Source organism: Besnoitia besnoiti, chromosome III (genome assembly GCF_002563875.1).
Source record: "Besnoitia besnoiti strain Bb-Ger1 chromosome III, whole genome shotgun sequence".
NCBI classification, from domain to species: Eukaryota; Apicomplexa; class Conoidasida; order Eucoccidiorida; family Sarcocystidae; genus Besnoitia; species Besnoitia besnoiti.
In genome coordinates this window covers 5,116,785-5,388,307 of record NC_042358.1, presented here as the reverse complement: position 1 = coordinate 5,388,307, position 271,523 = coordinate 5,116,785, and the positions used below count along the sequence as shown (strand labels likewise).

Here is a 271,523-nt window from a genome sequence, read left to right as displayed (position 1 = left end):
ATCTTGAGAGACAGGAAGGTCTCTGATGTTCATGCACCGAAACACATCAGTTGCATCGTCTGCCAATTGAAGCGCGACTGAGAGGAAATGCGCTGAAAGGCAAAAGCATTGAAAGCAAGATCCTCAATTTGAAGGGGGAAAGAGAACTGACGGCTGGTTCTCTGTCGCGAACTCCGATAGAACGCTATACACATATCTAAAATCTGACGCGTGGTCGTTGCGGTCTGAAGCAACCAGCGTTCGTCTCACTGTTTCGTACAGATTCTCGACTATTATCACAGAGCCTACTCTCTTCCAACCGTCTCCCGTGATATCTGAGTGGTTTTTCACGAGCTGTGACCTTGTCAAATCGACCCAGCGTGCTGCATTCAGGAGACACTGCGTCATATTGTGGAAGCAGGAACACGGAATGGAAGCAGTGCTTGGGGTGTTTTCTGCTGAGAGAGTTTCCATTGTCGAAAGACACCGTAGAGCCATTTCTCTTCCCAAGTTTCACGTGTTTCACCGCGTGTATCCAAGTTGTGATTGCACCTCTTGAGCAATATGGTGTGCGCTAGAAGACTATTCACTCGATGTGAAGAGGGCGGGTCGGGCACGTGGGTAAAGTTATCTTTTCTTGATTTGCACCTATAATTCAACCAGAAAGTTGATGTGCGTGAGAAAAAAGGTACTGTGACGTGTTATATGTGCGCCTGGCAGAGGGCAGGCGTTCGTACAGTTCCTTCTTCGGTTCACTGACACCTAAAAATGGCAGCCTGTTAGCAGATGTGGTTGTGATGCTCAAACATACTTATCTTGTCTAAACAGGCATGCCACTTAGGATACCTCGCCGGCTAGTGCATTGATAGAGCGGCTCCGGTAATCACCTGCTAGCCGTTCGCGCATGAGATTTCTCCAGTAAATGATGCTTAGGGCTGTTGAATGAAGATCGCATTTCTTGACCAGCCCCGATGGATGGCTTGTGCACTTGAATCGATTGTATTAACCTTTTAGTAGCTCCTGGCAAGCGACAAGGGCGAACGTGCCAACGTGTTGGGCACCCGAGTTTGCAGTCCCCGATGTGAATCACTGCTTCATTTGAAAACTCCTCAAGGCGTGCGCAAAGTGCCAGTCGTGCAGAGTGGACCGGTTCAAGATTAGCAACTCGGTACCCGACGCTAGGCACGAAGCTTGTTTTGGCATGCTGACTCGACCGCAAGATCGCCGTTTTTAGTGTGTCGTGCAACGAGGAGTCCTCCATACTCGTGGAAATGACCTCCCAGTGGGGGTTCTTCGCTTTCGTTATAGCAATCCTTATGCTTGGATGTTACACTGTTTACTATCTTTCAGCGATCTTCGTACTTTCGGTTCCATCGGTGGTGGTGAGGCAGCGGGAGTCGTCCCCCTCAAACTGTTGCTCGAGAGGTCTACGGGGGCACTGCATGCCGACTCCAAAAGCTAGTAGAGCAATATCAGATCAATGGAGGACCGGCATCGCTTTTGTCACTTTGGCTGAGACCGATTCTTTCAGCGCTTGAGCTACAGCGAGGTTAGAAGCGGGGCTGCTCGCTAAAGAAGTTAAAACGAACCAGACCTAGCTGACGCCCATAGTATAGCAGACACCGACACCGCCTTTCTGTGCCTCTGCATGGCGTGGTTCAGCCCTGCCTGAGCATCGCTCTCTTATGTCACAGATTGCGAACCCACGCAGGACACATCGGCAGCCGTCGCTTCCACCACTTTCGGGGTGAATGCGCCCCCTCGCACAACGTCCTAGCACTGAAGTAGAGCTCGACAACTATGTGGCTTGACTCGAACCGCGACTCCCACAGAAGCAAACTTTCGACTTTTAGGAGGCATATGGCGTTAAAGTGTTCGTCTTCCCCCTAATATGCGAAGTGCCCAACGCACAGAAAGCGCCTCGTCGCCGCAGAGGTCGCGCGGAGGTAGCGCCAGTTGTGCTCGTTCAGTCACTAAGCTATATTCGCGTGACCCATCACCTAGCGAGCTTTTTTGCATTGGGCATGGAGCGCCCTGAAAAACAAGCACTTCGTGACATGAAGCGAACGTTTGTTTCCCTTTTCTGTGTCCTCAGCACGTGGCTCACCCCTCCGCTCGCTCCCCCCCCTCCCCCCCCGCTGTGCTGTGCCAGTCGCCATCTTCGGCAGCGTAACAACGTGCTGTGCTGACGTCTGTCTTGTTCGCACTCAACCAAAGACACGCATGTTGGCCTTGCGCTTTGCGGGCGCTGGCTCAGGGTACTGGCGAAGTCGTCTGCAGGCGCGTTCAAGACAAAGCATGTGTTTTCCTCAGCCCGCCTTGCGTACTTTTCGTTCGTCTTGAACACACCAGCTATTCTGCATCCCTACCAACACGGCTTAAGAACTGATCGGTGCCGATCGCGCGGCGTATCTTGGGTTTTTGACGCTACAGTGGGACCGCCTCGAGGAAAGACTCTGCGTGGACCGCTCTCTCTTGGAGTGACTTTGAATGTCTACGGAGCGCGTGTCTTGTTCCGCTGTTCACTGCATGCTCTGTTTGTCTTTCGTTTCGCCTCGGCTTCCTCCTTATTCGGCTCCTCCATTGTTTTTTCGCCGTCATTTCTCTAGCGAAGCCTCAACAGTTTTACTCGTTGCCACTCAAAGATAGCGAGCGCCCGCGCGCCAGTTCAACACCATCGAATACATCCGTTGGACCGATAACCTGCGTGGCTGCTGCATATATCCCACACGGCTGCTTTTTAAGATTTTACGGCTGCCTTGTGGCCGCAGAACGACATGTGCCTTCTTTAGTCCACTCGGTCTCTCGAAAATTTGTGATTCCCACCGTGGTCGGTCGGGCTCGTCCTGTGTCTCGCCCAGATTGGTTCTTCGCCTTTTCTCGTCTTTTTTCGGACCTGAAAAGCAACGAGACAGGCGGTCCAAAGACTTCTTTGTCGCTCCGTTCCCGCGTTCCCGTTCGCAAGGTTTCTCCCGGACACCCGGCACGATGGCGGGATTCTTCCCTCCGCTCTCATTCGGTAGGTGATTTCACACCACCGCAGAAGACTCTGCAGCATTAAAACATCGACGGTAGTCCGCACGTGCCTCGCTCTGTTCGTTCGTTTCCAGCATCCTTGCCTCTCCAGCCGCTTCCGAGTCGGGTTACGTGAACGATTCGTCGGTCGAAATACTGGCAGTCCAGCAGGGGACCTCAAGCTCAAGCATGATCACTCGGCTGTCTCTATTGACTCGCCCGTTTCCGCCTTGCCGTTCTTCGTGCCGCGCTAACGACCGAAGGATTCGTCGCCTTACCGGATCCTCGTCTCCTGGTTGCACGGCGTCTCTTTCTTCGCCCACGTTTCCTCCTAGTCCCATCCCTTCTTGACACGCACGATCGCCGCTATTTCGCTTTTCTGCGGAGGCCGCGAATGTCGTCTGGCGTCGGGCTCCCTCAAAAAATGAAGCGCGTCGCTCCTCTCGAGTGCCGCTCTCGTCCGCACCTCTTCCGTGACAGTCCATTTGCAGATCGAATGAATTGGCAGTGGAAAGTGTATCGTCGAGAATGCGGAGAATATTCTTTCACGATGCGTCACTGCCTCTCACCACACAAGCAGTTCCGCCTCGCTTTGCGTTCTCCGCCTCTGCGTGGCTTCGCTAACAGAATACGCTCTCGCGCCCTCCTCTCTCCCGCTTTTCGCTCCACATGCGCCTCTGCACCATGAGGAAACAACGCCTCTCTGTCTCCGCTTTGTATGGCCGCTCAAGCGTCTCATTCCCTGCGAAAATCCACGTGCTCACATCCGTTTTCTTCGTCTGCCCATCCTTCCTCGTGTGCTCTCTCTGCGTTCGCCTGCCGTGCAGATCCCTCAGACACTATCGAGGAGGCGTTCATTGCGCCGCCTCCTAACGTGATGGAGAACAAAGAGATCCTCGAAGAGGCAGAAAAGTCAGTCTCCACACCCCCGAAAAAAGGCGAGACGCCTTCGTCTTCACACTGCTGTGCGCACGGCCTCCACGTGTGCCATGCGTTTTTCGCCTCTCTTCTTGAATAGTCTTTCTCGGTGCCGTCCAAGCGGCTCTGCTGCAGATCGGCGGCTGAGCGAGTTCGGTCTGAGCGCCGATGCTCGATGTGGCTGCGGCGGGACACCCCGAGGGACGCATGCAGACCGAAAAGAATCCTGGATTTCGGGGCTCTTTCGGATTTCCGTGTGCTCCGCAGTGCGCACACGTGCAGCATGCGACATGGGGCGTGGCAGCCTCCATGCTTGAACTCGAGCCCTGAGCCAAGCGCAGCTCAAAATGGAAGCTTCGGTCGAGTGGATGTGACTCGCGAGGCCTTCGCATCTGCGGAGTCGAGATCTCGACAGGCGGCGCGAGGACAGACAGTGAGGCCTAGTTCGCCTGCGACGTCCGTGTCGCGTGTATCTCGCTGGAAGCCTTGCGCATATGCTGTGCTCAACAGGCGCACGCTCTACGAAGACTTCGCCAGCGTCGGGATCGCCCCGGACACGTATCTCTCCCTCGAAGAACTAGTTGCCCGCCTTAGAGTGAGTCGCGCGCTCTCGGCACTATCCGCGGAAGGATCCCTTTCCCTCTCTGGGGGGCCTTGTCGCTTTTCTCTCTTGAGAATCCCGCACCCCAACGACCTTGGATGTGCGACGCGACGCGGCTGAAACGTTCGGGGCCGCTCGCGCCAGCAGGAATTCATGCCTATGCGTGTCAGTCTTCGTTCTTTAAGCCCGTAATTGTACTTCAGTTTTCGTTTCTCTAGTCATTTATTTCGAAAAGAAGGCGGTCGAAAACTGCGGGCCGAGTCAAAGGCTTTGCGCGTTTCTCGCCTCTCAGACACAGCGGAGGACTCTCTCAGGGTCTATCCTCATGCTTGCGGTTTCCCGTTTGGCCTGATTGCTGTCGCTCTCGTTCCACTGCGTGCCCTTCGTCTCCCCTCGCGGACCTGCGCGATCGTGCAGATGACTCGAAGAGAGTGCCCTCAAAACGAGGCTGCGTGTCCTCTTTCTTCGTGTCCACCTCGCGCGACTGCGCGAGTCTCTGCCGGCCTCATTTTTTTCGATGCGGTTTGCTGTGTTTGGCTCGCCAGCGCTCGCGGAGGAGCTACGACGAGGAGATGATTCGGCGCATCTTCTCAGCCCTCTCTTCGTATTCTGTCACAGGAACGAACTACATATCAGGCCGGACTTTCATCGAGTCTTACATGAAGCGTGTAAGCCTCAGGCAGATGCTCAAAAACAAGCTGCGCCCACAGCGTACCGCCGTCTCGAGGGCAGCGATGGATCCACGCCTTCCACAGCCCGCCTCTGGCCTGTGTTGCGGCGCGCGCTGAGCTCTCCGCATCCGCTCACCCCGCGTCTGCGCATCGTGCGGGATGCGAAGGAAATGTGGCGTCCGTGGGGTCGCCGTGACGCTGCATTTGAGGATTTCTTTTTTGTGCGGTGTGCGTCGCCCTGGACAGCGGCGTGAACTGGGCGCGGTGCTCGAGACTGCGCGCGGCGAGCTCGAGAGCGTGGAGCGCATGCTCCAGCAGGCGGAAACCAACTTGCAGGCCATCGAAAGAAACCCTGCAGCCAGCATGGTAGGCGGTAAAAGAAAGGTGCCTTTCACTTCGGGTGGTGCGGCAAAGCTCGACACTGCAGCCATGCAAACGCAGATGCGGCTGCGCCTCCAATACCACACCGCTCATGTGCTGGTGTGTCTGATCTCGAGTCGATCTGTCAATGTCCCTTGCGCGAGGAGAGAGCTTGCGGCCTCTCAAACACCCGTTCAAGGGGCGGAAGAGGTGTTCTCCTTTTTGCACATCGCTTCTGGTCGTCTTGCCGACGTGCGCGTGTTTTTTTTTTTCGCTCTGCAGCTACATGCATGAGCACGTCCGCGCAGGATTCGCCTCTGGTTGCACGTCACGTGTCAACGCCTGAAGTGAGGCACTGGAGGCGTGGTGTTTGCGTTCAGGGAGAAGAGAGCAAGCTGACAGTCCAGGTCGTCTCCGTGCAGCACCTGCAGGACGCGTCGTGCGGAAATTCCGAAGGTACGTTTTTTGCTCAGGGTCGGGGTCGTGCGCCTTCTCTCTGTTCTGTTTCCCTCGCGTGCTGCTTCATCTCAATTCGTCGCCCTGCGGCTTTTCCTCTCGTCGAGCCTTCTCATTCCGCTTTACCCGCTCCCTCTCGTGCTGCGCTGCCCCTTGTTCTCGAGTCGCGGTCGCCGCGTGACTGCGAGTGCTTGCCCCGTTGCAGCGCATCCAGGCACAAAGCTTTGACGGCGAATCGCGCGTCAGGAGAAATCGCCGAGGCTCCCCATGTGGCGCGGCGGCTGCTCTGCGGTTTTTACACAGGCGCACTGTACAAAGTGCATCTGGAGTGCCAACAGCAGGTGATTGAGACTCAGCCTGCGACGGTGCGCCAGGGCAGTTGCTACATGAACGAGGTCTTCTCCTTCGAAGTCAGCAAGCACGGCGGCAGCTTGCGCCTGTGTCTAGTGCGCGTGGATCCCTACGGCGGTCCAGACGAGCTGGTCGGCGACTGCGCAGTGCTTCTCGAGCAGCTCGCAGGTACGTCTGCCCCCCCGCCTCAAACCTCGTCGACAGCGGCGAAACCCAGCGCCTCAGAGACGCGCGGCGGACGCGCAAGGCAGCGCCAGCGGACCATGGCGTGACACACATGTCCCGTTGGGCACGCGCGCTTCTAGACGCGCGAGTGCGTGCGTGGGCGCCGACTCGTCCGTACGTATCGTCTCAGCTGCTCCAAATTGACGGATCTCTGTGTCGGCTTTCAGACCAGAAAAAGCACGAGATGACGAAGGAGATCTGGGGGCACAAGGGCGAGATCGTTCTTTCGTGCCAGTGGATCTACTCGAGAGTAAGCGCCGCGGAGCCTCGGGCGGCGTTCCTGCCAAGTGTTTGTCTCCGTTATGACTGCAGCAGCAGCAGTGTGCGCGAAGGGATATGGGTGGCGCGCGTGCGTGGTAGGGGGCGGTTCTTTGCATGCAGGCGCCTGTCTGTCCAATTAAATGCCATCCTCTACCGCGTTTTCACTGTTCCCCGGCGCGCGCGTTTTCTTGCCCGTCCCAGCACCTGCTCTACAGCACCTACATGCGCGAGTTCTCGGTGCGGCGCGACGTGAAACTTCGCGAGATCTCAGACTACCAGATCGAGCAAGACAAGCTGAACAAGCCGTTTGGAGACAACGGGAAGGCAACCGGCGGGCTCTGCGGCGCCTTCGCATCGGGACCGGAGTACCTCTCCAAGCTCCTGGATCAACTCCGTGCCTACCTCAAACTCAGCAGCTGGATGGTGAGCCGCGAGGGAGGCGAGCGCCCACGATGGGGGGAGATGCAAAGTGACAAAGTCCACGCACGCCATGCTTTACTCGAAGGGACGTGAAGCGAGCCGCAGGACAGGAATCCGCGCGCACTGCAGACGCGAGGCCTCGCACTTCTTGTCCGTTTCCTCTCCTTTCTTCAGGCGACGAGTCAGCACATGGCGGCTCTCACGCTCTGCCTCTCGTGCATCGCCGGCTACACGCGGCCTGTCTTCCTCGATCAGATGATTGCTGCCTTCACCTTCTGGAACAACATCGGTGAGAATACAAAATCTCCTGGTCTTGGCTCTCCTCTTTGCTCATGCCTCCCCGAATCTTCTTTTTCCTCTCGCTCTTTGGAGCTTCCGCGTCTGCATCGGGCGAGGGTCACAGTTGCTTTCTTTTCCGGTCCTCTGCGAAACGAACCGCCGTCGCGCTCTTTGCGTTGCACGTTCGATCTTTTTTGGAACAGTCTTGAAGACGCCAGAAAGTGCACTCGAAGGCGCGCAGGGACGCCGTGGCTGCGGCGACGTTGCCGCAGAGCTGCGAGAGGAGAAAGTCGCCGCGAAAGAGCGACTCCGTTTCGTTTTCTGCACCCGCTCATGCAGTGGAGCGCTCCCTGTTTGTTTCTGCAGACCCGAGACGCTGGACGGTTCACCGCTACTCGTTCCTCATGATCTGCTGCGCTGTGTAAGTCTTCCTTCGCCAGCGATCATAGCGCCTTCAAGCTTTCATTGCTGGCCTTCGCCTCGCCGCAGTCGGCTTCCCTCCGTCCTGCCAGACTCATGCGCTTCTGCGCGTCGCTCGTCGCGGTGTGTCTTTCAGCTTCCCTTTCCCTCTGTTTCATGCACCAAAGTTGCCGCTGCCTCGCGGTTCAGTTCTTTTTTACTGGGGAAACACGCGCTGAACACGTCTTTATTTTCTCATGTGTGTGTTTTTTTTTCATCAGAGGCATTTTGTACGACGTCTGGTGGATGCGGATCTACTTCCACGCGTGGAGTCTGAGTAAGTCGGCTTTCGTCTGTGCAGCGCAATTTTTTAGTCCATTCGTGAGCTCCAGTCTGCCCCAGGCACATAGGGAGCTAACGAGAAACTAGCGAGTATTCCAAACTCGAATTTCACATAGTCACGTTATCCTTCACTAGACTCGAGCCAGTACACTTGACTCTCTCTCAGTGACTGAGCGCTTGAACGCCAGTTCTATCCGCGACTGAACAACCGTTTTTATTGACGACGCTGACGGAGTTTTAGAAAAGAACACGACCAGTACGCAGTTACGCAAGCCTCGGCTTCTTCAGTTGTGAGGCCGGTCGCGTTCGTTTCACGCCTGATTAATTCCGCTAGCAGAAGAGCCCCGAGACCTGGAGGGGAGGCAGCGTGTCTCGCGACTGGCTTCACGGCATGGAAGTTCTTTGCGTCGCTTCCAGCTGAGACGCGTGCAAAGGGCTCTCTTTTTGCGAGTGTGCGTGTGCCTCGCAGCCTCCGTGGAGGCAGACATCCACAACATAACAAAGGTCTTCACTATCTTTCTCTGCGTCTGGAAAGTACGAACTGGGAAGCGGGGAGGCGAGCGAGAGGCAGATGGCGAGACGCGGCAGCTCAGTCTGCGTTCCAGAGTGCGAAGAGGGAATTCGATCTGCATGCAAGGGAGAGAAGGGATTTAGCGGGAGAGATCGGCACAGCACAACTCGGGGCGTTGCCTTTCTGAATTTGTTGCTTCACAGCTGGCCCTGTACATGCTCTTCTGGAAGTGCCGCCACGACCTACAGAAGAAGGTGAGTAAAGGGCGGGTTTTTTATTTTTGAGAAAAAAAGCACGTCTCTTCTTTTCAGGTCCTTCCCGTCGTCTCCTGGTCGTGGCTTGAACGCCTGTTTGTTCACTTCCTCTTTTTTTCAGATCGTCTGCGGCAATGAACTTTCCACCGCAACCGGCACCTACATGCCCCTGAAGGTCGAGGAACCCGCAGTCTTGCAGCTGGCCTCCGCAGGACCGCCTTCGTCTGTCTTTCTGGTGAGAAAGCGTGTACAACTCGCTTCCCCGTTATGTACCTTTATATACAAGTATGCAGATATATGCATTGTGTATATATATCTACATATGCATGTATATATGTACGGATTTCGCAGGTTTCGGGCGGCACGTTCTGCCTGAAACCCGCGAAGAGGCAGAGGCGCGACTGCGGGCTCGAGGGCGTTTGCTGCCTCTGCTGGGCGCGGGGTAGCCACTTTGGCCATGTTTCCATTCTCTTTTCTTTTCTGTCTCCTCTGCTCCGTGTCTTTCACTGCTGTCTGCGGCGCAACACATCTCTTCTCGTTGCTTCTTTCCAGCGACTTGATGGCGCAGGGCGCAAGGGAGCTTCACGGGAGCGCCGCCGCTGACGGCATTGCACTTTGACAGTTTTTTTTCGCATGCCGCGCAAATCTCTGTCCGCCGCTGTGTGCGTTTCTCCGCAGGGATCTGGAGCGTCCGACCATTAGGCGGAAGGAAAATTTCTTTTTCTCCCGCGTGAGAAGGAGCGCGTGACGAACGGCGACTACGTACCGGTTTCTGCCTCGCGTCGTCGCGCGATGGACAACTCAGCCTGGTCCGGGCGTTGAACGCCATGCCTGTCGACCGATTTTAGAAGAATCTCACAAGCGCGTAGTTTTATTTTTCAGCGCGCGCGAGCTTTTTCTCATCTCCTTTCGACGGGATTCTCTTTGCCTCCGTGGTTTCCTGCGGCGTGCTGCGCCGGGCGCGCTGCAGGAAAGGGAGCAGAGCGAGACTCCGCATTTGAATAAGGAATGACGCGAGCGGGGTAAAACGCATTTGAACGCGGGCTACTCGCCGGGGATGAAGTGCGGTCGCCCGAAGAATGAACAGGAAACTGGAGACAGAGCGGCGGAGGGCCTGCGTTGGAGCCGCCGAACGCGCTCCGTAAGCGTGAAGAACCCGCGAGACAAGGCAGACGTGAGCACAGGTGTTCCACGGCAACGGCCTCTCGCGGCATCTCTCCACGTCAGTTTTTTCTCTTCTCAGAAGAGAAAAGGCGACGAGTCACCGTCGATGCAAGGATGATAAGAGACATAGGGATTGATCTCGTGTTTTTCGCATGTTTTGTTTTGCTTGATCTCTTTGCGGGGCTTCTCACCCCGACAGAGAGGCGTCTTCCGGATTCGGACGTTGTGGGGTGTCTTCCAGAATCGTTTAAGGAGTCTTGTGTCTTTTTTTTGCCATCTGTGCCTTTCTTCGCTGCTCGCCGCTGAGGCGAGCCACGCACTACGAGTTCTGTACGTGTGTCAGCCTTCGCCCGCCTCGCGCGCCTTGTCAAGCGACAGACCTCTCAGCGAGTCCGATGAATTGTTTCTCTCTGTGTAGCCTCAAAGACACGCACGAAACGCCACTCTCTGCATAGAGAATCCTCCGCGAACTATGCATTCTTGCTTCGCTCTGCACATCTATATATATATATACATATATAGGCAGCCTAGTACGTTTTTTGCTTAGGGGGATGCATCCGCAAGTCGCCGATAGAGAGTGCCCCAGTTCTGAGTCCAATGCCTATATCCTAGAAATATATAATATATAAAATGTACATACATATAAATGTAAATAATTATATACTAAGGTAGTGTTATCGGAGAGAAGGCCTGGCGCACGCCGCGAGTGTAGCACGCCGGAAGCATTCAGTGCGTTCCTTCTCAGCGTTTCTGTTGCAGGCGACTTGCTCGCCTTGGGGAGACGCTCTTCTTCACTCCCAAGCGAAAAGAGTGTGCGACGGCCTCACGCCGCCCCCGTGAGTCGCTGCAAAATGCCTCCTAAACTGCTGTCCTGTGCGCGAAAACCCGTCTCTCCTACTTGTACAACTAGCTATTGAAAAATCGAAGACATCGAGAAGCAGAGATAGTGTCGGAGATACGACACCGAAAGCAAGTAGAATTAGAATGTAAACATCTGGATGTCCGGAGAACCAGCATAGTCTCTACACGTTTCTGTGACTGGGTTGAGGGATATTTGCCCTCCAGTTTGGCACGTAGCTGTACCTGCGTATGTCCGCGGGTCCTGTGAGAGAATCTCGGCATGTGCATAGATGCATGCGCGGCTCCGTGCATACGCCGACAGCGCGACGCGCGCGCTGGCGCACCGACAGGAGTGTACGGGGCGTCTATAATCGAGGTGCGAGGAAAGAACTTGAAAAACCGACAAGAGTTCAAATCTGAGACCATACACACGAGGTCTCAACCGCATGCGCGCGTAGATGGAAACCCAGACGACGCCTAGGAAACTCAACGCGCAACCCGTGAAAACACAAACACACGCGAGACTTGTGCGCGCGCCGCGCTTCATGGGGGATGAGATTTGGGTTCAGAGAGAGCCCTAAACCCTAGACAGCTCAAATTCCCTGCGCGCGCGTCCGCGGACGCCTGACTGGCGGCGTCCTCCACTGCCAGACAAACCTAGAAATACGTGATATCTATTTGTGTGTCGATACTGCACATATGTGAGCGCGCATACGGAGGCACAGACCTCTCACTCAGAGCAGAATACGCTCACGGCCTGCCCCCTTCACGACTCCGGCAGGCACACTTCTCACGCGCGCCTTTCTGCCTCTCTGCAGAGAAGACATGAAAGAGCTCTGCCTGCGACGCTCCTCGAGGCTAGAGCAACGACAGCAAACGCCTCTCGCTCTCTGCACAGGCCACCGCACGCGTATGCCGCCGCCGAAGGAAGGTAAGTGCAGCCTGCCAAGTGGAAAGCTGCGGCGCGGCGCCGTCTATTGAAGCCTTTGAGCCCTTTGCCCAGCCGCTGAACTGCGAAAAGCCTAGAGAACAGAAAACCGGCATCGAGTCTGTGTCTGCGGCAGCGGGTGTTCGCCAACACCCGCGAGCTCCCTCTGCACTCGCGTGCTTTCTGTCTCTCGTTCCTACCTCTGCGTCGTGGGTTCCCTTGCGCCTCCCCTGCGGCTTTGAGTCCAGCGCCTCTCGCAAGATCGGTCAGCGAAGGAGCCGAGGGGGGGGGCCTTTGGAGTGCTTATTTTTTGTGTTTTTCCTTCTTTTTCTCTTTGTCGTTCTTCTCCCGGCGCTCCTTGTCGTCTCTCCGTCGCTCGCTCGCGCCGTCGTGGTGGCTGCCTTTGTGTTTTCGCGCGTCCTTTTCGTCGTCGCCCTTCGTCGCAGTTCTGCGCTTCTTCTCGGCCTCCCGTTCGCCCGCCTCGCTGTCGTTGTGCGCCTCCTTATCTCTGCGCCGGCTGCTGCTCTTCGCGTCGTCGTCTCTGCGTCGCTTCTCCTTGGCTTGCACGTCCGTCTCCTCGTCGCGTTGCTTTCGACGGTCGTTCTCCGCGTCGTCCTTGTCTCTTCTCCGCCGATCTCGCTCGGCTCTGTCTGCCTCTCTGGGCTCGCGCGCCTCCTCCCTTTCGCGCTCGTCGTCGGACTCGCGTCCGCGGTCTTCTCTGCGTTCTACGAGGCGCTCTGCGTCTCTCTCCCTCTCTCTCTCGTGTCGCGCGCTGCGCTCGGCGGCCTCCACCTCGCACCACGCCTCCCTTCCGCTGCGCCAGTCGCGCCCGGGGGGAGAGCTTGAAAAGCCGCCGCTGAAGTTCCCAGTCGGCGGCGGAGGGCACCGAATTTCCTTCTCTGAACGCATGCCGAAGTCACTCGGATGGCGCTTGTCGTCGCCGTAGTTCCTCTCCGTCCGGTCGTCGTGCAGGTCCCAACGACTCTTCTTCTTGATCCAGTCGCCCGCGGGGCTTACGTTAACGCCGGTCTGCAGAGACCTCTGCGTAGGGTGCTCAAACGTCTTGGCCGTTGCCGGCACAAACGACGTGAGCGACTTCTCGTCCTGAAAGAAAAAAAACCAAAATGAGACAGCGCGCGTGCGACAGTGGCGTGCACATACGCACACAGCGCGGAAGTTACTTCACACACAAACAAAGATCTCTCTTTGATCAGCGACCCGAACTACGCATATTCATCCATCCATCTACACGTTTATCTTTCGAGAGCAAGACATAAATAGGCAAATGACCTTCCTTATACATATATACGGAGAGATGTATATGTATGCATAAGTGTGTGTAGCGGGAGACGCCGTCGAGATGGAGGAGCGACTACGTGAATCTCTCTGCAGCTCGGGCAGCGTGAGGAGAAAATGCATGTCGTCTCAGTCTGCGCTGCCGCCACGACGAGGGAAAGAGACGCATCCACGGCAGTGTACCTACCGCGAAGAGGGCATTCTGCACTGCTCGCTCTTCTTTCGTTAAATTCGCGTAATTGACCTGCATAAGAAAGAAAACTCGAAACCGTTCCGCATTGAACACGAAGGCACCCGTCGAAACATATCGCTGTCCCAAATTCAGAGGAGTCTAGACGAGAGACAGCAGCCGCTCAGGATGGAGGTCGGAGCTTCGCGGCTTCACAGCCCCAGCTCGACCCGCCTTCTCAGCTGAAGCGTTGTCACATGAACGACCTTGAGCCGCTGCATGTGCCAGTTTCCTTCGCTTTCTGCGCTCTTACCGTAATGGGTCGCCCGCACAAATACTTCCCTGCGAGCTCCAAGGCCGTCCGCGCATCCTTCTTTTCCACGAACTCCACGAAGGCGATGCCGCGAACCGCAAACGCCTCTGCAAAGAAAAACACAGTGTCAGACAGAAGAAATACACATTTACACCACACGCACCACGCTACCTACAGGCATATCCCTCTCACTCGCCATCTCTAATATATATATATATATTTATATATATGAGTGTAGAGCGAGATGCATGCACGCATGCATTCACTTGAAAAAGTCACTCACGCGTATGCCAATGAAGGCCCGCGTAAACGAGTTTTTGGTCGCTCCGTGCATTTGGGTGCATCTCTGCGAGAAGGGCGCCCGTCGCCAAACCGGAAATACCGGATGCATTCTACGCAGCAGAAACGGCGTCGCACCCCCCGGGCGCACTCTCGGGTTCACCTTCGCAAAGAAGTTTCTTATCTTATTTGGCAAGTTTTATTCCAAAATTCCGTTTTCCTCACCTTCTGAGTCCGCAGGGATGCTACGATCTACTTGCGGCACCGTCACGTCCACGATAGGCCCGACGGGGCCAAACAGCTCGCAGATGTCGTGGCGGCTTGTGTTGTAGGCGAGGCCGCCGACGAAAATCTGGAAAAAAAATCGGTCACCGAGGGACTGCCCTGAAAGAAGCTGAAAACCCTTTACGGGCGGAGATCATGAGGAAAAACGAGCGCGGCCTGCGTGTGAAGGCCGTATCTCATCAAACGTCCAACTTGTCTACGAGGAAGACAGTGCCCCCAGACCACGACGCTCTCATATTCTGCTTCATTGTCGCTCTACGCGGCTTCAGAATTTCGGAAAAACGGCGCCTCTGTGCATGCGGTTGGAGCTCCGGTGGAGGCATGCCTGTCCGGATCGCCGATGCCTCGGCACAAGTGCTGAAGGACGCTCTGCGCCGCGCGTCTCCGCGGAGATGCATGCCCCGACTGTGAACTCCCCCCCTCTCGCCTCGCTGCGGCGGCATGCGTCGCAGCTTCTCACCCTGTTGGAGCTTTTGTTCATCGCATGCTCGGGATCCACTTCGTCTTCAAGGATCGCCAACTCCCTCCGCAGCTCGCGGCTGCGTCGCTGCAGGTACTCTAGGATCCCCGCGTTGTCGACCTGACAAAAGAGAATCAAAGAGAGAGGCGAAAGCGAGTGAAGATTGAAAAATTGCGGGCAGCGAGACCCTCAAACTCCAGGCTTGTCCTACTATCTCCGGCCGAAAGTGCGTCTCTCGGTTTCCTTTTGCAGCGCGCGTCGCACCTCCAAGAGATAGTGCCGCGTCGACGTTCCTAGGCTGAAAACGTCATTCGACTCGATCTGCACACCGACGTGATCGTTCTCGAGGGCGACACCGTTCCTGAAAAAAAAATCGAAAAGGAAAAACCTATACGCTCCCTCTCGCGGCTCGCAGCGGAGCAAGCACGTCAAATGCAACGCGATCGCCGAGACGCAAAATGCGCTGCGCATGCAGAGAGAGTGTGGGAGGAGCGAGGCCCGAAACAGGGCACACTTGCCTCAAAAGCGCAGTACACACGTATATATGTCCGTGTACGCTTATGTACACGGATGTGCATACATATAGAAGGTGTGTACAAAGAAGCAGTTGGCTTCGAGAGACGCGACAGTCCTCGCACGCGAGGGCGCCATGGCGAGATGAAACGCCTGCAAGCGAGGCGCACAAGTGCAACACGCACGCAGAACAGAGGCCTACTTGAAGGTCTTCGCTTTGCTCTTCAGGTCGATCAACAGGACTCCCCCCCCTTCAGGACCACAAGAGCGGCGTGCCGTCGCGAGATGGAGGGATTCAACGCAACGAGATCGTTGTCTGGCAGTTTTCCTAAGAAGAGAAAAGCGAAAGAAACTCCAGCGACGCGCTACAAAGGAACAAAAAGCTCCCGCGCGAGCGCAGATACGGGCGTGCGCGGATGAGATTCACGTGGAACGCACACAAGAATCCGAAAATACACCCCCCGCGGAGAAAAAAATATAATTATCAGAGTGCGCCGCGCAGAAGACTGCGGACATCCATGTGATGGGGTGTGCGGAACTTGCGCAGACAACCACACTGATGAGCGGGTCACAACTACATATTGACAAAAAGTCAAAGTAAGTGCAGATATACATATACATATACATATATAAATACATAGTACACAAATAGAACTCTAGGCACAATTTCGTTATGCGTAGACCGACAAGGGATGCGGAAACCAAGCACTATCTGTTGATCTTAATCTACACGGTGTGCGCCGCTAGGAGATGAGAGAGGCTGTACCTATGCGGTAGAAGCTTTTGCCTTTGAGAAGAATTTCCGTGACCTGCGTCTCGCCCTCCTTCCTCTCACAGAGCTTCAGCACGGGCAGCGACTTCTCGTCGGTCTCAATGTCGTGGCAGATGACAATCCACGCTGAACACAGCGGAAGACACTACGAAGAAAGATGAAGGCAGAAAACGAGCGCGCGAAACGCGGGAAATCCACTCTCTAGACAGCAGAAAAGAATGACGCAACATGTCCCAAAAAGAAAGCGCGGCGAACCAGGGACCGCGAGCAACGAAGGACAGCCGACAGTGCAAGAGCGATACAGAGAAGAACGCAGAGAAAGCGACAGTATGCAGTCAGACGTACGTACCCTCGGCTACCTCGACACACTCAGAAACGCGCCAGCCGACGCGTGTCCGTCCACGCACGTCACACAGATATGCATCTACATCGATACGAGCGTATACAAACACGCATGTAAATATATATATATATATATATACAAATACATATATATATGTATGTACATGTGTGGCGAGAGAGTATTTCGAGTGTGGTCCTGTGAGCGCGTCTCACATTCGAGCTCGGTGTCTTCGTTGATGTTGTTTCGAATTTCCATGAGGATGCGGCCCAAGTGATTCTGTCCGCGGTTGCCGATCTGCCCAAAGAAGCTGTCGCCGTTGTTCAGCCAGACGAGCTCGCGGCCGCCGGTGTTTCGCAGCTTCTCGCGAAGATCTACAACCAACCAAATACAGACGCGATGCTGCACATGCTTCTGCATTCAGCCCCGACACGCGCGCGCAGCAGAGTTGTCTATGGGTGTGCACGAAGGCGCCGGCATCCTCGCATGCGCTGTGGCCGAGGGAAGCCTCGACGCCGCCTGCAGAGCGGCGAATGGGGAAAAAAATCAAGAAAGTGCCGACTTGGAGACAAGACTGGGGACGCCGAGACGCCACTGGCGCACAGGAAAAGTGAAACAAGGAGAAACTTTTACCGCCCACGGACCCCACACGGCGCCCGAGACGCCTGCGGCAGCCTTGGTTTCTCACAGCTCATGCAAAGCGCCAGTCGAGAAGGAAATTCTAGCGCCGGCAAGAGGAAGGCGTGAGAAACGAAACGAATTAACAGAGCACGGCTGCAGCGACAGACCAAAGACTACACGCGCGTGGCAGAGGCAGGAGGCGCGTCGCAAAGAACCGCGCAGAGATGCACAAACGCAACAGAGAAGAAAGCAGGTAAGGAATTGAGAGCCATAGAACGCATTCGTGAATCTATACCCCTGCACCATGCCTTTCCACTCAAAGAATAGATTTTCAACTCGAAAAAAACGAACCTGCGTGACGCCGGAATTTGTCGCGCTGGATGTGCTCCAGCCACTTCAGCCTCAGGCGCTGCCAGTCGGGATCCTCCTGAAAAAAACAAAAAAAAAATTCGGAGTAAGAAAAAAGAGGAACGACCCGCAGAACTGGGCGCCAGACGACGCAAGTCAAGAGAGAAAGAGAAAAAGAGAGAACGAACATGTGAAGCTCTAAAATGAAGCATTCATCTCGGCTTCTTCTTCAAGCCCCGTCACATAGAGGGCGAAGAGAAAGCTTCATGCAGCAAAAAGGCGGAAGAAGTAGAAGATGTGGTTCCCATGATTCGAATCCCTTCTGCTACACAGGAACTATCACTTCCGCTGTCGACTTTCTTCGTCTCGCACGCTGTCTACATCGCGATAAACGTGCGCAAGAACGGCACGCGGCCTAGCTCCCTCCTTTCTCTCTGCTTGACATGAAGGCCGGTAACGCCGAGTTCCTCTGGTATCTCTGTTTTTCAGCTTCGCGCATTACTCTCTCTCTACCCCACTCTCTCTCTTCGTCGTGTCCTGCGCCTGCGCCTCTTCAGCGCATACGCGTCGATGTTTATAGCTTTCCGTAGATTCTTCGCTTCTGTTTTGCGTGAGATTGCGGCATGCCGGTCCCTGTGTCCGAGCTGCGCGCTGCGTGTGCTCACCTCCTTTTCCTTCGCGACTTTTTTTAGCGTTTTGATGTCTTCGACGTTGCTCAGCTCGTCGACGGCCTTGGGGTAGCGCGAGGCAAGCAGCGCGTGGCGGGCGGACGGAAAGAACCTGCCCTGGAAGAAAACCAGGCAGGGGTAGTCGAGGGAGAGGAACTTGTACTCGCCGGTGAACGAGTCGATTCGGGTGTACATACACCTCGCAGCAGCGGCCAAGTGTGCGGGGGTCAGCAGGCCCTGGGGGTCCGCCATCCGCCCTAGCACGCCGCCCCTGCCTGCCGCAGGCGTGAAAGGCGTTGTCATTGTGGATGCAAACGTGAGGCCATGCACCTGCGCGGAAGTCGCTCAGGGCGCCGCGAAGAAAAAACGAAGCCAGAGAGCAGAGAAAACGCGAGTCGGCGAAGCATACAGGCGGAAGGAGAGAGGGAAGATGCCGCCGTCTAATCCATGAAGAGGATGTCAACGAAAGCCGACCCACCGGGCGAGGCGGAGTTCCAGCTCTCGGAGTTTTGTCTCTCCATTCGAATCCAGCGTGGAGGCGCGCTCAACCCAGTAGACGCGGGGGAGGATTGCAGGGTCGAAGACAGAGGGCACGCGCCGCAGACAGAAAAGGAGATGGGTACTTGGATCTGTGACCAGCGCCAAGTCAACGAGCTAGCATAGGAAGGACGATACGAGCCTTGCTAAAGCAGGCAGGACGGCGAGAAGTGCGCGAACAACGGCGGATAGACAGGAAGCTCACGCAGAGTGGACGGCGCGAGAAGACTGGGGAATTCGAGAGAGAAGGCGTGCCTATGGAGGGCGACGAGGACTGGAAGGCGTGAAGAAGGGGAAGGAGCAACTCAAACAAGCGAACAGCTGGCTGCAGCTGGGGCGAGAAAGCCAGGAAAAAACGGAGGAAGAGGAAGCGCGGTTCTTCTCTGCCGCGAAAAAGGGTAACAGAGGACAGACCGACAAGGTGAGACCGCGGAAAGAGGGATACAGGACAAGGGAAACAGGCAAGAGCTGGTTTTCTCGACAGGGACGGGGAAAAAAGATTGAGTTTGAGTGTGGCGCAGGCAGACAAGGCAGCAGACGTCTAGAGAGCCCTCCATTTACCAAGTGTGTGAGTATCTCGCTTTCAACAGCGTCCCATTTTGACTCGGAAAGTCGTTTCAGAAGGAACTGAAAGCAAAATGACAACTCTCTCCCTAGAGGCAGGGTCGAGAGAGGGCTTGAGGGCGCTCGGAGAGGTTCCACACGGGCAGCGAGGAGGGACAAAGGACGGTAAGCGGCAGTTCTTCGGGGGAACGCGAAACAGAAAAAACGGCAGGGGTTGCGATCCGCGAGCTGCAGAAACCCGCATTTCTCTTGGTCTCGCGAAACTGCAAACGGTGAAAGCATCGCCTGCATGCAAAACGCGTAGTGCTCTCAGCTGTACATACTCCTCGGTCGCCTTAAGCGCGAACCGCACCAGACGACGAACCGGGCCATAAAACGCCAGATACTTACAAGCAACCGAGTGTCGATCCGCTATCATTTCAAGGCCACTCAGTGTCGCAGGAAAGGGACACCGGGTGGGGGATAAACGGTCGATTTTCTTTCAGTTCTCTTCCCCTGTCTTGACCGCAGCGCGCGGCACCTGGAGCCTCGTAGGGCGCTATCGGGCTTCGATAGAGAATAACGCGCAGGCACGAGTATTTTAACCGGTGTCTACATGTATCTATCTAGTGATAACACGAGCACTTCAGTCATTTCGCGGCGTCTGATGGAAGGAACCACGGTAGCTCCCACGTTCGATCCTTCTGAGAATCCGCATACTGCCGCCGACGTGCACTGTGCGGAATCGTGTGGCTCGGGGGCGCTGTCCAGCGAAGCAGCGTGTGATTTGAATCAGGCAAAACTGATTTTTTGCGGCATTCAACGTTGAACACACATGCACATGCTCAACAGTCGTAAGGGCTTGCGAATTTATAGAGGCGCGCGCTCAGCAGCAGAGACAGACGCGGCGAGTCTCGGTGTAGCGCCTCATCGAAGGCGGCAGTTTAAACACAGCAGTCTTAATCAGTTGATCTTTTGGAAGAATAGACCTTTATTGAAGGTCATTGGAGAGAAGCAAGCGGCTTGGCGACCGTGACACCGTGCCCTTTCTGAGAAACCGTGAATATCTGCGTATACAAACATAGGCACATACAATATATATATATAAACCTAGGTACAAACAGTTCTCAGCTGCAACTATATTTTTGCGTTACGCGTGAAGAACGGGCTACACTCCTCTCTTCCTTCTCTGCTGATTCCTGGCCAGACACAGCTACCCTCAAGTAGATATCTTGAAAAACGTTAGTAAATTCCTTGGTGTGCGCTTCACTGCCCGGGTGTATCGGCCTCAAGCGCTATCTGCATGCTTTCAATGCCTTGCGCCACGACTGTCCCGCAGGGTCTTCCTGCGTTTCACCGTGCTGCAGCGATCCGCAGTTGGAAAACGCGTATGGTGCTTGAACTCCTGTCCCCGGCACTGCTCACATTTGCCATTTCTCGCGACAAAAGGGGCTACAACTCAGCACTCATGCGGCCTCTGTAACTCACACGCACAGAACTATGGGGCTGTCGAGCGGCGGTAGGTTCACGGAGATCTGCTGTATCGAGGGGGACTGTGCGCGGCTGTCAGGGCCATAAGCGAGAGCTGAAACTGAAAACAAAGGTGCCTTTTTAAAAGCTTGCCCAGGGGTGCTCGCTTCTCTGCGCCCTGTAGGGACGAGGCGCGCGCGAACCCTCTTCAGCCCCGGAGGTCGCAAGCTGCAGATTTGAGAACGAGACAACTGTTTCTGCAGGGCGAGTCTACGATCTCTCTAAGGGCCGTCGATGGAGGGCGGAAAAAACAGGGAGGACTTCCCACCAGCAGCTTTCTGTTTCTGAGCCCGCGGCGCACTCTGCAGGCAGCCGGCGGGCGACCGTGTGCTGCGCGACGGCACGCCTTGACTTGGCTGCCGTCCAGAGGGTTGCGATTGCTCTGTGTTCCGTTGAGAGAACGTCTTCCTCCGCGGTTTCAGATGTTTCCAGCTCTGCGGCGACGACCCTCGAAGTGTCTTCGCTCGTCGCCCCAAGTACTGCAGAGAAAGCGCTGGCCTCCTCTCTCTTGCATCTGCCCTGTCGGGCGACCCCGGGACGCGTTTTTTTGTAACTGAAGGCGATCAATTCGGAACGAGCCTTGTTCAGTCGCGTCGCCACGATCCCTCCTCTGAGCGGAAACGAGCGCGCGAAAAAGCACGCAGGCCCCAGCCTCAGGCGCGACGAAGTCTTCGTGGTCTGTGCCTCGACATACGCTACACAGCGATCTGCGGCAGTCTGTCGAATATTTGTTCTCTTGGCGCTGGAAGTGCTTCGCAAGGATCCGCAGACTTGCCCGCGGCGACTCTCGCCCTCGTTGTGTGTCGCCTCTCAGCCCCTTCGGTTCATCTGCCGCCTCTTCCCACCTGAGAAATATTCTGCACTGGTTTCCGCACCAGTACCTGCTCGCGAAAGAAACGGCTGCGGGAATGGAGCCAGGGACTTCAGCCGTCGCTGTGTCGCGCAGCAGCCTGCAGACTTTCCGCTGTAGCGAGACCTCCGCCCGCCTCGGACTCACGCGCCGGGACCTCACGGCCTGCTTGCCCGCCTTGCGAGCTCTGTGAAAAAGAAAAGAGGTCGCCTACGGACTCTCTTCGTCCCTTCTCCGCTCCGTTCTGTATTTTCTACAGGCTATCGAACGGTCTGTCTTGAAAAAAGACAAAAAGACGAGAAAAGAAAGACTGTCTTTGCTCTTCTTAAACCGTGTGCATGCGCCCGAGACAAGGCAGAGAGTGTGCAGAGAAGCGTGCCCACTTTGCGCCACTCGCAGAGCGAAGATTCGTTTTCCTCCTTTTCCAACGTTGTGAGGCGACACGCCTCTCTGGTTTCTGGGCCTCTGGCTGCCCTTCTCGCTATGCTTCCCATCTCTGCTCGTTTTGCGTCTCCTTTCTTCCCTTCTCCTCGTCCCCCCTCTCGCGCCCATTGCTGCCGGTGCCTTTATCTCTCGCGGGCCGGTTTGGCTTGCTCTGCCGTCAAATCTGCGCGGCTTGACGGTTTTTTCAAACGCATCGTTTGTTCTATGAGTCACTCGTGTGGCTGCGGCCTTGCACACTGGAGAAAGTTCGCCGCTTTCCCTGGAATCCAGGCTGCACACTGTGCCGCGTCTCCGTCCTCCCTCTTCCTCTTCTTGGTGTGTCTAGCGCCTCGCCTTCCTCGTCTTGGTGTGTCTAGCGCCTCGCCTTCCTCGTCTTGGTGTGTCTAGCGCCTCGCCTTCCTCTCGTCGATCTCCTGGCTCTGCTACGTCGCCGGTGTAGAGTGCTTCTGCTGAGGTGAGTTCGCCACGCCTTCGCCCTCAGCGCTGCCTCGTCTCTTGTGTGCGCCCCTCTTCCGATCAACTCGTTTTCTACTTGTTCTCCGTCGCCCGCGTAAGGGGCGCATGTGCCTCAGAAAGCGGCTCGAGGGCTTGTCTGGCGTGTGCCTCGCGCTGCTGTCGACGCTTCGCAACTTGTTGCTGCCTTGAACCCCAGAAGCCAGCGCGGAAGAAGCTTCGTCTACGCGACCCTGCGTGCCGTCTCGGTAGACGCGAGAGTCCTTCTAAAACCCGCAAAGGACTCTTCGCTACCCTCTCTGCCACAAGCATCACCCTCTTTCCTCCAATGTAAAACAGAACTTCCCATCTCCCTTCGGTTTTTCCCTCTCTGTCTCCTCTGTATTCGTACTTCCGCTCGCGTTCTTCTTCCTCGTGGCCTCGAGCCTCGGCCTTCCGCGGCCGTCGCCTCTCTCTCTCTCTCCGTCGTTCATCTGTTTTCCTTTTCCATTTTTTTTGCAAAATGCTTACCCGGCGGAAGCCGATGCGGCGGCACCGCCTCTCTCTCCTCTTCTTCACTTTGCTGTTCGCCTGTCTCGCGCTCTGTCGTCGCGCGCGCCTGCCTCCATCGTCGCTTCCTGTCTCTCCCCTCTCTCCCCCGTCTGCTGTCTCGTGTTTTCCCCTCCCCTTTGACTTCTTCGGCTTTCATCACGCTTCTGCGACGCCCCTGAAGCTTGTTTTCCCTCAAGCGCTGGAGGCAGGTCGCGCGGGGAGGAGATACAGCAGACAGCTGCAGGTTTCCGCGTTTCTCAGCGATGAAGACTTTCAGCGGTTGAGGCGGATAACCCAGGATCTCGAGGTAAGCTTGTCGCTCGCCTCCAGACTGATTTCTCGACTTCGCATCCTCTCCTTTCTGTCTTAGCACAGCTTGTCTTCACTATCGCCATCTTCTCCCCTCGCGTTATCTTCTTTTTCGTCTGATTTTTTACTCTTTTTGCCCTGCACACCACTAGTTTTATCTGCTCTTTCCCTGTTATTGCCGTCCTTCCAGGCCCCATCAGAGCCCAGCGAGGTCGCTGCCTTCGTCGCCGTCCGCGCCTTCCCCTCGTCGTCCTCCTCGCCTCCCCTCTCCTCTTCTTCATCTTCTTCCTCTTCTTCTCCCTCTTCTTTTTCTGAGGTCCCGCGGCCCCTTGCGAATGCACTCTGTCGGCGCGTGCAGGACTTGCTTGTGGCTGCCTCTGCGTCCTTTTCGCGTCCTCAGGCAGAAAACGATCTTCCTTCAGTTCTCGCGCTTTCGCAGCTTCTCGACGCCCGCGGGGTGATCGCTTGCGACTTCAAAGTGCCCCGGGTAGGCGCAACCCCGCCCCTCGAGTGAAGGTGCCGCTAGCCGCCTCCCTCCGCCCTCACCTCGCGCGGCGCGGCACGTGAAGCCACGACGGAGAGCGGGGACGCCTTTTTGTCCGCAGCGCGAAAAGCAGAGACAACTAGCGGCCTTCACGACAAGAAGAGAGGGAGAGAGGAGGCGCGATGGCGCGCCCGTTTCGGAGCTCCTGCTTACTTGTTTGGTGCTGTCTCCGGCTTTCTTCTGTGCTGCTCCGTGGAAATCCAGAGCCCGCCCTGGCGCGAGCGTTGACCCGATCTGGACTGCATCTTCCCGGCTGCCAGGCGACCCTCAATGGCGGTCGCGGCGCTTTTTGGAATTAGTCAAATCCTCAAGCTATAACTTTACTCAACAAATGCAGGATTGTTGAAGCTGTTAACATCACTCAAGAAGGCGACTTTGCGTGCGTGTCTGCGTGGTCAGGGCGTCTCGGTCTACCTCGCGGATGCCGTGTGTCAGGACTCGCAGAAGCGGCGACACGCGAGCGCGAGCGAGACGCTCCATCGCCAGGCAGCCGCGCTGCTGGCGCTTGCCGCACTCAACGACCAAAGGGCAGAAGCGATCGCCCAGGCGCGCGCCAGCAAGTCTGCAGATGCAGGCATCGAGACGCGCGCCGATGAGACAACCTCGTCATTCCTCATCGAGAAAATGGACCGCGTGGACTACTTGAGCGCTGCGCAGGCGCTCTACGGTTCTCTTGAGGCCGCTACGCGCGCGGAAATCAGTGAACATTCGTCTGCGAAATCGAAGGGTAAGTGCGCGCAGCCTACGAGAGGACGCAGAGAGCTCGTCCTCAGCTCCTCGCCTCGGCGTCACGGTCTCCGCCTTCCTGTGGATGCGACGCTTTCAACGCAGTAGGGCTTCTCTCGCACGTCGGTCTGCCCTTCTCTCTTCGTGCTGTCGGGGAGTGTTGCCTTGCGCATGCGTTTGGTCTCGCGCCGCTGTCGTTTGTCCTTCTCGAGACAATTTCCGCGTTGCGCTTTTTCTCTCCAGGGGCGAACTCCCGCGAGGCCGAGAGGCGCGCGCGCAACGAGCTGCGTGCCGCTTCGCTGCTCGCCCTCTCTGCGAGTTTGAACTTCTTCTTCAGAGGCTCGCCGCCGCTGAACTCCCCACACACGGCGAAGGCCCAGGAGGCGCGGGCGACAGGCGCGGCGGAGATCGAGAGCGACAGCGTCTCCAGTCTCCTCAAGAAGGGCCTCGCGACGCTGGAGGGGGAGCTCAGCGACGTGGTGTTCCACGGGCGAGCGGCAGACGCCGAAGAGGAAAAGCAGAAGAAAGTCACCGAAAAAGATGCGGCGCGGCTCGGACTCCTTCTGCAGGCTTACTTCAGGTGAAATAGACGAGGAAGTCCGAAAAAAGACTCCTGCGTGCCTGCTGGAAGGCGCGCAGAGACGGGGGGACAGTAGGCTGCACAGACAGATCGCGGCATTCACCGAGTCTGCCTCTCGCAAGGCAAGTCTCAAGACACATGGCCTCTGCGCCTCGATGCGCGACTGTCGCAGGCACACAAATACGCCTACGCATATGCATTTACTTAGACCTAGAGTGGCATCTCAGGCGCACATCCGCGTACTCAGATGCATACGTGTAGACTCAGAGGCGTGGAAGTTGCGGCGGGCTTCCGCGCGCGTGCGGTCTTCCTGCGCGCGGGTACGCCAGGCAGGCGAGACCTATCTGCCGCGCAGCCATTTGCAGATTCCTCGTCTCGAGTCGACGCGCAGGGCTTCGTTTTCGCGCGGTTTTCTTTCCTTCGCAGCTTCGCGTCCCTGGTGGAGCTGCTGAGTGCGAAGCCGGCCTACGCCGCCTCGTCCCCAGACGTGGAGGTGTCTCCCCGACTTGCGGCCGCCGGCGAGTTCAGTCTCGAAGCGGCCGTGCGGCTGGTGAAGGCGATGCGCGCGGCAAAGGCAGAGACCCTCTCTGCGCTACCTCTCCTTCTCGACGCGATTCAGGTGCGCAGACGCACGAACTCTGTTTCTGTCTCGTTCTCGCATGGAACCGCCCCTGTTTGTTGTGACTCTCGAGCGCGGCTGCCGTCCTCCGCGTGCCCATTTCAGTGTTGTGTTGCCTTCCGTGGCGTCTCTCATGCGTCGCGAGTGATTCGCTGCGGCGCTGCGTCTCCGCGGCAGTCCTCGAGAGCGTCTGCAGCATCCTGTCTCAGGCGTCGCTGTGCTCTCTTTCTCGTTCTCTCCAGTCAGCGGCGCAGGCGGGCGCGTTCGCCGCGGCGCGCGAGAAGCTGCAGCGCGTCGTCGCGTGCGACGTCTGGGGCCGGGCTCTGGCGGACGCCCAGGTGCATGCGCAGCTCACGCTCTCCGGCACGAACGGCGAGAAAGACGCCGAAGTGGAGGTAAGCCGCGAAGAGAGAGTGCAGCCTCACACACCGACATAGGCTTTCATCCGCGTATATCACTGTATACCTGCACAGAGAAGCGCGACCTTCGACGCTAACTACAGACGTATATATACATACATAGGTTTTGGAAGAGGTATGTTTGCATGCATGTGTGCCTGTACGTATGTATATATGTATGTATGCTCGTGTGATTGTATACGTGCTTATGTATGTATATATGCGTACATCTTTATACATATATATATATATATATATATATATGTTTGTATATATTTATGGATGGATGGATATATTTGTATATGTGTATGCACACACGCGACGCGTTCCTTGCTTGGTGGGGTCGTCGATGCTCGCGCATCTCTCCATCTGTTCGAGTAAAGGTATGAATCTTCGATGATGTGAACGCCAAGGCAAGGATAAGGGCCTCGCCGTCAGAATCTATTCAGATAGGCATCTACGAGTCTCCTTGGGTGATTGCCGTGAGGGTGGGCTGCCCTCGTGTCAGGCGTGAATTGCCTTCCGGCTCATCTGTTTAGTCCACCTTTTCCGACATCCTCGACCCTAAACCGGGGGATGGCCTGCAGGCCTCGAGACGTCGTTTTAGCGGGTTTTGTTGCTTTCTTCGACTTGTGCGTTTGCTCCCCGGTCGGTCTGTGGCTGCGGCTCTGTTTAGTCTTTTTGGCGACTCCATTTCTCTCTCCTCGCCCGCGTGCAGGTGCGCTTCTCGCGCGATCCCGCGTCGACAAACGGCTGCGTCTTTCTGGCGCGTGACCGACGCTTCAAAGTCGCGGCGCGCGTCGCCTACTTCCTCTCGCGCCGCGGCGTCGCGAAGCAGAGAGATGATCGGTTCCTCTTCCTCTGGGAGAGGCCCGCGGCGCCGCGCGGGCGACAGAGCGGCGACGCTGCGGAGGTGAGAAGCCCGGCGCGCAAGGCGACGTGGGGGGAGGGAAGGGGGGAGACGAGGCGACCGGTTTCAACGTCGTGAAGCGCACTGCCACAGCGCAGAAAGAAAACGAGACGCACACCAGGCAGCGAGAGAGTCGGCACAAAGTAAACAGGAAGCAGTCGAGTCGCAAAACGGCCTCGGCTGCGGAGAAAACGCAGGAAAGGCCGACGCCGTCTTCCGTTCGACGCTGTCGCGGCTTGGTGGCTCGCAGATTCTCGCTGGCGGTTCAGCGCGTGTCGTCGGCGCGGAGGTATCAGTCGTGTCGCTTTCGCGAGCGGAGGAGGACGAAGAGGAGGCGAAGAAGTCGGAGTTGATATTCCGCCTCGGGGCGAAGGCGCCGCACACGAACGCGAAGCCTCTCCGCGCGACAGGCAACGAACTCTTCTTCACATTGCAGGTAGGACACCCTCGCAGTCTCTAGAGCTTCGTCTTCAGTTGACAAACAAAGACGCCGAGAAGACGCGGAGCGAGCGACCGCAGAGCGCCACAAAAAAGGGGCCTCCGTCAAACTCCCATTCTATATTTGATCATAGAAATATACTCTTTACGTGTATACTGTACATACGCATGCATTCATATATATGTATATTTATTTATTTGTTGAGCTTTCGGGTGTCTGTTCTAGCGCGCTTTTTCTCCTTTTACTGCTGCTCAGCTGCGTCTCCTCCACGTGTGTCTCCTCTCCCTGCAAACATCTCCGTGTACGCATAATCGTGTATATATAGATCATGTAATCGCACCTATTGAGCACAGTTTGCGTCGATGTACGCCACTGTGTCCCCATGCCGGTTGCCTGTTTCTTGTTGCGTTATGAACCCGCAGCTCGCCGCGACTTGGAGGCATGACGGAGAAGCAGCGGGCGCCCGGCGTCTTGAGCAGGTCAGAGTGTGTCTTCACTTTACTTTCGAGTTTTCCTAACTTCTCCCGCGCCTTCTCTCGGGTTCGCGCCGCGCCTTCGTGCGGGAGCCTCGTTTGATTGTGCGTCTGTTTTTATTGCGGTGTTGGAATTCTGCTTAAGCTTGCTCGGGCTGCGCAGAAGCCTTAGGGGGAGTTCGTTTTCGCGACAAGAATCTGAAAAGCTAGACGCGCGTGCGAGAGAACCACTACACACACCCGCGCTGCATGTGTATCGGCGCGCGTGACTCAGGCACTCATGCTTTGTCGCCTCTATTTTTTCCTCCGTAAGCGTAGAGCTGCGTGTGCACTTTGTCAAGTGCGGCTCGGCCTGGATGTGTCTCGGTGCAGGTCAGCTTGCTTCTGACGCTGCTTTCTGCGGACGAGAGCTCCGAGGGGAAGCACGCCAAGACGCCGCTTCCTGCATTTCTCTTTCGAAGTCGGCAGTTTCCTTTCGCCCTGCGTGACGCAGAAGACCAGAAATACGAGCTCCGTCTTCCCATGGACCGGAAGGTACGCGGGACGATTTGAGATCATGCTAACGGCGAGAAGGGAAGTGTGTTTCAAAGAAAAGGGATGTTTAGCCGGGATGTTAGCGTCCCCGTAGTCTTCGCGGTTTCGAATGCATTTACATCTGCATATAAACACATATTTTTCTTGAACGATATATATATATACGTTTGTGTATGACTGTGTAGGCGTATATATATTTGTGCTGGCGCAGAAGTAAAGGGCACACATTTGCTGGGTTTGTGCGCGTCTCTTGGTTCGAGACTTGCACTCGTCGCTCCACCTTCATTCTAGTTGTGCCCCTTAACTTGCTTTCCAAGCTCGTTTTCTGCCTTGTCCCCAGCGCCTGGCTCCCGTGAACGGCCTGTACCGCTTCGAGCTTCTCATTGCAGACAAAGAGATGAAGGCACCTCTTCGAATGTAAGTCCGTCGTCTTCAAACCCCGGCTCTGCCTCCTCTCGCGAACCGCTGGGCCGCCGCCGCGCCTGGAGAAGACCGGCGCCTCGTGCGTCAGCGAGCCACGAGCTCTGGGCGAGACTGAGGTCGAGAGCTCTTTTCTCTGCATGTAGCTGCGAAGTTCCAGCTTTATTGGGCGAGAAGGCGAGATGCAATAAACGCGCGACATCCCACACAAGCCGGCAGCAGCGACATCGCCAAAAGGCGGCACGCGGGTTCTAGGACGACGCAGACAGAGGAGAGGAGATGAACGCCGGAATCCGCTCAAGCGCCTCCAAAAAGCTCGCTCTGCGAGGCAGTTCCGCTTCCAAGTTCCTCTGCGTCTTCATTTCTGAAAAGATGCGTCTGCGATGAATCCAGAAGCCGCGGAAGCGATGCTTTTTGTACTGCTTCCTCAAGCTCTTCTGGCTGCTGCTTCGCATCGCACGGCGCTGCCTTCTCACGCATCTTCCCCTGACGCCTCTCCCCCCCTCTTCGCCTCACTTTAGCAATATTTCTGCGTCGTGTTGTATTCAGGACTCTGTTTGAGAAGCCTCTGGGCTTTGCGCGTCAGCTCAAGCTCCTCACCGTGCCCGTGGGCGGCGGCGCGCACGCAGGCACACGGGTGATTTCGCCCGCCGACCAGAGTCTCTTCCCCTCTCCGCTTCTCTCGTGGACGCATGCGCCGCCGCCGAAGCAGGTGGGATGGGATTCCTTCTCGACGTTCACAGCGCAGGGCTCGAAGAGAGACGTCCATTCGAGCGCGAGTCGCGATTCAGCTAAAACGTCCTCACTCTGCCTTTGACTCGCGCGTCGGTGCCTCGCAAATGTCCTCTGCTGCGCGTTCGTCCTGCAGGCCTCAGCCGGCGTCGCGGCGGTCAGCGCGATTCTCTGCTGCGTCCTGCCTTCTCTCGGTACGTCGCGCGGCGGCGCAGCGGCAACCATGAAGAGCGTTTCCAAGTGTCCTCTGGAGTCTTTACTGGAGCGTTCAGTCCGAGGCAGCCTCGCAGGGTGGCAGGCTTTTCCCTGCACGCGCGCGACTCCTGCGCGCGGCGGTTGGGGCGGCTCTCCGAGCCGCGGAGTTCGAGGGAGCTTGCCGCGCTGATCTGGAGCTCCTTGTGCCCGCTCTCTCTGTAGCCATGGATCTCTCCCCCTCTTTCTGTGCATGTGTAGAGCCCAGTTCTGGTTTTCTTTTTCTTTGGCGGTTTGCTAGCACCTGGCAGAAGCGCCGGTGTCGCGTGACGCGGTTCTTGTACGTTTCGCTGCGCCGTTGCCTGCACAGCGCTGTGGATGCTGTGGACCTCTTCGGCGATCGGCGTGCAAGACAAGCTCCGCGAGCCGTCAACCGTTCAGTTCCTCTTTATCGGCGCCCTGCTTGTGCAGGTAAGAGCCACAGGTCTCGCTGCCAGCGCGCTCTCACAGCTGCTTCTTAGTGTCGCCTGTTAGAGTGCGTGCCTCTGCCGTGCGGTTTCCTGCTCGTTCTCTCCTTCCAGCGCATCTGTGCACGGAAGGCGTCATCCACTGGCCTGGGGGCGTGCGAGAGGCAGTTCCGGTGTGTTCGTTTCACCTTCTCGGTTTCGAGGCGTGGAGACGCCACGGAAGTCGCGGGTCGAGTGCGGCGTGCGGGAAATTCTAGGCGTTCCGGCAGGACCGGTGCTGTGCGCTGGCGCGTTCAGGGCATCATCCTCGCGCTGTACTTCTTCTGTCTCTCCCTGTTTCAAACGCTGCCGATCCTCGGATGCTGGTTGGGCGTCACGGCCTTTGTGGGGTATCGCGCCCTCTGCCAGGCGCGCGAACAGCACATCGAAACATGCCTTTCCCCGTTGCGCAGGGGGAAGCACGCGTCTTGAGGCGTCCGCCTCTTCTTGCTGGACCCGCGAGGTGCGCACAGACTGGTTTTCGCAGATGTCGCGAGTGTGCGGACGGCCGCTCCGCAAGTAGGGTGTACTTCGACCCGAATATCTGTGTCTGCGGCTCTCTCGCGGCCTCTCTCGTCCGACCTACATTACTATTTGTAGCTCTCGCGGAGCGATACACGCATGCACATCTGCGAGTATTCTGCAGCGCACACTACTATCAGCCGCGGTCGGGTGGCTGTGCTCTGCGGAGTGAACTCTGGCGAGCTAGTTCCTGCTCTCCAAGGCCTCATGTGCACGCGGGTAGCTCGGCGTTTTGTTCTTTCAACTACGCGGCCTCTGTCGATTTTCTGAATGTCTCAGTCTTGAGACGTCGAACGTTTCCGTGTCTCGCTGCCTCAGGGGAATAGTCGGCGCTGAGTCGGTGAGGTGCGACGCTTTTTAAACTTTAAACCTACACTCCAGGCGTACTGTACCTTTTTTTAGCTCTGGACAGAAGACAGTCATGCTGAACGGGCATTCGTTTCTACGCGAGTTGTGGCATTCGACCCTCGCTATATGCGCCGCTGCCTTACTGTATCGAAGAGGAGGCGAAAAGATGCTCATATTGTCAGCCGCGCGCGGCGTTTGATCTTCGTAGGTTCGCCCTTCCATTGTCCCGCAAAGTGCCTCGAAGACACGATTGCCACCTCACAGCGTATAAAGCCAGTCCTCCCACGAATCCACACCCCACCTTTCCCTCTAGCGCTTTTGCTGAGCCAGTCGCAGCGTCAACGGGGGGAGAACCCACAAGTTTTGGCGCGTTGTCGCCTACGCGTACACTGTGACTCTACTATTGGAGACGGCACAGGTCGTGTTTGCCTAGATATCGGAAGAATATCCCGCTGTCGCGTTGCACTGAAGCGGTGACACGGCAGTGCGGTGGCAGAATGAAGCACACAGCAGCAGGTAGTCGCGTCTTGCAGTTCACAGCCTCCCTTAGTTTCCTCTGGGTACGCGTGTTTGCCTGGTGCCAGATGCTGCTGAGCTCTCACGTGAGCCCAGTCGACTATCGCGCGCCCCTAAAAATGTCATCTTTTTGATGCAACAACGCTGTGCTTTGCTTCTAGCTGAGCGTCTTCTAACTACGTCGTGAGCTCCTCAGAGTTCATCTGAACCCGCAAGGATCCCAGCGTCCACGCTGAAGTCAGATCATCCAGCGTGATGTGCGCCTTCCGCTCATCAGCCGCGATTGAGAGTAAACAGTCATCATAGCGTGTCCTGACTGGACCAGTGGCAGCTCCTCGCTGCGCATTTCAGCTCTACATCATTCGTCAGCCACGCGATGACAACTGTCTGTCGTCACCCATTCGCATGACGCCTGCTGACTCTCTCCTCTTGGATGGTGGGAGCCGTTGAGTGCAGCGCTTCTGAGCGTTCTTCACCGACGGCGGAAGGGAAGCGCTCCCTTCCACTCTCTTCTCCATCTGTGGGACGGCCGCGATACTGTCTTCCCTCGAACGCCGCCCCTTCCGCTCTTTCTGAGCAGTTCTCGTGGTCGCTGTCAGGCCCGTGCAGCCCTTTATTTGTTCGTCGTCCTTCGCTGAAGGCGCGGTGCGGCACCTAGCTCTGAAAGCGGGAAACAGAGCACAGGGGCTTCTCAGTAGTTCTGAGCGGTGACTCCTCCTGACCTTTGAGGTGGCGCGAAGCCGGAACTGCGACAGCGCCCACGACGGCGAACGAAAAGAAAACAACGTAGCGCGGACAGTCGCACAAAGAGGCACGGGTACCGGGAATTCCACGGCTGTCGACGCTCCTTGCTAGAGAGGCCAGTCCCAGCGCGGAAGCGACGCGATCCGACGTAGCAGGAGACTTCGGGGTTGCAACGCTCCTCACCGGAGTCACTATACCCCCGCCAAGCCTCCTTACTCGGTTTCCCACGGCCACCATCCCCCAGTTTGTGGGGCGTGTCACGCGTTCTGGAGCCTCCGCTCAAGGAGTGACGCGCCTGCCTCTCACCCGCGCGCCTCCCGACCCGTGCGTGGCTGGAGGCGGAAGAACTACCACGACGGCTTCCCCTACCGCGCGCTCGGAGTATCCTTCCCTAAGAATGCCGCGCTGTAGAGCGAACTGCATTCTCTTTGGCTTTCTGCGGCTGCCGCTCCAAGAACAGCGGTGCATTACCTCGGCTCCACTGTGTTGAAGAGCGTGAGCCAGCGCCGTTGCTGTGACGTGTGAGTTCTAACTGGCTCACGGGACTGCAGAGAGGAGAGAGGGGGGCGGAGGCAGCGATCCCGGGACTAGTGCACTCGGGTGTCTCTGGCTGAAGTGCGGGCATGCCTTCGAAGGGAATCGTTCGGCGGGAAACTACGTTGGTGCCACTGTTGTGTGGTGGCATGCCACTGTCTTGTTGAGCAACGGAGCTCGAGTCTGAAGCCGCTCGAGCTGTTACGCGCAGAGGAGACGACCAAGCAGGCGGTGCGTGGCCTCGTTCGGTTCTTCGGGTCCTCGCTGCGGCCCTGGACGCCATGCATGCGTGGATGTAAAAGGATTGCGTTCCTCTGCTCTCTGCGCAAGTGAGGCGGAGACGGGAGCGCCGCGCCGCTTCGTCCCGCCTTCCGACCTAGCAGGAGTCTGCGTGTGGAAGGCGGCGGTACCGCGCAACTGTGGACTGCAAGAAAGAGCGCATCCGGCCTCTCACCACGCTAGGCGAGTCGAACGTGAGACACGGCCGCGAGTGGGGAGAAGGGTTCTCCTCGCTGTGAAACCTGGAAAGACGCGCGGCAGCGGTTCCATGACCCTCCTTCTCGCGGATGTCTGGATTGGCACGCGCCGGCTCCATTCTCCGGTCCCCGCCGACGAGGATCGGTTAGAGAGAGAGGCGCCGGAAAAACCCATGCCACTGCGCGCGACCCCTGCTGGCGGCGCGCGCGCGAGCTGCAGCGAAGACCTAGGAGGAGCCATTGGCGCGCAGCTCCTCTGTGTCGCGGGCGCTGCGACTTTCTTCGTCGTGTTTAGAGTCTCTTTATTTGGCGCTTGTCCTCGCTCCTCGAATTCTTCGGTTCGGTGTCGGTCCATGCGTGAAGAAAGCCAAGAGCACCTCTCCACGTCGGAATCTGCGACCCGGTGCGCTCGCGTGTGCCAGCTGGACGCGGCGGCAGTGTAGTGCTCGAAACAGCCACACCTTCCTGTACTACTGCGGCCTGTCGCCGGCAGCACCATCACCCTGTCCGAGACGGTCTATAGGCCGGTCCCCGTCGTGGTGATTCTACTGAGCGCCGCTGCGCAGCAGCAGCACACTGGCGGCGGCCCCGTGGCGCAGAGAAAACACACCAGGGCAGGCGGACGGGAGATGCCGGGAGCATACCCCGGCGGCGCATGAGTTTGGCGGCAATCTCTACAATCGGGTTCGCGTGTGTTGGATCTGCCTGCGCTGCGACGGCGGGCGTTTGCTCCGGAAGCCGCGCGGATTTCCTGTGTTTTTCGTCGCACGTCCGTGATTGATTTTGCGTCATCGATTCTGACCTGCTGCGGCAGCTCCTTCCCAGCTTCAGTTCCGTGCGTTTGTTTCTTTTCGGCGGTCGTCTCCGTCGTCGCGTCGTTTGTCGTGGCTCCCTCTGTTGTCGTCGTAGGACCCGTTCGATTCACTCCGGGGCTGTTTCGTTGTGAGCAGCCCGAGTTTTTTCTAGGCCACCTCGACCGACACATGGAACTGTGCTTGTAAATGTTTCTGTGATTGGTGTTCGTTTTGTCTCTCGACTCGTTGTCCTTGTATACGTTTTGTTCCCCTCCACTCCCTCATCGTGCTCCCTTATCCCAACCCGCGGGAAGGCGGCCCTGCCCTCCCGACCCGCCGGCCTCTCTGGCACTCGCCCCCGAATGTTTTGCTGCGCTCTTCTCTTGTTTGTCGCGCGTTTCCAAGTTCAGTTCATCGATACTGCTGTCGATCCCGCAATTTGTTTGGGTCGTCGTCGCCGGCGGCTGGCGTTGTCGCCAAGCAGAGGTGTTCTAGGGCACAGTTCCCCGACGGAGCCGGCCCCCTCTAATCGGGCGAGCTTCGCGCTGGTCCTGTCCCCCCCGGTTTCCCTCGCTTTCTCTAGCGTCGACGAAGGCTTTCCGCGTTGCGTCTCCACTGCGGCCTTCTTTTGCCAGGCGGAACAGCGCCGCCTGGAAATTGAACAGCTTGGTCGCCCGCGGCCCGTGGTGCCGCCAGCTGTCTGCGCATCCAACGAACTCTGTAGTGTGCAATAGGACGGCGACTGGGTCGAGGCTTCCGTGGCGTTGTTGGGAGTGTTTGTCTGTTTGCGTGTGTTAGAGAGTCGTTTCGGGTTCCGCAGCCGCGGCCTTCGCCACTGAAAGAATGGCAGCGGTTGTCCGCGAGTTTGCCGCCCGTTCTTCGTCAGTCCAGCTTACGCAAATTTGCCGCTTGTTCGCCCCCGCGGTGAAGACATCGCAGCAGGCCGAGCTGTCGTGGCTCCTCTCCGTTCCAGCGCGAGAGGCGTGCACCACTGCCGCTTTACATGCTCCCAGCGTCGCTTTCGCCTGTTCACCACCGCAACCCAGAGACGTCGCCCTCCGCTGCTGCGCGTGCAGCTCCGCTGAGCTACCCTCCGCCGTCGGGACGAAGACGTGCGGCGCGAGACGGCGCTGACGTGCACCGCCCTGCAGCGTGCTTCGCAGAAAACTCGGCCAGTCGAGTCCTGTCCTCTCCAGTCGTGTCTTTATTCTGGTTTTCGCGGGCCTCCGCCCCGTTCGCCGGCAGACCTTCTCCCGCGACTCAGTTAGGTTGGCAAGGCTGCCTAGGCGCCTCGAGAACGCGTGAGGAACTGCCGCTTGCTCTGTGCGGTTCTGCCTGACGAATTTGGAGCCGCGCTCGACGCGAGAGCCTGAGGGCACTTCACCGCCGTCGGACTTGTCAATGTGTATCACGCTCCGCGCGTGCGAAGGCGTGCCGTGAGGCCTCAGCTGCAGTGGTGGTGGCGCAGGAGCGTTTGAGGCGGCAGCAGCGCTCGCTCCCCGAGTACTTAAGCCCTCCGCAGAGCTTTACTCGTCCTTCGCTTCGTATCAACTCAGGCCGTGACAGTGACAGTGGGAGGGAAGAGGGACTTTGTGACATCGTCACGTGGGATCTGCGTCACGACAGAGCGTGGAGACGAGCGAGAAAAGCTGCACTTCTGTGCATTGTTCAGTCCGCCGTCTCCGCTCTCGCGTTTAGGCCCCTTCGTCTCCGTGGGTTCAAGGCGCTCCTGCCACGACTTTGTAACAATCGGGAGGACTTTCACTCGCGTTGCTTCAGGTCCCCCTCCCCCACGAACTTCTCAGTTCCTTCACCACGGCGCATCCCGCCCTCCTGCCGAACTCGCGCGCAGCCGCGGCTCCCTTTGTCGCTCGCCTCTTCCAGGCAGCTTCGTTTGTGAGCGCCTAGCGCCCGTTTCGCGGCAGTCGCGCAGACGCGCGAAAGTGTAGAGGGCTCCGCACGGTCGGCGCGATCTCTAGAGCAGCGGAGTGCGTTTGGTTGGCTCTTAGGTGGTGCGCGCGGAGGTTAGAAGGTGTGTTTTAGCGAGTTGGCGAGGCGCACGACGGCGAGACTCCAGTCAGGTCTGCGTCCTCGCACACTTAAATTCTCTCGAGGGCAGCGTCCCTTCGCCGCGTCTTCCCGTTCCCCACAGATCCGCCGCGCTGCGAAAACGACGCCAGAAGTTCGCGTCTCTCAGCCATTGCCTCGCTTTAGCTGCTGCATCGAGTACCTTCATTCACCGTCACATGATGGCGTATCACGACGGGCGTGTGAGCGCCGGCGGGGCTGCCAACCAGGCGCCCGTGTCGTCGCAGTGCGGCGGTTACTCGCGCGAACAGAACTACACTTCCGTCTCGTCTTACGACCGGCAAATGGGCGCAGAGGCGTGCTCCACGGACGACTCGTTCGTGCCCTACCTGGCGACCGTGCTGCAGCACCTCGTCTCCATCTCGCCGCCAGGTAAGAGCTGAGGCACGCAGAGCCGCGCGTGCGTGTCTTCGAGGCCTAGGCGGCCGTGAGTTTGGAGCGAGGCTCGAGGACTGGCGCCCGTGGAGGAACTTACAGCGGGACGCATGGGACGCGTCTCTCGGGCTGCTTGGGGCGCGGGACGATGGCGGATCCCTATTTGTGTTCTGTCTGTGTTGTGCGCTTTCAGGCCTCGGCGAAATTACGAGTTTCCACGCGATAAAGGAGCCTCAGATTTCGATTCATGACTACCTTGACCGCATCGCCAAGTACTTTGGCTGCAGCAACGAGTGCTTTGTCTTGTCGCTGGTCTACATTGACCGCATCATCAAGCTGCACCGAGACTTCAATGTCTCGATCCTGAATATTCACCGTCTGCTAATCACCTCAGTGATGCTGGCGGCGAAGTTCTTCGACGACGTATACTACAGCAACAAACACTACGCGCGCGTCGGCGGCGTGCGCACGCGAGAAATGAATCTCCTCGAGACGCAGTTCCTCACGCTGATCAACTACCATCTCTACGTCTCGCCGCAAGAGTACGATCAGTATCGTCGCAACGTTTTGGCTGCGGTTCAGTACGCGCGCCACCTGTCGCCGAGCCCGCTGAGCTCGAATCGCCATTCGCCTTCCTCTCCCGCAGCCGCGCTCCCCTCCAGCAACTCGCCTCACCCGGCGACCAGCGAGGGCAACTGCGCACTCGTCGCTTCGCCCTCCCACGGCTCAGGGCCCGCCGCATGCCACGCGGCGGTGGCGGGTTTTCCGCGAGAAGGCACGGGTGGCGCCGCAGGGCAGGCTGGCAGCCGCGCAGGGGGTGTCCGCAGCAGAGGAGAGGAGGTCCTCGGCGCAGCTGAGGGCGCGCGAGCCGCCGCGCAGACGCAGCATGCGGCTGTGCTGCGTGAGAGCCGCGGCGGCCTTCGAACGTCGTCCTCCGGTGCGCTGCTGAGCGACCGCGACAGCTGCTACTCGCAGGACGAGGCGCGGCAGCCACACCACCGATCGTCGCACTCGTGTACGCCGGCGCTGCATGGCGAGCGCGGCGGAGAGGATCGCCGCGCGCCGCCCCGGGGCGGGGCTGAGGCGGCCTGGGTAGCCGCTGCTGCGAGGCACGAGGGCGGCCGCGAGGGCAGCCCCAGCGGCTGCTGCGAAGAGGAAGTCGTGATGATGAGTGTGCGCCGGGGTTCGCAGCCGACGGGACTGCGCGGAGGGCGCGGCGGCGTGGAGGCGTACCGCGAAGTGGAGGACGAGCGGCACGGAGAAGACGCCGTGTTCACGGAGGAAGGCGCCATTTACGCGGAGCGGACGCAGCCCTGGGTGGAGTGCGGAGAGGAGGACGGCGACGAAGACGACGTGGCAGGCGACGCGTACAGCGGCATGGCTGTCGCCATGGCTGCCGGGGACGAGGAGTCCTTCCACGTGCACCACCACCACCACGCGGCGCAGCGCCCAAGACACGTCGCAGACGAAGAGGAATGGGAGGGCGACGGCGGTGCGCCGAGCATCGCCGAAGAAAAGAAAGACTCTCACGAGAAGGCAGCGTTATCGCCCGCAGGACGCCACGTCTCGGGAGCCGCGTACGGGCACATGGTTCACGCTTCGGCTCACCGGTTTGTGGGCGAAAATGGAGGCAGCGGCGCAGAAGCCGGCAGTGGAGACTCTGTGCACAGACCCGCAAGCAAATGCGGCGATTGCTGCTCATCTTCCTCCACCACCGCAGCGTCTTCAGCTGCTGCTCTCGGTAAGCTCTCCTCGTCTGCATGCGTCGTCTCTGGGCCTTGCGTGGCGGCGCGGCCGGTCGGCGGTGGGCCCTCGGAGTGTCTCCGCCGGCGCGGCATGGCGGCCAACGCGCCCTCCCAGATTCGTTGCGCCTCCTCCTGCGTCCCAGGTCCCGCTGGCGGAATCGCCTCCGGCGGCGGCAGACATACTGCCCCTCCAGGTGTCTCCTTCCCGACGCACGCTGGCGGCTGCGGAGGAGCCAAAGGCCGCGCCCCTGCCTAAGAAATCCTCGACTTTCCGCACACTGCGCCAGACGTGCGTGCTGCGGCGATATCTCGCCTCGCGCCATTCTTCGCAGACGTCGCCCTTTGCCTGTAATCTCCATCGGAACACCTAAGAAGATCCCTTTCGCTCCGGAGCAGTCGTGGGAACAGATTCTACTGAAAAACGCGCGTGCACGCGAATTGGGCGTTGGCGCAAATCCACATTCGAACGCAGCAGGCGGCGCCGATACCCCGCTTCGGAGGGACGGCCGAAGAGCGCGTGGTCGCGAAATTCATACGGCATCGCGAGATTCGTGTCCTTTTCTTCCTTCTGCGCAGCTCATCCTTACCGGGCGACATCGTCGTCTCCGCCAGGGACGGCACCAGCTGCCGCCTTCGTCAGCGTCTCGAACGCTTCAGCGTCGGCGCTCCCGGCCTCTGCGCCGGCGGGATTCACTTACGTGCGCGGCACCACGGGAACTGCTGCCGCGCTGGCCTCACCGGGGGTGGAAGGCGGCGTCGCGCAGCAGGCGCGGAAGAGTGTCTCTTCTGTCGCACCGTCTCGAGCTCCGCATTATGTCGCATCCGGCTGTGGAGCTGATGGGGCGTCGACGGCCTCGTCAGGGGGCAGCAGCTGCGCCACGACTCAGTCTTGCGTGTCTTCCTGCGTCACGCCGCACTCGATGAACTCGTCTCCCGACGTGTGCATGGATGAGCTCGCGGGGGACGGCGCCGGCGGCTCGGGGGGAGGCCGCGGAGTCTGCGGCTTTGTGGGCTCGGGGGCCCGAAACGGTGCCTGTCCCCTCGCGTCTCGCCGCCGTGGGACAAATGCCCCCCGGGGCTCCGGGACGCCGAGGAGCGCACTCACCGACGGTGAGGCGTGCAGTCGCAGCGAGAACACGCGGCGCCGTTCGCACCACGAGACGACGAACGCCGATGACGACGAGTCCGAGAGTATGCGGAAACACCACGAATCCTCGCAGCATTGGCCCCGCGCGTCTATTTTAGGTGGATCGAACGGCTTCGCCGCGCCTTCCAGCCTTCACCCGGCCTCGACCGCAGTGGCGGCGCGCCAGCAAGGCGGCGGCGGCGCGCCCTTCGCGGTCGTCGGGGCGTCGGCTGCGCCGCTGGGCAGCTTCGCGTCCGGGGCCAGCCGAGGCGTCTGCTCGCGCGGGTCGTAAAAGCCGAGTGCGGAGGCGAGAAGACACGGGCGCCAGCGGATCGCGTCCGAGCGGCACGCGGCGACTCTCTCTGCGGCTGCCTGTGAGACGCGCGGAGCCTTGTTTGGCGCTTCCGTGGGGCCCCAGAAAGAGGAGAGCGGACGCGCAGGGCGAAGAGAGCGGTGGTCGTCGAAGGCGCGTGAGGGAAAGGACCCGGTAAGACAAACGGGAAAAGTGCAGAGGAACGAAGCGGAGAAGCGACTTGTTCCCAACGTTGGCCGGCGCTAGCGCCGTCTCTCCGCGACGGGATGAAACGCTCGTATCAAGCTCCCATGTTCTCACTCATTTGGCTCACCAGGCAGACGGGTTTGTTCCGGACTTTGAGAGTTCCCGCGAGCCCCGCGCGGCGCCTGCGCTGGCGGATTTCCCAGGCGGAGGAAAAGAGAGAGGAGTGGAGCTGCCAGCCCCCCTCCCCTCTCGCACTGCCGCATCGCATTCCCGATTTTTGCTCTCGTTCCTGAAATCCGGGGTTTATTTAGGTCGAGGGGAAGAGGCACGAGCAGAGTCCAAGCGAAGGCCTCGTCCGCTCGTTGTGGTGACCCCCGGATCTGTGACGTACTCCGTTCCCCGCTGTTTGCCTTTCCGCGTGGGCGGAGGCGCAACGCACAGGTTGCAGAGAGGAGAGTGCGTCGCTTCGCGTGTGCGCCAGTCCGGTCGTATGCAGCCCAGCAGCGAAGCCCCAGAATTCTGAGCGGCCTTTAAAGCGTTCTGCCTGAGCAGCGGGAGGCCGGCGAGGGGGCCCGGAAGGACGAGGTGTGATGTGACCGCTGGCGACCGCAGCGTGAGGAGGGAAGGAGCTCAACGCACAACGGAGTTGTCAGCTCGTCGCCGGAGGCTTTGGGTTCCGTGTCTTTCGTGTCCCTGCGGCAGCAGTCCAGACCAGGACTACGCCTCACCCGCTTCGCAGGATCTCAAAAGGGGATTTATTCCTATTTTTCTTTACGGCTGAGCTCGCCGCAGGGCTGTGAGAGAGTCGCGTCCCGTTGAGCTGATGATGCGAGGCGCGGAGGAGCCGGAGCGTGGGTGGCTCTGAGCGGTAGCGGCAGAAGGGTAGCGAGCCGAGGGAGAGGAAGAGCGGAGGCAGAAGAAGAGAGAGACAGGAGGTACGAGCCTTGCTTTTGGATGGTGCAGGAATGTGGCAGCGGAGGGGCGTGTGGGCATGCGCGTGCGCGCGAGGGAGGAAAGACGCAAGTCGGAAGGCTGTCGCCCAGCTGAGGGAGAGGGAGAACTGACAAGGTCTCAGGCAAAGAAGGGAGGAGCTGGACTACTGCTGGGGCTGCTCCGAGGCATTCTCTTGGGAAACTGGGTGGCTGCAGCGCAGATGCGACGACAAAAGTTCTGAAAACCTGTCAGGGATCGAGAGGGCGAGTTTAAATCTTTGCTTTGCCGTGTTCGTGGGGTTGTTCTGTGCTCACCATAGGGATTGGATAGCTTTTTCAGATATCGATTTTGCGTCAAGTTTAGAGAGGCTAGCAGTGGGAGGGGGGGGGGGCGGGAGGCGCGCGACCCTGGCGCGCGGGACGAATTCAAGGCGTCTTTTGGGATGCGCTTTGTCGATTTGGTCTTAAGAGATAGGCAGTGTCTTCAACGCCAGGGATGTGCGACATTCGGCTGGAGGGACTGGGGAGGAAAGTGCGGCGGCGTTCGTTGAAGGCGAGCGTCTTGGAGAGTGGAAGCACGTTGCACCGGTACTGCCGCCGGGGAGGCGGGCGACCCTGGCGCGCGGGACGAATTCAAGGCGTCTTTTGGGATGCGCTTTGTCGATTTGGTCTTAAGAGGTAGGCAGCGTCTTCAACGCCAGGGATGTGCGACATTCGGCTGGAGGGACTGGGGAGGAAAGTGTGGCGGTGTTCGCTGAAGGCGAGCGTCTTGGAGAGTGGAAGCACGTTGCACCGGTACTGCGGTCGCCTCTGCCGCGGTCTCTGTTTGTTCAGGCCTCCGGTTGAGCCGGGAGCCGTTTCGACTTCCGCTTTACGCCGATTCTGTTATCCCGATTCTGTACACGAGTGGGCGCGGAGATACATGAAAGTCTTCAGGGAGGTGCGTATATATATGGGTATGTCCGTGTATGTGTAGTGCCCCAGTTGCTACGTATCTCGCTGCACTCGTGCGGCTTGCGCTTTGTCGAGTGGCTCTGTTGTCGAGGCATGCAGACGCGTCTCGAGGGAGACGTGTGCGTGCGCGCCTGCATGCGTCGATGTATGTGTGACTGCTCTCTGGTGGGCGTCGCATGCTGTTTGTGTGGTGCAGTAGTGTCGTTTCCGTCTGTGAAGTAGGGGAAGGCGTCCATGAGGGACTTCTTCCTCTTGCCGCCATGTGCACGCGAGAGCGTCACCGGGGGGAGACCGGAGAGCAAATTGGTGTGTAGGTATCTTCCCTCTACCCCGGCGGGAAATGGCGATGCGGCTCTCCGTCGGAAGTGCAACCGGAAACTCTTCTGCTGGCTGAGAGAGGTGCGGTGTTCGTCTTGTCTTCGCGCGGGGGCAAGCCGCGCCGGCATGCCTGCGTCCTTGAGAGCGCTGCGGAGGGCGGAGACAGTTTTTCCGCAGAAGAGCGATGCTCCCCAGGAACAGCGCGGATGTGTGTGCTCATCTGTTCGTCTAGCGCGGGTCGCGCCCGCAGCGCCCCTCAGGCTCCTCTTTGACGAAAGGCCGCTTGAGCGCGGGCCTCGCGTCGGTCACAAAGAACTGTGTGAAAGAACTGTGTGTCTCACCCTGTGATCGCCACTGACTACCAACGTTTACGAATTTTTCTCGCATGCATGTGCATTTATGTATGTGCTGTCTACTTTCATGCATCTATGCATGCCCACGTTTGACGCGTGCATTTGAGTGTGTGTCCGTGTGTGTTGTATTTCTTGGCAGCCTTGACTTCCCTGCGTTGTCTCTTTGCTCGTTGGTGGTCGGAGGAGCCTGTGGTGCGTCGCAGGCGTACCTCGGCCTTGTGCGTGTGCGTGTCCGTACTGTCTGGGTGGGCGGCGGGATTCCGGGGCTTCGGGCTTGTCCCTGCGCAGACTGTGTTCCGTGTTTCCTTCCTCGTCGAATGCTGGTTGTTTGGGATGTGAAGTGCAGCATAGTTTCCGCGGGCTACTGCGTCCACGTCCACGCGTGTGTGTGTATCCTCTCGCTCTGTTTTGTCGTTGCTGACCGAGGGGATAGAGATCTGTGGGTTTGAACAGGTGTGTTATTATTCGTAGAGTGCGAGTTGCGTTGCGGCGGCGAGATGCGGTTGCTGACGCCGCCTACCGTTTGTCTGTGCCGAAGGGAGCACATGCGCGGGAGAGATACACACTTGGCGCCGGATGGTTGTCTCGTATCAGTGCCGCGTGGAGGCCTGCGAGTGGGTTCTCTGCGACAGTGTCCGCGGGAATCCGCTCTAGTGCGTGTCGCTTCATGCGAACGCTCACCAGGGGCTAGGCTGTCCGTTGCGTGTGTTGTCTACATGGAGGCAAGACGTGTTGAAATTCCTCACCAGCTGCCTGCGCAGGGCGCGGCAGACGACGCGCGGGGCTGACAGTAAACGGGAGAAACCGGGAGACAACCCCCGCGTTTCGAAGAGGAAAGCGGAAGAGGCGAAGGGAGAGGAGCAAGAAAAGGAGCAGCGGTGGAACGAGGAGACCGAAGCTTTGCATTGCTATTTGGAAGCCGTAAGATGTGTGAACGAGGGCGACCCGCAGTGTCAGGGCCCACGGATTTGTCGCGCGTACATAGTTGACTAGGGTCAACGCCAGATCGAGGCACCGCAACGTGTACTGAATCTTCGGCGCATGCAACTCTCTCCTTGGCGGCGTCCCTCGTTTGGGACTCCAGTAACTTTCTTCCGCCACGGCGTCCCGGAATATTCAGTGAAACGACTCCACTGCGGCGCGTCACTGAGAAATGCGCTTGAGGGGGGGGTTGGCGGTGGAGGGGGAGGGACGGCGGAGAAGAACGGGGCAGAAAAAAAGGAGTGCAGACTTTCCACGAAAGGGAGCAGTGAGTGCATGTGCATGCGTTGTGCGTCGGTTCTCTGGAGGGGGGGGGAGGGGGGGCAGGGCCCAGAGGAGGGGGCAGCGGAGCGTTGTCGCGTCTGCTGTGTGTGTGAGTCTTGTCTAAAGAAGAGGCATTCTTCGCTGCCTGAGACCGGGGAGAGGCGGAGAGAGACTGGAAGAAGGCCGAGCGACGCGCGACTGTCCGTCCGCCTTCGTGTGCATATGGATGTCACGGTTGCCACTCACGTGCTGCGTGTGGTCTCAGCGTAGTCTCGCGCGCGAGAGGCGCCAGGCAGTTGCGAGAGAAGGGGGCTGGAGTTCGCCGTCTCGCATGAGGGGCTCCAACGGGTTTAGGGTAGAGGATTTTTCTGCGTGCAGGCGCCCTCGAGGGGAGGACGGGGAGGGGGAGCGTCGGCAACGCATCCTTGCAGCACGGTGCGGTAGGATTCTGGGCACCAGCATCCTCCTGTCTATGTTTGTGCCTGCCTGGATGGCGCACGCGCGTCCCGTGACCGTTGACGAGTAGTAGGGCTGCAGAAGGAAAGACTGGCAGCCGGGCACGTTCTGGGGGAACAGCGACAACTCTCAAAGTGCAGTAATTCGGGGCCGTTGGGTCGTCGAGAGGCGTGTCGCTAGCGGAGCGTGGCCTGCGAGGACGTGTGTGTTGTCCTGTGGCGGTGGTCTTCCTAAGGTCCACTCGTGTTCGCCGCCGCTGACGTATTTTTGGTTGTTGATTGGCCCCTATCTTGCAACCCGTCCGCCCCCCCCCCCCCCCCTCCCCCTCCCCCCCCCCCTCCTGCCGCTTCTTGCGCCCCTCGTTTCGATTGGGTGTGTAGGGAGTCTATATGTGTATACCAAGGGCGCGGTGGGAGGCGCAGCCAGGCTGTCCAGCTGTAGTGCCGCAGCAGAGGGGTACGCGGCGCTTGGCTCGCTGTCGGTTCACCTCGGGAGCCAAGCGGCGGGAGTGCTTCCTCCTCCTTCCCTGCGTCAACGCGCACACCTGAGTTTGGCATATGGGAAAGGGCAAGCGCTCCGCTTCACTCGTTTCGTGACTGCAGTTTTTTGCAGTTCACTTCCGCTAGACGCACGGTGTAGCTCCGGGCGCGGCTGCCGCGTTCCTGCCTGCACCATGGCCTTTCCCCGCAAACTCTCCCCTCCAAGCGGGCGAGCGGAAACAGTGAATTTTCCCTTGTCACGCGGGAGATCGAACCTCACGAGCGCCCAGCGTTCAGAGATCCTCTTTGCTCTGGGGAGAGCATCTGTCGCGCCGAGTGCCACTGGCTCCCCGTTTTGTGCACACCTAGTTATTTTGTATGTATATTTGCAAACGTATATACAATAGGGACAGGCACGCGTCGTGAGTCCGGACAAGAGGCAACGGCTCACTGTGTGGCCTGCCGCGTAAACGCCGCACGGACGCTGCATGGGGCGAGACACACGGGGAGGAGCGGGTGCGTCTTCCCCGACTTAGCCGATCGTTCGATTTGAAATCGCGAGAAGCTGCATCCTGAGGTGCTCGATTTTCATCCGTTTTGTGGGAAGTAGTCGGGAAGCATCAACCACAAGGGCGGTTCACGCACCTGCACGGTGCATGTGTATCGTTGTCTCATGCATGTAGTGGAAACAGAAGCTTGTTGTCTAGGCGTTCACAGTGAATCACGTTAAATCATCAATTGTTGGGTGGCGACAACCTAGAAAAGCTTAGAAAACCCGTGCTCGAGTTACCAATGCAACTCAGCGTGCTTGTGCAACAGTTTTTACTGGGATTGGCAGACTGCTGCGGTGCCTGCACCCTCCCTGTTGGTTGGCACGGTCAACTCAGGAGGCGCTGCCGTGTGCGGAGAGAAGTGAGCGACAGCGCTCGTACGAAGGGACTCAGCCGGTTTTTTGCCACAAAAGTCACAGCACCTCTATCATGCACGGGCGGCATTGCGCAAGCTCGTGTATGACAGAGGTCGATGCGACAGCTAGCACAGGCGTTCTGCTAAGTTTTCTTTCGACAGAAAAGTTTTCACTTTCGGCCGCGTCACTGCCTGCCGTATGCAGCTTTGCTTGGTTCGCGTAGTGTCTTGTAAAGGACTTGCGGGGGGCGACTTTGCAGAAAACGCAAATCTGGTATTTTTATTCCTCTTAAGTGGCGCCGCGCTGCCAGAAAGGCAGAGAACGAGTCGCCGTATACGCGTAGTCTCCCACCACCATACAAGGCAACTTGACACCATGATCGCATAATGTCGGTTAGGCTTCGAGTGACAGCCTGTTGATGGCGCTGTAAACTACAAGAAAGGGCAGAGTCGGCGCCGGCGAGGCCAAGAAGAGTCAGGCGTGGAGGTGTTGGTGAGCGGTGCAGACTCGCCGCGCGCTGCGGCGAACAAAACTAATATCTCACAATCCGGCCGACTGGATCTGTGTCGCGATCCCAAAAACATTCTGACTTAAAGGATGAGCAACTCCGTTCTCGAGCGAACGAGTCTCTGCCTCCGTCTGCCGTGACTGCGCGTTAACACCGCAAACTGCATGCGCTACTGAAGAATAGATCTACTATGTCCAGAGGATTCAGGGAGTCTCCGAGCGCTCGCTCGGGCTCAGGCTGAGTCCGTAAGTGGACATTTCGCAACGATTCAACGCTCCTGTTCACCTAATACAGCGTCTTCGCAGCCGGATGTGTTGCAGCGCTACCGACTGGATGTCCCCACGACTGTAAAATAGCAGTTTTGCAGGTGCCCAGGACAACCCCGGACAGCGGGGTTGAGTGAACCGGCAGCCGCCTGAAAGAGACGCTTATCCCACGAGGCTTTTTGAATAGATCAGTGGTGGCCGCGCCTGTGCGCGCCGTATGACGAAACAAGAAAGTGGAAACCCTGATCATCTTTGTTAGATTAAAACACGATGTTCAACTGGTTTCATATCCACAATAGTAATCGTTTGTGGAAGGGCGGCAAAGGCAACAAGTCATTGCTCGACGTCGAGAGAGGCGAGTTCATGCCTGCCCAGTGTTTCTGTCCCGCCATCTTCATCATTATGCTGGGTCAGAATGCAGTCCTGAAACATGAAACACACGGGAAATGGCGAAACCGCATGGGCGTCGTGCAACAGGCAGGTAGCGACCAGATCCCCCGCACTCCCCCTCCCTCCACTGTGAGCGCTGCATCACGCGGGGAACGAAACGTTTCTGCAGAAACCAAGGCCCTAAGAAGGGCAGAACTCCTGTACTTCAGTCCACTAGAAACGATGCAGACAAATCATGGCTGATGAGGTTCCAACGGGAATCGACACGATTTTCCCCTGCAGCGCATTTCGGAGCAGCTCTCCGACAGCACAGCAGTCAGCGCCTCGAAAGAGGCAACCACGCGCGAGCCGTTCAGCCGACTCTACACTTTCCGTACGGGAAGATGGTTCATTCACTCTTCCCAGACAACCGTGTTGCTGTAAAGAAGTAAACACGCGTGAAACAGCCGTTTTCCGCTGCTCGTTCCCACGCACGCCCTCGCTGCTTGCGCCTCGGTTTCTCGTGCAAGCGCTGCTCTATTTCGTTCTTTCCATTTTCCAGTGCGCCTCGACTTACCACCGTGTACGGTCCGACGACAGCCTCGACCTCACTTACGCGGAGCCATGGCAGGCCGCTTTCTCTTGATTTTGACCAACCTTCTTCCGCTAGCTGATTGTCGCTCCCTGGAGAGCCTGTAGACCTGTGCTGAGGAAGGTCTGAACTTCCTTCAGACGGAACGTGTTCTCCGTTGCCGCGAACAGCGAACCCCTCGGTGCGTAGTGTGCACGACAGGAGGACGCCGAAGACTTCCTCCTGGAGCGCTGAGGCGGAGCACACAAAATAAGGGAGCTCAGCCTGATAGAGTCATTATGTTTCTTAACTGACTACGCTGCCTTGCCGTAAAAAATATATGGATGACCCGAGGGACTCTATAAAGAAGAAGCTCCACGGAGCTTAGTCGCTTCTGCTAGCCCTGTCCGCTGCCTGTCGCACCGCCTTTTCACACGTCAAGCAAGCTGAAAACTCTCTCTGCACGCCATCGAGTGCGCTCATCCAGTTCACTCGTTCCATGCTCTATGTCCACTACCCTCACACAGGCCCCCCCAAAACGCGATCCCCTTGAAGTCCAAAGGACCAGCACTCTGTCCTCAGTTTCTCTCTGTACCGATATACATACACATGCATCTACACACCCATATGTATACATATAGCTATACCAAAATATATACATATGCATACGCAAAAAAATGACATCTGTGTACGCAGCCGCACTGCGTGCAGCGCCATGCGCATGCGGCGGAGCGCGATCCTGTTCGCTCCAGCGTGGGCTAGCCGGGTCGACAGCCTGCTTCACGCTCTGCAACTTGGTGCTTCCCAGTGGCGCAGCCTCTTCAGTGCGCCGTCCCACAGTTTTTCTCCAAAAAAACGCATCTACCTCTGCAGTCCGCTGCGCCACGCTGCGCCACGCTCACCGGACACGCGAGTGCCTTTGGCGTGCTGCCGCTGCGGCTGCGCCATTGCATGAGCCAGGCGACGCGCAGTCCTCAGGCTCTCGAGCGGCAGCAGGCGAAGCAAACTGTCCTCTCGCGCCGCCGGGCCTCTCGCTGCAGAAACTGGCTCGCGTTGTCCTCCGCTCTGACTCGCCGCAGCTTCAGCCGCGGGGAGACTGCCGGTACTAGGCGCAGCAGGACCCTCGACCAGAGGAGCGCACAGACCGAGAGTGGCGGCGATGAGGCTCGTCTGAAGTTGCCTGTCGCGTACACACGCAAATCAGCGCGCAGCGCAAACTCACGAGATACAAGATGCTGCGCGCGGCGCAGGACTTGCAGTGCCGTCTGAACGCTGTGTTGCTCCAGTCCCTCCTCCCCGAAGAGTCGCTTGGCGGTTTTTTCTCATGGCGTTGTGGTCGTTGAGATGCTCCCGTGCCTCCCCCACACGCCTCTAGTGTCCTTCCGCGCGTGCCGAGAGCCAGCTCCCTCCCCCTCCGCCGGCAGACCTCGCCTTCACGTTCTTCCGCTAGGGACTCGAATCAAGTAGCTGCCTCGTATACTTAGCTTCCAGGTGCTAGCTGACTCGGCTGCGCGGCGTCCGGCACGCTGCGCGTCGTGAGCGTCTTCTCACAGCGGCTTCCAGCGCACGAGACTGCCGAATGTCTCCCTTACCTGCCCGCCCACTCCTCTTCTCTCTTGCGCCTGCTCCGCGCGCTGAAGTCGGCGTCTACAGGTTTGTCGCGGGTGAAGCGCCTCAGCGCCTCCGCGAGGCACTGGAACGCGACAGGGGCAGTTGAGACTGCAAGCTGGCAGGGGGAGACGCCGGCCGTGCGGAGCGCGTCCCCAGCAAGCACACCGGAGGCGCGGCTCGCGCTGCGCTTCGCAGGGCGTGCATAGTCGAGAGGCGCCGAAAGCACGAAAGCCGGACAGCAGAGAAGCGACAGCGACAGATACTGCAGCTGGCGAGACGACAGGGCCGCCTGAGAGACAGAGAAGCACGAGCGGCGGAACAAGATTTTCTGGGGAGGGCACGGCTGAGAAAGGGGATGAACAGAACCGGGAAAGCAAAGGCCAGGCAAAGAGAAAGACAGAGACACCTGCCTCCTTCGCGCGAGTGGTCTGAGACCTCCTCCTCTCGAGCTTGAATGGTTTTGGAGATGTCGTTGCGGTGCTCGCTTCGCCTGTCTGTAGTTTGTTCGTTTCTGTCTGCTTTGCTTTCTTCTGGGGCCTCTGCGTACCAGGTTTGCAGCGAGGAGCTTCCTGAGGACGTCGACTTCCTCTTCGGTTGCGAGGGCGTCCTCTTCAAGTTTCTCCGGTCGCCGCCACTGTGTGTGGGGCGGCACTAGAGTCTCTGCAGCTTGCTTCGCGCTCTGGCCGTCGCCGACCTCTCTCCTCGGGCGTCTGCTGGAATCCTCATGAGACGCCCTGGTGCGTTCGTCTGTTTTCCGACACGCGCCCAGGCGCCCCCTCGACCGAGTGAAGACGTCCAGCAGCCCCAGTTTCAGCGCAGCGTTGACCAGGCGACTCAGCGTGATCAACCGTTCGCCTTCGAGACGCAGCGACACTCCGTCCAGAGCAGAGAAACGGCTTGGCTGCTCTCCACAGTCCGTCTGCTCGCCCTCGGCCGCGGCAGCCTGACAACGCTGAAAATGACACCACAAGAGCTCGCAGAACGGACGTGACGCATGCTTCCACTTGGGTGCCGCGTGATGTCCCCCTCCTAGACTCGAGAGCTCTCGTCGTCTTCTGCCTTCCTGCTCGCCCCGCTATTGCATCTGTGGGGTTGCTGCGCTTACCTCCGCGGAGATTCCTTGCTCGTGCGCGAAGAGCCTCTCTCTCTTCTTTCGCGCAAGCGGCCTCCACAGACCCTCCAGAGCCGCGTGAAAGATCACGAGGCAGGCGCGGCGCGTCTCCGCATCTCCGCCACACTGCGCGTCCGCGAGTGCCGTCAGCGCGTCGCAGCTGGCTGCAGGCGACAGGACGGGCCTCGCTGCGTATCTCCTGCGCAGGCGAAGAGGACAAAGCGTCACCAGCAAAAAGCCGCACACCGCGTACAGCCACATTCGTGCACTCGCACGCTGCCTCACTGAACCTCGGTAACTGCACATACCAGTTGAGAAATGAAGACTTGGGGAGACTGAGCGAGACGCCAGGCAGGCGAATGGACGCATCAAGGCGCAGACGCAGAGGCCCTCCCGGCGCGCGTCGAAAGCCTCCCCCTCCGTCCCCCCCCGTAAGGCAGGCAGTGAAAGACCCTGCCTCCCACGGCAGCATCCACCCAACGCAGAGAGGCTGCGAGATACAATGCAGCGAGTCGACGCGCGTGCCTGTGGAACGCACTGAGTCTCCGCCGAAGAGCGAGAGGCGCGCGCGTACCTGTGTGCTCCCGCGCCTGTCGCTTGCAGCTGCTCGAAGGCCAGCCGCCGCGCGAGGACAGGCAGCAGCGACGCGACGGTCCGCGCGAGAGGCGGACGCGACGTGGCACCCGCGCGCGAAGACACGCCAGAAGACGGGAGACAGGACGGAGGCGCGGGCTGCTCAGGAGGGCGCCGCGAGGTGTGGGGTGACGTCGGCGAGCGCTGGAGAGAAGCGGGGGGAATGAGAGTGTCGCAGTGCAGACGAGAGGGAAGAGAAGACGGCAAAGGTGTAGAGGAAGTAGAAGAAGAAAAGTCCGAAGAGGAAGACAGATTAGGCGACGAGGGCGGCGTAGACACGATGGGAAGCGCGGCATTGAGCTGAGGCATGAACTGCGAAACAGACAACATGAAGGAGGGGATGTCTCGTCCCGGGAGCTCTCGCAGAAGCCCCGCGGGCTGCTCAACGAGTCGCAGCAGAAGTCTGCACCCGACGTCGTGGCACGACGCGAGGAGCAGCGTCTGGAGGGGGGTCTCCAACGGAAAAACCTCGGGTCGTCGACCTGCAGACTTCGAAAAAAACCCACCCCGCTCCAACGTCGCGCGCGCCGCCTCCACGTCGTACTGGCTCCGACTCAACTGTATGTGCACCCCCAGGGCCGCCGCGGGGTCGAGGCTCTTGACGTGCGGAAGAAGACACGACGCAAGCAGAGAGACAACCGCGTTAAGGTGAGGAAAGCGCGCGTAAGTCGACCCGCGCTTCACAGCTGCAGCGCTCGCTGCCGCGTTGCCCTCCTGCGTCGTCCTCTCTGTCGGAGGAAAACAGTCGGCGAAGGACCGGGGAACGGCGACAAATGCTTTGCGCATCGCGCGGTACGAAAGCTTTCGCGTCTCCTTCGCGTCTGCTTCCTCAGCTGCGGCGTGACCGCAAGAAGAGACAAGAGAATCCGCCGCCGAAGCGACAGGCGAAGGCAAACGCGCGGAGAGGTCGGCAGACGGCGCAGAGCGGAGCGAAGATCCGCTCGCGGGAGGGAGAGAAGAAACTGAAACAGACGAAGGAGAAGAAAACGGGCAAGGCGCAGGAACGAGCAGGAACGAGAGAGAGACCGGCGGGGAGCAACGCTCAGACCGGCGACGCGAGGCACGCAATTTGAGATCGACGCGCGAAGGAGGAGGCTCGGCGGCAGCGCATGCAGAAGAAGAAACCTGAGGAGGCCGCGAGGTCGCAGGCGATGGACAGACAGAAGAAGGAGAGGAAACAGAGAAAATCCAGCGCGTCACTGCTTTCTCTTTCTCGTCTCGCTTTGCACACCGCAAGCTCGACGCGAAGGCTAGGAGAAGTGGAGTGACGTGCTGCGTCTCGAAGTGAAACGAAGAGGTGTTGTCCCGCTTTCTCTCTTTTGCATGGGCGTTCTGCCGCGCCGGCTGGGCTCCTTCACTGCGTCCCGAGGCTGCCGCGTCTGCTGTCGATCCGTCGTTCTTCTTCTCGATGGCGTGGGGGAAGGCTGCCGCGAGAGGACGCGCTTCCGTCGCCGCGTCGCCCTCCTCACCCGGCGGATTCGTACCCTCGGCGCGCGACTCTGCTCGGGCGCTGTCTGCAGCCGCCGCGGCCGAGAAGAGCGCAGGCGCGGCAGACACACCCACGAGGGAAGGCGAGGAAGAAGAAAGAGAAGGGAGAGAGAGAGAATCCAGAAGCGGGGGCAAGAGAGCCTGCGCCAGGCGTTCGAAGAAGAAGAGGAAGAAGAACCGAGCCTGACAGAGCTGCTGCAGACTGTCGTTGTCGTCTCGACATCTCTCGTCAGGAGAGGGCTTTTCCTGTGCGGACTGAGGCGCGCTGCGCACTTTCTTCCCCTGCAACGCCGCGACGGCGTCTCCCTCGGTTCCTCTCTCAGCGGCCGCGCGGCTCTCAAGCCGCTGCTCCAGCGCGTCGAGCGCGGCGAGGGCGCTCCGCTGCCTCGCGGCTATGGCATGAGCGATTCGCAGGAGACTGGCGACGTCCTTTCCCCTCGTTCTGAGTTTCTCTGCAGCCCTTAGAGGCGCCTCGTCCAGCTCGTTGCCCGTCTGCAGCTCTGCATCCTCCGCCGCCGCCGCCTTCCCGCTCGACGTGCATGATGACGCGTGCGCGTCGCTCCGCGCCTCCTCGCGGGTCTCCGCCGGCGCGCAGGCGTCGGGATGCCTCTCGACAGGCTCCGCCTCGCTTCCTGTCGCTTCGCTGTCGCGCGGCTCAGCGAGCTCTTGCTCCAGACGCTCCAAGAGACGAAAGTAAAAGCGATGGGGAATCCACACCGGCTTCCCGCTCGCGGCGGGGCTCTCCGCCGAAGCGCAGACGGCAGGAGAGTCACTCAGCGACGCCGCGGAAGAAGTCGATGACGAGGCGGGAGAAGACGCGGGACGAGCGAGAAGGGGGACGGGCTGGAAAAGCGTCAGGTCCGCTCTGTTGAGCGCGTCAAGCATGTCCGCGAGCACGCTCAGCTGAAAACACGCACGCGGCAACTCTACCTGTTTTTTACCCCACAGGTGCGAGCCACAAGCGCGCCGCCACCACTGCAGATATGCCTATCTTTAGATGTATATATATGAATATATACATATATATACATATGTGTAGCACAAGCCTGCAGAGATGGATGTGATCAACAATCCATGCGAGGTACACTCGAAGCACGCATCAGTAAGTCATAGATACACATGTATGTTTACCAGTGCAGGAATATATATAGAGAGAGGCAAGTAAATGCGCCTTCACGGGCTTGCAGGCCGTCCCGCAAGCCCCCGCTGCGTGGACGCGTCGCGCTCTCTTCGTGCCTATGCCTGCAGGTCTATAGGACTGGCAGACGAAGGGGCATGCACCTCTACAACTCCTGCACAGATTTAAACTTAAAAATATATATATAAACCTGTACAGTTGTTTATGTCCAGTTCATATATATATATATATGTACGAATGTCTGTCCCTACACCGCCTACACGCATTTGAACTTGTATTTATTTAGATAGACTGATGTGTGTGTTATGTCCAACTCGTAAGCAATGCATGAATCGGGCGCGCTGGAGAGTGCACGCGTGCAGGGAATTCCGCTTGTCGCTCACTCGAGCCTTGAGAATCAAGTCTCCCTTGAGCACTTTCCCTATACATCTGTGCCAAAAGGTGTGCGCGCGCAGCATCTCCGCCTCGGGGGCGGGGTCTCGCTCGAGCCTCCCGCGGGGCGTCGAGCCCGAGCCGTCCTCTTGGGCGGGTCGTCTCTTGGCGCGCGCCACGCAGTCGGCAACCGCGCAGAGGCAGGCCGCGAGTTCTGCGTCACGCAGCGTGTGGACGTCTGTGCGGCTCATGCGGCTCAGCAGCGCCCGCATCGAGCCCTGCCGAGCGCCCTCCTGAAAGGCCGCGACAACGGCAGACGCATGCATGCGATTTCCGCGCACACGCCGGGCCTCGCGGCGCGGAAGGCGCTCCGAATTAGCAGACGCACTCGACGCAAAAGAGCGAGAAGCGGAAAATGGCGCAGGCGCCAGGGGACGTGTACTCGAAGGCAGCGGACTCGAAGCAAGCGATGCGCGAGAGGGGGCAGAGGCGCGGAGTGCAGAGAGAGGAGAAAAAAGCGTGGAAGCAGGCGAAGCACGCCAAGAAGCGAGTAAGGAGGCAGCCGAGACCCGAGGAGAAGAGGCGAGTTGCACTTCGAAGAGACGACGCCGTACAAGAGGCTCGTGAGAAAACCGCGACGAGGCCCGCGAAACCCGCGACGAGGCCCGCGAAACCCGCGAGACCCCGCGCCTCCGGAGAAGCCGCAGCGCCGCCATATTATCTTTTTTAGCCCGTTCGATCACCCGGCAAAGAGAGCCCGAAGCCGATCGGGCGGCGCCTGCTCAGGCGCCGTGGCTCGCGCCCTCTGAGGAGAGAAAGGAGGATAAGAAGACCGCCTTTTCTTCGCACGGGTCTCATCCTCGTGACCCCCCCCCCCCCCCTCGCGAAGGTGTGCAGACACTCGCGGGTTGGAGCTGAGTTTCCCTCTTTCCCCCTCTGCATCAGCAGCTCCGCCAGCTGCCGTCGTTATGCAGGTCTGCTCATGGGAGTCTTAGAAAGACTAGCAGACCTCACGCCGCACGGCCGCGTGAGCGGCGGAGCGCAAGAAAGCGAGGAATTCTAAAAACTTAAAAGATACAGCAGACTCGGGTAACGAGAGAGTCGCCAGAAAATCTGCAGGCGGCGAGGAGGAGATATGAAAAGAGTAAAGATCTGTAGAACGCTTGTCAAAACAGAAGCCGCATCGTGGCGGCATGCGCGCGTCGATACTCCAGCATGCTACCCCGCGTGTCTGTCAAGAGCGAACACACTCTCGAACCGGAAAAAAAATAATAACTGAAATATGAATTTTCGCTGCTTTTTTCTTTTTTCCCCCAGGAGATACAGTCTCTCACCGCTTAGGGTCGTAGTCCAGCAGGAGGGTGAGACAGCCACGCGAGTGCATGTAGACAGTTTTGTGTTTTTGGCGTTTAGGAGACAGGGGCACGCTCATCGAAGTTATCCGCGGAGCAAAACCTTTTTCTTTGCTCGTTTGCACTGTGTTGAAATTTTTTCGCGGTTTCTTTGTCGAGTTCACGCCTCTGGAGCGCGACCCGAGACCCTAACCCTCTCTTAAGTCAGCATGCAGATTTTCGTAAGTTTTTGCTGTGCGGACCGAACAGCTCTCGTCTCTCTTGACGGCTCTCCCGCGGCTGCAGCGCTTGAACACTGCAGAGACGCCCCATGAGTTCTGCCTTTTTTGTGTTTCCTCACGATTTGAGAGGCGAGGCCCTGAGAAGCCTGGCAAAAAGTGCGTCGTTTCACCGCGCCACCCTGCGCGGAGCACACTGGAAATCGGTCCTCCTCGTTCTCTCGCCTTTCTGGGCGCCACAGCGCGACCCCAGCATCCACCGTTTGTGTCTGGCGCCTCTTTTTCCCGTTTCCGGTTGCCTCGCGCCCGCGAGAAGAGGACAGAGGAAGGCAGAAGAGGCGGGGGGGGGGGGGGGGGATCCTGGGCACCGGAACGAGCTTTGGTAACTGCCAGCAAGCAACCGCAGGAAACGGGGCTTGCCCGAGGGATGATCAAGCAAGAGGCGCGTGGAGCGAGACAGAAGGACGTCAGGCCGTGGGAACACGACGAGGAAGAAGAATTCGCGGCACTATGGAGTAGCTCGCCTCTGCGTCTCGGGTTTCCCGCCTGGGTATCCTGAAGCACCCAGTCGCCCGTTTTCCCGCGATTTCCAGCGTCGGAGGTCATGCCCCTCCGCCCCCGCTTCGTCCGCCTGCCTCGCGCTCGCTCCTAGGCAACTTTTCTCACCGTGTGTACCTTTTTTGCTCCCTATACATCTACATCCATCTATATCCACCTTTCTATGTATATCTCTGTGTTCTGTTGTCGCCGGGCGATGGCGGACACGCCCTGGGGTTCGCTCTGTTTGGAGCGCGCGGCGGGCGCTTGGCGCGTCCGACAGAGCGTAAGTCCCAGCCAGCGTGGCGCGTGGGATTTCAGGGGAGCCCGAAGGCGCTTCCACTCCTCCAGCGAGGGATGCGATTTCCCGCTGTTTCGCCTCGTTCGGCTGCCGAAGCGCCGCGTAATCTGCATCAAGGGTGCGGATGCTGCTCGGTAAGGTGGTGCACTCTGCATTCGGGCCGAGGCTCTAGCACACACTCTGCCAGTCATATGTGCATGTATATTCCAGATTCAGCAAACATGTGCGCTGGGACGTGTGACGAGGCTCACATGTCAGCAAACCGCGGAGTCGAACGTATCAGCGCGGCTTCCGCTCACAGACCGTCCTAGTCAGATACACTCGCATATATATAAATTTAAATATAAATTCAAGTATACGTATACACGTATGCACTGCATAGGCGTATGATGTATGCACATCCGTCCACATGTGCGCGGCAATGCGTGGGGGGAGACACACACGGCTCATGACGGAGAGGCTGACGCAGATGCATTGCTTTGCTGTTTTTGTGCTCGCGCAGTTTCCTTCAGGGTCTCATCACGCAAGATGTTCGTTTTCTGCAGTCTCCCCGAGCGCTGCCGCCTTCCGCGTTTTCGCGTCTGTTTTCCAAGACTTCGTCCTCTCACGATCTTTCTTCTCCCGATGCATCTCTCGCGTCTCCGTATTCGGCGCCTCTCGCGACTGTGCCGGACTTGAGCCACATCTCGCACTTCTTCTCTCCTCGCGCCGCCCTTCAGTCTCCCGCCCAGTCTCTTCCATCCTCCTCTTCTGCGTCCCCTCTCTCCTCTGGTTTTCCTCCCTCTGCATCGTCTTCTCTCTCTGCATCTTCCTCTCTGTCTGCTGAGCCTAGCGCGTGGATCCCAGGGCTGGTGGGCGCGCGGGCGGCGCCGTTCGCGCTGCTGAGTACGCAGGGCCGCGTGCTGTTGGACGGCTTTGCCGTGAGGCTTCCCCCGGGCGCGCTCGCCGCCAGCGCCGCGCGGAACTCTTCAACTGACCGAGAGAGAGACGACGCAGAGGCCTTTCTTCTCGACGTCGATGCAGCTGTGGGAGAGCGACTCGTTGCGTTTCTTCAGGTAATGCGCTGGAAGCGCGGAGACTGCCGCCGGGGAAAAGGAGAAACCCTAAGCCTGAGCAAGCGGCAAAAAGCCGACAGAGGGTCTCCGTAGAGCACAAACGCGAGAAGCGTCTACATGCATATATGCATATAGATATATATGTGTATACGTATATGCATATATATGTATGTATATGTATTTATTTACAGAGAAGAAGAAGGCGAATGTCGAGGGCGCGGGAGTGGTGTGTGGGGGGTGGGGCGTCCCGTGAGCGACCGGGATTTGTGTTGCTCGATGTAAATGTTTTCTTGCGCGAGACTAACTGCGTTGAGGGTCGCATCGATGCCCATTCGAAAGGCTTTTGTACTTATTCCGGGCGTTTTCATTCGTTTCTCTTCTGTGTGTGCGCGCTGTTTTTCCTTCTCGACCTAGCACTCCTCTTCTCACTTAGCTTTCCTGAACTGTTTGTGTCCAGCCCAGCGAGAGACGGCATTTTTCGGCGAGCCACGGAGTGATTTTCTGCACTTTTTCGGGGTTATTCTCGGCGCGCATTTGCTCTCGCTGAAACGTGGAGTCTGGCATGCATGCGCGTGTTCTTCAGCGGCGTCGCCTCTCTTCTCGCGTGGAGGTCGAGGCGGAGGGTCGCCTCCAGGCCGTGTTCCAGCTCCTGCCGCCGGCATGTCTGGCGCTCTCTCCTCTGCGGCCTTTCCCGCTGTCTGCGCTCGCCGACCGCGCACATGCAGCGGCGTCTGCGCGGACGGAGGGAGCCCGCAACGGCCGCGAGACCTTCGAGAGCGGCCTGAGTTTTACTGCGGCCTGGGAAGACTACTACGCGCCGGGCTTAGGAGAAGACGCGTGTGGGCGCGAGGGCTGGGGGCCGTCGCGCGCCTCGGAGCCGCGCGCGGCGCATGCACAGCAGGTCCGCGAGCGCAGCGAACACCTTCTCTTCGTGTGGGAACTTGCGAAAAGACTTGAAGAACGGCTGTGCTCTGGCGCGACGTACGGACTCCTTCACCTGCCTGGACGCGGGCCTGATGGGTGGCTCCTTACGGAGGCGCGGCGAGCCGCAGGGCGCGAGCGGGAAGCCAAGGAAGTCGAGGACAGAGCGCCTCGCGGGAGGCCGGAAGACGCCGTCGGAGCAAAAGACGCAAGGAGGGCAGGAACGCCGGGGGTCGCGGATGCAGAGGCAGCGAGGGACGCAAATCGCGGCGCACTCGTCGTCGCCGACGGCAGGTCCTCGCGGATGGGGTTTCGGGTGTATGTACAGCCGAGCGGAGACACCCCGCTAGGCGCGAACACGTCCACAGGCTCGGCGGAGCCGACAGTCTTTGTGAGACATTTCCGGGCGGATGCAAATTCTCCAGAGGACGCAGTCAAAGGTTTGCCTCGAGAGGACGCTGCGTCTCCTGTTTCCTCTCCTGATGCGCGTGCGCCGTCGCCTTATGTGTCTCTCCGGTCAGCGGCTTTTCCCTCGCTTCTGCTGTCTTTTCCGTGGATTTCTTCGCCTGCGTTGTACGCGATCCGCCGTCGCGCCCTTGGCATTCCAGAGGGCCCCGGAGAAGTCGGCATTCAGAAGCACTTGCTGTCGCACCTGAACCTGGACTGGCAGGTGTACATACACCCCCGGGTGAACAAGGGCTGCTTCATTGGACAGGAGGTCGTGACACGCGCGCTTCTGCAGCTCACGAATCGCCGGCGTCTCGCGACTTTTGTCGTCCTGGGTCGCAGCGAGGAGGCCTTCTTTCCTCCTGTTTGCCAAAAAGATGCGTCTTCGTCCCTCGTTGGGTCGCGTTCGGCGTCTGCCGCTCAGGGATCTTCTCCCTTCCCCAGGGAGGCGCTTGCTCCAGCAGCCGTCGCAGGCGACGTGGCCTCAGCGTCCCCTCCGCTGTCTGGCGCGGCAACTGAGTCTTTTCAGCTCCCTGTTTCCCCCGACGCAGTGTCATTTTCGCCTTCCGCATTCTCGGCAGATGCAGCTGCGTCATCTTCGCCGTCGCTTTCGGCCGGGGCTGGGGTCCTGCGTCAGCTGCATCCTGCTGCTAGCCGCTGCCAGCACGGAACTCCGTCCTTCACGCATCTTTATCCTCCGTGGTGCGAGCACTTGAGGCCGTCTCGGCACTTCCCCTTGTCGTCAGCCGCCTCCTCCGCTTCTTGTCTCTGCCCAGTTTCCCGCTCGGCGTCGCCGTCTCCCGGGGCGCCTCTCGGCCGCGGAGACGCAGCGGCCCAGAGTGCGCAGCGCCGAGAGAGAAGAGCTAGCCAGGGCGAGTCCTGGTGGCAGGCCGCGGAGCCGCGGCTGGCGGAGGAAGGCGGCGCCGAGCGGGAAGTCTTCCAGGGCTTTCTCCGGGGGCCGCTGCCGCCGGAGCAGCTCGTGTGCTGGACGAAGGCACTCTGTCTGGTCGAGCAGGAGGCAGAAAGGAGACTGGCGAGCGCGGAGGGGGCGGAGGCGCAGCAGGCGGGAAGCAAGGAGGCCGCCGCGCCGAGACTGGGCGACGACGGCGCGAAGAAGCCGAGGAAGATCTACGTGTATGCCCCGGAAGACACGGCGGCGCAGCAGGGCAGCGCGCGCGCAGGGACTGAGACGGCGCTCAAGTGGAGAGAAATCGCGGAAGTCGTGGCGGAGCCGGAGCGAGGAGGCGAAGGCGAGAGCGGCGCGGCCTCTCTGGGCGTCGGCCTGTGCATCGTGCGCACGCGTGCCAGCGAACCGCCTCTGAAGAGCTTCGGGGTAAGGCGGTAACTTCAACGATTGCAGAAGGAGTGGAAATCGAGATAACCGAGGAACGGCTTCAGTCAGAGACCAATGGGATAGACTCGGGACTCGCGGGAGGCTCAAGAGTGGGTTCGGTGCACGTCTTCACGAAGCCATGGGGCAGCGTTATCATGTCTCATTCCCACCTCTCTGAATCAGGACTGGGTGCTTTGCGTGTATGCCTTCATTAGATTTGGGAGCCGTTAAGCAGGCTCCCTCTGCGGACTCGAACCCTAATTCCCTCTTTACCCATCTTGTGTCGTAGGTTGCTCTCGTTTCCTTCCTGTGGGTTGTCTGTTCTGAGTACAGAGTGTTTCACCTGTCGTGCATGTGCTATTTTCTCTCTGGTAGGTCTGCTTTTTTTTTTTTTTTTAGGATTATCTCTCGTATTTCGGGCGAATTTTGGCGTCGCCGTGGCCCGCGGCCATCTCGCACAAGCCGCCGTCCTCTCGGCCGCCTCCCCTCCCGCTGCTGTGCGCCGCGGCTCCATCTTCTTCCGCAGCGGCTGCGCGTTGCCCCTTTGAGTCAGAGAGAGGCGTCGCCGCGCCTGTGGAGGTTGGGCGTGTCGCGCCGAGCTTGCGTCAGTCCGTGCAAGCGGAGAAGGAAAAAGACGTCGAGTGGTGTCTCGTGGGGCCGGCGCTCTACGCGCTAGACGGCTGGGAAGAGAGTCAGGGCGTGGCTGGGACTGCCGCGAGCAGCGCAGACATCAGCGCTTGAGCAGGGAGGCGCGGGAGCGTCACAGACAAAAGACAACTCATCTCTTCACGGCATGCAGTTGAAAACCCTACAGAAAAGCGACCCTTTCTTCCCAGGTCTGCGGCGTGGGCATGCGCAAACAGATATTTTGTGTTCACATTCGCGGACAAACGCAGGTCCCATCATGGGCAGCTGGCCTTCACCGCCTACATATATATACATATTTATGTATATTTGTCATGTATATATATATATGTTTATGTATACATGTATATATATATATTCATGTTTATATATGGTCTGCATTGGGACGCACTGGGTCGTTTAATTCCCTAGCGTAGAGAAGGGGGTTCAAGCGGACTTGGACTGGACGCGTGAATGAGCGCGTGAGAGGAGAATGCCGTGCCGGTATCGCACACGCCAGGCGCTCGGGAGGCGGTTTCCCTTATCTTCTTTGAAACATTTTTGTTCAAGTTGTAAAAAAAGAATAGTGGTTTTTGATTTTCCTTGTGCAAGCCGCGCAGTAGCACTGGTGGTCAGTGCTCTCTAGATCGTAAACGCTTTCGTCTGGCGCCGCCTCATGCGTGAGGCGAAGCGTCGCGCGTCCGGACGAGGCACGCAGTTGCCAGGCTGAAACGAAGAAGCCAGAAGCCGCTTCATGCATGTTATGTTTGTCCATATTGTCACTTGCATGCATTCGTATCTGCGGATATGTGTGTCGCCAAAAATGCAACAGAGGGCCTGCGGATACGAGGCGGCAGGCAGATACAGGAGAACGCTTTGGCGGCTCTAGGAAGGGTTTGCAAAGAGAGGCTTCCAGTCATGCAGGAACAGGGTACCCCTCCCCTCTCCTCTTCAGGTTTCAGCAAAGCTAACAGCAAAATGCGTGCACGAATACATACTGATAGAGATTTATATATATACATACATATAAATATATTTGCGTGCGTTTGGAGTATCGTATAGCTGCATAGCTGAAGGCAACAAGTCACTCGCCCAGCTGCCCTTTGAAAAAAGCCCGCGCCGCGAACTGCTGCGGAGAAGGAGAATGTCACGCAGGATGTGTAGCAAACACTCCAGCTGTGGAGGCCGCCGAGAATGGATGCGAATTCGATTCTCGCCTGCGTGAGCGAGCATAAAGAGAGGCATACACAGAAATGCAGGGAGAAAACCGTAGAAACACACATCTGGACGAGTTGTATGTCTGCGTATTATGGGGCTGCTCTCCATGCGAGTAAATAGGGCCATGCGGACAGGAGATTCCTTGTCACTGCGAATCTCATTTCACCTACTCTAAATCAGCACTGGGTTTAGTCGCGTAGCCAGAGTCTGATGTTGTGCATCCGCCACTCTGCATCTGATTCGGTCACTCGTTGTTCCTTTCTCCCCTTAGACCTCTGCTCGCCTTCTTGGCGTCCACCCGAGGGACATGATCGCAGATACGGTTGTCCGCACTTATAAACTATGCGTATGGGTGCTGACGTGTAGAGGGGGACAGAAAGAATTTCACGAGTGGCCCATACATGCATGTATATATATATATATATATCGTATATATATTTGTATGCGTAGATAGGTATTTACATGTGTGTATGCGCTGCATGTGGACTCTAGGCCAGGTTCGACTCGATAAGCGAGGCTTATCTTGGCACTGGAGTCTTGTGCACAGACGCTGCGGGAGTTGCTGAGGCTCAACTCGGCTTCTGGGTTTCAGTTCAGTTCCTCCATGAAAGAGGAGGATGCTCAGCGACCTAAAAAAGCGCCCTAAGGCAATCTGATCGCCGCCTAACGCTCCGCTGGTCTGTCCAGCCTGGACGCGATTTCCTTCGCTTTTTTCGCATAGGAAGGAAGTGTGTGCGGAACTGCGGCGTCTACAGGGCGTACGTCTGCAGTTCCACGCTGGGATTCGAGGGTTTTTTTCGCGTCAGGCTTCACAGACTCCCCGGCGTGTAACACTTTGTTGCCAGGTTAGCTCGAAGCGGCTTGAGGCACGACTGTGGCCGTTGCGAGAGCCGCAGTACACGGGCTTCCGAAGACAGAGAAGACCTGCCGGTGAAGATTAAACACCGTAGACCGGTCTTTGCGCGGACGGAGTAAGAGCGCGAGCGCATCGAGCCTAGGGACTTTTTTCTCCGGCCGTGCAGCTTTCTAAGATATGACACGCGCGCGCCGCGCATGCACGTGAGAGGTACTCCTCTGCCCTCTTCCGAGCTTGAATGTATCTTTATGCGGGTTGACTCGATGACACAGACAGTTTTGTGCACTCCTAGATGTCATTATTCTCAATGGCGCACCGTGCGTGAACCGGGCGCTTCGATCTTGCAGCTGTCGGGCGCTGTATATCCACTCCACTTGCATGCGTGCGTGTCCGCTGGTCTCTTTTCGCGAATTGGCGAATGTATTCAACCACATATTTGAGTGTGTGCACTGCAGGGTGTAGCTTTTCGTCGGGAAGGCCTTAGAAGAAGAGCCTGGAGCGGCATCAGGCAGCGTTGCCTTTTTTGTCGCGCGGTCTGACGAGCGAAAAGCGCGATTGGCTACTTTTTCGCGTGCAGTTCCAAGATTTAGTCCTTCTTCCCTCTTCCTTCCTATTCCTTGCACCTGCGGGATCGCTTCTCAAAGCTCTGTGTGTATTTCTTTGGCTTCTCTTCTCTCCCTGTTCATCGGTGGCTCCTCGCTTCACGGGATTCGACCTTTTTTCCTACCGCTTCTGTCTCGCTGCGTGCCGTTTCCGCCGCAATTTCTTGCCTTCAGCCTGCTCCGCTCCTCTATTTCTTTTCCTTTTGCTCTCTGGCGTTGTGTTTTCTTGCTACACTCGCCCACCTTTTCGTCTCTTCCTCCTGCTTTCCCCGCCTCGCCAGCGGCACTTCCGCAGGGCCTCGCTGACGGTGTGCCGACGCGCGCACGCTTTTCGTTTCCCTTCTCTAACGAGAAAATGTCGTCAGGTCCTCCACTTTGCGGCTCCCCAGCAGCGGGCGAGAGTCCGAAAGGTGCGCAGATGCTCGGCAAGCAGCGGAGAAGAAAACTCGGTCGTAGCCGGCGGCGAGTGCACGCGCCTGTCTCTCAGCTAGTGATGCAATTGAAGAGGTCAAGTCGTAAAGACGCAGTGTTACATGCATCTGAGAAACAGGCGAGGAGAGAAGAGACGGTTGTGTCACACGCTCTGTAGTAGAGGAACCTGACTCTTTGATCAAAAGGAACTAGGACCTCGCCAACACTGACGAGGAAGAAACAGCTCAAATCGAGAACGCGTCCACCGAGGGACCGCGCCGGCGAATGCACACATGCATACAGGTTGAGCCGCGTTGTCTTTAAGAAAATGAGGGAAAGTGAAGGGGAGGCTAGCGCATTTCACTACGTAGCTCTGCGCATGCACAAATATACACATATGTACGTATATCTATATATGTGGATGCAGTTGCAGGCTGCAGGCTTGCTTGTGTGCTGCTGCGAATACGGTGAAAGCTTGTTTCTGGGTTTTTTTCCAAGAACTCGACCGCGAGAGCTCTGGCGGTTCAAGCAGCGAAGCAGAGCACGAGAACGCGCCGGTGACGTACCTTCGCCTGGGAGTCGAGCTCGAGATTCACCCGACAGACGAAGCGCTGAACTTCCAGACTTCTCGAATCCACAAGATCGAGAACCTCGACAGGTGCCCCCACCTCAAGGTGAGAAAAACTTCGAGTGCGGATGTCAAGTTCTCGATGCGACAGGAACCCCAGGCTCAAAGCACTACCTCACGAGAGCAAATGCGGCGCCTGGTCGTTTAGGGAAGCCATTTTCATAGCCGCTGGTATATCTTTGTTTGTACCCGTATCTATATCTGTATCTGTATACAGCAGAGACGCAGACGCAACACGGCTGCATGTATACCTATTTCCATAACACATACATATATGGATGTGCAGCTCCGTGGCTGTGATCTGGCGGCTGCTGCATCTCGGTTTTGTCAGGGCGAGTGTGCGTGTCTGCTGGCGAACGTTCTCAACAGACTCTGGCCCTGAATGCCAACGACATTGAAAAAATCGAAAACCTCCAAGTCGTGCCCGAGCTGCAGGAGCTCGAGCTTTACCAGAACCGCGTCAGGAAAATCGAGAATTTGTCGATGCTGAAGGGCCTCACGTGAGCGGAAAACTGGTTTTCCCCCTGCATGCGCAGTTGTCGCGGCCTCATCAGCGCCCGCACGCCTGTGTGCACGCGTGTTTGGAAGAGTCAGTCTTCTCCCTCTGGCGATCAGCGCCTCATGTATACATGGCACGGCAACGTATATGTATATTGTATATATGCACACGTATGTATGCAGGTACGTATGCACGCATCATGTATGTAGGAATGTGTGTATGTATATATGTATGTGGATATATATATGTGGATGTGTGCTGCAAGGCGCTGTGCGGTATGGTCGAGCTTTCGAGGGCGCGCAGCGGCACAACCGTATCTCTTTTTTAAGGGGACCAGATGCGAATGGTTAAATGCGTATGCGTCTCGTGTTGTGTGGATTCCATTCCGTCGCGTCGAGCCGCGAGGGCCGCTCGCGAGCTCATTGCCTCGTCGTCTCTGTCCTCTCTCCTGCTGTCTTCTTCAGTCTTTTGGATCTCTCCTTCAACAAGATTCGAAAAGTCGAGAACCTTGACAGGCTCGTGAACCTAGTCAAGCTGTACCTCTCGAGCAATCGAATTGAAGTTGTGAGAGAGAAAAAAACGAAATGAAATTGAATTGAACTGCGTCTGATGCCCACGGCGCGCTGAGGCGATCCATGAGTCGCCTCGGGGAAGAAGAGAAGACCGCACAGTGCGGAGGTAGACAGGAGTTGAGTCAAAGCATTTCCGTTCTCTTCTTTTCGTCGTATGGGAGTCTGCAGCGCCGGCTGGATCTGAAGATCGCCTGAGCTGCGTGTATGACTGCCCTTTTTGTCCTTTTTTAGATTGAGGGCCTGGAGACTCTGACGAAGCTCGAGCTGCTCGAGCTGGGGAGCAACCGCATCAGGAAAATTGCCGGCATCGCGGCGCTCAAGGACCTTAAGGAGCTTTGGCTAGGGAAGAATAAAATCACCGAAATGGTGAGGCGGGGTCGCCAGAAAGACTTCGGTGCGCTGCGGCTCAAAGCTTTCTTAGCGACATAGAGCTCCCAAGTTGCGCACACGACCAGCTTTTAAAAGACCGCATATCTTTTTTCCTGCGTCCTTCTGGCGGCGTCGTGCGTGTGCACCGGCACAGTCTCTCTGTGTGTAGACGAGCTGCTCATGGGCGTGGATGTCGCCGCTTTTTTTTTTCTTTCTGTTTCAGAAGTTGCCGTCGCTGCTAAAGCTGCAGAGACTTAGCATCCAGTCGAATCGCCTGACTGCCTGGGACGCTTCGCTCTTCGCCAACTGCCCGAACTTGGAAGAACTCTATCTCTCTCACAACCGTCTCTCAGGCGCCGTCCCTGAAGCCATTGGTCAGCTTGTAAGAGACACGCCAGCCCAACCGCTTCACATTGACACGTTTCTGCGTTTTTTTTTTTCATATTCTAGTGTTTACGTGCACGTTTCGTGCATCGCTGCAGGCGCAAGTAAAGGGTGTATGTGTTGGCGACCAACGGAGACTGCTGTCTTTTGCTCTCGTCTTCGATTCGGCTACGCATCGCCCTTCGTGACCGGGCACGTCCGCAGCCATTAGTCGCCGGCTTCTCGGGGACTTCAATCGCACACACGGATATATTTGTGTATATAAATATATATATCTGAATTCTAGTTATGTATATGTATGAAAGTATGTAGCGGTGGCTGTCGTCCACCTCTGCCTCCGCCTCTCTTCTCTCCTTCCCACATATATATATATATATATATGGATATATCTATATTTTTATGTATGTATATGTATATATGCTAAACGCGTGTCTCCGCGCGTAGCGACGCTTGAATTTCGTTCGGTTGTCACGCGCAGGACGCGGGTCAGTGCTGCGCTCTGCGTTCTCACCCTGCGCATGTGCAGAAAAAACTGAAAATTCTTGACCTGGCGGCGAACGCTGTGGACGATATTCGCGCACTTGCGCAGCTCGAGGGACTGGAAGAACTTTGGGTGAGGAAGGCTGGGACAGGGCCGCCTACCCTGCGAGTACCGAAGTCTGGAACGTCTCTGTCGTTTATCCAACGAGGGAGGGCGCTTCGACCGGTGGCGGCTGCCTACAGGGCCCGGCACAACATTTATATGCATATAGATCCATGTATATATCTGTACGAAAATATATATACATATGTGTATTTGCTTGTATACGCATGAATCTTGGTTGATGCGTAGAGCGCAATGGCGGCGCTCCCGCTGGAGTCTTTTGCATGCCAATCTCGCTGCTCTGCCCCGCCGCCTCTTCGTAGCTCTTCACCGTTTTTTTGTTTGTCTACCAGCGCAAAGGCGCGCGGAGAGGGAGTGCAGACCGACTTGTAGTGGCTCACATGAACACACGTCACACGCCGTGTCGGCCTTTGGATTCTGATTGTATAGGGGCTCTGTATCTCGCCTTGCTTGCAGATGAACGACAACGCCATCGCGAGCCTGGAAGCAGTCAAAGACCTCAAGCCAGTTGCGGCTCTGCGCACGCTGTACCTCGAGGGCAATCCGCTGCATGCGAACCTCGGGCCCAGCTACAGACAGAACGTCGTCCAGATCTTGCCTCGTGAGGAGCAGCTCCGCGGCGAAGGGCTGTTGCGCAGGTTTTTTCTGTTTGGCTCGTGAAAAGTGCCGCGCAGTCTGTGCGCATGCATATTTGTGCATCCACGCAGACATGTGTGTCTGTGGCGGGGGGGGGGGGGTGTGTACTGTCGGGCACGCAGAGAACTCGAAGTGTGCAAGTCGACAAAGAAATGGGTGGATGTGTGCCAGTTAATGAGTAAAAGCGGTCGATGTCTCGTCGGCGCCAAGCTGCACGGGATCTTCGAGGTGCGCGGCGTCGAGACGTGGGAAATTCATTTCCGCATTTGTTTAAGGCGGCTCGCAGCAACAGCGGTACAGTCTTCCAGGACACGGGATTTCTCGTGCTTTATTCCTTCAGAGCTGCAGCAGCTGGACGCCTTGCTGCTGAATGAGGTTGTCAACGTCATCCAGCGACCCCTCTCAGGAAAAGGTGCGGAAACGCCCTCAGGTCCGAATGGACTGTTCACAGTGCCCGACGAGATTTATTTGCAAATTTGTCCCTATCTATTTCTTGCGTGTGTCTGTGTACTCGCACGAAGCTCCCTATCCCTACGTATATATATATATATATATATGTGTATATATTTGTGGATATGGATATGGACGTTTATTGGGGTCAGCCTGTGCGGCTGCATGAGCAACGAGTGCCTCAGTGCAGGTATCCTAGTATATAGGCGGTGCGGTGCCTAGGCTTGCGAATGTTTCTCTGTCGCCACGGTTGTCTATCTATAATATATATATGTATATACGCGTGTGCATACGAATGTGACAGATACACTGTACTGATAAGCAGAGATAAATGCAAATATATATATATATATATATATGAGAGCAAGCTCGTGTCATTGCAACTGTTCTCGTGTCTGCAGTTGGAGTGCGGAAGCCCAAGTCCATTATGAAGCATGACGAGTAGCGCCGCAACCCCGAAAGAGGAGCGCGTGATGGAGAGGCAGCTCTCCTTCCAAAGCGGTCTCCTTTTTGTGTGGTGTCCGTCGCGGGGATGTCGCAGCGGCCGCTCTTGCAACCTGTCGGGCGTCTCTCGCACTGCACAAACGCGAGGAACGGCTGAATCCCCAAGCCGTTTGCTGTCTACTCCGTCGCAGCGCCTTTCCGCAGGGCCTGCCCAACATGATCTCTTCACAGATCATCTACTATATGCCACACTTTCCTGCATCTGCCTAACTATGTACTTATAGATATAGATATCTATTTGTATATTTGCATGCATGATCACCTCCCTACGTGTCTGGGTGTGTCGTCGGGCTGCAATCGCGCGTAGCACTGTAGGAGTCTGTCTCGGGCTCATTTCTTCCTGATGGAAATTTATTCGCACATACGCAGAAGTATGGATCCCTTCCGCCTCTCGTACTTCTTTTCTGGCGCGCGGTCTGTTAGACGTGTGCAGTCGGTGCGTCTCGAGCGAAGGCGCCGCGGGCGCCGCCGCGTGCAGAGTCGGGAGAATTTTCTTGTCAAGCGGCAGCAACTCAGTGAAGTGTCTTTTCAGCGTCGCCTTGGGGTTAGAGGGAGGGCGCACTAGGTTTTCCGTCCCACCACCTGGAAGCTCCCCTCCCCAAGCAGGCACGTTTCATGCTCATACTTCGGATGGCGGGGGCGCGCGGAGAGTGTGAGGACAAATCAAAGGACAGTGTGATATATGGTCTTTTGCTGGCCTATCAACATACCACAGCGCGGAGCCTCAGCCCTGCCCCCTCGCTGCCGGGTGCTTGTGAAACCACTTCTAGGTTGACATGGACGCCCTGGCGCAGAGGGGTTCAGCGCGAGTGATGTCGTCTATTTGCACATGGCACAAGCGTCTGTATCCATGAAAGGTCGTCTCGACGAAAGATTCTATGTCCTTTCATGACCTATATAACATATATGTATCACTCCACACTCTGAAGCTCGCGCCGAACGACAGCGTACATACACACTCTGAATAGGAGTCGCCTGCGAAGTCGTGTCACAAATAGCTCCTCTGACCTATACAACGACCGCGCGGTTGGCATTTCCTTCGGAATCCTACCGCTCAACCCGTCCGTCTTGTCTTCTAGACTCGAGTTCCAGTAACTCGTATTACTGTCGTTCCCAGGGTGTGTGTGTCAACGACGATCCAAACAAATCTCTCACAGCCAGCCCAGCATCTCGCTTTCCCCAAGAGCAAGAGATCTCAGCGCCACAGAGGGTGACCACAGGTGCTTTTCTCGGTGCGACTTGTCTGCCGCCGGCAACCGCTATCGAAGCCCGGCACCGTCTGGTCTAGTTTGCCGGAGGGCACTTCGCTAGTCCAAAGAACGTGATTATGTCGTTGTTTCAACATGTGAGGCACAAATAGTTCTGTGCGTACATTGCGACATCCTCTTCTCAGGAGGGGCGGCTGACGCACAACTGTGGAGTGAGGCATGTATCAGCGACTGAAAAAGTGAATCTCGCGCGGTCTTTTTGCGTGCGTGTCTTCACCATCGAAAGCGTGCGTCGCTTTTCGCGGTTACCGACAGCGAGAGACGGTGCACGTGTTCGGGATCCCACACCGCCAACTCAACGTCCGTGTTTTCCGGGCTTTTTTTTTTGTAGAAGAACGCGCGTGTGTGCACTTCCTGCAGCAAACTCTCCGTACACCCGCACGCCTGGGCCGTGGAGGACGGGGGAAACGGTGCTTCGAGCTAGAAGAGGAAAAAAAAAACGAAAAAGGTCCACGGAGAAATGACGCGGGAGAGGTGAGGAACAACATAGATGACAGGTAAACACAACAAAGGGAAATGAAGCGCGCGCCGTGGAGCAAAATGGACAGAGATGCAACACGGTGCGCTTACGTGTGCGTTAGCTTTCTTCGCGATGGCGCGTTCACCGTGAGGGACGGCAACCCCATGACAATGCACTACAAAGAAGGCGACACTAAACTCCAACTGCGGGACGGGCATGATACAACAATTCCCCCGCGACGAAACAAGAGAATCAGACAGTCGGCGGATCGCCTCACATCTGTCGCGGGCAAGGACCAGACAAACTTAGAGAGCGTTTCTCCACAGACTGAAGTTGGCGGGATGGAAAAACCAACACATGTGCGCTCCAGAAGAGGGGCGTACCACTCCTTGCAGAGTCACGTGCCGTTCGTCCTCCGCCCACGCCATCCGCTGGATTTGCCCGCGGTGGATGTCCACTGATAAAGCACGCGTTTCTGCAACTCTTCTTCGCAGCGGAGAAAAACCCTGTGTTCCACCATGCCGTTGCCACCAGAACGATCGCAGTTGCTTTGCAGCACGCGGCAGATATGCACCGGGTAAAAAAACTCAAAATCAATTTCCGTCGCTCAAGAACCCTGTGTATTCCTCACCATGACTGTCTTCGCAAACGGCGAAAACAAAAAAATACGAGTCCAACGTCCGGCTGTTGCATCCACGCAGGCGCGGCAGCGGGCATCTCGTCTCGCAAACCTACAGACGCCTTCACCCGCGCACAGTTATAACGCACTGTGTCTGGCGCCTCTTGGTACAGAACGGTGCCGCCATTTATGCATCTGCCTGATTATCGCGCTGGAAGCGACGAGTCTCTGCTGGCCTCCGCTTTTCTCTCTGGTTGCGCGCGTCGGGCACATGGACACTGGAGGCAAGCACCTCACCAGCCCATGTGCACATGCGTACACATGTATCACAAGGAGACAATTTATGCACACATACAAGTATGGATAGAAATATATATATATATATATATGTATATGTGCACCGGAATGTTGACCGGCGAACCGTAGAGTGGATCAGACAAAAGGCTTGCAGATAGCTCGAGATATGCTACTGTATACTTTTCGAAGCCGTGTCAGGGGATACAACGACACTTTGAGGAAGAAACACTTTCCAAACGCTTCTAGGAAGACTATCTCTCCCTCTGCGGGATGCCCCCGAAACGGACAAAAACAGGAAAGCGTGAATTCTTGGGTGAGCGTCTCCTGCGCCGCCCTCTCTGTGCCGCTGCAGCTTGCGAGCACTTCGCAGTGGTCCGTACCATACGAATGACAGGTACTGCGGCGCGCCCTTGTGCGTCCTGTAGATGTTAGTATAATCGGGGACCAACGATGAGCATCCGTGCGGGGAAGCCCGTCGCGCTTCGAAAAAGCAGTTGCTTCGCTGCTGTCTCCTATTCCTCGGAAAATAAGAAACATAGATGCGTGTAACCCGCCCTTCTTACAACCCGCACCTTGCCCCAAGGAATGGTTTTCACCAACCCTCCGTCGGCGCTCTCCTCATATGCGGAGTGCAAAGCCGTCAACCAGTTGCTCTCCTCGAGCTGCCCAACGGTAAGCACAACCGTTATTTCGGTCGACTCTTGCACGGAGCCCACATATTTCCCGACAAAAAAAGCCACCTCGAGACATAATTTTCTCTCGGCTCCCCCCAGTGTCCTGAAAACCAAAAAAATTACCTGCAGATACCATCTTTTTCGTATCCACCTCACACTCGGAAACACAGGACATTCTGTAGTAGGCTTCCTTCAAATGCACCTCAATGACGGAATGGTACCGCGTGGGAAAGCGTACTTCTCGTTCGGGATGGAACACATCACCCTGCAGTACATGCGAAACGCGCTCGCCGAAAAAAAAGTCGTGGTACACCGGAATTTCGGGGCCTCCCCCCTGCGGGCCATCGCAGCAGACATCCTCTCTACACCCCTTCTGCGTGTCCTTCAGAGAACTGGGAACGGTTTACGCCACGTAACTCGTTTCCCTGGCTCCGACCCTCGTCGAAGTCGAGTCTTTGTCGCCTGTGGGTCTCTCGCATAGGGGCGAAACCGCTCACTGCCCGCGTCGCGCTCGCCCATTGGAGGTTCAAACGCCCACCGGAGACTCCTCTACACGTCTCGCCCACCATACAGCTGCATTTCCAGTTTTTCCGATCTATAGGGAAAATGCAACTGTTTGCGTGTACAAGTAAACAAGCAAACACACCAGTCTTTGCTCCCTTGATCTTCCCTGGAGTTGCGTTTTTTGTTCGAAAAAATTTGATGTTTGTTTTTGCTCTCCACCAGCTGAGCTTCAAAATAACGAAAAAAATGAAGTCTTCCCCCGTTCGCCCCCTCGGGCTTTGCCGCACTCAGAATTCGCGTCGAGTGTCTTCGCGGTGAGCTCTACACCCTCGCAGACCCCGAATACGCTCTTCGCGCTTGCGCGGCTGGCCTAGGCAATACGAGGCAATATCTCCCTTATTCAGCATCAGCCACATAAAAATATCCACTTCGTTCCCTTTCGCCCTGCAAATCCCGGGTAAAAAAAAGACCGGAAAATGTTCAACCTCAGGTTTCCCCGAATGGCACACTCAGGTGTGCTCAACAGGTGCGAGCCTCCTTCCCCTTTGATTCTTGGAGTCTACAAAGCAGGTCACTCGCCAGAAAACAGCCTGTTCCTCATTCCGCCGCATCTTGCACAAGGAAGCCGGTCACCACTAAATCTCAACATTCCCTTCCTTGTCGTCGAAGAAATTCGGGAAACAGCACTCTTCCCACCAGGATACTTTGTCTCACTGCGCCAGACAGGCGGAAACAGGAGTCGTCTCCTCCTTCGGGGCCTTCTATGTATCGGAGGAAAGTGCGAAAAATTTGTTAACGGCTACGGCGTTTCCTTCACCGAAATGCGCGATCTGGTCTCCACGAGCTCGCCCCTGCGGCGGCTCCCAGGGTGCTGCAAAACACACACGACAAACACCACCGCACAGCGCAGTCCATGAATACCCCGTCGCGGTTAACGCGCCATGAGACTCCTTTGCGAGAGTTTTGCAGCCACGCGCGAATACGCGATTCCTCCGAAGACCCATCCCCCCCTTCCGTCCCCATCGCCTCCCTCGGCCGCCCGCCCACCTCTCCGACTCTGTCGCGCTCCATGGAGGGTGCGTCTCGCCCTCTGCATACCTATCTAGTCGCTCATCATACGTGAACCCTTCGAACATGGAGTCGTCGCTTTCATCGTCGTCTGCTTGCGTGAAAGGGGCCTGATTCGGCATGAGACAGCCGCTGGGGCCGAATGCGCCGCCGATCGCTCCAGGGCCTACGGCAGGTCTGCCCGGCGCAGCTGACTTGGGCATGCCGAAACCCGCGGCGGGTCCGTAGTGGGGTAGCGACCCCGGTGGAGGCCCGCCAGGGTACATCGGAGGAGGCATCGCGCCGTCAGGCGCCAGGCCTTCCCGGTTTGGCCAAACGTGTTCGCCGTGGAAGCACGGCGCATTGTCGGAGCGCAGCGCACCGGGCACCGCAAAGCGGTTCTCCTTTCCGCCTGGAGACGCAGGGAAGCCGGCCTTCGCGCATGAGGCGAAGACGCCAGGCGCACCGCCCCGCGCGTGGCTCGCTGCGCCGCCCGTGCCGCCGCTGCCGGGGGCGCCCGGCAGCGGCGAAGTCGCAAACGGGGCAGACGCAAACATGCCCGCCGCCATGCTCTGTGAGGGGTGCGCCGACGAGCAATAACTCGTCGAGTACCCGCCACCAAAGTTTGGCGGAGACGTGCCGTGTGGAAACGCCGACGCGCAATCTTGCGAAAAGGCCTCCCCCCAACACTCCCGGCCCTCCACGCCCGCGCCAATCACGTCCCCCGAGGTGTACGTACACCCCGCCTCCGGCTCGCCCGCGGCAAGGCCAATGGGGTACTCGTGCACCTCAGAGTTGATAACCGGCAACTTGACGAACTCCTTGTCAAAGTACTGGACATCCGTCGGCGACTGCAGGCGAGGCGAGAAAGGAGGTCGCACGCGCTTATCCTTCAAAGCGTCCCAGTCAATCTGCGCGAAAAACGGGTGCCGCTGAAGAACGCCACAAACACACACGGGCGCCGTAGGATACACAATCAAGCTTTGACGCTTGCCAAGGATCGCGTAAATGAACGCCACGCCGCTGCAAGGCGATACACAAAGGCGCTCCGCGCTTCCACGTTGCCTGTTCCTACGTACACCACAACCGCAGCTGCTCATTCCCCCCCGCCACCGCCCCTATCCCTCTGCCACAGCGATCGCGGCTACGGGAAGCTTCGGTGCTGCTTCGATCTGGGCTGCCCTAAGACGGCTCTCCGGTAGCACTCTGAGATTCCTCAAGTCGCACCTTAATCTCTTCGGCATCCCGCGGCCCGCCGCCGAGGCGTTTATCTGGATTCCGCTGGAGGAGACCCTTCAGCAGGTTTATGGCGACTGGAGACATGTACGACGGATACTGAAGCTCCGAGCTGCACACACAGAAGAGGCACAGTTTTTCAGCGATGCAAGCGCCTTATCCGCGCCACGCCACTGCCGGCGAGGTCTAGCAGAGATTCCCGACGCGTATCTGCTGACGCGACACAGGAACGAATGCGTCTGCCGTCCGCCCCGAGCTCACCCCCGCATGATCAAATGTATGTGTACGTGTGTAAATACATACATACGCACATGCGTATATACAGGCACACATATATACATACATACCTACATACATACAGTATACAGCGCGTCGATTCTCACCTCCGGATGTTTTCAAAGAGCCGTTCGCGGTCTCCGCTGTAGAAGGGCGGCAAACCCGTGAGCATTTCGTAGATGAGTGCACCCAAGCTCCACCAGTCGACTGCTTTGCCGTGGCCCCGCTGGTTGAGGATTTCGGGTGCGAGGTACTCGGGCGTGCCGCAGAGCGAGCGCGCGCTGCAGTTGTCCTCGACGCCTTCCTTAGACAAGCCGAAATCCGTCAGGCGCACGTGGCCTTGGTCGTCCAGCAGGACGTTCTCCGGCTTCAAACTGCGCACACGCGGCGCACAACGGGCGGGGACACACGCGCACAGAGACAGTCAAATCGCCTCTGGAGACAGATGCACCCGCCACGGACGTGGGCGATGTTTGCCTGGCAACAAAAGGTCATGCCCTTGGACGTGTGTCCGCCGTTTGGAGCTCGAGACGCACGGGCGCTGCCTCTGAAGGCGAGCGGGCGTGTCCCGGGGCTGATCCCTGCGCAGCTGCCTCAGCTGCTTTTTGAGTCCAGCAAAGCTGAGGCATCCAGAGAGGCGGTGACGCTCTGTTAGTGACTGGAACGAAGGTTCCAAAGCGCTGGTCAGTCTTCCTCGAGCACTTCTGAGCGAGACTCCACACATGCCGGCGGACAGAAGGAGCTTCAGTTGTGACACACACGCGCGGCACGGAGCCTGGAAACCTACTCGCGGTAGACGACGTTGTGCTTGTGGAGGTGCTCAAGAGCAAGAAGAACTTCAGCGGAGTAGAAGCATGCCGCGTTCTCTGTAAACCTGCCGGCCCGAGAAAGATGGAAGAAAAGCTCTCCTCCGGGGCAATACCTGCGAAAGCCGAGGGCACACGCGAGCGTTAAGTTCACAGAAACCGCGAGCAGACGCGTCTCACCTCTACACCGTTTTGCTGCCTCACGTCGCTTCTCATAATGTCTACGTACGATTGTGTAGAGAGGCACACGCCCGCAGAGATGGGATTAAACGCACAGCATTCGTAGCCTGCACTGAAGGGTGGGGGGGGGGGGGAGGTTCTATGCTGAGGGGGGCCGGAGGCGAGCGGACCGTCGTCCTAAAATAGATACGTTCGGTCGCTAGATGAGGTATACCGCATAAATCCACGCAGACACTGCGTTGTGCATGCATATACGCGAGCAAGTATGGTCAGAGGCAAAGGAAATTGCAGAATTTTCAGCGCTGTCTCTAGCTTCCGGGGGGCAGAGCCGCAGCCTCGAGCAGCCGCGCGCAGCGCTGAAGGGACGGCAGGCCGCGACGCGGGGCCGCCGGAGGAGGCTCACTATAGCGGCGCCTACTCGAGAACGAAGTAGAGCTTCTTCCGCGTCTGAAAGGCGTAGTGCATCTGAACGATAAAGGGATGAGATACCCAGGCCAGAACGTCTCTCTCGGTTCGCGTGTGCTCGACCTGATTCCTCTTGACAACGGCTTCCTTCCTCAGCATTTTCATCGCGTAGACTCCGCCGTCTTGGTGGAACTGGACCAGCATGACTTTTCCTGTATGACACAACGCAGAGCTCGCGAAACAGAGGATGTGCAAACGTCTCAATCCAGCGACGGCATGGACGAGTGCTGCAGTACGGCTTATGGGGCCTTCAACTCGCGGGCTGGGGAGTGCAGAAAGATCTAAACACACAGATATATATGTTGAGGCACATGAAAGCGCATTAAGTGCGCGTTGTTTGTTGTTTGTCTTGCACGGGGGGGCGCTCGCTAGCCTGTCTCCTCTGGTCTCTGGGGCTTACCGTAGGAGCCTTTGCCAATGACCCGGAGAGGAAGGAAGTCGTCCGGCGAGAGGCGTTTGTTTTTTTTCAGCATCATGCGCGTTGCCACAGAGGGCATGTTTTGCAAGTAGACAAAGTCGTCGTCTTCCACGCTGTTTCTCTGTGCTCCACGCACGTCGCCCTCGCTTTCAGTCCCGTTGCCGTCGACCTGGCTGGCGTACGCGGCCTCTCGCGCGACGGGGCGATCCGGCTGCCCGCCGCTGTCAACTCCGCTGTGCGGCGAAGACGAGTCGGAGTACGAAGAGACACAGACAGAGGAGCGGGAGGCGACGGAGAAGGTTGGCGACGCCAAAGACGAGGCGACCGGACCCTTCTGGCTTTGCGCCGCCGTGTGCAAGAAGCGTTCGTGTTGTGCCAGCGGCGCGTAGCCCCGTGCGTTGCGCGGCGGGTCGCAGGCCTCCGAGCTGGAGGATTTGGTGCTCGTCCCTCTTTTGGAAGACCCCTTGATCTCCGCACACGACGTGGAGACCTTCGACGGCGTGCTGGCGGCCGGCGACAGGTCCCCCGTCGTCTTGGCTGCGTCACTGCAGTCCGGCTTCTCCTGCTTGGCTGCGGGCGTGTCTGCGGCGCCCGTCCTCGCCGCGGACGCCGACGCAGGCTCAGTGCGGCCCCCAGGTCTTTCCAGGGCGCTCTCCTTCCCGCCGCGGGACGCGTCCTGCCGCCCGCCTGCCACTCCGTCGCCAGGCGGGGAGGGCGCGGAGCTCTGTTTCGGGAGGGAGAATGAGCGCGCAGGCGTGGGCAGCCCGGTCGAGCGCGATGTTGAGGAGGACGAGGAATGCGTGGAGTCGTGGTTGGAAGATGACGCAGCGCACTCCTCCGCCTTGACCGCGACCACCCCGTCGGGCTGGCAGGCTTCCTGGCTTGGCTCATAAAAGATCTTTCGGTCTTCGGCGTCTTCGGTGGCCCCGGAGGCCGCCGAAGCAGAGACAGGCTCAGCCGTGGGGGCGGGCGACGAGGCCCCGTTTCTCACTGCATGCGTCTGAGCGAGGCTTCTGTCCTGCAGAAGGCGATGCCCGTCTTCGTCGCGCTTCTCCGCACCGCCGCCAAGACTCGCGCTCGAGGAGCTCCTCTCCTCGGCCTCTCGCCCTTGGGCAGCGGATATGCCCGCCCCCGCGGCGGCAGCGGCTGTCTCCTTCCGCACCGGCGACGACTCGCGGCTGCTGTGCGAGCCGACGGAGGCTGCAGGCGAGGTCGGGGGCGAAGAAGAAGACATGCCCAGGTGCGCACATTTTTCGAGCGGGCACTCACGGACTGTCGGCAGCACGGCCGACGGCCCCACGCCGAAGGGCGCGTCGTGGGGGTCGACGTAGCTCAGGCACGAGGGCCCGAAAAGGCCCTGCGCCGTGGCGGCGTCCGCGGAGACAGACGACCTCCTCGTCACCCCAGACGCGGCGGCGCTCGCGCGCGACGGAGACAGAATGTGCAGCGCGTGTGCGGCGTCTGCTTCATCAGGGAACAACGTGGCGTCGCCGCTGTCGGGAGCACTCAGCGCGCGTGAGTCAGTCTTGCGCGCGGCGCCGTGTGTCCCGGACGCGTAGTCGACGTCCAGCTCCTCGCCAAGGAACTGCCCTTCGCTTTGCTGATCTCGAATCAGCTGCAATAGAAACGCTTGCTCACTCGCAAAGTCTGCGAGTGGCACGGACACACAAGTCACGGATCCGTATGAATTGAATACTGGCCGAAGGGCGAAATCCGTGAGCGCGCCCACCTCGAGACCTGGATGTGCCTACGTATTCATATATAGAATCCCAGAGATTCACTTGTAGATGTTGCCATATATAGTGTCCGTGTCAGTCCGGAGACACATGTGCACGTGGCAACGGATTCCCAGCCAGGCACACGAATTTAAACATATATATATATATATATATATATATATATATATATGTTTATACTCGTGTGCCTCGCATTTACCTATGGAGCCACGGAGTAGAAATGCGGCGGCCGAGAGCAAAGTGCACTGTCCGCCCGAACCCGTAACGAAGCGACCGGCAGCTCGGGACCTAGTGAGTTGTGAAGTCCCGCGGCCGCCGTTCGTGCTGCAAGGGTGGCGGCACGCGCCCTCCGACCTGAGTACGTCACTGCTTGAGGGAGCCGAGTAGGCTTACCTGGTTGAATGGGATAGCTGCCTCCGCCGATCGGCAACGCGAAAGACTGCCCGCGCTGCTGGTAGGCGGGCGCCCGGCCGCATGCGTCTTCATGGTACGCCTGCTCCGCCCTGAAGCGGGGTGACCCTCCAGAGGTGTCTCCATGGGGCCCGTCGTGCTGCACCGTCTCCACGGCGCCGGAGGCGTCCTCGTCCGCCTCGACCAGCGGGTGGAGGCTCTGCCGCGGAGCAGAGAACATTTTCAAATCGAGGCTGCTAAAAAAGCGAGCGCGAGTGTGAGAGCGAGGTGGGACTCGAGGGCGTGCAAGACTGCCGGCTCTAGTCGGGCAAAAACTTCCCAGGTTCATTCACAGCGTCGGCGGAAAAAAAACGACCACACAGGCGACGGACGGCGCTGGATCTCATCCCTCTGCTGTGTCGCCCTGAAAAGATGAGGCGTTTCAAATGGAGCTGAACGGAGCGAGAGAACGCCGTGGCAGCCGTTCGACGTCCGAAGTGGCAGAGAGGAGCGATTGCCTCGCTGGAAGCCTCCTGCCGCGATGTATCGAGGGGGGCAGCAGGCAGGGAGGGAACGCGCAGGTGCGCGAAACCCGTCGAGTGCTTGCTTTTCCTTCTCTCCCTTCTCTCTCCTCTTTCCAGCTGTCGCTCGAAGATGTGAGGTAACGACCCGCGACCCACACGGTCGGCGGCGACTTTGGGGCGGTAAGACGCTTGGGCGGGCGGGTGAGAACGTAGAAGGATGCACGCACAGCACTCGAAATCTGCGTGCGCGGGCGGACGGAAGGGGGAAGAAAGAATTTGCGGACGCGCTACAGCGCTGGAAAAAAAAAAACTGGAGGCGACGCTCGAGAGGAGGGGGTCTTCACGGGCGAGGGCCGAAAGTCTGGAAGCGTCCACCCCCCCGCTTCGCATATGGAGCCGCTAGTGATACAACCTTCTGAGATATAAAGGGCTCTGCGTACGTATACAAGCGCTTTCGCGCGGACGACTCGAAGGCACATGCGTCGGTGCCGCACACTGGCGTGAAAAGGCTACAGATATGTGCATTCGCGCATGGTGGAAGGCCTGGGGCGCGCCCGCGCCCGTGTGCATCCTGGCCGCACAGACGCAGGGGACAGTATGCGAAGCAAGTTGCAGGACGCCCCGAAGAACTCGAGGGACTGGCGACAAGGTCCGTAGAGGTTCACAGAAGACGAATTGGAGGCCGCTGAGACGGTTCCACAACTACCCTTTCCTCTCTTGAAGGAAGTGCTGGGCGACGACGGCAGGCCATCACCGCTCAGGGAGACATCGCGACTCGAGGCATCACCGAAAAAAACTCCAGCAGCCGCGCAGGACGTAAAGCATGACAGAGAGGTTCATTTATTCCCGCAGTGTACGGAGAAGAGTTGACCGCAAGTGGGAAGAAGCCACCTACTAGAGTTGTCACGCCTCACCGTCATCGCTGCCGTTCGCTCCGACGCGAAAGAGGGCGGAATCCGGAAAGCAAGAGGACGGCGTTATCGCCGCGAGCAGGCGTCTTCTTCTTCACGGCCCCCGTCAGTGCGAGGAAGAGAGAGCCAGGCACTCCTGGTTGGTATGGTAGGGAGAAAGAAACCCGAGTTCCTCTTCGCCTTCCTCTTCAAACTAGGCTATTTTTATGCAGCGTCTGGCGCCTCACTCAATGCTTTCTCCACCGGCTCCCTCGCCGCGCTGCCCTCTCGCCTTCCCGGCTCTCGCCGCGCGGGCGCGCCACTTCCGCTCAACGCCCCCCAGGGCGGGGCGCGAGCTTCTCTCTCTGGCTTCTTTCCTGAGGGGGGAAGCGCCCAAAAGGCAGTCGAGAGAGAGAGGCCTGCGCGCGGACGCTGCAGAAAGTGCGAACAGGTTGTGTGGCCCTGCTGTGCGGGCTGCACATGCTTTTTCCGCGGAGTGTTGTTATGCTGCCTTTTTTTTGCTGAACATCCGCGTGATGTTGTCCAGCAGACGTCACAAACGTCTCCAGCTTCTTGTGCGGGCTCGCGTCGCCCAGAAAGCAGACTGGGAGGACACCACCGCTCTTCGCCTTACCCGTTCGGCGGAAGCCGCGGGACATGAAAAACTTGTTCAGAGCGCGGCCGTAGCGGCCGGTCCGCGGTGATTCAGAAGCGGACCTCTGCAGTAGAATGCCAGTCAGACGAGTGCGGAAAGGAAAGAGGGAATACTACAGAGTGGAGAAGGACGCTCTCCCGCACGAGACGTCGCCTACGGGGTTTCACTGTTGCTCGCTGCGACCTCGAGTCTCTCACTTAGTCCAGCCCTCAGCGTCGTCTACGATAGTCACCGAGAGGAGAACCTCGACTTCTCGCGACTCTTTTCTCGCTCACAGAACGCTGCGTGTCCACACTGAAGAGTGAGTGGAAGTCGTGCTGATGGGCGAGCCTCAGGACGGACAGAGACGCTCTTGCGGGTACAGAACGCCCCGAAACCCGAGCTGTGTGGACCTCCTGACTCGCCTGAGCCCGACGGGGCGCTTGGGCGGAGGGCGCAAAGCCAGCTGTGCACCCCGTCGGCGTAGATTTCGCGAGACAGCTCAACCCTGCAGAGACGATACGGCTAGGAGTGGGTGTAGGAACCCCGTAAATCCGCACATAGACCCACGCACAGGTAAGCGTCCGTGCATGTACGCATCTATGTCGACAGCGCTCTCAGGGAACACTGAAAATGGAGGCTACCGTTCCCAACTTTTCACGCCCTAAGCGTTTTGTCGGCCTCTTCGGTTCCGTGAACGAGGCACTGATCGTCGCGCCGCCGCGACCAAACCTCTTCCACTCGTCGCTAGCCTCTATTGTGCCCATGGCTGTCGCCCGTCCGCTACGTGCTACATCTCCCGCCCTGTGTGTGTTCCTTGCTCTCGCAAAAATGGAGAGTTACATGCGTATATACGCCTGATTTTTCTCCATGGGCACGACTGTACGCGTCACAGCTCCAATGCTCAGCCAACTTCCACACGCTTACCACCGCGCGTCTGCGGAACGCTGCCGTATTCGAGTCGCGTGTCCTCGTGCGAGGAGTCGCTCCAGTATTGGTAACTGGCATGTTCTGAGCACGCAGAGGAGACCCTCGCTGCAAAGCAGAAGACACTGCCTTGTCTCCGCGTGAGGAATGGAAGGAAACAATGCTACGGCATCGCATAGCAAAAACCGACACGAGGCGCCGCACAGGTCACGGGCAAGCCGTGGTGCCGGCCATGTAGGTGTAGCAAGGTCGATTCACATCGAAAGCGTTCGTACTTCTGCGAGCTGAAGTGGCTGACGCAGCGGGATACACGACACTTATTATATTGTAGCTCATCACTTCCGTTTCTTACTATCTCTTGGTGCAGAACTAGCTACTCTTTGTAGGCTGGGTCCGCGGTCGCCATGGGAATTGTGTTTCATACGCGTGTAGCATCACAAGCATGCATGAACACATAGCGTCAGTGCTTTCGAATCAATCACTCCTCGCTCCACTGGCAGGGACTGCCGGCCAAAAGGTCACATCTGATTCAGGCGGACTACACTAGGTACGGTGGATGCCTTGAGACGTGTATGTCTTATGTGAGAAGACACGCAGACATCAGTGCTTCGGAATGTTCATCCCAGGGAAGCTGCTGTTCAACATCGCTCGGGAGAACGATTCTGGTCTCGCGGCATCCGACGCACGTTCCGCCCTGAAAAGTGTTTTGGGTGAACAGCTCTCTGGGTTCAAAGAGGAATTTTTATCTGCTGCGTGAACTGTCGCATTGTGGGTACCACATGCCTCCGTCGCTTGACTCTGCCGAAAGGTTGCAGAGTCTATAAGCACAGACAGAGTCTAGTTTCGGGTACCCTTCAGGCCAATCATTGTGTACTGGTACACGTGTATATACATATATACCAACTTCGCGCATCACCGATAGCAAGGCCTTCTGAGCGAGAGCGAAACTGCGATCTTGAACAGGTGGACTGACACAAAAATATGTGTATGCGCCAAACCGATCCCTCGGTGTCTGGGGGTGTCTGTCTCGTCTAAAAACATATGTGCGAATAAAAAAACTTTACAAAGTCGAAAAGGACAGAAATCTGCCGAGAGAGGGGAGGCGCAGCCAGAGACCCTTTGGAGGCTGTCAGAAGGTATGCAGTTTATGCTATGAATCTGCAGCCAGTGCCGCTCTACACGGGATTTTCCGAATTACAGATAGGGGCTCGACGACTTCAGAAAGTCGAGAAGAAGCACAAGACAGCCCGCCACGAGGAAGAACATAAGCACGTAGTATCTGTACGCCGAGGTTCTTTCCAGCGCCTTTGTCAGGTGCTGCCCCGCGCCCGCGACATTTTCCACAGCCGCTTCGGCGAGTTCTCTGATGTGCTCGCAGGCCTCTGACTGTTCGAGGACTTTGGCGCTGAAGACGTCCATGCAGTGAACAATTTCTTTCAGTTTCCCCTGAACTTCCTGGACCAGGTCCGCGTCTGTCGACAGCGTCTCGACGAGTTGTTGCTCTTCCCGTGCGAGGCTTTGCATGTCGACCTCCAAACCCTCCTCGCCCGCGCCGCCCTCTCCAGTCGCTACGCCGTGTCTCTCGCTTGCCCTCCTCTGGTCCTTGCCTCTAAAAACGACACCCTGCTTTCTCCCCGCAGGCTGCGCCTCTCCCTCCAGCGCAGTTAACTCGACGTCTCTGCATGAGACACCTCGACGCCTGTGGAGGGCACTCGAAGATTCCTCGGCGCCAAGTCCGGTTTCCAGAGCGCCAGAAGCAAGAGACGGAGAGAACAGCGAAGCAGACGGGCTTGGTGCGTCCCTCGGAAGAGAAGACGTTTTATTCGTGATGGGGCGAAGCAGACGCTCAGCTGTTCTGGCAGCTTCAGCGGCCGCGAGACTTGCGTGTAGCTGCCGAGTAGCCCCCTTCGTTGCCAGCAACGGGTTTGCAATGGAAGACGGCGACACGGCGGTGGAGCCATACTTCTCTGCTCGGTTTTCCAAGGAAAACCCGTGAGCGGAGGCGTTGCTGTACGCAGAAAAGTAACGACGGCTGTCGAGCTGGCCTTGAAGAAGCGCGAGTTCCCGCGTCTTCAAATCCGATGTCAAATCCTGGAGGTGAGCGTAGAGACATCCGATGACGGCGTGCCGGTGAGCCGCAGCCTCTGAGTTTTCGTCCCCTATTTCCCGGTCGGATTTCGAGAAGAGGGAAAACGACGCAAATGCCACGCGCTTTGGCTTGTCTGCTAACAGAGTCTTCAGCGCCGGATCCGTTAGCACCGCTTCACGATACGCGTTCTCCCACTCCTCCCGCTTTTTCTTCACAAGCAGCACGTCATCCCACCTGCCCACACTGTTCTCGAGGTCTTGCAGCTGGGCCTGCTGCCTGTGGACTCTCTTCAAAAGAACTGACACGTCTGCGCCTGCTGAATCCGAGGGTGCCGGCGCGTCAGCGGGCGACGACCCGGGTGTGCGTACACTTCCCCTGCCGCCGTCCCGAGCCGCGTGTGGAGAGTGGTGAAGTTGGAACTCTATGGCGCTCTGCTCTTCTGCACACTTTGCAGCCTTCTGAAGAAACAAAAACGCCGGCGCAGAGATGCAGGGGGGCGGAGGCGAGGACGAACCAGCGACCGCGTCGTCTCTCACAGGCGACTGGGCATCGGCGCCGAGCGAAAAAAGGGAAAATGGAAAAGGAGGCGAGGGCAGAGGCTTTCGGCAGAGAGCTCCCAGAGCCGGGACCGACCGCTGGAGGCCCGCACAACGCGAGTGGAAATCTGCTGTCCGGTCACACATCTTCTTCAAACGTTCCTAGCAGCGGCCTGTCACCCGAGTCGCGCACAAACGATAGTGTATGTATACATATATATATATACAGTCGAGCAGTATGCATAGAGATGCGTGCGTGTGTACGGGGCTATCTGTATACACCTGAACAACTGTTGAATTCGCCCGCAGGCAGCTCGTATTCCATCGAGGAGGCGGAGGAGAGGAGGGCCGCCGCAGCCACGGAGGCTGACGGGTTCGTCGGCACTACGGCAGCGACCGCCCGCCGTTCCGCAATTCGGCACGGGAGGCAGTGACAGTTAACCAGCCATCAGAGAAGGGATTTCAGCTCGCGGTGCAGCTTTGTTCTCACGGACAGAAAGCGAAACGCACCGTCGTCGCGAAAAGAAGGGACGACGCAGTAGACACCAGACACACGTTCCGCCGTTCGCGCTCACATTTTCTCACGCGGCTCCGCCATATCCTCAGATGCAATCCCTTCTTGAATGATGTCTCATCGGGCTCGCACCTCCTTACACTCAGGAAAGTACATGTTCGCATAGTCTGGACTATATACATGCACGTGGCGTAGGCCGCGTGCGCAGCTGCGACGAGTGTGTCTTGTAGCTCAGTCGAAGACGAAAAGAGCACGAAAAGAAGAGCTTTGCAAACATCTCCAGACCCCGACACACTCGATTCTCCCTTTTCGCTCCTGTAGATCGCCAGAGTGCGGCGGGTTTGAATCGTACCGTTCACCTGGCTTCCAGCGCGACGCGACACCGCATGCACGCTGGCAGGAATGGATTGTGGTGCCAGTTCGTAGAGGTGAGAGCGGAATGGACGTGCCAGTAGCTCGGAGGCGGTTTTAAAGCCTTCAAAACCGAAGCGGCATGCCGAAAAAGAGAGTGAAGCAAGAGGCATGTCCGTCGCTCCTTGGCAAAGTGACAAAAGGCACACAAAGGGGTAAAGTGTGCAGTTTTGTCTCGGTGTGCGCGCATGCTCGAGCAGAGTCCCTCGGGACTGCACACAGACTCTCTCACTTCCTGTCTCTCTGCTCTGTCTCGCCTTTTTCCTCTTCCCTCGGCCATTTTGAAACACACTACATCTTGAAACAAAATTTGCTGTGAATGCTGCCACCTTGGCGTGCTCACGCGTTGCAGGCAAGTTCCTGATTTCATACAGGCGTCAGCCAGCACGTGTACACGCTCCGGCGATTCGGATGGCAAGCGTTCAGATGAGCGCGTGGCGCATGCTGAGCCTTCAAGTCCCTCTTTTTGCGCCCCTGTAGACTTACCTGCGTCTCCAAGCAGAGGCGGAGTCGCCAGAGTAGTGGGAACGCAGTTGGACTATGTAGTTCCCTCCAAACCGCCTGTCTCGCGTGCGCCGGCTCAAGTCTTGTCGTCTCCAGCGAGCGCCTCGTCGCTTGGCCAGCAGATGCATGCAGCGCAGGGCTCACGACGAGGCGACAAACAGAACCAAAGATTCGTCGTGCGTGTTGGCATCGAAGCGGCGCCAGCCCGCTGACCGCCGGATGCGTCGACTCTGGGCGACGCACTTTGACCTCTTCGCTTCGCTGCGTTCGAAGAGGTTCCGCGAGGAGGGAAGTGACGGACGAAGCGTGTCGTCGCCCGACGCTGACAGGCTTCGCTGCATGCATAAGGCGATGTGAATCGCGTGCCCCTCCGAAAGAGGGTCAGACAGCTTGCCTCTCCGCAAAGGAGTGTTACTTCCGTGTCTTCCTCTTCTCCGGTGTTTCCCTCTTTTTTCTGTAATCTGCTCCTGAGGTGATGTCTTCTTTGCTTCTCTCCCTCTCTGTTCGTTCCGCTGCCCGTCCGTTGCCTCTCTGGTTCAGTGCACGGCTCCTTCCGTGTGTCCGGTTGTGGACTGTCGTCGTCTTGCTGGTCCTACTTTTTCAAAATACGCGCTTCCCTCCCGTTTTTTCTGCCTCTTTCGAGTTATTCTCTCGCTCCCTTCCGGCATTTGCCTCTCCCGTGTGGAGGACGACAGCCGGAGGGCGGGCCTCAGTTGCGCAGCCCGCTACCTCGAGGGACTCCCACCTGAGAGACAGGCAGGCACGAATCTTGGACTTTAGTCAGTGACTAATTGAAAGAAAATTCACCGTTTCACACTAACGGGTTTTGATACTCTCCAAGCTCGCGCAGCCCTGGGAGAAAAGATCCTGCCCAGCCCTAGACCCCCGCGACCCGCACAACGAGTGGCGCTTCCTGCCGTGAGGCGGAGGTTCGAAGGCGCGCGTGCTCGTTGCCTTTCTTCTCTTTCTTTGCTAGGCCCGGGGGATCGGGCGTGCGAGCGGCGGAGAGAGAAGAGGGAGGAGGAGGCGGGGGTTTGACTGGCGTTCGAAGGCGCTTCGTTGCGTTTTCTTGAGTAAGATGCAGTCCCGCGAGCCCGTCACGGCGAACGAGGCGCTGCTGCTGCGTGCCTCATGCCTCGCGCCGCACCACCGCGTGCGCGTCCGCCACATTCACTTCGTGGGCGGCTGGAGGTGGAAGGGCATCCCGCCCGACGAGAAGTGCGGCATCTGCAGCAACGCCTTCGAAGTGCATTGCAACGCGTGCGACAAACCCGGGGAAGCCTGTCCGCCGGCCTTCGGAGCGTGTGGTCACGTCTTCCACCTTCACTGCATCGGTGAGCCGCGGAGGCACGCGCCGCGGACGTTGGCCTTCACCAGAGACACAAAATAGCGATGTAAACTGTTGCGTGCCGCGGCAGAAACAAAGAAAGCCTTGAACCCATGCCCCGTCGTCCCCCCACTCCCCCCCCGACTCCCCCCTCTGGTTTTCATTGACGGGGAGTATAACCCTATCCGCGGCGACGATTCGGGTTCGTGTTCACAGTGAGGCACACAGCCGTGCACATATGTATGTATCTGTATTTATGTATCCGCAGCTGGTCGGGACCCGTCTGCTGCGTAAAAAGGCCTGTATATATATGGTTTTATGGTATTTGTAGGCGCATATACATCATGTACGCGTTGTATGTTTCGCGGCGAAGTGCACAGGTCAGCTCGCCCTTGCGTGCAGATGCATGTCTGCATGTCTGCGCGTCTGAGTCTGATCTTTCTGTGTTGTTCAGGGACGTGGCTGAGCAGAGAAGACGCTCTGCGCGAGAATCAGGCTGGCTGCCCGCTTTGCCGGCGACCGTGGCGCTTCAAAACTGCGAGCGAAACTCCTGCGGCGAACGAGGGAGGGCCCGGCGAGACCCCCTCGCGCTGACCTCTTGACAGAATTATTCCCTCGTATATGTATGCCTCCGCATGCAGATGTTTGCAAATACACAGACCCTGCGTGCTCGATTACCCGCGAAAGAGGCGGCAACCCATAGCGCGCTAACCCTGCTTGGTGGCGCAGCCTCCCTGCCAATATATATATATATATATATGAGTAACACACTCCTGTCTTTCATACGTATATCTTTTTATATATTTATCTGAATGCGCGTGCAGACCCCTACAGACGTTTACGTGGTCATATTGGGGAGGCATTGGACAACTGCGCGGGCCTGCCGAATCTGTTGGTTGAGAAATTCTTTGGTCTATGGACAGACATCCATATTCACATACGTGACGTATATGCAGCCGTTCGTTGCCATCTACGAAAGAGCCTCTTCCGAACGCACGCGTATCTCTGGGTTTCTTGGACGTCTTATTCTGAGGGAGGACGCAGGCCTGTGCCCCTTGACTTTTTAATCAGAACAGGGATCTGAACATTCCTGGAACGTTGTCACTGAGGCATTTTACTGTACGTTCCTGTTTCACAGTCTTGCTTGGAAGCGTTAGTTCTGTCTCAAGCTCAAAACATGGCGTAGTGACGCCGGTATACACGGCGCCGGCTTTCGGTGTTTCAAGCAAAATTTTCTTATGGCAGACCCCTCCAGTGTGCATCGCTCGTTCTTGGTGCTACAAGTACGTGGCTGCGAAAAAAAAGGCGTCTGCCTCTGATTCTATCTAGCAGTTTCACACGGCCTCACGCAGAGCAATGTGCGGAGGGCACATTAGCAACAGCAAGAGAGAACGTGGACGCAGAAGCGAAAGGCTTGCGGGCCTCGTTGTCACACGCACAAACGAATACACATGCATCTCCGGGTGGAACATGCGTGCTAGCGGATAGGAAACACGAAAATCTTGCTTTCATTTCGTACGTAGTGCGGAAATACGGCACAGAGCAACACGAAACAGAAGCTGTTGCTTGCTGCGCATTCGGGGCGAGTGGTGACAAACTCGTATGTCGGAAGGCACTCAGATTTACCGCAGGCTGCTAAAATTCCGTAGTTGCCGCCGAAGCTCCCTGAACTGGCGAATACCGCTCCATCCTCACACACCCGTCCGCGAAAGTAAACGAGAGAAGCAAACCCGCCGAATATTCGTTCCCCTGACAAGAGGCGGATCCGGTGCCAATGACGGAAAATAAGCTCGGCTCGCTGCTCGTAGTCAAGCGCCGAAAAAGCCCATGCGCAAAAGAAGACTGAAGCGAAACCCAGCGTCGTGAGAAACACTGGGAGCACGTGCGTGCCCAATGAAGCACGCCCGCAAACGGAGGAGTCAGACGGCTGGACAGGATGCGGGACCCAGGGGCACCGGCACCAGAATCTACGTTTGATACGGGAGAAGCTTCCCTCTCCACAGACATCTCGGAATTCCACAGTGGACGTCACGCAGAGCTCCGAGACCCGATGCTTAGGATCGCGGCGGCCTGCTCGTCGGTCCACCTGCGCGACCAACGAAAGAAATTGCAGCTGCCGCCGCAGGCATCCTCGTAGAGCACAAGCCACAGAAGTTGGAATCTCTTCAAGAGGCCCTTCATCGCGGAAACATCTCTCTCGGATTCAGCGTTTGCGGCCCCCTGGCCGCTGTCTTCCGTTTCTGCTTCCGCTGGAGCACGTAGTCGTGGAGGAGGAGAAGCGCAACTTCGAGAATGAGACACCCGAAGGAGCAAATCACGCCAACAATCACCTTCTACAACGCAGGGAACGACAAGCAGTGCATCAGACGAAGAATCCAGAGGAAAGTAGAAACCGGCTTCCCTGCAACCACAGTTACGCCGCCAGTAAGAGGAGCCAACACAGCAGGAAGACACTGCACGAAGGTCGGATGCCTGACGGCGACTGGCATGCTTTCCTCCTTTAGGCGGCTGTTCAAAAATTTTGAGATCCTCGATACTGAGCGAAAGCAGGAGACACAGGAGTCTGCGACCCCCCAGAATCCCGTCACAACTTACGGTTGTGAAGTCGCGGACGCCAGAATACTCCGCTACCCAGTAGCCAGCTAGAAACATGAGGAAGATTCCAATTAGTGCGTTGACGCCAAGCCTGACGGTACACAAGAGAGGGTACGGGGCACACTCTAGTGACTCCCATATTCTGTGAATCGGCATCATTCACGAAAACGAGAGATCGCCCTTTCCAGAGAAGGACATCGTCTATCGAAGCAAAGAAGGCGATCTTCCTCGACTGCTACAAGCGGGGACTTCAGCAAGGGTCGCTCGATAACGGCACTCGGATACAGGCTACCAACCGCGAAGTTCTGTGAAGTCAGCCTCGTAGGCCGAGATCCTGCGCACTCGTGGGCATCTGGGTGCGCAGGCGCACACCAGCCCCGATCTCCTGTCTGCACGCAACTGTCAGTGTTGTGCCTTTCTGAACACTCTTGCGAATGCATCCTTGCGCGCTCTGTCTCTCGCCTCTCGCTCCTGGCTCTCCTAAGTGCAAGAGTCTACACGCACGCCATGCTTTGTGTGTAGTTCGCGAACACGTCCTCCTCCGTGGTGCCGAAGAGCTTCTTCACTGTGGCGCGATACTTCCTTTCCTCAGAGAGAAGTCGAAATCTCTCGCTGGCGGGCAGTGCGTCGACGTCCACCGCAGCCGGCGGAGGAGCCTTTCCTGCACACAGGAGGGGACACGAAAGAAGAATCCGTGGCGCCACACGTCAGAAAAACTCCCCACGCGCAGCCCAACACCGCAGACGAGGCTCCCGCGAGCGGATGACAAGACACAGACGTACAAATACGTACACGATAGATGAACAAGTGGACAGGTACACTTCACGGTGTCCCCGTAGAATGCTGCAGCGCGTCGAACTCTTAAGGATCCAGCCTCTTTCCGTAGCCATGGAACAGATAGCCCGTTCGTGAACTTTGAGGCTCTATGGGAGTATTTGTTCGCATAACCTGAGTCCAGGCAGAGCGTCCACAAGAGACTACCCGTGACCCGCCGGAGAAGGACACACCAACGATGTAGGATTTCTCAACCAAGTCGCTGACGCGCACATGCGCAGCTTTGGCGCGGTTTTTGTTGTACTTGGTGACCTGAAGAGATGAAACAGAAAAACACGGAATACAAGGGGCACGGCCGCTTCGTGTCGAGGACAGTGCGACTCAAATCAAGCAAATGTGCCCGCGAGCGCTGCTGTGCATATTTCCACGCATACGCAAAACTATAAGCATGTGCACGCGCGTGCCTCTCCTCAGCTACCAATATCCGCGTCTGCCGATTGGTGAAAGAAGAGTCCTTCGTAGAACAATACAGATCTCTGTCTCTCGCTCTATATGTCTATCGCGTACTAGGCAGGCCTAGGGATGGAGGTGTTCGTACACTTCTCCGCCATTACTCATTGAGTTCTGTGGTCTCGAGCGTTTTCAGCGTGGCTGGCACGTTTCATCAATCTCGCACCCCGCGCCGGCTGGGGCACAGCACGCGGTGAAGCGCGCTCAGCGTGTCCCTCTCACCAGTTCCATGAGCCGGTCCAAGTCGATCGCAGTGCGAGTCGTGTATTCTCCGGCGATGCTGGGGCCCATTTTATCGAGGAACTCTCGAATTTCCGCAGTTATTTCGATGAAGAGGCGCTGAGCTCTAGAGGCGGGAGCAGGAAGAGAGGCCGAAGCAGATGAGGAGGAAGTCGGCGCGAGAGAGGGCGAGGAAGTCCGCGCTTCCGCCCTTTTGGCCTGACGAGCTTTCTCGCCCGAGTCTGTGTCGGGCGCAGAACTCGAAGGCGAAGAAGACTCCTGGACGCGCACCCCTGGGAGAGTCAACGCTTCCACTGCTTTATTTTCCTCTTCAGGCTGCTCGGGAGAAAAGGACGCTGAAGCGTCTTTCTGAGCGCGAGCGAGCGAGGGAGCGTCGAAGGCCGCGGACGAGACGACAGCCTCTGGGGCATTCTCTTCGCCGCTACTGTGGTGATCGTTCGCAACCGTTGGCCGCCTGGAAGAAGAGGAGGAAGACCCAGCTTTCACTTGGTGACGCCTCCGCAACCCTCCCGCGGGTTCGGTTTTTTGAGGGAGGACAGGGCCCTCAGCAAGCGGCGAGGCTTCCCCTTCTTTGGTCCCCCCCATGTCTTGTAGTTTTCTCCCCTCAAAACAAAAACTGCAGAGGCTTGCGCATCAAGAAGACGATAAAGGGAACACACCTTTCTTCTCCGACTCGGAGCCCCTCTCCACGCGTGGCCTTGCTCCTTGCCCTTACGACGAAAGGGTCACACTCTGGCAGTTTCAGGAGTTTTAAAGAAGGAACTGCTCATGTACGCGGCATTGCATAACGCTGAGACTAGCGTGCAACCACCAGTTCCCTCCTGCCCCGGAATCCTCCCGCGCACGCTCCTACGGAAAACGAGCGTGTCGCTGCTATGCGTATTGTACAGCAGCGTTGCAGCGTGTGTAAAGGGAGTGAACGTGCAAGCGGACGGGTGTCGCGAAGAGTAGATACACACGGTTCTGCCATGCCATGATAAAGTTGAGGTCCTTCCACTTTCGCTAGGCTTTCCGCTTTTCCGATACGGGCACCAGTATTAGAAGACTGATTGCAATTCGCCCAGCGTTGCGACGCTGAATGTGCGAGGGAACTGCAGCCTGGCGGTAGGACCCGCTTTCTTAAAAAAAAACCATATCGTGACGGACAGATCCAGAGACATAGCTTCTGGAGAGGTCAAGTGACGAGCATATGCACAGAAGAGTCTTTGAAAAGGTACCCGAGTACTGAAATCCCCATTAGACCGGGTTGCCCTTTCTTCCGAAAGCACGAACGCTCTTGGGGGGGGGGGGGGGGGGGGGACATAGAAGAAGAAATACTCTACGGCTATACAAGCATGCCAACCGTTCACGTACTTGCATCACAGTGGCACCGCCAGTAGCTATTCAATGTAAGTATATGTGTGTGAGACTTCTTGGTTTTCTGACGAGATCGCTTTTTTAATGAGACGTGGCATGCGTTAACAGACCCATCGAGACAACGCGCTGCTTTTCCCATTTTGGCCTCTTGGACGGACGGCACTACCGCGCAGTGCCGCCCGCGTTCGTCCGCGTGCCGTCCCCAATCGAAACGTGAGCGGCGGACTGGCTGCCGCGGGCTAGCAAGAGCCGAGCGGGGACGGAGGAAGTGCACAATTCCCGAATTTCTCCTTGAACACGCAAAGAGTAGTTCGAAAATGTGGAAGTAAATGCACAGCAGCATGGTATGTCACACTCGATGGGCGTAGAAAAGCCTGAGACCCTGCAGGAAATTCTGCGTGAGATAGCCCCTCTCCCAGAACCGAAAGGCCTCTGTCCGTTCCTGATTCGTTGGCTAGCAGCCGTTGTATCGCGCCTCGATCTTCCGTGTCAGTTGTCCCCCTCAAAGGAGAACAAATCCAGTGTTTGCCTTCGTTGAGGTATCTGCGGCCAAGTTTTTTTGCGTCTGTTCGTGAACGGTTTCTTTGTTCCAGAGCCCAAGTTCAATGAGTGGAACAATTAGACCGAGTGTCTCTGCAACTTTTCGACGCGTGCGTCCGGCTATTTTGAGCTAGAGTCGCGCCGTGCAATTGCTAGCGGATCTCCTGCAGGAAGTGAGGTACAGACAACTAACAAGAAGAGAATCCTTCGAGGCGTTCTTTGGTAAACCGCGTTTCTGGGGAATATCGGTGTTCCTCGTTCATTTCGTGGCTCTGAAGTACAACCGGTACAGCTTCGGCGAGCGGCTGGAGACGCCAAAGTCTTTGGATTCCTCACTATTCTACTTACACTTTACGAGTTCAGCGAAAATGTCTGACAGAACGGGACCAGAAGACACCAAGACCAAGGGTCAGACTGGAGGTGCAAGTGACCGGCCTAGCAAACTCAATGCTCAAGTTCAGCAACTGTTTGCTCGAATGCAGCAGGTGAGAAACACAGACTACGTATTTCGGAACTGCACATGCTCAACAACAGCTGGATACGTCTTTTCAGCGTTCGTTCTGCAAGTTCATCGGTCCACTGCCCCTAGCGAACCTCGCAACTCTGACCGTTCACGCAGTGAATTGGTCGTTACGTGCGAACTGTGCAAGAAGAAAGTAGGGCCGTCTCAAAGCCTCTGATGCGGAAATGTGTGTGCCTCTCTACTTGGCGGACAGGAAATCGAAGATGAAAAGCCTGCCAACGTCATTTTCTTTATCGTTGACTTCCTTTGCAAGCACTATCCTGAGCACCTTCAAGGTTTCGCAACAATCTGGAATGCAGGTGGGCCAACGGCAGCGCAGTCCGTGTGACAAGGAGGTCCTCAACGCGAGAGGGTATGGCCGTTTTTCTAGTAGCGGCGTTGATAATCCTGGAGCATTAGGAACTGCATTTTGAGTGCAGCACCATCTGCTCTTGAGAGTTGGTCGCGATTGTGTGTCTTTTGCAGATCCCGAGCTAGAGCGGGAGAGACTCGGCGTCGTGGAGTTTTTCCGTGCGCAAAAGCTGCCTACTGAGATCGCAACTCATTTCACAAACGCCGGATTTGATACCGTAAGTGTCTGAAGGCGAGCATATACTGCCTCAAGCGAGTAGATGCTGTTCTCTGCTCGAAACGGACGCCGTTCGCCCTTCTTCAGTCTTTGATGCGAGATTCCTCTCTGTTCTGTACTGCGATTCTTTCAGCTGGAGACTCTGTGCACGCTTACATCCGAATCTTTGGATGACATAGAGAAGTTCAACCAAGTTCGCTGGCTCCCGGGACACAAAGTCAGACTTCAGGTAAGGAAGGCATTCCCACTCCGATGTTTCCATCCATGCACTTGAGAGCGACCCACAACAAACAATAAGCTTATCAAGTGTCGTCTGGTGCCCTCTGTCTCTCTTTTTCAGCAAACATTCGCCGACATCGCTGGTCGCGTTCGGTCCTTCACTGAGGAGAAAGAAAATCTGGTACGCGCGATGAGAGGATCCATGTACTGCCATCACCCTCAACTAATGAGCAAGCCCAACTTGGTTCCATCTTCACCTGTCACAGTCATCCAGGGCTCAGCGCCGCCTGCGGCCACTGGCTGCTGTTTCTCATCGCCGAGTTCTGCGCCTCTCGCTCTCCCGGCATCAACGACGACTTACCGTGCGCTCCCATACAGTACTGTGTATCAGTAGAGGTGCGATGCCCTACTGACCGCCTGTCATATATATTATATTTTCTAGATTGTTGTATCAGACATTTGGTTTTGTTTCTGTCAACATGTCTTCTACTTTATGGACCTGGGAAGCAGAGCTACGTTCAATATCCCAGAGTGTCGATGGCACTCCAGTCTTAAGTTCACTGCCAGATTATTTGTAGTCCCTCCAACGGTCTAAAGCGCTGTTGAATGGCTCCTGTGATTGGGGATTTCCACGCAGCCATTTCAGGTGTGTTTCGTCCATGCAGCATCCCCCCCCCCCCCCCCCCCCTTCCCCCCCGTGTCGCGCCCTCGAGGCATCCGGTTGACCGTTTTTGCCAGATGGTACCTGGTGTGTACCGCCTGGTTTTATGCCACCGAACTGCGTTAGCCATCTACAGGTGGATCATATCCCCCTGTGTATTGTTTTCGCACAAGGGTAATCGGCTAACACGGACTTGTCATGCAAAACACTCACGTGAGGCTCGAATGCAGCCAGTATTCACCGCCACTGAGCTGCAGCAGAATCCTGGTAGCAACAGTCTGCCGTAACTCGGTTGACGGGAGAATGAATGTTGCTGGACGTGTACATGGTATCAAGATCAGCAGATCAGCCTCTTAAGAGGCTCAGCAGGTGAAAACAGTACGAACCAGCGGAGTCAAAGTCGGCTTGCAGCCTTAGCTTCACGGGGAGTAGCTACACCTCAGTGCCGCAATTCATATTTCGCTCCAGCCCGTCATTGCCTATTTTCCGGGGGATTTCCGGCCGATGTGCGCAGCTGTTGGCGCGTTGCACTTTCAGCTTATCAGGACTAGATTCGCTGCTGGGCCGGCGATGTACACCATGAAAATTTCCTTCTTCAGCGTCGTTGCGGCGGGAGGGCTGGGTTTGGTGCGAGCTGATCTTCCCATCCACGGTCTGATGGTGGGTTGACACTACATAGAATCCAGGCACTTGCATAATGCGCCGATATCTTAGAGTGACGTACTGGGGGTTTGGACGTTTACTATCGGGACAGATCGAAGTGAACGACCGACGTCTTGCGGTGGTGGTGCACCTAATAGTAATCTTGAGAACCTGCAACCAGGTCAGTGACCATACATACTAGCCTCCGCGCCCACCAGCGGCATCTCTACTGGTATTATCAGAACTGAGCAATTATGCCTCGTGGCTCACATCTCAGGGCCAATTAGAGAACAAGATAGTCTTGACCCTGACGGACAAGCTGCTGAGAAGAAATAACGACGTAGCACCAAGAAATCAATGGACTTATTTGGCAGTTACTCTCCCTTCCAACCCTGACGCTCCAGTGGGAACTTGGACAATGGTGTATGACGAAGGTTTCGAGGTGCGCTCCCAAAAGTAATTTGTACTGTTGCGGCAAGAGGCGAACCGACCTCAGGTCCGCCTCCCAAATCGCCGTTTCTTCGGTTTCTTGAAGTACACCCGGAAAGATAGTGAAAACTGCCCCAGGAAGCTAAATGGTAGACGTGAATTCCCAGCAAAAATGTATCCATACCAAAGTAATCATGCCTGTGTATAGGCGATAACGAGGACGCTTTCGGGGAGACGAAATGCTACGTAACGGACCCACGGAAGATACACATGGGATGGACCGTTGAGGCAAGCCTTCCCAGTTAAAACGCTTCCTCTAGTAGACTTCCGGAATATCTCGTGTATCCCCAGGAGACAAAAGAGGGTCAACGTGTCAACCATACGTGGGGCTGTTTCTATGGCGAGAAGGAAGGGAAGGCTGGGAGTATCCCCTCGTACGTCCTAGAAAATTCTGCTTATCGGCTGCCCGCGATACCTTCATTAAACACTCTTATCGAAGGCACCGGGGCGTGAGTCTCACCATTCACGACTCGCGTTTTAACACGAGTGATATCACCATTCAGGCCGCTTTCCTGGACTCCAACAATCCATCGCCAATTCGCTGAAGCCTCCCCCCGGGACCTCTCCCTGTACAAAGGACAGCAGGGTTTCCGGAAATATCATCCGCTTGTTGAATACACTCTACCAACCTTCTTGCAAAAGGACCGAACTGGTGGTGAGGCGTCTCCCTTCACGAGATATAATCAGCACATTTCAATTTATATGTGGAAAGGGGGTGCATTCTATTCACGACACCGCCGCCCAGCCGGCTGCAACGCATCAGCGATCGCAACCGCAAGTCAAATCGGCAGTCTTCCGACGCAATGGTTAGTAAGCTCGACTCAGATGTCGTCCCGATCCTCCTGCAACGCCCGTTCACAGGACGTGGGGAGACCCATTCCTTTCTAAATCCTGGGATCCGCGCGCCGACCCAGTGGTCGACCAAGGTCTGTGACGCTTTCCATGCTCGGTTCGGCACGTCCGTCGATGCACTTCGGGACAGGCAGCTGTGGGAGTTGTTACGCCGTTTCGTCTGCCTTCGTCTTGCAGAAGAGATTCGAAATTCTATTCGATAAGCTCTTTCCTGGAACCAGCCCAACACTCTTCGAGTCTCTGCTGTCTGCGCAGTCCATTTTGAGTTGTTCTGTAAGCTGGGTTCTAGGGCAGACCAGGAACTTACCAAGTCGTCTACACAACTCTGCAGCCGTACAACCAAGGTTGCGACGGCGGATATCCATTTCTTGTGGGCAAGCACGCTAAGGAATTCGGTCTAGGAACGACACAGTGCCAGGTTAGGAGTTTCGCGAGCGTATCTCTGACGTTTCGCAACCTTGTGAGCATCTCAGAAATACGCTGCTAGTCATGACCCTCGCATTGCCCCTTGTGAAATGAAGTGAGGACGATGCATATACGGATTTATAATTGCTTTCCCATTTTCCCATATGGCTCTTTCTAGCATTGGAGCTGTGAAAAGAACACCAGAACATTCCGCTCGTGGCTGCGGGCCGGATGACCGCTGGTTCGTGCGTTAAGATATTCGCCAGCTTGTTGAAGCCGAATGTTGTCCTGCTAGGTATGCAAAGGATTACAACTACGTTGGAGGTTTCTACGAGGGCTGTAGTGGGGAAAAAATGATGGATGAGATTTACCATCACGGGTAACGCATCTTGCAGTGCTCGTGCAACTTCACCTAGATAGGCACAGCAATGTTTCTGGGTTCAGGCCCGTCGTCGTAGCGATCGATGCCCCTGACACTCTTTTTATGTATCAGAGCGGACTCTTTAATGCCCAGCCATCCGAGCATGGCAAAATATGCGACATTCCTAAGCAGGGATTCAATGGTAACTAAGGAATGACAAGAAAAGAGAGGCTATGTTTCGTATGCGTTTGGTGCGTAGGATGGGAGTACACTAACCACGCAGTTGCGGTTGTCGGGTGGGGAGAAGACGCGTAAGGGAGCTTGCTAGTCCTCCAGGTGGCACCCGGCCTCTAAATAGCGGGATCTTCAGACCTGACGTTGCTGGAGCAGAACCCAAGAAGTTCTGGGTCGTGAGGAAGTAAGCACAGGATGGCATACACGTGCCACCATAGAGTGTTATTGAATTCCGCCACTGCAGCACCTGGGGCAGTAACTGGGGAACTCATGGCTACGTCAAGATACCTCGGGGCGAGAACATGGCAGCGATTGAGTCCCAGGCAGTCTTCTTCGACCCAGATCTTACCAGAGGCAGAGCGGCCCAGCTCATACAACAATTCAGGAAACAGCGTGAAGCGTGAACATCTAGTGGTTTATCCGTGAACCCAGTTTGTGCGGAGACTACCAGTTACGACGGATAGTATGTCCGTGTAGACACTGGGCAAAACAATTTCAAGAGAACACGACTGATATACGGTCTCTTTCAGTAAACTCTCTCGCGTCTTCCCATGGTGCGTGCAGCGTTGCCCCGTCGGTACCGCCGCCCCAAACGATGAATACGAAATGCTTTTCTGCAGCGGAATGAGACGAACCAATCCGAAGCCGCCAGCGGGTATGGCCAGTGCTTCATCGAATTCGAGGGTGGTCCCTGACTAATCGAAAGAACCAAACTGCGTTACTCCTGTTTCGACTCCTCGTAATTCGCGGAGGTTTGCTATGCCCTACGGTGCTCACGAGACGACATTACGCCCCACGCGAGAAACCCTGGGCGTAGGAAGGAAGCACCGCAGTTGTCATATAGACAAAAGGTTGTGACGAGGACGCAGACGGTGCCGGTTCTGTGTTGTGTCCAAACATAACTTTGCTGTTGTGTGTTGGCAAGACCTTAAAAAAAGCGAGATACAGCAGAGGAATATAAAAAAGCTGGTCAATGGCAATCGTCATCACAAAGCGTACCGCTCACGCAGATTTCACGATGAATTCCAAGAAATACTCAAACGACCAGGCAGATGATGGTGCTTCGTCGCGTAAAGATACACTGTTGAGCCCGCGCCTAGATTCACACTAAGGGGTTTTCCGAGCAGTCCGCCTCGTCAATCCTGGGCTTCTTCTGAGAACTGGGGGAGCAGCCCGACCTATTTTGCCTGAAAGCATGCAAGAACACGAGTTTACCGCAAACCACAAAGGTGCCATGTTCGGTTCCACTGCGTGCGACTGAAGCGGAAACACAGCACAATACAGCCTCTCTTGCCTCGATCGACAGCAACTTGTATTGCGAAATTGGACCATGAAACCCTGCGGTACATATGTTATGTGCGAGGCAATTTCAGCCTTCCGCTGTGCCCGAATAATTTCGGCCCCGACCACATCTAATGCCAGTTCAAAGGCAAAAGGTGCTGCAGACCGCCCGAACAACCAACAACTAGCCCTTACTTTGAGTGCGAACTGGCACGACTTTTAGGACCCCAGTAAGGAGTCGGGTTGGGCAGCCACTTAGGGACGTTGGGGGACTGGCTGTTGACGCCAGGCATCGGGGTCATATCAATGTCCTTTGTGCTGCACCAGGCAGACGCATACACCACGCACTCCAAGTAGAAAAACGTAGGTCTGGGCCAATGTCGCGCGAAACCTATCGGAGTGGCGTGTGTGCACAGTTCTTTCCTCTCGCCTACAATTCGCAGCCTAAATAGCCGGTACCTCAGCATGCGTGTCTTCTAGCAGACAAGGGCGCATGCACAGCTTCACAACGCGTAATATGTCACACGAAAAAGGTGGCACTGGACATTCACTGGCTTACAGAACGGAGGATCAGCTGCCCCTAACGATCCACCAAGGGGAACTCGACATGCCAGCCTCGCCGATATCACACCTCACGCACACCACACTTTTTGTTTATTGGGTGATACAAGCATATCGTCCGAAAAAAATGGTCCTGCATGCGCTTCCTTACGAGATGCCTTTCTGGAGAAGAGAGAACTTCTCTGGTTCCTTCGGTGGATGCTTCTGTGCGTGCGTCCGGAGGATGTCAAAGACCACCGTCGCTGGAGCATCTGTCTTTATGGCTTGAGGCTCTCGATGAAAGTGAGACACCTTGTAGCCCAATCGAACTAAGGCAGCTCTGATCTCACATGGCGCACGCGATAACGAGGCCACAAAATTAATGTGATCGCGCTGTCGCTGAGGAGTTCTCCAGCGCGACAGCGGTGGTGACAACTCATGTAGCGGCGATCGTACGGGCTAGCTTCGTGAATTGAAATCAGAGGGAGAGGGAGAGGGCCCGAGTGACCGCGAGGCGATGGATGGAAAGACGTAGTAAAAATTTCCTCAGGCTAATCCCCACGCGCCGCTGATGCATGCAGACGTAGGAGTAGAAACGTGTTGATCACTCACTTGAAGTGGGAGGGCTTTATCATTTCGAGCTTGACCCTGTTGCACATCGTGGGCAAGTGGTAATAAAGGGGCACCTCGTGAAGTTCCTGGCAGACACGCATCCGGATACACTCGCAGGCCAACGTGTGCATACCCTCAGCAACCGATCAAATACACTATGGCAAGATGATATCTTAAACGACAATCGAACGGGACACCAGCGGCCTGAACACAGCACGAAATCCCTCATTCTCCCTAGTAGTGAGACTGGCGGCACAGAGTTGAGTTCACCCGAGCCAGTGCCGCGCATCCCGCTGCTTATTCATGGTCTGAGGCTAGCCGGCCGAAGGTGTTAGTAGGCAAAAAACGATTGTAATGGAACAGCGATCCAAACGCACAGTTCAAGGACGTAAGTGGGACGCCTGCCAGACACATAGCGTTCGAGCTCACTTTTTCTGTCAAAGAAATCCTGAGGGGGGCGCTAGTTCCTTACTTCTTTGACGGCAGTGAGAAGCCCCTTGATCCGCGTCACCATTGTGAGACCCGGCAGGAGCTCCTTTGCCGTATCGCATAGGTCTAAACATGCTTGAACGAAAGCCTGCACCGCAAGCGGAAACAAACAAAAATCTCCTGTAGCGTCGACGCTAACAGGTAAAACTGGCAGCAACCAACAGTGCAGGACCGCGCAGCAAATCCGAGTCTGACGAATCAAGGAGGGCAATAAAAACAGTAGCAGGCGCCCGTGTCGGTGATAGAGCACGGGAAAGCACTCCACTGATTTCTAGCTTGTGTCGGGCTCGGATGATAAATCCGCGGTCGCCGTCAGAGACGCCAGCACAACGGAGACTGCGAACTCGTGTAATCTGCGGCACTCTTAAATCCACGAGAGCGGTGCCTCTTGCATGGCCCGCAGCCTCGTCACGCATCGGAACGGATAAGCTAGTCGGGTATCTCAGGACTCGTTCCGAACTGAAAAGGATCGACAGTTGGGTCCAAGCATCTCAGAGGGAAAGAGACCATCGACCTGAACGCTGCACTTCCGCTTCTTGGGTGGCCGAACGTCAATGCACAGCAAAGCATGAAATCATGAAGACACCCGGAATCTATCGACACTACGTGGGAGGCACTGCTTACCGACTGGTAGAGAGGGCCTTTGTAGAATGGACCGCCAATAACGAGGCGACTCTGGCACTCGCTGCAGCGTCCTTTCACCTCCTCCGCCACGAGAGCTGCTTTCCGCTTCCTCGACCCGCCCGCAGACCTCCCATTACGGCCATCGCCTTTCGCCTTCATTACGGTGGACTCACAGCCCTCAGGAGCTTCTTTTGGCGTTCCACAGACTTCGGATCCCAACGGCAGGATTCGGAAGCTGTCGCAGTTTACGCACTGGTGAACCTGTGAATCAAATCGCCTTCCACAGACACCGCGCCCATAGCTCTACGCATCCCCGCCAATCCCTTTGCTGGTGGGATGCGAGTCCAGCAGGCACCGGAAACTGTCGAAAGCAAGGTCCTGGTCTGTCGCGGAATCGAGCGCGCGGCATCAGCCAGCCATTTGATTCCTTCCAAGCCAACCACGACTGCTCACATCGATCTGCAGCTGAATTCCCCACACTACTCAAAACGAAAAAGACTGGAGCTCAGCGATCCGCGTCACGCCCGAACTCAATTTCTTGCGAGGGCTCGTCCACAGAGTCAAACTTCGGAAGCGCCTATTCACCTCACTGTGCACCACCCCCACCCCGTACGTGATTAGGATACTTACTATGGCTGACTGACTGTGAAGGTCCTTGCATCCTTCCGCCGATTCGAGAACCTGGACGAAGATGCGGACGTAGAAGTCCACGCTACACGAAAGAAGCGGCACTACGATCCTTTTGTACTTGGCTGCGCTTGCATTTGCGGCGTGCAGCACTAGTCTGAAGACAAAAGAGACACGAAGCCACTGCCACACATTCCTTCAGCGGCCAGATTAGCTCGGCCACAATCTAGCAGAAAAGATCCAGTGACTGGTTCTCTTTGTATCCATCACCGATAGCGTCTTCGCTGGTCTTTTGCTGTAAACTCAGAATTGACGCTGCCCTGAGAGGCAGCCTCCACCCCGAGCGGACAGCCACGTCATACAGAAACCTGAATAGACACACCGGCCCCTGTCAAAGCTAGGCGCCCGCTTGGCACTGACATTGCACCCATCCCGTGGACCGGTTGGGGGGGGAGGTCTCCACAGGATTTTTTAGTCTACCTGCGAACCCTGGTGGAATGCCTCGTTGGCCTCCCCCATTTGAACCAACGATTCAGACACGAGAAAAATTCCAGTTATTTTTCCACCGACCGCTCCTCATACGCTATAGAAAACTGGACGGACAAGGCCATACACCACACGCGTCTTCTGTACCGACCGCCATGACAGGAATCACTCCAAACTCACCACGACGCTGCCACGCGTTTTCACTCGCTTCGCTACAGAGTCACGCAGGGATTACCTGAGGGCCATTTCGTGCATATACCTCGCCTTCAACGCTGCTCCTCCGTATTTGTAGAACGTGACCTCGGGTGAGTTTCCACAGAGAACAGGCATATCAGTGGAAGTCAGGCAGAGCAGTCCACCAGGGCGCACAGCTTGGACCGCGGCATCTAAAAATGGAGCGACACTCCCGTAGGGGTCGACGTCGACAACGTCGAAGAATAGAGGAAGATCCTCGGGGCGCGTCTCTCCTGCGTTACTCCGCCCTTCGTCCGGATTCTCCGAAAGCGAAGGTGGACTTTTTTGCGTTTTGTCCGCGGCACCGTCGCGGCAGCCTCCAGAGGTGCTGCTCCCAGCATCCGCGGCTTCGCCAGCGCAGTGGCCGTTGTCTTCCGAAGTAGCTACCCCAGCGTCATCACCGGCGCAGCGCCGGGAGCTAGTTCGAGATGTAAGAAAGAGCGATAGAGGAGGAAGAGACGGCCCGAAATTCGATGGCCTCATGTCGAATGTTGATGGGATTGAGCTGCCCGCAGGCAGAGACTGGATCTTCTTGATGGTCCCGTGCTGCAGGTTTCCGGGCCTTGACAGAGTGTACATCAGTTGAGCGCCTTCGCTGCAGGTTGCTGTATTGGAAACCAACGCATACAATAAGATGGTGACACATACGAGCTTCGCCGAACTCATACGGGCGAGAGGGATAGGGAGCCTCTGCACGCGCACGATGCCGGAGGGCCTCCGTGAACCGCCGTCTGGCATTCCCGGCGCGTGGTGCTGTTGAATTCGTCCTCTGACCACTGACGGAAATCGCCTGAGAAGCCGCTGACACTACCGCCATCGTCACTGCAGTTCAGATCTACTTGCACTATCACCGTTGTCCACGATCTAGCACACCCTACATAGCCAATGCTCCTTCTGTATTCACTGAGCGTTTCCCAGGAATAATCACGCAATCATGCACGGCGCACAACAACACTGCACGACAGGTCTTTGACTAGAGCTCACATCTCAATGCGATCTGTCGTGCAGTGCCTCCCGGGTAGTTCCATCAAGATAAGCAGGGACAACATACACCATCACGGGAACTACTGTCGTACGATGCAGACCGGCTCCCGCTTCAACACATACGCCCAGTCCACGAGTCAAACGTTTTCGAAGAGAGTGACGGCTGACGGGTAACGTCCTCTGCAAAGCACACGTACCGTGGAGCTTGCCCGGTGGGATGCCGTTGAGATGCTCATTTTTTTTCATTGCTAGAAGAGCGTTGGGGTCCAAGTCGTTCGCCACCGCTTGTTTCACATCGGCGCCGAGCTCTTTCAGGTACCTCAGAGACCGCAGCCCTGCAGAAACACGTGTACGAGCGCACGTGGGAGCTTGCAAACCCTGTAGCAGTTGGACGAAGACCCTCAAAAGAAAACAGATGTATCCGACATACTGAAGAATGCCTGAATGCCAGCGTCGACGTGCAAAGAATGAAGAAACGGGAACACAGAAGATCCAAAAACAGCACTCTCGGTCACCGGCTGATATAACCAAGAAAAGATAAGACACCCAGATTCGAGACGTGTGCGAAGTGGGCGGGGCTCTAGAGAGGTCAGACAGCACACACTACGCGTAGGCCGTGCAAGCCACTGTTAGCACACATACATTTCACTGTGGCCGTGCTCTCCTGTGATAATTGATCAAGAGACGGCTAGCGCACACACACTCGTATCGGCGGCCTATTTAGGCGGCCGAGCTTTCCCTCTCGCGGATGTACACACTCTAGGACCGGAGGTCTTGTTGGAAGCACGAAGGAACAGCCGCCACTACAACTTTTTCGAATTCACCCTCTGGTACGCAGGAACATACCTGTCGCTGCGAGAGGCTCCAACACGTTCAATCCTTCAAACTTGAGCGGCGCAGGAGCCGCTTTGCCTTCCTGCTGAGCGCGAGCTGCGGTCTTCTCTCCTACACACAGTCACCGTACTTTTACATTAGATGGAGAACGATTGCCCGCATGGCTCCTGTGGTTGTGCAGCTGCAGCAGTAGCACTGTAGCACGCACCACCTGGACTAGGGATATTTTCATACGCCAAAATGCGTCATGGGGTATGCTTGGTATGTTATCCGCGTGATTGCGTGTCTCCACCAGAATCATACTGAAAAGGCAACTTTGAACTATATAGGACCAGATGGTATTCCGTCTGTACTCCTCCCTCCTCCGTCCGTTCCTTTCCGAGAGCTCACACTGGCGGTCGGGGGGGGGGGGGGGAAGGGAGGGCGGGGGGAAGAACGGAGTGGTCCAGAGTGTGCTCTAGGAGCGGACTGAGTGAACCACGAAACCTGAGAGTCCTGGGGTACCGAATACATGACATCACTGCCCGGCGGACTTTTGTATGATCCCTCCTACACGGACATACCTCTACGTTGAATTTCCTGTCGCTGCTGCAGCGCGAAGACCTTGATGACCATAATTGACAGGTCTCGGTTGAACACCTGGACCGGATTGTAGAAAACTTCATTGTCGCCGGTACTCATTATTCGTACCAGGCCCTCTCGAATGAAGTCCGAGCTTGTCTGTGTCTCATCTTCGCAGCGACGGTGACCGTGTGGGGACGCAGTTGCCGTTGCGGCATCTGCCGCTGCCGCTGGACGAGCCATGAAGAAGCCTGCTACAAATTCAGCCCCCTACAGATAGTTCTGCCTGCTCCTCTGCGTAAGGGAGCTTCTTCTTGCCCCTGCACGGTGAACCGAGAGCGGAGCGCGTTGCTCAGCGATACTCACACCAAACCAGCTGACGGAGGCTGAAAAGAGGAGCCGGTGACCTCTGTAGCGGACTCCAAGGATAGTATACTGACCCTTGAACAAGGGGGAAAGGTACAGCATTCAAGAAGTCGGCGAATGTGGCCGCCTGTGTCTTCAGAGTTTCGGTTTTGGGTCGACCGTGGTTGGCAAAACATGCTCTGGAATTTCAGTGCATGCACTCGTGGCAAGGGCGAAGATGGATCTGGAGGTAAGTTTGTCCTCAAAGGGAGGATTTCTTACTGGTAAATTGAGAACAGAATCAAGAGGAGAAAACAACGAATACGCGGTGAAATCTGCGACCTTGCCCAGTATCACCGCAAGTGCTTCGAGTACTCAGACTGGCGGGCATGCAGAACGTCGATAGGAATTCTGCGTGCACGGAAGCATTTCCTGGTTGAGATATGTGCACGCGCTCCCGAAGCAGCGAAAAGCCAACCTAATCTACGGGGGTTTGTCTTATCGTACGCCATGTCTTCTGTGCCACAATACCCCGCTCCCCAGGGGTTCTTGCACTCTTCAACTCACTGGTCACCGCATCAATAGAAGATGAAGGTGGCACCATGGCTCGGGCTAACTGAAGGCCCTGCCCCAGTGAGTCACAGCCACAGCCGTTCACATATACGCCAGCTGAGGGCGGTGTCATCGCCCCGCGCCGAGACCGTGAGTCACGAACACGCTTCCGAACTAGAAAGGCATACGGGGGAACGCGCTGGCCAAAAAGTGGAACAACGCATGAACGCCCGCGACGGACGCCGTAGACGACCGGCTCCACGGCGTCAGATGCTCAAACTTCGTCGCATAATCTAACACCGATGCCCTTGGGCAGGCATCCCGTATGACCCGACTGTGCAACAGAGGCAGCACTTCTCCGGTGCACTGTTTTCCGAGAACTTCTGCATCGTAGTACGTGGAAACTTCACTTGTAAGTAGATGTGTAGGTCTCCCTTCCGCTACCAAGTTGCCTATCCTACTCCCACTCTAAAAAAGCTGGTTTTTGGCCCCGCTGCCGTCCTCACTGTATCTGTGCACGAGACCTCTGTTTTTCGTATCGCTAGATGTCAGCAAAAGGGCATTATTGTGGCATGATGAGCAGTTCTCAACCCAGCCCGACACACCCGTTGCGGCAGGCCAGATAGTCGTAGACGGAGGAACACTTTTGCAGGGAAACGTGCACTGGTTCCGTTCAAGCCTTTTTTTCGTGCCTGCAAATTGTCTGGTTCATACATATGAAGCTGCTTGATCCGCTGCATGAATAACGAATAAAGCCGACAGGTTTTCATTCAAAGTACATTGTGAGGGGGACTTTTCTCCGTGGTCGACTGCAGTCGTCAGGTGTTGCCATTTTTTGCACTGCTCTCGTATACTCAGCGACAGGCAGTTTCTCAACTCGCAAGATGGCAGTGTCACGTGGGACCTGTAAGTGGTTCGACTCGAAAAAGGTAAGAAGGAAGAACCAACTTTAGACCGGCGTCGGGCGCACGGAATGACCGTAGCCGCCTTCAGCCATATTTCCGAGGAGAAAAATACGGCTACTCTGTGTTGGAGGCTGCATGGTTTCACTTTTCTCTGTCCATTCTTCATACAGGGTTACGGCTTCATTACGGCCGAAGATGGATCAGATCTGTTCGTTCACCAGTCGGAGATCCGAGCAGAGGGGTTTCGGAACCTCGCCGAAGGCGAGCCTGTGGAATTCATCGTGCAGACGGGAAATGACGGCCGCAAGAAAGCTGTGAACGTCACGGGACCCAACGGATCTTGCGTGCAAGTACGTTCCTCTTTGTCTAGCGACTCAAGCTATGTTGGCGTGTGCTGGTCCTTTCGGTGACACACATACTCACGGCAACGGTAAGGATGCTTCTCCGCATGGCAAAGCCATCAACAGTTTCTACGTCGGTTGGAGCTTGTGGCCGATGATGCGTTTTAGGGAGATAATCGGCGGCAGGCAGGACGTTTTGGCGGGAATGATGGCGACCACGGCAGTGAATACTCACGCAGAGGAGGTGGGACAGGCAGCTACAGCGGTGGTCACTACGGAGGCAGCTACGAACACGAGAGACATGGCGGAGATTTCGGCGGACGTGCATACTGAGCGGACGCCGTGATCTCGCAAGATCCGGAGATTTTGGAGCAGGAATGACACGCAGCTGCACAGCAGCCATGCGTCCCGTACAACACTATCTTGTCCGGGCTGCTTCTCTCAATGTGCCAATCAATACCTCACCTAGGCGCGGGTAACACGCTTGTCGAGGACGTCGGTGGTTCGAAAACGTTCTGTTCTGCGTGTCTGCCACGGTAGCTGCGCGGCTTCTCGTCACCGGCGCACCGCCTTACATGAACGCTACTGCCTTAGAACAGTACGTTAGACAGCTTGTTCTCTGTTTTGTGGCCGCGCATGAGCGTGCGATACGCCGCTGTGGGTGAGTTGCGCGAATCCGAAGCCTTCAAGCCTGTTGTGCAAGGGAACCGCCTCCTCGCAAGGGCCTCGAGCTGTTGACCCCTGATTGTCATGGCAACGACACGTAATAGGCGTGACATTGTGAAAGCTGTGTATTAGTAGCCATTACCCGAACGGATGACTCCGCATCTGCGGTCGACAGGGCCGACACTCAGCCTACCCTTTCCGTCGCTTGTATGGGCACGCTGTTCACGAATGGGTGGGGACGGAGCGAAAGCACGTTACTCGAAGGCCCTAGTCGTTCTTATTTCCAGTGAACTCAGATCTGTGTTTTTTGAAACATGCACCGCTCCCACTCGAAGACGATGCGTGCACTGTTCTGTTGATAGCGCCCCCAGAGACGGTTGGGGGTGACTCAGTTCAGACACTAGCATCTCGTGCCATCCATGGTTTCGCGTCTTTTCCGACACACGCTGCTCCGTTCCTCCGAGGAATGGCAACAACAACAGCGGCCACTAAAGATTTGCTCGGGCTCCAAAGCGAGACACAGAAAATTTAGCGCGTAGGAAAGCCCATCACCACGACACAATATGGCGCCGTGAGTGCTCACACTCGTCGGCCCGTCGCAGCCGCCGCTTCCCCATACTAAAGCAGAACTCTCTTCTGTGCATCATTCGTGTTGTATAAACCATACAGAATTTATTAACACGGTGCGTCTTCCTCAGTTCTCAATAGAGCGTACCACAGTGCGAAACATCCGGAAGACGTCTACCCTTTCATAGTTGCTGCAAAGCTGCCGGATGCTACCAGATGCCGAATTCATGCTGGACGTCACACCGCCACCTTCGGTGTGTATGACACGAAGTGGTACTACGGAGACAGCGCAGTGAAGAGGCCCGCCTGCCTTGGGACTGAGGCGACGTCTTTCGGGGTTTACTTTCCGCTCACTGTATAGTTCGTAGCTTTGCATCTATCGCGTCCACGATATCTTCGTAGGCAGATACCGTCTACAAATTAAGGTGGTGTTTCACGTGGTGCACTGCTTGCAAGCGTTCCTGCTGACGTAAGGGACAGGCGCCCGCCTGCCCGCTACGGTTGTTCCTTGTGCAGATCACACAGCACGTGGTGGGTGGATTCCGCTTGGACGGTGGCACAGGCGGCCCGGAAACCAGCCACGGCCAAGTGCTGGCTCGCATCACGCATCGGTAGGGGGCACCGAAACGTGGGCTGCCTGCCGATCCCAGCGGGAAGGGGGGGGGGGGGGGTGAACACGCCTGGTTTTCGTGGCGATGCTGGCAAAGCCGACCAGCCAACGTCTGGTGGGTGCTGGCTGCTGGAAGTCCTTTTGGTAGAAGGGGGGACCGGGTCCCAGAGGGACAGGCAGCCGACAAAAAGTAAACCAGTGCACTTTTTCGTTCATACGGTGTGTCGAGAATTGTGAATGCACGTGTCAAGGACGCGTTGCTTCTCTTTTCGTCCAACCCTCTGCTTCATTCGTGCTCGTTGCTCGAGGACAGATTCTTTGGGGTGACTGTGTCTCCAAGGGGGAAGAGCAAAGATCTGGGCAGGCCAATTTGCTGGACGTAAGCAGAACTGCTTGGCGTCTTGTTTACACACCGTTTCTTGTTTCATATTTCGGCTGTTTCCGGCCTGGCTTGTACAGAAGGCTTTGTAATGGAGACGGGTATGCCCCGGCCATTGTGTTCGATTGAAAGACTCCGCATGAACAGGTGCGCAAGCCCCATCCCCTGGCCACTTCCTGCGGCGCCATTTCGGTCTTGCCCTGTCTAGTCCCCTGCAGCTGCTTCCTGCGCTCTGGTCGCTGGCACTGGGGGATCGCATTGGCAGTTAAATGTGAAGTATTGCTGCATTCCCATTTTTCATGTAACAGATATTGCCGGGCCACCCCGCGCATGCTTTGCCGCAATTGCATTTCATGCGGCTCCCCTTTCCCCGCCGGAAGCCAGTTTGCGTGTATCACGCCAATGGCAAGTGCTGCAGCGCTTTCCGGGTACAGAGCGAAAACTAAAACCGCCGGGTCCATTTCTTAGTTCCATTTTATATCGGGTTGTACCCCTTGGTGACGTGATCCTGCCCGTTTTTAACCAGCTGGGTGGGGTAGGTACCCCTTCCCCTTCCGTCCGCCCCCCCCCCCTCGGGCCCCCCCGGATTGCGAGACGACGTCGACGCCGGGTCCGGATGCCGTCCTTCGTAGCCCCATAATCTGAGTCACCACGGTGTCGAGATAGACGAGATTCGTATTCGTCATGATTGCAGTGCCGGAAATGAACCACAACGACGCCGCAGAAACTGTGGCTTGCCAAGGATCTATAGGTGATTCAGGACTGGCCGCCGGAAAGATGGAAGCAGTAAGTACAAGCAGTGTTGCTGCTGCCGTATCTAGAGTCAGGGGGGTGGTCTGCTGAGAATTCACTAGGTCGCCTTGTCCTGGACATTGCGTGACGCTGAGGAATTTTCATGGGCACCACTCTGCCCCCACGGTGTGTGACGCCTGCTGATCGCCAAATAGGACGGGTACGTGCTCGCCCAATGTGCCCTTCTATCCATGCAGGCGATGATCCGCGACCACAATGGCGCCTCGCCAGAGAATACGGTATTCAGCACGTCTGACGACATGCGTAAAGCTGGTGGAGAAGCTAGAGCAGCGGCGACCGACCAGGAGATCCCAGCTCTCGAGGCGCTTGCCTGCCCCGAATCTGCCGACAGTTGTGACAGCCTTAACGCTGGAGCTAAGGCTTTTACATCGACACTGCTTGCACTTAGCGCTGCAGCTGTGCGAAATGGTGCTCATGGCCAGAAAGATCAGGGATTGTGTGACGTGCCCGCCGTGAAGCTTTCTAGGACGGAGAGCCTTGATGCAGCTGTTCTAAACGCTAGTTCGGATGACACCGCCGATGATTGCGACTTCCTCGGAAAACTGACAACCGACACTTCTACGTAGGTTTTCAACACAGAGTGGCCGTGAAGTTGAGATAAGTTGATTCGAGCCGAACTGTAGGAGCCCGAACTCTGTCGGCGAACCCATTCTATACTTCGCTCCACATACGAGAGCAGCGGGGGGCTCTGCTTGCGATGTCGTGGGGAACTCGGTTATATAGCCATGAAATTAGGAGACATGCTTTATGGAACTGGGGACATGGGTATGAGAGAATGCAGTCAGGAGCGTCTGTGAGTGCAAACGACACCATGTACACTGCAGAGGGTTTTTTCTGTTGTGCCGTGTTGTGCAGGACGTCTGAGTTCGTGGGCAACGGTGGAAACAGTTCTATCGCAAGCACGGCAGTGTCAAGGCTTCAAACAGGCGACGGAGCTTGGTGTCCACTGAACTCTATTCTGGAAAGCGCTGCGTGGGTAGCAACTTCGGAGCAAGCGGAGAAGAAGCCTGACAGACTCGCAGCGAAGCTGGCAACGCCCAACTCCCGCATGTCTCCTCGAGGTGCTCATGACTACAGTGCAGTGAACCATGACGCGAAGAGCGGCCGCGTCGCTCTGAACACGTCCGCTGGGGTGGCTGACAAAGCAATTCTAGAAGAGCATGAAACTCTAGCGCGCATGTCCAAGGCCGAGACGATCGAGCGCATGAAAGGGAACCACATCAGGAGATGTGACAGTCGATCGAGCGGAGGACTGCCAGCTTTCGCGTCTCCCACAACAAAGGAGAGGCGTCAGCTGTTCCCGGATGAGGAGGCGGGACATTTTTCCGAGATAACGGGTAGCAGCAGTCTGCAGTTGCTTTGCAGCCTCATGGCTGAGGCACGGGAGATGCTGAGGAGCATAGCAGCAGTGCAGCAAGGGGTCGTTGAAGCGCAGCACCAGCTCACTCTTCTGCTTCGAACAGCAGCGATAGGGACGGCCTCGCCGTCGCGGGCGCCACTTGCCCGTCACCGCGTTATGGCTTCGGAGGACCGTTCGAGCCGTGACGTTCGACCGCATTTGAATCTAGCTGGAGCGTCAGAGCACGCGGTGGACTGGGAAGATTCTGAGCTTTTCGGAGCTTCTTCCCTCTCCGCGCCCAACCCCGGCGAAGTGGCTCTATCTTCACTGACAGCAGACGCAACCCCCGCAACTCGAGATGGATCCACTAGCAGCGTCACATCCAAGTGTCACAGCTCCCCCAGACTCGGCACTGAAGGAGAAGCTTCTTGTGATGCTCGACAAGATGGCCACTCGTCCCAAGGCCATTCCAGTCCGGACAGTTCACGGTTCGTGCCGACCGCTGGAGAGAACGGCCTCAGGCTCCCTGGGAGGGACCGGTCCCAGTCTCCGATCCTCGGTGGCACTCGCTATGGCGGCGCAGATGCGTGTTCAGCGACGAACGCCAGTGGAAATGGGACTGCGACAAGCCCTGATGGGACATTCATGTCACTGTACGCCCCGCCGCTCCTGGCGCCGCTTTTCGCGCGTGCTCGCGCGGCGGACAGGCAAGACTGCGTAGAAGATTCACAGGTCGGTGGCTCCAAAAAGAGAGCTCGGTCACGAGGGCTCGCTTGGCCTACATCCGACGTTACTGAGAAGGCCCGAGATGCACTGCGCCTGGCGTTGTCGTCTTCCCAGTATCAGGCGTCGGCGTCGCCGGACGGCGGCCCCAGGAGGCACATGAGCACAGACCTGGCAGCTGGTGCACATCCGAGCGACGCTCAAAATCGAGCCAAGCGTAGACCAGGCGTAGTCGCGGAACAGGGACTACCTGATTCGCCCTCGAAAGTTGAGGACATGGAGGACGCTACACTAAAACAGTCGAGCCCCCCGGCAGTGGCAGATCTCGCAAAGAACAGCGACAACCTCCAGTCTCTTTCGAGAATGGCAGTTCCAAAGAAAATTCGCCCTGCATGGCCCCGCGAGGATGCCCCAATGCCAGGTGTTCGGTTTGCCAAGGACAGAAACAGCTGGGTTGCTTTTTGGTGCGAGAACGGAAAGCAAAACTACAAGTCCTTCAGCAACAAGAAGTTCGGGTGTGAGAGGGCCAGGCTGATGGCGATTGCCGCCCGGCACGCTTTCGATCAGCGTGTGGCACGCCAACAACTTCAACAATACCAGCAGCAACTCAATGAGCAGCAGCAAGCCAAGCATTTGCACGTCAAGAAGCAGCCGCGGTCTCTGGCCCCCAGGCTACCAGCGGAGAACCCGCCTGTTGGCAATCGTACAGTTGCATCTGAGTTGAGTGTGGATGCCCCGACCTCGCGTCCCATCGCTGCCGCTGGTTTGTCAGATGACAACTCGGAACATGAGGCTAATATCGGCTTGTCTGAAAGAGTGAAGGATGCCAAGGATGAGCGTCCAGCTTTGGCCCTGAACAGGCTCGGCTTATTGGACGAAGCTTCGGCTGAGGTGTTGGGCAAGGCCGCGCTGGGCCTGAGCTTTGCAGAGCTTCAGAAGCTTGCAGAATCTCTGGAGATCCCTCAGAACTTGTACAGTTCGCATCAAAATCTGCTGCAGGCGGCATCCGAGTTGGCTGCAACATCTAGTTCCGGGGTTGTGCCGGACGTCAAACACGATCTCGGTGACGCCAAGAAGGATTTGGTGAAAATGCAAGGATGTTTGAACCTGCAGAAAGCCACCGAGATGGACCTCGCGCATACGCGCCATCTTGTAAATTCGTCGGAGCCGAAAATTGCGCATCTGGACTTGATGCAGGCCTCCGAACAGACTGACCGATTTGCCCAGCGGAACGCCGCGGGAATGGCTGATGATGCGATGATGCTTGAAAGTGCCCTGGAGAAGATGCGCGACTCAGCTGTCCGCTTGCAGGAGAAGATTGTCTGTGGGAGCTGAATGTTTCTGTAGCGGAAAGCCGCAGACGCGCGTACGTTGTTCAGTAGAACGCGTTCAAGACGCGCCTCTTACTCGGGTGTCGCTCGACACGAGCCACCATCAATATCTTCCCAGAGAGTGCGAGGCGTTGTCCATGTAGTGTTGAATGATGGCTGTCGGAGATACGCACCACGCGAGGTACATGCGAGAGGGGTATCAAGAAGGCAATGAGCTTTCGACTGTTTTATTGTCCCCGAGGAAACGCGCGAGCGATGCGTTACACAGCTCACTTGATCTCGGACACCTGCAGCGCCGAGACCCCAATGTAAGTGATTTGTTTCGGTGTGCCAGTATCCGTGGGATTGCAACGGTGTAAGTACACCGCTCCATCAAGGACCATGACGGCAAATTCTAATCTGCACTTGCATGTGTTCCTTTGCCAGCAAATGGTTTTTCCGGGAAGTGCCGCAGTGTTGTGGCCCAGGCATTCGTTCGTACGCCTGGTGTGAGGTGGTTCGTGGGGGCTTCATGACCGTCCGCTCTCGACTTTTTGTAAGGCCGCATTTGTTTTTTATATCGGGTTGTTTTTTGGTGTTGGTGGCATGGTACAAGAGTCTTTCTACGAGAGGTCAGGCGCTGTCTGTCCCTGTGACGTCAAGTGTCCCGACTGGACAAGTTACTGCGGGACCTCGCGGCCCAGAGCCACATTGCGCTCTTGGTCTAATACCCCTTGCGCCGCCTCTTTTAGTAACCTCCCATGCGATTGTACACGCTTTACGTGTCGTAGTTTGTTCGGATGATGGTTGTCACCCTACCAGGGATAATGGATCAGTTTTTTTTTCGCTGTTGCACTGTTTACCAAACAAGTGTCCGTTTCTTCCCCAGGTGCCCACTTGTTAATATAAGATGCTCCTGGCTCGATTTGCAACGTCAAACGTTGTGGGATACCCCGTGTCAAACTTGAAATGTGGCGCCGATCTGGAATCGATAAACCCTCTGCCTTGGGTGAGACCGTCTACAATCCCTCGACGGTTGCACGCAGCGCGCACGCCGCACGCCCTCTACGTACCACGCCTGCTACGCGAGTGTCTTCAAGTCGCCGATGTGTCGCTGTTATCCTGCTGTGCAACACTAGAGCCGCAAGGGACATATCTGACAGGCACTGCCTCTCTGGCGCATGCCCGTATGGTTCTGAACTCCGAGATTGGAACCCGGCTGCGTCGCGATCGAGAAGCAAATCAATCACGGCGTACAGTATGGGTAGCACTGTCACATGAATGCGTGGTCACAGTACGAGACGCAAGCCCACAATCTATGGAGGAAAATGTAGGCTGATACACTCGAGACTGTACGCGGAAGAGAATCAACCGGGGTGTCGACGGCGTCAAACCCCTCCAGTCACGTCGGTGCTCCACCGCAGGCGAAATAGGAGGGAGCTCCACAGCGAGGGAAGCTGCGGGTGCGCCAGCCACCCCAGGGGGTGTAGGGAAGGTACCACATGCGCAGCCAGTGAGATGAGAGGACGATGAACAGCCTGAGATGGTCAGCGTGTATACAGGTCTTAACGCCGCCACCCAGCCGCAAGACAACGCCGCAGCATTCGACTTGTACGCACACGCGGCGACCTGCGCCTTCCCCTTTCAAGTCGGAAGCATATCGTCCTGCAGAGGAGACAGCACGTGTGTCAACTGTATCATTTATCAGGCGAATGCACAGAGCAGCACAGTCGCACATACATGCAATTTTTCTGTCAACCCCTGCAGTCCGCCTCGGTGATGCTGTCGTTCCGTGTCTCTATGAAAGGAGACGCACTTCAGCTCTACTCACCCCACCCTAGCCGTCAGCCTACAGGTTTTCTACCCATTTTTTGCATTCCTGTCATCTGGCCATTTCCAATTTATATCCGCCAGCATTGGCATCGCTGCAGGGCTGCTACCGTGTATCGATTGCCGCAAGAAGCTACCGCTAGCTGGAGCAAGCAGTATCGAAACCCGGAAAACGTGGTCGCAGCGCAAACAGCACATCCTGTTGATCTTACGCAGCAGGTGGAGAAGACACGTGATTTTTCCGTCATCCATAAAGTCTGGAATCACGCGTGGGATTTGTGCTCGCGTGAGTTGCCTGGGGAGGAGGGTTCGGCGATTCTTCATGAGGGTCGCCATGCCACATGCGAGGCGGGAAATTAGGCGTCTCTGGGTGATACAGCCCATGATACCGAGCGATATGGAGCCAACGCTCAAAAGCGATGGGCAATTGCTTCTTTCTCTCCTGTTTCACCCACTTTAGCGGATAATGCAGCGCGGAACTTCCCTAAACGGAGTTTGTTTATTCGTCCTGCAGGGCGCCATAACTCCGGTAGTCACGGCGAGGGCCTGCGGCCGCCAATCCTTCCTGATAATCTTGGCTTCCTTCCGATTATTGAAGCGGAGAACGCACGAAGCGTTGGTTAAGTTGATTTCTATTTCGCGCAGAAAGTCGACTAAGCAAGTGTTCTGTCAGACATCTCCACCAGCAAGCGCGGGTTGCGGCGCTGTGCATTGGTGACGTAGCAATTTTTTCCACGACAAGACTTGCATGTCAACGAGTTAGGCCCCTGTTCTTTTCAGTTTTCACACGGTTCTGCCGTGGCATGGATGCCTCTATACCGTAAAAAGGGAGGGCTGGTTACTCGCGCGCCTTTGGCGAATCTCTGGAGACAGAGAGGCAGCCGCGCACGTGGCTCACCAATGGCAACTGTCAGAGTCTCCAGATGTAGAGAATGGGTTGGGGGATGCCCTTCATCGCCTGAAGTCTTGACTTCGGTCAGACGTTCATGCGGGCGACCTGAACGAAAGGCACCTGTTTCTCGCCCATGTGCGCCGCGTGCGGCGCACGTGAGTACCCAGGAGGCCGTACTTTCGCTGCAGCCTTCAGCTGCTACAGGGATAACGTCCTCCTCTGGCAAGCGCAGGAGCGCGTCGTCAGTCGCTCCTCGCTCTGGCTCGGTTAGTTCGTTTCTTCGGTCAGCGGATTCACCTTCGTCTCCTCAGCCTTTCTGTCGACGGCTGGGGCATCTGGGGGTGCCGTGTGTCAGGGGCGTCGTGGCCTGCTCTGCGAACCCTGCTTTTTTTCCTTGTAGATCGAACAAGAATGCGAGGGACCGATGTGCTTTTTCTTCCGGCGCATCCTGGATGTTTCGGGAGAAGCGGCGGCGTGTGTTTTCGATCGTCCTCTTACTGCTTCTTGCCCTGCTGAGCGCATTTGTCCCTGATACCACACTCGCGGTGCTTCATCGGCTTGGCCCTCCGTCTGTTCTCGAGCAACTCCAGTTGGTATCGGATGCTAACATTCCTTGGGATTCACGTGGGGCGTGGAATAGAAGAAAATCTTTTCGCCATGAGGAGCTAGCGTCCTTCTACAACCCTGCGTCTTCCCTACAAGTCACCAATGTTCAGAGTGAGTGGCTGCCGCCGAGCGGAGACGGGAGCCGTGGAAACTGTTTGAGCCTTCGGACAGTGGGCGTTTCTCAGGACAGTTCGCCGTTTTGTCTTTCCCCTGGCGTGTCTAGATGGCTTGTGCGAATCGGCTTGCTTTTGACCCGCTGTGCACCCGCACAGTTTCTTGCATGCAGGACGCCGTTCTCTGCGGAAGGATTCAGTGCCAGTTTTTTGCGTTTTCTATCCTGTATGCTCTCTGTCGACACGCCCGACGCCCAGAGCATCGGCGAGGGATTCGAGCCTGAATCATGGGCCTAATGGGGGTCACATGGCCTGTGAGCGTTGCCTGTTTTCAGCTTACGAGAGTTTTGAGGGTTCTACCTTGGAGTTAACTTGCGGCGAGAACTTCATTAGCATCAAGACGGCAGTGTGGAAGAGTCAATCTGGCGCGTGTCCCGCTGTGCGCGACTGCAAAGATCAGCTGCGGAGGCTGTGTAAGTCGGAGGGCTCCCACCGAGTGAGGAGCACGGTATCCCCCCGGTGGCTCGTGCGAGGGCGCATGGCACATTCCCTGGAGGTGGGGTCAGGCCGGTGTACGCTGTTTGGTGGCGAGACAGGATGTCGTCAGTGAAGACCAGTCACTCTTTGTTGTAGCCACCCCTTAGTGGTGCCAAGCTGCGGCTTCCGGCCGTTAGTTCATTTCTGCAAAGGTGCTGTTCGTCTCTCAGTAGGGCTTTCCGCGTTCGGGACGTCGCGGTTTTCCTTGGCACATCTATCGAGGCTCTCCTGCTCTAGGGTAATTCCAGTGTGCTCCGTACAGTGGTCCTGGGCTCCGCAACTTGCTAGTCGGTTGTACTCCAGCCAGAGTGTTTGTCTGGGAAAAAGGAGAGGGAAGCTGGCTGCACATCGCCCTTCAACTTGCGTGCGTCTTTCCGTCCCCCAGGCGACGGTTTTTTCACCTGCAGAGTCGTTCCTGTCGCAAGCGACGCCACGCAGGCAGAGGCGAGTGGCGTGGCAGCGGCGAAGGTATGCCCGGCAGAGTCCCTTGTACTGCTCATCTCCGCTTCTAGATCTGGGACGATGCGTTCCTCCTCCGCCTGCGCAGAAGCAGCCAGATGCGGGGCTGCTATATTCGTCGGGGATACTCTGTCCGGTGATGTCAGCGCGGTGCTGTACCGTGAGACGAGCTGGGCCTCTTGTAAGCGGGCAGGCGTACAGACCACACACTCGGGAGCAGAGCTGTGATCGCTGGCCAGAAGGGCGCATCTGGTAGAGCTCTGTGATAGATCTGAGTTGCGTTCTGCTTGTTTGTACATGCGTCGCCCCCTTGTCCTCACCAGTGTTCTAGAACTATCATGTTTTTGATTAGTCGGTTTGACTTACACAGTTCCGGATCTGCGATCCCTGTGTGTATTTTTACAGTGTGGCGGCATCTGCTCAATGACCGCGGATCCGCGTCGCGTTATAAGTGGAGAGTACGAGTGTAAGTCCACAGCGCCCTGTGGATACGCCTCCACTGCCGTGTGTATAATGGGGACTGGCAAAGCTGCACATGCCTAATCCAGCGCCCTGCTGGAGGTTGAGGCGACGCGTTCATCTTCCCTGCAGGGCCCAGCAGCTCCCTCTGCACGTTTCTACGCTCATGGCCAAGCCCCAGACGCACAACTCGCATCCATCCAGTGACAGTCCTGTTGGCTGACTGGGTCGGCTGCTTGCTGGCGAACGAGGTGTTCGCAGGTCCATGGGGGCAGGGGGGAGGGAGTTCTGTGGAGGAGGCGGGGCGAGGGTGGGGGGGGGGGGGGGGGGGGGGGGGGGGGGGGGGGGGGGGCGGTCCCGGTCTTGATTGAGGTCCAGGGCGTTGCAAGCTATGGTGAGGACGCGGTCGCATAATGCATGCAAGGCTCTCATTTGCCAGTGTCTGCGCCTGAGACTGCTGTAGCGAAAAACATGCGTTCGATCCCGATCTGGGTTCATCTACGGCAAGCCGAGTGCGCATGACCTCAAATGAATCGTAGTTTCCGCCTCATGTGCAGCTGGGCGACGAAGGTTAATCCCACGGCCGGCATCTGGCCTCCATACGAGCTGCAGTGAGGAATTCTGCTGAGTGTGCTCGGGTCACTGAGCGTGAGGTTGTCGCGAGTGAACTGAACTGACTGATGCTGCGCTCAGGTGTGGTCAAAGGAGACAGTGGCTCTTCTGAGTACCTCGATTCGCACTCCGGCGGTGCACCGTTGACCGCGAGCAATGTGACTTGGGATGCCATAGAAGGTACGTCCGTGGGACTACGGATTAGCGCAGCGGGCAAGTCTTTCTTTCATTTCGTTTCCCTCCTATCCCTATCCTGAGCTTTCGTTTGGTCATCTGTTTCTTCAGCGGGGGGTGCAGCACCGACCCGTCAGGAGGTCGCCGCCGCCGGAGGCATTTCAGCTTTTGTCACAACGCAAGCGTTGCAGGGACGTAACGTGGTCATCTTCACCGATACAGATTCGTCGGAAAAACGGTGTGTTTTACTCGCGCGCTGCGCTGCAGGCGCACTTTTCTTCGAGTCCGAACTTGCGTTGGTGGCGGACGCTGGTACTTGAGGGCGGCGCACCTCTCAGTCGTGCTTTCTGTTGCTTTTTGACTCTCAACACGTTGGTCTCGTCGATACTGTGTTGACACGAGAGGGCGCGACTCGAAAAGGGCTCTTGTCCAGCTAGACATAGCGTTGGCTGAATGCCCACAGCATCTCGTATGGCCTCCAGGAAGTGTTCCGTTTTCGTTAAAATGCAAAACAAGTAGCACTATAGACGTGTGCATGCTGGATTGTCGGCTAAGCCGGCGTTTGGTCGTGCGTCGGTGAGATCCGTGTCAGCGTCAGGTGGCGCTTGTGTCGCTTCTCGTCAGAACTGCACTCGATCTATCGAGCTCCCAGAGTACAGGCCTTTTCCGGTTGAGCGCCGACAGAGCGGTGGCCAAGGTTTGGTTTACCTCTGGTAAGCTCGAGCTTGATGCAACATAGACCGTCTGAAACCTTTTCTGGAGAGCGGCTTGCTTCGCAAGTAGCAAAATTAATTTGTAACTTTTCACTTAATTCAAAAATCAGGTCCTGGCAGAAGACAGCAAACCGAAAATTTAATTTTAAGTTTTTCAATTATATTTTTGAAACAATTCCTTTAGCAGTTGCCTCAGGAGCGCCATCAATCTCATTATACATTCATACTTTCGTGCAAGTTTATTGCGTTGGGTAGTTTCTCCCTTGATGGATGCTACGGCTGTGGGCTATGCGATTCCTTACTGTGCCTTTCCATGGGGGGGGGAAGCAAGGTGACTGATACCGACATGTTGTGGCGCCTGCAACTGGTATTGTTGCCATTCCTTAAAAACGGTTCAGCCTCTATATGAATTGGCTGGGGACGCCCGGTTCCATGGCCATGTGGCTCTCTTTCGTAGCGAGAACTCCCCGCGGGTCGCCAGCCATGACAGCGCCTAGGGAGGTAGCTGGCGCCTCCATGTCTGCCATTCCCTGTTCCTTCTCTTGTGCTCAGGAGCTATCGCGGCCCAGTTCGTTCCTATGGGCACGAACCCGTCCTCCATTGCAGTCGTTGGCAAGGCGGAATATGGTGGTCCTGCGGATCCAAAGACCGGTGCTTCCTGGGAGGTGCGCATTCACGAGGTGTTCGTCCGAAAGGGTTCCCAAAGCCTTCACTTTTGCAAGCAGGTTCCGCTCGGAAGCAGACGTAGCCGGGCCCTTTTAGTTTTTTTCTCTGACTACTTTCGGGCTCCAACGTTCTCTTTGCTGCTTCGGCAGAGGGCTTGTTGTCGACGCGTTTCGTCCTCTACCCCGGAAGTACTTTTCGTGAACAACACCACAGACCGGATCACCATAGATATATCGGGTTCCGCAATACGAAGTAGAGTTACGTTCGTGAGTGTGGCTCTGACGTTAAAAGAAGGATGAAGTGAGCCATTGGTACCGTCACTGCTGGACAAGAGGTTTGCTGTGCCGCTGAGATTCTCGCTTGGACTGGATCTGGTATCGGGCTGTCCACACCAGTCTGCTACCCAGTGGATAGGACTTCGGGAGGTTGTGCCCAAGGCTAAGGATGACCTGTGATCCCCATGTTTGTCATGTCTTTCTGCCGCTGCTTCTCGTGTAGCATGCAGATTTCGCGTGCGGCGTGGCTGACACGTTTGCGATAAGTCAAGGCCTCACGGTGAGTCGAAAATTCGGTTTGCGCGGGAGCGGTGTGGATCGGCGAACCGCGTTCGTGGAAGCTACTCCCGCGGACTTCTCAAGCCGGGCGGGCGCAGCCCGGTCCATTCCGAAAGGCAGCGTCGCGACCGCGTGAAATATGTTTGAGGCGTTACTATGACCCTGCAGGAGGAGTGGATAAAGATATATACTTACATATAAGTGAAAGAGCTTCCCACTACCGAAGAGACGGCTGGCGATTCGAGAGGCTTGCACGACAGGCTCCGCAGCCCGCGCGGCTCTGCTGACGTTCCGCGGGCGGTCGAGCTCAAGCTTTGCGGACGGGAGCTTGGCATCAAGGTTTCCTATGCGTTTTCCGTGTGCCGTCTAGCTGCTTCGTTTGCATTTCCATCCGTGCCCGCGTGCGTGCTTCCTCTCGCGTTGCGGAGTCTACTGGGACATTTAGTCGGCGACCTCAAGGCGTTATCCGCTGTACGCACTGCAAAGGCGGTTCCCGGTGCAGCGGTCTTCGCTGGCGTGAGGTGATGGAGTGGGTCGCGGGGATCCTGCTTTGTTTTGCAGCCGAGGCATGCGACCGCGGAGAAAGCCCAGATTATCTGCACGAATGACAAGTCTGCAGCCTGCGCGGGCTTACAGAAGGTGAACGACGCGATCGCGCAGTCTCGACCAAAGCCTGTGATGCTTGAAGGTACTTCTGCAGCGCAGTGCCCGAAGATGTGATGCCGACCCGGGAGCAGTCTCTCCGAATGCCGCTTCCGCGTCTTTTTCTGGGACTTGCAGATCTGCCTCACTACTGTACACGGGGCGAGCCAGCGATGGCGACCACGTGCTTGCCTGCAAATATCTTCGAAATTTCCAGGGGCCGCAAGTCGTTTTCATGCTGTACGTGCTGCTGCGCCCGCAGGGATCGCTTGCCACCGGTCCGGGAGCGCGTTCGGTCTCCTGTTCGCCGATGGGACCGTGCTCGCATTCGGCGACGTTCAGAAAGGCGGGGAAATGAGTGCGGCAGCAGCTGTAAGTAGCGGATACCCATAAAACCTTCTTGATGGGCGTCGAGACTCGCGCGCGCTGCAGAGGTTAGTGGCCTGAAGTCAGCCTTTTACGATTCTCGATCGCCGGCGACGTTGTGCTTGCTGGAGGTGCTTCGAAATGGGTAGTATCGCCGTACCGCGCGCAGAACTGCGTGAACGCTCCCCCCGGTGAAAGGAACTGAGAGACGGTGCCTTGTGATGCTTGTGTCTGTGAACATACCCGGCGAACGGCCTCTCTCTGTGTTGTAGCGAGTTGTGTATCTTACCCGTATCAGAGGCCAGCGAAGACGGAGGTCATGACTTTGATGTCGTTCGCCTCAGAAGGGAGCGCTGTGACAGCTCGTGCAGGCGTATGTCTCTTGAGGCATTTGTTCCCCCTGCGAATCAGTCCCACCGTTTTCTTCCACTCTGTGCCGCTGGCAAAACGCCTCCTTTGCTGTCGACGGTGCGAGTGGGTTCAATGCTCAGGGCGACCTCTCAACCTTCGATGTCGCTCGCACGCAACGGGTGAAAAAAATTGTCGCCACGCAAGGAGCCATGGCTGTCCTGCTGCTCCGAGGCTCCGTGTACGCCTGGGGTCTCGAACAGTTCGGTGAGTTTGGGCACGACCGCGCGAGGTAGCAGTTTCTGCTCGCCTTCGCAACAATCCTGCAAGTCCGAGGATAGACGCGCGTGCACACTCCGTGACTCAGCTATGCTGCCGGCAATCAGGAGGCTGATTGCTTCGCGTTTGGATGACTCGGGTGCGATCTGCGCTGTCGATGCTGCTGTAGAGCTGATCAATTTTCTAAATGGATACTGCTGCTTGGCACGTATATGAGGAAGTTGCTGTGGCGGCTTGGACGGGTTCACAACTCTGTGGAGCGACCGTGTCAGGCTGTTTTGAGGCAACAGTTCTTGCGATCCGTAGAGCTCAGCCCGTAGGCTCCGCGAAATGGAAGTCGTTGCCAGGCTTGTGCCAGAAGAGGCGAACGGGCGGCAGCCAAGGTCGCCGGCGGAGACTTGTTTTTCTCCTGCGTCGGTGACTCGGACTTCGAGTGGGCATGTGTTCCTTTTGCGTGCAGGAGGCACCCTTCCATCGCCAGAGCCCACCGGCGTGGTTGATATTGTAAGTTCTCTTGGCCAGCGTGGCTAGCCCGCCAGACAGCGTCACGATCTTCCGCTGCCTTCTGTGAGCTGCGTACTCGGTAACTGTCGATGACCAGCGCGCAGCTCCACGATTCACATGGGGCGCTGTTTTCGTAAAGCGTGAGGTGCAGCTTTTCACTGCGCTTGGACCTTCAAGCCTTCAGCGGCATGTTGCCCCGAAAGCCGAGAGGACTGCCTGTACTGTTTACGTGCGTCGTGAAATGATCAAAATTTGTAGTGGTGTCTGAGCGGACGAGTGCTCGCAAGAGTGAGGCTTCACCAGAGGCCAACGGCAGGATGCTAACCGCTGCGGGAGTCGGCTCCGCCAAAACACGGTAGCGCTGTTTATATGACTAAATAAGTAGGGCTTTGCAGTATCAGTTGCATCGCGTGAGCCGCTCCTGTTTGACTTTACGTGTAGCGAAGAGGACACCGAGGGATATGGAACAACATGCATGGTTGCTGGACGGTTGCTGCGCTACCTTCAGGTTGCCAACGACGTCGGTTTCGCAGCGCTGACAGGCGGAGGTTCTGTATTCACATGGGGCAAAGGGATGGTCGCGCCTAGTCGGCTACAGGGTGCTCAGGTAAGAATCTCCAGACTGCCTGGAGGGCTTCACACTAGTGGTTGAGACGAGGGGTAGGGGGCCGCCAGTGACTTGAGAATCTGCGAAAGGGTTACTAGTTTCTCGTACAATACCATTTGCCTGCTTCTGAAGTTGTATGGGCTTGCTGGCGTTGTATGAGCAAGGCACCAGCACGCGTTGCATGCGTGCAACGGATCACTGACAGGGGATGCGCGAGATGTGGCTTCCGCGTCTGAGGTGGCTTTTCTAGAGAGCATCTTCGGGCTCGTCAGCTTCGCAGGGAGCATGGCAGGAGTGGCGCGGCTGCCGAGGCGTGGTTGCATGCGAAACCAGGAGAGGGTTCTTAGGGCGAACTCTATCTCGCAGGGATGACTGTCTGCGGACGCATATCGGATTAACGTGGCTCCACTCGGAGTTCTCTCCGTAGCGCGCAGCTGAGCGTCAATTCTGTATGAAACGAGATGCAAGGTACGCACGTTCGGCGGAAGAGTTGCATATTTCCGCAGCGGACTTGGCGCCTGGCTGATTTTCTGCTGACGAGTGGTGTGCTGTGCGATGCCAGATTACGAGAATTGTTGGCGAGAAGACGTGCTTCGCTGCTTTTGACGCCGGTGGTGAGTTGGACAGGGGTTCACGGGCGCGTCGTAAGAAAGCACAACAAAACGGTGCAAGCGTCTGCGGAGACACCTGAGAAGATTCTCCAGCTGTCGGCTTTTCGATCCCCTGCAGCAGCTAGCGTCGCGTGCCGCTTGTATTCCGTGATCGAGCGGAGGCAGGCTACGTCTTGTCCTCTGGTGGTGTTTGTCTGCTCGGCTGCGGCATGCTCAGGAGGCATTTACGTCTGGGGTCTCGGCAGCAACGAGGGAGCGTTCTGCAACGAAGAGTTCGTGGGACACACGGAGTTTATTTCCAAGAACTTCTCGGACGTAAAGGCGAGACTCACGGAGGGTATCACAGGTGCGCCACTGTAGGAGCTGCGCGACTGCGATTGGGTCCGTGAGGCGGCGGCTGGAATAATCCGTGGAGCACGTGTGGGTGCACTGTTTGCTTTTTCGTAGACCAGATTGCCGGGAGTCCAGAGGGGCAATATTGTGTGTCTGCGTCTGGTGTCAAGTATGAACGGTTCCCTAGGCAGTTATGACGGCGGGGCACGCACCTTTGTTAAGCTATGCTCGGTTTCCAGTCTTTTTATCACATCGCAGACGTCGCGCCCTCGAGTTACTGGAAAACTTTTAGGACAGCTCCGCTCCATCCCCCCCCCCCCCCCCCCCCCCCCCCATGTCGCCCACCACAATTGTAGCAGGTTCCTTTCTCCGCCAGCCTGGTCGCACACTCCATGCATGGCGCGGCACTGGAGCTCACGAGGTTCCGAAGAACAGATCCCTTCAGCTCAGCTGCGACATTCAGGCTGCCCGGTGTTGGCGAGTGCACACCTGTCTTCGAGTGGAACCGTTTTACGTGGGTCTTCGTGCGAGTACGTTTGAAGGGACTCCGCGCGGTCACCTCTGGTTCTAGTGTGTGTGTGTGTGTGTGCTCGCAGAGGTCCGGTTCAACAGCCACGCAGCTCTCGCTTTGAAGAAACCGACAGCCACGGATGGTTCGTGGGAAATCATCTCGTGGGGTGCGTCGGCGAAGGGAGGAGAGGTTCCAAGCTACGTGCTAGCTGGGGGCCGTCGAGGCGTCAGAGGTACGTGATCGCAGAGAGAGTGAATCCCCTCGGATCGCCGCAGCGGCAGGCGCAGTCTCCGAGATATTTCCCCCTCAGTCCCCTCCCCGATGGTGATGTGTCCTTGCGAGTCGCCGTCTGAAGTATTGCTGGTGCGGTCTCTCGTTATCGCGTAAAACGTCTTGCATGTCCACAGAAAGATTTGTTGTGTTCGCCTTCAAGTCGTGATCTGCGTGCATTCGTTGCTGCAGCCGTTGGCGCGTCTGACTCGGCGTTTGCGGTCGTCAGTGCCACTGGAGATCCTTTTGCCTGGGGCGACAAAGAGGGAGGAGGTGACGGATGGAATCAGTCTTTCCTCACAGGTGAGGCTCTGCAGGCATCTGAGTACTTACGTTGTCGTCGCACCGCATGCTCGCTGTTTCGTGCGGAGGCCGGTCACCGGGGAGACATATCCGTGCCGCCGCGCCGTGGTGTCTCCCACACATGTGGTGTGCTAGAAACAAAGCGGCGTGAAATGCTGTGCGGCTCCATTTGATGCTCGTTGCCATTGGTATGAAGTGCTGCTCTGACGTCTTCGCCTGTCTGATGGCACTGATCTCTGTTGGGCGACGTCAAAGTGTGAACGTGGCGCCGTTTGAACGTGTGTGACCGCATTCTGTATTCCCCCAGCGGAGCACACAGCGCCGCGCCTTCTTGTTCGTCTCCGCATCCGCACCCGCGGCAGTCGCGACTTGCCTCCATACACACACCGCCTGTGTTGATGCGGATTGGGCTGCAGGTCGCACCTTCGGGTTGGTGTCTCTTTCTCGGTCGTTTGTCGCGCTGCTGAGTACGGGCGAGGCCTTCGCGTGGGGCGCCAACGGGCAGACACTGATCAGCTCAGCACGTAAGGCTTGGTTCCAGCTGTGTGCGACTGTGGGTTGTTCTACCTTTTTCGTGGTATTTCGCACATCTTGTTGCCGCATGCCAGAGTGGCCGGTTGCTGCTCGACTCAGCGCCTTCTTTTTCAATAACCGGTGAATCTGCCCGCGGCTCCTTTTTGCTTCTGATGCGCCTCTTAGCTGAAGTGATCTTCAACGCATGTCCGTAGCACGCTCTCGTCAAGGTGATGTGGCGTTTTTCGCTCGACAGGCAGATGCTTATGGGGGGCACGTGCTCTGTTAATTCACTCTGCTGTAGGTCGCGAAGATGTCGGCGCCGCCACGGAAACTCGCTTGGGACGGGGACTCTACGTCGTGAACGGCTTCGGCGAGGGCGAACTCTTCGCTGGCATTGTTGGCATTCCCTGCATTCCCGGCGAGTGGGGAGAGTGGGACGCCTGCAGGAGTGTGTAAGTGCATGCACAGAGACTAGGGAAATTCTCTGAAGATAAGGGTGGCAGAGTCTTTTTTTGCATAATGCATTCTTGCTGATGATCGCGGAAAAGGCAGTGGGCGCCTCAGCGTTGCCACGCTCTCGTGGCGCGTGTGTGGCTCTGAACACTGGGTGCCTAGCGGATCTGAAAGTGCGAAGGCGACGAATAGCGAAACGCCTGCTGTTTGAGCGAATCGAGGAGCACGCCTGACACGAGTGTGGAATTGACGCACGAGGATCTGCAAATCTCCAGAGTAGTCTATCGCTTGTCGTTTCTGTGTGCGTTCAGCTGTGAAGGGATTCGCCAACGCACGAGGACAATCGAGCTGGAGTCTTGGGGAGGCCAGTGCCAGTCGTCTCGTGAGCACATATCCACATGCTGTTCTGTACCGTGTTTGAGTTTTTGCTGACTTGTTGCAATTCCTCTCGACAGAACTCGGACCGGGTGCATGATGCGTCGTGGCAGGGCATGAAGGACTCACCTCGAGAGGCGTGAAGTACAGAGAAGCGTGAAATGCAAATACGTAGAATTGTCGACCGCCAGCTGGCACTGCTGAGCTTCACTGAGGGTGAGAACGCACGCTCTTCCGTTTCGAATGCACGTCGTTATGACGAGTTTTATTGTGCGGTGCGTCTGTGGTGTTTCCGCAGTGATAGAAGCTGGCAGCTGCAAAGGACCCAAGTACGGGACCGATGAGTGTCCAAGTAAGGAGTCCTTCATCACGGCAGGCGCTGCATGCCCGGCCTTGGTCATGTGATGTACGTTAGTGTGCTTGCCACTGCGTCACACTTTCCGTCACCTATAACGCACTCCACAAGGAGGGAGTTGACGCGACGCTAAGGCCAGGGAAAGGACAACAATATCTCTTCGCTGCAATGCCCAGCGGCAGCAGCGGCCGCTCCATCCGTGCCGTGCCACTTCCGCAGCCTCTCTGGCGGCGTATCCGAACCAATATGTCCATCCCAGTATTTTTGGTGACTCTGGTTCGTGTCGCTTGGGTGTGGACGGCTGGGTCTTACGGACGCGGCGCGGTGCCAGCTTTTTTCCCTGTCGGCGCAGTTATTTTTGAGTACACAGTAAAGACACGATTCTGCATTTGTTTTTTCGGAAGCACGGGGAGCCGGACGGCGACCTTTCGGAGGGTGGCAATATATGTCACATTTGTGTCCACGGTAAACTCTTACGAATGGCGGCGTTCCGTCTGCGTGAACCAGTGTCTACGGTTTTGTGGGATAGTGGCGTTGCATATGTCGTGCTTGCGTGCAGCGGAAATGGCTGAGTGAGAGAGTGCGAAGTCGTCCTGCAGTGCATGAATGAACCCTTCCGCTTGCGTGCGGCTCTGTCTTCTTCGCGCAGACACACAAGATAATGACGGAGACGGTAATGAGGCGCGATTATCTCTCGGTGCGATCGTTGGGTGTGCGACCGCCGGTGCGGCGATTATTGGGGTGATGGCGTTTATGGGTCGCATGTGGTATGCGAGTCCGCAATGAGACAAAAATTGTGCGTCCGCAAACCGCGACCCGTGTTTTCTGTACTGGCCGCTGGAACCCCCGGTCCTGCGATCCTGCTGTATCAGCCGACTGGGTTAGTTTTTTGGTGTTTGCGGTCCGGGTGCTGGAATGGTGACTTCCAGGCCTTGAGGAACGGTGTCGTTTTGCTTATTTGAGGAGTTTGGTGTTAGGCACCCACCAACCAATGCAGGACGTCTTGAAGCTTGTAGGGATATTCATTCGATTTCGTTGAACTTGTCTTGAATCGTGCGCAGCTTGTCAAGTCTTGGTTTGTCGGATTCGCTTGAATCTCAGACAAGAGATGCTTCGATGGAAGCTGTGCTAGCCAAAGCCGCACACGAATGAGCCGGTGTCGGATTACCGATAGGTTTTTGAAAAACTGCCGCACCACGGCTCGTTACATTGTTTTGTGCTAGATTTTCTTGCAAGGTTCTTCAACGTTCTGCAATGAAGTTTCAAATGAGTATTGTCGACTTGAGCGAGGCACGCTTCCCTCGCGTAGCATTGTTGCGGTGTATCCTTTGCGTGGCGAGGCTGACAGATGATAGTCCCGCCATTTGTTCCTACGTGTGACGGTTTGCAGCCAAGCAACACGGGACAACGCCTCAGTGGAGGCGAGTCAGTGAAGAGGTTTCCACACTTAGTTCGATACTTGTACTGTTTCAAAATATAGCGCCTCTCGGTTAGGAAAAACCAGAAGGCACCAGCCTACGTTTCGCTGTTTATCATCCGGGACCTACACGACGCTCACTCACGCAGAGCAGGTAGACCCGCACGACAAACACGAGCAGCTGCCACTACAGGATGAACCGGAGTCAGCACTTGACAGCTACTCCGAGTTCGGCCTCATGGTGATCTGCAGTAGCGACGTGACAGCTGCAGAAGCACGCACACACAAAAACACACCACGCGCATCAGCTAGGCGTTCTGTGTCAAAGCCGTCAATCTCCCGTGCAGTTCGGCCTTCACATTCGCCGCTACGCTCCCTACGTGGTGCGGAATTGAACGGAAGTCTCAGTTCTCGTCCCACTTAGCGGCAGACGTGCTGCCGGAAGTGCAACTGAACCTTGCCCGTCGCGCTTGCCATTCTCTTTCTCGCTGCCTTACGTTGCCTGCAAATTGGGCATTTGTTGCTTTGCATCCTCATGATGTTGGCGCACTGTCGAGTACAGGCACACACGCACAAATACAGGTGCACACATGACGCGCGTCATTCCTACAACGATTCGCCCCGAAAATGTGGCATACATTCGACTGGAAGTTCGACACGAATCGCAATGAAGTCCCTGCCCAGGTGCAGAGGCAGAGCAAATGCCTCTCATTGGCTCTACCCGCACGATGCCGCTGAGCCCATTTTTCCCGGTTTCGACAGACGCTTACCCCGCTGCAGAGGCACATGTGCCGGCACGGCAGGACGGCCGTGTTCCGTTCCTCAGTCAAGCAAATGACGCACTCCCTGAAGCAGCCGCAGACACCGAGAGCGCGAACCCACGATCCCCCCCCCTTCCATGACACCTCCGTCCTCCGACACAGCTCCTTCCGTCAGCGCGGGAAAGTGGGCTGGCGGCTAGCTGTGAAAGCTCCTCCCAGCCGAGCAGTGACCCAAAGCCTGCGCTTGCACCCTGCCTGCCCGGCGCGCGATTGTCTCTATCCTTCTTTCCATCCCGCCCGGCTACGCTGGCTTCCCCTGTCGCCCTCCTCCGTACGTTTTCCTCATTCTACGCGAGCAGTCAACCTGGCCCCCGCCGGGGTCGCCACGCACCCTGCCAGTCTGCGGCTGTTTGGCGCTCTGAAGAAAACGCTCTTCCGTTCGGCGCGCAAGTTCACACCGGCCTGGAGACGGCATCCCGCAAGCACCACGCACCTGCCAGAGAAATTGTCGCCGGCGCTCTCGGCCGATTGCGCGCTTCCTTTGGCGTCGCCGTCAGCGTCACCTGCTGCGCGTCCTGTCCGACCTCCCATCGGCAGGCGCTGCATCTCCGTGCTGTTCCCTCTCTCGATACCAAAAATTTCCTGCGACCACCAGGGGAGACAAAGAACTCCGGCATGCCAAGCGCAGCAGTGCCCTCGAGCCTCTCCCAGAGGTCTGTCCGCAGCTCTTGCGTCGGTCCGCGAGTGGCGACTCGGAAGCAGGCGCCGACTTCTCGCGACTCACAGAAACATATCATATCACGCACGACAGAAGATGTTACAGGGCGCACGTCTGTGTACATTCGATTGGAGTTACACAGTTCTGGATCGCGGGTGCCGCCGGTGTTGGAGTTCACGAAAACCTGGTTCCGACTCGAGACTCGCTGGGTTTCCAGTCCCCTCCCGCTTCCCACGCACCTGCACCTCGAAAGTCCGCGTGCCAAACTGGATTTTCTGCTTGACGATCTGCGCTCGCCATTCGTTTGCTCCGTCGAACGAGCTGTTGGGGTCCCCAGCCGCGCCCGGGTCTGGGTCGTCACTTGCAGCGGAGGAGTCTGAGCCTTCCGCCGCCGAGGTGCGCGTCGACGTGCCGCCCCGCGGCGCATGCACAATCCTGGCGAAAGTGTATTGATTCTTCACCATGGTGGCTTGCGGACTGGGAGACGCCGCGGACGCAGGTGGGACAGACGAGAGGCACACCGTCACTGGACAGACGCCGTTGCTGCCGTCCGCTTCTTCCTCGTGACCGGCTTGCCAGTCCGCCAGCATCAGAGCCTCTGCAGCAGCCGAGACACACAACGCGTGGAGCACATCAGCGCCTCCAAGTCCGAAGCGACTGGTCGTCTTCGGCCCCCCCTCGCATACACCCCCGTGGCGTGTCGAGCATGCAGAAAACTGGATAAATCTCGCGGGTTTAAGCGTGAACGCGGCGCAGGGCTTCACGCGTCGGCAAAGGAGAGTCGCTTCACAAGAAACAAACAAAGCAACTGCGATAGTGATGCATCATTCCGGGTCCACGAGAACATACTTGGTAGGCTCTCCATCGCTGTGCGCGTGGTCAACGCTTTATTCTGAAAGGCCTGCCCTACGCAAGGAGCGTGTGGAGCGCGCGCGTCGCAGCTAGCTGCCAACCGTTACACGGGCACGCCGGCATCGCAGGCTACGTACGAGCCCGGCGAGACTGGACAGTTAACGCGGAATGCAGACTGCCTGCGGAAGCGAGCAGCCCGTACGCATCGCGAGCTGCAGTCGGGCAGATAAAGCTCTCCATCCGTGCGGTCGGCGGTGACGTTAACGCAGAGAAAGCGCCAGGGGCTCACCATCAGGGGTCGTACAGAAGAACTGTCCCATGCCCGCAGGCAGACGCCGCGCGTAGCCCGGAGGAGGATAGGCGAGTCGAGAGACAAACGAGGGCGCCCCTGTGACCGGGTCAGTGAGTTGTCGAGCGTAGTAGGGGACAGATACATCGACCTCAGTAGAGGAGTCGAACAGAAACGAGAAAAAGAGACGGTCTGGGTAGGCTGAATCCTGCAGCAGAGAACGGGACACCGGCGTGGACGCCAATGAGAGCTGCCAGTCGCAAGCACTCTGCGCCCTTCAGATGTGGGCGCCCGCAGCGGCTGATGAGAGTTTCCACCACACGGACGGGCAGGGACGCAGCAACTGCTCAGACGGTTACCCCAGTCCACAAGCATTCAATCACCATCGGTACAACACGACGTCTCTTTTCTGAGCACGACGTGCATCGGCAGACAGTTCGTGGATTGATCCGCTTGCTCGCTGGGTCAAAGGGAGCGCCGAAAGACGGAAAGCAGACACGTTAGAGGCTGACAAGTCTGCATCGAACTCTCCCCATCGGGGACACACAAAGCGAACACGAAAGAACCGCATACGGCCACGACTTCGCCGGGAATACGCGGTCAGAGGGGGGTGTCAAGTAGCTTCGAAACGATTCCAAGCGCTGCGACACGCACCCGTACAGCTGCGTCGGTAGAGCAAGGCTCTCCCTCCTCGATTCTCTTGCGTACCTGGAAGCACTTCAGCGAGTGTTTATGAAGGTTGACAGGGTTTTTTACTACACAGGTCTGTTGGACGGTTAGTCGTGGAACTTCGGCAGCGCCAGGTCCCGGCAAATCACCTTGCGGGGCTCCAAATCCTGGTGGCTGCTGAAGAAGGAGATTCGCCGCGCCTGGGCCCCCTCCACCGCTGGGAGTTTGGAGCGAAGGCACGGAGACAATTTGTTGAGGTCCGAAACTCGTCCGGCTGGCGAGCTCCTGTCTATCTCGACTGGCTCCTCCACCCATTGTGGATGTTACAGAGAGGTGAAAACGCGGCGAAAAATAGCAAGGTGCTCCTCACAGAGGCAACCCGATCAATGACAGTACGGCGGAGAAAACTTGAGACGTGGGAGAAAACAGGTAACGAGCTCCCTTATCATTATCTCTGGTGACACAAAATAACTTCGTGACTTAGGGTAGTGGGAAAAAACCGAAGAAAGCACCTGCGTCTGTGCGACGCCTCCGGTTTCGTTAAATCAAAGCAAACCCGCGGCTGGATGACTTGGGTCTCTGTTTTAATCCGCCGCACGTGTCTCGTGAAGTAGCCAGATGCTGGTTTCGTCTGTCTGTGGGCGGGTCGAGTCCTCCGGAACAAGGCGCTCCAGAAATTCAAGCAGAACCGTCTCTAAGGCAGAAAAGTGCCTCAGAGTGGAGGACGTGCTGTTGCAAGGCAGGTAAAAAGCATGACATCAGTGAGAATTGTCGCCGCGCAGCTGGGGAGTACTGGAAGGCCAGACAGAATCTGATACACGACGTTTTCTCAAAAAACATTACAGTCAAGCGGTTTGAGTTTTCCACAGCTTGTGAATTTGCATCTTAGCTTTTCACTCCGTATCCGCCCAGGGGCCGCATACCTCGCGTGTGGTTTCCCGTGTGCTTTTCTCGCATCGAAAAACGGCGCTTCAGCAGATGCGTCGGATCCCGGGTGAGCCTCTGTGTGCAACTGCGCAGCTGCCGAGCACGTGACTGCAGAGAGATTATCCGTCACCACCGACGAAAAGACCCGGAAATCGTTATTATATACACAACCCCCCTTACTCATTTAGCAAAGATGCCCATTCTTCTCTTCAAGGGGGAAGCAAAGAAGCGTCTTCTCTGCACGGGTCTGTAATTGTGTGTACGTGCGCCTCCTCCCTGGCCTCACTCAGTCCCGTTGTGAGCCTCGCCGGGGCTTATGAGATCCGTTTAGGGAGAACGCGCTTGAGTCTTACGTATGCCATGCTGAGAACGATTCTCTGTGAGCACAGAACAGGCACGGTTTCAAGTAAAAGTAGGAGGACCGAAACCGCCATCCGACCGACAAAAACGCGTTTAGGAATAACTTCCGCTGAGCGTCGAGATTCTGTGGGCTCTGTCATGAGCATCGCCTTCAACACTCAGCAGAGTGTGTAGTCCAGCAAAATAACAGCGGTCTGTTCACGCGCCGCCATCGATAGTGATCGCAAGACTACCAGGATCTTCGATTCTGGCATCCAGAAAAGATAAGGAGTAGTTCGACGAAGATTGGTCTGAGTATGAAGTACATTGTATCGATCGGCTCCGATACTCATCACGCGACAGAAGCAGCTTACCCTCTTGTGTATGTGAAGAGGCACAGTCATGCAAATATGGGGAAAAACCTACGCATCTATACCAGGAAATCTGTTTCCGCTGTTGCATGCTCTGCAGGAGATTTGATGCAACGTCATATAAAGTCCGATCAACAGACAGACACCGCGCAGAGTAGGATCAGCATCAGCGTTTCCAGCATAACCCCGTCCAGCAGTCAGGATGCTGTTCTTTCGCGAGACTGGAGGAAAAAGGGCCTCGCTCAGTGGAGACTGACTGAAACATGACGCCATGGCAGGCTTGTGTCTTCATTGGGAGCCAAGTCTGCGCTGTGGAAACCTAGCAATATGTGCAGTCGCTTCTATCTCGTGAATTAACGGACGCCTGATATCGCTGTCCCTATATTCTCATGCGCTAAAACACCTAGACAAGGGAGACGCTGTGAGACGCAGGAGGGTTCTTATCCCAGGTATAAGTTATCCTCGGGAAGTTCACTGTCCGACACGCGTGCACGGTACTCGTGATAATAATAGTGACTGGAGCGTGAGCTTTAGAGATCAATAGCAGATGGAGGCTGTTTTCGTTTTATGAGCAATGCATAGATAACACCGTTCCTGGGTCTGTAGCGAAAGGTCGCCTCGGCCGAGTCACGCAAGCTATACTACAACTGGACTGTGAATGGTGGATTGCCAGTCTGCCCGTTTTGTTGGCGTCATATTCGTGGTAAGCGGCGAAGTAACGAAGCAAACGCGTTATTCAAACACTACAGACAAAACTATCTGTGTCTCTGTCTTACTCTGTTCCTTATGTTTTGGCTGCAGGCGCTTCTATTGGACTAACAACGAAGTCTTCTACCGGTTCCCTTGTCTGGCCCCAGTCAGTCAGTAACAACGAAGGCAAGGTTCTGTCCGCTGGACAGGCACAGCCAGTTGCCGGAACAGCTCTGCGTAGCTCAGGATCGATGAGCACAACCAGATCGGTTGGGCAGCTCGAATGCAGACATTGGTCGAGGCGGTAGTCTTCACCAGATAAATCTGTGAACGCAGACGGCAGGAGCATCCTACCGAGAAAACCCGCAGAGAGAAGCGCTCATTCATGTGAACACCTTCTGCGTAGAGTCATACCGACGTTACCACGACGATACTTGTGGCGAAAAATTAACCACAAGTGAGCGACAGTCGCAGGCGTTGATGGTGGTGGCCCTGCCAGCTGCCGTCTCGCCTGAGACGACCGCGACGAGGTCATGCTACTCCCGCCGAACGGCGACGCGCTTGGGACGTGGTATCTCATGTGAAGCGCAATTTTTCTTGCATGCACGGTGTCTGGGGCTGAATTTCTATAGAACTTCCTTGCTTGCATCTTTTCAAAAACGTAGATAAGCGAACTTTCGAGCTTTTCTTATCGGGAACTCTAGCCATACTCATCGGGCTCAGCCCGAGTTTTCTGTTGCTGTTTCGGATTTTTCCGTCTCCGCGCTTTGCGTTCAGGAGAAGCCGGGTTCAGTCGCGTCATACCTCTCGATTCGCTGTAGTTTCCCTCTGTCTCACCATGGATGAAGTGATCCATAGGTCGTTTGTCTACGGACTAGGCACAACAGCTATCCTGAGTCCAACCCTCCACTACCATCTCCCCGACCGAGGCCGGCGATGGCTCCGTCTCTTCAAGAAGCCCGGTGAGGCCATGCAAGTCCCTTCGTGTGTATCGTGTCTTACAGCAAGAAAGGACGCAATATTCGCAACCGTGGTTTTCCGATTGTGGAGGCGGAGTATTCTCGTCAATCCTCTGGTGCTCCCGTTTCACCTCTCGCAAGCGCTCGTCGTTTTCTTGCCTTGTTCATTTTTCGATATCACACTGGGTCACTATCGGCGACACTGGCCACGGCGTGCCTAGACGTCTGCTCTTCTAGAGAGTTGTCGCGATTCAGGGAGGATTACCCTATTTGTTGACGTCATCCGCTCCTCGGGTGCTTTCCCGGTCTGCGTGTTGCCCCTCTCCGCCTTGCCCGTCTTTCGTTTGCATTCTACTTCAGCCAAGAGGCAGGCGCTGGCAAATCGGTCACTGGGCTTTCCTCGAGTTCGGTCAGCTATTTCAGTGGCACACTGCACTGTATCGGTCGTATGTAACTTTCTAAGTTTGTGCAAGGAGTCGTCTTCCTCGTAAGAACTGAGAGACGGTGGGGGTTCGTGTGTGTGTGAAGGCGGATGGGTGCTGCTGTGGAGTGACTTCCCGGCGCAGGGATGGACCGTTTGCGAGTTTTGCCGAAGGCGAGGTGGAAGTAACTAGGTTACAACGCTTTCGTGTCTCTCCAAGCCTGGTAAAGGCGGCAGGATAACGTATGCCTTCAAACAACCCATTTTGCGATCGACCACGGCTTCTCCGCTCCGCGCGCTCGTGGCGCGGAATGGCGTGAGAGGCTGTCGCAGGCTGACCCTTATTTCACACAGGCGAAGCCTCTCGAGTCTTTGGTGAGGGTATGTAGCGCCATCTCCCTGACCCTGCTTTATGATTCACCGTTTCTCCCTTTGCTGGTGAATGTTTGTCCTGCGTTTGCGTTCAGTCTTGACGGCAATGTTGCTGTATCTGTTCTATGGTGCGATGCCCACCGATCGCCGCGACCTTTACACTCTCCTCGATGTCGACGTCTCAGCGTCTAAAAACGACATTCTGCAGGTGAGGCTGGTAGTTTAGGGTTAGCAACAGAAGACGCTGTCGCCGTCTGCGGCCGCTGCGGGTTGGTGAATTTGTCTTTTTCAATTCCTACTCGGGGACCGGCGAGCGCTCTGCGGGAACATCCTTTTTGTTGCCCCGTCGCGTTTCATGCTCCAGGCCTATCGAACGGTTTCGAAGAAGTTCCACCCTGACAAGGTGGCCGCGGCCGAGGCGTCCGGAGGCGCAGTGCCTCAGCGTCCTTCGGGCTTCAAGGGCATGTCGAATGAGGAGTTCTTCATGGAGATCAAGAAGGCGCAAGAAGTGCTCATGAACGACACTCGGAGGTCGAACTACGACCGATTCGGCGACTACAAATACGGTACGTCGCTTCCGGCCTCGCCGCAGCCGCCATTACCCCGCGCGCGTCCACTTTCTGGCGCCTTCCTTCTCTCTTTTGTGTTGTGAGGTCCGCGCCGTCTGTTAACTCCGTTGCCCGCCGCCTCGGCTCGAGAGGCGCGAGGGGCAGGCGCCTGTGCAACTGTTGCGCCTTTGTCGGAAGTTCACCTCGAAATAGATCGCGAAGGGGGGGGGGGGGGGGCGGGTCACGTTTGCGTCGCTTATGGTCTGGCTGGCACAGTCTGCGCCTTAGCATGGAGCACTAGAGCCGACTGGGAAAGACGAGGGCTTTCAATCGTCAGTTCTCTGTCGTCGCGGTTGCGGCGGCCAAGCGCCGTGGGCTGTTGGGGAGAACATAGAGTTCGTTGAAGCTTCGAGGTTTCTGTGGCTGTTTCTGTACAGGCGAGGTCGACGAGAAGACCACGATCATCGTTGTTTGCCTCGCCCTCGTTTCCCACCTTCTCTGCTTCTGCGTGGGGTTTCTGGTTTCCTATCCCAAGCACGCCACGTTTGCGCGCCAAGTGAGCTCGTCGTTCGCGTCGCTGAAAGGGCCACCCTAACCGGTGTCCTGGGTATCTTTTGAGCCCCGTCTCTGGCTTTGCGTCGCTGCTCCTTCCACGCGTCTGTGCCTTTTGTGGAAAGGAGGACGCGGTGCGTCGAACGGACTGAGCTGCAGCAGCGACAACCACGTTGGTGAGCAAGTTCTCCGCATGCGTGCCGCGAGCTGAATCACGCGCTCAGTGGGGGGTTTCCGTCGAGGCGACCACGTGTCTGGCGTGAGAAATCGCTGCTCTGTGCAGATCTACCTCGTCTACAACCTGGCGATGTTCTGCAACGAATTGCAGCTGCGCTTTGTGGACGACGGAGACTCGCTCGCTTTCCTGCCCTACGTCAGCAGGCTCGTACCATTTGAAAGAGTTCATGTAAGTCCGGCAAGGCGACCGTTTCGGAGCGCTGCTCAACCGATTTGGCTGTGTCGATGATAGGACTCACAAGATGGGCTCGAGGATTTTCGAGGGAAGTCACCCGTCGGGCATCCGGATGGAGCTCTGCGTTTCTGATTTGGTCACATCGTCTGGCTCGGAAAGGGATTCCGTTGCGGAACTGCCTATTCTCGAAAAAGCTTGCGCTGTGTGCGGTTTACACGTTTGGCGTGCGTTGACTGTTCAAACTTTTTTGTGCTTTGCTTCGTGCGTGTGCTCAGTTCTTCCGAAGCCTCTTTCCGTGCGTCCTTTGCGCAAGCATTTGCTTGTCTGCGTGGGTCTTCACGGACAACCCGGCGAAGCGCTTGGCTTTGCTGAAGGCTTTGTTGTCAACGAACCGCGTCTTGACCGAAAGGACGCAGGAGCTGATCCGCGTGACAGGTGAGCATCTCCCCTTCCAGCTTTTTCCGGTTCGCAGAGAATGTCGCACGACGACTACCTAAGAGCATAACTGAGGGCGAGGAGAGGAGGAGGAGGCGCACGACGACAGACAAGTAGCGGCTCTTTCTCGTTGCGTTGCCGTTGACCTGCCGAGACGCGCCGCAAACTACGGCAGCGGAAGAGCTCGCGTGTGTCTTGGCGGGAAAGCGATGCGTAGTGTCTGCGCAGGGATGCTCACGCGGATTCTGTACTCTGGACGCGTGTCTTTGTCGTGCCGATGCCCTCAGCGTATCTTAAGACCATAGGCACGCCGTCCACTGCGGCCATCAAGACGCAGCAGCTGCAGATGCAGAACCTGCATTCCGCGGCACTTCGCGTTCGGGCCGCTGGTAAGCTTTCACGGTCTTTGCTCTGACGGGGATCACGTCGTGGCATGCTGCTGACGAGTCGGCTCCTCCGGTCTCCCAGCCCTTCCCAGATCGTGGTCTTAGATGCGGCACAACCGCCCCAGCATACAAACACACTTATCTGTGTCGCTTTCCTTCCTGCGGGGTGTTTTGGGTGTCTCGTGAACGATCACTGAAGCGTTAGATAGCTTTAGGGATGATGTGATTCTGTTGTCCTCAAAACGTCTTTCCTGTGTGATTCGGGACCCCCCTTGCGGTGCAAAACTGGCGCATGGCAGGGGGTGCGAATGCGGTTTTAACACTGTGTTCGTGCTTCCGTTTGTGCGTTTTTCCCTTCGGACTCTTGTCATCTGTTTTCTCTGCGGGCGTGCTGCTCGAATGTACAGTCTTGTTTGCCTTCCATCTGGTTCTGTCAGGTCACGATCTCTCTTCGGCACCAGGAGCCGAAGAGGCTGCTGAACAGGCTGCGAAGGAGGCTGGCGGCGAGGGCGCTGCTAGTTCACAGCGCAAGAACGCCAGTCAGCAGAAGCCTGTCGGCTCTATAGCGCCTACCAAGGATAAGAAGGACGTTGCCGAATGGGAGGATTTCACCAATACCCTGAACGAGGAACAGAAGGAGCTCTTCAAACGCATGGTGGCGGATCAGGCAAGCGCGCGCGACCCCAGAAGCGTTCGCCCTTCGTTTTTCTCGTTCGTCGTTTTTAGTGTCTATGCATGTGGTGCGATGGAACGCCAGGCACGTGTGGAGTAGTGTGTGATAGAATGGTTGAGAGGATAGCCTGTCGAGGCGATTGCACTGGTGTGTTTTTGAGCATGGAGAAAATGCAAGTAGCCCTTACCTGCGGGCGGTTTTGTTTGTTAGCTGCTTACTTTGTGCCTGCTGCGTGCCGCCTTTGTTTTTGCGTCGCAGTATCGCAAGGCGGAAGCGGAAGAGAAAGCAAAGGACGTGGCGCGCAGCCGCTTTGACATCAACTGGGGCCAGATGCTTATGTGGGCGTGCATTCTGTATGTGTGGATTTACTACAAGTAGAGACAAAATTCAATCCTTTTGGGGCAGCAAGCGGCTTCTGCGTAAAGGCTGAACGCTCCCCCCCCCCTCCCCCCCTCCGTGCCACTTCTCTGGTGCCGAGGAGCTGATCTCTCTCAGTCAGCGAGTTCTTGTGTCTTGTTGGAAGGCGAACTATCACGAATATCTCCAAGGGCATTCAGTCTTTGGCGGGAGGCGCCCGCCTCGATATCGCTGGTGTGGCGTGCGCAAGGGGCCCTTCCAAGACAGAAGCCTCTGTTGTTGTGTGTTGGGGTCGTACGCGACATCGTTATTCGTCTTAGGCAACGGTCGAAATCGACTTTTTTTCTGCATGAAGAACAACGCCGCTGGTGGGCGAAGTCCATTGTCGCGCTGTGCGTCTATTTTGACCGGATTTTTTGCGGCAGCCTCTGCATCTCCGGTTGTTTCCAGCCCCGCGAAGTATTCCTGTCCTGGCCTAGCCTCACGCCGAGTTTGGCAACGAGGAAAACTGCGCGTGGATATGCTCTTCTCGAGCTCGAGCCCCCACATGCAGCAGAGCTTTCCGTCCTAGATCAGCGTGCGTCTCTGTGTGCAGCGTCATGGGGTGTTCCTTTCATGAAGAGTGCCTCTGTACAAATTTGTGGCATCCTTCTTCAGTCTGTCGATTGCGGGTCTCCTGTGGGTCACACGGAACGCCTCGTATTCGTGAATGAATTGCTTCATTTTGCTTCAGCGTGTAAAGCGTCCTTGCTATATCGTACTTCCCGTCCTCCGCTGTTTGTAAACGGGTCGAACCAGTGCGAGACGCGTGTATCCTGGCTACGATCAGCGGTCCAATTGTTTTACTCCTGTCAGCAGCCGTGGTGGGTACATAGTCCGCGTTGCTGAGGGGCTCCACGAGGCACGCCGAAAACACGCAGGCGCTCGCGGTCGGCTTCAGCGCGAGCACACTAGCCCACTTCAGGACGGTTCCAGCGCACAGACAAGCATATAGTGTGCAGCGGTTGATTTTCGAGAAGGTCGCGGGTCGACGGTGTCACCAGTGTTTCAAGTGCAACAAGGAACCAGCCAGCAACCCGGAGCAGAGGGAATTTCTGTCCTGAAACCCGCTGCAGTGTCCATGACAGACCGAGGAAAACATCCTCTGATTCAGATGCAAGAATAAAAGGCATGCGTATACAGAGAACTGACCAAGACACAATCAAACATGAGAAAGCAGTCGCCATTCCCGAAGCACATAGCGACGTCCTCGTCGAGGTGCTTTTTCAGTTTCCTCCGAGGACACCTGGGCAGACGACGCGTCGATTCGCTGGGGTATTTACACCGGCTTGATCTGCAGAATACCCCACCACACGACTCCAGCAAAACTTGGAGAGACTTCCTCTGTTCCGCTGAGATTCGCTTTAGCAGACAGCGCTGAGCCACCAGGAAAGAGGCTCTCCGTGGGCGCCGCACTTGACGGCAGCACATTATGCGGCGCTAAAAGTAATCCCATCCAAAGCAGCGCGAGAGGAGACACGGACACTGGTCCGAAAGGTTCGCGCTGACTCACGGAGGCACACTTACTCGGAAGTGCAGACCGATCAGGGAGAAAATGAAGCACTTGAGGTCCTGGACTAAGTAGTAGAACACGCGCAGGCCATCTTGGTCTTTGCTTCGTTGGACGTCAGCCATAGAGCCAATTTTGGAAGTCTGCATCCACGCAGCGCACGCCCACTGGCTTCTTTTCAGCCAACCCGGTCTCTGCCACCCAAGAACGGGCCAGCTCCCATTCCCAGGACCTTGCACGCCGTGCAAGAGAAATGTGAAGTGCGATTTTTCGTGTGCAGAGATGGACCTGTATCTCAGTCCCGCATGCATGAGGGAAGACGGTCTGGAACTGTGGAGCAGCACGCTCTGCAATGCAGCGGATTACGAAGTAACTCGGCAACGAAAGAATTTACCGTGAAAGAAATGTGGTCTTTGCCCAGGACAATTTCGAGTTCCTGGCGACCCACGCGGTCGGGCGCAGGCCAGTTGTTGTCGTCTTCCCTGCGGCACAGTCCACCCAACACGCTCAAAGCGACATTTGCTCGCGGCGCCGGAGGCTACGCGCGTGCAAGCGGTTGCGACAAAAGCAACTGGAAATACGACCGTTCCACCAGCACGTGCACAAGTTCACCGGAAAAAGCTGCTGGTGAGACTGCTGGCGCAAAATGCACACAGAAAAGGGAAAGCCCACCAAGAAGTGTGTCAGCGGTGAAACCAATTGTGAGCTACATAGCAAACGCGAAGAACGAACCCTCCTGCAGGAACCGGCTCCATCGCAGGACCACGGAAGTGATGCTTAATCAAACGCTCAACATCCGTCTCAGCGCGAAGAAAAAGCAGCCTCACCGACGAGACCATAACAGCACAAAACAGAGAAACCCGGTACGGAACGCAGACGCTCGCCGCCTTACTTGATAATCTCGGACTCCTCCACAATCCGTCGCAGCTCCTTCATCACAGACTGGCTGACGTAAGCTGAGACAAGAACAGTACACCACAGGTCGCCAGTCGCTCCTCCCACGCTCTTTCGAGAGCTACCCTCTTCGGAAAGCGCACATCCCGGGAAAGCGCCGGCAGCGAAACCAAGTTAACGAAAAAAAATCCACGAAACTAATGTCTGTCGCGAACATACATGCAACGAAAAACGATGGGAAACTTGCGACTCGCGAGGGCGTGCAATCAGGCGTGCCGTTCTGAGAAGGCGGAGCGACGACGTGATGCGGCGTAGGCGACTTGTCCATCCGGTCTTGCGTGGATAAGTGAGACCTAAAGTTATCCAGGACGACGGAGAATGCTGTCCTCCGTGTAAATCTGGGACTCACCTTCTTTGCGAATCATCGTATCGTTCTTGTAGTTGGAGTTATTCGCGTATCGGAGTCTGCCCTCGGGTCTGAACTCGAACTCGAGGAATTCGTGGCCGAACTTGCCCTTGTGTCCGACACTGCAAGCACGTCGCAGAGAATACCCCTCTGGTGCACATGCACAATATGCACAGGGAAACAGGCCCCCCCTATCCCGGTGTTGAGAGACTCAGCCCGCGGCGGGTGAAGGCACGGGCCCCAGGTCGGTGCTCCCCGGTAAAAGGAAACCCAGCCAAAACGCGGCCGACCGTCCAAAGTTTGTCGCTGTAGATATCATCAGTAAGAATGGGCAGCAACGAGAAGCAAGTGGGATACGGGTGACAAACGTAGCGAAGTACTTACTAGTATCGAAGATAAAAATCATCCTCTTCCGCAGACGCCATTGTTGCTGAATCTGCACGCAAGCACGACCTCCAGCATCTGCGACCTCATGAGCAGAGGCGGCACCATAACAGCTCATGCAGGTTTCAAGGCTAGGCTAGGTTCACTTGTTGTGCCGCCAAGAAACGGGACAAAGCTTGTCACTGCTGTGTCGCTGACGCGTCGGTCAAACTCGCGCCGGCTCATGCAGGCTTTCCGCCCCTCACGGCAGCCAAGTGGCGGCGAATTATTTCGAAAAGTGCTCGCAGCGAAGGCGGAGGTGTGTCAAAAACGTTGAAGATCCTCGCTGAAGGAGAAGGCGTGTCAAGTGAGTCTTACAATCTCTATACGATTGATTCGCCGCGTCAAAATACACCCGTGGAGAGGGAGAGTACGTGCTCACCTGCCCGCCGCCAACACCTGCCGGGCAAAGACACAAATTCCCGCTCCTCAGCAACCTTCAAGGAGTAGTATGTTTCACTTTAGTCCGTGACCAGCGGGAGAAATTAAGAATGAGGTTGCCGGTGTCAGACTAGAAGCCAGAAGGCGGGAGGTCACACGCTGCCGCGCACTGAGCGCCTTCAGTGAAATATTGGTTTAATTCGCCTCTTCAAGGAGAACCACCGCCGACCACGCGACCCAACTTCGCCGTGCATATCAAATCACAGCAACTTTTTCCCAGCGTGAATGGCACAAAACGGCTCTCTCCGTCCGCAGGCAGCGCCGAGAAAAGCTGGATTCGTTCGACATGCAGTCAGTGGGGTTTGGTGATTGCGTGCCGCCGACTGCTTCTCCGTCTGGCTACTGCGAGAGTGTGCAGAGCGTATCGCCCTCCTACTCTATGTGACACACTGGAGAAACCTCGCGCCTTCCGTGCCTCGAATACACTCACGAAACCTGACGATAGCTTCTCGCGTTTCATAGTGCCTCGCACAGTACGATTGCGCACTACAAGGGGAGGCCTCACGGGCAAGGCAACTCAGGGCGGCACCGCGTTTTATTGCAGCGCTGAGACAGGCGCGGCTTCTAAGAAGTTTGCATAAAATGAAGCGATGACATCAGCAGCGGGCAAGTTTAAAACGGAATCATAGGATCGCGGCGTCGACCAACCGTGCGTAAAACACATGCACACCGTATGTGAACCACAGCCAGTCACGCGCGGTCCACAAAGCATGTTAGTGGCATTGCATTTTCTTTCATCTGTACGGAACCTCTAATTTCTCAGTCGGGTCCCAGGTATACCCACGAAATGTCCGTATGGAGGAATCACGAAGCCTTGGGGGCTGCGGCCCATTCTGAAGCGGGGCTCACCCCAGCGGCGGAGCCACCCGATGCGCGGTCGCTGGGCGTAGAAACAAAAACGTGCGCATTCCAGCAAGCTGATATCGCGAAAATCTATGTTGGGTTGCCGTTGTCACCTCGGGATGGGGCATGACCCAGTCGGACGGGCCTACTCTCCATATATTGTGGCCTGGCTGTAGCCCGTCGAGTGGAGATGGAGCAGCATGAAGGGTTAAAATCTGCCTTGCTACACTACAATAATAACACACCCGGCTGCGAGTTACGGCGTAGACTAGTACAGTTACTGGACGTGAATTCGTGCAGCCAGAGGGAATTTGGCGACAAGTCAGGCGATGTGTTATGTCAAGTGGTCACGTACAACAGGGTCATAGCTCTTGTTGGCTCGGACGAATGACAAATGCAAAGGAGCGCAGGTAACTTCCGCTTTTTAGGGAATTAACCCCCAAGCTCTCGCTTCCAATGAACGCGTCATGTGGAGGGCCGGCTTCAATTTCCACGTCTCCTCCTTCATCAGTCTGCGAGGGCATGTATGCAAATATCATCACGTGTTCTCAGCAGTGGTTTCCGAGCCTACCAGGGCACCAGCATGAATGGCGGCTCGGCAGACAGAAGATATCGGACTGTAGAATCCTGCGGCAAGGGACATGCCGTGCGATGAAGGGAACAGACGCAACTGCTGGCTTACCAGTACCATATACTGCCTGATTCACCGCCACCGAACAGTTGGGGGGGCAAACCACGAGTTCCCTCTCCCCAACTCCCAGCTTTAGAACAAAGGATCCGTTATTGGCGCACGTCAGCGCCCGATAGTGGGGAGCTGACGTGACAGAAAAGGCAAGCACTTGAGGAACGGCCGTTGCGCTGCTTAATACACCTAGAGGAAAGCATGAGTTGACTGCCGCGACCGAGCCGGAATAAAACAAGCTTTACCGTAGTGGCCCCTCGAGGCTGTGTACGAGGTCATGCCATCATGAAGCGTTACTACAGCTTCTCCGCCATGTCGCTGTATTACGCCCATGTGCAGAGCCGCTTTGCATATCGAACTATCTGCTGAATATATCTTGCAGCCGTGCAGCTCTGCCGGTGAGAGTGCACAGTCCGCGGGGCAGGATACAAGGACCTTATGTCCGGTGGCTCCACTGAATTCAGGTTTCAGCAGTGTGTCTTTGCAAGTTAGTCGCAGTGCAGCGTTCGTCGCGGGGCGGCCACCTTCCGCCAGTGAAGGCTCTTGAGCGGAGCACGAGGAGATACAAACTCGCCCGTCTTCCGTTCGACGCAGCCCTCTCGGCATTCTGCCAGGCTCCGGTACAGGACCCGTTTCCCTCCGCAGCTGTGTTATTTGTGCCGGAGACAGAACGTAGTCAAAGAGATGAACAGCTATGATTTCGCCCTTGAAGTAGTCTGATTCAGAGGCGCTCGCCCGTCCAATTATGAGCTTCGGCTACACGATTAGTAACGTGTCACCGGCGTGTAACGGACAGGAGGAAGAATAGTTCTTGCCTTTAGATTAAAGCTATAGTCTGTCTTCTGGTACGCAACTTTTTTTCCGTTTACAAAGATTGCGACGGCCCTCTCCGGCGCGAAGTATGTTGCCGCGCAGGTGAACGGTTCTGCGTAAGGTGTTTCAGTCGCATGGCCTGGCCTACTGCTGCAGAAACGTGACTAACCACCGAGAGCGGGCTTGAAACCAGATCGAATGAGCCTGGGATGGCAAGTTTGTTCGAACACTAGTTCATCATTATTATCGATGGCCAGCATGAAGCCGTCGCAGTCGCCGTTGGAGACAAGCGCTCGCCACTTCCCTTTCTTCCCTGTTTCAATAGAAAGGCGGTAGACACTGAAAGGCCGTCCGCAAAATAGAGGAAAGCTCACCGGTCACGGTAGCTTTAACAGCAAGGGTGAAGTCCCGGAAGCCCGAGACGAGGCTTCCGCCAGGCAGATTAGAGGCGTCAACAAATGAGCCAGGGCGGCCCTCGAAGCCTACAAGCGATTGAGTCCCGTCGCCTCCGCGCTCGTTTTGGGAAGCATCTTACCGGGAAAGCTTTGGGGTGGATACCAGTGGAGTTTATCCTCGAAAAGCTGCGATTCCGATCCGTTTTCTATTTCCGTGAATCGAGCTTGCTTCGGGGCTGCAAGAGCATGAGTGTCGATGGTGCAGGACGGAGATGAAAGCAGACGTACCTACAGCTGAAAGTGCACTCCTTCTCGCCTTTCCCGCCTGCTCTGACGCACGTTCCCGGAGTTCGGACGCCACCCTCGACACTACAACTGCAAGGCAACTGGGCGTGAGCAAGCTGTACTGTTGAAGTAATCCTCTGTCGTTTACACTTACACGAACGCGGGTACGGGCCGCTGGCGGAGCTGCGGATGTTGTGTTGGTCTGTGCTTATAAACGACGGCTGTCTGTGCCCAATGTCCACGACAATATCGCCGCCGGATGCTTCCAGGGCTCCTGCGTGGATTGCTGCCTTGCAAATCTAAAAGCCACATGCCCTCTAATTCCTTTGGTACTTCAGCTGCATCGTTTTACCGGAGAGTCATCCGTGTACACGAACGTCCCTTTAACATCTCCAGGCGCCTCTCTATCACATGTCTGTAACCATCATTCTCTTTCAGGACTCTGGCAGATAAGAACTCACGCGCAGCCGTCAGGACAGGAGGCGATGAACGTCGTGCCAGGGCCGCCTTCCATGTCTCTCCTCGTGACGGGTCTGTCGCTGCAAGTGAGTGCCAGACTCCTTATTGGGAGGACCCCAAGGTCGGGTTTTTCTTCAGCCGTGAACAAGCCGATTCCAGAGGGATCTCCTTTGCCTTCGCACCCAACAACGATGTCCTCATCATGGACACAGTATATGTCCTCCTTGACCAGGTGGGGGCAAATCCGAAGTTCCGTTTCGTCCCCTGCACAAGAATCGCTCTCATCCAAAGGAGCCAAAGACAGCTTTCAGTGAATCTATTTACCTTTGCACGCGACGTTAACTGTGGCAATTTTCTCTAGTGCTTGTCCGCAGTAGTTCACACCCATGATGTCAGAGCAGCCTTTTGCTGAGTAGCCACCATGCTGGAAAAAGTACATGTTGTTCCGTGGCGTCGAGGGACTTCCAAGAGTTATACCTTCACTCCACTATATCCCATCTGCCTACAGGCGACACGCTCAGATTCTTTAGTCCATCCTTCTCCGCACACGCTACCAAAGCCTGCAGCTACCAGCTGTGCACCGGAATCACTGTCTCAAGTGCGGGAGGTAGCTAACCGTTAGCGTAGTATTCAAGCCTGCCGATACCCGACAACGATGGTGCTCCCGTGGAATCAACAATTCGCAGCGTCCCAGGGGGGGTTCAACGCCAGATGGAGTGCTGGTGCACTTCAGAACAACGTCGTTCGTGTGGTCTCCACACTGTGCCGTGGGTTCTTCAAAAGCGCATTCTTCAATAGAAGTCTCTTGACCATTGCACTGGGACGACGAGCCATGAGCCGATCTTTACATCATATGCGACAGTATCCGTCCTCTCACCATCAGGCCTACAGTAGGGGATGCACTGCATTAACTATTGTTCGAAGCGTTGCGCTCGCACGCGTTCTTACCAGCCAGAGCAACTGGATATCCCGTTCCCGCACACATGTCAACTCCCTCAGCGGAAGAGCAGCCATCCTCGAGGTAAACTCCGTGCTTGTAACCTATAAGGTTGCGAAGCGAATTTCTTTCACGTGGCCATCTCGCTGCGCCTTTTCTATGGTTACCCATCAACTGGCATGCTTTTATAGCCGCAGGTACGGAAAATCTTGAGAAATCTCCTTTTGTGCTAGAAACCAGCTCCTTCATCGCCAGTCGGAGAAACAAGAGCCACAAGACTCACCAAACAGTACCCCAGATGCCATTCCTTCGAACTTCCAGTCGTCCAGTAGATGACAGTTTCCCATATTCTATGTGGGACGGGGCGATTGGAGAAGGACGCATTTGAAGACTGCAGCAAACAGCCAGTACCGTTCACGAGCCGGATGTTTTTTTCAATGGCGTCGATTGATTCTGTAAGGTTTTTAGCATATGCCTCCGCCCGCAGCGCGTTAGTGGATCCGGGAAACGTTTACCACTTTGATACACATAGAATGAAAATCCCGGTTTTTCTGTGGAACTTTTGAAGTCACTCGCTTCGACACCTGCAATTTCACGACTAGTCGCCTCACGGAACACTGGAAGAACACACAGCGTCCGGCCAACCTGCGTAGGTCAATCCACTGTAGAGTGGCAGGCTATCTACAATAGCCACAACAACAGTGCCGCCCGATGGAGACAAGACGCCGTCGTTCACCGCTGCAGCGTAGATTGAACTTCGGCTCGGATGGATGGTGGAGCCCAACACCCTGGCAAACTCGGATGCTTGGCAATTTTGAGGACATCGCACTTTCATGACTTCCATTCCTAACGGTGTTCTGATTCCATAAATTAGAGCGTAGCCCGCCTGCTGCACTGGCTATCCCCCCTTACGTGTTGAAAATATCCGCGGCTCTCGTGTAGCAGTCAATATCTTGCGACGGCATATCGACGTCAGAGGGCTTTAGCGGGACGTGAACAGCTTGCTCGTAGGGCTTTCCAATCCAGCGTTTCACTTTGAACGCAAACATGCTCCCGTCCTCCGTCCGGACATTGAGGTAGTCACAGTACCAGGGGTCGTCTTGCGCTGTGTTCGTCAACATGATCGCCTCCAGATCACCAACTGAAGGGCATTCAAAAGCAGAATAGGAAACAACATGGCCATGCTGGGGTACGTGGAGATCCTACCGTCAGCCGCTCTAATGTTGACACGCTTGTTACTCCCGACGTCTGGAGCTTGAAGAATGGGCTGAGGATTCGTGCTCCGTGAACCACCCACAAGGTTCAGCTCGATGCTGCCAATAGTGCCAGCTGAGACAGGATGAGGTAATTACCACCGTGCCCTTTCATCGGTATCACGCGCAGCTAACCGTGCGGATCAGCCCCAGTCTGCACAGATATCTCGTACTTTTTGTTCCCAGAGAGCAAATAAGCCTGAGGACAGAATGGCTCTGCAATTTTAGACACGAAACCGCCTGCGCCTTTGCCTTACTGCTTCTGGGGACTGGAAGTCGAGCTGCCCTGTGCAGTCAAATACCCAGTACCGAAAGTCCTTCCAGACGATAATGCGCTCGCATCTCCACGGCTTTGTGCTGGCCAACGTCAGATGGACGAATTCCGGATCACCCACGTCAACTCGCTCCGCGTGGATTCTGAAGAGGAGGTCGCCTTTCGACATCAACGCGGAGTTCTTGAGGACTCTAACCTTTTCTCTGTCCCGGTTGAGTGAGAGGAGACCTTGATCGGACGTGTATGCCGTCCATTTGAACCGGCGACAACGAGGCTGATATCACTTCTGTACGGCAAAAATCCAGCTGCATCCTATGGGGATGCTGTGGGTACGACGCGGTCACGTACCGAAGGTTCACGCCAGGCGCGACGACGGGGACGACTTCTATAGTGTAGCGCGCAGAGGCAAATTCGGGAGGAACACAGACACCGTACTCTGGCTTCCCCTGTTCTGGTACGGCCTTGCACCACTCCCGTGCGAGACATCTGGTTGCTGCCAAAAGCAGTAAGGCGAAAACCAAAATTGAGCATCGCCATTTCGGGGAGCTCCCCTTGGTTAGATCATACACCATCTTTGCAGGTGCAGACGCACACGGTTCCCGGTCTTCTTGGCTCTTTATAATCTAAACTTAAGAAGCCGGTGACGATGATTCTGCCTAGAGCTTTAGCCGTGGCAATGACAAATGACCTAGACCAACATATAGGCGACCATTCAGTATACTTACACCACGATTACCTCTGATATCGAAACGTGCTCTGATTTTCTTTTGTATCATCAGCGTGACTTATTTTTTGTGAACGTACGGCGGTCTCCTCCGTGACATATTCCTCGTCGTGCGTAGCACGAACACAGTGGAACAGTGATCGCTTGCCTGCGATGGCGCAGACTGCTCATGGGAGGGCACCATTGGAACCGTGGCTCCCGTGCACAATTCCGTTACACTCAACAGCACTCAGGAGATCACCGCGCTGCGCGAACCTAGGGTCCAAGCATCCGCATGAAAGTGCGTGTCCGACTTCCTGCTACGCAAATGGTATGCAAACAACACGAGCACGGTCTGGGATTATTTGCTCACTCGATAGTGCCTACGATAGAACGAATGCAATGGTGTGTTCGAATTCCGATACTCCAACCATAAATAGCTCAGGCGTCGGCCCCATGAGCCCCGGATCCATACGGGCTCAGGCTACATGCATCACTGGCACATGTGCAAAACGCGAGGTGCTTGTGGCAAAGACTGACACGCGACTACTGGAGCCAATCGCGCGGGCTCCTCTGACTGCCTACTCTTGCTTCCGTCCCCACCTGGGTGGGACTCTTCCGTAAACGGACCAGTTTGTGATTGGACGCAATACTCATGATAATAGCTAGAAACGACAGGACGCACCTGCTCCCGGATGGCAGTATCGGAGCATTGCACCCTATTAAAGAAACTATCCTTTAAGCACACGGGACGCAAAGGTTCCTTTCAAGTTTGAGTTCCAGCAGATCACGAACACACACACATCATGGCGATCAGTGGTGCGAACCCATTTTCTACCGAAATCAAACGTGGTGGCATCAAGCCAAGTGAGCTACTTCACTCATCTTCCGCCGTGTCGAGACGTGCGTGTCTGTTCAGTACCAGGACATTGAGTTGGTCAGCCCGCTCCAGGATTTCACGACGCTTCCGTGAAGAGATGTTGTGGGCAATCTCTGCTGCGAACTTGGTGTTGTGCATCAAGAGCAACTCGATATCCTTGGGAGAGGAGACAAGGAACTTGAAGAAGCCGTTGGGCAACATGTGACGTGTCTTCTTGTTTGAACCATAACCGATGTTGGGCATGGTGTTCGTGCCCTTGAACTTGCGGCGCACACGGCAATCAATACCCTTGGGCTTCCTCCATGATGACTGCACACATCAAACAAGAAAAACATGCTAATACAGTGTCTTCTCTTATGACAAGATGCATACACCAGAGGGCTATAGCGATGCCTGGAACAGACTTACACTCAAACGCTTGTAGCGATCGGACTGGAAGCGGGGGAAGCTCTTCGTGCGCTTCTTCACGATGGATCTCTTCACAGTCGAGACCGGCGCCATCTGAAGAAAACACAGAAACAGGAGGCGAGCTCTTCTTTTGCGTTGGTGGTCGGGACGTCATCAACATACCACGCCACAACAGAACTCCGCAGACGTGGGCACGCTTAAAGCAAGGGGGCATACCCAGGAAACTAGCACCAGCCGGCGTCTGAATTGCTTGCTGAGGCGAGAAATATACCCGCCGGTGGCTCCACCACTCGCAAAAAAAGATACCACTACACCGAACGACCCCAGCTCACGCATGGAGGCAAAGGCGATCTTCACGGGATAATATGCAATACTTCGCGGCACGGGGGGAACGTGTCACAACCGATCACACGCCACATGTCCTACAAGGACCTTGCTGCAAAACCGCATAACGATAACGGCGCGAAAAATGGTCAGAGGCCCGAGTACCATCATCGAATGGGTCTTTATTTCGTACAGACGAATACGACATGCGTCCCCCCAACAGGAAAGCGGCCCCCACAAATTGAATAAAGGTCGGTGATGGCATATGCCTTACTGCGAATACGGGGGCTAATGGAGTGTGGGCGCCTGATCCAGAAAATGCCAGAAATCGGCAAAATTGTGACGAGAGGTAAAAATCGGCTGAACCAGGTGCTACACGCTCGCCAGAAACCCCTGCGCGGTGCGTACACAAAGTCGCAAGAACATGAAACGGAGGAGGCGAGGACGTCTCCCGTACTGGCTGCTCGCGCATGCGCGCATCCGAGTGCCGTCGCCGACGCTCGCGTGGTAATGCCTCTATTGCGCTGGACGTGCCTTCACGAAAAAGCGTTGCATGCACCCCATTTATGGCAACTCTCTGTGGGGGTATGACCCGCAGACGCAGCTGAAGATGCCAGCTTTTCCGCCATCTTTCATGCTTGTGTCTAAGTCAAGACCTCGAAATATATGCTGTCGTCGTTTTTTTTTGTATGATTGGACTCTGTTGCTACGTTCGAGCGTATCTCTCTTTCTTTTACCCCAGTGAGCTCGACAGCTGGCATGCACAGGGACTCTGGCAAAGCTGACGATACGGGCTCTTGCAGAAAGTTGGTAACGGCGCGACTTTTTGATTGAATCGGTTTTTTTTTTTTTTTTACCAACGGTTCTGTTCGCTACCGAGAAGGCGGTCCTCACTCTTGATTTCGTTTCATATTCTTTTTGTCTGCAAGAGCGCCTTTGCATTGCGTCTACGTAAGGTTCGCGAGAAAGGCGAGAATCACATGATGCAACTTTCTCTATTTTTGCCTCCGATGACCATCATCAGCCTTGCCGGAGCAACGTCAATTCAAGCGAGGTTCTGAGGGACAGTTGCGCGCCTTTTATTACTTCTGTTTCTGCTCCCCTCGATTTCTAAATGTCTCCTCCGGCGTCCAAGGGGCGATCACCCGCCTCTATCGTGTTGAACAGCAACCGACTTGTTTGTGCGGCGGAGGGCCCTCGGCACACCAGCAGCGGGGGCTACGCAGGCGCTTTCCTGAGCTCGTCCTGCGTAGATGATGTCTTTTCCATCGAGAAGTTCAGTGAGAAGACGTCGATTAAGTTCCTGTCCGCGTCTCCAGAGCGCGTCGTCTTCGAACTCAAGGGAGTAGACGTGGCCATTCCAAACGCACTGCGTCGAATCCTCATTAGCGAGGTCCCTACAGTTGCCATTGAGACCGTTCAAGTATGTCCTTTGTTGAAATTTCGGCGCCGGATGCGTCACACTTCAGACTTGTTGGTTCTTAGAAGAACTTGTCGCAGTTCGAGACGAGAGGTGCCTGTAATGGCAGATGCGTCGTATCCTTTCCTGTTTCACTATTGCTCAGATATGGCAGAACACAGGGGTTGTACAGGACGAAGTTCTCGCCCATAGGCTGGGTCTGATTCCCTTCGTCGTGGACCCAACAGCGCTCAATTACCGACAACCCAATCAGGACTTTACAGACGAAAACGCCCTCCGCGTTTCTCTGCACGTCAAATGCACGGAACAGAGTCTGGGCCCTCATCAGACAAGTTTACCAGGTAACCACCTAAACATTGCTGTTTCTGCGTTACAAATATGTGAAGCACGTAGGGGACTGGGTGGTTAGTCTTCCGGTGGAAGAGCACACGGAAGATGCTTGTTCAAAATTCTTCCATGCCGCCTGGCGTGATCGAAAGCCGCTTATTCATCGTTTAACCGTGGCACAGAGCTGTGAGGCACACTCCCTTATTGTGCTGGTATCAACCGTGTCCGTTTCGAGTCCAAATCGAATTCATACGTCTGCTCCTTTGTGGAATGTGTGATGTTTCGGTTGATTCGCGAGTAGAACATACCGTCACCTCGCGGCGTGCCACTATGCTCGTGCTCTGATTTCTTCCTCAGTGTACGCTAAAGACATAAAATGGGAGCCGATGTCCCCCAGTCAGAAAGAAGCCTTTGCGGCGAGTCCTCCCCGTGCGGTGCATCCCGATATCCTGATCACAAAACTCCGGCCAGGACAGGTATAAATTGCTAAGAAGTGAATGCAGGAGCGTTGCAGAATGGTCGCTGCACGCAGGATTCCTGGTTCCAGCCAGCTGCGTTCCTCCGGAGGCGGCGGAAACAGCGAGAAGGGGGGGCAGGAAGCAAGATCCACAGTCAAACATTGCAGCGAGGAAGCGGCGTTTCAGGCATGTAGAGGAGGATACTGAGAAGAGAAGCAGCACGCATCTAGACGAGAAATGGGTGCCTGGAGTATAGGGTGAATGGATTAAATGATGAACAGCCACTTTCGGAGAAAGCGTTCGAGGGATATGCGCTCAGCTCCACTTTTCGTTCATGCTGGGCCTGCTTTCCCCGATGATGCCTTGTGCCCAGGAAATCGAATTGAAGGCGTATTTGGAAAAGGGTGTGGGGAAGACTCACGCGAAGTGGTCGCCCGTATGCACTGCCGTGTACCGCCTTGAACCAGAAATCGGTACGTAGGTTTCTTTCACTTTGCAGCAGCGCGGGCAGTCAGCCGAATCAGACCTGGAGCGCAACTTGCACGGCTGACGTTACCATTGCATTTCTACGACGCCGTCGCCTTGTCTACGTGTGTCTCCCTGCAGTCTTTAAAGAACCAATTCAGGGAGAGGAGGCTACAGAATTGTGCAGTCTGTGCCCTATGGGCGTCTTTGATATTGAGGACACAAGTAAGCGACTTGCGTTCCACCACAGCGCCTTCTTCTCTTGGATTTCTGGTGCACTTTGTATTGATTGCCTTCGCATCCCTTCCCCTACTGTCGCATACCTATCTCTTTTCCGACCATACACGTACTTCAACTTTACCTTCGAACCTCGCACACGTTGCTGGACTCATACGAATGAAGCTAGCGTATTGCTGGCAGTTTTTCTTATTGATAATGGAGGCTAAAACGGCTCAAAGGCTTGACGAATGCGATTATTCACCTTCGTTCGCACGCTCATCCTGGACTATGTTATGTGCCCTCTCAGCTGGCGAGGCCTACGCTCGGTATCCCCGCAACTGTACGACATGCCGCGCTTGCATTGAGCGGTTCCCGAATAAAGTTGAACTACGGAAAATTAAAGACCGCTTCATTTGTAAGATAAGAAAAACATGTGTAGAATTTCCGGAGCAGCTGCACAGCTTCTGCAGGGCAAGGCTGCACCTCACGCGGGCATGCGTTGTCTGTTCCACTGCAGTTTCCGTCGAATCTTCTGGCGCCGTCCCCGCTCCGCTTCTTTTCAAGGTGAGACCCCTTCGCATCTTCGTGCCAGTTCATGAGGAACGACGTAGCGAGTCAGAGTTCCGTTACGGAGCCACTGCCTGCTTTATGGGTCGCTTGTAACGCAGCACCTTGCCGCTGGGTTGGACAGTATTTGCGGATCACACAACTTTCCCATTTTGCGCTGTCTCTCGTGGCACTGCAGTCTCAGCTACCCTGCTTCATTTGCGTCAGCGATGCACTTGGTGTGTGATGTTGTACTTTTGTTGTTTCTGCCCCATCCGGATCATCATGTACTTCTGTTCGTTCCTTTCAGATGGCCATTGAGATTCTGAAAGAGAAAGCGCTCACATTCCGCCAGATAATCGACGCAAAGCTTGCTGCGGACCTCTGATTTTTGAGGCCACTGAGGCCTCCCTTCACTCTCAGCTTCAACGCTTGGAGAGACTTTTCTGAGGACAGATCTATGATGGCTTGGAAGCCATTCGTAATGCAGCGCCTCCCTCAACCTTTTTGTTGGTACAACTCCTGTGGCTGCCTACACCATATCTCCTGATTTCAGTCTTTCTTGAGCCCGACGGTGTAGTGCCCGTTGTACCTGACTTCTAGCAACGGTCACCATGTACATCTGCGACAGCTTACTAGCTAAGTGCATGTCACTGGCCGCCTATGCCGCCAGGGATGAGAAACGTCGGTTGGCTTTCTGTTGTTGCTTGTCTGCGTTTTCCGTCTGTATACGTACTGGTTTTACTTCTTCAAATAGCACTTCCGTATCACGCATGCGTAATACCTTCAGACAGAGTACTGCTTCTAGGGCTTGAAGTTTTTTTTTTTCTTCTAAAAAGAGAGGCACCCGACACATCGCCCCCTCATTTACGAGCATTGGGCCCTATGCCAGGCTCCCAGTTAAACAGACTTACGTTTCGCATGCGCTTCCTGGAAGCTGTTCCGTTCCCACAAGACTCGCCAACGAATAGAAAGAGACTTGATACTTCAGAACATCCGCACGCAGGACTGTTAGGGGGGGAGGGGGGGACCGGGAACTGCTCGGCTTCTCTACATTTAAAGAACTGCCAGGGGAATCAAATCTCCTGTACCTTAGAGTAGATTGGATGGGGTCCGTAGTTAGCCTTTCCACTAGTTGGTCCAGAGTGATGGTACTCCAGCAATAGGGCGATGATCTGAGACCGCTGTTTTGGTGGAAGCCACCAACCTGGTCCCTCCACGATGGTACGTTTCCCGCTGCGTTACTACGCCTGTGCTGCGCCTGTTTGAGAGGGGTCATACGAAGCAGGAAACAGTATGATCACGAAGAGCGGGAGCTTTTTCTCACATGACATGTGGGACACGAATTCGCAGGGTACACTCACGGATAGCACGAACATTACACATCTCCGCCCTTCTTTGCGCCTCTTCCCTTATCCCTCCGGTACTGAACACATGACGAATGACCCTGGGTTGCTGTGGCACGGTCTCAACACCGTTTGCTGTGGCGCGGCTCACCGCAGATACTTCCGGGAGTGGCCGTTCTAGGGGACAGTTCAGTGGCCTCGTCCTTATCGGTGGTAGGGATATGTGTGAACCGAGCTTCCCCCACTTTTGCGCCGGGACTCCTAGGATTAATTTCCAAACGCGGCCATATCCCTGCCAGCACTGCTGGCTCCGCACTATAGAGGAGTGTTGCAATCAGCACGAGGGCTGTCCCCGTGGAGAAGAGGAAAGATGGCACAAAGTCACCGATAAGCCACCAAGAAAGGAGACAAGCGAGAACAATCGAGAGCGAGTTGCCGAAGCACTTGAGAATGTTGTCTGCATACTTCAGAACAGCAGCAACGATGAGGCCACCCAGGGCTTGGAGGAGGACGGCACCCCATGCAAAACCAGTGTATCCCTGGAAGAACCCGCCGTTGCGAATCCGATCTCCGTCATGCCAGTAGGCACCTAGGACAGCCAAGGCTGTTCCGTACAAGGCAAGCTGGATATTTCGAACCCAGATGCTCACACGGCTTTGCTTGAGGATCTTTTCAAAGTACACTCCGGCAAACCCGCTGGTGAGACAGGCGGAGAACACGGCGATTAGGCCGACAACCGGATTGCCAGCACCTGCCAGGCCTGAAGCTGAAGAGGAACCACCTGAAGGGAGCGAAATGAGCGCTACTCCTCCCGTCAGGATGAAGAGAGCTGCCCATTTTACCAATGGGAGACGCTTGTGAAGAATGAACACAGAGAGCACGGCTGTGGTCAGAATCTTCAACTGGTAGGTCACCTGATAGACAGCCCCGGACAGGTTGGAGAGCGCCACGAAAATGAGGTTGTTCTGTATGGTGTACAACACAGCTGGTACGCCGACCTGCAGCATGGCGACGGGTGAGTGACAAATGGCCGCGTTCAGTGTGCTCGCTGTGCCCGTGATACTCCAGCGGTGCTCCCACCAAACGAGAAAGACTCCAGAAACCAATTTTATAAGCTCGGCCATTGTAACGGCTGTCGTATTCAGGTATTGGGGACTCCTTGTCCCATTCGATTCAGTTGGAAGGCGCGATACTCGTAGTATGAGAACGGCGGCGACCGTTTGGAGAACTAAAAGGAACAGTGCAACCCATTTCATGGGGATCTTTCCCATGAATTTAGGAGACGGCCGTTCTTCCCCGCCACCAGTACCTGTCATTTTGTTACGTCGACTCCTGAGGCGGAATACCGGGGCTTGCACTGCTGTCTAAGTTTTGTGGAACGGCATGAAATAGGCAAGTTTCAGAGCCCATGAATTTGCCAAGGGGACTGTAAGCTCCACGTGTCGTTAAAGAACAAGTGATGATGACGCGTACAGCCAAAAGATACCAGCTGGTAGGACAAACCCACCGTTCACACGAAGAACATGATTTGCGAGAAAATGGATCCGGTTCACCTGATTACCACCCGGAAAACTCGCAGTGCGCCACCAGAACTCTCCGGAGACACTGAATCACTCGATAACCTAAAAAACTGTGCCAAAATAATACCTCTGCCCTCCGTCAAAGCCGCCTCATCCTTTTTTGAGCACCTCACCGGGAGGCAGTCAAAATGCGGTGCAGGGGGCAAACATCCCTTTCGGTTCCTGATAATGAACAGGAACAGAGTGGTGGGACCAGAGGGCTTGTCCTCTAGACAAAAGCAAATACGATAACTTGCCCTTGGATATGGAATAACAGTTCCGAAAATAGTAGCTCGCACCAAACCGGCAGTGAGCGGGTCGGCGGCTGCCCTTTAGATAGAAAAAGACGGAGTCTGCACTATTTCAACCACTGAGGGCGCTAATCCAAAGCCAGACCGCGTCGAAAGATGCAGTCGTAAGAAAGACGTCTTTTGGAATATGTGGAGACGTCAGCAGAAGGTCGAACGCTGCCGGTCGCTAAAGTGTAGTGCCCGCCACGCGCGCATGAGAACATGCCGCCTAGCGCAATCGCTGCTTCGAATAGAGTTTCGCACTGCAACCACCAGGTTCTCACCTCCGTTCTGCCTCTTCTCGGGCGGCCATCGACTTCTTAGATTTGTGACAGTTGTGGATATGAGTCGTTCGGCGAAACAAGAGAGAATCCGGCGCCTTTTTCCAGAAGCAATTTAGATTCCGTTTACCGCACCCCCGAGTGCTGCGAGGTGGTTGTGTACTGGCCTGCGACCGACGTGTGGCTGCGGGTCCCGGTTCCTGTGCCTTCTTCGTGGCGGTTTCGAGCTTTTCCTCCCAGCCCTACGTAGAGGAAGAAGGAAATAGGTTGAGGAGTGTGCTAATGAGAGGCGCGTAGTGCTGATGGGAAGTTGCCTTTTTGTTTCCGTTTAAAAGGCTCAAGGACGCGTCTCGTTCCAAAAAAGGGGGGGCGTCTCTCTGTCTTGTGCGGGTAGAGCTCCACCGGAGCAGTCGAACCAGCCGTCTTGTCTTGGCTGGGCTGCGACTGCTCGGTGTGTGAGAGTTCAGCCACTCTAGCGCGCAGTAAGCGCTGAAGGTAGATGTGGACGCCGTCATCACTCACTCATGTGGCTGCCCGTTATGGCATTCGTGGCAATCCTACTTACCCTTTGAGCACAATTCAAGCTGTGTAGTTTTGCGTGCCTCTGAAACTTGCAATGCATCGAGGTATTTTCTGGCGAAGCTAGGGAGGCGCTGTGTGTCACCTCTCGCTCTCGTCTACAGGAGAGCGGCGGCACCTCCCTGCGAGCGTCCCCCCCCCCCCCCCCATCGTTTTGTGAGAGAGGCACTCGACTCAGTTTTTCCAGTTCCTCGACTCGCACGTCTTTTCATCGGTCTGTAACATCCTTTCTGCCTTCAGTTTATACCTTACGCTCGAGTTCTGCAAGGACATGCTCTAGCCTTTCTCCTGTAAAAAGTAATGTTCAATGTTGGCCCCCAGCGATCGCCTTGCAACCACCACAAGACAAGAAATTTTCGTATCTCCTCTGATACGTTTGCTGGCAAAACAGCCTGAATACTTTCCCCTGGCTGTTCGCTGACCTCACCCATGTTTTTTTCGGCTTGTTTTCATGGCCTGCCCACAAGACCGACTTCTTTTGCCATTCCTTTTCGACAGACGGATTTAACCCGGATTCAGTGAGAGTCTCACATGCTCCGGATCCCTTATGGAGAAGCGAAACCTGCTTGCCGCCGCACATGCTGCGGCGGTAGTAGAATCTGAAGTCTTCGTCCGCTTCCGTCCTCTTGCCCTCGGGAGGATAGAGGAGGGCGCCCGCTCGAGTTACTTCGTTTCCGGTCCACATTCTCTCAGCATCGATGCCCAGACTAGCAGCATCGCAGAATCAGATGAGGTGGTTCAAAACATGTTGAAAGAACTCAGGAAAGAGACGGGGGATCATCGAGGCGTCTCTAAATCTCTTTTGGACCTGAGTTTCAATGGCAGGTAAGATCCTCCGGAGCCGATTTCCGTGTGACGTTGCCTAGCACGACGGTGGTCCCGCTTGCACACGGCACCGGGAAATTGAGCACACGCCCGCCAGGAAGTTCTTTACCAGGGACCCAGACGTGGCTAAGCGTTGCAGAAAAGACTGCACAGACGCGATTTTGGGCTGACACAAGACAGTGAGAGCCTGTTCGCTCGCGCGAGGCTCTGCGAATGTCAGGCCTCACCTGCTTTCGTGGTGTTTTCGCCGTAGCCACATCTTGAAGAATGGCATTCGGAAATCTACTCTATGCCGCAGCTGGCCTCGTGGTCGGTGCTAACGCCTTTGATGCTGGGAAATGGACGCCCTTCAGGAGTCGGGCACGATGGGGCGTTTAGACTGGCACTGCTGATCTTCCTATGTCTCGCAGAGTCTTCGACGAAAGCACAGCGACTGCGACTGTATATAGCGAGGCTGTTCAGCCTCTAGTCATTCAGAGTACTGAGGTGAGTTTGCTCAATGCTTGCATGACAAATACAGACGTTCCTCCCAAATTCAAGTCACCCAGCGAGGCGGCAGCCTGCAGGTAGCATACTGCACAGACCTGAACAATGGGTTCGTGTAGTTTATATCCTTGGACACCACTTCCATTCTCTTAATGAGCGACTTCCCGATTGAGTGGATTATTGGTAGGCAGCACGTGTGGAATAATCCGCTGTAATGAAGCTTGGAGCGCCGGCGGGAAATGCAGTGGGGTGCATCCGGTATCCACGGTGGTGTGGCGAGTTGCACCGTGTGTTCTCAAGTCGTACCTTTCGTAAGAGTTCATTTTTGCGGCCGTGTAGGAGATTGCTACACCTACGTTCTGTGGGCTCTAGCTCAATTACACTTGTGCGATCTCGAGCTATCGAGGAATTCGTATGTTCACCAGCGCATTGCTGCTGACGACTGTGTGACCGTCAAGCAGTTTTTTTTTCTGTCCTGCTGACCAGTGCGGTGAATATGAACACTCTGCAGATGAATGCTGGCGTTTTCGAATTCCGGCTGTCTCTCAGGGCATCAGCAGCACCCTGATCGCATGCGGAAGCTCTGCCAGCGGCAAGACGTATACGCTCTTTGGCACTCTTGAGCACCCCGGCGTCGTTTTTTGCGCTATCCAAGATCTCTTCGACCATATTGCCTCATACAGAAGTCCTCGCTCAGCGAAAGTCAAGCCGCCGACGAACGCCCCGGAGCTGCTGTCCTGGAACATGGATCCTCAAGGATGGTTGGAGCACGACTACGAGTTTTCCGTCCGCTGTTCCTATGTTGAAATCCGCCGCCACGCGATCGTCGATCTTCTTCACTGCGCAGCCGATTTCACGCCTTCGGACATTCTTCCCACGCTAGCGCTTCGGAGAACTGCCGAAGGGACACGGTACATCGAAGGCGTCTACGAGAAACCGGGCACCTCTGCGGAGGAGCTCGTCCGGGACCTCGCTAGGCAAGTGGAATCCCTTCGCAGTCAGTTGAGAGGGCATCCGCTGAAGTCCTTTAGCGCTCGACTCAAGCCCTCCCCAAGCACCATGGCTGTTTCGATTTTTAATCGCTGGTCGCCCTTCTCTGCAGGCAACACAAGGGGGGTGAGGGTGGGGGTCGAGCGCTGAACTGTCGAGAGGCTTCTGAACTCTGGCGGCGCGCCCAGTGCGCGCCCCGGACTTGGGACCGACGCTACCTCTTCCGAGAGTTCAGTCGCCCTTTCGCGTGTCGTCGGGCCTAGAAGAGTCTTTTAACTGGTTGCCGCGATTCCTTCCGCCGGTGCTGCAGTTGCGTGCCGCGGATTTCTCTTGTGTAACGACTGCGCAGAGCAGCAGCACTGAAGAAGGCCAGGGACAACATCTTCCCCGAGCTCCCGTCCAGCGGCGTTGTGACGATCACGGTCGAGAAAGTGCGCCTGAGAAGGGACCGCCGACTTCGCCCGTCTTCTCCGTCTCCTCGGCACACCGCGGGCGGCTCGGCGTCTTCGAGTAGCATGAGTGCTTCGTCCGCTTCACAAGTGGCTGGAAAAGACTCTCTGAGCGCTCGGGTTCCTGAAGTCACACGCGCCACGCTTACCATCGTGGAAACCGCTGGCACGGAAGCGCTTGCGGATCTGACCTACACAGGTACGGATTTGAGCGCCTTGTCCTTAGAGAAAGGGCTGAGGCTCTCCCGGGTGGATGGCTGACAAGTTGGCCTCTCCTCTCGTGTGGCGAGACTCAAGCCAGACGTGGCTGCCGCGGGAGCTGGGATGCTGACGGGTGGACGCATGGAAATGTGGGCGCCGTATCCGGTGCCGCAAGCCCTTAGGGCTAGCGTAGTTAAGCTGCGAGTGTCAGAGTTCATCTCTCCTCCGCGCGGGCAGCCCCTTTCTTAGAGTGTGTCTGTGACCGGAGTGCCTTTGCCCGTGTGGAGTGTGGAGTGCGTGCCAAGCGCTGCTTGCCTCTACCCCCTGTGTGAGTTTTGACTCGGCATTCTCTCCCTGCAGATACAGCCTCGACGCAGAGCCTCGTTCTGATGACTGACGACCTCCTGCACCACGCGGAGTCTGGGAAAAGCAGAGACTGCAGCGCACGCTCGACGGCCTGGGCGGGCGCAACGCTCACTCAGCTCCTCCAGCCGAGACTGCACGGGCCGTCCAACCTCTCCGTGATCCTGACTGTCGACCCCTCGGACTGTTACCTGCCAGTCTCCTTGCCTACGCTTCGCTTCGGCTCCAAGTTGGCCGGCGCACCCCGGCGGCTCCGCGTCACCCAGATCTCTCCTAAACAGTGAGAAACGGAGCGAGCAGAATCGAAGAGCCGCTGCGTGAGGCTCGTAGGCAGAGGGGGGGGGGGGGGGCTTCGCGATGGTCTGGAAGACTCGCAGTCGGCAGGCTCGTCATTTCTTTGCACGCACGCCTCCTGTGGGCAGACCAGTCGATTCCGTCCCGCTGCGCCTCTTGCTCGGATCTGTCGACCGGCCCTCACACACTTCTGTGTCACTCTTCCTTCTAACGGCTTTCTCGTTTCTGCGTGTTTCGTCGCAGGTCCCACTTGCGTTCTCTGCACCTTGCGCTCTCGCGCCACTTTCGCCATCTGCAGGCGGTTCGCGGAAAGATTAAGGATTGGGAACTCGGGACCGCGCTTCGCAAGGAGCTCTCTTCGAAGCAGCCGGCGCTCACCGACGCCGAGGGCGACAAGTCGTGGTGGCTGCCTTCTCAGGCCGAGATGAAGGGCTCCCTGGGGCAAGTCCATGGAGAAATTCGAGCAACCCGCCAGCAGGTGAGAGGCGGCGGAAACTTGCGCCACGAACTCTCGACGTACACCCTAAGCCCTCGCCGCCCGGCGACCGCGTTGAGAAGGCGCTTGGAAGGACGTTGATGCTGAACAAGAGAGGATGGGGCGGAAAGAGAAGCGAAAATTCGAGGCGGTTTTCGGTCGTGTCAACACCCCGCAGGTGCGAGCCTCCAGCGGGGGTGCTTGGTGGGCTTTACTGCCTTTAGTCAGATCTTCGCCGTCGCCAGGGGTGTGGCGCAGGCACATATGCGTGTTCCGTGTGGATTTCCGCTCGCGTTTTTCTCCACTTGAGGCGCTCTATGTTCTTGTGTCTCGAACGCCAGATTCTCTTTGGAGGCACCGCAGACTGGGATCTGCTCGACGGCGCGAGGCTGTCGACGCTGCTGAACATGCTCTCGGCTTTCCAGAACCACCTCTTCGTGCGCGAAGTGCTGGGCAAGGAGCATGCGCCCTTCTGGCCAGAGCTGCGGCTGGAGAAGGCGAGCGCGCCTCTGCAGAAGCCGCGAGTTCCGGAGCCCGGCGCCGCGCCCCGTTCGCAACATCACCCAGCCGGGACTGGGGACTTCAGTCTCACCTCTGAAGCGCTGACGTCGGCTGACCCCCCCACTCAGCTGGAGCCATCCTGGGCAGCACCTTGCCCTGACTCGCTGCCCTCTTCGTTCTCCAGCGTCTCCACTCCGTTCGCCTATTCCGAGCGGGTCAGCGCGTCCGCGGACTACCTGCCGGCGGTGCCTACCCCCGGCCGCGTGTCTGCCGCCGCGGCGCCGGCGTCAGGCCTCGCGCCCCCCTCCCGCACGTGCTCGCCTCCGCCGCGTCCGTCGGAGTCTCGTTTTTCCGCGGCTAGCGGGCAGCTCTGCGCGACCACCCAGTACCGCCCCCGCATGGTGAACATCACACGGCAACAGCGCCGCCTGCAGGCCTCCTTCCCTCATCCGGCGGAGCCGGCGGGCGCCTGCCGCCTACGCGCCGCGCCACGCGAGGACGCTGCCTCCTCTTCTCTCGTCTGGCTGGGCTTTCCGCGCAGTGCGTTCTACCCCGCAGACCCGTGCTACTACGTGCACGAGTCAGGCAGATTCGTCGCGCACAAGAAACCCGCAGACTTTGCGCAGCGGGAAACCATGGGTTGGCCCGAAGCGTTCATGCACACGGCCAGCCAACCCGCGGCGGCTGGCTGCAGGGTCCTGCCGCTTCCCCCCTCGACGGGCGCCTACGCAGACCTCGCCGCCCCACAGCACTCCGCATTTCCCGGCGCAGGGCCGTCGCCGCCGCCCTGGTCACCCAGTGGAAGGGAGAGGCTCACGGGCAACAACTTGTTTGTCGGGATGCTCACGCTCTCGCGCAGCGACGTAAGGAAACGCGAGAACCTGCGTCGTTCGCTGGAGACGGCGAGGCTGGCGGAGGACTCTGCAGGGCGTCGGAACAAGAAAACGAAGTGCCACGACGTGTTTGGGCAGGCTAGCGGACGGGGCGGTCGCACTCGGCGCTCCTCTCTGTGGCGCTCGCCTGATCTGATGCACAGCCGTTCGTGGAATTGCGCTTTTTTGCCTTACGAGTTTCCCCCCTTCCTCTGTGGTCGCGCCTGGCTTCCTTTCTGCTGGCCCCAGCCCCCGGTTCTGTTCTCTTCTGCACTCGCGTCTTCCCTCTTTTTTCTTTCTTCCAGGCTGCGGCGGACTCGGCAGCGGCAGAGGAGGTGACTAAGGCCATGGAGGATCTCGAGAAGTCGCTCGCGGAGCTGCGCAGCTCGTTCCTCGACTGGGATGACCCTCGCGTAAGATCCAGTTTCCATATCAGAGCTCAGCCCTCCGACCGCTCAAACTCTCTGGGCGTTGTGCCTCCCATTGCGCCACTCGGCTCGTTCTGCTCCCTCTCTGGTGTCGTTCGTCTTCTCTCCACCCTCTGGCTTTTTAGAGTGTAGACTTCGCGTGGTGCTCACTGCTTGTTTTTGATTCACCAGGCTCTCCGCCTCAACACTGACGTGGACTCGGGCCGCGAAACGCTCTGCGTCACGTCCGCGACGGTCGACTGCCAGCTGACGTCTCTCTCAGCAGAGTCCGACGGGCGCGAGATGGAGCCCAACGCGTTCCCGCTGAGCGGCGGCTGTCAAGGCCTTGCACCAGGCGCTCGAGAGGAGACACCCGGCAAAAGAACGATGCGACGCCTCTTCGCCGTTTCGCCTTTTCACGCGGCCTCTCGCTACAGCGATGCTGCACTGTCCGCTCGCGTAAGCCGCGGCGTCGTCTTCAGTCTTTTAAGACTTATGATGTTTTCGTTTATTATATAGGGGTTTTACAGTTCTGGATCGCGGTTCATTTGTGCAGAGACGATAGCTCCTTATAATGTGGTAGTTGCGATGCATGGCCTAGCTACAACCTTCCTGTGCTTTCTACGGAGGATATAACTTTTTCGCACCAGAGGATGAAGCACAGACCACACCGACGTTCGGCTCGCTGGCGAGGGAGAAGGAAGGGGGGGGAGGGCGGGTGAGACGTTCTGTTCGTTGGTGTAACTTTATGAGGGAGCACTTTGAATTCAACAAGGAAAACCGCCTTTTGCAGAGGCATGAATACGGAGCCGCTTGAGCCAACCGCGCATGCACAGATGTGTGCTTTTTTTCCGGAGGCGTAGATTTATCCTACTGCTAGCGCCCATCCTGAGAGTTTCGTAGGCTGGGGTCTCGCGCCGCCACCCACGAAAGCACTTGTTTGTCTTTTCAGTTCTTCTGCGTCCCTAGGCGTGGCGCTCTCTTGATGTGTCGCCGTTTCCTGCGCGGTATCTGCAAAGTTTCCTTTGTCTTGCTTGTGTCCTCTCAGGACGAGGCTCAGTATGAGCGCGAGGAGAGCCCTCAACGAACCTTTTCTAAAAGCTCAGCGAGTGCAGACAGCCGGCCGCTGGAGCCGTCCTACTCGCGGATCGACAGCTTCCTCGACGGGATGATTCAAGAGGCCCAATCGGGTGAGTTGAGCTCAGAAAACTTTTTGCGCAGACTCTTCTGTTGGAGGCGCAGCGCCTTCGTCGGGCACAGGCTCCACGTATCGGTGCGCACCCTGCCGCAAGAAGGAGGCGTCGTGAGGAAATACGATCTCTATATCCGAGGCTGGATGAACAGTGCGTGGCAGCGTCGCGGCAGCGTCGCTCGTCGTAGGGGGTCGGTTGCCGAGAGGCCTCGCGCTAGAGAACGGGCTTGGGCGCATCACCCTTCGAAAGGAGGCTCGTGGTCGATGTGCCTCGCGCCGTTTAGCTTGCATTTTGTCCCTTTGTTTTCTGCCCCTGTGAACAGCCGAGGGCCTCGAGAAACACCACACGACCTCTCACGCAAGAACGCGAAGCAGCGGCTCCGCGGCGTCTGTCGGGAGAACACACAAGAAAGACTTCCGGAGCCCCTTCTCACTGACTAACGACTCCATGGAAGAGGATGAAGAGTCCGAGGAGAAGAGCTTTGAAGGCGGCCTTTACAGCGCGACGAGTCACGAGTCGCAGCTGTCTGCCGACAGACACGCAGCGCGCGACCACGCCGAGGAAGCGACGCCGACCCACGAGGGCAAGCAGTTGCTGCAGTCCGTGGATCGCCTGCAGGTGAGGCTCTGTCTGGCGACGCCCTCGGTACTCTTAACTGATATGTACGTCGGCAGGAGGCTGTATGGATCTCGGTTGTCCTTCGCCGTGGTCACGAACCCCGTCCACTGTACATACCTCTACGATCTCTTTCTTGCCTTCGTTCATCTCCACGCCTCTCGTCGCCGTCTGTTTCTCGCGTACTGCCCGGGCGTCGCCATCCCCCCCCCCCCCCCCTGACGGCCTTGGAAACCCCTAAACCCGTGTTTAGTCGCTTGCATGCGTTCCTTCAGGACGAGATCCTCGGCCTTCTCGACAGCAACACTGACGGCTCCCCTCCGCCGCACTCCTTGCCAGCGCCTCTGGAGACTGCATCTGTCTCCTCGCGTGTCTTCTCCGCGGAGAGCGAAGGCGGCGAGAGGGCGTGGATTGAGCCCAGGATGGAGGCGTTCAGAGGCCCCCGCGCGGGCGACGCCGCGGACTATAGCCGTGCGGCGCCCGCAGGGACTGTCTCCTCGCCCTCGCAAATTCGCGTCTACCTCTCCGTCGAGGGAGATCAGGGCGGCAGCCCCGGACGCGGCGGCGGGCAGTCGGAGTCCGCGGCGCGCCGCCCGCGGTCTCCTTCTCCGCCTCAGCAAGCCTTCATCGGCACGCCGTCGCAGCTCCTCTTCGCGCTCGACCCCGAGGATGCGGCGGGGCGGCAGCGAGCGCGAGACCCGCGCGAGGACTGGCGCGCCGAGAGAGCTGCGGACGCGCGGCGCGCAGACAGGCGGGCACGGTCGCCGTCGGTCTCCTCGGTCTCCCCCGTCTCCTCGCCCTCGTGTTCGCGCGCCTCAGAGCTGCACTCGCCGCCGCACCGGCAGCTGTCGGCGCATCGCATGAAGAAGGGCGGCGAGAGCTGGGAGGTCGCGGTCTTGGGGGGCCCGCGAGGAGGCGCAGACGAGGGCTTCTGCCTACCCGAGCCGCGCTTCGGAGTGAAGCAGCGAGAGGAAAACAAGCAGAGCCTCTACTTCCGCGGCACCTTGAGACCCTGGACGCGCGACTCGGCCCCCGCCGGCATCGTCGTGCCGCGCCCCGGAAGGACGCCCGACAGGAACGCCGTTGTCTCTTCGTACCCGCGAAGTGGCGCCAGTCGCGGGAGGAGCTCGCGCTGCGAGGACGACAGCAGAGAACGCAGACGCAGAGCTCCGCTCTCTGCATACGCCGCCTCGGTGCGGCACACCTCCAGCGGCTCACCTGTGCAGGGGTCGCGGAGAGGCGGCCGCGAGGAGAGGAGGCGCGACTGCGAGTTTGGAGGCGGCGAGGCGAGATGGTGCAGCGCGCAAGACGACCAAGTGAGGCGACTCCAGTCCCAGATTTTCGAGCTCCAGCGCCAGCTGCGCCAGCGCGACGCGCGAGGCTCCATGGAGGTGCCCGCAGAGCCGCGGTCGCCGCACGCGCCGGAGAGTCCGTTCGCCTCGCCCTCCTCGTCCTCCCCGCCGCGCCCCGCGAAGGCTCGAGGCCCCGAGCCCTTCCCCCAGACGCAGCATCCGCTCAGTGCGTCTCTTCTCACGCCTCCTCTCACGGCGCCCCTTCCGACTCAGCCCGCCACGACCGCCTTCGCGCCGCTCGCGGGGCAGCGGGCCCCCGTGGCGAGCTTCAGCTTCCCGTCTGCGGCGCTGCAGCAGAGCGGCGGCGCGCTCACGATCTTGCAGTCGCTGGCGCGCGGGGTGGCGCCCACAGTCGTCGGCGTCGCATCGCCGCCGCCAGGGGTGGCGCTGCCTGCGGGTGGCGCGGTGCCCATCCGGCCCTTCGCGTTTTCCGCCGCGGCGCCCTTCTTCCCCTGCCCGCCACTCGTGGAGAACTTCGCGCGGACTTCTTCCGGGGGCGAGACTTCGCGCTGCTCAACGTGCGGCGGGACTCTCACCTCGAGCTCCAGCGTGGCGGAGAACGCGGCGACGACGTCCTGCGACGCCTCGTGTACCTGCCCTGCCTTCGGCGAGGCCCCCGACCGAGACGCGCCTGCCAAAACAGACACTGCATCGAGCTCGGGCTTCTCCTTCTCGCTCCGCCTCAAAAAGCACAAAGACGGCGCCCAAACCACTCATGGCCAGGAGGCACGGGCTGTGAGTCCGGCGGCGGCGACAGTCGAAAAGGCTCCCTCGCAGCCGTCGCCGGCCTCCGAAACGGGCGACGTCGAGGGTGGAGACGCGGAACAGCACGCCGCTGAGAAGAGTCGCCCCGTCGACGGACTTTTCCTCGAACAGAGGACAGCTGAAGCAAAGAAAGGCGCCGAGGAGAATAAGACGCCGCCAGCGACGCCGGCTTCGCCTGCGCCGCCGCGTGGTGCCTCGACTCTGCTGCCTCCGCAGTCTGCAGCTTCGCGAACGCAAACGAGCACCCCGCCGGCGAGCCCAGAGCAAGAGGCCGCCAGGCCAGAAGCGGCCGCGGTCTTCTCCAGCCCAGGGGCAGAAAGAGTGCAGTGGGAAAAGAGCGGAGGCGCGACGTCGGCGCCGCCGCCGCGTAGATACACAAGCTACTCGAATCGCCCTGCGTCGCCCGAGGCGTTCAGATGCCGACCGGCGACGCCCACGCGTGGCCTGCGGACGGCGTACGCGCCGTCGTCGCCCGCCCACCGGTCGTGGGCTCCAAGTTTCGCTTCCGCAACGCCCTCGCGAGCGTCTTGTCTGCCTTCTGCCTCGCCGTGGGGGCCGCCAGCGTCGCCTCCCTGCGGCAGCGCCCCCGCTGGCGACTTCTCCCCGGTGCAGACCGTCCGCGGCAAGCCACGGGTCATCTGCACGATTCGCCGCGACGGCTCGGGGGTCCCGCTGGACCTCCAGCAGGGCGAGGAGGTGGGCAGCCTCCAGGAGAGGTCGCGAGTGATTTACCCCTTGTCGCACGTCTCCCACACCTCCGTCGTCGGCGACGCGACGGGACGCAGCCTGCCGGCGTCGCTGCTGTCTCCGACGAGGCCCCTCAGCTCGCCCTTTGCGCGCCCGTCGTCGCCTCCGCCCCCACCGCCGCGGGACTTCGGCTACCCTCCGCCGCACGCGGTCTCGCCTCTTGCCCACTCTCCGCTGGGACGCGCCTCGGCCGCCTGCTGCTCGCCGCCGCCTGCGCGCTGTGCGACCGGCTGCTTCTCGCCTGCGGCTCGCGGGCGAGGCATCTTGCCAGCCGACGGCGCGGCTCCCTCGTGTCCGCGCGCGGCGCCTCTCAAAGTCGTTCTGCCGTCGCCGGCGGCCTTCAGCGCCTGCAGCGAGCTGGGGGGCTGCGGCGCGCGAGCGACGCTCTCGGGAGCCGACGCGCGCGGATCCGCGGACGCAGATCACTTCGACGCAGGCCTCGGCGGTCCCATCCGCGTCCCGCAGCCCTCCGCACCCTTCGCCGAGCAGATCTTTGGGTTCGTCGGCAAGAAAGTCCGCGATTTCTGGGATGCGCGCCCGGGAGCAGTCCGAGCCGCGGACGGCAGAGGCACGCAGAAAGGGACGACCGTCGCGAAGCCAGTGGACGACTGCCGCAGCAAACACTTCTGGCCCAACTGGTACCACGTCCTGCCGCCGCCCAACGCCGTCACCTTCAGGCGCAGGTGAGAGACGTGCGGAAGAAGAGGGAGGTCGGTGTCGCGCCGTCCATGCGCTGAAGCAGGAGGAGGCCACTCGCGGCCCCGTCGGCGCAGCACACGAACATGCGACAACAGGGGTCGAGGCGGCGGTCAGCAGGGGCGGGCGCGGAAAGAGAGAGAGAGGGAAGAAAAACAGATGGAGGACACCGCCGGTTTCAGAGTGTAGGTTTAAGAGTTAGCCATCTGCAGCAGCGCCTGCGCCGTTCGTCTTTGCGTGTCTTTCTCTTTCGCAGGAGAAGCCGGAGCCGCGAGTCGCAGCTCTGCGCTCCCGCCGCGCCTGTGACGCCCCCCGCCTCGCCGCGCGCGCGCATTGCGCAGAGCCGCCCCCTGTCGGTGCCGCCAGGCTACCCCAAGTGGAAGTGCGGTCAGGAAGGCGTGAGAGCCGCGATCCTGCCGGAGTCTGCCGAGCCCACAGAGTCTGCCGAGCCCACGGAGTCTGCCGAGCCCACAGAGTCTGCCGAGCCCACGGAGTCTGCCGAGCCCACAGAGTCTGCCGAGCCCACAGAGTCTGCCGAGGCCATGGAGTCTGCCGAGCCCACAGAGTCTGCCGAGATCGCGAAGGCCGCGCCCGCGCAGAGCGTGACGGAGAAGAAACCGACTGACTCGCCTTCCTCGCGCTCCTTCTCGTCCCCTTTTGTCGGCGACGCGAGCGAAGATCCGCGAGCGTCGCCCGTCGCCGCGACCCCTGCAGCCGTCTTCCTCGCGCCGCAGGTCGTGGCCCAAGGCCTGCCTGGCGCCGCGGCGGGCGTCGCGCCGCCGCTCATCTTCGATCCGCTCTGGACTGCGCCCGTCGTGGCTGCGCCGGCGCCTCCCGCACTCCTCGCCCACTCCCCGCAGGGCACTCTCCTGCGGCGCGCCTCTCCCCCGCCCCTCGCGCCTCCAACGCCTTCAGCCGCCAGCCCGACCCAGGCTGCGCAGCCGCAGCTCGCCCTCTCTGTCTCAGGAGCGCCCAGAGCGGGGACAGTCCTGGCGTTCTCTTCGTTCGCGCCGCCGCAAGTCTCTGCGGCGCCTGTCGCGGCTGTCGCGCCTCCACAACTTCTTCGGGGCGCGGCGCTTCTCGCGCCGGGCGCCGCTGTCCTGGCGCCTGCGCCTCCGCTTCTTCCCCCAAGCGGGCTCGCCGTCGGTGTCGCCCCGCAGCCGCTCGTTGCAGTCGCAGGGCCTGCGGCGGAACTGGGCGCTGCTGCCACCGCGGGCGAAGCTGCGGGACCTGCGCGCGAGGAGGGCGCGACGCTGGCGGAGGGCTGCGCGTCGCTGAGTCGGAGCTTCGGCGAGATGTGCAGGCAGCTGCTCGGAGTCAGAAAGCGGGACGCAGCCGGAGAGGAGGCGCAGGCGCGCGCGAGCCCTACCTTCCCCTTCTTCGGCGCGCCGCAGCTCCTGCTGCCGCGGCCGAAACCTTGTAAGCGCAAGCAGGAAGTCTCAGAGAGGCAGAGGCGAGCCACGCGAGGAGAGACAGCCCACAAGCGCCCGTTCAGAGCAGCCTCATGTGTGAGAGACGAAGGCAGAAAGAATTCCGTTCTCGCTATCTTTGACGCGACCGAGAGAGGCCCGGGGAAGCTCGACAGCGGGAGTGAAGAGGCGTGCCGCTTTCTCTCCTGGTTCCACATCTCTCCTCGTTTGCCATTGAGAAACTGACTGGTATTTTCTTTTCCTTTGAGTACTTAGGTTATTCGGTCGCTCAGCTAGAGTTTTTTATTTGAGAATGGCGATTTTTTCTTCTCTGTAACTTGCAGACCCCGTGCTGGAGATCGGCATTTTCAAAAGCGAGAGAGAGAGAGTGGAGAAGCAGATGAGCTCGACGGAAGAGGGAAGCTTCAGGAGTAAACTGAAAACAGGAAGGGAAGATAACGCAGCGTGAAGAAGACCTTCGCAGTGGGGTAAGAGGGGGGGCGGGGTAGGGGGAGGATGCGAGGAGAGAATACGCAATAAAGGGAGCGCTGGACAAGAAGAAACGTGGAGGACGAGGCAAGCTGATGAAAGTAATCAGCGATATAGAGAGACGAAGAGACTACAAGGAGCAGGAAATTCGAAGTCGAGGAACAAGATGAATCAGATATATAGGCCGCGCTGCTTCTTGGGCGATAGAGTCATTCTGCGTGTGTCAATGCCGCGAAGGTTGCTCGCGTGCACTTTTTTTCGTGTGCTTCCATAGCCCTTTTCAGTTAATTTTTTGATCGCTTGTCGCCGAAAGCAGCGATGTCTCCAGATCGTATATTTTTCAGCAGAAGAAGCCGAAACCTTTTTAGCCAGTCCCCAAGTAGATTCAGGTGTCGCGGTGTCTCCGCTAACCGTTGCATTACCGAGCGAGCCGCGGAGATCTTTTCGTGCGCGTGTTGATTTTTGAAGCGTCTCTGCATGCAACTCTGTGGAGACCGTGCTCCCGTTCTTCTGTCTCCCCACGGCCATTGGTTCACGCTGACTCAACCTCCTCGGATTGCTCCCAGATAAATTTCTCAACCTACTCCGGGTACTGCGACCTGGCGTTCAGCTGGAACTCCCTCTTTTGGTCGCCCCTCTCGCAATCTTTAGATCCACGCAGTTTTCGCGAGACGTCTGACAATTCCTCGGAGCGTTTTTGACGAGTAAAACAGATAATTAAGATATTTTGCCGAGAACAGAGCGTACGCAAACCACAAAACGACGATGCGGGCTGCGCGACGGGGAGGCGCCTCAGCGCCCACGAGCCGGCACAACGCATAGGATCTCCCATTCGTCTCCTTCCGAGGGGGAGGACTTCTTGTTTCTCGAGGATTGCGCATGTCTCATTTGCGTCCTTGCTTTGCCCGGAGGCATATCGTCCAGCATTTTACCAATTGAGACAACGAGAAACGTGAACTTCGCACAACAGCCGTGTTCGCCAGCGCCGTGGAGTGGGGACGGATCTGTCAATGTATCGAAGTCTACATATACGTACTAGATGTAAAAAAATTGCTTATGCTTACATGTGCTTGTCACGCGACAGAGATCTAGATACGCTGCCCTCTGCTCCTTCCCCCCCCCCGCTCATATATGACAGTACGCAGGCCTACGGAGATAGTGTTGTGGTGCTGTTGACCCTAAGCTTCACTCCGGAGTCATCGATTTCTACAACTAAGTAAGATATTCCTGCGACGAGGGGGATTCAGCTGATCTACGTCATGCGCATGGCAGACCTTCAAGATATAAATCAGTAGTCCAGGTCGTAGTAAATACTCCTGGGAGCGAGGTAGTCCATAGTAACCTGGAAATCCCGTTTTAGGAAGTGTAACGTAGAGTCTATATTCAGTGCGCCTGTTGAACGCAGCGAAGCAGACGTGCGCATAGACGGACTATTCACACGCATCCCTGCGTTCGAAGATACAGACCCTCAGAGCCTGGCTGCAGCGACCGCCACAGAAAACGTGTCGGAAGCGGAGTTCGGAGCTTCGCCTACAGCAGAGAGGAAGGACGCAGACTGAGAGGAAGGGACCTCGCCCATGGGGCGGAGGAGAAGAAAGACGTCTTGCGAAAGTAGCTGTCTTACGGTTTTTATCTCTCTCTCTCCTGGCGCTGGGTTCCGATCTTATCTGAAAAAACTATATCTGTTCACCTGCGCGGTGAGAAGAACCCGCCGCCTCACGCGTGAACAGCGAGGCGGTCGCCGCGCTTTTTTGCCTGCATGTCGACAAACATTCCGCAGCTTTTCTCTTCGTGAGGAATGCCGCGCTCTTATTTTGTCCAGGCAGCGCCGACCTCCTTGCCCTTCAACAGGCAAAAGAAAGTTCAATACTTTCTCGGGAACGCGGCGGAGCGCTGTTTCTCTTCTTTTGTTCTCTCGGGACTACGGCAGTTAGGCATGCATGCGATGCGACTTTCTCACCCGCCAGTCCGTGGCGTGCTCACACAAGACAGGAGAAGAAACGGCGACAGCGGCTCAAAGAGTGGAAAGAAAACCCGCACTGACAGTTGTGCAGGGTTCGAGAGAGTGCGAAGCTGCTCGGCATGCGGAGGAAAAGGGAGGAAACTCGAAAATATTTTTTCTGAAGAGTCTTCTGCGCCCCCTTGCCTTCCTCCAGTGCTGCAAGCGCCCTGTATTCAGGTTTGTGGCTGCGCCACGAGGCTGAACACGGAAGTGAAAAACCAAATGCACGGCCAATTGGGACCTGCCACGCCTCTGAAAGACAGTATATGCTCAGGTATCTCTGTCACATCTCTAGACATGTAGATATGTAGGTATATATAGATACATGTATGTATGCGCTTTCATTTGCGGGTGCACACGTACTGCATACATGTTCACAATGTGTCATTCGCACTTCCCTCTAGTTCTTGTTTCTAGCCTCTTTCCCTCCTCGTTTTCGCTTCTCCAGCGTCTTTTTTTCTTCTCTGTACCCCGCCTTTCCGCCTGAATTCCCTGTCAGTTCTGCAATTCCTCGCAGGTCATCCGGTCGGGCTGCGCGAACTGCGAGCTTCACTGCCCTGCGCCTCAGCTCTGCTTCTCTTGCCGGTTGTACCGAGACACGCGAGCGTTCGCCTCCATTCCTGGGGAGGCGAAAGGCTGAATCGCGCAGAAAACGGCGATTCAGGACTCCACCTGGCGGCTGGAAATGGGGACGCAGGTGCCCGAGGCGGCACTCCGGCGCGAGGAGGGACTCTCGACAGCTGCTCAGTCTCTCGCGTCTCCCTCCTCTGTCTCTTCTCTCTCTCTGCCTTCGCCCTTTTCGCTGCGCGACGTGAACAGCTGCTTGCGGCGGTGGGGCGACGTGGAGACGGGAGCTTCGCGCGGAGATCGAAAAGCCGGTCAGGGCGATGCGGTTTCTGCCGCCGCTTGCCCGCCGCGTCGCGCGCACGCTGCGAAACCCGAAAAAGGGAGTCCTCGCGTGGACATGCCGACGAACGGAGACGCAGACTCCGCGCCACACAGCACGTCACCTCCCTGCGTCAAGAAAGAAAATGCGCATCGCAGTGCCGGGGCTCCTTCTCGCGCCGCCTCTCCGCCGGCCGCTTCTTCGTCTGCTTCCCCCGGGATCTCCGCCTCTGCTGGCTCCGCTGCGTCGTCTGCGGTGGCGGCGGCGGCGCCTTCTGCGTCTCCCGGTTTCTCGGGTGGCGCGAGTGACTTTCCCCTGACGTCGCCCTCGCTGACTGCGCTCGGCTACGCGTCGCGCCTCTCTGAGCACCCCGACAAAGGCCCCGTGGACCTGCCGGAGCTCGAGGAGGATGCCGCTGTTCTGAAAAGCAAACTGAGTACGCTCTGCGCTCTTTTTCGCGAAGAAGCGCAGCGGCTCTCTGCCCTCCACCTCGGAACCCTCGCCGGCTGTCTGCCCCAGCAACCCCGCTCCGGCGATTCCCCTTCCTCTCCTTCTTCTTCCTCTTCCTCTTCCTCTCCCTCATCTTGTTCTCCTGCTCCCTCTTCTTCATCCACTTCTTCTTCGTCCTTTTCTGTGTCTTCTGCAGATGCTTCCGTCCCTCTGCAGCCTGTTGAAGACGCCGGCGGAGACGCCTCTACCGCGAGCGTTTCTCGAGGGGAAGGTCAGCCTCCTGCAGGGAGCGAGACGCCAAATGGCGGCGAAGCGGGCGACGCGCAGCTGAGCAGAGACGTCGAGTCAGCGGATGGCGCACTAAAAGCCTCGAGAAAGGGGGCGAAAAAGGCTGGAAAGCCCTCAAAAAAGGAACGCGAGAACGCGCCGGGAGGCGCCTGCGCCCACACAGGCGCCGGCGTTTCCACGAGTGCAGGCATCCTCGACTTTCGCGGGCCCTCGGGTGTATGGACACTCGAGGCGAAGGGCCAGGAGCTTTCAGATGGCGCGAAGGACACCATGGAGGTAGGCGACTGTCTGGTCACTCTCAGTTTAACTTTTTGAGTGTCTCCTCGTCTGCGTCGTTCCCTCGCCGTGAGCCATGTCGGGGCGACAGCACAGTGTTTAGACAGCCCTCTGCGCCGAGGATTTGCACGGCGTTCGGAGTTTTTTCGTGGCAGGAAGAAAAGCGCCGCGGATAGAATCCATCGCGCAGGCCACAGCCAGCCACCGGCGCGCTGCGGGGGCCACGTATGGGGCCTTTCTCCGGATGATATACATACATATATGTTCGTATATATATACGTATACACATACATATACACATATATATATATATGTATTTATGTGCATATACATATGTATCTGGTTCCTTGTGTGTGCGCTCGCGCGCCTTTAATAGTCCCGGTGTGGGATAGTGTCGCGTGACGTTGAAGAGGCGTTTCGCAGAGCTATGCGCCGCTTTGCAGGCCGTTAGTTTTTGAAAGCGCAAGAGCACCTTTGCGCGCGTTTCGCCGAGCTCTCTCTCTCCCGACCAGCTGTCTCTGCGTCTGTCCAGGTGGCCTTCGGGCGTCACCGGCGTCCTGTCCGCGAGTTTCATCTCGCGCTTCCCACGCTCACGCACCTTCTTCTGAGGACGCTGGCAACCGCGCCAGCCTCCTCGTGGGTCGCGGGCGTCGGCGAGGCCTCCGCGGCTTGCTCTTCTTCTTGCCCTCCGCTGTTGCGGTACATCATCACGCAGAACGTGGACGGGCTGCATGCGCGCTGCGGCACGCCCTTCTCGCGGCTCGGCGAAGTCCACGGCAGCATGTTCACCGAGCGCTGCGACTTCTGCGCGCGCCGCTTCCTCCGCGACTTTCCACTCCCGACCCTCAGCTTCGCCCCCACGGGTCGCCTCTGCGGTATGGAACACAAGGCTCCGATTGGCTCCCTCCCCATCTCTTGCTTTTTCTGCATCTCCTGCTTTTTCTGCATCTCCTGCTTTTTCTGCATCTCCTGCTTTTTCTGCATCTCCTGCTTTTTCTGCATCTCCTGCTTTTTCTGCATCTCCTGCTTTTTCTGCATCTCCTGCTTTTTCTGCATCTCCTGCTTTTTCTGGATTTCATGCATTTGCTGTCTTATTTGGATTTCCTGCACCTCCCACGGCCCGCCGTGCTGGAGGGCTCTCGCCCGGCGCGCCTCCGTGCAGGGATCAGGGACGAACTCTAATCCCTGAACCGTGAACCCTCCTGTGGCTTCTGCACGCATGCGGCTGCGCGGCTCGCGGCGCGGTGACGGTGGCGGTGGCGGTGCGCGTGCACGCGCAGGTCGAGCTTTGTCTATCTCTGCGAATTTCAGCCGATGGCGGCGTGTGCCGACGTGCAGGGTTTGCTTCTGTCCGTGCTGCATGTCGATAGACTCGATGGAGCGACGCGTGCGTGTGGAGGGCGGCGCATCAAATGAGACAGTCTCACAGACACGGTATACGTAACTATATGCTCCATAGGCGCAATGGCGCTCCGTTGTCTTCTGGTGCTGGCTGGCGGCCGCCGATCTCAGTCGCGAGTATGCCGTACGACGCGGCAGTGCGACGACTGCATGTGAGGTCGGTGTGTCTCTGCAGAACTGTGGCAAAAATGATTTTTCTCTACGATGCAGTTGGTGAGGCGTCTGCATTGCTCCTTGTCGGGTATGAAGGTGTTTCGGGAGCGGCGCGTGGGTTTCGTCGCTTTGTTTCGGTCTCTTGGCTCGTTTCATGGCGTCGGGCGCCCTCTATGCGTGTGCCTTTTCAGGGCTCTGCGCGTTTCCGCCTTCTGGCGTATGTACGGACGTGCTGCTGGACTGGCATGACAGGTACGAGCGCGTCTTCGAGACGCTCGCCCTCCGCAACACGCGCGCAGCGTCTCTCCACCTATGTCTAGGCTCTTCGCTGCAAATCCAACCTGCCTGCCACTTTCCAGGGCGCGAGCGACACAGGCAGAGCTCCCTCGTGATCGCAAATCTGCAGGCGACGCCGCTCGATCGGCAGGCCACTCTCTGTTTGCGGTACACCACCGACGGCGTCTCTGCGGCGCTCGCGGGTGCCCTCTTTGAGCGCTTTTCCGGAGAAAGAAGACGCGCGACAGACGCCCGCATTGCAGCAGCAGGCGGAGCGAATCTCGCGGCGCCGGAGCGAGGAGAAAAACTCGCAGAAGAGGCACCCCACGGAGAGGGAGGAGAGGCGCTGGCACGCCTCGAGGGGGAGACTTCGCGACGCCCTCAAAAACGAAGCCGAGAGAGCGAGAGGGAGGCAGACGCGTGCGGGGCTCTCTCTGAGGAGGGTCACGAGGAGCGAGACTCCACGCGCCGTGAAAACGCCGCAGACAGGATCGCGACTGACGCGGACGTAGCAAACGCGAGAGGCGGCGACGGCGCCGAGAGGACAGTGAGACTGCGCTGGGGTTGGAGCGCGGCGGGCGGGAGGTGGGGATGCCTTTTCAGCGAAGACGCCGAGGCCGCGACAGCCGGAGTGGACAAAAGTGCCGCAGACGAAAGACAAAGAGGAGACAGTCTCGCGGCGAAACGTGAGGAAGACACCAACGCGCAGCCCCGCGAGCGTGTAGGCCGCGGCGCCGAGGAGGAAGATACAGAAGACCTCTCTGCGCCATTTATTCGCACGTCGCTCCTCTTTGTCGCCCGCCTGCCTCTGCGCGCTCTCCCTGCAGCGGCCGCGCCCTGCGAGCCCCCCCTGTGGGATACCGGGAAGAAAAGAAAAAAGAGGAAAACAGAAACCAAGAAAACCCAGCAAGTAGCCAGCAAGACGGAGGCGCCGAAAGGCGAAGGACGCCCACGCGAACGAGCGCGCCGGGAGAACGAGGCGGACGGAGAAGGCGACACAGATAAGGACGTGGCGAGACCCTCCCCCGAGAGGCCTTCGACTGAAGGAGAGTGCCTCACAGTTAGCGAAACCGAGGCGAAAAACTACGACGACGACACTCTTGCGGCGTGGGTCGAGGCGCACTACGCGCAGGACGTCCGAGAGGCCTCGACGTCCTCCGCAGACGCGCCTGACGGTGCGAGGCTCTCCGCCGCTCTCCCAGAGGCTCCACCACCACCGCTCCAAGCCGCTTCAGACTTGTCGGCTTCTGTCGAGGCGTCTGCGCGTGCGCAGCGTGTCTTGCTTCGCATCGCGTGCGGCCTCAAGGTCGAGGAGCTCGCGGCGGGCGCCGCCCAGCGAGGGGCGGAGGCGACAGGAGAGGAAGGCGAAGGCGACTGGCGACGCGCCGCAACGCCGCGCCTGGCGCCTCGCGCCTCTGCAGGCTTCCCCGATTCCCGCCGCGCCCGAATTCAGCACATCGACTGCTTGCGAGGCCTGTGGACTGTCGACTTCTACAGAGGTACGAACTCGCGGAGAAGGCGAAAAAACCCGCGCACTGCGAAGTCTAAGCCTCTAGACGGGAGAGAGAGACTTTGCGTTGAGCGGGAAGTTACGTCGTGACGTCGTCAGACCCGTCTCGCTTCCTCTGCTTTCCTCCTCGTTGTGCTCGCTGGCAGAACGGAGACTCGCGACCCGCTGTCTTCGGTTGGAACAGAACATCAGGCGGCAATCGCACGAGCTACCCGCTGTGAACGCGAATCACAGCTCGTCTTTCTTGCCAACAGTGCCCTCTGCGATTTTGTTTTCATCGCGTCTTCGCCTGGCCGTGTCCCCCATCTGAGACTGTCGCCGCCTGGGGTGTCACTCTCATGCAGTTCGAAGAGTTCTCAATCCTTCAGCTCGTCACGTTGCCTGTTTTGTCGCTCCTATTGTCGCTTTTGTGTCGCTCACGTGCCCGCTTTTCCCCTGCAGACACGCGACTCCGCCTTTACCTTTGGTATGGGACAACCGCCGAGCTACGCCTCTTCTACTCTCCTGAGCAACGAGGTAAGTTCAAAAATTAATTTCCTTTTTCTTTTTTTTGTCTTGGCGTTTGTGAAGACCAACTTGATGAAGCGAGAAGCGGCGTCTTCTGCCTTGCGATTTGTTTTTATTCTGTTCTTCGTAGAGTCTCTCGAGCCCCTCCCCGCGGTCGCAATCTTGGGTGACCTTGGCTCTGGGGTCGCTCTCTCGCTGTCGCTTCTTTCTCTGTTCTACGCGCCTTTGTTTTCGACTGTGGTTTCCTTCGCCTCTCTTGTTCGAGAATCGCTTCTTCTTCCCAGTGGGTGCTTCTGTCGTCCTTGTGCTCGCTTCGCCTTACCCAGCTCCGCTGCTGCTTTGCCCGCGCTTCGCGTCCTCCATTTGCGTCTGCTTGCGCCCTCCTCTCCTTCACCTCTCCCCTCCCTTTTTCCCTAGTGTTTCTACCGAGACTCGTCCTTCGTCTTAGCTCGTTTGCGTTATTATTCTGCATGCTTCCTCTCTTCGTTCTTGTTGTTTCCTCTTTTTCAGCTCTAGAAGTCGACGTGTGGCAGTTTCAACTGGCCTGTACCCCCGGGACGTGCTCAGCGTCTCTGCCGCCCTCGCTCGTGCTCTCTCCGTCTCCTTCTCTGCGCCCTCAGCCTGCGAATGGAGAGAGGCAGATCGATGAGTCTGGAGAAGCGCAGAAAGACGACGGCAACTGCGAAGGAGACGCAGAGGGAGAGACGCCCGACACGCGACGCGACTCGCGTCCGAACCTCCCCCCAGGCCGCTCGCCCTCTCCAGAGGCTCCGCCGCGCCTCGCTGCGCCGCCGAAGCCCGCGGCGCCTCTGCACGCAAGTGCCGCCTCCTCTGCGTCTGCCGCTCAGTCAGCCTCGGCGGCGGGTCGCCCTGCGTCACGCCGCGCGTCTGATGCGCCGCTGTATCGCGAAGGACCTTTTGCGCTGGAGGAGCGGCGCGGACAAGTTTCGCTGCTCGCGTCTGCGTCGCTCTGTATGCGTGGCGCCTTTGCGCCGGCAGACCTCCCGCGGCGCGCAGCACACCTCCCTCACGCCGCGGAGCGCCAGCGAAAGGAAGAAGAGCGAGAGTTGTCTGCGCATCCGGACTGCAGGCGCACGCGGCTCGTAGCCTGTCTGAAAGCCGCTGAGGAGGGAGGAGCAGCTTCCGCGGCTGCGCGAGCTAAGTCGCAGACCGAGGGCACCGCCACGGCGCCCCTGGCAGGTTCGCCCAAATACAGGGAACTGCCTCTACCAGACGCCCTCGTCTCGCTCTACCGGCTGCATGCGCTAGCCACTCTCCCGCTGATGCGCAGCGACTTCCTTGAGGCTCTGCGAAACGCAAAAAGGAAACGCGCACCTGTGCATCAATCCTCTCCTCACCCTCCGGCGCCCTCTTGCTCTGCTTCGGCTTTGCCTTGTGGCTCAGCTTCCTTTCCGGGTTTGCCTTCTAGCTCAGCTGCTTCTTCGGCTTCGCCTTCTAACTCTGATTCTCCGTCACCTTCTGCTTCTGCCTCGCGCTATCCTCTTCGCAACCGCTCGGAGAGCCGGCGCGCGTCGCCGTCGTCCGCCGCCCTCCCGCAGAAGAAGCCTCGAAATCGCGCCGAGGCGTGCGTCGTTTTCTCCTCTCGCGAACTCCCGTTTCTTCTGCCTTTAAACAGCGAAGAGAATGAAGGAGCAAACAACGCCGCGACTTCGCTTCTTCCGCTTGTGCCGCGGGAGCGGCGGCGTGAGGAGAAGCGCCGCGGTTTTAGGTCCCATGAGGCTTCACGCGGAGAGGAAGAAGGAAACGCGCTAGCGGCTGAGACAACCTGCAAGGAAGCATGTACCGTCAAGAGACGGTGTGGTGAGGCGGGCGGAGGCGGACAAGCAGAATGGAGCCCAGCCAACCAGATGAACTGCGAAGGAAACCGAGGAGCTGAGCTGGCGGCTGCAGACCGGCACGATACGCGGGAAGAAGAGAGAAACAACGAAACAGAGGAGATTGCCGCAGCGCAAGGAGAAAGAGGTGAAGTGCCAGCGTGGGAGAGCATCGAAGACGAAGTTACGTGTCGACCTGTTTTCCTCATTTGCAGCGACTTTGAGCTCGGCGAACTGCTTGATCTCTCCCGAGAAGACGACGCTATCCGCGCCCTTGTGCCGACGAAGAAATTCCTCACTTCCTATTCGTCTCGCCTCGCGCCTTCTCCCGCGCCTGCGTCTCTCCTCCCTTGTGAGTGTCCTCTTCCCGCGCCGCCTTGTCTTTCTTCTTCCTCGTCTTCTACTTCTTCTGAAATTGTGTTTTCCTCCTCGGGAGGTCGTGACGCGAGGCCGGGCGGCGCGCAGACCGAAGGCGGCGGCGCGACAGGAGGAGGCTCACGCGAGACACCTGCGACAAAGAAGACCAGCAGAAATCGGCCCGAAAAGAATGCAGTTGAGGAGGCGAATCGGAATACGTTGCACGCGACCTGGAAAGCGACATATCTGGCGTTGAAGAGACTTCAGAGAGCGAACCGCCGAGGCAGCCACGCGCCCACTCCCGCGTCCTCTTCGACGGCGTTGCGTCCCCTTGACTCTGCGGCATGTGTAGAACAAAGCGAAGGCAGCGCAGCGACAGAAAAAACTGTTCTGGTGGACGCGACCGTCTGGCAAGCCCTTCGCCTGTTCCCCATGTGGGCCCTCATGTACTGTATTGACACTCTGGAGTGCGTCTGAGTCAAGGCAGTACTTCGCTCTTCGCGAGTTGAAAGGAACGTTCGCCGCCTCGCTCTTCTGTACGCGCATGTGTCATCGCCGTGCAACCGGCTGTGCAGAGAAGACTACATATATGAACATAATTATATTCGGGCACACCTGTGTATACCTGTCGGCGATGTCCACATCTATCAACAATTCTGGTCGCTATTATAAGAGAGTCAGCCCGTTCATCAACTAAAGGGAAAAAGTGTCCCTATGCGTATCGTTTTTATTTTGTTGAATCAGAAGATTTTCGTATCTCAAGGAACTTTCTCGGGTCATTGCACATGACATTCACGAGGGACTGCACCCCTCGCTCCTCTTACGCCTTCTGCAGCAATTTTATTTCCTGAGTCACTTCCAAGGCGAGATCGCCAGAGCATCACAAAACCTCAGTCTAGTCTGTGGCCTGCGTGTGGCTAGTTGCCAGACTGACTGGAAGGTTCTCTAAGCGTTATTCACACAGGGTGGAACTCTCAGCCACAGGCCTCGTAATCTTCCTTCTCCGGAAAAGTTCAACTCACGGGGGGATCCAGCTTGTCTTCTCGCATCTCACTGAAGTGCATGTACACCGCAACCCCCCAGTGCTCCCTGCACACATTTGGTGAGCTGAAAACCGGCATTTTGCGGTTTGACAAACTTTCCAAAAAACGCCGCCAAGCTGAAACAAGAGTTATTCGATGCTCGGCCCTTCTCAACCCGGTGGGGGCATTCATGGACGCGGCAAGTCTCCCCCGTTCCCTACTGCAGAGCTGCTACCTGAGCGAGTTGCGGTGTGTATACACCTGAGCCGAAGTTGCGTGTCTTTACACATCTTCTCGCCCCATGCGTGTAGAGCTGTTCGGGAGAGAGAAGTGAATCTCCTTGCTTATTTTGTAGCCAAAGACGTAGACATATTGAATTATACAAAGTTTTTACTCAAGTGCACTCCACACACGTATGTGTCATAAGACTGCGAGGAAGCTAGAGTTGCGGTGTACAGACACCGCGCACAGCGTGCGCGGCAAGTCGAGTGTTGAGAACGTGAGACAAATGAAGCAAAAGAAACAGGAAATAAGTTCAGTCCCCTTCGCTTCCCTCTTCACTGTAGCCCCCTCTGTGGTCAGGACCGAAACCGAATGCTCTGCCTGCGAGTTTACGTCGAGATGGAAACAGAGAAGAGGAGAGCGAGAGCTCTCCACGCGTAAAGCCACTGACGTGGGAGCGCACAGGCGGAGGCAGCGGAGGACGAGGCGAAAGCGAAACGCAGCGGGGCGCCCCGAAAATGTTCTAAAAGCGAGAGAAACGCGCGCGCTCGTCCCAGATATTTGCCTCCATCTTCCACCTTCTGTCCTTCGCTGATAAGTCCCTCCCCATTCCCCCCCCATCTGCAGCCCGGCGGTGGCTACGGCTGCTTCCCACTCTCCACGAGTGTGTTTCTCAGCCTTTCTCAAGTTCTTTTTACCTCCGCCCAGGGAGGCCGCGGGGGCGAAAGCCGGCACGGCCTCTGCCGCGGCCGCGAACTCTCTGCAGCGGGCGTCCAGCTTCGCGCGCGGGACGCTGGAGCGGAGTGTCGTCGATGAGGAGAGTGTCGAGGGGGAGGGAGTCGGGAAGAATGAAGTAGCGGATGTTGTTGCCGCGAATCGTGAGGTGCTCCATTGACACCGGGTTCGCGTGCTTCAGCGTCATCTTCACGTTCTTCAGGTGCGTGTTCATGCTGATGTCGACTCCAACAACAGTTCCGTGAATCACCGTCCCGTTCTTCAGCTCAATCACGAGCGTCTCGTTCGCGAGACGCATCAAGAAGCGGACGAGCTTCATCTTTGCGGAGAAACGAAAAAGCGAGGAAGCAGAGAGAAGAAAGACGCACCCGGAGCCAAGAAGAGAGCTGCCGCGGACGAATTGAGAGGAATAAGACCAACAAGACACGACGAACAGCGAAACCGTGAACTCTGGAGAAGACACAAATCGAAAATCCTGACGGAAACGCTCACGTGAAGGCGGCCAAGATCCCTCGAAGGACGCGACAAAAGGATGAAAGACGGTCAACAGGCCGGGAGAGACGGCGGCAAAGAAAAGTCAGCAAGGAAAACACGTGAAAATGCGTGGTCTCCGCAGGAACGAAGAAAGGCTCAGTTGAAAAGCGACAGTGTCTTTACTTTTTTACTTTGCACAGAAACGCCTAATTGCGCCAGAGGAGCCCGAGCAGGAGCCTCACGCGATGGCGGAAAGAGAAGACGATGGAATGCGGAGGATCAATGCAAACACGCGCGTCCTCAGCGATGCGCAGAAGTCGTCACGAAAAGAAAACGAAAAAATCGAGGAAAATCCGACAACGCTGGCCGCCACCTTCTTCTCTTCCCCTTTTCTTCGCGTGCGCTCTGCCGCTGCGCGAGAGCCGAAAAACGGCAGCGCATGCTGACACACTCCGCCTCGTGGGGAGCGCCAAGTCCCGCGCAAAGTCGGCTACACAATCGACAAACTCTGCGCGAGAAGCACCAGCATTTGGACACTTTTTCCTCCTGCGAGACCTTGTGCAGCCAGAAGACGCACACAACGCGAGAAAACGCGAGATGCTGGTCTGCGAAGCAAACGCAGAGGCACTGGCAAAGTCCTGCAGCCGACACAGAGACGACTCCCGCGCGCCTTACATTTGCCTCCATCTGGAATTTTGCACTGTCAAGGATGCTCTCCCATTCCAGAGAGAGAACGGCAACCGTGAATCTCAAGAGTCTTGCTGGTGCCACTAGAGGAGCGCCGACTCGAAACGACGTAGTGTGTAGGTCTGTCTGCGCTGCGGAAGCTGCAGATCAGGTTTCCGCTTCCATCCGCGTCCAAGGTGAGTTTGAAAGGCATCTTCCCCAGCAGAAGGGAAGCAGAGACAGGAGGCCCTCGAGCACGCGATCCGAAAAACTTGCACGTTTCCACTGTCCACGTGTAGAAAAATAAATCTTCCCTGTCGCGAAGAAGCCGGCGGGCTGGCTGAGTGCGGCGCTGCGGAAACAGGTTGCGATCAACCAACAGTTGTTTGCGCACGTGCGCAGATAGCTCAAAAGTCTCTCCGGTTTCAGCTCTCAGCTCCTGGGATGGATTCGCACAGTGGATAGACACTGCCTTATCCTTCTGAGGGTGAAACTGCGTGCGTTTGGTTCGCCGTTTTCCAGATAAGCGAGAAAGGACGTAGACACGGGCGGTGTAGGTACTCCAGAGAGTGTCATTGGAACAACGTCAGCTAAGAATACATGTGAGCAATTTTGACTCGAGGAATTGATTGTGCCCAAGAAACGCTCCCGCGGGCGAGATCGCGTCTCCCTACCGGCGATTATTTGAACGAGCATCGTAAATTCCGCGGAAAGGTATCCATAGCAAACACTGGAGGGGCGTATGCAGCCTAGAATCGGAGAGGCTTTTCTTCGTGTGCATACAGAGGTGCGTTCGTGATGCTTCAGTGCGGAAAACGCAGAATGGAAGAGAAAGCTCACCAACACACGAGCAACGAAGAAGAGCAATACATAGCTATATATGTATATTTATATACGCGCCTGCCTCTGGATCAAAATAAGCCTATACCTATATATGTATGTATATATATACGTAGGACATTCCAAAAAGTCTCCGCGGAGGCAGAATGTGAACGGCGGTTTCGCCAGTTCGTTTGGCCTCTGGGCGGCCCGCGGAATGCGAAAAGCGTTGAATTTCAGGTCTTGAAAACAGCGAGACTATGAACACGCAATCCGTAGACCTATAAAAAAACTCATACGGAAGCCAGCATGCATGCTTCGGTATCTGCGTGAAAACATATGCCGCTGGCTGATCCTCGACCGTCCCTTCAACATTAACTCTACCAAAAAATCAAGCTCCTCAGAAAATATACATATATATAAATACGCTTATATACTTGTATGCAAATGTATATGCAATTGGCATGTAGAACATGTAAACACACATATGTTTTCGAAATTTTTAGAAAGGAGGCATTCTCGGAAGGGATAGGAGAACTAGAACTGAGCCCACCCTGGGTCAGCGGAGGCGCGTCCTGCTTGCGCGCAGATCCCTTGTCTTCCTTCTCGACTACGCTCTCATCGCTCGTTCCCCTTTCCGGGCCCTTCGGAACTCCGTCGAGGCGGAAGGAAACAAAAACCAAGAGCTCCCTGTTTGGGAATTCGCAAAGCCTCGTGCGTTCTTCCATTCGGGACAAGAAGAGGAGGAAAAGGGAAGATGAAATACAGCAACAGCGACAGAAGGGCATACCGCCAGTGCGCGCTCGAAGGTGCCGAGCGACACACAGAGAGAGAAAACCTGCAAAAAAACCGATCTTCCACGAAGAACGACGAAAGAAGCGAGGCTCTATATCCCTCTTCTTCCACGCTTCTTCCCATTCTTGTACCAGCAGAGACTTCCACACAGACCGAGACGATACCTGTTCATGCATAAGCACGCAATACGTGGATATATATAAATATATATAAATGAATGTTTATTTATGAATGCACGCAGACGTGTGTAGAGCGCGCGGGTGGGCGGCGAAAGGGAGAGGAAAAGAGAAGGAACTACTTGTAATCTCTCGCTTCCTCCACCCTGGTCCTGAGTCGGTTCATCCGCACTCTCTCTTTGCTTCGGTCACCCCGCCGAGACCTTGAAGCGCCTTCAGACTTCCCGGGCGTCGCTCATCGCGTCTCCGCTCCGTCGACGTTCTCTCTCCATCTTCTTTTCGCGCATTCCTTTCTTCTGTGTCTCTTTATCGCCCCTGCTTGACGACGGCGACGGCCTGGGCGACGCGCTCCCGCAGGCGAGCGGTAACCGGCGGCGTGGGAGCTCGCCAGTGCATCTCGAGGTGCTTGCATACTTGCAGACTGCGGTACCACGCGATGCCTGTATTCTGCATCATATTCATATACATCGAGCTCTTCTTGCCTTCCAACAGTAAGCCCTTGCTCTCCTAAACACACGCGAAGACACATGCGCAGAAAGATCTTCCACGCGGCTCGCTGCTATGCTACCGTGAACTCTAAAATCTCTGTGAGGCTCGCCACGCAGGCGCCAGCGCGCGTCTTCACCTCTTTACGCACGCATTTACTCTCCCACGAGGAGGTGCAGATACAAAAACACTCGCTCAGATATGTCTGGCTCCGTGAGGGAACCGCGATGCACATCTGCCGTCCAAGGAGGCTTGTTACTGAGGCCGCAGAGCAACGGAGCTGACAGATCTACGCAGCCGACCCGAGGCCCCTGAGCACGTCAATGCGCCTGTGTAGATGGAGACAAATTGACAGTTTTCTTATAAAAAAAATGTACGCTTGAGGCCGACGGGGGCTCGACCGAATGCCGCGGCGCGAGGAGAAGAGCGAGACGCGTGAGCAGAGGGGAGGACGCACCTTCATCTTCCGCGCGTTTTTCGAAGCGAGCTTCGTCTGCTTCTTCGCTTGCCGGTAGGTGTCGCTCTGCACCGCACACGCGCAAGAAGTCGCACACAGTGGAGGCAACGTGCGCAGACAACACGCGAGACGAGGCGCAGGAATCGGCGCGAGAGGAAGGAAACCTAAGAGAAAGAGGCGAGGAGAAGCGCGTGCCTGCTGCATTCCCCGGCAGAGAGAAGGAACAGCAACAACGGAGGCAAGACCGCACCGCGCCACAAGCCGAGGAAGGAGAAGGGCGAGGTGGAACCGAGCTTCCAGCGCAACTCGCCCACGCTGCGCAGTGAGAGGAACAAGCGTCCAGCCATCTCCACACCGAAAAAAAAAAAACGCAATGAAGACACGCGCCGGAAGATGAAGCCAGCGCGCGGAGACAACCAGAGAAAACCCCCCGGATGAACGTTTGTTCAACGAAGAATCAAGAAAAGGAGGTGATATGTGCGACCAGAGTGCAGGTTTTCTACGCTTGGGGGGAAACCGGAGAACACCAGACGCGACGGCAGCTCTCACAAGTGGAGTCAGTCCCTGGTTGAAGGCGGGCACTGGAGGACTCTTCAAAAACGAGAAAGACTGAACGCCGGCGCAAGAAGTCTCAAAGATGCATTCCTCTCGATACCTGTACGAGAAGAGAAAATAGGGGGGGCGACTGATCTTGCATTCTCATTTTTAGAAGAAGGAAACGCTTACCTGCTTGACACCATAAGGCACGCGCATCTTGTAGGTGATCGCCGACAGCCAATTGGAGCGGAACAACATTTTCGCAGACAGAAGAGAGGAAAAGAAGAAAAAGGAGTTAGAAATGCCAAAGAGGGACAGCGACAGCCAGATCAGAGACACAAGCAAATTTAGGGATATTGAGAAAACGAGAAAAGGAAGGACTGTCTGATATCTCCCACGCACATGAAGAAAGTACGGGCGACAGCCAGGGAGGTACAGAGGCACACCGAGGGGCTCGAAACGGAGAAGGGACAGAGGCCGAGAGAGGCAAGAAGAAGGAAAGTAGCAAGCGACTACGCGCCGACGAAGGAAGAGAGGAAGACGAGGGAGAACGAGAAGTCCAGCAGATTGAAAAGTAAGAAAGCGCGCACAAACGACGAGCAAAACCGAAGTGAGGAAGCCGTGACCGAAAGGGAGACGGCGCGTGACAGTGAGATAGAAACGGAAAACGCAGTCTCGTGTACCATGCCTCGCGCGCCACCTGAACAAGAGAAGCACTACATCCTTCTGAGTTTTCGTGAGAAAAAGGGGGGCTTGGGTTGCTTGATTTACAGGGAGAAACGCAAAGTGTCGCAGTCAGGCGCGACGCAAGACACCGCAGCGGCGCGAGGGCCGCGCTCATGTGTTTGTACACCGGGAGAGGCGTGAGAACGACGAGAGAAGAGCGAGTGAAAAACAAAAAATCAATCGCGTAAGCGGAAACTCACCCAAGCACAGATTTCCGCTTCGGGCGAAGAGAACAGGCGCATGCACAGAGAGAAAATTAAGAGAAGAGCAAAACGCTGTTTCCGTCACGTTTTTCGCCGCCCTGCATCGAGCGCGTCCGATTTCCTACAGATTCTTTCCCCTTCATTTCCTCTTTTCGTTCTTGTTTCCTTCACATCTCAACTTCCCGTCGTTTCAAACGTCGGTCACAACACTGAAGGGCAGAACAAGGCAAGCTTCGAATCGCAATGTTGGCTCGCGCACGCTGAAACTCGCAGGCTCCCGCTTCTCGTCGTGGCCTTTCCTCCCCAGCCTCCTTTGAAAGCGAAACTCTCTGTAGTTCAGCTCGCTGCGGTGCCCGCGTTAGCCCTTTCACTCGCTTCGCTCTCTGTTTCGCACGCACCACGCCCATCTCCCTCTGCTTCTGGCCGCCTCTCCCTCCACGTTTCCGGGTCTGCTGTCTCGCTCTTTCTTGTTTTTGCGTGTTTTTCTTTTTTTTCGCTCCCTTACCGCTCCGGCGTGTCCCGATGTTTTCCGCGCTCGCGTCTTGCCGGCTTCGCGCGCCGGGGCTCGCTTCTCGCAGGTTGCTGACTTCGCGTGCGGCTCTCTCCTCGATGTCTTGCTCTGCTTGCCCTGCGCTCGCCAAGAGCGGCGCCTGCGTGGGCAGAGACTGTCGCCCCGCAGGACAGACGCGCGACTTCTCTTCCGCGCCCCCTGCTGCGCCGGTCTTCGAGTACAAAAAGGTCTTTGACTGCGTGCGGCCGACTGAGCAGAAGTTCAAGCGCCTCGACGACCTCAGCGAACGTGAGGCAAAGCGGAACGAGGAAACGAGAGAGAGCTGAGGCAATCGAGTTCAGCAACAGCTCTCTCAGGCTCTGCGCCGGACTCGCAACTGACTCAAAAACAGACAGACGAATAAACACATGCACATATATTTTTTTATAGATATATATATTTCTTAGTGCATATTTATATATCTTTGTCTGTATACATCTATATCTATTTAACTTCATCTAAATCTATTTTTATATCCGTATCTCTCTATCCAGGTCTACGGACCTTCATCCCTTTCTGTATATATGAAGAAGCGGATGGATATGTGTAAGCGGGCGCCTGCATTCCACGATGGGTGCGACACACGTAGGGCCCTTGTGTCTTGTGATTTTTTCTCCTTTTTTAGTTGTGAAGACCGTGAAAGTGCCAGGGTTTGAAAAGCCCTTCCTGCAGGTGTCTCCCGAGCTGCTGACGAAGCTCTCGAAGTACGCGTTCGAGGAAATTGCGTTTTTCCTCCGCAGTTCCCACCTCGCGTCGCTGAGGAAGATTCTTGACGACCCAGAGGCCTCAGAGAACGACCGATTCGTCGCTTTGACTCTTCTCAAAAATGCAAACATCGCGGCGGCCAGGTACTGCCTGAGTCGCGAACTTCATGTCGTTATTTTACTCCGCCCCTAGACCCCTCCCCTCTCTCTCTTGTGTGCGTATAGTGATTGTTCAGCTCACGTAGATACCAGTCTGATGCATGCATTCATATATATGTATTCATTTGTCCTGGCGTGGCCTTCGGGGTAACCATGAGCCGTCCTCGGAATTATTCTGGAGGACGTGGATCCGTAATATGCAGAAGCGCACATATCTATTTACACGTGCGCTTTACATTCCTCAAAAGTATAGTGTGGAAGGACGCGTGCGTTTTAGTGTTCAAGCACACACTTTCAAGTGCAGTTGTTTCACTCCCCGTCCTCTCAGGGCTCGCAGGGCATCTGCAGTCTCTAGACGCTGGGAGAACGCCCTTTCAGTCGGTCTTTTTCCACATATATACACGTATATATAGATATACATGTTTATGTGCCGTGGCTAACGCGGATGTCGGCAGTTTGCTTCGCTGTTCCCCGTGCATGATATATGAATATGTGCGTTGCGTGCGGTCTGGCACGTTGAGTGTATGCGGGCACTCTTGTTCTGCTGTTTGTTGTCTTTTCTCAGAGTTTTTCCTGGCTGCCAGGACACCGGGACGGCGATCGTTATGGGGAAGAAAGGCGCGAACGTCTTGACAGATGGGTACGACGAGAAGGCGATTTTCAAAGGCGTCTTCGAGGCTTACACACAAAACAATTTGCGCTACAGCCAGGTATGAAACACCGCCTTCTATTTCTAATCATATATATGTATACATGTGCATACGCATGTCTATACACGTACGCGCGTGTGTGTGGTTGTGTATATGTATATATTTTCTTATCTCTGTATGTACCTACATATGCATATATATCTAGGTATATACTTGCATGAATGTGTATATGCCGGTAAATGCCTGAAGCACCGGGACATTCGAGCACGCGAATTAGACACAACCGTGGTGTGCGTGTTGATTCTTTTTTTCTCCAGGTTGCACCGAAGGACATGTTCACCGAGTACAACACGCGCACGAACTTGCCTGCGGATGTGACGCTGCTGTCCACGGCAGGCGACGCCTACGAGCTCCTCTTCGTCGCGAAAGGTGGCGGAAGCGCGAACAAGACGTTCCTCTACCAACAAACTAAGGTAGACTTTGCGTAAAAACTCGGCCAAACAACCTGCATACATGCAAATCCGCGCCTATCTTACGTCTACACATCGCTGAATTGACCTCCATCTTATATCTGTATCTCTCTATCTTCTTATCTACCGAACTCTCTATCTTCTTATGTGTCTCTATATCTACATATATATATTATCTATTTGGGGTTGCGTGCTTTCCGTCTGCTGGTGTGTCCGCCTGTTCATGTATTTCAGCATTGGGATAGGCGCGTGTGTCTTGTTTTCTTTTGCCTCTGCAAGCGTGCGTCAGCCGCGAGGAACATCCTGTGGAGGCTGCATAGGGGTCTGTCGCGCATACCTCCCGCGCGTCGTCGACTGCGCCTTTGCGTTTGCATTCTCCTTTTTTCTCTGCGTTTCCTGCTTTTTTAGGCGCTCCTGAACCCGACGTCGCTGTACAGCTTCCTGGAGCAGAACGTGAAGACGATTGGGACTTCTGCGTGTCCGCCGTATCACCTGGCGATTGTCATTGGCGGTTTGTCGGCGGAGCAGACGCTGAAGACTGTGAAGCTCGCCTCATGCAGGTACCTCGACGGCCTCCCGACGGACGGCGAAGGCAGCTCCTACGCGTTCCGCGACCTCGAGTGGGAAGAGAAGATTCTGAAAATGACGCGCGAGATCGGCATCGGCGCGCAGTTTGGCGGAAAGTACTTCTGCCACGACGTGCGCGTCATCCGCCTGCCGCGGCACGGCGCCTCCTGTCCCGTCGCCATCGGCGTCTCCTGCTCAGCCGACAGGCAAATCGTCACGCGGATTCAACCCGACGGAGGTGCGCGCGCCATGCTGCAAAATAAAAAAAAACTCGAAAGACCGCCAAGAAGCCCCAAATACCTGCGTACACCATCCTTTATCCATTACATATATATATATATGAATATTTAGATGTGTATATCTATACATACGTGCCTACATATACATATATACATACATGCATACATACATGCATACATATATCCATATATACATATATATATATCGAGCACACAGGATTGTGTGGAGGTCGGCAGGAACGACGCGTGTATTTGGCTTTCGTGGTCTCTTTCTTCCGTTTTTGCTGTAACTGTTGCGTCTGGATTTCTTTTGCTGCTTTTGCGTTCAGTTTTCGTTGAGGAGCTGGAGGAGAACCCGGCGCGTTTTCTGCCGGAGGTCACGGAGGAAGACTTGAAGGCGCACAAAGGCGACGCGGCGGGGGGCCACGCGGTGAAAATCGACCTGAACAAGCCGATGAAGGAAGTCCTTGCGGAGCTCTCGCGGCACGGGACCGCGACGCGCCTCTCGCTCTCCGGCACCATGATCGTCGCCAGAGACATCGCACACGCGAAGCTGCTTGAGAGACTCGAAAAGGAAGGCGACCTGCCCGACTACGTGAAGAACCACCCCATCTACTACGCAGGTGAGACACGCTTCAGGAGGAGTGAATAAGACTGTCTTCTGCGTGTCGAGCTCTCTAAAACATCTTTTGTCGTCTGTCCTTCGGTCTGCGTCTCGACGAAACATCCTCCCCCCTCTCTTTCTCTTTTATCCCCTCTTCGCTCTAAACTTCCGATCTACACAATCGGTTTTTTCCCGCCCTCAACCCGCCCTTCCGAGATCGCTCTCGCCTCCTCCGCCTCCTCCACCTTTGCCTCCCCCGCCTCCGCCTCCCCCGCCTCCGCGCGGGTCGGGTTATATTCGGGGATCCGTGCGTTTTGGGGTGTTCAGGCCCGGCGAAGACGCCGGAGGGCTGCGTGTCGGGCTCGTTCGGTCCGACGACGGCGGGCCGCATGGACGTCTACGTGGATCGCTTCATGGAGAAGGGCGGCTCCATGATTACGCTGGCGAAGGGCAACCGCTCGAAGGCTGTCACGCAGGCCTGCAAGAAACACGGCGGCTTCTACTTGGGCTCCATCGGCGGACCCGCCGCGGTGCTCGGACGCGACTGCATCAAGAAGGTCGAGGTCCTGGAGTACCCCGAGCTCGGCATGGAGGTAAGAAGGAAGCGAAGCGATAAAAAGCGGGAAGGAAAGCGATGCGAGACAGATTGCGTGAGAGGGAAGTGAGAAGGAACACCGAAAAGCAACGTGAGAAAACGCAAAAAAAAGCGATGCGAGACAGATCGCGTGAGAGTGAAGGGGTGGTGGGAGGCGCGCGGGCGTGCGCCCGTGGGCTCCTTCGACGCGGCGGATCCACAGTTTCGGCGCGCAGGCGGGCGCTAAAAGGTGACGCGCAGAGAGGAGGCGAAAGCGGAGAGGAGGAGTCTCTTTTTGTGTATCCACTGCCGCGCCGCGTCTGCGCGTGTTTCCTCAGGCCGTATGGAAGATCGAAGTCGAGGACTTCCCTGCGTTCATCGTCGTCGATGACAAGGGCCACGACTTCTACAGCAAGTGGCTCGCCTGAGAGGCGGAGTGCGCACTGAGAAGCGATGTTTTTCGTGGTCTGCCTCGCGCGAGTTTCGCTGGATATCTCTCTCGCAAAGGAGCAGAAGCGACAGAATGGCGCCTAGCAGCACCTCTCTCACAGCCGGTCAACGGTCGAAACCGAGGCACCTGCCTGCCTTGGAGGATGCCGATCTATACACACATGCCTGCTATATATATATATATATATAAATGTGCTATGTGTATATAAATATATGTATGTGTGTGTACGTATTAACAGGGTTAGTTTGTGAGCTTATGTGCAATGCATATATATATATATATATATATATATCAGAACATCCACGTCTTGCTCACGCAGGACGTGGATGTTTTGATATTTCGGCTTCAGCATTCACGTGGCGCGGCGTCTACGTCGGCCCATGCATCTGCGCGTATGTGTACGCATGCCGCCGTCCCTCACGCATTTCGTTTTGGCGCTGCGCGTGTAGGCGGGTGTGCAGCGCCTCTCGGCTCTCTCGGAGTGAATTTCGCTACTGCATTTTCTCCGCAAACGCGGTTCAAGCATTTTTCGAAAAGGAGAAGGCGATTTGTCGCGCTTTCAACAGTGCAAGAATAGATCCTGCCTGTAGCTACGCAGCCTGCGCTTACTCACGCGCCTCACTATAGAGCCATATGTACTAATGTATATCAATATATGCTAATAGATTAATATGTATGATAGTATTATAATATGTATCCATGTACCGATATATATGCATGTTTACGTTGTGCACGTTCGCGGAGTCCCACGAGAAAGCACAGAGAGAGCGGCTTCGAACGCTGTTCCCTCGAGAGCGGGTGGTGCTGGACTACATTGGCGACTATTTTTTTAGTTTTAGTCTTCTCGCGAGGCGTCGCTGGAGTGTGTCGCAAAGCCCCAGCGAGGAGAGGGAAGCAGGGGTTCAGCGGCATGAGGCGAGAAAATGAGGACAGTGAAAACAATTCGTTTTCAGCTTCTGTGTAGCCGCGGACCGCGAGAATCGAACGCGTGCGAGTCCATCGGAGGAGGGCGGCCCAGCCGTTGATTAGAGAATATTTTTTCTTAGAATTTGCACTCGAGACGTTTGAGTGCGGTACACGAAGTAGCGTCAACTATGGCGCAGAGTTAACACAGACAATCGCGCTGCCGGTCTTTCTCTTCCTCTCTCTTTTGCTCCATACTCTCTCTCAGCAAGTCACTCTTTCCAAGGAGTATTTGGATGCCCTTTCTGGGCTAGGCCTTTACTCGACCCTCTGGCTCATGGAGCGAGTCCTTTTTTCTTCATCACACCGATGCTAGCTCTCGCCAGCACGTGCAACTAGGATGTCTGCGATTCTTTCGGGTTTTCTCTGGAGACTCGGATGCCCACTCGCGCGTTTTCTTTGTCTGAAAGTGACTGTGATCTTTTCAGCGGACTGTGGGCTCGTTGCGGGAGGCTTTCTGAACTTCCATATGTTTTCCACGCAGCTGAGAAGGCCTGTGAGGCGTGACCTAAGTGTTTTGGTCCTTCCACTGAAGGATCCCTCTTTCGTGACGCACTCCGCTTGCCTAGCGCGAGAGAGGAGATGCTCGCCGCTTCGGGTGTGTGTACGCCTCGAGGGCCAGAGAGCGATGTCGACTTCCGCCGTTCCTTCGCGGAGGAAACGGAAGCGTTCCTTTGCGCTTCGTCAGAGGAGGACATCACGGTCGTGTGAGCTCCCCGCTCTCTCGAACGCCCCAACTGCTCTACTTTTTCGGCTCCGTTCGCTGCCTTAGAGGGTCTCAGCGCGAACGCCGCGAGACTCAGCTCGTCTCCCTGGGGTGCCTCGCTGCCGCCAATGATAATGGGGAGCGGATTGCCGGTCGGGGGCAGCAAACTCGTTTGTCTCTCGCGCTTGACGGCCTTGAGCACCGCAGATGGACTGAATATAGTGACTCCGCGCGAGGCTCTCGCGCCTTCGCGGGAGTCTCGCCGCGAGAGGCGCATTCTATCGCTACCGAAAGCTCCGTGGAGGCACTCTGCCTGTCCGTCCGCCATCTTGCCTCTGAAAAAGGCCTCTCTGAGGAGGGCTGTCGGTACCGCGTGAGATTTCCCGCTGAATTGCCGCCTCGCTCTCAGCAGCGGAGACAGCGCACGTCTTTTTCCCCGGACACTTCTCCCTCGCTCGCCGTAGAGGCGCTCCACGCCCGACGCGCTGCGGCATCTCTCTGGGCTGAGCCCGCGGCGCGAGCCTCGCGCGTCGTGCGCCTCTCGCACCTCTCTGCGCAGATTTCGGTTCCGCTTTTCGAGAAGCGCGTCCTTCAGGGCGACCAGGAGGCTGCGGTTGTCGAGGATGTCCTTCAACTCGCGCGTCAGCTGCCCCTTCTCTACGAGACTCTGCTCCAGCAGCTTCTGGTGGTGCGCCAGCGCCTCCTTTGCCTCCGCAAGCGCCTCGCGCGCAGCGAGCAACTCGATTTCTTTATCCCGCAAGCGGCCTTGCAGCCAGGCCTGAGGCTTGTGCTGACAATCCACAGCCTGCCGCAGAATGAAAGCCTCGCGCTCCAGGTGCGCCAGACGCTTCTGCGTCTCTCGCAGCTCGCCCTGAGAGAGAAGAGAAGAGACATGAAGAGAGATCCAACCCAAAAAAGGAAGAGGAGGACGTGCGCTTCATGGAAACTCTTTGAACTCAATGCAACGTCGACGACGCATTCGCGGCGCTGGCTGGCTGCCGGCTGCAGACTGCCGCGCGAGCTCTCGAGCTAAGCCTCACAGGCAAAGTTGAGATCACTTTCTCTCTGTGTATCTCTCTGTGCCGTTATCTGTCTGTCTATCAAGCTCTATCGCTCTATCTATCTGTTTATGTGTCTATTTATATCTATATCTATGTATCTATATCTATCTATATCTATCCATATCTGTCTATATCTACCCATGTCTATCTATATCTAGCCCTATCTATCTGGCTGTCGCTGAATTGAAAAAGACCCCTCAGGCGCTCAGGCGTGGTCACCTCACCTGCGCCTCTCGAAGCTCCGCGTTCCTCGCGCGCAGCTTCCGCGCAAGAAGCAGACTCTCTTGGAGGCGGCGCCACGCAGGCGAGGCACGCGCGCCGGCCTCTGCGCGATTCCCCTCGCGCGCTTCTCGCTCTCCGGCGTCGCAGCCTGCGACAGAACGCAGAGATATCCAGCGATCCGAACGTGACTCCGCGCCTGCCGAGAGCGAGTCCACGCGCACGAAGACGCAGGGGCCTGTGGACTGCAAAGGCGCTCAGGACGCAGCGCGCGGCCGCTTTCAAGTGTAACGGCGCACGCGGTACCAGCCGAAGCGAGCCAAGGCGGACGAGAAGGCGACGACTGCACCAGAGCAGCCGCTCCGACGGCGGCCAATGTCTGCTTTCAAATCAAGACTCTTTCACTCCTTCCATCTCTCCCTCGACTGCGACTCTCGCCCTCTCTCTTCCTTCTGTGCGTCTCGCCCCCTCCTCGTCTGGACGGCTTCTTCAAACCTCTCGGCTCTGCTCTCTTTTCTGCTTTTCCGGTTTCTTCTCCCTCTCCCGGGTGCCCTGTCTTTGCCCGCTGTGATTCTGCCGTCTGCGTCTGGATTGGGCCTTTTAGCCGCTTTGTTCGCGTTTCTCTCTTTTTTTCGCTGGCTGCGGCCTCCGCGCGACGCCTGCAGCAACCACAGCCGCGTCTCACCGTCGGCGGTCAGGAAGTTGAGCGCCGCGTCGACTTCGCTCTCCACGCCCTCGTAGGAGGCGACTCTCTCCCGCAGCAGAGCCAGCTCTGCGTGGTCGCGGGCTGAGTCCTCCGCGCTGCGCCTCTGCAGCTCCGTCAGCTCCTGGAAGGAAGAAGAAAGGCGCTCCAAGTCACAGGGCACACAGCGTGCGTATCTTTTTGCTTGAACATAGCTTTTGTCTCCCTGTTGGGACGTTTGGATCTCTCGAGAGCCTCCGCGCGGGCGAGCGAGCTGAGCGATCGGCGGCGGCCTCATGTGCAGCCGCAGAGACTGCCGGGTTTCGCTGCATGAGAAAGGGAAGCGAGAGGCGCCGATGCGACAGAGGCGCACTCTGTTTCCTCAAACCTGAAATTCAAGCCTCCGCTGCGGTCCTGCGGGGGTATCTACCCGGCACTCTCGCGCCTGCTCACCTCTCTCAAGACGTCAAGTTTTTTCTGCATCATCTCGTTTTCGAGTGCAACTTTCGCCTTGGTGCGGCCAGTGTCCGCGCACGTGAGACTCAGGCGCTCGTTCTCAAACGCGCGCATTTTCACCTGAAAAGAGAAAGTGAAACACCAGTTGACTGACATGCCGCTGCAGCACGCAAGAGCTAGTGAGAGTCCTGTTGATGACGGCAAAGAGGCCGCAGGCGGAGGCAGCAAGAAGGCAAAGGCCGCAGCTCTACTCCGCAGGTGGCGTCGAAGAAGATCTCTTTACCCACGAGAGGCTAGAAGGAACGAGAGAGGCAAACAGGGCGCAAAGTCGTTTTTTATAGAAATCAGTTTGTGCGTCAGAGGAAATGTACTGAGTCGGAGATGAATCGTTCAAGATTTTCTTCCCGTTGAGTACGAAGAAGATCAGCTCCTTGAGTAAATCGTTTTAACTCTAGATATATTGAGATGCTGCCCTAGTCGGGGAGCTTATCTTAAGGTTTTGAGAGGCCCGCACACGCAAAAAGTGAATGCAGATGCGCCGCTTGACGGAGAAGACAACGACGCTCCAGCGCTGATTCCAGCGCGAACGTGACATAGGTGTGTGGGAAAGTTCGAATGTCGTTTCTAACTTCGGCGCTCAATTCCAAGATTTCGCCTCGTAGTTGGCATTGCACGTTCTGGTGCTCGATGAGAGCTTCCTGCAGGTGACCCACACACGAAAAATCCACAGATTCAACATCCGTATGTGTGTATGTATATCACGTTACATGTATGTGAATGTGATGTCAAATGGATATACGCTGTCGTTGCGTGTGGAGATACATACACACATACCTACATACATACATACCTACATACCTACATACATACATACCTACATACATACATACCATTACATATCATACATACATACATACATACATACATACATACATACATACATACAGCGATGAAATCTTCGTGCAGGGGGGGTGAGCATTTCTCGCGAAAGGACCCAGGGCCAACAGAGATTTTTCTGTGCGTCCTCCTTTGCCTCCTAGACAGAAGTCATCCGAGGCTCGTCCTCGCGTCTGTGGATCTTATTGTAAGGCAAGCGAAAAGAAGCCTTCCTCTCTCACCTGATACGATGCCTCTGCGGCCTCGCACCTCTGCTCGAGGTGCTCAACTCTGCGATTCGCCGCCTCCACCTGACAGGGATCGCGAGAAAAAAAGAATAAAGAACCAAATATAGGCACTTCGTCGCCGCGAGGGTCGCCCTTCATTGAATGTTTATATATATGTACATATGTATATGGGGTAAGATAGGGGCGCGCATACCATAATTTAGTTTAAAGGCAACGGAGGGTTGCGACAGAGAGCTGCACGTGCGCCCCTTTCTGTGCGACCCCCGAGGAAAAAAAGCTTGATTTGTTTTTTGAAGAGATCAAGCGAGATGAGATGTTTCTGCGCGCCTGCTGCTCCGCGCGGCTCCCTCCTCGAAAGCCTCTTCCGCCTCTGCTATCGCCCTCGCGCTCAGATGCCCTCTCCACTCTACTCACCCCCTCCCTCTGACTTTCTTACTCGGTCCTTGAGCAGCGACACCTCTTTCTCGTGGACTTCCGTCAGGCGTTCGCGGACTTCTTGCAGCTCCGGGCGCGCCTTTCCCTCAATTCTTTGAATCTCCACGTCTGCCTGACAGCGTCCGCACACGAGCTGCGTGTCCGTAGCAGTTGACCTCTCGCTGCGTGAAGGGAGCCATGTACGCGGGTGTGTGGTGCCGCAGAGATGTCGAAGATCAGAGAGCGATAAAGATTAAATATCTGGGAAAATGGTTTGCGACGCGGAGGCCTGTGGCATGGCAAGCACGATACTTTGTGTAGAAAGCTCTACACAGGAGTTTTCATACCGAAAAGTCAACCGAGCAATACAAATATATACATTTATATATATAGGTATGGAATATATATGTGGGTGTAGGCATACGTATGTTTGAAGATGTGCGTATATATACTAAATGCATATGCACTTATATTCACATGTATCTACATATGTATATGCATATGGATATACATATATATCTATACGAATAAATCCGTGTGAGCGTTCCTGAGTGGCGGACCTGCGTTTTGAGTCCTTTGTCGTTGACGTGTTTTTCTAGCTCGAGTTTCTGAACAAGAAAGCGCTTTTTGTCCTTCGCCGCCGCTAGGCGTGCAGTGAGGTCCTCCACAGCGGCTGTTTGCTTTCGCAGCTCGCTCTCGAGAGTCTCAACCTGAAGGTATTCTCGGACGTGGCAGTTTTTAGAAATCAGAGGGAATCTTTCTCTTCAAAAAACTCTCTCGAAGACCGGGTATCACCGAGCCCAGATAACTCCATACCAGTAAACCGGTTTGTAACCGTGTGCATGAAAAAGAGAGTTTGTGCAGGCCAGGCAACAACAACAAAAACAGCCAGAGGCGCAGTCACTGCGCGGCTGTGGATGTGATTACGCATCTCGAAAAGACTCGAAGCGCACGCGTAGCCTAGGCATCCAAAGCAATATATACACATATATATGGCACTATGCATTTTCAGAATAAAAACATCGAAGGTCCTATACCCGCATGACATATTTACATATACATACATACATAGATGACTATGCATGCTTGTTTAAGATGTAACGCAGTCTAGAACTCTCTCTTTTGAGGGAGCAGGTCAATGCGTCGAGCTTCTGCGGGTTTGTTTCCATTTCTGTCTGGCTCTAGCTAGACCGTTGCAAACTCACTCTCTTTTCTAAATGTTCTTTGTCTTGTTCCAAGAGGCGTTTCTCTGTGTCGAGCGAGTCGAGTTGTTGGCTCAACGCGAGTTTTTCAGTCGAGAGGATTTTCAGCTGCTCAGCCTGCGAGGCGTTCGTCTGCTTCAGAGTGGCAGCCTCCTCCTGAAGCAAGTTCCTCTGCGCATGCACCTCATCAAACCCCCTCGCTTTTTGCGCTTGGCTCTCGAGCTGCGTCTGAACAGAAAACCAACTCACACATCCGATGCAATCGTGTGTCTGTGACAAACAATCTGAGATAGAGAGAGTAGAGCGAAGGGCTGCCACAGGAGCGAGTATGAGTGCGCCCAACTGACCAGGCATGAGAAAAAATCAAGTTTTTTTTCATTTTTCCTTTTTCTTTCTTACGTGCTGCCGCTGCAAATCCGCTTGGAGCCGCGAGAGCCGCCACCTGACGGGACGCATGCGAAGAAAAAAACGCACCAGCGTGCGTAACAAACATACACATATACAGAAGAATAAAATATGTAAGTACGAATTATATATTAATTATTTGTGTGTCCTCCTACGCTGAAACGCCACACATGTATACATATATATATATATGCAAGTATATATGTATATATGTACAAATATAGGGATATATGCGTGCATGCAAAGAGTACCTTCGCATGAAGGACATCAGACGGAACCGCACCACACCTAACTATATATATTTATTCATATATATGTATATATGTATGCACGTATGTGCCTCTGTCAAGCAAAAGTCTGACGCTTGCATTATGAGAAATCCGCGTACAGGGGGGCCCTTTGGCAGGCGGACGGTTTTCGGATCGACTGCGCGAGCGCGACAGAGGTGTCAACTGTGAGTTATTTTGTCTGCCCACAGAGGCACTCGGACTCACTTCAGTTCCTGAGTCGCCAGCTCGTTGTCTTTCTTTTCTGCCTCGAGAGACTCCTGTGATTCGAAAAAACGCACTCAGCAGAGGCGCGGGAAAGTGTGAAGTTGCCTGGGGTGGAGTTTGAAGCCTCTCGCAAGCGGCTCAAATCGAGGTGACAGCTCCGTACGAAACGCGTCGAGCGGCGGACACCTGCGGGGACTTCCACGGGCCCTCTTCCGTGGATTTCTTTTCAGTGCGTGGGTCGCCTGAAGCACGTTTGTTTTCAAGTCCAAATCCGCAGAACCAGAATAGATATTGCCGCGCACCGCCACTCCACTGAACTGCTTACTGTCGGGCTGTCTGAATCCCCATATTCATAGATAATTCTATTCAACAGGCGCGCGGATCAGCAGAGGTCTTGCGGCATTTGATTTCCGTTCCCCCCATACTGAAACGACGCAGCCTGCAACAGAACTGGCAGTCGTGGCCTGTATTTGCAGCTACTTTGTATCATTTTTTTCTTTCGGGCTTCAGTTCCACGAATAAAATACCTGAAGCTGCTGAGCGCGCGTGTGAGCGCGCTGCCTCTGCAACTGGAGATCGGCGTTTTCTTGTCTGTGGAGGCGCACCGACTTATCACAAAGAAGGGTTCAGCCGCAAGCTTCACCAGATGCGTGTCCTTCCGCGGTAGCTTCGCAAGCCCCAGCCTTGAAAACGTTCAATCCTAGGCGTGAAGAGAACACGACTACATGCCAGTCCGTCGCCCGCCGAGCGTGAACAGGCGAAAGCGTGACACGGATGGTGTGTGGAGGCGCGACAACGCTACTGCTGAAGAGTTGTATACACACAAGTAAAACAAACATATCTTTTTTCTGAAATGAATTGTGTAAATTCCTTTTTTATTGCCCTGTCAAGCAAAACAATGTGGTAATGCGTGCATATATATATATATATATATATATGCTAGCACACACGTCGGGGTTGTTTCTGATCTCTCAATGAATTCCTCACACTCTGGCGACTATGCCTTTTCTAGGCACTCTTCTCCTTCATGAATACCGCACGTAGTGCGGCACATATATATGTGTCCTACCTAGACGTATATATATGTGTATACACATTAATCAGATATACAGATGTATGTCAGCTTGTGGCCTGAACGCCTACACGTATATATACATATATATATGTATGGTGTGAGAAGGACAGCTGTGCAGCGAAAAAAGGCATAAAATGTGTTCTTATCTCTGGAGACGAACCTGAGGCTGTCTATCTCCTTATGAACTCTCTCGACGCATGCCCTGTACTCTGCCGTGTGCGCGTGAACCTGAAGAAGAAGGAATCGTGAGGACGCCCGTTCCAGTCCGTTCCGCCGTAAGTTTCTCTCCACATCCATCTCGAGAAATGAATTTATCTACAAATACGCTAGCGGTACCAGCTTGGAAAACACCATGCGCAGGCTCTCCATCTTCCCGATGTATATACATATAGATATATCTCTCTCCGTATTTGCGTGAACACGGAAAAACTTCTAGGCGGGAATCCAGCGCCTGGCATCTTCTTCCAAGTGTTTGCGGAGAGCGCAACTTGAGGTCTCTGTTTCGGCAGCAGCGCGAACAAAGTGAAAACCACATTTTCTTTTACAGAATTTGCTCGATACAAGCGGGGCTGTCCTCTCTCCTTTCACCCGTATTGAGTTGCTTCTGCAAAGTTCCACGAAGCCTCTCACTTTCATCACGACGTATTCGTGGAGAGAGAGCTTGTCCTCTCGTTGTTGCTTCAGCCTCGTATACGCTTCTTCACTAATGTGAAGATCTCTGCAGACGTGCGCCACATACGGAAACAGCAAAAAGGCACAAGAGGTTTAGTCAGTGTATCGCCAGAGTGACAGTTCAACACCGGAAACGCTTGATGTTTGACTCTGAGCAGACGAGGAAAACTATTCGATTCGTATCCGTTTAGTGGGGCATGTGAACCTCTGCATGCGGAGCTGTGGCACGCCGACACAGACAGCCCGGGGGGGGAGAACGCGTTGCCTTGAGTCGGAACGACAATCCTGGTTTTTACCGCAGGGGCTTATTCGGCATCGATGAAGATGTATACTGCGTAGTTTTTCAGCACTGTCATTAGAACTCTTTAGCTCCTATGGGCTATCCGCTGACCTGAGTTCGCGCCTCACAGAGTTGAAGAAGCTCTTGGTGGCCTCCACAGACTCTTTGTCCTCTTGATGCTTCGCGAGCTCCGCTTCGTGGCTTAGCGCTTGCTCGCGAAGTTTCGCCTCGAACCTAGCTCGTTGCAGAGAAATGAGAAGCGCCACTGTGATCTATTCATCAGCAGGGCATGCGAAGCGACAACAAATTTCTTCTTGCATATATAAGCCTGCAGAGGTGAGCGTGTGTGAATCTTTTTTTGTTTCAGTAAGTAAGCTGGTCCTGTCGTGCGCCTCGGAGCTCCCTCGCGTGTGACGTCTCTGCCAGTTTTCCTGAATGCCTCTGTAACTGTGAGGTGAGCGTTTCTTCTGTGTGTGAGGACGAAGATTCGAGCTCAGGTCTGCTGTCGGAAGAACGTGTCCCTTCCCTGCGCAATTCTACAGGTGCAAACACTGCAGGTAATCTGAGAGGCGTCCTTCAGAAGCATTCCTGGTGACCGACCTGGGGCAGCTCAGCCTGACGCGTTCGTAGAGAGAAAACTGGCTGAAGCAGTGGATGCAACTTGCCTGCGACTGTCAGCGGCTCTCTCCAGCCTCAGCGCGGTATTCTCATTTTCGAGGTCAAAGATTCGCTTCTGTGAGCAGCATTCAAACACTCGCTCGCTGCGTACCTCTGCTCGACGCATTCGCCTTTCGACCCGGTAGTGGAAGACTTTTGCAAATATCTATGGAAAACTCCATGCGCATGGACGCATTTGTGCTTGCATCACCGAAGCGACGACGTTGCTGTGCGAAAGCTACAGCACTTGCGAAGCTCCAATGCTGCGTGCCTGTGTTTACGTTTCGTTCGTGCGTATGTAGTTGGAGTTGCTTCTCCACAAGCCGACGATTCCAGGTTCACAGAGAAAGACAGGTGCTAAAGCGTGCCATGGGAGCCTGCCGCCAACTAGTGACCAGTATGCGTTTAACGAGGCAAGTACAAGCAGACTGTCTTTCTCCAGGATCTAAAGAAAGTGCGGAGGGTCTTACGGTGAGGTGAGGGAGAACCTCGAGGCTGCCTCCGAAGCTCGCAAGCGCAGCCTGCCGCGTGAAAGCCCTGAATGGCAAACACGTTCGAGCACCATCCAAGGGCGTTTCATTCTCTCTGAATCTACTTCTTGTGAGATGTGTGTGGATGCAGGTGTCAGGGCGCGCGCATGGACGAGGCCCCGCGAAATATCGGCGGATTTCAGTTTTTCGAACTTACGGCGCGGTGCACCACGACAACGAAGCCTCGCCATCGGTGACTGCAGTTGCGGCTGTGGACGCATGCGAGGCTTGGTGAACAAAGACCGGCTTTGATGCGGAAGAAAGTCCCATTCCCGTTGTTGAGGCAGAGGCTGGGAAAGGCACGAGAGTAGTGCTCTCTCTCAAAACAGCGCTAATTTGCTCCTCGAGGTCTTTGCCGATGTCGGGCGACTGATCGCTCTCAGCGCCCAGAGAGAAAACATCCTCGAGAGTCTTCGCCCCAGCGGCTCCATGGCGGCTCTCTGACCTTTCGTCGCCCTTTAGAAGACACAACGCCTTAAACAGAAAACGTCAAAATGGTACAGTGTCTGCTGCGATGAGCTTGACAATGCCTAGGTGGGACGCCCCTTCACGCGGCTGGAACAGGCGGCGAAGGCAGTAAACACGGATCTGAGCCTAGGGCAGTCTGTTGGATTAGCGACCTCTGCTCTGTATCTCTGTTTTTGCGTTTTGGCAGTCAGCTCCTGTTTATAAGGAGGAGTCGGTGCAGACTCCGCGCAGTTGCTCCCGAGCTGCTGGGTGTATCGCGCTGACGCGCAGCAGCTGCTTTGACGCGCTGCTACCCGGATGCTGAGTCACAGTGTGATCGAGCACTCCCTCGCAGTCTAAATGAAAAGGTAAGTTCAAAACATCTGTCGCGCGAAAGCCACCCATGAGAGGAAAGACCCGACGTACGGTGGGAGGCGAGTGCACGCTGTGCGCGTACCTCGCACAAGTCCTGGTCAGATCTCGAATGAGACGAATGCGTGCCGCTCGGATCCTCCGCAGCAGCAGATGAGCGTTCAGGGCTGAGGCCGAGAGCGCGGGAGTGTAGCGTTGCCATTGTCTGGCATTAGTTTGCTGCGGAGGCTACCAGCGTTTGAAGGGCGCGGCGAAGACATTTGCTGACACGCACACCGGCACAAGTGTGGATAGAGGCTAGTTTTGCCTTCATCCCTGCTCACAGCCCTCCCTAAGACACCCGCGCGCATTCGCTTGTTTTGCTTGCCCTCTTGAAACTTTGCATATTCTAGCTGAGTCTGGAAATCCAGGCAGAGTTTCTCTGCAGTGTCGGGAGTACTAAAAACGGGGACGTCCAAGCAGATGGTGTAGATAGAGACAAACTATATGTAGAAAGGCTTGCTAAGTCGAGAATAAACACCGGCGACCGACATGTGTGCAAGCCGATCACCTGCGTTAGCAAACCCGACTCGACTTTTTTCAACAAATCTGCAAACTGGGAGCATGCACCCCTAGAATAGGATCAGTTCAGCAACAGTCTGCTAACCCGGGATTACGAGCAGCTCAAACCATTGGAGGAGGACAAGACTTTCTTACGCAGTAGAATTTCCACGCTTTATTTACATTTTGCGTGCCCCCCACGGCGCCAAGCCCTGCGCATGTGCTGATGCTACGGGGCACGCGCATCAGAAGGGCAGGCAAATTGGCCTACTCTGGCAAAACAAAAAAGCAGAAAGGCCGAACCGAGCAGGCAGCGTTGCAGAAAGTCGAAAAGAGCTCTTACCACACAGAAACCTTCGAACTGTCGACGCCCCGACAAGAGCACTCGGTCCCCTGCCAGACTCGTTCAGCATGCGGGCAGGCAGCAGCACAGCGATTCAGTTCAGAACACGTGTGAAATATCCATATTTATGCCTCAGCCACAAACGCCGTCTTCTAGGCCACGCGCGTGCAGTCGGACGGAAGATGTTTGCAATCCTGAAGTCAACCTACCTGGTGATTCACCGTTTCCTGCATCCGTCGTCTAGAGAAGCGCTATGATCTGCTGAGACACGTAAGGACGCTGTTGTCACGGTGCATTAGCCGCGAGTAAACACAGTTCTAGTGGGCTGAAACCGCTCCATACTCATCCGAGAACAACGTGCATGACGTTTAGTGCGACAGCAGCAGACCCCGCCCTGGTTCGACGCGCACGGCAGTGCCTGCGGAGACTCTCAAGACAAAAAAGCGTGTGGCGGGCGGACGGAGGCGAGCCGTTATTTTCCATCACCACGACTCTGGTCACATGGATTTCATTATAGGCAGTGTTCAAATGCTGTTGAGATCTCTACAAGCCAATGGCAAGAGATCGACGTACCACTGTCCCCATGTGCGGTGCGCCCGCGCATGCAACTGTTAAGCCACAGGAACCGCAGCAAACACTTCTGTTTCCTGAATTGAACTTAGCACGTGCTAGAGCCCACGAAGCCGCAGAAACGCGGGCCGTAGCACCCTATGCCATTTCATATCTCTGCATGCAGCGACGGCCATCTGAGGCCTTTCTTGCAAGAGTGGATAACACCGTGGTACGCGTTCGAATCGCTACTGCGGTGGATGTCTATCTAGCAAAAGCCTCGCACACTCAGTTTCAGAGAATACTGACAGCAGATCTCTCTTCATTTAGAAGACTGGCCATACGATCTACGGAGTTCTGCCTATCGCTGTGAAACTTGTGGTTCTACTCTCCTGTTTAGTTCCTCTAGCAGACACGAGCTCGCGCGCTACACCCGGCGAACTCGGTGCGTTAGACACACATTGATTGCAGCTGGACTGCGAACCGTCATCTTTAAGGGTTTAGGGTCAGAAACCAGACGCGAAAACCGCAAATTTCGGGACCCTCCTTTTCATGGTATCCTCCACTCGACTCCGATCTGCCCTACTGGACCGGGGCCGAGGAATGGACGCGCGAAGTTCGTGAACCGTCTTTCGGCGCACACGGAAACATCCCTTTATACACGGATCAAGACCGAAGCCTCTCTCACTGGAGGCAGCAGGAACCACGTGGAGTCTGTGTGGTCGCGCAGCAAGTGGAAACGCAGGTGGATCACGCGGGTCGAGACATTGAGAAGAGGAAGCCGGCGCGAGAGCGTCTGGGTGTGAAAGCGCGGGCGATTAGTTTCTTTACATCGATTGTGCATCTTCCTCAGCCCTCAAACTGCACATGGACTGCGATACAGGACTCAGTAATCGACACAGAAAAGCGCACGAACCAACGAATAGCTGAGTCGCCTTTCGCTTCTGATTTCGCGCCAAATCTTCGATCTAAGGCTCTGCTTGAAGGACTCATCGAGACGCAGGGTTGAAAAGAGTCTGCTGAATCTGGTTGGCGCCCAGCTGCTCGCCGATTCGCACTCGGTCGGTGCTTTCCTCCTGAGGGGGAAACGCAGTTCGCCGCAAAAGACCAAGCGTGCACCAAACATATCGGAACTGCGAGGCCAGACACGCCAAAACAGTCGCAAAACGCAGAAAGAGGCGCGCACAAATACCGATCAAGACGCACGAGAGAGAAGTGTGTAAGCGCAACACCAACCGGCACGGAAAACTGAGTCTGGAGCAACAGAAACCGAATGAAGAGCGATAAAAGAACCGCACGCGAAACAAGGAGCACAGTGACGCACATACACACACGCACATGCCAGACACACGGAAGAGGCAATGAAGACTCGTACTGGCGAGTGAGTCTTCGAAGGAATCCAGCGCATGCCTCACCGACTCAGAAACATCAATTCCGCGGCGTTGCAGCTGCTGTCGAAGACCAAAGTGCACCATCACGCACATGATGCCCATGAGAATCATATATCCGCCTGAAGGAAAAATCGCAAACACGCAGACCGGCACGCCTCACGCCAACGAGCTTCAATCTCCGTCAGCTGTGCCTTTCGGCTCCCATCCGGCATCTCTAAAACCACGAACATGAAAATTTGTCTTTGAAAAGCACGCTACACTCCGCGCGAACGCGCGAGGCGCGTTTGGGGGTTCAGGGTTCCCATGCTGCCCAGAATAATTTCAAGAAAGGCGAGACACATGCACTGACAAGAAGACCTGGCGTGCCGAGGCGCGTCGCGCAGCGAGAGAGCTAGCAACTTGTCTCTATGTCTGCTGCGCCTTCGAAAGCAGAAGGCGAGGACTGCGCGCTGAGAGACGAAACACAAAACAACGCAATGGACTGGCGATCGGCCGTCTCCGCCTCCGGAACCCCACGACGACGCTGACACGCGAGTTTCGGGCGCTCTTCAGAACGACAGAGAACGAAAGGCGCTCTTTCCCACGGAGTCACTCCGCGACAGAGAAACGCCAACGGAGTGAAAGGGGCCGCGGAGCCGCGCACGCCCTCCAGGCAGAGTTTGAAAGGAGACTCACCGACAAAGAGCAGCAGGAAGTTCGACGTCCAGAGCGAAAGCGAAATGGTGCCTGCGAGAGAAAGGCAAACCAGAGAAAGAAAAGATGGAGAGAACGCAGGAGCAGCATGCAGAGGCTTTGACGGGAGGGAGGGGTGACGCGGGTGTTTTGTGCACTGAGGCGTGACAGGCGAGACTTCCCGCTCGTGAGCTGGGACTTACCGATGAGAATGTAGAAAAGTCCCTTGCCGAGCGGCACGGTGAGGAAGCGGAACCAGTTCGCAAAGAACGGCTTCAGACGCTCCAGGTGCTCCAAGTCCTTCGCCTCCACGACGCAGATCGCGACGCCAAACATCCTGAGGAAGAGCGAAAGAAGAGAGGCCAAATGCGCGAGCGCACAAAACGGGAATACACCTGACAGATGAAGGGCGAGAGACACCCAGGAGTCAAGAGACGAAGAAGAAAGACAAACCAAGGGAAGAAGTGAAGACGGAGAACGGATGCAGAAAAGGCGAAAGCACGACGCGCAGAGAACAGGACAGGAGACACAGAAGGGCGACAGGAACGAATCGCCAGCTGACGGGCAACGCGGAGAGACACCATAGCGGACGATGTTTTCACGTGAAGAGGCTTTCCAAAGTGAAAAGACCTTGCGGACAGAAACCGCCTGCAGACCCGCGGGCACCTCGACCCTCACACATGAATAGATATCGAGGCATCTGCAGGCGAGGTGGAAAGCGTGGCTTCCAGTTTTCGCTTACATGAGGAAGAACTGGAGGATGTATGACGCCGGGTTTCCGACGGCTGAGACGATGTTCACGATCTGGAGCGCGGAGACGCCAATAAGCGCGATTCCACCTGCGAGGAAACTCACGCGAAGAAAAGTGTCGCTCTCCGATCCCCTAACGGCCCGGCTCTAGTATAGGAAATCGTAAAAGAAGTGTGTTCACTGCCTGCTTTGTCACTAGCGACGAAGAGAGAGATCAGGGCGTGCCAGCGAGAACTCGCCAACGAGGTGCCCTCCGGAGGCCGCCCCGGTTCGCTAGTACGGAGTTATCTGGGTGCGACAATTCCATCGAGCCAAGAGCCGTATATGTAGGAGATTACGCGAATTCACTCGTATGGCAGATCGCTCCAAACTCCGTAACGTGGTGATCATCGCAATGGCTGGCGACAGAATCCGCACACACTGCTCCTTGCGCAGTTCAAATCTGTGTGTTAAAGTGCCTCCCGATGCGGCCGTTAGTTTGGCACCTTTCTTCTCCGCTCACCGAGGAAGCAGAGCGCGCGGAGCGGCTTGGGGCCTTCGCCGATGATGTTGGCGCGCTCGAGGATTTTGCCGCCGCCCTCGAGAAGCGCGGTACCCACGGTCGATCCGAGGCGCATGGTGCCTTCGAGGGCGGCGCGAGTCAGCCGCGCGCCGCTCTCCTCGGCGTCGAATCGCCCCTCCGAGGCGTCTGGCGCGCCGTGATGCAGCGCCTGCACGAAGCGCGGCGACTGCGGGAAGAAAACCCCCGCCGCGAAGTCTCCCAGCCCGCCCGCAGCAGGCGCTCCGCGACGCGCCTCCTGTTCGTAGTACGCCGAGTATGCCGAAGACGTATGCGGATCTGAAAAAGACCGTAAACAGCGCAAACAGTGATGCAGAGCAAGTGCAGGGGGGGGGGGGGGCAGAAAGAAAGCCGGGTTACAAATACAGAGACAGAGAAGGAAAGAGACACACAGAACGGGAGACAGACAGCAGCGTCAAAAGAAAAGAGAAAGAAGAGACAGATAGAGAAAGGGAGACATATGCAGAGAGAAACGGACGGACAAAGAGAGAGAGAGAGCGGAATCGGGGTAGAAGGAGAGCGAGAACGACTCGCGGTTGAGCGAGAGACACGACACACGGCGCCGTACGAACAGAGGAAGGACGCGGAGGCATATGCGGGAGAGGGGAGTAGAGAAAGAGGCTCGCAGGCAGAGCCTGAGTCGCACCGAAAGGAGAGTAGGTGAGAAGCTGGAAAGTCACGCAGGGAAACGTTTCATATCAGAGCCTTGCGGATCAAAGAAAAAAGAGGAGCGGCAGATCGCGAGAAAGGTGTCGGTACACTCGAGACGGAAGTGAAACTGCGCCAGTCGAAGCAGAAAATGAGACCGAGGGACAGAGAGTGAATGAAAAAGCGGCTTTAGAAATGGAGTGGATGCTGCAGAGAAAAATTACATTGAACAATAGGGAACTAATCGACCGCAGCAAACAAGAGGAATTTCCAAAAACCGACTTCATATGCACACCACAGATGACAGAGGAAGAGGAGCGAGGACGACAAGCTTTCATCAAAAGAGAGACACATCAAACACGAATCCACACAGAGACAAGTGCAGGCGCCCACTCACCCATTTCTGTTCTCTCGACGACCAACCGAGGCCAGCTTCAGTCTTTTCGATGACAAGCACTGTTGGAGGGCGGGAACGAAGTGCGGAGTATGGAACGAAGGGGGCCGCCGGCGGAGCTTGGAAGTTTCCCTTTTAAGACGGCCGCGCCGCACCTCAGAACTCAGGCCGAAGAAGCGACAAGAGTGTAGATGGTAGACTGCAGTCAAGCTGAGAGGCTCGAGCTAAAGACATTCTTTCTTTCTAGAGAGACTGGGAAGTTTTGCCCTGCTGAGGTGAGGGAGGGGACGCGCTCGGGAGGAGAGGGAGGGCAGCCTACCGAAGACGCAACAAACTACGAAGACGAAGCAACGGCCGAGCTGGAGATGGAAAAAAGGAGACTGGCGACGAAGAGAAGACGAAAACGGTCGTGCTTGACTTCTGCTGGAGGAGGAAACGCGCAAGAGGTGCAGGCGGGATGCTTTTCGACCCCGCGTGAAGGCCGCGAAGTCCTGCAAAGAAGACAGAGATGAGGCGGAAAAACGCGTTGTCCTTCTCCTAGCGGGCGAGCGAGGAGCTCTTGAAGAAAGAGAAGGCCCGGAAGACACAAAACGTGCGCGTGGCGAGAAGAGCGGTGCACCGCGAATCATGCATGTGCGTGGATTCATCTCCACCGCTTCACGCCGCCACGGACCGGAGACCCCAGTATCTCTCTCCGCTAGAAACTCATTCGAGGAAATACACGGGGAAAATCCACGCGATGAGGACATGGGGAAACAAGGCAGGGCGCTTGCAACAGAAAGGCAGACGACTCGAGCGGAATAATCCGGCGAAAGGAGAAAAAAGGGCCTCCGTAGGCGGTGAGTCCATACACGAAAGAGAGGCCGCGAACCGTATGTAGGACTTGGAAAAGACGGAATCGGCGCGCCTCTTCTCTTTAGCAAGCACAGCTCTGACAGAAGAGACCGCAGCTGGTGGAAGAAGATACCCCGAGGAGAAAGAAGCCCACAGAAGACAGAGCCCGAAGACGAGACAGCTTACTCCGTCTATCGGGGAAGAAGACGGCGGGAACTCACTTGTCTTTTCTTGGCGGTGCTGCACGCACCTTGCGATTCGGACGAACATGAAAAAACGCGAAAAATCGAATAATAAAGATGAAAACGACCCGCACAAAAAGGAAACATGGCCGCTGGCTGAGAAAAAGATCCAACCAAGCCTTGCCATATCTTCTCCCGCGGCGAGGACTTCCCACCTTGATCTCCCAGCGAGCTGAATCGCTTGCGCATGCGCAAATCACAAACACCGGGAGCGCGGATGCAGTGGAGTTTAACGCATGAGACCCGCACCGCCGCGCGATTGTCGTCTTCCAAGTTCACTTCACTTTTACAGGACACCTATCCATAAGAACGCGGAGAAAAAGTCACAGATAGATGACAACGCAGGTGCGCAGACAGCCGGCAGGAACGGAACTCTCCACAGACGGACCTGTCAAGCAGCGTGCTAGACAAATGCACCGGCTCCTCTCTCGTCCCTTTCGAAAAAAACTCGCAATATTGTACTTTTAACGCTGTATGCACACCTTGAAGCTATATATCAATGCTGCGTTAGGTGCTGGCTCGCCACGCAATTTATATATATATATATGTGTCTATACATGCGTAGATGTGTTCGTCGAGCAGGTACTCGAGACAGGCGCTACGGAAGTTCACAGCGCATCGCCCCGCAATTTAGCGGCATTCGGCCGCGAGGCGAAAAACAGAAACAAGTTATTCAGGAGCACAGTTGAGAGCGATCGCGAGATTCCTGAAATCTTCTCCAGCAACTGGGGAGTCTCAGCCGTTCCCGACACGGGGTCGGGAGGTTGGGGGGGGGGGGGGGTGAGTTTGTTTTGGGAGGCTTGGCTCGACTGCTCGCTGACGAGAAGGGCACTTTTTAGAGAAACAAGGGCGTCACGAATGCGTCCACGGGGAATCACAGTGACGCACATCCGAAGGAACAGAAGACCGGCGCTCCTCGTAAACACCGCCCTGAAAACGGGAAAAAAGTTTGCCGTTGCGTACTTCGAAGTACAACAGGACGTCTTTAGGAACCACGTTTAGCTTTCTCCTCTCAAAATAAGAAAGCCCGCATTTCTTGCTTTTCTGCCGACGGGTTTGCGAGGCTGACACGCTGGAGGGGAAGTAGAGGCAGCCCTCGAGAATAGTCTTCTATGTGATCTGTGATTGAAGCAGCACGGGGGATTCACTCTTATGGAGGAGTCTGTTTGCGATTGCACTTCCAGGGCAGGAAATTCAGGAGAATCCCGCCCTCGATTCGCAGCAGACTGCAGACTCTGTCCTTGTCTCAAATCGACAAAAACGTCCTGCGGACTTCAAGAATATGCGCATACGGGCTGCGGATGCATCCTATAAATATACATACATATAGATAGACAGGTAGACAGATATATAAGTAGATGCAAGGCACAAAAGAACTTGAGAGGCCCTTTTTTCTCCAGCGGTATTCGGCGCTGTGTGAGTCTAGCTCTATGACGCCTGTACCAGACTGCGTAGGCTAGCGGAAGCTGTGCCTTCAAAACGTGTTTAACAGCGAAAAACAAAATGCGCACTGCAGCAGGGAGAGCGTTTGAGGTGTCTCGCCGCTCTTTTCAAAATACGAAAATGACTACATACGGATATACATCTTCTGTTTTGTACACAGAGAGATACGCGGCGAAGAAAGATCAGGAGTGCACCACAGTGGGGACAGAAGCACGCGGGAGCCTTCTGCCGCAAGAGAAAAGACAAAAGACATTATTTCTCTCCCTCTTTGAGTTAGATGCACTCGGACGAATCCACCACTTGGCCTGCTTCCTTCCAGATCGACCCCGACGTCTTCTTTTCCCGCATTCCTGCGCCAACGCGTGTCTCCCCGTTCTTCCTCCCTGGGGCTGCACACGCTCTGCAGTGGAGCCTCTGAGTCACGCGCTTGTCTCCGCTGTTGCCTCGAACTCTCTGCGCGACCGCCACCACGAGCTCAAGAGCGAGGCGAACCTTAGGCTTCTCCGCTTCCCTCCTTCCTCCTTACTCGCGTTCTCTCTCCCCAGCTCCGGAGGGCCGTGAGAAGCGGCGCCGCACATTCACTCCTCAAAACTGCAGCGGCTTCGAGCTCTGGGATCGGAAGTCCCTCTCGCCTCGCTCGGCGCCGCTCCACGGACTCTCGTCCAGCTCGACATCTGGCAGCTGCACCAGAAGCGGCCTCTCAGGGGTCGCTGTCGCAGCCCCATCGTCTAAAGCGAGCGGAGAAGAAAACGGAGAGAACGGAGACGCGGCAGCAGCACCCGGCAAAGGCGAGAGGGCGGCGGAGGCGAGCGCGGCCGCAGCCGCATGTCGCGCCTCCTCAGCCGCCTTCGCCCGCGACGCAGACGCGCGGCGCCGCGCCTCCGCCTCCGCACGCTGCTGTTCCCACGCGCGCCGCTGCCGATGGAAGACGTCTGCCGCGAGACGCGCGCTCCCATCCGAAAAGCCGCACACCAGCGTCTGCGCGACGCGATCGTACCTGAGAAAGAGAGAAAAAAGAAGGTGAACTCCCTTCTAAAACTGGAATATCAGAGACAGAGCAACCGACACACGCAGAGACAAGACGCCCAGGCGGCAAGCCATCACTTGGGAGGAGAAAACCGTGAGAAGGACACGCAGAGACTCTGCGACTCCACGGCGCCTCCTGAAGGCCACAGCCACGCGACCTGCTGTCTCCGTAGATATAGATACGCGGCTGCGTAGTAGATGCATATACGTAGATCTAGATATATATGCCAGTTCAAATAGATGCGCACAGCCGACTGCGACCCCGACTGCGGAAGCACGCACCCCTCAGAGAGAAGGGATCGAAGCGCATGCGAGAGAGCAACATAGACTGCAAAACGATGTGGAGACACCTTTTACGAAATGTATTAATATTTGTCTTCAGAGAGCGAGCACGGCTAAATAGCAGGCGGGGAGAACGAACCCACTCGTAGAAGAAAGAGCTCCTGGACACGTTTGCACACGCATGCATAGAAGGGGAGCGCGTGATCTGAACGCACAAATGGAAGTGTTTGCAGGCCGCCGCCTCCCGAAAATTCGTACCAGAAAGAAGATATTCTGAGAGGCTCAGAGGACAAACTCGCGTCCGGATTCGTTCGCAGCTGCAAAGAAGCGAAAGAAAAGAGACACGCAAGTCGCGACTTTCCTTCCAAGTTTCGAGTAGGCTACGTCAGTTAGAGTGGAGCAACCGTTAAACAAGAGCCCCACGCATACTGAAACATACATATGTATCTATATATGTATATATACATATATGGATACATATATATACATGTATGCACATATATGTATATACATATGCTCGCGGAAGCATCGTCTCGCCCGTGAGCACACACACAGGTACAAACACTCACACACGGAACACACACATACGCACATACATAACATCTACAGAGACATCTGTATGCCTATGTATAACTACAGCTGTGCGGGTGAGTAGGTAGCGCGTGAGGATATGCTGGCGAACTGGGCTCGCGGCTTCGTGTGGGCGCGCGCGCGCAACGCCAGACGCTGACCGTCAGCTGCCTCCACGGTCGGATCTCCAGCTGGGCGTCGCCGTGCGCATCTGCGCCCTTGGCTTTTCCTCGAATTTTCCACAGCTGGCAACACGGGGAGCGGCGGCGAGCGGCGTCTGCGCCGTGTACGGCGACAGCCACGACGCCTTCTGCTTCGTCGAAGGCCGCGCCGACAGCGAGCACCTCGGGACGCGCGTCTTCGACTTTCTCGCTTTTGCCGTCCTCGCCCTCCGCGCCGCTCTGCCTCGCACCGGCGACTCGCGCGCCCGCCTCCGCGAAGGCCGCGGCGCCCGCCTCCGTGAAGGCCGCGGCGCCCACCCGCAGCGCGGCGCGCGAGACCAAACGCCACGGGAAACCGTCGACTACGCCGCCTTCGTCCCCGCGAAGAGCAGCAGAATAAGCGGGCGAGGAAGAAGAAGCGGGCGAGGAAGAAGAGGACGAAGAAGAGGAAGGAGGCGCTGCTGGGGAGGGCGCGCACGGGCCCGCCGCGGCGGCAGCTGAAGACGAGGCGGCTGGCGGCGCGCTGAAGAGCGGGCACGGACCGGTGCGGCCTTCTGCGTCACCCCAAGAGGACGGCGAGCCGCAGAGGAAGGACGGGCAGTCGACGCGACCTCCGTGGAGGCCTCTGTGGAGCTTGTGCGCGCGCGCGTCTTGTCGCCACACGAGGATCTCCGTCTGCGTGACGGCGACGCACCAGAGGTCTCGCCCGTCCTCTCGGCGGCCGTCGCGCCGCGTGTGGGGGGCCGCCGCGACCGCGCCGGTCCACGCGGGCCCCACGTGGAGCCCAACGACCGGCGCGGCGGCCCCCCACACGCAGCCGACGCACGCGCCGGTCTGCAGCGCGAAAACCGCCAGCGGCCAGCGCCACCGCGCGCCGCCGCAGCCGTCGCGCGCAGGCGCGGCGCGCGACGGCTGCGGCGACCTGCAGCTCGCGGAGAAGGAAGGAGAAGAAAAGTCGTGGAGCGCCGGCGGCTGCCGCACAAACTCCTCCCGCGCCCGCCGCTGCGGCGACGCAGGAGGCAGGCTGGCGCCCGCGTCCGCTGAAGACGCAGACGCGGGCGAGAGAGGAGGCGCGGCAGCCCGCGAGGCGCGCGGACCGTAGGCGACAAAGAGGAATTTCTTCTTCTCGAAGAAGTGAAGCGTTGAAACTGCGAACGGCGACGCGCCGCACGCCCCCGCTGATGCGCAGGGCGAAGCGCCAACTCGAGGGGAGGCGGTGCCCGGCGCAGCCAGCGAAGACGAAGCTGAAAAAGACGAGGAAGATATAGAAGATGATGAAGTTGGAGAGGAAGATGAAGAAGAAGAAAACAAAATTGACGACGAAAAAGCTGGAAACGAAGATGAAGAAGATGATGAAGATGAACAAGATGATGAAGAAGATGCCTCGAAAGAAGGCGCGCGGAAAGGCGAAGAGGAGGACGAGGCGGCGCCACGCTCCGCCTCCGCTCGCGGCCCTTTCCTGCTTCGCCTTCTCCCTCTCTGGTTGCCGGCGCCGGCATCATCCCTGGCAGGTCTGCAGAAGCTCCTCTGCCTGGCGATAAGGGCCTCTGGAGGGTCGTAACGCGCCGCGACTTGAGCGCTTTCGAGAAAGAAGGCGTACGCGGCTCCACTCGCGTCGCCGCAGATGACTGAGTTGTTCAGCGGGCACAGCAGCACGGTGGGGAACGCGCGCGAAGCAGGCAATCCGGCGGCGGCGTGGGGGAATGAAGGCGAAGAAGAAGATGGAGCGAGTGGAGCCGGCGAACTTGCCAGAAACGGCTCAGAGACGAGAAACTGCAGCAGCGCGTCATCGTCGTCCGGCCTCCGCGCTCCTTTCCACGTCTCGCGTGGCTCTGCTGTGGCGGCCTGGTGCGGCGCATCCTGGGGTGGCGGGAGGCAGGCATCTTCCTCGCGGACTTCGGGCAGGACGAGTTCGCCGACGCAGCGCAAATCCTGCGCCGAGAAGCAGCGGATTCTGCGGTCTCCAAAGGCGAGGAAGAGGATGCCGCCGCGCGAGCCGCGCAGCGAGGCCTCGGGGTTGAACGCGCCGGCGCGGCATCCCTGCCAGGCAGGCGGAAAGGCCTTCTCGTGGAGGGGCGTACCGAAGGCGGCGGAGAGAACTTCCACGCGCGAGAAGGACGCCGCGAGGATGCCGCCGTCGCCCGGCGCGAAGGCCCGCCGCAGCTGCGCGAAGGTCCGCAGCGGATGCGCGCCACCACGACCCGCGGCACGGCGCGCAACGGCGGAAGCAGCGGCACCGGGCGCGAAGGCGGAGGCGATGGAGGAGAAGAACTTGGGGAAGCACAGAGACACCGGCGAGCCCGCGACGCTGGAAGAGAGAGAAGCAGAGCCCAGAGGCGACGCAATCACGCAGAGCAGCGGCGGGCGCTGAGCGGCTGGAAGATGCGAAGCCGAGCACACGACGGAGGCGAAGCGGCTGGCGGGGGGCGGAGACGACTGCGGAGGAGAGGACGGGAGAGACAGGGGCGATGAGGCCGCTGCGCCCATCGTAAGCCAGAGAGAACACCGAGTTAACCAGCAAGGTCGCACACACCGAAGACGAGCCTCCGAAGAGAAGGAAGGAGACAAAGGAAAACGCAGAGAGACGAGAGAAGCAGATGGGGACCGAAGCATGCGGAGCCGGAAACGAGCAGCGAGGCGGAAAAAGCAGAGGACGGCTCTAGCCGACGACGCGGCAAGAGGAGAGAGAGAGCGTAGCTGGAAGGGGGAACAACGGCAAGAGAAAGGGCGGAAAGCGGCCCCGTGGAGAGCAAACGCCCTGAGATGATACACGAAAAGAAGGTCACTTGGTGGCTCAATCAGACGGGAGCGGCGGCATTCGTGACCTCAGTATCTCGTTCTACATTGAGATACAACAGAGGCACGCCAGGGGATGAGCGACTGCAGTCCTTCACTTTGGGAAGAAAGAGCCCAGAACAGACAGTCAAGAAGAAAAAAGGAGCTCCCTTTTTTAGACCAAAGCACCAAAAAGTCGTTGAGTTCTAAGGAAGAGAATCACACTCTCGTGAACAGACTCTGTCCTGCTCGAGTCGCTGGTCTTGCAACCTCCTCATGCATGCTTGCTGGCTTTTCGTCCCTTTCGCCGCGTCTTGTCTCTCTTCTCCGCCGTTTCACTCTCTTTTTTCTAGGTGCTCCTCGCGTCATTCCATTTTATCGAATGGTTCGAGCCAGCGCTGCGTCTGTCTTTCGGTTTTTTTTTTCGTCCTGTTTTCCCCAGTCTCCCGTGAGAGAAGCTCTGGCTAGTCAGTCTGCCTGCCTTCGGCGTTCAAAAAAGGTCCTCTGGGAGCCTGCTGAAGAAACGAAGCGAATCCTGCGCGCTCTTCTATCTCTCGGCCGTTGAAGAAGCTGCCAAGAGCAAGAGAGGCTTTTTTTCTTTTGAAACGTTGGCCGCCTCCGAGAAGAAAGAGTGGAGAGATAGAAGACAAAGACGGCGTGGTTTAGCTGGTGTGCAAATACACCTGGGAGCCTTGTTCTCTCTCGCCTTCGTGTTGTTGTTCTCGAGATTTCAGTCCCCAATTTTTCTGATTTTTCCAAATATTTTCCTCCCTCTGCCCTCTTCGGAACCCCTTCTCACAGCTGTGTCTCCTTCGCAATCTGTACTCTGCTTCCTGTCTCGAGAGTCCCTCCGCCTCTCAACACGCCACGGGGATCGACATTCGTATTCGGGAGTAGCAGCGCATACCTCCGTGCTTAGTCCACATCTCCCGCGCAGGTAAGACCTATTTTAATAGGATTCTATTTTGCTTTGCTGCCGCGGGTCTGTCTTGCTTCGAGAACTCGCATATCGACTCGGCGTTCGTCTTTCGCCGCGCCTTGCGCCTCTACCTGCAGCGCAGATATATGTGTATCTACACGTACATATATATCTAGATGCATGCTGTCCATCCTGCGTTTCTAGGTAGTGTAGATATACTCGTCTTTGTGTCGCGAGGTCTCCGTATGAGTCAGCGTGAGGCTGTGGGCGTGCTCATCTGCGCCGTCAGAGGGCTGCATGACCCGCCGTTTCGTGGGGGGTAGGAGCCTCCACGAGAAAGAACCTTCCTTCTCTTCGTTTTATTTACTTGTTGGAATCCTAGCTTTGTTTCCGCGAGCCTCGGATTCCGATCGCCGCGACTTGGTGTAGCGCAGCCTTAACGCGCCCTGCGTGGGTTGGGGGTCTTCGCGTCTGGATTTCTTCATCTTTCCGTGGTTTTTCGCTGTGTGTTTCCTGTCATTTCCTTCTCGTCGCGTTTGTCTTCTTCCGGCGTCTGTTTTTCAGCACTTGGTTTCTCACCAGCCTGTTCGCGACCAGCAGCCTCGAGCGTCTTTCACCTCACAGTCGACGCACCCTCCTTCTGTCTCTGCGTCCGCGTGCGCGTCTCCTACCGACTCCTCATCTTCCTCCTCTTCGTCTTCCTCTTCTCCTTTCTTCGTCCGCGTTCTACTCTCCTTTGTCTATGTCGCCTGAGGCTTCGCGCGCTCGCGCTGCGTCTCGAGTTCTCGCCTCGTCTTTTCTGCGGGCGTCGTCACGGCTTCAGCGCTGCGCCCCGCCGCTCCGATTCCAGCTACCTCCTTTTTCGTCTCCTCTCGCGCGGCCTGGCTCGCCTCAGCCATCCTCTCTCTGGAGCTTGCCTGCCACTTCTTCTTTTCCGCCTCATCCGTCGGGCATCGCGTCCGCTGCGTCGCGCGCGACAGCGTCTGCGGGCGGCGCCGCCGGCGGCTGGGAGGGGTCCCACACGCGCCCTACGCGACCTGCAGAGAGCCCTTTGCTTGGGCGGCTCGCCTGCTCCTCGGGCTCGCGACCGCGGTCGCCATGGAGGCGCAGAGCGCAGGCGACGCGCGCGCAGTCTCTGGGGAGACGCCGGCGGACCTCGCCTCCAGTCCGAGCGTCTGCGATTTCTTCGATGAAGTGATCGATGTACCCGACGACGAGGAGGATGACGCATCCCGCAGGGACGCGGCTTGTCGCCTCACGCCTCCAGGCGCCTGGACGCCGCTGCCGCAGCTCCTCCCCGCGTCGCCCTGCGCCGCGTGCGCAGCCGCGGGCGTGAGCACGCCCAAGGGCGCAGCTGGAGCCCAGTGGGCTGGCGCCCGCGGTGCGGAGAGAGCGCGGGTCCCCCCCGCGCTTCGCAGACTGCAGAGTCGCGAGGAGGAGGGCGCGACGCCGAGCCCCGGGTGTAGCTGCTCGCCCTGGCTGCCGCCCCTCCGCACGCTTTCCCCTGCGACGGTCTCTGCCTCCATCGCGGAGAGGTCCGGCGGGTTCTCTTGCGAAAAGCACTACGTGCCCCCGGCTGCCTCCGCGCCGTCCCCCTCGGGAGCTTGTCCGCAGGTCGCCTCGCGCGCGGCGGCGGTCTTCCCTGCGGCTTCGTCTCGCTTTCCTGCTTCATCGGCGGCGGCGGCGTCACGCGGCGGCAGCCTTCGAGGCGACTCGGCAGGCGCGTGGCCTGTGGCGCCAGGAGGCCCAGAGCATCGAGAAGAGACAGCGGAGCGACGGCGCATGGCGGCCGCGTCTCCCGAGCGACCTGAGACGCAGCCTCGCGCGAGCGAAAAGCAGACTTCCGCGTCGCTGTCTATTGTCCTGATGCCCTCCGCCGACGGCTGGGCGTTGGCCTCGAGGCACCCGTCCCGCCCTGCGTCCTCTCGCAACTCGTCAGTTTGCTCCGAAGGCGGCGACTTCGGGGGGACCGACGCCCACGGGCCTACTCCGTCGCGGGTCGCCTTCTTCGTCTCCTATGCCCTACCTTTTTCCGCTGCACCTGTCTCCTTCCTCTCGCCGACGGGCCTTCTTGCCGCGCTCCTCCGCCTCCTGCACTGTCCCTTCGCATCCGCGGCACCCGCGACCGCGGCCTCCCCCGTCGCGCCGTTGCTCGCCCCTGCGCCTCCGACCGCGTCGGGCTCCACGGGGGGGCGGTCGGGGCGCTCGCGCAGCGTCGCGCGGGACCTCGCCACGGCGCTTCTGCTGCCGCCCGTCGCGCTCCTCGCGCTGCCTGTGAACGCCGCGCTGCTCGCGCTGCAGCTTGTCTTCCGCGGCGTTGAGGCCCTGCTGCCGCCGCCGCTGCCGGCGCGCTTCCAGTGGAAGAAGTTCGCGGCGTTCCTGGGCCCTGGCTGGCTGGTTGCGATGGCCTTCCTCGACCCCGGCAACCTCGAGGGCGACCTGCAGGCGGGCAGCCGGCGCGAGGCCCCCGGGGTCTTGCCCCCGGGGGCACCTGATCCGCGGGCCTACGCGCTCCTGTGGGTCCTCCTCTGGGCGCACGTCGGCGGCTGGGTCTTCCAGGTCCTCGCTGCCAGACTCGGCAACGCGACGGGCAAGGACCTGGCCACGTAAGACATTCTGAAAAATGACTAAACAAAAAAAAGGAGGGCGTGAAAGGGAGGGGAGGTAAACGCGGACTCTCGGAGCAGAAGAAACTAGGGCAAGAGAACGGGGCATGGAGAGAATCAGAGGGGCGCTGGCAGGAAGGACAGACCAGCAGGCGGCGTGAGAGGCGGAATGAATTCTATTCAGCGTAGCAGAGACACTGGCTCTTGGCGTCAACCTGGGAGCATCCCAGCATGCTGAAGGGGCGATGAGTGTTTTTTCGATGTTTCATAGCATCGAGTGCGAGTCTGTCGTGTGCGTTTTCAATTTTCAGCTTGTGCAGGAGTCAGTACAATCGCAGCATCTCGGTGATCCTCTGGCTGCTCACGGAGATCGCCATCATTGGCGCAGATATCCAGGCCGTCATTGGTAGCGCGGTATGTTGTCTCGACTCACCACATTTGTCTCAAGCATCTCTGAAATGCGCGAGTCGGGCGTGTATCCCTGCCTTCTGGCGTTTATGGTTTAAAGTGACCTCGTCACACTTGGAGTGCGTTTTCGCTGCGTTCCTTAATGTTTCGCGCATCGTCGTCGGATCTCCATTCTCTGGCATGCGCCATGAGTCTTCTCAGAAAAGGCACAGGAGGACGTTAACGCTTGTCTGTGCGACAACGCGACGGAAGGGAAGTTGCCGTAGCTGTAGATGAATGCTAAATCTAGAGTATCTCTCCTAAGACACTGCATAACATATGAATGCTCCTTCCGCCATTCGCTGACTGTGTTTACCACGGGGAATTAGAACAGTCATCTTCAGTACTCTAGGAACTATAATATCTTTGTTTATTCGATTTGAGTTATACAGTTCTGTCCAAAACCGGTGGTTTGTTAGTATTTATGGTATCAACATGTCAATGAAGGGAGGACGATGACGCCCCACGTGTGACGCGTTTGGCGTTGCGTGATGTATTCGCCCGAGTGCGTGACGGCGGAGGGCTGGCAGGATTCCCTCTCTCAGCTCCTGCCGGTCTGCGCTCTCCATATCCCTAGCCTTGAGAGACGGACCAGAAGGTGAAATGGTGGTGAATGTTCGAGGCTACACTCGTCGGCATTTGCAAGGGCCGTTCCTTGCCTTCTCTATTTCGCAGCTTCTCTTGTCTTTTGCTTTTCTCTGGACGGTGCTGTTACCTTTGTTTTTCTCATGTTCAGTACTGTATCGCTTTTGCTGTCGCTTTGGGTCCCGTCCGCTAGCTGTTTCGCTAGTCTCTGTGCTGTGTCGCACGCCCCAGCGCCTGCACGTGCATGCGGCTGTCTGTTTTCTCACATTTCCGGCTGTTTGTGTGCGCCGTTTCGCATTCGTGTGCGCTGTCCGCGTGCAGGTCGCCTTCAATCTGCTGCTGGGGTTCCCGATCTGGCTGGCTGCGTTGGTAACCCTGGCGGACTCGTTCACTTTCCTCTCTCTGAACGCCCAGCACAGTCAGCGACTCGAGCGCTTCTTCTCGTTCTTCATCGGCGTGATGGCGATTGCCTTCATCTACACGCTCGCGCTCTCGCAGCCTTCGCTGCGGCTCATTCTCCACGGCCTCTTCGTGCCCACGGTGCCCGAGAGCCGCGCGGACGCGTTCGACCTCCTCGCCCTCATCGGCTGCATCATCATGCCGCACAACATCTTCCTCCACAGCGCGCTTGTACTCACGCGAAACGTGAAACGGGGACGGCAGGAGAAAGTCGCGGAGGCCAACTACTACTTCTCCCTCGAAGCCGCCCTCGCCCTCGCCGTCTCCTTCTTGTAGGCACTGACACGCTGTCCAGGCACACCGACCCGCCTACACATATATATAGATAGATTCATAGATAGACGGAGAGTTACATATATCTGTATAAAGCTGGTTAGGGGAGCATACGGATTCCGGCTCAAGAGCAGGCCCCTCGCCTCCTAGGTGTGAGCCTTGGTGTTGAAGTATCTGGGGCTGCGTGAATCTCCGTATGCTCATGTATGTATGCACGCATGTAGGTAGGAGTGCATGTATGTCTGCCTGTAGATGTGTGTTACTGTGGCTACGTGTGCATTTGTGTGCGTCTTGAGGTTCCTCGAGATCGCGTGTCGCAGCTCTCGAAGCTCCTGCCTGCATATGTCGCTTCAGCGCGTGGCGCCACTCTGTGCGCGAACTTCTGCGTCCTTCAGCTTGAACGGCTGCGTGCTGTGCACCTTCGCGAACCCGATGGTGAAGACTCCAGAGGGCGAGCAACTGACGCTGGCGACGGCGCCCGCGGCCCTGCAGAGCGCCTTCGGCAACGGCGCGCTTTTCATCTGGGCGACCGGACTCCTCTCCGGTGAGAGAAAGAAGAAGCCGAAATCAGCACAGAGCCGAGAGACAGGAGGAGGCGCCGAGGGCGTGCTCGCAACCGAAGGACGTCTCCCCATCTCTCGGTCGTGCGGACTTCGGCCGGAGAGACGCGACGCGCTGAAGTTCTAGCCGATGCACGCGGAGAGAGATACACCTGCAGACAGCGAGAGGCAGACGCCGACTGACAAACGATACGGAGAGTTCCACCGAGAGATCTGGAGACCGCGAAATACTTGCCGAAAATCAATTGCGTCGAGACAGCTACGAGGCCGAAGGGGGGGGCCAGTCGCGTGGCGGTAGATGCGCCTTGTTGTATACCTCAAACGTGATTCTTTTGGCAGTTCGGTCGTTTGTGTTCGGCATTTCGAAGTTTGTCTTGCTTGCGTGTTTTCAGCTGGCCAGAACGCGGCGATGGTGGGGACGTACGCAGGCCAGTTTGTGATGCAGGGGTTTCTGAATTTGCATTTTTCGCGCACAGTCCGGCTGCTGCTGACGCGGCTCGTGACAATTCTGCCCGTGGCCGCGTTGGCGAGTCTAGACCAGGCTGTAGTGGACTCGATTTGTCGGCTGGTGAACATCGCTCAGGCCTTTCTGCTGCCCTTTGCCCTCGTGCCGCTTCTCCTCTTTTCCACGTCGCACAAGGTCATGGGGCGTTTCGTGCTGGCTGGCTGGCGCTGCGCGGCTGTGCTGACGCTCGCGCTCGGCGTCACGGCGGGGAACTTCGCCGCCGCGTTCTACCAGCTCTCGGCACTCGACCTCACGCTCCGCGCGTGGCTGGCCTTCGCGGGGCTGCTGCTGGTGTACGCCGCGCTGCTTCTCCTCATTGCGCGACAGAAAATCCGCTCCACCGCCTGCGCGTATCTCCTCGCAGCCGAGCGGGAGAGGCGCGCCCGCGGCGGAGGCATCGCCCCGCGCGAAAGGCGGAGCGGCGCGGTGGCAGTGCCCGGGAGAAGCGGCCTGCAGCCCGACAGCCCGGTCGTATGCGAGGGCGACACAGATGTCGGTGCCTCCTCGATTGCCGGCGACACCAGCGTCATCCTTGCGTCATCCGACCAAGAGGAAGACCGAGCGGCGGCCGAGGGCGCCAAAACGCCTCTGGAGAAGGGCCAAGCTGCCAGAGAGGCAGGCAACGCGATCGAGGTGTGACGGGGAGTGTAGACAGACGCACAGCCACAACCGAGAACTCCCTGTGAGGGCTCGGTGTTGGGGGGACGCGAGACGCGCAGAACGCCCAGAGGGAATACTAGTCAGTTGTTTGCTCTTCGCCGTGTCTGTTTTGTGTTGCGCCTCGTTTTTTCCTGTTTGCTGCGCTTGTGAATGGCTGCGGACTCGAGTGAAGGATGACGCCTCAGAACTGGGAAGCGAAGACGTTTGGCACAGCCAAGAGTAGCGCGCGAAAACAGAAGGCCGGCGGGCTTTCAAGGAAGGAGAGGAACGCACCGTAGCGACGCAGGACGCCTGAGGAGGAGGAGTGTGGCGCGAGTGGAAAGGGAACGCGAAAGCGCAGGACAGAAGTAACACCGTGAATGACAGAGTGAATTGAAAGCAAAGTCTGCTTTCGTTAGACGTGATCTGGCACAGTTCTCTTGAACTGACACGGTCGCCGGAGGCTCGGGCAGCAGAGACTTGAAACAAAAATCGCAGTGAAGCCGCATGAGGCAGCCGCGAGGGCTCCACCGCGGTTGTCGTCGATCTAGTGAATTCAGCTACTCGGCTTTGAGAGATGTCGCGGTTCCATCTAATCTATCCGTAGCGCACTGCTCGGCGCCCGACCGTTGGTTTTTCGCTTGAGAACGGGCCCTCCGGTACGTAATGGGTTCCGCGCTGCATACATGCTGTACACAGATGGTACAGCAATTTAGAAAATTAAAGTAGCTTCCTGTCTGTATTTTCAATTTATTTGTGGAAATACATGTAATCAGAAACGCGTATACATGCGATCGCAAACCCTTCGCCACTCGCCCTTTTCTCTCCGCGTTTTCCCGACGCCTCTGAACTTGGTTCACATTGCAGAGTCACGGTTTACACTGTCAGCTGCCACGGGGATCACATGCCTTTGGTGCCGTTATCACACTTTTGATTTCCTGGAATGGACTGGCGTATCACCGGGACGCTGAAAGCAAAGGCCCTGCGCCACGTTTTCTCTTTTTTGAGTGTGCATGGCTTACACGCACTGCAAATAGGAGCGGTGACTCTTGTCGCACCCTCACCGTCTGAAAGGACCGTTTATCTGCTGACAACATACGTGCAAGGCGAAATGCAAGGCCGCGCGTCCCTTCCTTGCCGTAAAAGCAGCGTCTTTTCTTAGTAAAATAGATCCTCCGCACGCTCATAGCCCCATATTCCACTGGGTCTGGATTCTGACATAAACCATCGCAGACGCACTTAAATGTTAGAAGTTGGTCCAATGCTACTGTTGGTAACCCAGTTTCCCATCGAAGGTGAGAGTGTGCTTACGCCAAGCCTCGGCAGGGCTACGTCACCGTTTCCACGTGCTACGGCGTCCTGTGCTTGCTGTACATGTGCATGGGAAGCGACATCTAGTGACGACAGACACAACCAAAAAGCATTTACATGATTTAACTCCTTGTTCTGAACATGCTAGAGAGCAGAGCCGTCGCAGCGTATCACTGGTATGGATTATCTGGGTGCGATAAACCTGAATGGTACTTTTTAGCATATTATGCGGTTTAAAAAGTCGCTCCCTCGCACCGAGCCTGCTTCTCAGTTTCCACCAAACATTACTTCTCATTGGGCTTGCTGCGCCAAGTTCGCATTGCTGCCAGAGCGTCAGGGAGTCTGCGACACGAACCGTGTGTGACGGTTTCTTGTGTGTAGCAATTTCTTGTACATTCAACATTAACCTGGCGGGGAGCCCCTGTGGCCAGCGTCTTTACTTCCTTCTCAATTCTTGCATGCCCAGTCGCTCGCACCAGTCTACAGCGGAGCCGTGGTTCGCCCCCGAAAGAGTACGTGAAGCTCAGTGCCATCCTTTTTTGATGCCTCCGCGTGCAGCCGACCGCTCTGTGTGAATGCTGCAAGCTCAACCCGAGACTGCTATTATTCGGCAGCGTTAGTATGGAACGGAGGGGGGGTGGGCGGGGGGGGGGGGGGGGGAGTGGGGAGGTCTGGGGGGTAGGCGGCAGGACGCGCCAGCTCCACCCAGCTCGATGTGGAGGGTCGGACAGATATAGTGGCGCTGTCTTGTTCAGCCGAGTCAGGGAGGCAGCCATGGAGTTGCACAGGTCTTGAAAGCCACTGCCCTGTTTTTCTGGATGGGCTCACCCTCGAACAATAGTGGTTGACTACCAGTTTTCGAAGGCAAACCGATAGAGAGGTTGCCTGGCTGCAAACTGCAAAAGAGCCGCCGACCGTGCAGCGCAGAAATCCTTCACCACCCCAGGCGAAACGTCGTCTCCAGTGGCAGGAGGACGTAAACAGATTCATGCCCTCAGCATCTGTGTAGTGACTCTATACCGACGTCACCCTTTGAGGAAAGAGTCAGATCCTGCACACCTCGTGCATCTTTGTGGCCTACGGCACCTTGAATCGACCAGTTTTTCCGACCATGGCGCCTCCCAATGTATGGCCGTGCCGAAAGCCCCGAAAGCGACTTGTGTGTTTACTCAGCCGGCGGGCTGCAGTGATCTTTCTTGTGGGCCTGATTGCTCTCTGCGGCCGCCAAGACCTCGCTCCTTGTGGCGCGACCCAGGTGAGTCCGGTAGGACAAAAAGCCATTTGCGACGAAACGGGAGGAGCGACCACGTGCACATGCGAAGGAGTCACCCCCCCGCCATCCGAACACGGGACCGCAACGCTCTCAGAGAAAGCGACTACGCTGCACATCCTTTGTAAAAAAGGCCTCACCTGCGCCCCAGACAAACTCGGGAGCACGAAAGTGTGCGACGGCACCGCGTCAGCCGTTCAGAACTGCGCCAGCCGCGATGAGGGAGGCGGAAAATGCGTCGATCTCTCCGATATTTTTGTTGGGGCTTCCACACTCGCGTGGGCAAGTGGAAATGAATCAGATGGCAGTACCCCTAAATCTCTAGTTGTCACTAAAGCCAACCTCCCTTTTGTGGACAAGAAGTTCGTGGTCGGTTGTGTCAAAGGTGAGAATGCTGCTTGCACTGTGGCGGTGGCGGTCAACGCAAGACCGACAGAGAAGACAGGCCAGACCGTCACTTGCGCATATGGAGAGAACAGCAACCTCACGCCCCAGACGGTGGCACTGAACCCGTCAAACAGGAGCTTCACTCTGGTGTGCGGCGAGGACGGAGAAGTGGTGCCTGCGAACTACCAGGCGTCGTTCTGCCCTGTTGGTGCAGAAAAGAGGGACGACCAGAGCGGTGCGTGCACCGAGAGCTACTCACAGATTCTGCCCGCATATGAGACTAGTTGGTGGAGAAACGATGGAGGAAAGTCTTCATATACGCTCACCATTCCGGCGGACAAGTTCCCGGAGACTGAGGCGAAACTGAACATTCGTTGCCAGAAGAAGGGTGCTTCAAGCAGCAACCGGAGTGAGGTGCCAGCTACACCGAACCCGAGCGTGTGCAGCGTTGATGTGACAATTGAGGGTGTTGGGAAAGATGTTTCATCGTCTGCCTCCGCCTTCGGGTGCCTGAGCCGTTTGGTTGCTCTTGCCGCTGTCAGTTGTGCCGCTTTCCTCTGTCGTATTTGACGTCTGAAGCTTCTGAAGCTCTCCATTTTCCGAAACTGTTCGACCCGCCGATATTGAGACGACGTGTCAGCTACAAAAATGGTAGGCGACCGATGTGTTTGCGCAGAGTGGTCGATGCCCATCAAAAGAGTCGAGACGAGTAAGTAACCCTGGTATCGCATTCTGGGCTGCTCCGATCCGATGTTCACGATACATCGCCTGCGCACGTCGCTCGTTTAAGACGCCCTCCGGTAGCGTCATAAAATGCAAAGAACCACGCCGAGAGAACTTCGCGTGGAAGAAACGGGACAGTAGTGCCTCCGCATCTTGGAAAGCCCAGGGACCCCTGATGGAATTTGGCTGCGTACAGAAGCTGACTCCTTTGTCTGAGAACCAGTGACGCGTCCGGAAGATTAGCTCAGATCGTCGATTGCCCTCAGGCCCTTTCTGCCGTTATACCAGATGTTCGACATGCTGCACTCTTAATCCGTGTTTACCACTCCGAGTTCGCACTAATGCGTTCAGACGCCAACCTGCAGGCGCGCATGTCAGAATCGTTCGCTTCTACTATGGGGCTGCACCAGCGCTGAGTGCACGAAAGAGAAGGCTTCTAGCTCCGATTCTGCAAGTCGCTGAAACTCTATGCCTTCGCTTAGTGCAATCTTCAAAACCACCACTCTTCCTGCCAGCTGGAACAGCCGGTGAACTGGGGCAAACACTCATGACAGCAATGTCGGCATACGATGCCGGTTGAGGTTGAAGCGGGCATGAAGAACACCTTCCTGGTACGTGGACACACTAGATGCCGAGCCAGAGGGTAAAAACTGTTTTGGAACGGTGCCTGCGGAAAGCCAGATGTTGAGAAAAAAGGGCATAAGCGAACAGAAGGTTGCAGAGAAATTGCCTCTGACATAGAGCCGATGGCGATGGGGTCATCGAAATGGGTAATACTCCCGATAAAGAAAGCATTCGCTGCCCAGAAGGCCTTGATATCGGCAGCTGGAGCGGCTCATTCACCCGGTTCCTGTTATAAGTGGAGACAGTTCTTCTGTTTCGATTGTGGGTCGGTCCCCTCTGGCATCTTGATTATGGGTGAAAGGTGAGCGGAAGGTGAACATCGGCAACGTGACGTGGCACTGGTCACTGTGCCAACACCAAGGACGCCGACGACAGGCATCCCCCTAAGAAACCAACACAATGCTTTGATTGTAAGTGTTAATGCGAGTTTACTCAATTTCCGGCTGCGGCTTAAGACTGGCGTCCCCCCTCAGTCTACATCAGGGAGCTATCACTGCGGCGGCGACCTGCTTTCTTGCCGCGAACCGTGACCCAGACGCCCACGTCTCTGGCTGGGAGGCGGAGGCTCTCGCGAAGGGAACTGTATCTCTGAAGAAGGATGCCAGAGCCTTTACTCCCGAAACAATCAAGTGTTTTGCTGTGCAACACTCGCTTGTATTGCTTGCAAACTGGGTTGAGGTGAGATTTCTGCGGCGCCATCTGTCGGGCTCCTCTGGAGGCTGACACGCTCAATCAGTGCTGGGTTTGCTCCAGCTTTCAACCTGATTCAGGTCAACAAGCTTGTTAGCACCCCCCGTTGAATAGCCCTTACTCGGCCGTACTGTAGCGTAGCGTCACGTACAGGGTGATGCGTGTTGCGGTGGTCAAAAGCAAACGCGAAAACGCTATGGGTCAAATGCGGGCGTACGACGCCACGACCGCTTACTCGAGTGTGGCTCGTCATGGGAGCCAGGTCTCGGGCTCGGCACTCCATCGAAAAGTGCCGACCAGATGGCCGCTGTCTTTGTTCAGTGCTTTACTAGTGCATTTACTTGCTTCTCTGGAGATTGAGGGTGTGCCGTTTTGTCTTGTCGGTGAGTGTGCGCAACCGGCACAACCTGACTGTACGGAGACGCCAGGGAAGACCACGTGCAGATGCGTTGACAACGCAGCGAAGTCGCTGAGCGCCACCATATCAGAAACACGAAAAACGTTGGAGCTTCAGTGCCCGGATTCGGCGACGAAGTATGCACCTGATGGGTTGAAAGGAGCAAACGTGTGCGCGGCAAGTACACAGAAGCTGACTGAATGTCACAACTGCAACCCAGAGGACAAGTGCATGGACGTCAACGAGCTTCTGTCTGGGACAGAGAAGGTGAAGTGGAAGTCGGAGACACCCGACAGCGGAAATGGCCCACGGACTCTCACTGTACCGAAGGACAATCTTCCCTACGTCGACCAGCAATTCAAGGTCGGCTGCCTCGATACGAGCGGTGAAACAGAAAAATGTTCGGTGACTGTTGAACTCGAGGCGAGGAAAACTTCGAGAACGAACAACACTGTGACCTGTGCCTACGGGAAAGAAAGCAACGAAGCACACGAGACCATCACACTCAACCCCGCGAACAACTCCTTCACCCTGTTGTGCGGGACGGACGGAGAAGTGCTGCCCAAAAACTACCAGGCGAACTACTGCCCAGTCGACGATGCACAGAAAGATGTCTCCACCCCATGCGGTGGCGACTACAAGAGTATTTTGCCGGAGTACGGAAGCACCTGGTGGAGCCCCGAAACGGTCAAAGGTGGCGTCACGCTGGCAATTCCAACGGAGAAGTTCCCGGAGCAGACTGCGAAGATTCGAGTAGGCTGCCTAGCGAGAGCTGCTTTGACCAGAGGTGACACCACACAAGATCCTGAACAGAAGACAACTGTTTGCAACGTCGATGTGACGATCGAAGGCACAGGATCACCTAGCGCTTCTGCATCTCCGCTCGTACCCACGGAAGTCGTTGCGGGGTTGTCAGTTATTGTCTGGAGTGGTGCACTGGCTTCCCATGCCTAGGTGCTTGAGTGCATGGCCAAGCGGGTGCACCAAATGGCAACATGAATGCGCAGGCGGAGAATCCTGACGCGTCTGCTCCGGGTTCCGCGCCGCCTGTGAATGCTGTGCACGTGTGCTCAACTGTTTACCTGTTTCGACGGTGCCGTAGCTGTCCGGATCCTCAGAAGATGCGCAGTTGTTTCATATGCAGACGCAGGCAGTAGCAATAATGCCAATGGATATTTGAGCCGGGAACATGGACGCTCACACAAATACACATTTCACCCGGTCGCTGCAACGCTGGTTGCTGCTGTCAGGCACAGGCATCCTTCGGGAAGGGGAGAGGAACATGGCAAGCTACACTCGACAGAGCGGTAATCAGGATCTGCGGTGGACTGCACACTGTCACTGTGAGCAGAGGGAATGTGAGACACATGTGCTTGCGTAGAGCAGAGTTCGTCGCTGCCGGTAGAATGGTGCGCTCGCATGGCAGAGGAGACGCTGCAGTCCAGTATGCTGTCTACACATTTAGGCGTACCCACACTCGATGCATGCGGACAGTGCTCTCATGCAGTTGTGACTGAGACTGGAAGATTAGTGAGGTGTTTGTTTGAGAAAATATGACTGGAACATTCGTAAGGTAAGTGGGGAAGATCCTATCCTGAAGGTAACACCTCCGGCCGCCTTTGCTGCGGACAGATGGCACACAGGTATGCTTTATTAGAAACATGTACACTCTGCCAGGTATGTCGTAGGCACTGGAACTGGAGAGCAACTTCTAGAGAAGTTGTCGATTTGTGTATGGCGCATTCGAGGAACCAATCTCCAGGTCACCTGCGGCGATCGGCTGTAAGCGGTGCCGCACGAGACTGCATCGTCCACGGACAGGGAGGACGAGACGAACTGGAGGCTGGCGAGTGCCACAAAGTCATGAAGAAGAGCAAATGACTCTCAGAGGCAGCGAGGTCTTACAAATTATCCACACTCGAGTAGCAATCTGTGTTGCCTCCTGTCCTTCCTTCTTTTTCCGGGTGGGTGAGCTGCCACCTTGCCTTAAGCGCGGCGTCGTCAATAAACGTGCAGTCGCCACGCGAGAAAGCGGTGGAACACTTTGCCACTGTGAGCCACTGTTGAGCGGAAACATATGTCTTAGGTGTTTTCCGCCTCAGACAGTGTCTTCATCGGAGTAGCTCAACGCCCTGCGAGGGTGTGGCTGGCGGTCGGCGGCTGGCCTGCGCTCTCCGGTCGTGCCAGGAGCCGCACACAGGCAGTCCAGGGACTCGGTTGGAAGGGTCATGCAGAATCGAACTTGCCAGGAGCTGCCTGATTCGCATCTTTTTTTAAGACATCAAGGTTGCGTTTAAAGAGCTGCTGTTCCAGTGCACCACACTGGAAACGATTGCTGGAGACATCGTAGGGACTAGCACTCCGTTCCGAATGCGACCACCTACCATCAGGGCAGTCCCCCCTCACCTGAGTCGATTGTGCGACGCGCGTCATGTTGGAAAGCCAAGTCCATGAGGCGCCGTGAGAAACAGGGAGTGTAGCGGCACCAGCAAATGCCCCTGGCAATGACGCAACGCGAATAACTTCTGCGCCGCTGCAGTATGAAATCAACACTGCGCTCCAGAACCATCTTCATCCTGTCCCACTGTCATTCAGAGTCACGAATTCCCGCGTCGTCTCCATCATCATCCTCATCGTCATCAACGCCTCGCTCCTTGGCTTCCACCATGGCCCCTGTTTCCGCCTTACTCTGTCCCCTGCGACAGATGTTCAACGGCCATCGAATGCGGCGGAAGCAGTCGCTGGGTTCGCTCGGTAACCTTGCCACGGTATTGCTTGTGGCAACTGTGGTCGCCCCTTTATGGCCCCAGTATGCTACTGCGACCAGTCCAACCCGGCGGGATTTAGCGCGAACCGACCAATCCCTTTGTGTTCAGAGCGGCCAGAAGACTACGTGTATATGCAAAGACGAGAGTGCCCCTTCCGTCGCGGGGACTGCTACAATCTCAGCAAGTGTCACAACACTTCATCTCCAGTGCAAACCCTCAAGCCTTGCGTATGCGCCCGACGGGCTCAGTGATGCAACAGTGTGTCCAGTCGGAACAGAACAGGTCTACAATTGCAAAGCAAAGAACCAAGGAACCAAACCGTGCGTAGCGTTGTCCACCATCCTTGTTGGGAATGTCACGCCCGCGTGGACGGCCGAAACCGAAGCGCAAGACGGCACTTTTAAATCTCTAGTTGTCACTAAAGCCAACCTCCCCTTTGTGGACAAGCAGTTCGTGGTCGGTTGTGTCAAAGAGGAGAATGCTGCTTGCACTGTGGCGGTGGCGGTCAACGCAAGACCGACAGAGAAGACAGGCCAGACCGTCACTTGCGCATATGGAGAGAACAGCAACCTCACGCCCCAGACGGTGGCACTGAACCCGTCAAACAGGAGCTTCACTCTGGTGTGCGGCGAGGACGGAGAAGTGGTGCCTGCGAACTACCAGGCGTCGTTCTGCCCTGTTGGTGCAGAAAAGAGGGACGACCAGAGCGGTGCGTGCACCGAGAGCTACTCACAGATTCTGCCCGCATATGAGACTAGTTGGTGGAGAAACGATGGAGGAAAGTCTTCATATACGCTCACCATTCCGGCGGACAAGTTCCCGGAGACTGAGGCGAAACTGAACATTCGTTGCCAGAAGAAGGGTGCTTCAAGCAGCAACCGGAGTGAGGCGCCAGCTACACCGAACCCGAGCGTGTGCAGCGTTGATGTGACAATCGAGGGCGTTAAAGCCTCTAGTTCTGCGCCTGTGGGCGTGTGGATCGGGATCAACTTCGTTAGCTGCTTCTCTGTCGGAGCGGCCGTAGTCGTGGCTTCACTCGCGCGGATGCTTTGAGCAGCGTGGTTCTCCGAGACTGCCAGAAGCAGTTCACCAACCGCATCGCGCCGCGACGCGTGTTGATATGGTTGCTTCATCTTCGCTCTTTGGTCTTTTAGGACACGAGCTTCTCTATTGCAAGACTGTTCTTACGGCGACATAAAAGTATTGTGGCTGAACCACCTCCTAGCGTGACCCTCCTAGGCGACCGGGGGGTGCGTTTACTCAAAGGCGTCGCTCGCTCATCGAAAGGGTCAAGACGAGGAAAGTCCCGTAGTTGCCGTCCAGTTCCGCTGCGAAGAGTCCGCTAGCCTCGTCTCCACGGTACGCGGCTCGGGCACTGCCCTAGGGCTGTGCCTCGCCAGCAGCCTCTCAAAGTGAAAAGAACAAGACAGAAAGCAGCTGACCTGGAATTCACGGGGCCGCAATGCGTTCGAACCGTGCAGCGCCTTGGGCACAGATGGAATTTTCGGCCATGGCAAAAACCTCTTGAAGCCTTCCCTGTTTGAGGGCTAGTGGTGCGTCCGAATCCTTGGTGCTCTGGGGGTGCCGACTGCCCGTTCTCCTTCATGCTTGAGTTTTCTGTCTCTAGGCAAGATACTCTTCATGACGGACTCTTTACCTATGTCTGCTGCGCCGAGCTCGCGCTGATGCACCGAGATGCTCGACCGTCAGGTGTGTCAGTGTCGTTCGCTGCAGTGTGAGGCTGCACCGTCGTTGCCCGTACGAACTAGAAGGCTGATAGCCCGGATTGCCTTGCGTACACTAGGTTCTGCATCCGCGTGGAACATTTCTTGTAACCATCTCTCTTGCGGCCATCTGGATCACTATGCAAAACCGAGCGACGGGCATAACAAGACTGCAGCTACACGGCGATGGAAGTTGAGCGCGAAGCTGGCCTGAGGAACCCCTTCCCTTGCGTAACACGATATGTGACCTTCGTGGAACAATGCTACGATAATTATCAGTCAGCGTCAAGAGGAAACGTGCACGGGGGGAAGGTAGATTACAGAACAGTCGCCACGTACAAGCCCACGTACACATCGCAAGTTTGTCGGGTTGGGAGCGTATGGCGACGGGGTCTTCAAAATGCGTACGTCTGGTAAAAATCAGACGTGGACCCGACAGCCTTGCTACTGCCCGCACTCGCTGCAGTCGCACTCGACAACTGGCATGTGCAAATAGAGGTCATCTGGTGTTATTGCGGCGGTGCCTTCAGCCACCTTTTTCTCAAGAGAAAGTGGCAGGTGAGCATCGGCAGTGTGAACAACGGGACACCAGTCACGGTGGCTCCAGTGAGGATGGCGACGCCAGGCATCTAGCCGCTAAAAAATTCAGTTTAAATCATCATGCGTGCACAATTTCGGTGAGTCCATGCATGTTTACTCTATACCCGGCTGTTATTCAAGACCGGCGCTCCCTTTACAGCCAGGTCAGCGAGCGATCACCTCGGACGAGACCCGCCTCCTCGCCGCGAATCAATAGACGCACGCCCGCGTCGCCGGCTGGGAGGCGGAGGCGCTTGCACAGGGAATCGAATTGTGAAGGGAACGTCGGCGAGCATTGACACCTGAATCAACTATGCTTTTCTTATGCTGACACTCGTTAGCATTGTTCCCAAAACTTCGTCCACGGCACTTCTGCCATCAACGTCTGACTGGCCCTCTTCTGGACAGTGGCATGCTCTCTTCATGCTGCGTTCTGTTCCTGCTACTAATCTGACCCAGGTCAACAGGCCTCGCAGTGTTCATGTAGAAGGGCCCTTTTACATCCCTGCTTGAAGGCAGCGTCACGTGCACTTCGCGGAGTCGTGCAGTGCGCCTTAAAAATTGGATAAAACCCTCTGAGTCAAATACGTGCATCGGACGCTATGACACATATCTCATGCGGGCTTCCTCAGAGAGGCCAGGTCCCGGTCACGGCGCTGCAGCTAAGGACGCCGGCCAAACGGGCATTACTTCTGTTCAGTGGATTAATAGTGGACGTGGTTTCACTTTTTCCGCTGGAAACTGAGGTTCTCTTACCTTCCTTCGTCGGTGCGAGGGCGGCTGCGACGCATCCGTGTCTGGATGCGTCGGGAAAGACCACCTGCACATGCTCGGCGAGCGGAACAGAGTCGCTAAGCGCCACCATATCAGAGACAAAACACACGCTAGAGGTTGTATGCAAAACCTCTACCATGACGTATGCTCCAGATGGTTTGAAAGGAACAAACGTATGCGTGGCGAGTACGCAGAAGCTGACTGCTTGCAAGGACTGCAAGATATCGAACCAGTGCAAGGACATCAACAAGGTTCTGTCCGGCACAGCGAACGTGAAGTGGCAGCCGGAGACACCAGTGAGCGGAGACACGTCTAGATCCCTAACCATACCAAAGAACAATTTCCCGTACGTCGACCAGGCGTTTAAGGTGGGCTGCCTGGAAAGCTCCGGTGGCGACACTGTAAAGTGCACCGTAACGGTAAAAGTCGAGGCGAGAAAAACTACGAATGAAAACAACACCGTGACCTGTGCGTATGGAAAAGAAAGCAATGAAACACCTGAAGCAATCACTCTCACGCCCGCCAACAACTCCTTGACTCTGTTGTGCGGGAAGGACGCAGAGGTGCTGCCCCAGAACTACGAGGTGAGCTTTTGCCCGAACGAGGATGCGGAAAAAGATGTTTCCACGTCCTGCAGTAGCGACTACAAGACTATTCTGCCAGACTACGTAGGCAGCTGGTGGAAAACGGATGTGGAGAAAGGAGCCTTCACACTGGAGGTTCCGAAGGACAAGTTCCCGGAAGCACCTGCGAAGATTCGAGTGGGATGCCGAACGACGGCTGATGTGAAAAGAGGAAATATCAACGATGAGCCTGAATTGAAGTCGAGTATCTGTAACGTGGATGTGACGATCGAAGGCACTGGACCGCAAAGCGCTTCCGCCTCTCCGGTGTCCTCCACGAGCATCGTTTCGGTTTTGTTAGGCCTCGTCGGGAGTGGTATGCTGGCCTCCCGTGCGTAGGGCCTCGAGTCCGCCTGCCTGCTGTTCACAATACGCTAAACTAAAAGAGAGAAGGCAGCCTTGTGACTACTCTGGACGTTTGCTGAAGAGTCTATCTATTCGGACGGGAATGTGGCTGTAGGAACCATCAGACGATGCGCAGGAGATTTATATGCAGAAGCAGGAACACGCAATAATGCCAGCGCGCAATCAAGCCGGTAATATTCACGCCCGCACAAAGTCAGGTCGCCGTATGGCCTGCAGTCGATACCTGGAAAAGAAGCTACTTCGGGAAGCGGAGAGGAGCATGACGAAGGAATGTGACAACAGGGCGACTAGTCAAGGAGTTGCTTAAAAGTACCCGCGGGCTGCACCCTGCATCGAGGGCAGAGCGAATGTGAGGCACAAGTGACTGTCTTGACTGGAGTTCGCCGCTGGCGGTGATAGTACGATCGCGCGGGAGAGAACGCGCTGCAAACAGTCCCAGAATGTGACTACGCATGCAGACGTACCCTCACTGATGCAGGCCGACTGCGCCGACGTGCGGCTGAATGACCAGTGGCGTCCTTCTGTTTGGAACCAGTACCGCTCATGCACGGTGTTGAGTTCTGAGGCAGGGCTGCGGTTGTGGTGCTAGACCTCACGCGCCTCGGTTCAGCCGCCATGCCGATGGTACAGTATACTTTAGGAGGATCTGTCACACTCTACCGCCAATCACATCAACACTGGAACAGGTGCGCTGTTTCTGGAGCAGTACTCAATTCGAGTATGGCGCTGTCGAGGGCGCCAGGTCACCTGGGACGATAGGCTATATACGCGGTGCTGCACGAGGCTGCGCCGTCCACCAGGGACGGACCGGAGTAGCGCAACTAGAAGCTCGACAGGATACGATTACAACCAGTTGAAGTCCTACACATGCAGCATGGGATCAAGAAGCATGTGGGTGCCGCCCCAGCTGAGTCGGCGTCTTACGCGCGATGTCGTCAGTTACAGAAGAGACCCCGACGGCCAAAACAGTGCAGCGCCGTGACACTGTGAAACTGTGTCGGATGAAGGCGAGGGATTTGCCTGTATGCAGCGGCACCGAATGCCTTCATGGAGAAGGGTGAACGCGCTACAAGGCTACCATTGGCGGGCGTCGGCTTGCATGCGCTCACACCCGGTCTTGCCAGGAGGCGCGCAGGGGAGGGACAGGCCTGCCTGCTTTGGAAGGGTCATTCAGAATCGGACTCACCCCGGAGTGTCTGTTTTCTCATTTCTGACGACGCAGCATCGAACAAAATAGAGGCCGTCCGCCTGCGTTGCCTCCACGGCGCCGCTGCTTCGTTTTCTTTTACTGGACTCGATTGCTGGGCATGGCAGGGCGACTAATAATCCGTTTCGTTCGCGCACTACGAGTGGAGGAGCTGCGCTAACCAGCGTCGATTGTGGTGCGCCCGGGTCGGCCGCGTCATTTTGGAAGTCCAAGTCCATGAGTCGCCATCAGAAAACAGGGAGTCCAGCGACTGCAAGGCCGCTGGCGTACATTCCCGTGGAGATGATGCTACACGCTTGAACGTTTTTCTGCGGCGCTCCGGGTCCCAAATTCAGGCTGGTAGTCGCGACAAGCTTCCTCCTGCGGCATAATTTTTGCGCATCCTTTCCTTCCTCAACAATATCATCGTTTTCACCATGGCAGCTTCATCTGCACTACGCTCCCGAGAACCGCAGCACACAATAATCCGGCGAGGCATGCGGCGAAAGCGGTCTGCGGGTTCGTTGACGGACCTGCTCGCGGCATTCGTTCTCGTGAGTACGGCTGCTCTCTTGGGCCGCTACTACACGGTAGCCGTCGGCTCATCTGAGGGGGGTTCCGCACACGCCGAGCAATCCATTTGTATCAAGGATAGCGCAAAGACGACTTGCACATGCACAAAAAAAGACTCTTCATCGGAGAAGGGGACCGCGACACTCTCAGCATCCCTGGCGACGCTCAATCTTCAGTGCAAAGGAGGCCTGTACTATGCACCAGACAAGCTCAAAGGCACAACAGTGTGCCCAGGGAACGCGAAGGACGTTCACAATTGCACGCAGCCCTGTTTGGACCTTAAGAATGTATTGACGGGTACCAGCGTCCCCAGCTGGAAAGGTGGTGAGCCTGAAGGCGAGGAGGGCAAAACCCTCACCGTCGCTCCAGAGAACCTCCCTTTTGTGAACAAGCAGTTCGTGGTCGGTTGTGTCAAAGAGGAGAATGCCGCTGCTTGCACTGTGGCGGTGGCGGTCAACGCAAGACCGACAGAGAAGACAGGCCAGACCGTCACTTGCGCATATGGAGAGAACAGCAACCTCACGCCCCAGACGGTGGCACTGAACCCGTCAAACAGGAGCTTCACTCTGGTGTGCGGCGAGGACGGAGAAGTGGTGCCTGCGAACTACCAGGCGTCGTTCTGCCCTGTTGGTGCAGAAAAGAGGGACGACCAGAGCGGTGCGTGCACCGAGAGCTACTCACAGATTCTGCCCGCATATGAGACTAGTTGGTGGAGAAACGATGGAGGAAAGTCTTCATATACGCTCACCATTCCGGCGGACAAGTTCCCAGAGACTGAGGCGAAACTGAACATTCGTTGCCAGAAGAAGGGTGCTTCAAGCAGCAACCGGAGTGAGGCGCCAGCTACACCGAACCCGAGCGTGTGCAGCGTTGATGTGACAATCGAGGCCGCTGCTGCATCCAGTTCCTCTCCAGCCTTGGCAGTCACGCGCTTGCTGCTTGTGGTCACTGTCGCTGGTGTAATTTCCACGGTCATGTTTTAGCTCACACGGTGCTTCTGAGAGGAGATTGGCACTGTTCAGAATTCAGCATGTTTGCACGCACAGCCGCGTCTGCAGAAGAAGACTTTGACTTTTTTTAATGTGCACTCGCTGACAATAAAATGAGAGCGCATCCGATACTCTGGAAAGGTCCTGATCGTCTAGAATGGGCCATGTTTAGTCATGTGGCTGCTCCCACCATCCCTATGGAGGAAGGGAATCTAGGGTAGGGGCTGTGGGCGCAGAATGCGTTTTTTTCCAAGCTCGCCCTCAGTCGGTTAAACACGAGCGCAACCGAGAACCGTGGACACGTGCCAACCATGGAGAAGAAGCTAGGTTACATCGTGTGCGGACACAGAACGGGAGGCCTAAACTAGTGAACGGTGGCCTACGTACATGACAGAAGATACCTTTCGAAGACGTGTGACAGAGGAGGCCAAGTGGCAAGAGGGTACGGAGGAGGACACAGATGTTCCTAGCACCACCACAGTACCAGAGGCCAATCTTCCCTACGTCGACTGGGAATTCAAGGTGGGCTGCCTCGATAAACCAAAAGGCACGACAATGAAGTGTACCTCAACAGTTAAAGTCAAGGTGAGGGCAAAAATAGAAACAAAAAATACCGAGACATGCGCATACGGACAGCAACGATGTTCATGAGACCATCACCCTTAGCGCCGCGAGCAACTCCTTCACTTTGTTGCCAGGGACTGACGGCGACGTGCTGCCTCCAAACTACCAGGCGAAGTACTGCCCGATCGATGACGCCGAGGGAGATGTTTTCTCTTCCTGCAGTGGCGATTACGTACCAGGTTACGGAAACAACTGGTGGAGCCCGAATGTGAAAAACCGCGCCTTCACACTGGAGGTTCCGATGAACGAGTTCCCAGAGCAAAGTGCAGTGATTCGAGTGGAATGTGAGAGGAGGACTGCTGCGACCGGACTCGACAGCAAAGAAGACTCTCATCTGAAGCCTACTGGTGCAACGTTGGAGTCACCAGTGAAGGTATTGCGCCGACGTCTGCTGCCTCCGTTGTCCGTGTGTACCCCCGGCATGAATACCCTGGTGTGCGGATCATCTGGCGTGGTTCTCGCGTGTAGCAGCTGTGCCCGGGGCACGTGGCGGCGTTGCCAACAGAGGCGGCGTGTTGAGAATAGTGTGGGTCTGTACGCCGACCTCAGTTTGGTTGCGCGTGTGCTTTCCGCACTACCCAGATGTCATTTAAATGATTGATGATAGAGAGTGGTGAAGGCGCAGCTGGTGTGTGACACTTCACCAGTGCGCACGAACGCAGGACTGTGACGTGGGTGAACATGAGTGAAAGGCAGAATGCTGAACGCTGATAGTTTCAAGATCAGATTCATATACGCAGATCTGCTGCTAGGTGCTGCTCATCGCATTGCAGGTTGAAGGTCATGAATCGATCAGGGAACGTAGCGTACTCCAGGTCCTGGCAGTTTGGCTGAGTTGCACACACTGTAGCACTTTCGTCAGTGCAGTGGGTTGCATGTATGCAGCCCCCCCAGCGACGCAAGTAGTCATGCGCCTTTACTCCCAGCTTCACTGGTATTTTTGGGGGCAGCACAACAAACCCATGGGTCGGGAAAATAAATTTGCTTGGGAACTGCGTTCGTTGCCGTGCAGCGAATGCTACACTTGCGGGACAGAAGACGTCATATAACGTAGTTGGTTTTCGACGGGACGGTGGAATGCTGTTACATTGATTAGTATCCAGAGCGTTAAGAGCACAGATTACGTGAACCGCTCTCCGTATGGCGTATGCGGGCTTCCTCAGTTCTGCATACAAAGATTCAGGGGACGACAGAGTTATCGCCCCGCAGGCAACACGGGTCCACTTCGATTCGAGAAAGGAGCAACTCTTCGAGAAGCAAAACTTTTGGGCCCCCAGTATTTGCTTGCTCAGAGTCATGCAACCGTGGCAAAAGCCGAAACAAGATGTTCACTTCATGCTTTGGCTCTCGAAGCGCAGATGCGGCAAGGCTCTCTCGTCTCCTCCTGGTAATGCGTACTCCAAACGGTAAGTCTTCCTCAAATGAAGCGATGTGGCCTCTGACTCAGATTACGCTCGCAGCAATTCTCAACTGCATTCGCCCGAAGGGATGGATGAGTCTTAGGCCGCAACCTCAGTTACAGGCATCACAAATGGAAACAACGCGCTCTACGTATTCCTCAAGCAGGCGGCATGAGCTCACCGTTCCAACGCTTGACGCTCGTTGACGTGTTCAGGAGTTGCGCCGCATATATTTGCCTTGAATATAGGAGAAACTGTGACTTGTCCGTTGCCCACCTCCCCCCTCCGCCTGCTTCCGGCAACGAACACCTCCTCCTTGCACCTGCGAAGTCGTTGCACTTTCCGTGTCGAACGCGAGACACATCATAAGCATCCTCCGGCAATTTATTTTCACAACGCCGCGCAGCTCTATACGATAGGGCGGCGCAAGGGAAAGTGACAAGGCCGTACCGCAACGACAGGCAGCTGCGCTACTCTTGCGGTTTCGTCAGGGAGGCTAGCTGAAGCGAACGGAACCGCCACGCGCCACCATGGCACTTGGATCGGCGCTCAGCCTCCGAGCTCAGGTGTCTCGTCGTGGGCGGGGGGGGGGGGGGGGGGGGGGCCAGGGAAAGGGGGGTTGAGAGAACGCGCTTTGTCCGCTGGACCCCCAGGCTCGCGGTTTCACACAACCCGTTGCCGGGAGCGTCGTCCGGTCCACGTCAAACGCTGTGCTACCATACCAGAAGGCAGGTGCGCGCTGAAACAGAGGTAGAAGATATATTCTTGTCGAGATCCATTTTCGCTTCGGTACCCCATTTCCGATGCTCCGGGGAACTGCGTCGGCGGAACTGCGGCGGTGCACTGTCTGGGAAGGAGGCGCAGGACGTAATTCCTCGGTGCTGCGGCTGTCTCGGGGACTTTTCGCTTTTTCTTCACTGGTTTCACTTCCGGAGGAACGCAAGATTCACCACGCACTTGATGGGATATCTGCGGTGGTGCGCATACTTTCTGCCCCCCCGGTGCGCCGACCTGCTTTCATTTTCGCTCTAGGCTGTGCAGGGGCGTCCGTCCCTGATTCCCCACCAGCAATGCCGCCCTAATCGTACAGAAGGGATCGGATGCTGCTACGACTGCGTGGCAGGATGTTCTCCTCGCGCTATCTCAAGCGTGGATGCTGAACAGGCAGATATGTCTCCATCTGGACAGCCTCATCGTTCCAGAGAGTTCCCGAAGATGGTGCCTGTCTCCAGTAACGGGTACCGACGTTTCGGTGCTTCCATCGGGCCTGCACACCGAACCTTGCGGTGTAGAGTGTCGCCGTTGCTTTTTCGCCCGGTAACAGCGTACACTATCATGCTAACGGCAGTGCTGTGCTTCGAGTCATCTATTCTGTCTGTAGTGTCGACTGCTGAAAAGCCTGTATCCGGCTGCGAAATCACGGACAACATGACCCTGTGTACTTGCGACGCATCTGACGGCAGTCCTCAAAATCTGGAAGCACGCCTCTCAGCCAGCCACAAGGAGCTCAAGCTCCTCTGTAAGGACGGACTAAGGTATGCCCCAGACGGGCTGATGAGCTTGATGGTGTGCCCTATGAAGGCGGCGGATCTGGGGAAGTGCAAAGCCGTAAGCGACGGCGCGAAACCCATCGACGTCAAAGAACTGCTCTCCTGGCATCCCGCCAACGTGCTGTGGAAGGTGGACGCCACAGCAGCCCAGGACGTTCCGAGAGTTCTGGCCATTACAGAGAAGAGCCTTCCGTCCGTCGACAGGAAGTTCATTGTCGGGTGTCTGAAAGGAAACGAAGACACCGCCCAGTGCACACTGACAGTGACGGTGAAGGCAAAAGCAACCTGGAGGACCAGTCGCACAGTTAGCTGTGCCTACGGCAAGGAAAGCAATGGAACTCCTCAGTCCATCATCCTGACCCCGGCGGAGCGGAGCTACACTCTCGTGTGTGGAGCGGACGGCGAAATTGTCCCAAACAACTACAAAGAAGTGTTCTGTCCCGTCGGCACGCCGTCGAGTGACCGGGATCCTAGATGCTATGACAGGTATGCAGCGGTTTTACCGGGCTACGAAAAAAAGTGGTGGCACGAAGGCGCGAACAATTCGTTCACATTTGCTGTTCCCGAGGACAGCTTCCCTGACAAAGAAGCATCGATCAGTGTTCGGTGCCGGAAGAAGCAACAGAACAAAGACCCAGCTGCACCTTTGGTGGAATCGGCGGCAAGCGTGTGCAGCCTGAGCATCAAAGTCGAGGGAGTCGGGAGAACCAGATTCATGCCTAATATCTCAGCCCCTCGTACTGTCGATCGCTTCGGTGTCGCCTCCGGCGGAGCCTTTTTTCTTACTTCACTGGCGCAGATACTGTGAACTGCGAACTGCATGGGCTGCGAGACCCCCGGTGCGAGGGTGAACGGCAGGCGTCAGCGGCGTTCTTTTCCTCTGACCGTGGACAAATGGGCAAGCCCAGCCTGTTGCCTGTGCAGCCGTACTTCGCGGAGACCTCGACGCTACCGCCCGCTCAGAAAAAGGGTCCACTGTGCCGTCTAAAACTGTGTTTGTCGCGGGTTTTATAGCGCCGTCTGCGCAGTCTGTCTCATCTGTCTCACAATGGGGGCGGAAAGTCCTTGGCATGTGAACCAACGGTTCGGGGAAATCATCAGCGGAAGAAAACAAACCAGGGGGATTTCGAGTGGGCGCTACGACAGTGGTGCGAGCAAAGTGCTTTTTTATGTGTCACGTCACAGCTGCGTTGTATTCTTGCTCTCCGAACAGGGGGTGCCCTTCCTCTTTGCTGTGACGCCCTTCTCTAGACCTTCCGTGGCTCTTAGAGGCGTTGCCGGTATTTGACTGCTTTCCAAGAGCTTCCGGGATAGCGGATGAGATCCTGGAAACGACGGTGGAAGGCTCTCGCAGAAGAATGCCGGCAGCCATTCTCGGATGCCGTGGCATTTTTGATGCCTGCGATTGTGTTTAGGTCGATTATCAGAGGGGGAACCAGCACAAATCCTCAATTCCCGTTGGCGATGGCATCGATACTCATTGCAAGTGTATCTTGCGCGCGCCACCCGCGCGGTTTACTCCAGTAGACGGCGTTGTTTTGCTGTTCGCTCCAGAACGCGTTTGTACAACGGCAGGAACATCCTTTCCCCCGCCGTGAAGCCGTCTACAATTCATCAGAGCAGATCTCTGCCTGATGCTTGTATTCTTACTTCGCTGTTTGCATCCATGTTTTCCAGAGCATTTCGGCGGCCTAGTCTCGGTCACGTTGCGTGCCAGGCGTAATGCAGGGGTCGCCTGCAGTGCTCACCGAGACTGACGCTTCCGAAATCAGCACGCTTCTTCTCCGCTCAAGAGGAGAACGCAGCGTCGTCGCTGCGTGCGGTAGATTGCGCGTGGACGCAGTTACTGCTCCACTGTGTCTGTCGCGTTTTTATGTCATTTTGACTCGTCGTTGCTTGGTAAAGCGGACAAAAGTGTGCCCAAATGGCCTCATCCCAGCCATGCGCATCTGCATTCAGTTCGATTAGTTGTCTTCGTGAGGGCGCGAGGGTGTGGTTAGTGAATTTAAGATCCGGCTTGTCATGTCAAGCCGTGAATTCCTGCGACAACGCACGCTTCAGCTGTCGCATGCTGACCCCTCGGGGAAGGGTAGCGACTACGTTGCGGCGTAGCGTAATCTTGCCCTGAAGGTGCCTGCCGACAGGAGCCTGGCAGCATCTGCCACGGCCGCCACGCCGGGCTTGCAAGACGCTTAGGCGTTACGCGAGTCACTCGTCCATGTCTGCACAAATCAAAGAACGCTCCTGTCTTCAGTAAAGCCGATATTCAAGAGGGGCGTTCCTGCCCTTGACGTGGACATGAGCAAAGTCTCCCCGTCCGGCCCTTGATCGACGTGGATTCGAGCGTGGGCAGCACTTCAGTTTTGCGTTGTAGGCAGCACAGCATCCGCTGCAGAGCGGTTGTTCATGCACGTCACACATGAAACTGCCAGTGTTACGACGACTTGACTTTGTTAATAACCGATTTTACGATCCGCATACAATGGCGTCCTGCAGCCGCATGCGCCCCTCTGTCACCTGTTCCTCGTTCCAGACGGATCGCGGAGCACAGCGGAGGCCCCGTGAGGTCTTTCGCATCCCGTTACCACTGATGCTGACTTTTGCACTGGTATGTTCACTCTTCTGCTCAGTAGAGGTCGTCGCCGGCGACCCAAAGACAGGTTGCGTGGTGACGAAGGGCGTGACCAAGTGCACGTGCGAAAAAGCTGAGGCAGAGGTACTGGAAGCGACAATCTCAGCAGAGAACAACGTGTTAAAGCTGCTCTGTAAAGAGGACATGAAGTGCGCGCCTAACCCCTTGACCACGACGAAGGTGTGTCCCCCCAAACGACCGAGTTGAAAGCTTGTAAGGATGAAGGCGATGAATGCATCGATCTTCGCACAGTGCTCTCAGGTGAGGACCCAAAGGCTGTCTGGAAAGAGGACTCGGAGCCTTCGTACACGTCAAGGGTTCTGACCGTCTCCCATAACAATCTACCGTACGTCGACGGGAAATTCGTCGTAGGATGCATGAACAACACACGAGACGTGACGAACTGCAAGGTTTCTGTGACGGTCGAGGCACGAGCAACGGACAAGACGGGTCAAGTCATCATATGTGCGTACGGAGCGAAGAGCAACCTGGCGCGCCCGAGCGTCACGCTCAGTCGTTCAAACAACGCCTTCACTTTGGTCTGCGGGAAGGGCGGAGATGTGATTCCGACAAACTACGAAGAAGCGTACTGCCCCCCCGTCAGCACCGATGGCAAGGAAGCCCTCGATACCTGCGCTGGCAACTACGCAACTATTCTGCCTGCATACAAGCCCAGCTGGTGGAGCAACAAGAAAGAAAAGACGTCGTACGAACTCTCCATTCCAGGCGATAAGTTCCCTGAGGAGGAGGTGACGTTCGTGGTGGGCTGCCGAAGAGCTTCCGGTGAGGATGCGGCCAAGGGCACCGGCTCTAGTGCAGAAAATCCTAGTGTCTGCTACGTGGATGTGAGAATCGAGGGCACTGGCAAGGTCAGTGCATCCCACGCACCTTTGGTCACAGGAATGTTCCTTGGCGTCTCCTTAGCCACTGCCGGCGTTGTGGTGTTCACTTCATTTGTGTCAAGGCTGTGAGGAAGGTTCAGCTGGTCGCTTACCGCAAGGACTTCCTGCCGAGTGAACTGTGTGCCCTTCGCTCTTGGAGAACTATAATCATTTCTGTTCAGAGGGTCATGAGCAGCCGGGACTCGGACAAGCCACTGTTAATTGTCGTAGCTGCAACTACCCTGTGTTCACACATGGAAACGACGCTGTTCTGCACAACCAGCGAATCAATAACGAATCTAGTTTCTGGTGATACCAATCTGTCTGCTCCCTGCTCCGCTCCTTCACGAGCAATAGTGGAAGACCTCGGAAGTTGGTGTGCGCGGGACTCAGTTCGAGCATGTTTGTTCTTCCAACGCAATATAAAGCGGCGACGCAAGAAGGGACGCGAAGACGACCAGGGCCGCTGGCAGTGGGCTGAACGCACGGTTTGTGGGATGATGGACGTTGGCGCTGAGACCTGTTCGGCGTGAATTCTAACAGGAGTTCCGATAGCTGCTTGACAACGGGTAGTGAGACTGGGAGTGCTGTGCGGCGACGGCCGTATACCCGGAGGCGTCTTCTACGGTCCTTGTCCTGGTTACGCCGTTCTGTATTCATCTTCCATGACACGGTGGGTAGTAGTGCACCTGTTCGATCGGGCAAAGCAGCCTCCATCGCGGACGTGTCCAGATATAGAACAGCCAATTTCGGCCTGGCCTCCCTGATCGCCAGTTCCTTTCCTCAGAAACTCGTTTAATCGTCAAGTGAGGCATGCTCAAGTTGCTAGGGAAAAGGCATCCGCTGCGCGCACTTACACAGTCACGCAGATAGAGAATACCTTAGCTCGGACAGCTTGGCAAGTCGTTTACTCCGATACCAATCATGAAGGCAATGCCCTGCTGTTGTCGCCTGAGCGCAGGAGTGTCTGGCTTGTAACAACAGTAAACCAAACTGATACAGACAGACTGTCTCCACACGTTCTTGTTCCAGCTGACGTATTACCTGTGACAGTCCACTAGCGTTCCTAACTGACTGTTGTTCAATAACAAGGGACTAATATACTCCGCAGAAAAGGCTGGGAGGTAATCCTGTCTCAGAGATGATCACTCCAGGTACGATGCCACTGACTGGCAGTTGCTGGCGGCGGTGCCGGTTGGCAACTTCAGTCACAAAAACCACGATAGGTGCACGATTCCTCCGGGTCCGCACCCCAGGGAAGATATCGACTTCTTCACCGTTGTCTGAGAGGTGTGGGAAACCACGAGCGCATTTCCGCATACTCGAAGATTTCCGGGCGCCAAGTTCTGTGTCGATAGGACAACGACGTGGAGTGGCCTTGGAGCCATCTAAGCGTCAGGCTCCCGCTAAAGAGACTCGCCTTTTTGAGAGACACACTGCGCCTAAGATGTCGGCAGGGCCAAGAATAGCCGAATGTCGTACTAGGAGAAAGCGGGCTGAGCAGTACAGGAACCTACTATGTTGGTCATACAGACAGAGCCAGCGTGTCCGCAAAACTGCCCTGGGGCCCCAGGAAAAAGGCTAGAAGGTGGTTGGTCCCAGGTATGACGAAGCGTGGCGTACTGATCTGGCAATGCTTTTCGAAAGCTTTTTCGCGGTCTTGGTCGCACATTGGAAGTATTGTCTCAGTCTCAAATTCCACCTCGGTGGCGACTGACCTGCTCGCTAAGCAGGGCATTTATTTTTGGGAGCTTCTCTCGCTCACAGTTCAGCATACGCTCGCTATGCCATATCCCCAGGGTGTGAATGGCAGCTAGCAACATTCCCTCTAGATCCGTGAGAGTCCCCTGCGATGCGAGAGCGGCAACGTGGCAAGCCCACACATCTCCTGAACATTTCCCAAACGTGTTTCACATGACTGCCCTCTTAGTTGCAGACACACGTCACTCTACAAGGGTTTGCGCCCAGGCACTCCATCGACGTCGGCTAGGCTCTCGCGCGAGGCGACGCCACGGACGGTCAGGGGGGTTCGCGAGGGTCAGACAAACAGCTTGCCAATCGATCACACACCTCTAAAATCACGAGGGCAAGGCCAGTTGTACAACGTCGAAAACTTGAATATTCTGTGGCGGTAATGTGCCAGTTTTGTCTATGCCTTCCTCACCAACTTGATTCTCTCTTCTCCGCCGCGCTCTGACACGAGCGACGACTCCAGTCCATAGTTCGATCGCAGGCAACTGCGTCAACAGCCAGGCATATGGCTCTAGCAGAATGAATTGAAGAACAAAGTCGCAGTGAGTTCGCATCTACTTTCAAAGACTGATTTCCTTAGAGTAAATTCCCGGTCCTGCGTGTCCCGTGACACCATGGCTAGCGCATCAACAACAAGATGCTCGCCATGCGCCTGCTACCGCGGGACACAAACGTGGCGATCGCGACGGCCTGTGCACTCGGCTGGCGTCATGGTGTCGGTAGCAGGACTGTTGCTTGTGACAACGCCCGCTGTGGCTCAGTATCAGCCTTTAGGCGTCACACTCTCAAAAGATACGACTCAGCTGGAGCTTTTGTGCAAAAGGAACCTCACGCACGCGCCGGAGGATTATCCACCTCGAAGGTCTGTCCAGCGGGCATTAAGGAATTGAACAAATGCAAGGCAAGCCCGGGCGCCCAAGACCAGGCATCCATTGAGCTTGGCGAGCGGATGTCTGGTAACACATTCGATGTAAACTGGACGCCTGGGACGACCGATGTGCAGACAGGGAAACCACTGGCCTTGAAACTCTCGAAGGACACCCCCCCCTGCGTCGAAGAAGCGTTCACGACAGGTTGCTCGAAATTATTTACAGGACCACTGCCATGTGACAGTAATGCTGAAGGCTAAAACAACAGTCACAACAGATCGGCAGGTAATGTGTGCTTACAGCAACTCTCAGACTCTCGTCTGTGGAGCCGATGGCGACATCCTTCCGCCCAACTACAACGAAGAGTATGGCGCTTTCGGCGTCTCCACGATAGACGCAAACGCATCCTGCAGCGGCAACTACTTATCAGTTTTCTCTGGCTACGACAAGAAATGGTGGAGAGAGGAACCTAAGGAAGCATTCACATTCGAGATCCCGGATGACCAGTTCCCTGAGAAAAACTCGATTCTGTTGGGATGTCAGCAGAAACCGGCTAGTGGGTTGTCAGGTGGCAAGGCCGCTGCCGGGGCCGGTGCCGGAGGCGGCCATGAGTGTAATGTGGATGAAACTATTGAAGGTGGGGGACCGGAGAGTCCCTCGTCTTCTTCAACGGGAGGGTCGAACATACTGCGTTTCCTCGCCAGCGCCGGTGCCGCAGTCTCCACTTTATCGGCTTAGGCTCGGTGGGAGAAAGTTTTCGAGGCGCTCTGGAAGGGCTAAGGATGGGGTCTCATAGTTGCAGCTGCCTCAACGTAAAGGGAGAATGTGGAGCAGCCTAAATGGTAGTACAAGGCTGGCATGGCGATCCGGGCAAATACTGCGCCATAATTGTTTTGATAGCGCTAGCAGAGAAGATGCAGATCTGCAAGGCAAATAACCGCGACAGGTTTTCGCGCGGAGTTCCGCTCCGCTTCGTCCCTGCATAGCGCGCCGTGATCTTCATTAATCCTTCGGTTCCTCGATGAGTTCTGCACGGCCGGAGCAGCCAAGTTCCTTGACTGGGCAGCAGGAGGTTCCACTTTCTTATGGAGATCCATCTACGAATGCGACGTACAGAGACTAGGCGTCATATTCAAAATATTACATTCCTGTTTCGGTCCCGATCCCGCCCACCGCCGGCACACTTTCAACGTTCGCTTTGGTCATATCGCGGTTACAGGGAGTGCCGCTAATGCACATGGTGTCAGCGCCGTCCGTAGTTGCCGCGTTCTTGGCACATTGTGTAATACCCTCTTCTGGAACGTTAGCCATCTGGTTTATTTTCGAGTCGGCCGAGCAGCAGGCATGGCACTGCGTCACTTCTGCACCTAGAACAAAAACTAGCCAGCTGCAAGAGCTTCCATATCTTTGCAGCCCCCACCTCATTCGGTGACGTCAGTTTCTGATTTTGCATCTCCTTCTGTCTGATTTCGTACCAGCCAGTCAGGGTGGCCTGGTCTTGCTAAGGTGGTGACTAGGGTGGTGACAGTGGTCTCGTATGTCTGTCATAGCTGCTGATACTGTCGGAGCAGATGTGAGTTTTTCATCTGCTTCAGGACACAATTTCCTCAGAGCGTGAAGAAAAAATGGCGGTCTGCATCACAGCGTATATGCTAGGGTGCTGCCAGCGTTCCTCAGCGGAAACGCGGCATTCGTCGACGGTATCGGCGAGATGCTCACACTGAGGAGCGTTCGCCGCGAAGCTTCGGGTAGCAGCGGGTTTTTTCGTCCTTCGTGCTCAAGATGAAGTGTAAAACCAACAGCGTTGTTCATCTGAGTGCCTTGGACCAGGATTGGTGTCATTGTCGCACATTTCAGTCCATTAGATAGGGAGGTTATTCCTAACAACCGGATCGTGTTGGCTAGGTTGCGCGGCGGCAGGTGGACACCTCAGTTGCCCGCGTTAGTCACAATCAGCTCTACGGTCTTGAGGGGTGACCCAGCCAGCGAGCAGCTAGTAGCCAGTCCCTTTGACAGTATACCCAGACGCTCAAAATACTCCCTCACTGCCCCCCCCCCCCCTTTCTCCGCCACAACGGCTTTCCGCTGGGGCGCAGACAGTACGTGAAGGAGAGACGCGTAATCAATCATTGCTAGCGCACACCCAAAAACCGCAACTTTTCGCAAGCCACACTAGCCGAGAGATTTAGTAACAGCCCGATCGCCAACTCGTAACCCTGGACAATCAAATATCACGACGAAGAAGACCCCGATGTCGCCAGTCTTGCAGTGGTAGCCTCTGCCTGCCAGTAGGCCTTCACGTGTGTGCTAGGGCAGCGCACGCATATCCAGTGCCTTCACTGTCAACGTTCTTTCTGCCGCATGGACGGTAGCTACCCCAATGGAGGGGATCTGGGACCGGTGTCTCTGACGAAAGGGTGTCTAGTCCGCCCTGTTTCAATTGCATCAAAACACGTGTTACCTGGAAAATTTGTCAGCGAGTCGTTCGACGAACCAGACCCAGGCCTCTGTCGCTGCAGGGTCAGTCACGTTTTTCCTGGAGTTATAGGCTGGCGGTCATCAAGGGCGGACTGGCCAGAAAAGTACCTGCTGCAGTGCCTCGGCGCCCTGGGAGCCAGGGGTAACACGGGGGGTGGGGGGTCTGGTCCCCGGTTTGGGGACCTTACGAGCCGCAGCAGCTTTGCCCGTTCAGTCGGTCCTCGTTATAACATAAAGTGAGGTGAAATCTCCTGTACGTTCTGGCGAAAGTTGAATTACTTGTGGCGCCACACCGTACACTCTACTCTGGTACAGCCCGCGCATCTCGTGACGTCCTGCGGGTTTTCATGACGCGGCTCTAGCATTTTGCCTTCCTTTTGCAGGGGGAGACATCGCTATAGCGTGAGCTGTCGCATGCATGATGGTTGTCGCCATAGCCGACAAAAAGTACTGTTGTTCACTTGCTGTTTTGAAGAACGCGTGCCTTATGAGCTGAGAGTCGTTCTTCCAGCATTATGTCAGATATTTCCACGGTAATCTACCAGACTCCCACGGGGGCCGGCGGTTTTCGCCGTGAGCGTTTTCGGCAACGAAACCCGTGCAGAATGTCTCAGCTACATCTGGTGGTAATGCTTCTTCTTGCAACGGCGTCCGCTTTCCCGCAATTCACGCATTTCTCAACCTTTTCGCTGGCAGACGAGCCGCAGGGCTCGAACTCAAAATGCACCCCGGAGAACGGCGTTACGTCGTGCGTCTGTGATACGAGTGATAGTTCACTGTTACCCAAGAAGTTTGAGGCTACAATTTCAGCAGACCGACCGAAACTGCGGCTTCTCTGCGAAGCACAAATGACATGCACTCCAGTGGAATTGAACAAGTCGATGGTATGTCCGGCGGACACTAAAGACTTGAACCAATGCAAATTGACTTCGGAGGGAGAAGGAACCGCGTGTATCCCCATGAAGAATCTCCTTTCCGGGGACAACGGCAAGGTGCAGTGGACAACAGAAGAAGCAAAATCAGTTTCCAAGCCTTACATTGTTTTGAACGTCCCGCCGGAAAACCTTCCGTTTTCCAACAAACAGTTCACCGTAGGTTGCTTGAATAACTCCATCGCCCAATGCCACGTCACTGTGACAATCCAAGCCAGAAAAACGGTGATGCAAGAACGGAAGGTCATGTGTGCCTATGGCAAAGACAGCAACAACAGCAAACAACACCAAACCATCACACTCACCCCCTCGCAAAACAGCTTCACGCTCGTCTGCGGCGCCGATGGAGACGTTCTTCCTACTGACTACAACAGCCATTATTGCCCAGTCACCGAAACCCCGACGGATGCACAAGCATCCTGCAGCGGCAATTACGAATCGATTTTCCCTGCGTATAACTCGAACTGGTGGAAGCCGTCCGAGCCAAAGTCGTTTACGTTTGAGGTCCCGGCTGACCAGTTCCCTGAGAAGGATGCTACGATTTCCCTCGGGTGCCGGCAGAAACCGAGTGGCGATGTGAATGGGCACAAGACTGTTAGTGATGTAGCTGAGACGAGCGTCTGCAACGTGGATGTGACGATCGGGGGTACTGGAGCAGCGAGTACGTCACCCCCATCGGCGGCTCCGGGGGACGCCAACGTGTGTTTCCGCGCCACCGCCGTTGCCGCAGCCCTCGCATCATTGAACCAGTGGCTATAGCGTAGGCTCAATCCTGCCGTTTTCTGGTTGTTTGCGTGCGGAGTTATGACACGTTCAAAGAGGCTCTCTGAGTCGCTGTGTGGTGTCGCTGTGCAGCAGCAAAAACGCTGTTTATGGGCCGAAACCTTGGTATACATGGGGGCGTTTCGAGACCCTTTCACTTTGGTCAGTATACGGAATACCAATTCAAACATTAGAAAGCTTGCAGATTCTTCTTCTCCGGAGGGCAGCTCCGGTTCGCCTATCATTCCTGTATGCGCATGTCGTTTGATCGGCTGTCAGTAAACTTGACCCAGAAAGCGACGGCGACACAACTGCGTGATGGCATGGGAAAACGTTCTCCTCCGCCTTCCACCTCACAGTGTCTCCCGGGAGGGAGGGACGACTTAATAATTTTATTATCGTTGGCGCATTAGGCCCTCTATCGCTAAGTCTAAGAGCGCTTGCGGCGTGCACTACGCGTTCACATGAATTTCCCCTCATTGTTCGTTGTTCAGCGAGCGCTCAATTAATCATGTCACACGTCTTGGGCGCACTACACTTTCACGTGCCAATCACCACTCGTTATTTCCGAGTTACGCGGGAACTGGTATGGGTAGTGAATGTGGCCGTGGCGTGCCACAGTGCACGGATCCTTTAGAACAGGACTCTTCCGCAGTTCTGCCTTTGGCAGCTCAGGCGTGTGTGCCCCCTTCAGTGTCCGGCGATTAACAAATTGCCGCCGGGGTCTCATAGTTGTCTTTCCAGTTATCTTCACTGAGAAAACGTCGACGGTTGAATGTGCGCTAAAAAAATCCAGCTCCGGAGGGTTCGTCGTGGCATCACCTTGCAGAAAGACCCGCAATTGCATCATTGTTCGCTTTAGTGACTGCGTCTGCTTTCGTCACGCCCTGCGTGAGTAACGATTGCGTCCCCCCTCGGTCTCACAATGTCGAGGCACTGGCGGGACCCATCAAGAGGAAACTTGAGACTCTGACACGCCGTCGCAACCTCGCTCGGATTTTTTATCGACAGGAAAACGGACTGACTGTCTGTGTCTTCACGAGAGGGGAGAGCGAGTAGCATCGGACAGAGTACCAGATCACTGTCAAAGCGCGAACGGTATGTCCCACACCGTGGCATAGCGTATTTCTCGGGTATTGGCGTACCGCATCCAAGTTCTCTTGCGCTTCTCATATTCGTCTGGAAGACGAACGAGAGTGGGTTCACCCAAGTGCCTCAATTGACTTATCCTCTAACCGATGGAACGCGTGGCAGGTAGGGTGCGCCTTGGAAGTGCTGCCAGAATGTCTCGGGCAACACTACTAGATGCCTAGGTGCGATATCAATGTTGCCGCCGTTGCAGCGGGTGCTTTTCCGTAGGATGACCCGTCTGGCGGAGCGCTGGGGGCTACCCACGCCTTCCCCGCTTATGGCTGGCACCAGCTGGGTGTACCCCGCGCAGCGCCATGCCAGTGTCTCGAGCTTGCCTCCCTTGCATTTCTAGTGGAGAGTTCCGTGCGGCAGCCCTGCCAAGAGAGGTCTGTGCACCGGGGTATACTGTACGGCATGAGCTGTCGCATATATGTTGAGGGCCGTCTTTGACATTGAAAGGAAATGGTCTTCCGGCGATCTACCAAAGAGCGACCGAGTATATTCAAGCGTGCACCCTAAAATGGCGACTGCTTCGGGTATGAGCTCGCCGACTCCCTCGCGCGTGCCCGGGCTCCTCGGGTGTCGAGTTTCCCAACACAAACTGTGCATGGCGACTCAACTCAAACTACCGGTGGTGTTCGTGCTTGCCACATTTATTGCGCTGCTGCTTGGGACAAGTTGTTCGAGGGCGCTAGCTGACGAGCCCCAGAGCTCTAACTCGAAATGCACAGCGAATTCAGGCGCGACCGTGTGTGTTTGCGATCCAACTGACTCTACTGATAAACAGCTGAAGGCCACCATCTCAGGAGGCCAAACAAGAATGGAGCTTCTCTGCAAAGGGGAAATGACCTTCGCCCCGAATCAGTTGTCTGACTCGATGGTTTGCCTGGCAGCTTCTGAGGGTTTGTGCCAGTGCCAATTGCCTGCGGTGAAAGAGGGAACGGCATGTGTCCACATTAAGGATCTCCTCTCCGGGGAGGCCAGCCACGTGCAGTGGACAAATGAGAATATAAAACCGGAATCCCGCACGGACAAGTCAATGTTCCTGAGCATTCCTGAGGAAAATCTTCCGTTTGCTAACAAACAATTCATCGTTGGCTGCACACATGCCGACAACAAGAAATGCCAAGTAATCGTGACGATCGAAGCTAAGAAGACTGTGAAACAAGAACGAAAGGTGACGTGTGCCTATGGCAAAGACAGCAACAACAGCAAACAACACCAAACCATCACACTCACCCCCTCGCAAAACAGCTTCACGCTCGTCTGCGGCGCCGATGGAGACGTTCTTCCTGCCGACTACAACAGCCATTATTGCCCAGTCACCGAAACCCCGACGGATGCACAAGCATCCTGCAGCGGCAATTACGAATCGATTTTCCCTGCGTATAACTCGAACTGGTGGAAGCCGTCCGAGCCAAAGTCGTTTACGTTTGAGGTCCCGGCTGACCAGTTCCCTGAGAAGGAAGCCAAGATTTCGCTTGGGTGCCAGCAGCAAGCGGGACCTGAGGGGCATGTGCGCACGGCGAGTAGTGACGCGACTCAGACAAGCGTGTGTAACGTCGATGTGACGATTGAGGGCACTGGTCCGGCGAGCTCTTCATATGGTGGATTCGCCAGTATTTTGGTCTTCTCGACCGCTGTCACCGCAGCAGTTGCATTCCTGAATCAGTCCCTGTGATGTACATCTGACTCATGCTCTTCTCGGGCAGTTTGTGTCCGCAGTCGTGTGACATTCTAGTTCTGAATCTGCGTCTCCGTGTGGAGCGACTGTGCAGCGGCGCGAGGACTGGTTACGGGCCGATTCCTGGCTTAGTTGGTGGGCATTCCAGGAATCGCTTCGTTGAGGAGAGCGTCTGGACCACCAGGTTAGCAGTAGAAAACCTTGTAGGTACTTCCTCTCTGGGGTCAGCTTCGGTCTACGTGTGTGTTTTGTTTGATAAGCAATTGCTAAACGGAACCAGACGACCACAGCGGCGAGACTTAGCGATTTGATGGAAAAAAAATTCTCCAGCTTTCCACCTGATAGCTCCGAGCGATGCCTGGAACTGTATGCCTTTGTTGTCGCCTCTGTCTTTTATCGCCAGTCCTAAAAGCCATTTTTGGGTAATCGCCTTGTGCAGATCGTGTTCACATGAATTCCCTATTACTCGTTTGTGCCCCGAGCGCTCGGTTTCGCATGACTCAGGTGGAGGAGTTTTCACGCGCCAATCACCACTCGTTATTTCCGAGTTACGCGGGAACTGGTATGGGTAGTGAATGTGGCCGTGGCGTGCCACAGTGCACGGATCCTTTAGAACAGGACTCTTCCGCAGTTCTGCCTTTGGCAGCTCAGGCGTGTGTGCCCCCTTCAGTGTCCGGCGATTAACAAATTGCCGCCGGGGTCTCATAGTTGTCTTTCCAGTTATCTTCACTGAGAAAACGTCGACGGTTGAATGTACGCTAAAAAAATCCAGCTCCGGAGGGTTCGTCCCAGAAAGACACCCAAGGCAACTTGCCGACAGGCCTATATCGTTCTCTTGGTCAAAACTTTTAACAATATATTTTTACTGGCAATAACAGCGTTCGCTTTCGTCACAGCCGCTGGTGTATTAGCCCACGGGTAACACTTACCTCCTCCCTCAGTCTCACCCTGTCGAGCCACTGGCAGGACGCATCTGGTAGACGACTGGAATGAAGCCTCCGGGGTGTACATGAGGGCGGCTGTACAGCCGCCCTCATGTTTCCTTTTATCGTCAGAAAAACGCACTCTTTGCAGGCGTTTTGAGAGGAGGGGAGACCAAGTACCGTCGGACGGAGTACCAGATCACCGTGGACGCATGTACGGTATTCCTTCCCAGTGTCGTAGCGTGCGGCTCGGCGGATCGCGTTTTTGTGTGCAAATCAGGCGGAGTGGTCTCATTCAAGGATCCTTCATCTGAACTAGGCTCAAACGAAACAGAAGCCTTGCAGGTAGTGTGGATGTACCCAGCGCTGTCATTATGTGTAGAACAACATTACAAGGGGGGCGTAGACGTGGATGTCGATGTCGCCGTCGTTGCAACGGGTGCTTTTCCTTCTGAGAAAGTCTTGCCGAGAGTTCAAGGAAAACGCACGCCTTTTGCCCTTTCTGCTAGCATGTGCCGCGTGCGGCGCCATCCCAGTGTCTCGCGCGTGCCCCCCTTCCACTGTCAGCTGGGGATTAGTGTGTGGCAGCCCTGGCGAAAACTTCTGTGCATGGCCGTGAATCCTACGGGGAGAGCTGTTCTATTTATGCTGTTGGTTACCCTTTGACATTGAAATGTAATGATATTCCGCGATTTATCAAAGGCTACACCGGTATATTTAGGCTTTCCATATTATTTGGCGAGTGAACTGAGTATGAAGTCGCCGATTCTCTCGCTCGTCCTCGGCCTCTGCCGACGAAATTCATGCATGACGTCTCGACTGAAGGTGGCGGTCGTGCTGATGCTTGCAACTTCGTTGGCATTGCCTCCCACAACATTTTATTTGACGTTGAAGGCGCTGGCTGCCGGTCCCCAGAGCTCTAACTCGAAATGCGCAGAGGATCCGGCGGATCCAGGTGCGATCCAATGCACCTGCGATCCAGCAGACTCTTCACCCCAAAAGCTGACGGCAACGATCTCGGAAGACAAAACACGTATGCAGCTGCTCTGCAAAACGGGCATGACATTTGCTCCGGCTGCGTTGGAAGAGTCGATGGTTTGCCCAGCTGGTACTGAGGACCTCTGTGAATGCGAAAAGCCGCCAGTGAAAGAAGGAACACCATGTTTCCCCATTTCGGATCTCTTCTCCGGGGAGGACAGCAAGGTACAGTGGACACCGGACAAGTCAAAATCCGACCAAAATACCGACAAAACAATGTTCCTCCGTATTCCAAAGGAAAACCTCCCGCACAGACAGGAAAAATTCATGGTAGGTTGCCTGCAGAAGACCGAAAAGAAATGCCAAATCACTGTCACGATCGAAGCCAGAAAAACGGTGATGCAAGAACGGAAGGTCATGTGTGCCTATGGCAAAGACAGCAACAACAGCAAACAACACCAAACCATCACACTCACCCCCTCGCAAAACAGCTTCACGCTCGTCTGCGGCGCCGATGGAGACGTTCTTCCTGCCGACTACAACAGCCATTATTGCCCAGTCACCGAAACCCCGACGGATGCACAAGCATCCTGCAGCGGCAATTATGAATCGATTTTCCCTGCGTATAACTCGAACTGGTGGAAGCCGTCCGAGCCAAAGTCGTTCACGTTTGAGGTCCCGGCTGACCAGTTCCCTGAGAAGGATGCTACGATTTCCCTCGGGTGCCGGCAGAAACCGAGTGGCGATGTGAATGGGCACAAGACTGTTAGTGATGTAGCTGAGACGAGCGTTTGTAACGTGGATGTGACGGTTGAGGGCACTGGAGCGGCGAGTTCCTCCTCGCCATGTCTGTCTGCTCTCATGCCATTTTTGTCGTCACTTTTTGGTGTGGTTAGCGTGTGCATGGCCTTCTCTGATTAGCTCTTCTGCTCTTTAGGGGTCATCGATAGGCCAATGTGGGCTCTGTACAGTGCCGTTGCTGCGGGAAAAACCGTACTTTTGCAGGTCATACCGCCTGCTTGAGAAATGAATGGATTGTGGAGCGGAAGTAGGGCTATTTCTAGTTCACGACAATTACTAACAGAATGGTCCCTAACGTACGCGTATGTCAGAGCTCACGTGCGCCACTAGCGTCTTGTTTCCTGGGGGTCCCCCATGCAATTCTCCGTTACCATGTTTCCCCTAACACCCCAGTCCTACGTGCACGACAACATGCTTGATTGAGTTGGGCTGCGAGGGGGTTTGGTCTGTTGTTGGGGAATCGGATATCGATTGAGGAAACGACAGACCCAGAGTGCGGTTCGATCGTGCTTCTTTTCTTCTCTTCTCTAGCTCAGCAGCTGGTCACTCTGGTTTTTTTCTCAGGAGTCGTGCTGAGCTTCCTCTCCTCTTCTCGCCAGGCCGGAACCCCAGATTAGTGAACGCCATGGCTGTCACGGCGTCTATTGGGAGAATAAGAGGCCCGGGACTGGCGCCGACCGATGGTGGTGTGCTGCGGGACCTTGCTCCGACGATTTGTTCGGAAGAACCGCTCTGCGACCCAAGATTAAATTCATCACTTAGGCGGACATGATTATTTTTGGGACAAACCATTTCCGAGTTTTGGGTGTGTCAGAAGCACCGGCAAGCAGCCTCCTAACTCGTAGACTTTGGGGGAGGCGATAGGTGGCTTCCCCCGCGGCCTTATGAGACAATCCTTCATGAGTGTTCATTCCTTTCAGAGAGACGTGCAATCTTGCGTTTGAGTCTCTGTGCCATTCCAATGCTTAGCATGGTAGGCAGCACTTTTGATCAAATCCGTGGTTCGCTGTTCATCATAGAATGCGCCGACCCGATGAGCACCTGCCAGCGACAGCCCCCAGTATAGTTGGAAATCTAATGTGTGTCTCAGCCTCTCTCGTGTGTCCTCGGAAGCCTAACTGTGTTCCACGGTCGACGAGGCTAGGTTGTATTGGGACGCTGACAATACGGACCAGTCTTCCAGTCATCGGGGCCCCCCAAATTTTCGGCAGCAGAAAACCACCGCAGTGCGGGAAGGGCGATTCATTGTGGGTGGCTTGTCGACCACACCTAGGATAGCTGATATATATTCTATAAGAAGCAGGCCCTGCCTGCCTGACTAGCTACTTGGTTTGCTTTAGCGAGTGAGGCAGTGTGCTGGGGAGACCAGCCCGTTTCGCGCCAGGCTCGACAGATGTTCAAAGCAGTCTGTGGTATGGACCGACGCTGCGGCCTGTGTCGGCAATCTGCCTACACAAGAGCGCTGATGAGAAATAGTGGCGGTTTGAAGCCTACCCTGGTTGCAGTTGGTGTTTCTTTGGCGGTTAGCCTGCTAGACAAACCGATTACTTTAAGGGAGCTATCCTTACGCTGCCGCTGCCGTATCTACGGTGAGCGCGGAACCTAGCAGCATTCTCTTCAGCCCGTGGCACCCTTCCGCGATGCACTCGATACAGCAACTAAGGGTTTCCGTTGTAGGCCTAAACAAAGCTATCTGACGGATCCTATGGCTGCAGTCGTTTCCAGACCATGCGGCATTCTGCGCCTATCCCACGGACACGCCTTCGCCGCTGGCAGCGCTCTGCAGCGAGGCGGGTCATGGGCCGTTCAGGGGGCGCAGGGGTCTGACAACCCCTTCGGATTTCCATTCACAAACCTATCTTCACGCGGACCGAACTACCTTACACAAGGAGAAAAAACGCCTCTTTGAAAATCGGTCAGCTTTCATCTACGGCGTCTTCATCAACTCGGTTCACTACTTCCCCGTCTGCGCTCGTCGGACGGCGCCAGTCGTAGTTTGACGCCACCTGATTGTTTCAATTGGCACACATGTAACGCTTGCATTGGGAAACCTAGTCACTTGATCCGACTGCCCTGGCATTGGCTTTTTCAGCAGACTGACTTCACCACAATACTGTCCGGTGTCTACTCTTTGGTGACGCCATGCTGTCTGCGCCAAAATCACGATGTGGGATTTCATCCGACGCTCGCGGGGCCCGAAGGTGGCGATCGCAACGAGATGTGTACCCTCGCTTCGTGATGTTGACTGCAGGGCTGCTTCTTGTTGTCTCGTTCGCCGAATCCCAGCTGTTGTCTTCACGTCAGGTAGGGATTTTGGAGGGAGACGTCCCCAAATCCGCTTGTACTCCATCAAAGCAAGGCGGGACCACCTGCGATTGTGTTGCAAATGGCGAAGGGGTCCAGCATCTCAAAGCTACTCTCTCGGAAGAGAAGACTCAACTGGAGCTGGTGTGCAATCCGACCTTGACCTACGCACCAGAACAGTTGGCTGACTCGAAGGTCTGTCCAGCGGGTATTCAGGACCTTAGCAAGTGCAAGGCTAAGCCCAACCAAGGCGACCCTGCATCCCTCGGACTCGACACGATCTTCACGGGGGAGACAGACAGTGTCAAATGGACGCCTAGTCCAACTCCTGCGGAATCAGCGAAAGCGATGGTCTTGAAAATTTCGAAGGACAATGTCCCGTTCACCGAAAAAAAGTTCATGGTGGGTTGCTTGAAAGCTTCCGCGGACCAATGCCAAGTCACTGTGACTATCCAAGCCAGAAAAACAGTGATGCAAGAACGGAAGGTCATGTGTGCCTATGGCAAAGACAGCAACAACAGCAAACAACACCAAACCATCACACTCACCCCCTCGCAAAACAGCTTCACGCTCGTCTGCGGCGCCGATGGAGACGTTCTTCCTGCCGACTACAACAGCCATTATTGCCCAGTCACCGAAACCCCGACGGATGCACAAGCATCCTGCAGCGGCGACTACGCATCGATATTCTCTACGTACAACCAGAACTGGTGGAAGGCAGATGGTACAAAATCGTTCTCTTTCGAGATCCCGGCTGACCAGTTCCCTGAGAAGGATGCTACGATTTCCCTCGGGTGCCGGCAGAAACCGAGTGGCGATGTGAATAGGCACAAGACTGTTAGTGACGTAGCTGAGACGAGCGTTTGTAACGTGGATGTGACGATCGGGGGTACTGGAGCAGCGAGTTCGTCGTCGCGATCGCTTTGGAGCGGCATGGGGAGGATTCCATATCTGCTTGGGAGAGCTGTATTTGTGACGAGCGCGATAGCATATCTTTAAATCTGGTAGCAGACAGTAGACACATCCCGCGAATAGGTCGAAATCTGTAAAGGCCAGGTTGTCCCAATTGTATTAGTCTACGTATATTCGCACTCTCTATATGGAAGAACGGAGAGGGGCTCCATCTAGTTATACCCATGATGTTTACGGCTGAATGCTCGCGATGGGTACTCCATTTACGTTCCCCTTCTCGAACATTTCTAAAGGACGTTCGAATTGCTCAAGTGAACGAGGAGGCCCAGCATAACCTTATATTTATTCGCAGGGGGCCCATGTGCGGCCAATCTGGGCAAGGCACGCGTTGGAAGTATCGACTGCTGTCACCGGCTTTTGTATGAATCTGAGAAGAGATGATGCAGTGTCAAAGGCAAGTCTTTAGCGTGCATGATTACTCTCGCTGAAACCTGAATCCATGCAGAATACGGTGTGTGACCTGTAGGGTCAGTCGCCGGGCCTTTCCTCGTCTGTTGGATACCGCAGACCTACTCTCGCGACGGCGATCATGGAGCACGAAAGCAAACACACAGGGACGACAGTAAAAACCGACGGTCGCAACAACGGAACGAAACAAGAGGTGCGACGACTACGCAAGAAGTGTGCTGCTGTGTCTCCTCAGTGCCGGGTTTCGACGAAGGCTCTGTTACATCTGAGGCGGTTGTAGTCATTCAACATCGATAGCGCCGCTATTCAGAGGGAACCATCTTCCTAGCATCCTTCGGTTTCACTTGAGATTTTAGAATAACGGGTATACCAAATAGCTGCACAGCGATGCAGAGATATCCCACGTTCTCAAACGAATTTAAAAAAAGTACAGTCCTACACCGAACCGCTGCTGAGCAACCAAGTTGCGTGTTGGGGGCACGCACACTCGTTACTGCGCGGCGCATACTAACAGTCTCCTCCGAAAGGAAAAAAATTGTAGTGTATCTTGTTCTATGCTCCTGTGGTGGACTCCCTGCTGATGAGTCACGAGGTCTTCTCCCTCAACCGTCTAGTCCTTCTCGGTGCTGGCTGGAGGACTGTCAGGAATGAAGCCCCGCTCCTTCCACTCTTTGAAGCTGCAGAGGGCGGCACACGAGAAACAACCACAGACACGGAATGGACCAAAAACAATACCGTGCACAGCCATATCGGTGACATCAAGGGGTTGCTCCAAACATGTGTATGCAGACCGTACAGTAAATACGACATCCAAAGAATTTAACACATGCGTCTAGAGTTCGCATACCTATCAGCAACACACAGTCTCGCACCACTACATTCAAGTAACTGACTCCCGCGTGCTGAACAGCACTCTCGCGACAGAAAAAAGGTCTTCGTGTGTGCGCCGTCCAGCTACACGATGGAAGACACACCACCTTGTGTTCGCCCACGAATTCAGATACTAGAGACTGCATACCAACTGACACTGAATCTGCGTGCCGGACCACCGCGCTCTCCGTCTCTCCCCTTTTCTACCAGCACGTGACACCTATAATTACTTTGTATTTCTTCCTCGGTATGATGTTGAGGTCAAAGACTATTCGAGTTTGAACTATATTCGTAGATTGTGTCGCGTCACTGTGCCGTCGCATTCCATCCGCACAAATATGCTTCTACAAGTGCGTGCGTATGCCTGTCTCTTGCACAAAATGGGCATGTTCAGGCGCTTGAAAGATGTCTTGGCTCGCCGCTTCTTCGGAACCCATAACTATATCAAGGCGGCTTCTAGGCCAGTAGATTTGGTTGCCGCCAGAGAGCCTCCCCCCCACGCGCGTGAGGCCTAAGAGCCAAGCCCAGTCTAACGGCATCGTTGAAGCCGGCGCCTGTCCGGGCAATGAAGAAAGCGAAAAAAAAGACATCAGGCACAAGACAAACTTACGTCGTGACACCAAGTTCCCGAGCGAGTCGTTCCTCCGCAGAGTCTTTGATAAGAGCCTCAGACTCCCGGAAGAGAGGCGGAAGGCGCCTCGCGTCCTTCGAGGGAAGGAACGGGCAGCAGCCGTCAACGTACCAGACGTACCCCAGGTAACCTGCAGACACGACCATGATCCCCGACTGCAGCCTCTGCAAGGAAATAAACAAGCGAACAGTTCATCACGAGAGACGCGTGAAACCGGAAGAACGACATTTCTGGTTTCCTGCTCAAGGTCTTCGAACACTCCCGCAGGCCGACAGGCGCACGGGTAAGAGGCAAAAAAAAAGATGCAGCTGCCAACAGGCTACAAAAAGGAGGAGTTACCTTGCAAGTCCACTCGGAAAAAGACGAGGAACCGACCCGCCCTGCTGGAAGTCGCAGGAAGGAAAACAAGAACGGGGGAGACAGCGCCAGCAAGAAGGACTGCACATAAAGATGGAGACGTCGATCTATTGAGCCTAAGAGTGTCTACTCAAACACACTTACGAAGAAGAGGAAAGACAGCCACAGGAATGACACAGACGAGGGGACAAGGCAGGCAACGACTCGGACACAGAGGTGAAAACCTACGCGTCAGAGTCACGTCCACTTACGCTCAGTCCTGTTGGCTTCACAATGAAGATTTCCTTCAAGATGTGACCGAGGCGTCCTCTTGACATCGTTGCAGAGCAAGAACTTTCGAAAACTTCGGAGCCGCGAACGGAATCTTATCGAAGAGCCCCGTAAAAACTGCCGGAGCTCTTCACTGCTTCAACAGACAGATATGGAGGAAAAGGCCAAACACAGGGGCCTGAGACTGCGAACCGGGGAACGCCGCACCACGGAGCGGCTCCTGCGCGGACTGCTGGTCACTCCCAAAGCGAGGACGCAGAAGAAAGCCGGAAACAGCTCCTCCAGACGAAGCACGCAGTTGCACGTTGAAAAAAGGAATATGGACGACGACCGAGAGCAGGCGAAGAGAGGAAGAAAGGCCGGTCGAGCATTCATGAACGCCGAGTGGAATTTGTTGTGTCAGCGCCTTCGCGACGTGTCCGGATGACTCCTGTATTGGCAATCGCTTCTGGCGTTTGCTTCCCCGTAGGCTCCTCTCCGCAGAAACCTTTCACTAACGCAACGCGAAAGGCTTCTCTAAGCACGAAAAAGAGAGCTTCTCGTCAAAAGTCGGAAAGAAGACAGCAGCCATCAGGTAAACGCGTTCGCCGCTTCGTTTAGACTGAATCACCGACCTTCACATGCCTGTCGGCACTAATGCCAGCATCTCTCCATACGAATCTTGTATACGTAACACACACTGGCGAAAAGGAATATATAGGCAAAACGCGGAGTTGTGGAAGGAAACGTACACAGATTCTCTGGGCAAGGAGTTCTTACGTGCAAATCGACGGATCCTCAGTATGATGGGGCCACGCGTAAAACATCATGGAAAAGACTAATTCAGTAAGATGTCGACATGGGAACATCCAAAGTTACACATGCGAATATTGGCATTGTCCGGTCTCTTACCACAAGTACGTCCACGTGCGAGGGAGTACATGCACAGCCTCTACATAGTGGGGTTACGTGAGGAATTGGAGCCGGAAATTGGACAAAGCCATGATAGGCGGAACCTAGAGTGAAACATGTGAACTCAAACTTACAGTCTTATCAAAGCGGGTGCGGCTGGTTGGATTGCTGCAGTTCAAGACTGTCTGCTTCTTGGCGGTGTTGTGGTAGCTGCCATGCATGCAACGGCATAGGCATCGGACACTGTATACTAGAAATGGAGTCTTCAGGGGCGTGAGAAGAGAGACGAGATTATGGTAGGACGAAGAGAACAACGTTTTGTGCTGGAGCGGTGTCGACGACCAAAACGCATGCTAGGCATTTCAGTAACATATATTTCCTGTTTTTGTTCCGCGTGCAATGCACCAAGTGTTAAGTTCCTGCCTTTTCCACGCCGTCCAGGCACCAGTTGATTTTGTGAGGAATGGCAGCGTGTTGTTGTCTCAAGGGTTCGTGAAGTGCAAAACTAAGGAAGCGGAGAGAATAGTAGGATAAAAGGTCCTACTGGGATTTGAACCCAGGTCGGCGGATTCAGAGTCCGCAGTGCTAACCACTACACCATAGAACCAAACGCCGGCAGGAAGTGGATATCCGATACGGTGAGCACCGTCCAAGGATACCTTCAAAGCTTGTGGCACACATGACTCTATCCGGCAAATGGAGAGGACACGGCTATATTATGTACTCATAGCGTTGTGTCGTTGCGATGAATCTATGTCACACAGCATGTTCGTGTTCGGGGTTTCCCAATTTACAGTCGCGAAAAACGTACAGGGCAGTTCCGTCGAAAGCGAGGACCTACTGTGGGAAGTGAGGGTCGTGGACGTAGTATATTTACCTACATACCACTCCGTTCACTTGAGTTTTAGTAAGAGTTCGTCCGTAAACGCAGGTCCTACTGGGATTTGAACCCAGGTCGGCGGATTCAGAGTCCGCAGTGCTAACCGCTACACCATAGAACCAAGAGCAATGTGATTATCTTTCTGCGCCAAAGATGGGGACAGACGATGTCACCGGGATCGATCGGTATGCACTAACATGAGAACGTCATCTGTATTTGCAGTCATGTATCGCGCTAGTTTGCTGTTTTGTCCCGCTCACGTGGTAATCCATCGATTGCACGGCGCCAGGGATACTACAAGGGGGCCATGGACGTCTAGCGTGTGTGGAGTAGCACGCCTCTTTACTCATGTACGTGCGAATGCAGACGCCAACGACTTCTGGTCGCTTCCTGCTGCCGTTCATCATGCACGTCTTCACTCTTAGTAAAGGCATCATCACGCGACTCACTGCATCCAACTACAACTGTATTCAACGAGAGAGAACGTGTGCGTAGATATTTCTGCAATGGCACAAGTACCGTGACCTCCCTAGGTAGCACTCCGCTGTCACACCAGGCTCCTCCATCACTCCCTGAATGTGAGTGTCACGTTTTCACCTCAATTTTCCTGGCATGTCTTTCTTCAGGCCTTGACGAAGGGAGTCTCTACGGGCGTGAACCTGCTTAGCACTCCTGTCGTGCCACGTGTGCATAAATCCGTTTGGTAACCTGCCTGGTAAGCCTAGTAGTTGGATAAACGTATTCACGGTGGAACTACCTCGACCTCCTTCAAATCCGGCGTTCTCAGCTGCAGTGCACCGATCAAGAAAAGGGCGAGTTCATGTGGCGTCGATAATCAAGAAAGCAGTCATACATGCATACTTTCCATATCGTTCAAGCGATGATCCGTTCGGCAGATGTGGGAAGACGGAGCAGTAATGCTAGACACGATGAACGTATACGAATGCCTCTCTGTGGTGAATTGCGGCAAACCTCAGGATGCTGCATCTCCATAGATGCGTAGATACGGCAGGATGATGTATTACCGCGCCGGAAGCCTTGACTGAAAAAGCCAGCACGTAAGCGATGACAAACGCAACCGCCATAAAATAGGTTCTACATTTCCATCGTTTCGCTGAATACCGCCGCTGACTCGCGCGTGGCATGCTTTCCATATTGTGCGCTGTCCAGAGTGAAGGCCACAACTGTGTGTCGGCGGATGACTACAGCGAATTCGAGCAAAGCGAATGCGGGGGAGGTAATGCGTCACGCTTGACCAAATATAGAAAAGTGGCATCGTTTTCCCTACCCGCGTATGCGTTCTGTGTGTAGTGCAGGCGTTTCTGTTCTGATCGCATGGCGATTCTACATGTCAGGCAAAACACCCCAGTCTATCTCATGATGTATGCAAAACCAGTTCTTCAGCAGGGCAGTCACCAAAGCGACGAAGGCGACCGTGAAAAAAAGACGGGTACTCCCATCAGCGCAGAGAGACGGTGGAGCGTTCCACTACCTAACCAGAATCTATTGTTCCAGATATTGAGGAATGTACGCTTCATGAAACTACACAACGCCTTCGTCCTGCGCGGACGTGTCCGTCTTTGCTTTTTCGCGCCATCTTAAGATATTTAGATCGACATTTATGTGCGTTGATTCAAAAAAAAAAAAAAAAAACTAGTATGAAAAGAGAGCTCCCTGAAAAAATAGACAGTGACCTTTAGATGTGTAAATGACGAACATTTCACATCGTATATACAAAGTTGCACAGAGCTGTATACAAACCAGGAAGGCTATAGCGGCGAAGGGATGCGTGGGCTTCGGTCCCTCAGAGAGCGGTGGAAACCTGCTTTGACCGGACAGCGGCTACATAGCCCAGACAACCTGATTTGGAACCACATTCATTCTCCTTTCTTCTCTTCGCCTCCGCAGCGTACACGAGCGCCAGCTCTCCTTCTCTTTTCCCCTGCTCACTCGCTCAGCCGCACAGGCCACACGGCCGAAGGGCAGTCGAACTCTACTGTCCCTCCGTATCCTACCCCTCCCTCTATTTACCTCGTCACACTGCAAATGTTTTCTTGTGTAAAAGTACTTTCTCCAAGAGTTCATCTGTGTCCGACTCCCCCAACTGGCCTCACCGTGTCTCTTCCTTTCCAGACCTCCTTGTCTCGCTGCCCTCCCCCCAAACTGGCTGGTGCTGTGGATGCCTCAGCGCAGCCGCAGCCCTCCACCGAACAGACCTGAGGCAAAGACAAAAAAAGACGACTCTGCCGATCCTCCATCGGCATGTGTCTCCTCATACACGCGAGATTAAGATCCCCCCCAAATCGAAATTCCTCTCCCCCTTGGCGCCGAAACTGCCGGTCCCGTTCCCGTTGCGAACAACGGAAGATGAGACGCGCGAACTAGTAGGCGGCCAAGAAGCCTGCAAGAGGCTTTTTCGCCATGCGTCTCCCCTACAGGGGCGCCGGCATCCATATGCGATAACCACAGCGCGCCTCCCCTTCCTGTTTTCCGCTCCCCGCTATCGCCTGCGGCGGCAACCATGACGCGCCTGAGAGCTTCGGTTTTACTTTGCCGCGAGACTCGCAGGGGCGCCGCCGAATCAGTTTCCCCTACGGCGGTGGCGCCGAAGGGGTTAGGGTTGCGCGAGACGCGAAAAACAAAAAAAAAGCTCAGAACTCTCTTGTCATGAGAAGGACGAGCCCCGCAGAGCGTGACACTTCATTAGGCGCCCCTCTCTCCACTCGTCAGGCCGCCCTGTGGAAATA

General features: G+C 56.3%; 45 protein-coding genes and 2 non-coding genes across 47 annotated transcripts; 29 read left to right on the top strand and 18 right to left on the bottom strand.

Moving 5' to 3' along the window:
* Positions 1–2,967: 2,967 nt before the first annotated feature.
* Positions 2,968–9,744, top strand: BESB_050630 (multi-pass transmembrane protein; the record flags this gene model as incomplete). Its single annotated transcript, XM_029363514.1, has 15 exons — positions 2,968–2,998; positions 3,822–3,906; positions 4,423–4,507; positions 5,059–5,181; positions 5,431–5,550; positions 5,925–6,000; positions 6,304–6,519; positions 6,744–6,826; positions 7,039–7,260; positions 7,432–7,546; positions 7,903–7,957; positions 8,217–8,272; positions 8,747–8,811; positions 9,164–9,277; positions 9,721–9,744. 15 exons carry the CDS (start codon positions 2,968–2,970, stop codon positions 9,742–9,744), a joined length of 1,470 nt encoding a protein of 489 aa, XP_029220880.1.
* Positions 9,745–12,277: 2,533 nt separating this feature from the next.
* Positions 12,278–18,341, bottom strand: BESB_050620 (FHA domain-containing protein; the record flags this gene model as incomplete). Its single annotated transcript, XM_029363513.1, has 12 exons — positions 12,278–13,078; positions 13,458–13,514; positions 13,753–13,859; positions 14,257–14,383; positions 14,777–14,896; positions 15,041–15,137; positions 15,357–15,442; positions 15,553–15,617; positions 16,056–16,187; positions 16,617–16,775; positions 17,374–17,449; positions 18,036–18,341. 12 exons carry the CDS (start codon positions 18,339–18,341, stop codon positions 12,278–12,280), a joined length of 2,133 nt encoding a protein of 710 aa, XP_029220879.1.
* A 4,556-nt stretch (positions 18,342–22,897) lies between these two features.
* BESB_050610 (uncharacterized protein) lies at positions 22,898–30,740 on the top strand (the record flags this gene model as incomplete). The annotated part of the gene is made up of 15 exons (XM_029363512.1): positions 22,898–23,233; positions 23,426–23,722; positions 24,179–24,506; positions 24,749–25,085; positions 25,539–25,704; positions 25,947–26,099; positions 26,821–27,015; positions 27,263–27,448; positions 27,874–27,930; positions 28,297–28,458; positions 28,799–28,875; positions 29,428–29,590; positions 29,747–29,804; positions 30,173–30,273; positions 30,567–30,740. The coding sequence occupies 15 exons, from the start codon at positions 22,898–22,900 to the stop codon at positions 30,738–30,740; spliced, it is 2,790 nt and encodes a 929-aa protein (XP_029220878.1).
* Positions 30,741–36,491: 5,751 nt separating this feature from the next.
* Positions 36,492–39,868, top strand: BESB_050600 (uncharacterized protein; the record flags this gene model as incomplete). The annotated part of the gene is made up of 3 exons (XM_029363511.1): positions 36,492–36,702; positions 36,899–38,446; positions 39,027–39,868. The coding sequence occupies 3 exons, from the start codon at positions 36,492–36,494 to the stop codon at positions 39,866–39,868; spliced, it is 2,601 nt and encodes an 866-aa protein (XP_029220877.1).
* Positions 39,869–46,826: 6,958 nt separating this feature from the next.
* On the bottom strand, positions 46,827–54,502 carry BESB_050590 (uncharacterized protein; the record flags this gene model as incomplete). The annotated part of the gene is made up of 9 exons (XM_029363510.1): positions 46,827–46,916; positions 47,440–47,684; positions 48,336–48,613; positions 49,026–49,159; positions 49,202–49,333; positions 49,592–49,996; positions 50,150–50,354; positions 50,730–53,179; positions 53,798–54,502. 9 exons carry the CDS (start codon positions 54,500–54,502, stop codon positions 46,827–46,829), a joined length of 4,644 nt encoding a protein of 1,547 aa, XP_029220876.1.
* A 1,608-nt stretch (positions 54,503–56,110) lies between these two features.
* BESB_050580 (folate-binding protein YgfZ protein) lies at positions 56,111–60,691 on the top strand (the record flags this gene model as incomplete). The annotated part of the gene is made up of 5 exons (XM_029363509.1): positions 56,111–56,328; positions 56,697–57,249; positions 57,833–59,011; positions 59,042–59,950; positions 60,350–60,691. The coding sequence occupies 5 exons, from the start codon at positions 56,111–56,113 to the stop codon at positions 60,689–60,691; spliced, it is 3,201 nt and encodes a 1,066-aa protein (XP_029220875.1).
* A 2,914-nt stretch (positions 60,692–63,605) lies between these two features.
* Positions 63,606–68,248, top strand: BESB_050570 (leucine-rich repeat protein LRR1; the record flags this gene model as incomplete). The annotated part of the gene is made up of 10 exons (XM_029363508.1): positions 63,606–63,660; positions 64,160–64,335; positions 64,659–64,789; positions 65,253–65,352; positions 65,592–65,726; positions 65,953–66,111; positions 66,640–66,726; positions 67,174–67,318; positions 67,694–67,765; positions 68,205–68,248. The coding sequence occupies 10 exons, from the start codon at positions 63,606–63,608 to the stop codon at positions 68,246–68,248; spliced, it is 1,104 nt and encodes a 367-aa protein (XP_029220874.1).
* A 4,168-nt stretch (positions 68,249–72,416) lies between these two features.
* On the bottom strand, positions 72,417–78,924 carry BESB_050560 (uncharacterized protein; the record flags this gene model as incomplete). Its single annotated transcript, XM_029363507.1, has 9 exons — positions 72,417–72,573; positions 72,947–73,000; positions 73,228–74,108; positions 74,404–74,524; positions 74,796–75,062; positions 75,476–75,610; positions 76,093–76,291; positions 76,540–78,204; positions 78,687–78,924. 9 exons carry the CDS (start codon positions 78,922–78,924, stop codon positions 72,417–72,419), a joined length of 3,717 nt encoding a protein of 1,238 aa, XP_029220873.1.
* A 3,928-nt stretch (positions 78,925–82,852) lies between these two features.
* On the bottom strand, positions 82,853–84,430 carry BESB_050550 (uncharacterized protein; the record flags this gene model as incomplete). Its single annotated transcript, XM_029363506.1, has 1 exon — positions 82,853–84,430. The coding sequence occupies one exon, from the start codon at positions 84,428–84,430 to the stop codon at positions 82,853–82,855; it is 1,578 nt and encodes a 525-aa protein (XP_029220872.1).
* Positions 84,431–86,790: 2,360 nt separating this feature from the next.
* BESB_050540 (putative anaphase promoting complex subunit 11) lies at positions 86,791–87,633 on the top strand (the record flags this gene model as incomplete). Its single annotated transcript, XM_029363505.1, has 2 exons — positions 86,791–87,046; positions 87,494–87,633. 2 exons carry the CDS (start codon positions 86,791–86,793, stop codon positions 87,631–87,633), a joined length of 396 nt encoding a protein of 131 aa, XP_029220871.1.
* A 1,583-nt stretch (positions 87,634–89,216) lies between these two features.
* On the bottom strand, positions 89,217–91,743 carry BESB_050530 (uncharacterized protein; the record flags this gene model as incomplete). Its single annotated transcript, XM_029363504.1, has 5 exons — positions 89,217–89,372; positions 89,635–89,725; positions 90,139–90,295; positions 90,642–90,720; positions 91,141–91,743. 5 exons carry the CDS (start codon positions 91,741–91,743, stop codon positions 89,217–89,219), a joined length of 1,086 nt encoding a protein of 361 aa, XP_029220870.1.
* A 1,679-nt stretch (positions 91,744–93,422) lies between these two features.
* Positions 93,423–94,758, top strand: BESB_050520 (uncharacterized protein; the record flags this gene model as incomplete). The annotated part of the gene is made up of 5 exons (XM_029363503.1): positions 93,423–93,539; positions 93,771–93,876; positions 94,043–94,146; positions 94,279–94,374; positions 94,486–94,758. 5 exons carry the CDS (start codon positions 93,423–93,425, stop codon positions 94,756–94,758), a joined length of 696 nt encoding a protein of 231 aa, XP_029220869.1.
* Positions 94,759–95,604: 846 nt separating this feature from the next.
* BESB_050510 (putative preprocathepsin c precursor) lies at positions 95,605–98,089 on the top strand (the record flags this gene model as incomplete). Its single annotated transcript, XM_029363502.1, has 10 exons — positions 95,605–95,652; positions 95,740–95,848; positions 95,910–96,109; positions 97,186–97,281; positions 97,340–97,426; positions 97,482–97,528; positions 97,592–97,654; positions 97,709–97,792; positions 97,858–97,976; positions 98,034–98,089. The coding sequence occupies 10 exons, from the start codon at positions 95,605–95,607 to the stop codon at positions 98,087–98,089; spliced, it is 909 nt and encodes a 302-aa protein (XP_029220868.1).
* A 1,021-nt stretch (positions 98,090–99,110) lies between these two features.
* BESB_050500 (putative tRNA (guanine(26)-N(2))-dimethyltransferase) lies at positions 99,111–105,523 on the bottom strand (the record flags this gene model as incomplete). Its single annotated transcript, XM_029363501.1, has 11 exons — positions 99,111–99,195; positions 99,485–99,607; positions 100,002–100,169; positions 100,442–100,527; positions 100,914–101,018; positions 101,555–101,815; positions 102,185–102,338; positions 102,903–103,506; positions 104,083–104,220; positions 104,732–104,830; positions 105,283–105,523. The coding sequence occupies 11 exons, from the start codon at positions 105,521–105,523 to the stop codon at positions 99,111–99,113; spliced, it is 2,064 nt and encodes a 687-aa protein (XP_029220867.1).
* Positions 105,524–107,061: 1,538 nt separating this feature from the next.
* On the top strand, positions 107,062–107,756 carry BESB_050490 (cold-shock DNA-binding domain-containing protein; the record flags this gene model as incomplete). Its single annotated transcript, XM_029363500.1, has 3 exons — positions 107,062–107,106; positions 107,253–107,432; positions 107,592–107,756. The coding sequence occupies 3 exons, from the start codon at positions 107,062–107,064 to the stop codon at positions 107,754–107,756; spliced, it is 390 nt and encodes a 129-aa protein (XP_029220866.1).
* Positions 107,757–110,329: 2,573 nt separating this feature from the next.
* On the top strand, positions 110,330–113,855 carry BESB_050480 (AP2 domain transcription factor AP2IX-1; the record flags this gene model as incomplete). Its single annotated transcript, XM_029363499.1, has 3 exons — positions 110,330–110,431; positions 110,635–111,020; positions 111,314–113,855. The coding sequence occupies 3 exons, from the start codon at positions 110,330–110,332 to the stop codon at positions 113,853–113,855; spliced, it is 3,030 nt and encodes a 1,009-aa protein (XP_029220865.1).
* Positions 113,856–116,685: 2,830 nt separating this feature from the next.
* On the top strand, positions 116,686–128,704 carry BESB_050470 (alpha-tubulin suppressor protein; the record flags this gene model as incomplete). The annotated part of the gene is made up of 23 exons (XM_029363498.1): positions 116,686–116,818; positions 117,607–117,744; positions 118,194–118,276; positions 118,673–118,733; positions 119,420–119,518; positions 119,624–119,750; positions 120,137–120,225; positions 120,778–120,890; positions 121,390–121,446; positions 122,007–122,133; positions 122,350–122,459; positions 122,945–123,068; positions 123,541–123,584; positions 124,093–124,191; positions 124,754–124,805; positions 125,020–125,148; positions 125,732–125,878; positions 126,109–126,219; positions 126,636–126,743; positions 127,037–127,187; positions 127,500–127,570; positions 127,862–127,915; positions 128,568–128,704. The coding sequence occupies 23 exons, from the start codon at positions 116,686–116,688 to the stop codon at positions 128,702–128,704; spliced, it is 2,364 nt and encodes a 787-aa protein (XP_029220864.1).
* An 850-nt stretch (positions 128,705–129,554) lies between these two features.
* Positions 129,555–132,939, bottom strand: BESB_050460 (RING zinc finger protein; the record flags this gene model as incomplete). Its single annotated transcript, XM_029363497.1, has 7 exons — positions 129,555–129,601; positions 129,833–129,884; positions 130,106–130,181; positions 130,590–130,738; positions 131,054–131,412; positions 131,956–132,163; positions 132,664–132,939. The coding sequence occupies 7 exons, from the start codon at positions 132,937–132,939 to the stop codon at positions 129,555–129,557; spliced, it is 1,167 nt and encodes a 388-aa protein (XP_029220863.1).
* A 2,850-nt stretch (positions 132,940–135,789) lies between these two features.
* On the top strand, positions 135,790–139,808 carry BESB_050450 (DnaJ domain-containing protein; the record flags this gene model as incomplete). Its single annotated transcript, XM_029363496.1, has 8 exons — positions 135,790–135,913; positions 136,799–136,911; positions 137,068–137,269; positions 137,689–137,807; positions 138,087–138,209; positions 138,491–138,650; positions 138,938–139,039; positions 139,474–139,808. The coding sequence occupies 8 exons, from the start codon at positions 135,790–135,792 to the stop codon at positions 139,806–139,808; spliced, it is 1,278 nt and encodes a 425-aa protein (XP_029220862.1).
* A 1,806-nt stretch (positions 139,809–141,614) lies between these two features.
* On the bottom strand, positions 141,615–151,136 carry BESB_050440 (uncharacterized protein; the record flags this gene model as incomplete). Its single annotated transcript, XM_029363495.1, has 31 exons — positions 141,615–141,758; positions 142,010–142,097; positions 142,508–142,571; positions 142,919–143,037; positions 143,300–143,351; positions 143,657–143,720; positions 145,194–145,249; positions 145,305–145,493; positions 145,550–146,060; positions 146,120–146,229; positions 146,287–146,430; positions 146,492–146,599; positions 146,653–146,748; positions 146,801–146,887; positions 146,952–147,096; positions 147,150–147,201; positions 147,259–147,520; positions 147,581–147,664; positions 148,205–148,297; positions 148,361–148,422; positions 148,477–148,543; positions 148,605–148,646; positions 148,709–148,777; positions 148,857–149,050; positions 149,106–149,334; positions 149,400–149,522; positions 149,582–149,645; positions 149,704–149,863; positions 149,917–150,006; positions 150,069–150,213; positions 151,109–151,136. The coding sequence occupies 31 exons, from the start codon at positions 151,134–151,136 to the stop codon at positions 141,615–141,617; spliced, it is 3,741 nt and encodes a 1,246-aa protein (XP_029220861.1).
* A 164-nt stretch (positions 151,137–151,300) lies between these two features.
* On the bottom strand, positions 151,301–151,804 carry BESB_050430 (ribosomal protein RPL32; the record flags this gene model as incomplete). Its single annotated transcript, XM_029363494.1, has 2 exons — positions 151,301–151,612; positions 151,712–151,804. The coding sequence occupies 2 exons, from the start codon at positions 151,802–151,804 to the stop codon at positions 151,301–151,303; spliced, it is 405 nt and encodes a 134-aa protein (XP_029220860.1).
* A 1,345-nt stretch (positions 151,805–153,149) lies between these two features.
* On the top strand, positions 153,150–155,858 carry BESB_050420 (DNA-directed RNA polymerase I RPAC1; the record flags this gene model as incomplete). The annotated part of the gene is made up of 8 exons (XM_029363493.1): positions 153,150–153,458; positions 153,601–153,796; positions 154,140–154,258; positions 154,614–154,713; positions 154,847–154,930; positions 155,232–155,339; positions 155,442–155,488; positions 155,781–155,858. 8 exons carry the CDS (start codon positions 153,150–153,152, stop codon positions 155,856–155,858), a joined length of 1,041 nt encoding a protein of 346 aa, XP_029220859.1.
* Positions 155,859–156,938: 1,080 nt separating this feature from the next.
* BESB_050410 (UDP-galactose transporter subfamily protein) lies at positions 156,939–158,132 on the bottom strand (the record flags this gene model as incomplete). The annotated part of the gene is made up of 1 exon (XM_029363492.1): positions 156,939–158,132. One exon carries the CDS (start codon positions 158,130–158,132, stop codon positions 156,939–156,941), a length of 1,194 nt encoding a protein of 397 aa, XP_029220858.1.
* Positions 158,133–160,270: 2,138 nt separating this feature from the next.
* On the top strand, positions 160,271–172,634 carry BESB_050400 (uncharacterized protein; the record flags this gene model as incomplete). The annotated part of the gene is made up of 15 exons (XM_029363491.1): positions 160,271–160,350; positions 160,761–160,836; positions 161,386–161,813; positions 162,176–162,474; positions 162,837–163,119; positions 163,377–163,611; positions 163,950–164,972; positions 165,287–165,394; positions 165,581–165,847; positions 165,990–166,106; positions 166,437–166,578; positions 166,904–167,199; positions 167,472–170,743; positions 171,013–172,175; positions 172,510–172,634. The coding sequence occupies 15 exons, from the start codon at positions 160,271–160,273 to the stop codon at positions 172,632–172,634; spliced, it is 7,914 nt and encodes a 2,637-aa protein (XP_029220857.1).
* Positions 172,635–175,341: 2,707 nt separating this feature from the next.
* Positions 175,342–183,072, top strand: BESB_050390 (putative histone deacetylase; the record flags this gene model as incomplete). Its single annotated transcript, XM_029363490.1, has 5 exons — positions 175,342–176,556; positions 177,089–177,431; positions 178,302–179,885; positions 180,338–180,412; positions 180,914–183,072. 5 exons carry the CDS (start codon positions 175,342–175,344, stop codon positions 183,070–183,072), a joined length of 5,376 nt encoding a protein of 1,791 aa, XP_029220856.1.
* A 1,461-nt stretch (positions 183,073–184,533) lies between these two features.
* On the bottom strand, positions 184,534–184,893 carry BESB_050380 (LSM domain-containing protein; the record flags this gene model as incomplete). Its single annotated transcript, XM_029363489.1, has 1 exon — positions 184,534–184,893. One exon carries the CDS (start codon positions 184,891–184,893, stop codon positions 184,534–184,536), a length of 360 nt encoding a protein of 119 aa, XP_029220855.1.
* Positions 184,894–187,810: 2,917 nt separating this feature from the next.
* Positions 187,811–189,242, bottom strand: BESB_050370 (uncharacterized protein; the record flags this gene model as incomplete). The annotated part of the gene is made up of 3 exons (XM_029363488.1): positions 187,811–188,011; positions 188,448–188,513; positions 189,174–189,242. 3 exons carry the CDS (start codon positions 189,240–189,242, stop codon positions 187,811–187,813), a joined length of 336 nt encoding a protein of 111 aa, XP_029220854.1.
* A 1,193-nt stretch (positions 189,243–190,435) lies between these two features.
* On the top strand, positions 190,436–194,858 carry BESB_050360 (fumarate hydratase; the record flags this gene model as incomplete). The annotated part of the gene is made up of 8 exons (XM_029363487.1): positions 190,436–190,712; positions 191,089–191,311; positions 191,892–192,036; positions 192,294–192,449; positions 192,855–193,251; positions 193,582–193,875; positions 194,184–194,449; positions 194,769–194,858. 8 exons carry the CDS (start codon positions 190,436–190,438, stop codon positions 194,856–194,858), a joined length of 1,848 nt encoding a protein of 615 aa, XP_029220853.1.
* Positions 194,859–196,179: 1,321 nt separating this feature from the next.
* BESB_050350 (uncharacterized protein) lies at positions 196,180–206,842 on the bottom strand (the record flags this gene model as incomplete). Its single annotated transcript, XM_029363486.1, has 16 exons — positions 196,180–197,421; positions 197,836–197,981; positions 198,516–198,657; positions 198,966–199,088; positions 199,598–199,666; positions 200,087–200,155; positions 200,529–200,639; positions 201,067–201,216; positions 201,712–201,936; positions 202,108–202,150; positions 202,608–202,660; positions 204,313–204,400; positions 204,746–204,906; positions 205,762–205,828; positions 205,979–206,295; positions 206,726–206,842. The coding sequence occupies 16 exons, from the start codon at positions 206,840–206,842 to the stop codon at positions 196,180–196,182; spliced, it is 3,123 nt and encodes a 1,040-aa protein (XP_029220852.1).
* Positions 206,843–209,061: 2,219 nt separating this feature from the next.
* On the bottom strand, positions 209,062–212,493 carry BESB_050340 (uncharacterized protein; the record flags this gene model as incomplete). The annotated part of the gene is made up of 7 exons (XM_029363485.1): positions 209,062–209,148; positions 209,488–209,582; positions 210,139–210,189; positions 210,339–210,472; positions 210,878–210,974; positions 211,388–211,723; positions 212,490–212,493. The coding sequence occupies 7 exons, from the start codon at positions 212,491–212,493 to the stop codon at positions 209,062–209,064; spliced, it is 804 nt and encodes a 267-aa protein (XP_029220851.1).
* Positions 212,494–215,590: 3,097 nt separating this feature from the next.
* BESB_050330 (uncharacterized protein) lies at positions 215,591–219,531 on the bottom strand (the record flags this gene model as incomplete). The annotated part of the gene is made up of 3 exons (XM_029363484.1): positions 215,591–216,002; positions 216,572–216,630; positions 217,045–219,531. 3 exons carry the CDS (start codon positions 219,529–219,531, stop codon positions 215,591–215,593), a joined length of 2,958 nt encoding a protein of 985 aa, XP_029220850.1.
* A 2,305-nt stretch (positions 219,532–221,836) lies between these two features.
* Positions 221,837–226,812, top strand: BESB_050320 (putative divalent metal transporter; the record flags this gene model as incomplete). Its single annotated transcript, XM_029363483.1, has 5 exons — positions 221,837–223,344; positions 223,656–223,758; positions 224,698–225,107; positions 225,504–225,652; positions 226,061–226,812. The coding sequence occupies 5 exons, from the start codon at positions 221,837–221,839 to the stop codon at positions 226,810–226,812; spliced, it is 2,922 nt and encodes a 973-aa protein (XP_029220849.1).
* A 2,422-nt stretch (positions 226,813–229,234) lies between these two features.
* BESB_050310 (SAG-related sequence) lies at positions 229,235–230,350 on the top strand (the record flags this gene model as incomplete). Its single annotated transcript, XM_029363482.1, has 1 exon — positions 229,235–230,350. One exon carries the CDS (start codon positions 229,235–229,237, stop codon positions 230,348–230,350), a length of 1,116 nt encoding a protein of 371 aa, XP_029220848.1.
* A 1,663-nt stretch (positions 230,351–232,013) lies between these two features.
* BESB_050300 (SAG-related sequence SRS38C) lies at positions 232,014–233,168 on the top strand (the record flags this gene model as incomplete). Its single annotated transcript, XM_029363481.1, has 1 exon — positions 232,014–233,168. One exon carries the CDS (start codon positions 232,014–232,016, stop codon positions 233,166–233,168), a length of 1,155 nt encoding a protein of 384 aa, XP_029220847.1.
* A 1,712-nt stretch (positions 233,169–234,880) lies between these two features.
* On the top strand, positions 234,881–236,035 carry BESB_050290 (SAG-related sequence; the record flags this gene model as incomplete). Its single annotated transcript, XM_029363480.1, has 1 exon — positions 234,881–236,035. The coding sequence occupies one exon, from the start codon at positions 234,881–234,883 to the stop codon at positions 236,033–236,035; it is 1,155 nt and encodes a 384-aa protein (XP_029220846.1).
* A 1,852-nt stretch (positions 236,036–237,887) lies between these two features.
* BESB_050280 (SAG-related sequence) lies at positions 237,888–239,021 on the top strand (the record flags this gene model as incomplete). Its single annotated transcript, XM_029363479.1, has 1 exon — positions 237,888–239,021. The coding sequence occupies one exon, from the start codon at positions 237,888–237,890 to the stop codon at positions 239,019–239,021; it is 1,134 nt and encodes a 377-aa protein (XP_029220845.1).
* Positions 239,022–240,671: 1,650 nt separating this feature from the next.
* On the top strand, positions 240,672–241,790 carry BESB_050270 (SAG-related sequence; the record flags this gene model as incomplete). The annotated part of the gene is made up of 1 exon (XM_029363478.1): positions 240,672–241,790. The coding sequence occupies one exon, from the start codon at positions 240,672–240,674 to the stop codon at positions 241,788–241,790; it is 1,119 nt and encodes a 372-aa protein (XP_029220844.1).
* A 3,458-nt stretch (positions 241,791–245,248) lies between these two features.
* On the top strand, positions 245,249–246,178 carry BESB_050260 (SAG-related sequence; the record flags this gene model as incomplete). Its single annotated transcript, XM_029363477.1, has 1 exon — positions 245,249–246,178. The coding sequence occupies one exon, from the start codon at positions 245,249–245,251 to the stop codon at positions 246,176–246,178; it is 930 nt and encodes a 309-aa protein (XP_029220843.1).
* Positions 246,179–248,379: 2,201 nt separating this feature from the next.
* On the top strand, positions 248,380–248,973 carry BESB_050250 (SAG-related sequence; the record flags this gene model as incomplete). The annotated part of the gene is made up of 1 exon (XM_029363476.1): positions 248,380–248,973. One exon carries the CDS (start codon positions 248,380–248,382, stop codon positions 248,971–248,973), a length of 594 nt encoding a protein of 197 aa, XP_029220842.1.
* Positions 248,974–251,750: 2,777 nt separating this feature from the next.
* Positions 251,751–252,242, top strand: BESB_050240 (SAG-related sequence; the record flags this gene model as incomplete). Its single annotated transcript, XM_029363475.1, has 1 exon — positions 251,751–252,242. The coding sequence occupies one exon, from the start codon at positions 251,751–251,753 to the stop codon at positions 252,240–252,242; it is 492 nt and encodes a 163-aa protein (XP_029220841.1).
* Positions 252,243–254,497: 2,255 nt separating this feature from the next.
* BESB_050230 (SAG-related sequence) lies at positions 254,498–255,673 on the top strand (the record flags this gene model as incomplete). Its single annotated transcript, XM_029363474.1, has 1 exon — positions 254,498–255,673. One exon carries the CDS (start codon positions 254,498–254,500, stop codon positions 255,671–255,673), a length of 1,176 nt encoding a protein of 391 aa, XP_029220840.1.
* A 1,654-nt stretch (positions 255,674–257,327) lies between these two features.
* BESB_050220 (SAG-related sequence) lies at positions 257,328–258,488 on the top strand (the record flags this gene model as incomplete). Its single annotated transcript, XM_029363473.1, has 1 exon — positions 257,328–258,488. The coding sequence occupies one exon, from the start codon at positions 257,328–257,330 to the stop codon at positions 258,486–258,488; it is 1,161 nt and encodes a 386-aa protein (XP_029220839.1).
* Positions 258,489–260,167: 1,679 nt separating this feature from the next.
* BESB_050210 (SAG-related sequence) lies at positions 260,168–261,313 on the top strand (the record flags this gene model as incomplete). Its single annotated transcript, XM_029363472.1, has 1 exon — positions 260,168–261,313. One exon carries the CDS (start codon positions 260,168–260,170, stop codon positions 261,311–261,313), a length of 1,146 nt encoding a protein of 381 aa, XP_029220838.1.
* Positions 261,314–263,335: 2,022 nt separating this feature from the next.
* On the top strand, positions 263,336–264,496 carry BESB_050200 (SAG-related sequence; the record flags this gene model as incomplete). The annotated part of the gene is made up of 1 exon (XM_029363471.1): positions 263,336–264,496. One exon carries the CDS (start codon positions 263,336–263,338, stop codon positions 264,494–264,496), a length of 1,161 nt encoding a protein of 386 aa, XP_029220837.1.
* Positions 264,497–265,487: 991 nt separating this feature from the next.
* On the bottom strand, positions 265,488–267,052 carry BESB_050190 (uncharacterized protein; the record flags this gene model as incomplete). Its single annotated transcript, XM_029363470.1, has 3 exons — positions 265,488–265,554; positions 266,358–266,542; positions 266,987–267,052. 3 exons carry the CDS (start codon positions 267,050–267,052, stop codon positions 265,488–265,490), a joined length of 318 nt encoding a protein of 105 aa, XP_029220836.1.
* A 1,379-nt stretch (positions 267,053–268,431) lies between these two features.
* BESB_050750 lies at positions 268,432–268,503 on the bottom strand. The gene has a single exon. It is a non-coding gene; the product is annotated as a tRNA-Gln (tRNA).
* Positions 268,504–268,825: 322 nt separating this feature from the next.
* Positions 268,826–268,897, bottom strand: BESB_050740. The gene has a single exon. It is a non-coding gene; the product is annotated as a tRNA-Gln (tRNA).
* Positions 268,898–271,523: the final 2,626 nt, after the last annotated feature.